The following is a 226,198-nucleotide window of genomic DNA, read 5'->3' on the forward strand; positions in this document are numbered from 1 at the left end:
GTGAGAGATAACAATGCGGACGCGATCGAACCGCGGTATTGACCGTCTAGGCATGGTTGCACTACAGAAAACGCAAGCTGTGTACCTCCTTCCTGGTGAAATGACTGGAACTGATCGGCTGTCGGACCCTCTCCGTCTAATAGGCGCTGCTCATGCATGGTTGTTTACATCTTTGGGCGGTTTAGTGACATCTCTGAACAGTCAAAGGGACTGTGTCTGTGATACAATATTCACAGTCAACGTCTATCTTCAGAAGTTCTAGGAACCGGGGTGATGGAAATCTTTGTTATGTGTAGAATGCCCACTGATGAAAAAAATGGGTCAAATGGCTCTGAGCACTAGGGGACTTAACATCTGAAGTGATCAGTCCCCTACGTCTTAGAACTACTTAAACCTAACTAACTAAGGACATCACACACATCCATGCCCGAGGCAGGATTCGAACCTGCGACCGTAGCAGTTCCAGACTGAAGCGCCTAGAACCGCTCGGCCACACCGGCCGGCGCTACAAAAAAAGATATATCATGCAGACACAGGTAGCTGATCAGTTACTTTCTATTTTGTTGTGTAGTATGAATGAATTTTTGATCATTTTTTAATTTGTTACTGTTACCGTTATTTCCTTCGCTTTTTAATATTTCAAAGAAATGGCAGCCAAACCTTTAATTTTTTAAAGCAATTGAAGCATTGTACTTCATTGCTACATCACTTCTTAAAAATATTTCTAGGCTAGGGATGGTGGCATTCCGTAGTACAACGGATGTCGGGCGACGACCGCGAGAAACTACCGTACAGACCAGGTGGGGTCAGGTCTTGTACACTGCACGTACTCGCGTGCCTTAAGCCACGACACACGGCAACAAGGACATTATTGTCTCAGCAATACTGTACACATTCTTATGCCATGCGTTTGTTGCTCGCTTCTGTCGTCATTGTTATTAAAATAGCATTGACTGCTTTTCGCATAATCTACAATAACGCAATTACTCCTTTTTTAAAAATGTTTATTTAAGAAAGAAAACTTTTAGCACTGTCCCGGCGGCAATCGATATTTCTATTTTTTATTCGCTTGTTAGTGAGATATAACAAAAACACCTGTTGTAACCGAGACCAAAGAATACCGAAATATGCCGATTATTCAGAACTACATCTACATACATACTTCGCAATCCACCATACGGTGCGTGGCGGAGGGTACCTCGTACCACAACTAGCATCTTCTCTCCCTGTTCCACTCCCAAACAGAACAAGGGACAAATGACTGCCCATAAGCCTCTGTACGAGCCCTAATCTGTCTTATCTTTGTGGTCTTTCCGCGAAATGTAAGTTGGCGGCAGTAAAATTGTACTGCAGTCAGCCTCAAATGCTGGTTCTCTAAATTTCCTCAGTAGCGATTCACAAAAAGAACGCTTCGCTTCCTCTAGAGACTCCCACCCGAGATCCTGAAGCATTTCCATAAGACTCGCGTGATGATCAAACCTACCAGTAACAAATCTAGCAGCCCGCCTCTGAATTGCTTCTATGTCCTCTCTCAATCCGACCTGATAGGGATCCCAAACGCTCGAGCAGTACTGAAGAATAGGTCGTATTAGTGTTTTATAAGCGGTCTCCTTTACAGATGAACCACATCTTCCCAAAATTCTACCAATGGACCGAAGTCGACTATCCGCCTTCCCCACAACTGCCATTACATGCTTGTCCCACTTCATATCGCTCTGCAATGTTACGCCCAAATATTTCATCGGCGTGACTGTGTCCAGCGCTACACTACTAATGGAGTATTCAAACATTACAGGATTCTTTTTCCTATTCATCTGCATTAATTTACATTTATCTATATTTAGAGTTAGCTGCCATTCTTTACACCAATCACAAATCCTGACCAAGTCATCTTGTATCCTCCTACAGTCACTCAACGAAGACACCTTTCCGAACACCACAGCATCATCAGCAAACAGTCGCACATTGCTATCCACTATATCCAAAAGATCATTTATGAAGATAGAAAACAACAGCGGACCTACCAGACTTCCCTGGGGCACTCCAGATGATACCCTCACCTCCGATGAACACTCACCATCGAGGACAATGTACTAAAATACCGGTATCGGTTTTAACCCTGTCTCCTGCACAGTTTGTCTGACAGTTGATACACCTACATCGCCACAGGGTCGTTGCAGAGCTTTCCTGCTCCCTGGCAACATCGCAGACCGGCTCCCGTGAGTCTGCCTGCCGTTTGAAGAACGAGTACAAGAATAAGGTCCCTTGTCTGTTTGTGAAACACTTTGCGTCTGCTAGGTGTCTGAGCCATTATGAGATGACTCGCAGAACACATAGAATACTCACAGAAACCGGTTAAAAGTACGTAGGTTAGAACTTAAATAGTGGCAACACTGCTGTGGAGACACTATACAATGGAATCAACTATTGTCGCTGATAGCACACGTTGTTGACATACCTACCTTACCCCCGAGCAAATGGACACGCCCGTCCTACGTCACCGGTGTGCGCACAATCGAGGGAATCACAGTCACTTGTGAACGAGGGATCTAACGTAACGGTGTCACCATGTTTTCGAAACAGGAACAACGGAGTTGGATCAAGACTGAATGTGCCAGAGGTCGTACAGCACGACAGTGTCATCAAGGTCTTTAAGAGGCGTGCAGGGAGTCGGCATTGCCCTACAGAACAGTGGCACGTTGGGTAAAAGCCTTCAACGAAGGTCAGCAAACTGTGGCAGACATGCATCGGGCACGTCGTCCTAGCGTCTCTGAAGAAAAAGTGCATGCTGTTGCCGCGTTAGTGGATAGTGATCGACGCCATACGATTCGTGAGCTCGCCCACGAAACAGGATTATCGCATACGACTGTGCTTCGCATCCTGAAGGAACGCCTGGGCATGCGAAAAATTGCATCACGATGGGTTCCGCATGACTTGACGAAAATGCAGAAATGGATGCGTTACGACGCTGCTCAGACGCTCATAGAGCGCTATGAGCGAGAAGGAGAGGCTTTCTTACGCCGTATCGTAACACTGGATGAGACATGGGCCACAGCGTACGAGCCAAAACTGAAACGCCAATCCAACGAATGGCGTCATTATGGGTCGCCGCGAAAGTCGAAAGTGCGTCAGAGCCCCAGTATGGTGAAAGTTAAGGTGATTCTCGTGTACGATTGTGATGATGTTATCGTAATGCATTATATTCCTCAACGGCAGACCGTCAATGCACTGTCAACGTCGAGTCTTCGACCATACGAGAAGGCATTTGATTTTAATAGACGCTGCTTTCATTGTGGCGAGGAAATCGATGCTAATTGGGAGAAACTTAGCAGATTTCCCTATGCAAAGCGAAATTTTGTTCGTAAAGCAATGAAACTCGATTTAAGAGATACTGTTATTGGGGTAGCTGTAAGGCGAAGTGAGAACTGGATTCGCGAATTGTTGGAGCGTATCAGTGATGAGGACCTTTGTGCAAAAATTCTCAATGTCATACGTTTTGTTAGTTGAATTCTTACCGACCAATCAAGGGTGAAGGAAAACAAAGAAGTCCTGGATCCACACAGATAGATGAAACAATGTAAATGATTTGTTCATACATCGAACAATCAGAAGAGTGTCAGTTTACTTTGCAGGAGTTAAAGGAACAACTCAAGTATGGCTGAGAGGTAGATGTAAGGACCGTAAAAATTCGACTCTTCCTGAAGTGTGGTGGAGAACTAATGATTGCTGACAGACATAAAAAGAGCAAGTAGTGTGTATCGAAAGTACAGGCCATAAGACACTGTCAGATAATTTCTGTCACAGCAGGCTATCAGATCCACGAGAAGAATGTCTCAGAATCGTACGCGCTGCTGCAGATATACACTCCTGGAAATTGAAATAAGAGCACCGTGAATTCATTGTCCCAGGAAGGGGAAACTTTATTGACACATTCCTGGGGTCAGATACATCACATGATCACACCGACAGAACCACAGGCACATAGACACAGGCAACAGAGCATGCACAATGTCGGCACTAGTACAGTGTATATCCACCTTTCGCAGCAATGCAGGCTGCTATTCTCCCATGGAGACGATCGTAGAGATGCTGGATGTAGTCCTGTGGAACGGCTTGCCATGCCATTTCCACCTGGCACCTCAGTTGGACCAGCGTTCGTGCTGGACGTGCAGACCGCGTGAGACGACGCTTCATCCAGTCCCAAACATGCTCAATGGGGGACAGATCCGGAGATCTTGCTGGCCAGGGTAGTTGACTTACACCTTCTAGAGCACGTTGGGTGGCACGGGATACATGCGGACGTGCATTGTCCTGTTGGAACAGCACGTTCACTTGCCGGTCTAGGAATGGTAGAACGATGGGTTCGATGACGGTTTGGATGTACCGTGCACTATTCAGTGTCCCCTCGACGATCACCAGTGGTGTACGGCCAGTGTAGGAGATCGCTCCCCACACCATGATGCCGGGTGTTGGCCCTGTGTGCCTCGGTCGTATGCAGTCCTGATTGTGGCGCTCACCTGCACGGCGCCAAACACGCATACGACCATCATTGGCTCCAAGGCAGAAGCGACTCTCATCGCTGAAGACGACACGTCTCCATTCGTCCCTCCATTCACACCTGTCGCGACACCACTGGAGGCGGGCTGCACGATGTTGGGGCGTGAGCGGAAGACGGCCTAACGGTGTGCGGGACCGTAGCCCAGCTTCATGGAGACGGTTGCGAATGGTCCTCGCCGATACCCCAGGAGCAACAGTGTCCCTAATTTGCTGGGAAGTGGCGGTGCGGTCCCCTACGGCACTGAGTAGACTCCTACGGTCTTGGCGTGCATCCGTGCGTCGCTGCGGTCCGGTCCCAGGTCGACGGTCACGTGCACCTTCCGCCGACCACTGGCGACAACATCGATGTACTGTGGAGACCTCACGCCCCACGTGTTGAGCAATTCGGCGGTACGTCCACCCGGCCTCCCGCATGCCCACTATACGCCCTCGCTCAAAGTCCGTCAACTGCACATACGGTTCACGTCCACGCTGTCGCGGCATGCTACCAGTGTTAAAGACTGCGATGGAGCTCCGTATGCCACGGCAAACTGGCTGACACTGACGGCGGCGGTGCACAAATGCTGCGCAGCTAGCGCCATTCGTCGGCCAACACCGCGGTTCCTGGTGTGTCCGCTGTGCCGTGCGTGTGATCATTGCTTGTACAGCCCTCTCGCAGTGTCCGGAGCAAGTATGGTGGGTCTGACACACCGGTGTCAATGTGTTCTTTTTTCCATTTCCAGGAGTGTACTTCGAGAGGACCGCTGTACACAGGTCTGTGATACGTCGCCATACCTCCACCTGACGCTCTCTTGCCAGACGTCGAATCATTGCTCTATTTCTCTGAGTCGTTGATTCTGAAAAACAAACGAACCCTAGATAAATGGAAAAAAGTGTGTTCCTTTGTCACATGCAGTGATTTCTGCAGTAAGGCACGGTCATTTCTATCTTCACTATTGACTGGGCTCAGTACATTCACGTACAAAAGATTCGGATCAAGACTGTCGACGCTCTTAGTTCAATCGGATTCGCAGCTCCATACATGGAAGCTTTCCTATTTGAGACGTACTCGGTTGCACGATCTGAGTATTCTAACGTAACCAGCTCATTTCTGATAAGGTCAGCTTTAATATTTGCACGATTGACGTGTTGAATACTTTCCATTCCGTGGGGGAAATCATACACAGCTATGCAGTCTGACAAGAACATGGATCTGGGAAGAAGACGTTAAACTTCTGAATTTTTGTCTCCTCAAGTGATGGTTCGCAAAGGGGACCAAAGTCTTCTGAAAGATCTCGTCGTTTAGAGACATCAGGTTCATCATCAGATGTTATTTTCGACAAAGATACGAATGCTGCAGTCGCACAGGCGAAGTTTCTCGCAAATCTGAGCTACAAGAACAACTTGATTTTTGTACTTATAAAGAAATTTGAAGATGGAGGTATTCAAGCTCTACAGGCAGAAGAAGATGGGGATTCCTTAATTGTGGAAACAGCTATTTCCCAAGTTTCTGAGTCTGACATTGGTGTGCTTGTTCTCCTAACGAGTCTTGGAAACAACTACAACTTGCACTTCCATAAATCGGTAAGAAGGAAATCAGCAGGAGTATGGTACTCCAGTAGTTCTTTCAGTTTCGATCTTGGCTTTGCCCTCTTGAGCCATGCCTTCACAGAATGTAATACCACATCCTCTTTTTTTTCTTTTGACCAAGGAAAAGGGAAATTATTTAACCTTAAACAGCAGCAGCCACACCTCAAAGTGCAAGCTGCTAAATTTGTTAAATTTGTTGAACCCTCGGCCTCTCAAGCAGGAGAACAGCTGATGTCAGCGGTGTGTGGTAATTCCAACTGCGCGACTTTGGACGAGCTAATGTACGAGCCTTTTGTAAAGTCTGCCCCAAGGAAATCATTCAAATATGAAAGTCTGCCGCCAGCATCGGACGCAGCAAGGTGGCACTCACTGCGATCCTATCATCAAGTACAATCTTGGCTATGGAAGAAAACTGATCCATGCCGGAGGGGCTGGAACAAGCAAAACAGGATGCACAGCAGTATGTGGATGTCGCAAATCTGGACTGAACAGCTCCCCGCCGTGCAAACAATGTTGTGGCTTAACTTGCTACAACGCCCCAGAAATTGGGCTGGACGAGGATGAGGAAGAAAAATGGTTCTAAGCACTATGGGACTCAATATCTGAGGTCATTAGTCCCCTAGACTTAGAACTACTTGAACTTAACTAACCTAAGGACATCACACACAGCCATGCCCGAGGCAGGATTCGAACCTGCGACCGTAGCAGCAGCGCAGTTTCGGACTGAAGCGCCTAGAACCGCTCGGCCACAGCGGCTGGCGATGAGGAAGAGGTCGGGGATATGTCCCAGGACGAGGAAGTTGGTGAAGGGGCTGCAATGCCTACTGAAGTTAGAAAGCTGGACTAGGACCTGCCCTAGTCTCCCAAACGACCTCGATGGAATTGAAATTTCACAAAATGTTTTAATCTCTCTTATTTAAATCCTTTTTTAAAATGTTGTCAGCCCTTTCATTTGTTCATTTGTACAAATTCATGTTGACCATTACTATGTACTTGGTTTTCATTTTAGCATCCCACTCTTACCAATTAAGGCATCGTTGAAAACGAATAAAATTACACATGAATGAAGAAAATTAGAAAGATGTACGTTGAGAACACCCATGTGCTCATCAAAGTCTTCTCACTGGAAATTTCATTTCCTTGTATAACTTCGACTTAAAAGAAAAACAACAAAATGGAATTACTTTCGCTTTCAAGTGTATGAACACTTAATAACGCCTAAAACTTAAAAACTAGATGATATTCGTAACAAGAAGTTTCATGCTCTAAAAGTTTGATGACTTCACATATTCATTTGGAGCAGTCGTTTTTAGGCATTCGAGCTGACATTTTAGCTAATCTGGTAAAAATGAACGAACTTTGAAAACTGCTTGCGGCCAAACGGCTACACAGATTTTAAAATTTAAGTATGCCATTCGACGCTAAATTGAGTGCTCTTTCGTTTTGGTACGGGTAACACTTCCCTTAGGACGTATGGTTTCCGAGAAATGGATGAAAATCTGAATAAAATGCCAAAATTCCTTGGCTTTTTGGCCACAAAAAGTTGTTCCGAGGGTTTTGTAGGTCGAAAACTTGCATTACACGTACTCTAGGCTACATACACAAGATAAAAGAAATAAAACCAAAAAGCACCCCGTTACTGGACTAATTGGGGGTGAAGGTTTGACAATGCTAGCCACTCGTGCAGGCGAATCGTCAGAAAAACAAAAGTCGGTTGAAGAACGCGAGTCAGAAGACAGTAGGCAGTTTGAAAATACTTTGGGTTATAATAAATGTTGTGGACTGGCAAGACAGCCAATCCACAGTGACGGGTAGCCGAAATGCACGCGTTTAAGTTCACGCAGGCTGGCGTGAAGTCTGGAACAGTTAAAGGAGTTATACTAGCAAGAAAAGTACGTAGCTGCTGGAATACTTAACTTTAATCCATAGTTGGTGAACATCGGTCTGACGGTACATACATCACAAGATAAATAGCAAATGATAATGGCGCCTTCCTAGGTCGTGGCAAATGACGTAGCTGAAGGCTATGCTAACTATCGTCTCGGCAATTGAGAGCGTAATTTGTCAGTGAACCATCGCTAGCAAAGTCGGCTGTACAACTGGGCGAGTGCTAGGAAGTCTCTCTAGACCTGCCGTGTGGCGGCGCTCGGTCTGCAATCACTGACAGTGGTGACACGCGGGTCCGACGTATACTAACGGACCGCGGCCGATTTAAAGGCTACCACCTAGCAGGTGTGGTGTCTGGCGGTGACACCACAATAAACAAGGAAAAACCAGAGATAAAAGTGCGTCGGTGCTACAGCACTTCATCAAATTAACACACATTTACTTATGCAAACGGGTAAACACAGTTTCAGCTACTGTAGATCCTGCATCACTGATACATACGAGTGTTGCAACCATAAAGCTCATTCCATAACGAAGTCAGGATATGTGATGTGTATTCGGTGATCAGCATGACTAATATTCTCGTAGCTGGTGCTTACCTTTCATAATTTTCATTTACTAGTTTCGTGTACTTTCGGACTTCTTCAGTTCTTTTTGTAGGAGTAAATCCTGGAACTTATTGGTTCTAGGGTTTGTGAGTAAATAACACTCAGGGTGTGTGATGATATACGGTCCTTCATAAAGTAACGCCCACTTGCTTTTTTCCGTTTGAGCCGTGAAGATTTGCGCTTAGGTGTTCTACCCATCTACTCTTCAGCGTTCTTCTGAGGCACAACATTTCAAAAGCTTCTATCCTCTTTTTGTCTAAATTGTTCATTATCCACTTTTCACTTCCATACATGGCTGCATTCCATACAAATACTTTCAGAAAAGACTTCCCAACACTTAAATTTATATTCGATGTTGACAAATTCCCCTTCTTCAGAGACGCTATTCTTGCCATTGCCAGTCTACATCTTATATCCTCTCTACTTTGGCCATCATCCTTTATTATACTGCCCAAATAGAAAAACACATCTATTACTTTACGTGTGCCGTTTCCTAATCTAAGTCCCTTAGCTTCACCTGATTTAATTTGACTACATTCCATTATCCTTGTTTTGCTTTTGCTGAAGTTCATCTTGTTCATCTTATGTCCTCCTTTCAAGGCACTGTCCATTACGTTGAACTGCTCTTCGAAGTCCCCTGCTGTGGCTGACAAAATGACATCGGCAAATATCAAAGTTTTTATTTCCTTTCCCTAAATTTTAATTCCTTCTCCATACTTTTCTTTGGTTTCCTTTACCGTTTGTTCAATGTACAGACTGAAAACATCGGGAATGGGCTACAAACCTGACTCACTCCCTTCTCAACCACTGCTTCCCTTTCATGCCCCTTGGCTCTTGTTAAGTGCCGTCTGATTTCTGTAGAAGCTGTAATTAGCCTTTAGTTCCCTGTATTTTACTGCTGCTAACTTCACAGTTTCGAACACGGTGTTCCAGTGAACATTGTCAAAAGTTTTCGCTAAGTCTATGTTTTAGGAGAAGTCGTAGTGTCAGTATTGCCTCGCGTGTGCCCACATTTCCCCCGAAATCCAAACCGATCTTCCCTGAGGCTAGTTTCTACCTGTTTTTTGATTTTTCTGTATAGAATTCGTGTTAGTATTTTGTAGCCGTGACTTATCAAACTGGTAATAATATTCTCACACCTGTCAGCACTTTCTTTCTTTGGAATTGGTATTACTATATTCTGGTATTTTGCCTGTCTCACACATCTTGGACACCAGATGGAAGAGTTTCGTGATGGCTGGCTTTCCCAAGGTTTTTAGCAGGGCTGACAAATATCGTTTAACTTGCGGGGCCTTGTGTCGACTTGGGTCCTTCAGTGCTCTGTCAAAGTCTTCTCGCAGTATCGTGCCTCCGATCTCATTTTCATCTGCATCCTCTTCCATTTCTATTATATTGCCTGCAAGTTCATCTCCCTTATATAGAAACTCTATATACTCCTTGCAACAGCTTTCTCTTATTTTCGTGGGACTGTTTTGCCGTCTGAGCTCTTGATATTCATACAACTGCTTCATCTTTAATTTTTCTGTAGGCAGTATTTATCTTTCCCCTGGTGACATATGCTTCTGAATCCTTATACACTGCTGGCCACCGTAAATGCAACACCAAGAAAGACAAGAGGTAGCACAACAAAATTTATTTTGTAGATAACATGTTGACCAAGTATCAAATGATTACGTTTACAGACGTCTGTGACAAGTGGTTCCTGCCGGAATCAGTAGCCAGAGTAGCCGCCATTGTTGGAGATCACCGCTGCCACACGTCTCGGCATTGAGTCAAAGAGACGTTGGATGTGTTCCTGGAGTACAGCAGCCCAAGCAGCTTCCACACGTTGCCAAAGATCATCTGGTGTGGCAGCTGGGGATGTAATCTGGGTCACTCGTTGAGCAACCATGGACCACATGTTTTCTATCGGCGAAAGATCCGGAGAGCGAGCCGGCCAGGGAAGCAATTCAATCTGGTTATTGACGAAGAACCTTTGGACAATGCGTGCCACGTGTGGTCGCGCATTATCCTGTTGAAATATGGCTGTGGCCGAGCCCTGAAGGTAAGGAAGGACAACTGGCTCCAGCACCTCGGATATGTAGCGCCGGCTATTTAAAGTACCGGCAATGCGTACTAGAGGCGTGCGAGAGTAATGTCCAATACCGCCCCATACCATAATACCCGGTGCAAGACCAGTGTGGCGGTGCATAATGCAGCTGTCCAGCATCCTCTCTCCACGGTGTCTCCACACTCGAATCCGACCATCGTGGTGCTGCAGACAGAAGCGTGCCTCGTCAGTAAAGACAACGTCATTCCATTCTGCCGTCCACATCCGTCTGTCATCACACCATTGGCGACGGAGACGTCTGTGGTTCTGCGTCAATGGTAGACGAAGCAATGGACGTCTTGCGGACAGACCACTCTGCTGTAAACGGCATCGAATGGTACGCGCAGACACTGGATGATGCGTTACAGACGCAATGTGCTGTGCTACGGTTCGGGATGTCACTGAGCGATCCGTCATTGCCATGCGCACAATTTGCCTATCAGCACGTGCGGTGGTACACCGAGGTGAATGCGATCGACCACGTCGGTCCGTCGTACCCTCCTGCATCCAACGGTCACATATCCGCATTACAGTTGTTTGGTTTCGTCCAACACGACTAGCGATTTCTCTGTATGATAATCCACAATCTCGGTAAGCCACTATCCTTCCTCTGTCGAACTCGGATTCTTGATCAAAAGATGTTCGCTGTTGTCTACGAGACATAACTGATCGTCTTGTGAAACAACCACAAGGTAAACACACGTGCCGAACGTACACTCGTCGAAATCGCCAAGCCTTAAATGGCGCTATGAGGTGGCGCCACAGGCGCGCGTGATGTGCGTCTGCGCTGAAATTCTAATCAGTTGCATATCTCATCGCTGCAAACTCAAGGCGTGAATTTCACTTGATTCGGATGCTTCCTTCAGGGTGTTGCATTTACGGTGGCCAGCAGTGCATTTGTTCACCTGTGTTATCAGTTCGCAGTCTGCCCAAGAAACTCGGGTATTTCATTTCCAAACGATACTGAATCATCTAACTATAACGATACTAAATACCTCCTACTGATAATTATGTTTCCTGTTTACGATTTAGCTGCTGCTAACGCAAAGACAGGGATCAGCTTCGGTTGCGTTCGCTACACAAGTACAAAGAGAAAGAACTTTCTAGTAAAACACAGTAACGCAATTCGTTATTTTTAACTTCTGAACTGATGAAAACTCGCGATCGCTCTATGTAAATAGCGCCTTATAAGCTATTGAGAAATGTTCGCAACAGTCTTAAACTAATAAAATTTTGAGTTTATAACTTTAGTGCACATTAGTATGACCCGTTTTGAAAGTGGCTAACGTAGATGAGGACATTAGTGATCATGTATATAAGAAAGGTAAAAGGATGGATCCGCAGGTTTCAGACCAGTTTCGTTAACATTGCTTTGCTGCATAGTTCTGGAGACAATTCTAAGACCAAATATAATAAATTTCCTTGAGATCGAAGAACTTCTGTTCGCAAATCATCACGGATTCAGAAAACGTCACTTGCACGAATCTCGACCCGCCTGCGAACCATGGATGAAGGGCAACAGGCAGATTCCACATTTCTAGATTTCCGGAAAACGTTTGACACAGTGCCCCATTGTGGACTATTACAGAAGTTCTGAACATACGGAATAGGTTCCCAGATATGTGAGTGGCTGGAAGACTTTGTCAGTAATAGATCCCAGTATGTTGTCCTCGACAGTGAGCGTTCATCAGAAACAAGGGTATCGTCAGGACTGCCCCAAAGTCTGATAGGACTGCTATTGTTCTCTACATACATAATTGATCTGACAGACAGTGTGGGCAGCAATCTGCAGCTGTTTGCTGATGATGCTGTGGTATACGGCGAGTTGTCATCGTTGAGCGTTTGTAGAAGGATACGGGATAACTTCGACAGAAATTTCTATATGGTATGACGAGCGGCATCTTCCTCTAAAAAAAGAAAAATGTAAGTTAAATCGGATGAGTAGCAAATAAAAAAATCTCCCAATGTTCGAATAGAGAGTTGTGTGCCGCTTGACACAGTCAGGTCCATTAAATACATGAGGTGTGACAATAAAGTAATGAGACTGATTTGCTTTGCAAGATGTGGCAACCCTGCAGGCTTGCGTGGGCACCATCTCTCTGATCTTTGGCTATAAGCTGCTTCTAGTCCAAGCGGCACATCGATGCAACTGCTCAGTCGTGAATTGTGCTGTAATGTCACGTGTTTGTGTCTCTCGTCACGGAGATGGAACTGCATAATATTGCACAATGGTATGCCATTTCATTTTGCGTTAAATTGGGTGAAAACGCGACAACTTACAGTAAACTTAGGGAAGGCTTTTGGAGAGGAGGTTATGTGAAGAGCTCAAGTTTTTTGTTGGCATAAAATTTTCAGTGAATGCAGAACGAATGTTGAAAATGAAGTGGACGACCATCAACCTCAAGGACGGATGTCAACTTGGCCAGGGTGTGTGAACTCGTACGATCTGATCGAAGATTATCTGTGAAAATGATTACAGATGAACTGAACATAAATCGAGAAACGGTTCGTCTAATAATAACAGAAGATCTTGTATGAGAAAGATTTGTGCAAAAATTGTCCCCAAAAATCTCACACCACACAACAGCGAGAAAGCCGGCCGTTGTGGTCGAGCGGTTCTAGGCGCCTCAGTCTGGAACCACGCGACCGCTATGGTCGCAGGTTCGAATCCTGCCTCGGGCATGGGTGTGTGTGACATCCTTAGGTTAGTTAGGTTTAAGTAGTTCTAAGTTCTAGGGGACTGATGACCTCAGATGTCAAGTCCCATTTGAACCAACAGCCAGAAAAATAGAAAAATGTGGCAGCCGATCTGTTAGAGCAAACGGAAATCAATCCAGAATTGTTGAGCCGTGAATTCACTGGTGATAAAAGTTGGCATTTTCAGTACGATCCAGAGACAAAATGCCATAGTTTGCAATGGTGCTCAAAGGGATCACCTAGACCAATAAAAGCTCGCATGTCAAAGTCAAAAGTGAAATGCATGCTTGTGTGCTTCTTTGATTCCAAGGGAATTGTTCATAAAGAGTGGGTGTCTCCTGGACAAACAGTTAACCAATATTACTACAAAGAAATTTTAGAAAGACTTCGTAAAATAATTCTTCGTGTCCATGCCAACATTGCTGATAGTTGGATTTTGCATCACGATAATGCACCATCCCATACTGCTCTGTCAGTACAGCAACTTTTTGCCCCAAAACAAATTTCAGCACTGCCACAGCCACCTTATCCACCAGATATCGCTTCGTTCGAGTTTTTTTCTATTTCCAAGAGTCAGAACGGCGGTCAAGATAGACCATTTTCAAACAAGACAAGATGTCCAAAACACTGTGACGAGGGTTTTGGAGGATATTACAGAAGATGAGTTCCAGAAATGTTACCATCAATGGCAGAAGCGCTGGAAAAAGTGTGTGCAATCAGAAGGGAAATACTTTGAAGGAGACAACACTAAACTTGACTAAAACGGTAAGCAACTTTTTTTTTCGCGTCAGTCTCATTCCTTTGTTGTCGCACCTCGTATACCAGTAATGTTGCAAAGCGATGTGAAATGGAGCAAGTATGCAAGGCATGTTGAAGGGAAGGCGTATGGTCGATAATTTTAGGAAAGTCTAGCTCATCAACAAAGGAGACGGCATATACAGCACAACCGCTACATATTCTTGAGTACTGCTCGAGTGTTTTGGGCCCCCACCAGATTGGATTATGTGGAGACATCGAAGTAATTCAGAGGCGGGCTGTTAGATTTGTTACTGGTAAGTTGGATCAACATGGTAGTATTGCGGAGATGCTTCGTAAACTCAGTTTGGAAGCCTTGGGGGCAAATGACGTTCTTTTCACGAAACACTATTGAGAAAATTTCGAGAACCGACATTTTAGGCTGACTGCAGAACGATTTGACTGCCGCCAACATGTACCTCGTGTAGGGACCACAAAGATACGATAAGATAAGCGACATTAGGGCTCCTACGGAGGCATATAGATAGTCATTTTTCCTCGCTCCATTTGGAATATTTTACAAATTTCAAGAGACGTTGTAACGTTTCTAGCTGTATTCTTGGTTTTCAGGGAAAATGATGTGAGCGCTATTTCAATTCTATACGTCGTACTTCATATCTGCGCACTGGATATTTTTTCAAAGTCCTCAATGGTAGACATGTTAGGCCGCAGAGCTTCTGAGTACAAGCAATGTGATCTACAATAGTCAGTAGCATTGTTGTTGCCAGTCAACATTCAGAACGAAGTAAGTAGGAAAGTAGGGCGTTGGCCACGTTACTGGACGCTAAACACGGAGATACAAATGCAGAGGATGTCGAATTCTGGAATTATGATTTGGTAAAGTCTGCTTTGAGAAGTGTGAAGGTTTTCAGGTAATGTAACTGCGTTGTAAAGATGGTTATGGCTGTCAAGGAATAACTTTCAGTATTCACAATATAGTTCTTGAATACTAGTCTCTTTCCAGTCATTCAGTAAATGCAATATCTTCCACCGTCTCCTCACGAAAGTTTTGTTTATACAATTATGCCGTCGTATTTCGCTGAGCAGGACACAGCAACTAAAAATAAAGCATGATATGCTTTGTGAACGAAGCTGCACATCCTTGCAATACACCGCCGTATGTTTATGTTCACCACTTTCGAGCAGTACCGAGTTTCCGTTGCCACAAGTAAGTCGCAAAATTTGTCATGGTCAGTTTAATAATATTCAAGAGCTAGTAAGACCATTCACAGTTAAGCTTTGCGTTTCAAAATTATTGCTGTTGTGGCCTTAGTCCGAAGACTGGTTTGATGCAGCTCTCCATGCTACTGTATCCTGTGCAAACCTCTTCATCTCCGAATAACTACTGCAACCTACACCCTTCTGAATCTGATTACCGTAGTCATCTCTTGGTCACCCTCTACGGTTTGTACCTCCCTCACTTTCCTCCATTACTAAATTGCTGATCCCTTGATGTCTCAGAATGTGTCCTATCAACTGATCGCTTCTTCTAATCAGGTCGTGCAACAGATTTCTTTTCTCCCCATTCCATTCACTACCTCCTCATTAGTTATATTATTTAGCCCTCTAATCTTTAGCATTCTTCTGTAGCACCACGCTTTGAAAGCTTCTATTCTCTTCTTGTGTAAACTGTTGTATGGGTTATGACAAAAGGATTTGGAAATAACAGAAATACTATTTAAACGGCTAAATGATTTTTTTTTAAAGATTATTCTGTAATATATTATCGGATAAAGGAGGATTTCGGCTATCCGAACAGTCACCGTCACTAAAGAAGAAAAAACTGAACAATAAGATTTCGTTATGAATACATAGATATAAAAATTAAAAATGTTTTTATCTCCCTTCTTGAAATAATTTTTTTATTATTCTTGAATGCTGGTGTGATACGTTGGTGTTTCCCTCCATTATTATTAGTGTCCTTGCGGGTCCTTACGATCGTTCAAACATTTGTTACGCTGTACTTTCATGGACTAATAAATAAATTGTATTACAACTTTTTAAAACCGTCCCGCCGGCCGGTGTGGCCGTGCGGTTCTAGGCGCTGCAGTCTGGAACCGCGTGACCGCTACGGTCGCAGGTTCGAATCCTGCCTCGGGCATGGATGTGTGTGATGTCCTTAGGTTAGTTAGGTTGAAGTAGTTCTAAGTTCTAGGGGACTGATGACCACAGATGTTACGTCCCATAGTGCTCAGAGCCGTTTGAACCAAAACCGTCCCTCATATTTTCATACACTTTTACGTGAAAAAATAATACTTTGCGTCCGTACATTTTTTACACTTGCGTCTAATCTCTTTCAGATCTCAACGCAAACAGACAGCTGCTACTTAGTGCGCGCTGGATTGCTCGTTAATAATCATCTCTGCTCTCACATCGTTGTCATAGATGTTATCGCTACCTAGCCGTCAGAGAGCACATCTTTTGATCAATTTAAAAATTATCGCCACACTGTTTATCGTCCATGTTTCACTTGCACACAAGGTATTTGGGACACGAACTCTTTCGAAATTCGATCTATAATTATCGGAAGAAATTTTCTTGTGTTAGCTTTATGTGTTGAAACTACAAGTCACACAATTTCACAAGGCAGCTCATTTATTATTATTATTCGTTACAGTCAACTTTGGACTACGCTAAGCATCAGTCATTTCTTGTGCTTTTTCTTGCGTTCTTCCCAGTACTTCTTCATTTTTTCTGAGTGGGCTTCTTTACGTTCTTGCGACCAGGTTGTTCCCGTCTTCTTTGATTGCGTTCGGTCTTTGAATCCCTGTATTTTGTTGATGGCATTCCTATATTCCATTCTGTTGTAAACTGTCTCTGGTATAATGTTCATTTCTGCAATGTCTTCTTTTACTTCTTTCAGCCAGTTAATTTGTGTCTTTCTGCTTTCCATGTATTCCAGGATTTTCTTTGCCGTTCTTTCTGGTGCCATTCTTTTGACATGCCCATAGAAACTCAGTCTTCTCTTTTTAAAGGATGTTGTCAGTTTTTCAATTTTCTCGTATAACTCTTTATTGGATCGCAATTTATAATCTTGTCCATCCTTTTTAGGTCCTAAGATCTTTCTCAGTATTTTTCTCTCTTTTATTTCCAATTTCTCCAAGAGACGTTTTCTGTTCAGTGGGATGCATTCAATCGCATACAAACTTTCTGGTTTTATTACCGCATTGTAGTGCCTGAGCTTGGCATTGATGGAGATCGACTTTTTATTGTATACATTTCGGCATAGCTGGTATGCCGTTTCCATCTTTATTGCTCTTTCCTGTAGTGAAACATTTGGTAACCCTGTCGGTGTAATCCATTCCCCTAGATACTTAAATTTATGAACTCTCTTAATTATTCCATATTTAGTTTGCAATGTCTGTGTTGGGTCTGTTTTGTCCTGTATCATCAGTTCTGTCTTTTCATACGATATTTGTAGACCTGTCTTCTCAGCGATCTCATGCAGCATTTCTATCTGAATCTTTGCTGTTTCGATGTCATCTGCCAATATTGCCATGTCATCAGCAAATGCCAGACATTCAATTTTTGTTTTATTTCTTCCTAACGTTATCCCATTTTTCACTCCAGCTTCTGCCATCTTCTTTCTCCATTCCCTGACCACTTTTTCAAGGACAATGTTAAACAACAGTGGGGAGAGCCCATCCCCTTGTCTAACACCTGTTCCAATTACAAACGGTTGTGACAATCTACCCAAAAACTTCACTTGCGATTTTGTTCCCGTAAGGGTTTCCTGGATTAGACTTCTGCTTTTATCATCAATCCCAAATTCTTCTAATGTGTTAATCAGGGTTGGTCTATCAATAGAATCATATGCTTTTTTGAAGTCTATAAATGTAATTACTAGATTTTTCGATGTGCGTGCGCGAAGTTGTATTATGGAGAGTAGACTGAATATCTGTTCACTGCATGATCTTCCTTTTCTAAACCCAGCCTGATATTCACCCAGTTCTTTCTCTACCTGATTTTCAATCCTGTTTTGTAGTGCCTTGGATAGGATCTTATAGGCCACTGATAACAATGAGATACCTCTGTAGTTATTTGCATTTGTCTTGGCACCCTTCTTATGTAACGGATGAATCAATGCTGTCTTCCATTCCTCCGGAATCTTCTCTGTATTCCAAATCTCTTCAAACAGCGCCTCGAAATTATTTATTAAGTTTTCTCCTGCGTACTTCAGTAGTTCCGCGACTAACGAATCTTTACCAGATGCTTTATTGTTTTTCAATCCTTTCAAGATCTTTTTAATTTCTTCTTTATTAGGTGGTTCAGAGTCTGGTAGCTTATTTTTAGGCTTCTCAAATGTCAAGGTTTCATCAGGTCTTTTGCAGCTTAGCAGCGTTTCAAAGTAGTTCGCTAGGTGTTGGCAATTTTGTTCCACGCTGGTGATCAGATTTCCTTTTTCATCTTTGAAGCAGAGTGTCGGTGGTTTATATCTTGTTATTGTAGTTCTGAATGTTTGAAAGAAATTGCGTGTATTGTTCTTAGAAAATTCATCTTGTATTTTCTGTATTTGTTGTGTGTCATATTTCCTTCGTTCACTTTTAATGATTTTCGTCGTTTCACGTCTTTGCGTTTTGAACTGCTCCCAGTCAGTTGGCCTTTTGGTTGAGTTTTGAGTTGTATTTCTCCCAAGTTCTGGCTCTTTTCTGTAGTGCTTTCTCACAGACCTCATTCCACCAGGGATGCTTTTTCTTTTTGGTTAGTAAAATTGTTTGTTCTGCTGCGTCTCGTATTGAGGTTGCAATTTCTTCCCATTTGTGACTCTTGATTTTATCTGTCTTTTCCTTGTAGTCGTCGAAGACTTGCTGATTGAGCATTAAGTCCTGTACTCTATATTTGGCTATTTTTGTTTCGTCACTCTTGTGACTTCTTTCTGGTGTTAATTTCATCTTAATTTTGGTCAGATAATGGTCAGAATCAAAGTTGGCCCCTTTCATCACCTGTACATCTTGAATGTCCCTTGAATTATCATAACTTATTGTCACGTGATCAATCTGGAACTCGCCAAGTAATTTGTTCGGTGATTTCCATGTTGTTTGTTTTTTGGGATTCTTCTGGAATTTTGTTGTCATAATGTTCAATTTGAATTTCTCACAAAACTCTACTAATCTCTGGCCATTCATGTTAGTTTTAGTGTGTGCTGTAAACCTCCCTGTGCTTTTTGATAATTCGTTTCTTCCAATTTGTGCATTAAAGTCTCCTAATAGAATTGTAGTGTGTTGCTCAGGGATCTTCCCTATTGTTTCTTCCAGTTCCTCCCAAAATGTCTGCACTTTCTCTGGATTTTGTTGGTTGTCTTTATTTATTGGTGCATGGGCATTTATAAGTGTGTACTTTTTATTTTTATTTCTGAATGTTATCAATGATATTCTTGGTGATTTAGATTTAAATTCTAGTACCTTAGTAGAGAATGAGTTATGTATCACAAATGCTGTGCCATATACCCGAAGACCTTTTGTATTCTTTACTATCTGTGCTGGTTTCCCTTTATAAATCCTGTACTGGTCTGCCTGTACTGTATCCTCATCTGGGTATCTTGTTTCTTGTATAGCCAGAACTTTTAGTTTGTGTTCATCCATTAGTTTTGTCAGTTCTTTTTGTTTACCTGTTCTCAGCATTGAGTTCACGTTCAGTGTTCCTATGAACGTTTGATGTCTGTTCCTATGTTTAGTGTTAGGGATCCTAGGACCCTCCGACTGGTCTGTTGCGCAATGATGCTGGGCCCCCGGATCCGAATGCCCAGCTTCGGTGGTATTACCACCACGGGGAGGAAACTTTCTCATTGCACCTTCCATTTCTGATACTTGGTTAAAGCTGTTGTTTCCAGAGGTATACACCTCCTTCCACTAAGACTTAGTTCGCTACACTAAGAAGTTAATTCAGGCCGCTCCTCTGGAGTACAGACGCCTTTCGCAGCCGCTTCTCTGAAGTACAGACGCTGCTGATTGAAGATAACTCTTCCGCTCCAAAAGCCGTTGGGACATATAGTGTCTTCTTCCGCCTTCTGGACCGTTGGTTAATCTTCACCTTTTCCGCCAGTTCCGCCGTTCCGATGATCTTCATCTCCGCCTTCACTGCCGTTGAGGTCTTCACCGTTACCCTGGCAAGGGACCCTTACGAGGTACTATCACCCGGGCCAGGTGAACCAAGGTTTTTTAACGAGGTTGTTACTCCTCCCCCTCCTCCTTTTTCAACCGGGCTCATTTAGTATACAGTGTTTTTTTTTCTATTTAATTTGGTAGAAGTTAATCATAAACAGCCGTACGGTTTGAGAGAGTTTTAGCTATACAACTAGCGTTTTTGTAATTACATCACTTGCGTTATTTAGGTTTACAGTTCATACACAGGAAGTTAAAGAATAAAATACCATTTCAGTCTGCGATAACAAAACCAACAAGTTACAGCATTTATCCCTCACTGCGTCGTGTCCGAGGAGGTGGTCTCTTTTCGTCCCACACTGTGAGCTTATTAAGAATATTTAAAAGACTGCCAATGAGTATGAAGTGCACCGAACTACTTTCCAGTATATACATAATTTCCCGTGTTGTGACCTTTTCTTCCTCGTTTTAATTTTTGTGTGTAGTCCACACAAGTTGGAAATTATTTCAATTTGCCTTCAGTTTTAGGTCTTGTTAAAGCCTTTCCAATAGTCTCGTCAGTCTTAATTGCTGACTTCTTTCTTCATTTCCCATCGGAATTTAAAATTAATCCTTCAAACTGGTGGCCGTGGTACTGTGCATCTTCTCAAAGACCTTTTGATAATGATAAATATGAACTTCTGATATTGATGTAATTATCGTCCGCTCCGGCCCTTCCGAGACGTTGTTAATGCAATGTTGCTTTCCACTGCAGCTTCACTTATCTCTTGGCTTATGCCCGTTATCTCGCCACTGGTCGACAAAATAGTCGTAGAAATCTTGAAGCTTTCCTGTTCAGGCACGCTTTCCTGAATACACAACCAAACACCACCCAGAATTTCCAGGAGAAGATCTGCAACAGTTAACGAGTTCTTCTGCGATAGTGTATTTCTTCCTTTTCCTTATAGGCAAGAACGAGGTAGCAACATTGAACTTGTTTCCACAAACATCGATTAAAATAACAATTGCACCTCATAACCTCTGTTTCAGGAACAAACTTCTGCCTGATTGGACGATAATAGTTTGGAAGTCTATTGAGACGAAGTGTTTCTTCCAGGCGTGTTAGTTTTAATAGCTCAAAAAAAATCATACGTTTCTCGCTTGTTGTTCCCTAGAAAAGCGTAGACAGTTGGAGTAGTGTTTGTTTCCTCCGAAGCACTTGTAAGATCAGCGTGAAGTATAAACAACTCTCCAAACTGCCTGCTGGAACTCTGAACATTCCGTCCACAAAGGATGATTCACAGCTTGACAAACATGATTTTTCCCTATTCGCTGGCAAACACCAATATTCTCTCATCCTCTCCCTCTTGTCATTAGCAAGTAAAAAACTGCTGCCATCTTTCATCAGAAAATATTTTCTTGAAAGAATATGCCTCCAGAATCGGTCAGATCTCGTCTTTAATACGTCTGTGCGTATGTTTCGCACTTCTATTCGGCGGTAACAATGTTTCTAGGGCATAGCCTCTATGGAAGAGCTGCCGTACTTCAACATAAACTCATGAAATTGTGCTACGTATTTCTTTCACGCAGTTTTTTGCGCTTACAAAGTATTTTCGCACTTCATTTGCTGCTTCATCTGGACAACAAACATGGCTACTTTCACCTAAAACTATTGTTTTTAGTGGATGGTCTTCCTCTTGCTTTGTTATCTACTAGCTCCGCTCATGTATCAGCAAAATGAAATGAAATATGGGAATGGCTTCATTGGCTGGCAGGCCTCGTTCGCGAACTTCAGGCGCCTTGTGCGTGTCCTTTTATTTGGCACCACTTCGGCCACTTGCGTGAGCGGAAAAAATTCGACCGAACCAGGCGTCGAACCGGGGACCCCAGGGACGAAGGTCAAAAACAGTAATCACAAGGCCGCATACAATGGATGTCACTTAAAAGCTATAACAGACACGTGACGCTCAGTGACTAAAATGCAGTGTCTCTCTGACTGATATTGTTATGGAAGTACAATTAAACATACAGAGAATTGTATAAGGACTGTATTCATTACGTTGACTCGTACTATACAGACCATATGAAACAACAACAGCGGTTTCGCAAATATACACTACTGGCCATTAAAATTGCTACACCAAGAACAAATGCAGATGATAAACGGGTATTCATTGGACAAATATATTATACTAGAACTGACATGTGATTACATTTTCACGCAATTTGGGTGCATAGATCCTGAGAAATCAGTACCCAGAACAACCACCTCTGGCCGTAATAACGGCCTTTATACGCCTGGGCATTGAGTCAAACAGAGCTTGGATGGCGTGTACAGGTACAGCTGCCTAAGCAGCTTCAACGCGATACCACAGTTCATCAAGAGTAGTGACTGGCGTATTGTGACGAGCCAGTTGCTCGGCCACCATTGGCCAGCCGTTTTCAATTGGTGAGAGATCTGGAGAATGTGCTGGCCAGGGCAGCAGTTGAATATTTTCTGTATCCAGAAAGGCGCGTACAGGACCTGCAACATGCGGTCGTGCATTATCCTGCTGAAATGTAGGGTTTCGCAGGGATCGGATGAAGGGTAGAGCCACAGGTCATAACACATCTGAAATGTAACGTCCACTGTTCAAAGTGCCGTCAATGCGCACAAGAGGTGACCGAGACGTGTAACCAATGGCACCCAATACCATCACGCCGGGTGATACGCCAGTATGACGATGACGAATAAACGCTTCCAATGTGCGTTCACCGCGACGTCGCCAAACACGGATGCGACCATCGTGACGCTGTAAACAGAACCTGGATTCATCCGAAAAAATGACGATTTTCCTTTCGAGCACCCAGGTTCGTCGCTGAGTACAGCATCGCAGGCGCTCCTGTCTGTGCTTCAGCGTCAAGGGTAACCGCAGCCATGGTCTCCGAGCTGATAGTCCATGCTGCTGCAAACGTTGTCGAACTGTTCATGCAGATGGTTGTTGTCTCGCAAATGTCCTCATCCGTTGACTCAGGGATCGAGAGCTGGCTGCACGATCCGTTACAGCCATGCGGGTAAGGTGCCTGTCATCTCGACTGCTAGTAATACGAGGCCGTTGGGATCCAGCACGGCGTTCCGTATTACCCTCCTGAACCCATCGATTCCAATGCGAGCAGCAGTGTAGTGATACGATAAACCGTAATCGCGATAGACTACAATGCGACCTCTACCAAAGTCGGAAACGTGATGGTACGCATTTCTCCTAGGCATCACAACAACGTTTTACCAGGTAACGCCGGTCAACTGCTGTTTATGTATGAGAAATCGGTTGGAAACTTTCCTCATGTCAGCACGTTGTAGGTGTCGTCACCGGCACCAATCTTGTGTGAATGCTCTGAAAAGCTGATCATTTGTATATCACAGCATCTTCTTCCTGTCTGTGAAATTTCGCGTCTGTCGCACGTCATCTTCGCGGTGTAGCAATCGTAATGGCCAGTAGTGTAATAAAATTCAAAAGTCAAAGAGATCTAGTTTTCTCGAAGAGTAGTTATTGTTCCATATTTCGCATTATATTCTTCAGATCAATAAATGCATTCTACTACATACTTTGTAAAGTAGCCTATGTTCTTCCTTGGTGTTCAAGCTCTCTCTATATCCTATTTTTTTCAAAATCGGTTGAGCGTTTTAATCGTGAAAGCATAACAGAAATTCACTTTCGCATTGGTAGTATTAGTATGGAAAAAGTTTACACAATGTCTCGTAAGTTACGTCTTTTCTGTTGCTATAGTCCACTATATGCTGATACCCATTGTAAAACAGTAAAGGTTTCCGGCTGGCGGCCTCGACAACATGTAAAATACAAAACACTAACTGCCAGAGATCAGATCAGTACTGAACTCCGGGAGAAAGCCACGCATCACAGCTGTCGCGGACAGGATAGAGTCCACGCAGAATACCACGACTGGTAGGCAGATGCGAAGTCGACAGAACATGCGTTGCGAGAGTGGTGGTGGTGGGGATTGCGGGCAGGCGCTGTAGGGGAAATGCCGAGCGCTAGAGGGTAAATGTCACTCTAAACAGAAGCCTACACTCACATGTTAAAATGCATGTGAATTCCTAATGCACCAAACTGCTTAGCTCTTCGGTCCCTAGACTTAAGCACTACTTAAACTAACTTAAGCAAAATTATTCTAAGAACAACACACACACCCATACCCGAGGGAGGACTCGAAACTCCTGCGGGAGTGACCGCGCAGTCTGTGACACAACGCCTCAAACTGCGCGGCCACTCAGCGCGGCCCTACAGTCACATTTTTTGTAAAAATTAAGTGTAGCCCATCCACATCTACACTTTCATGGTAACCATTCAAAAAGATCTACTGTAACCTCTCCTTTGGTTAGTATCTAAAAAGAATTCCAATGAAAATGCAGCGATTTATTTTCGTTGGGCTTGTTAACCATTTGTAACCCTCAGCAAAGTGTTGTGAGTGCCGAATTTTGAATAAAACCTACACATGTCTCTGTTTGTCATGTTAAAATTTGCTTCTTTTGCCAAAACATAGTGGACCTTACACAGCCTCACCTCTGTAACGTGTTGTGGAGACGCAATTGCAAGAGACTTCTGAAGCTGTTATTCATTAAGTTTATTACGTGAGGTACAAAGGAAAAGTAAGGTCAGTAGCTTATCAAAACACTACATGTTTGGTATAAAATAAACGTGTAATGTCTTCAGTTTTTGTTCCAATGCCGATAGCGTCTCTCGTTTCACCTGCTATCGATGGCTCCTAAAAATTACATTCTTTCATCGAAAAAGTCTGTAGTTAGTGGAATAACATGGTAAATAATTCAGTTTTGCGTAATAACATTATGGTAAAATACTCTCCTCTTTGCTATCATGCGCTGAAATCTCATTTCAATATCAGGTATCAGGTATTTTGTGGATATTTTACTCTGGCTTTATTGCTCGCGCGGTGCGATCGTAAATGAGTATGCTACATCAGATCCGTTTTCTCAAGACTGGTGACAAATAGAGATCACCACCCAAGTTTAAAGAAAAATTCGATGTTTTAGTTGAGATTCATACATAGCATCGTATTATTAATATGCACTAGACGTAAAATCACTTTTTTAATATGTTTTAATTTCAGCAACTTAGTGGAATATTGAGAAAGACTATTCTATAAATCTGCATTCCTTTGTTCATGGTCTGATATTTCTGTTTCGATAATTTCTAATTGTTGGAGTAAGTATGCATTGTCTCATTCTCAACAGTGTTTGTTTTCACAGTTAACGTTTTGTCTAATAGTAATTTCTTCATTAGCTGGTAATGTATACACCTGTAAAATATCTTCTCCTTCTTTATGGTAACTTTGTATTGTAGCCGACTATTTCTGTCATTATTAGACTCATTATTTCGCCCTAAATCAGCACTGGAGGATAGAGTTGGAACAGCATCAGTTTTCAACTTGTATTTCGAAGTCATATTGAACAGTTCACTTTTCATATCGCTTTGACTAGCCGAATCAGTAAAATTTATCTAGCAGCCACAAGCATTTTCAATGGAAAACGAGTCTGCACGTTTACAAGCATTTATCCATTTTCATTGGGTCTCAATCTTTTAAGGAAAATATATGAAACTTAATTCCTTACTTACATCTACATCTACATCTACATTGATACTCCGCAAGCCACCCAACGGTGTGTGGCGGAGGGCACTTTACGTGCCACTGTCATTACCTCCCTTTCCTGTTCCAGTCGCGTATGGTTCGCGGGAAGAACGACTGTCTGAAAGCCTCCGTGCGCGCTCTAATCTCTCTAATTTTACATTCGTGATCTCCTCGGGAGGTATAAGTAGGGGGAAGCAATATATTCGATACCTCATCCAGAAACGCACCCTCTCGAAACCTGGCGAGCAAGCTACACCGCGATGCAGAGCGCCTCTCTTGCAGAGTCTGCCACTTGAGTTTATTAAACATCTCCGTAACGCTATCACGGTTACCAAATAACCCAGTGACGAATCGCGCCGCTCTTCTTTGGATCTTCTCTATCTCCTCCGTCAACCCGACCTGGTACGGATCCCACACTGATGAGCAATACTCAAGTATAGGTCGAACGAGTGTTTTGTAAGCCACCTCCTTTGTTGATGGACTACATTTTCTAAGCACTCTCCCAATGAATCTCAACCTGGTACCCGCCTTACCAACAATTAGTTTTATATGATCATTCCACTTCAAATCGTTCCGTACGCATACTCCCAGATATTTTACAGAAGTAACTGCTACCAGTGTTTGTTCCGCTATCATATAATCATACAATAAAGGATCCTTCTTTCTATGTATTCGCAATACATTACATTTGTCTATGTTAAGGGTCAGTTGCCACTCCCTGCACCAAGTGCCTATCCGCTGCAGATCTTCCTGTATTTCGCTACAATTTTCTAATGCAGCAACTTCTCTGTATACTACAGCATCATCCGCGAAAAGCCGCATGGAACTTCCGACACTATCTACTAAGTCATTTATATATATTGTGAAAAGCAATGGTCCCATAACACTCCCCTGTGGCACGCCAGAGGTTACTTTAACGTCTGTAGACGTCTCTCCATTGATAACAACATGCTGTGTTCTGTTTGCTAAAAACTCTTCAATCCAGCCACACAGCTGGTCTGATATTCCGTAGGCTCTTACTTTGTTTATCAGGCGACAGTGCGGAACTGTATCGAACGCCTTCCGGAAGTCAAGAAAAATAGCATCTACCTGGGAGCCTGTATCTAATATTTTCTGGGTCTCATGAACAAATAAAGCGAGTTGGGTCTCACACGATCGCTGTTTCCGGAATCCATGTTGATTGCCACATAGTAGATTCTGGGTTTCCAGAAATGACATGATACGCGAGCAAAAAACATGTTCTAAAATTCTACAAGAGATCGACGTAAGAGATATAGGTCTATAGTTTTGCGCATCTGCCCGACGACCCTTCTTGAAGACTGGGACTATCTGTGCTCTTTTCCAATCATTTGGAACCCTCCGTTCCTCTAGAGACTTGCGGTACACGGCTGTTAGAAGGGGGGCAAGTTCTTTCGCGTACTCTGTGTAGAATCGAATTGGTATCCCGTCAGGTCCAGTGGACTTTCCTCTATTGAGTGATTCCAGTTGCTTTTCTATTCCTTGGACACTTATTTCGATGTCAGCCATTTTTTTCGATTGTGCGAGGATTTAGAGAAGGAACTGCAGTGCGGTCTTCCTCTGTGAAACAGCTTTGGAAAAAGGTGTTTAGTATTTCAGCTTTACGCGTGTCATCCTCTGTTTCAATGCCATCATCATCCCGTAGTGTCTGGATATGCTGTTTCGAGCCACTTACTGATTTAACGTAAGACCAGAACTTCCTAGGATTTTCTGTCAAGTCGGTACATAGAATTTTACTTTCGAATTCAATGAACGCTTCACGCATAGCCCTCCTTACGCTAACTTTGACATCGTTTAGCTTCTGTTTGTCTGAGAGGTTTTGGCTGCGTTTAAACTTGGAGTGGAGCTCTCTTTGCTTTCGCAGTAGTTTCCTAACTTTGTTGTTGTACCACGGTGGGTTTTTCCCGTCCCTCACAGTTTTACTCGGCACGTACCTGTCCAAAACGCATTTTACGATTGCCTTGAACTTTTTCCATAAACACTCAACATTGTCAGTGTCGGAACAGAAATTTTCGTTTTGATCTGTTAGGTAGTCTGAAATCTGCCTTCTATTACTCTTGCTAAACAGATAAACCTTCCTCCCTTTTTTTATATTCCTATTAACTTCCATATTCAGGGATGCTGCAACGGCCTTATGATCACTGATTCCCTGTTCTGTACATACAGATTCGAAAAGTTCGGGTCTGTTTGTTATCAGTAGGTCCAATATGTTATCTCCACGAGTCGGTTCTCTGTTTAATTGCTCGAGGTAATTTTCGGATAGTGCACTCAGTATAATATCACTCGATGCTCTGTCCCTACCACCCGTCCTAAACATCTGAGTGTCCCAGTATATATCTGGTAAATTGAAATCTCCACCTAAGACTATAACATGCTGAGAAAATTTATGTGAAATGTATTCCAAATTTTCTCTCAGTTGTTCTGCCACTAATGCTGCTGAGTCGGGAGGTCGGTAAAAGGAGCCAATTATTAACCTAGTTCGGTTGTTTAGTGTAACCTCCACCCATAATAATTCACAGGAACTATCCACTTCTACTTCACTACAGGATAAACTACTACTAACAGCGATGAACACTCCACCACCGGTTGCATGCAATCTATCCTTTCTAAACACCGTCTGTACCTTTGTAAAAATTTCGGCAGAATTTATCTCTGGCTTAAGCCAGCTTTCTGTACCTATAACGATTTCAGCTTCGGTGCTTTCTATCAGCGCTTGAAGTTCCGGTACTTTACCAACGCAGCTTCGACAGTTGACAATTACAATACCGATTGCTGCTTGGTCCCCGCATGTCCTGACTTTGCCCCGCACCCGTTGAGGCTGTTGCCCTTTCTGTACTTGCCCAAGGCCATCTAACCTAAAAAACCGCCCAGCCCACGCCACACAACCCCTGCTACCCGTGTAGCCGCTTGTTGCGTGTAGTGGACTCCTGACCTATCCAGCGGAACCCGAAACCCCACCACCCTATGGCGCAAGTCGAGGAATCTGCAGCCCACATGGTCGCAGAACCGTCTCAGCCTCTGATTCAGACCCTCCACTCGGCTCTGTACCAAAGGTCCGCAGTCAGTCCTGTCGACGATGCTGCAGATGGTGAGCTCTGCTTTCATCCCGCTAGCGAGACTGGCAGTCTTCACCAAATCAGATAGCCGCCGGAAGCCAGAGAGGATTTCCTCCGATCCATAGCGACACACATCATTGGTGCCGACATGAGCGACCACCTGCAGATGGGTGCACCCTGTACCCTTCATGGCATCCGGAAGGACCCTTTCCACATCTGGAATGACTCCCCCCGGTATGCACACGGAGTGCACATTGGTTTTCTTCCCCTCTCTTGCTGCCATTTCCCTAAGGGGCCCCATTACGCGCCTGACGTTGGAGCTCCCAACTACCAGTAAGCCCACCCTCTGCGACTGCCCGGATCTTGCAGACTGAGGGGCAACCTCTGGAACAGGACAAGCAGCCATGTCAGGCCGAAGATCAGTATCAGCCTGAGACAGAGCCTGAAACCGGTTCGTCAGACAAACTGGAGAGGCTTTCCGTTCAGCCCTCCGGAATGTCTTTCGCCCCCTGCCACACCTTGAAACGACCTCCCACTCTACCACAGGTGAGGGATCAGCCTCAATGCGGGCAGTATCCCGGGCAACCACAGTCGTAGTCCGATCAGGGGATGCGTGGGACGAGCTGGCCGTCCCCGACAAACCCCCATCCCGACCCCCACAGTGATGCCCATTGGCAACAGCCTCAAGCTGTGTGACCGAAGCCAACACTGCCTGAAGCTGGGAGCGAAGGGATGCCAACTCAGCCTGCATCCGAACACAGCAGTTGCAGTCCCTATCCATGCTAAAAACTGTTTTGCTAAGAACGTCTGAACTAATCTACAGAGAGCGCAAACAAATCGACAAAATTTAAACGGTTATTAAAATACAAGATTGCCTAGTAAATGCAGTAATGCTGCTACTTGCGCACTGCTGACACTGCTCGGCGGCGGAAGAAGACTAAGCGAAATTACACTATTCAGGTACTAAAACACGATGCTACACTCTCAAATACTATAATACGCCCGAAATTTATGAATTAAACAATGAAAGAACCAAAAACACGCAAAGAAATTAAGAATTAAACTATGTAACAAATGAGTGAGCTAGGAGTATACGACTTGCTGCTCAGCTGCTTATCCAACGGCGGCAGGGAGCACACTGACTGCGACCAACCGACACTGGCCGTTCAAAACAAAACAGTAGACAAACGACTACGCGAATTTACACTATTCAGGTACTAAAAACGCGATGCTACAACTCTCAAATACTATAATACGCTCGAAATTTATGAATTAAACAATGCAAGTACCAAAAACACGCAAAAAATTAAGAATTAAACTATAAAACAAATGAGTGAGCTAGGAGTATACGACTTGCTGCTGCAGCTGCTTATCCAACGGCGGCAGGGAGCACACTGACTGCGACCAACCGACACTGGTCGTTCAAAACAAAACAGTAGACAAACGACTACGCGAATTTACACTATTCAGGTACTAAAACGCGATGCTACAACTCTCAAATACTATAATACGCTCGAAATTTATGAATTAAACAATGCAAGTACCAAAAACACGCAAAAAATTAAGAATTAAACTATAAAACAAATGAGTGAGCTAGGAGTATACGACTTGCTGCTGCAGCTGCTTATCCAACGGCGGCAGGGAGCACACTTAGTTGTCCAATGTCGTTAGTACAACTGATGATCGTGCTGCAAACCATTATTTTTCACTTAAAAACTTACTCAAAAAGTGCCTCAATACACTGATAATTACATCGTAATTCTATACCCAACCGCCAGTCACTAATAAACATTCACGCTACCGTTAACAACCTTGTTTTAGCTCGTAATCGCAGTTACAACACAATACGCTGTGGCAATTGCAGGCTACTGAGCGCTGGTTGGGTTCACTCTGACGTCAGCGGGGCGACTTGCTACTGCACATACACCTCGTGATCCCTACTGTGTATTCTAGTAACCGTGGTTTAACTCTTCACTGTAGTCGTGCGTCCATTGGACCCACGTTCAACACTTGAACGTGTGGAAAACGTGGCGGAAGCTACACTACCCCCTGCTTCTGGGAACCAATTAGCAATAAAGTGATGACATGACACACTGCATAATGGGTGTGTTTCAGTAGCTGCTGCTAAGGTCCCTATCGTTATACACATGGGTCCCCTGGACCAACCACTCTAGATATGCGATTTATTTATTTTTGTTATTTCTACAGTTTTATTGTTTTATTTGAGGTATTTGCAATGATAAATCTAGCTAGTGCATATAGAAATAGATATGAAATATTACAGCAATAGTTCTCTGAACTCGAAGATATTCAAGATGATGTTGAAGTGAATGATGGGATTAATCCCACTAAATACTTAACGAAAAAAATTGAGACGCGTTGGGTGAAACACATCCTGCAACAAATTCTCATGTCATGAAACATAACATTATAAGACTGCCTCGCATCGCTTCCCAAGAAGTGTCGAAACATTTGATCCAGATAACCAAAGACTCCCGATACAATTTAGAACGAGCAATGCCTCAGTTCTAAAATTTCAACTGGCAGCACCAGAAAATGATCGAAGAACCCTATGGCTGGAGAGAAATAAGAGAAAGAGATTCTCTTTCCGTCTACCCAATAAAAAAAAGCAACGACTGTACAGTCCATGCGTTAAATGCAAGCTGCCTATCTGCATATATTGTTCTAAACTACGGTGCATTTCGTGCATGTAACTTGGCTCAGTTTGACCATCATCAAAATATTTGTAGAATGACATTTTAAGTTTTTGTATTGATGCTTTTAAGGAGGACATTTTAAAATTTAAGAAATAAGCTGTTTGTTTAATTCATCCTTGGTTAGTAGTTTGTACCCACTTTTTCACGATCGCACGTTCCTAGTTCAGATTTGTTTTTGTAAGCGCAACGTAGAGTAAGAAATGAAAGTTCCTATCGTTGCGTTTGCCAAATGCTTCGTTTGCTAATGTTTTAGTTCATAGAATAATGTTATAATAAATGTTATAAATAAAACATACTTTTTTAATATTTCAAAGTAGCTAGACCCAGGGGCCCACAACTATAGAAGTACTTTCTGCACCTATAGTTGAGGATCAACGGTACTTATTTCGTTTATTATGGATTTAATTCTTAATTAATTTTCTTATTTATTCCATCTGAATGTTACCATGATACTAGCAGGTAGTATTCGTACCTGTTAATTCTAATATATGAACAGGGATCGAAATGCTTGAATGCAACACACTTGGTTGAAGATTATACTATCAAATTACTTCTCATTAGGAAAATGGAATGCGCACGACGACTGTGATGTAATTTTCAAAATGGTAGAGATCAGCAATCAATCGTCCTTTCCGTTCTAGCTTCGTTAGAGCAGGTCCAGAACTTAGTTAGTAACTAGCCATTTTAATTGCTAAGAATACAAGGAGTACATACTAAGAGCGTGTTTTGTTGTCTTCAGTCCGAAGACTGGTTCAATGCAAGTCTCCATGCTACTCTATCCCATGCAAGCCTCTTCATCTCCTACGTATATATCGCGAAAAGACCTCGAGTGTACAAGTTAGAGAGAATTGAAGCTTAGTAGCAGTCATTCTTAACGGCGAAACATTCGCGATTGGAACAGGAAAACAGGGAAATAGTACTGGTACACCATGTACTCTCCAACACACACCAGAAAACAAAAGCAGTTTAATACTGCAGTGTCATCTAATTGTAAGCCGCATTGAAAGTTTCAAGCCTCTAACTTATTGGGAAGCTTGTTCAGAATCCACTGCAAAATTTGTACCGAACAAATAGACAAGAAAGCAACCTAATAAAGACATGTTAAAAAGTGATTATTCAGTTGTATATACATAAATGTACAATACATTACCAGATATTAAATTTCTTAAAACCAACTAATTGGTATTCGATACCACAAGTATGAAAATTCGTATTTAAGTAAGTTTACATTTTGAAAATATTTTATTTTTTTATTCATGTCCCTGTGAAATGAGCTACTTCATTAGTAAAATTTTTCTTTTTAAAATTCAGTCTTGATCACACCTCATATGTTACAAGAACGTAGGTGACCGGTTTCGGTCATACCTCATGGCCATCATCAGACCTATAATGTAATTTAGAAAGTAATAAAACCTTACTAGATTGACAATAAAATATGACAAAATGGTTATAAGAATAAAATACAATAAGACTTGTTATACCCATAGCATCCTTCGAAGATGGTATGTGGAGCACTCTTCTCAGCTGCTGCGATGTCAACTGGTCCCAGCAAGTGACGAGCATACGCTTAAGTACGAAGATGCTCCGCTTACCTCTTCTCCCTCCACCTCACGTCAACCAATCAGTATAAAATGGAATCACATAATCGTCAAAACGTAAAAAAACGAAGTACAATAATAACATAAAAATAGTTATGCATAAAATATCTATTTACAACCATGGAATTACTTAAATATTGTGTAAAATATCGATTAAAAGCTATAAAATAGCTGTACAGACGATGTATATACTCAGTGTGCGCTCTATGGGCTAAGGTGTTACTACCACAATGGTTTCAAAGGCAACGATATTGTGGAGGTCTTTGGCATTGCGGCATCATGTCGATATGGGAGTTGTGAGTCGACTGCAAGTATACATCTATGCCAGATTCAGTCTGTCTGTATTACATTAACTTTATTTGGCACTGGAGATATTTGTAATGATGGAATGATCAGCTGCAGAGTGGTCTGATATTACATCGATTTTTTTAAATGTCATAAAACTGATTTATTAAAAATGGAGTCACATTTCGTAATATTTCTAGTTGGAAGTTTAAAATTGTGTTATTAATATTACGTACTGTTCTAGGGTACATTTCTGCCATGGATACAACTGGGTCCTATGATTTTCTGAACAAAAGAGTACATACGTGTTCATAGAATTTCGTCAAAGAGATCGTAAAAATGTTTTTCACGGAAAATACAACTGTTCATTGAGAAGCGCTGACGGTTCATCTCTATAATGGGCATATATCTCGATCTCCTCCAAAATATTCAATAATAATCCTTTATTAGCGTAATGAGGGACTTGCAAATTCTGTTGTACCGTCCCTTCAGCATGCTTATTAAAAGTTATATGATGGCCAAAGACTTCATTTGTACCTAGAAAAAAATTGTCAGCCGTAGACATGGTTCATGTATAACCGAAAAGGCTGGAAAAGAATGTAAATAAAATCTCTCGAACACGGTCAGTGAGCGAAAACATTCATAAAACGGCCAAACCCGGCAGAGACCTACGTCAGTCGCTTGTCTCGCTTTCAGTGGAACCACTCAAACCCGGTGAGTGAGTGAAAACTGTTGTGACTTGGCAAGACAGCCAAGTCACTATGAGAGGAAGCCGAAAGGCACGCGCTTAAGCTCACGCAGGCTGGCGCGAGGTCTGGAACAGTTAAGGGAATTAATAGTAGCAAATAAAGTAAGTAGTTGATGTAATACTTAACTTTAATCCATAAGTGGTGTACATCGGTCTGACGGTACAGGCATCACAAGTTAAATATCTATTGATAATGGCGCCTTCCTAGGTCGTAGCAAATGACGTAGCTGAAGGCTATGCTAACTATCGTCTCGGCAAATGAGAGCGTAATTTGTCAGTGTAGCATCGCTAGCAAAGTCGGCTGTACAACTGGGCGAGTGCTAGGAAGTCTCTCTAGACCTGCCGTGTGGCGGCGCTCGGTCTGCAATCACTGACAGTGGCGACACGCGGGTCCGACGTATACTAACGGACCGCGGCCGATTTAAAGGCACCACCTAGCAAGTGTGGTGTCTGGCGGTGACACCACAAAAACATTCAGAAAGCTGGCTGGCATGGTCCCAGAGACTAGTTCAATTAGACTGCAAAAAACGAGTGAACGAGAAAAACAGTAGACTGACCAACTGATTGTTAAAAACAGTCAGTTGTCACATCACTGGCCCGGGTGGGCTACAGGAGGAGAGTTCGGAGTGGAGGTGCTGGTGGCGAAAGCCTGTAATGGGGACCAGCACAGTTGTTCTTTCGGTGTGTAATGTTCAGAAAATGTTCGGAAGTGCGTTCCCATGTCATGTGGTGTGGGAACCGCCATAGACAAATACCCGTTTTCGAGGCGGTGGATTATTAAATACGGAGACGTGCTTGTTCTACCCTGAAGAGCCAAAGAAAGTGGTACACCTGCCTAATATCGTGTAGGACCCCCGCGAGCACGCAAAAGTGCCACAAGACGACGTGGCATGGACTCGACTAATGTCTGAAGTAGTGCTGGAGGGAACTGACACCATTAAACGTGCAGGGCTGTCTATAAATGCGTTAAAGAACGAGGGGGTGGAGATTTCTTCTTAACTGCACGTTGCAAGGCATCCCATATATGCTCAGTAATCTTCATATCTGGGGAGTTTAGTGGCCAGCGGAAGCCTGTAAACTCAGAAGAATGTTCCTGGAGCCACTATGTAGCAACCCTGGACATGTGGGGTATCACATTGTTCTGCTGGCATTTCCCAAGTCCATTTGAATGCACAATGGGCATGAATGGATGCAGGTTTTAGCCGTTCGAGCTGTCATTGGTTCGATTAAAATAATCTTTCATGTTGCATTCACCCCTACAGCACGGTTTCGGCTGTGTATAAAAGAACCATTACTTGCTTCGTCGATAGACCACCGACGCTGCATTCGATTTTTGCGAATTCATTAAGTCTGCCATTGCGAATCGCTGTGTGTTCACTGGGCATACAGTAGAATGCGGCGAACAAGTTTTACCTACTCGTGATTCATTTTTCGGTTCCAATATTAAAAAATCATGGCGGAGGATCTTATTAACGAGGACAGCACCTATCGCGTGGCATCCCATTATCACTTCGATTCGATCTCAGCGAAGGCGGGGAGTAGGCAACCCGCCGGACACCTCAGTTTTGCACTTGCCCGTCTGCTGATAAAGTAGGGGGTGGGCTAATTTCTAAAAATAGCGATACATCGTGTATCGATATTGATAAGAGACATCGATCTTATCGACATCGATATAACGATATATCTGACGATATTTTCAATACTTATGGGAATTTTAAAAAACTGATCGAAGTTATAGAAATGATTGACAGATGTAAGGCAAAATGCATTCTTGTACTTAAACATATATATCTCCAAATACATTTCAGCTAAAATAGTAAAACTTGAAACTGTTATGTACAACATAATGCTTGATATTCGGTGCAGTTTTTGTTTATAATCCGCAGCGATATACATTTTTATAAGGATTCGAATTTGTAATTACTATTGTTACTACAATGTATATTTTTCTCGTAAACTAAACAAGAAATTAAAAACTGGAATTTCACAGTTTACATCTGCATAAGAGGCCAATAAAACGATGGAACAGATTTTTGTTTAAGATGACAGTTGCTTTGAAATTAATTTTACAGTTTTGTGTGGCCTGCGATCGCGATATTGTCTTAAATTTTAAAGGAGCTCTTTTCTCAGAGAAGAGATAACGGAAAAGTGCTGCACAGGATTATTCAGTAAGTAATTCTTAGGAAGAATGCCAGATTTCAGGATGTTAGCTTTCATAGTTCCTGAAAAAAGATACATTACAGATCAAAAAAGTCAGTTTATAGCAATATGCATTTAAAGTTTTCATTTCCATTTTTGACAATAATGCTATACCTCTAGTAACTAATGCTGTCCATATCCACAATCTTCATTCTCTTCCTCGTCTTTTGGCGTAATCTCTTCTCCTGCCTCCTTTTTGCATTTTTTCTTCTGCTGCCTCATCTTTGTCCAGTTGCGCTACATCGATACTGCTGAGTATGTTCAGTGTGAATGCACCTGGATGGGTGCCCGGTCTCTGGAAGCACTTAATCCTAACTACATTTCCACTGTTGAACACTAGACAGGCATTACATGCAGCTAGCTACCTTCACAACAGTGAGGACACAAATACTGGCTGGGTGTTGTGTGATGTCCTTAGGTTAGTTAGGTTTAAGTAGTTCTAAGTTCTAGGGGACTGATGACCATAGATGTTAAGTCCCATAGTGCTCAGAGCCATTTGAACCACAAATACTGGTTTTGGAGGTGATTGTAGGTCTCATTAGTATTCTGTGCTTTCCCATGTACACATATTTTAAGCAGTTCGCGATTGGCTAGAAACCTGAAAGTTGGTTTTTACCTAAATCCATTGGAAAACTCGTCTTGGGCATTGCAAGCAGCATCACCAATTCCTTAACTAATTTTCTTCTTCGATGAACTCAAGTGACTTTGTCGAAAACCGTTCCTCACACTTGCAGTGGATCCTAATGCAGGTTGGAATTCCTGTGTGATGGTCTGGATAGATGTCTGCCTATTACACAATACGACCCTCTTCAACTGTCGGCGGTCTCTGTTAGTCGACAGACGAGGTCGGCCTGTACGCTTTTGTGCTGCACGGGTCCCCTCAAGTTTCTACTTCACTATCACATCGGAAACAGTGGACCTAGCGATGTTTAGCAGTGTGGCAATCTCGCGTACAGACATACGACACAAGTGACACCCAATTAGTTGACCACGTTCCAAGTCCGTGAGTTCCGCGGAGCACCCCATTCTGCTCCCTCACGATGTCCAATGACTACTGAGGTCGCTGATACGGAGTACCTGGCAGTAGGTGGTAGCACAATGCATCTAATACGAAAACCGTATGTTTTTGGAGGTATCTGGATACTTTTGACCACCTAGTGTATATCTGTATCTTTTTCAAGAGGGATATTAATGAGGTTGTTACCATCACAAGGAAGAAACAAAGTTACGCGATTAATTTTTTGTTTGTTTCCAATTGCACGCCTGGAGTCCTGTGGCGCAATGAAATCTCCGCTGCCACAGTACGGCAGCTTGCCGAAGGGAAACCTAAATAAACACCGCAACCCATCTGCACTGTAGCAAAGGGCTGTACGGCCAGCTACCGCACTGTGGAAGCAGACGCTTCAGTGCGCACGACTGCAGATGTTCACTTGGAAACAAACAAAAAGATTCTTTACGGAAGAACGGAAAAACTGGTGCAAGCCGACATGGGGAAAGATCATTTTGGATTTGGGAAAAGTGTAGAAACATGCGAGGTAATAATGACACTACGATTTATGTGAGAAGGTAGGTTAAGGGAAGTCAGACGTACGTTTATAGCATTTGCAGGCTAGAGATAGCTTCTGACAATGTTGACTCGAATACTCTTCGAAACTCTGAAGGTAGCGAGATAGATAAGAGGGAGGGAAAGATTATTTACAACTTATGTAGAAACCATAACGGCAATTATAAGAATCGAGGGGCATGAAAGGGAAGCAGTGATTGAGAAAGTGGTGGGACAAAGTTGCAGCCTATTCCAGATGGTATTCAGTCTGTACATTGAGCAAGCAGTAAGGGAAATTAAAGAAAAACTTGGAGAAGGAATTGAAGTGCAGGGATAAGAAGTAAAACGGTTGATGATGATGATGATGGTTGGTTTGTGGGGTGCTCAACTGCGCGGTCATCAGCGCCCGTACAAAGTCCCAATTTTGACACAGACCACATTTTACACAATCCAAATTTCAACTGTCACAATTGTTGATGAAATGATGACAACACAAATATCCAGTCCCCGCGCAGAGAAAATCTCCAACCCGGCCGGTAATCGAGAAAAACGGTTGAGGTTTGCCAGTGACACAGCATGCCTGTCAGAGACAGAAAGAGACTTGTAAGAGCAGTTGGACGGAATGGACGGTGTCTTGAAAGGGGGATATAAGACGAACATAAACAAAAGTGAGACAAGGATAATGGAATGTAGTCCAATTAAATCAGATTATGTCGAGGGAATTAGATTAGGAAACGAGACACTTGGATTTGCTATTAGGGCAGCAAAATAACTCATGATGGCCAAAGTATAGAGGATATAAAATGTAGACTGACAATGACAAGGAAAACGTTTCTGAAGAAAATGAATTTGTTAACATCGAATATACAGGGTGTTACAAAAAGGTACGGCCAAACTGTCAGGAAACATTCCTCACACACAAATTAAAAAAAGATGTTATGTGGACATGTGTCCGGAAACGCTTAATTTCCATGTTAGAGCTCATTTTAGTTTCGTCAGTATGTTCTTCCACCTATGCTCAACGGAGCACGTTATCATGATTTCATACGGGATACTCTACCTGTGCTGCTAGAACATGTGCCTTTACAAGTACGACACAACATGTGGTTCATGCACGATGGAGCTCCTGCACATTTCAGTCGAAGTGTTCATACGCTTCTCAACAACAGATTCGGTGACCGATGGATTGGTAGAGGCGGACTAATTCCATGGCATCCACGATCTCCTGACCTCAACCCTCCCGACTTTCATTTATGGGGGCATTTGAAAGCTCTTGTCTACGCAATCCCGGTACCAAATGTAGAGACTCTTCGTGCTCGTATTGTGGACGGCTGTGATACAATACGCCATTCTCCAGGGCTGCATCAGCGCATCAGGGATTCCATGCGACGGAGGGTGGATGCATGTATCCTCGCTAACAGAGGACATTTTGAACATTTCCTGTAACAAAGTGTTTGAAGTCACGCTGGTACTTTCTGTTGCTGTGTGTTTCCATTCCATGATTAATGTGATTTGAAGAGAAGTAATAAAATGAGCTCTAACATGGAAAGTAAGCGTTTCCGGACACATGTCCACATAACATATTTTCTTTCTCTGTGTGAGGAATGTTTCCTGAAAGTTTGGCCGTACCTTTTTGTAACACCCTGTAGATGTAAGCGTCAGGAAGTCTTTTGTGAAAGTGTCTATGGACTACAATTTGCATGAAGAGGTTGAGAGACGATGCGGCCATTTGGATGCACTTTTAATAACTTTTCTTAGATGTCTTAACCATACTTTTATTTTTTCAACACCACCTTACACGTTTCGACTTTCCGTCGTTTTCATAGGCAGTGTTATGTGAGACATATAAAATTGTTTATTCAATCACGTCAGCATTCCCAACCACGAGTTTGCACTTGTCTCGTGATTGAGAATGCTGACGTGATGCAATGTATCTAATGAACCATTTTATGTGACCGATATAACACTGCCTTTGAAGCTGACGGAAAGGCGAAGCGGGTAAGTGTGATCAAGACGTAAGGTAAGTTATTAAAAAGTGTACCTGTATGGAGTATAGCCACGTATGGAACTGAAACATGGTCGATAAACAGATTAGACAAGACAAGAATAGAAGCTTTCGAAATGTGAAGCTACACAAGAATGCTGAAGATAGATGGGTAGACCATGTAACTAATGAGGAACTACCTAATAGAATTGGGGAGAAGAGGAATTTGTGGCACAATTTGACTAGAAGAAGGGATCGGTTGATGGGACAAGTTCTGAGACATAAAGCTATCACCATGTAACGTATTACTATCTTTATGGCGTTTCTCATCGAGCCATATAAGTTATCTCGCATTTCTAGCTGCTTCTCTCTCACACAAGTAGTGATAAAAATTCAGAAATTTAGGGTCGCCAACAGCCCAAGCCCTTCCTAACCATTTATAAAAAAACGGAGCTGGAAAATTATTAGTTTAATTACTTTAATAATTTAATTACAAGTATGCACATTTCTTTAAGTAGCCAGATAAATAGCACTCCATGTCGTGCATGAAGCAACTTGATTAATTCAGGATTGGAAATCGGAGTAAGGGGGTAAGATCGACACCAAAGAATTTATCTTTCACGTCGATTATTTATTGTAACTAAATATTTGGTTGCACATCCTAACTACACATAACTGGTGCCTGACTCGAAATATTTAAGTAAGAATTACGTGAGAATGAAACAGAGCACAATTTAACTACAGCAAGAAGGAATACAGAAGACGGGGGTGGGGGACAGTTATACTATCATCTCCTTTGCATTAACACCATAAAAATATCTCAGCGAGATTTGCATTACGATTCTACGCATGGACTATACTGGACAGAGGTTTAACCAATACACAAGGCTGTGTGATAATTATTTAACGTACTAACTGCGTCTGCTGCTTGCAAACGGCCCAGCTATAGCACTTGGTGCATTCTGACTCAAACTGTTGTGCTGCTTTGTAGAAAGCGCACGAAAGAACAGATATTCTTGCAGAAATTGTAGCTCATTATACAAGCAAACTGTTAAAATAAACCCTATTGCGGTGCCGTGGTGGACCAGAAGGGTCATTGATTACCAAACACGTGGCACAAAATCGACACACAAAAAAGCAATTTCCACAAAATGTAAGATTAAAAATCTTTTAAAAAAACTCGCTTCACATGCTTCAGTTAAGCTGAAGTTCTTAAGTATTTCACCAGTTAAACATAACGAAGTCCTAACTCAACCTGCTTCCTATCACCTGAAACCCCCCTTAAGAGCTACGGTCCGTACTCACCAAGCGTTCACCGAAGAGTGCCCCTTTCTATTTAGAGATTACCTAGTTCCCCGTGCAGCGGAAGCTACCAAAGGGGTAGCCCTCCGTCACCAACCTCACACACAAAAACAGCTTTCGACTAAGATGGGTAAACCTCTCTGTTCAGGTATTGGAAACCTAAGTTGGTCATCCTGTGCTCTCCTTCAAACGAGAAGTAACATCGTCTGCTCCCAGCAGACGATGACCAGCTCAGCGTTTCCCACAAAACGAAACCGAAACTATACTGGACAGAGGTTTAACCAATACACAAGGCTGTGTGATAATTATTTAACATACTAACTGCGTCTGCTGCTTGCAAACGGCCCAGCTAGAGCACTTGGTGCATTCTGACTCAAACTGTTGTGCTGCTTTGTAGAAAGCGCACGAAAGAACAGATATTCTTGCAGAAATTGTAGCTCATTATACAAGCAAACTGTTAAAATAAACCCTATTGCGGTGCCGTGGTGGACACACATATAATATTCAATAGGCCTTATTTGAGTGGAGCTAAAATCAGGTAGTAAAGTGAATTCGACAAGCGTCTTATGAAACGACTTCACAGAGACGTTTCAACCATTATAGTACTGGAGGGAAAATGGGGGAGGGATTGAAATTGTAGAGGGAGACCAAGAGATGAATACACTAAGCGAATTCAGAAGGATGTAATTATTCGGAGATGAACAGGCTCATACAGAATAGAGTAGGTTGGAGAGCTGCATCTCTGGACTGAAGACCATAAAAATGGTTCAAATGGCTCTGAGCACTATGGGACTTAACATCTATGGTCATCAGTCCCCTAGAACTTAGAACTACTTAAACCTAACTAACCTAAGGACATCACACACCACCCAGTCATCACGAGGCAGAGAAAATCCCTGACCCCACCGGGAATCGAACCCGGGAACCCGGGCGCGGGAAGCGAGAACGCTATCGCACGACACGAGCTGCGGACGAAGACCATAAGAACAATAGCAACAATTTCATTTCTTTGATGTGATAACATCAACCTTATTACTACCCCTGGTAAACCAGAGTTGAAATGACAGTAGTGGAAAAACGTACGATTTATCGTGTAGGAGGTCCGTTATTGTAATCTGGGTTGTGGGATACAACTAAGTGAATGCCCGCAGGTTTCCCCGTGCCGTGTGCAGAGTGCGTCAGCTCGCTGCTGAGGTGCTGCCGCCTCAGCGACGCCGCGCACCAGCACCAACATCAACATCAGCACCGTCATCAGCACCAGCATCAGCGTCAGCACCAACACCAACACCAACATCAACATCAGCAGCAGACGTACACGGTGCACAGCCCGCGTCCCATACGGCCCTACACCAACAGTGAGTACTGACTGACACGTTCGCGTACCATTGTTTGAGAACAGGTTTCTCATAAGAATACTATTATTTTACCATGTATTTTCGTTTTCACATGTAAATGATTATTTACGAAACGTGAAGCAAAATACTTACTCTAAGTATTAATAATGCCATAATCGTTCACACTTAGTTCCATTGTTTACGGTGCACCATGAATCGTTCTTCATGTGTCGTAGATGTCCGCCTCTGGTAGCTGTGTGGTCAGCGCGACGTAATGTCATACCTACCGACCCGGGTTCGATTCCCGGTTGGATCGGAGATTTTCTCCGCTTAGGGACTGGGTGTTGTGTTGCCTTTATGATCATCATGGCATCCCCATAGACACGTAAGTCGCCGAAGTGGCTTCAACTTGAAAGACTTGCACCAGACGAACGGTCGACCCGACGGGCGGCCCAAGCCACACGGCATTTCCATTTGTCCTAGAGATTCACACATTTTTTGCGTATGGTACATCGTGAAACATCTGTCCACATAAAGGGCAATTTTACACATATTACATTCAGATCTGGCCTTCCCTCGATACCCTCCAAAAACGTAAACTAAGGTTTTGAAGTTGTAAAGAGCGTATTTTTCTTGCTCAACAACAACCAACAATATTTGCAGAGACAGTAATATTTCAAGATGTGCTTAATTTTAACTGACGTTGCTGAGGTAAGTAGAGTTTGCCGCTTACGTCAGCGGCAGAGTGGTACGTGGCGCGCCAGTTGCGGGGTTAATAGGAGGGAGAGGAGGCAATCGGAAGTAATATGGATTCGTCAGTGCGCATTATACAGACGGTCATCTTCGAATGCGGAACACGATTGTAGCAATTAATATGAAATCAAATTAAGGCTATTGTAATAAAATCCACTGAGTAAAAGAAAAATGGCATTTACGGTATTTAGTAAACATTTGCGATCGTGTCAAATATTTTAATTACTGTTATTAATTACACAACTAGCCATTAAAATTGCTACACCACAAAGATGACATGCTACAGACGCGAAATTTAACCGACAGGAAGAAGATGCTGTGATATGCAAATGATTAGCTTTTCAGAGCATTCACACAAGGTTGGCCGCCCTTGGCGACACCTACAACGTGCTGACATGAGCAAAGTTTCCAACCGATTTCTCATACACAAACAGCAGTTGACCCGCGTTGCCTGGTGAAACGTTGTTGTGATGCCTCGTGTAAGGAGGAGAAATGCGTACCATCACGTTTCCGACTTTCATAAAGGTCGGATAGTAGCCTATCGCGATTGCGGTTTATCGTATCGCGACATCGCTGCTCGGGTTGGTCGAGATCCAGTGACTGTTAGCAGAATATGGAATCGGTGGGTTCAGGAGGGTAATACGGAACGCCGTGCTGGATCCCGACGGCCTCGTATCACTAGCAGTCGAGATGACAGGCATCTTATCCGCATGGCTGTAACGGATCGTGCAGCCACGTCTCGATATCTGAGACAACAGAAGGGGACGTATGCAAGACAACAACCATCTGCACGAACAGTTCGACGACGTTTGCAGCAGCACGGACTATCAGCACGGAGACCGTGGCTGCGGTTACCCTTGACGCTGCATCACAGACAGGAGCGTCTGCGATGGTGTACTCAACGACGAGCCTAGGTGCACGAACGGTAAAACGTCATATTTTTGAATGACTGCAGGTTCTGTTTACAGCATCGCGATGGTCGCATCCGTGTTTGGCGACATCGCGGTGAACGCACATTGGAAGCGTGTATTCGTCATCGCCATACTGGCGTATCACCCGGCGGTACGGTATGGGATGCCATTGGTTACACGTCTCGGTCACCTCTTGTTCGCATTGACGGGCCTCTGAACAGTGGACGTTACATTTCACATGTGTTACGACCCGTGGCTCTTCCCTTCACTCGGTCCCTGCTGAAACCCTACATTTCAGCAGAATAATGCACAACCGCATGTTGCAGGTCCTGTACGGGTCTTTCTGGATACAGAAAATGTTCGACTGCTGCCCTGGCCAGCACATTCTCCAGATCTCTCACCAACTGAAAACGTCTGGTCAACGGTGGCCGAGCAACTGGCTCGTCACAATACGCCAGTCACTACTCTTGATGAACTGTGGTATAGTGTTGAAGCTGCATGGGCAGCTGTACCCGTACACGCCATCCACGCTCTGTTTGACTGAATGCCCGAGCGTATCAACGCCGTTATTACGGCCAGAGGTTGGGTACTGATTCAAATGGTTCAAATGGCTCTGAGCACTATGCGGTCATCAGTCGCCTAGAACTTAGAACTAATTAAACCTAACTAACCTAAGGACATCACACACATCCATGCCCGAGGCAGGAGTCGAACCTGCGACCGTAGCGGTCGCTCGGTTCCAGACTACAGCGCCTAGAACCGCACGGCCACTCCGGCCGGCGGGTACTGATTTCTCAGGATCTGTGCATCCAAATTGCGTGAAAATGTAATCCCACGTGAGTTCTAGTAAAATATATTTGTCCAATGAATACCCGTTTATCATCTGCATTTCTTCCTGGTGTAGCATTTTTAATGGCCAGTAGTATAATATAAAATACTAATTCATCTGAGTTGCCAGTTAATAGTAGATCTGTTGGGGAAGGAGTGGTAAAGTGGTCAGGACAAGGAAAGTGACCTTCAGTTATCTTTTTCCCTGAACGGCGCTGCTGTCTGCCGAGAAATGTTCGCACTACACCGCCATTGTGTCAGTCAGACTGACAGAGGAAGCTTGTTCCGTTATTTGTTAGTAAAAAACAGATGTTAGTAAGTCATTCGTAATATTCTTGTCGCCTCACTTGCATGGATGGTAATAATTTTTTACAATACAAATGTGTAGACAACTTCTTTTCGAGTGCAATTTTATTTCAATTTGGTAGTATCTTCTGTGGACCACTAACGCTGACTTGACGTCCGGTCGCGAAAAGTGGCCAAGGGGTTCTCCCCAATATGAGTCAGTTACTTCCTGGCAGATTAAAACTGTGTGCCGGACCGAGACTCGAAATCGGGACCTTTGCCTTTGCGGGCAAGTGCTCTACCATCAGAAGTAGCCAAGCACGACTCACACCCCGTCCTCACAGTTTCAGTTTTGCCAGTACCTCGTCTCCTAACTTCCGAACTTCACAGAAGCTCTTCTGCGAACCTCGCAGAACTAGCACTCCTGAACCTTGAGGTCGGGTCGTGAGTCGTGCTTCCGTAGCTTTGATGGTGGAGCACTTGCCCGCGAAAGGCAAAGGTCCCGAGTCCGAGTCTCTGCCAGAAAGTTTCATCCCAGCGCACACTCCGCTGCAGAATGAAAATCTCATTCTGTAAGAGTCAGTTACTTCCAAAAACACGCATAAGACAACAGATAAAACTGACTTCTATCATCCGCCATTCTATCCCTTTGTAACAGTTATAAATTATTTTCATTATATTACTTAAAACCGTCTGTTTTGTTGTATCTGGCCTAACATAAAATTCCAATTGAAAACGGTCTGCTGCAACCGCTTGGTATTGTTTCAGATACTGGGGCATCAAGACAGTTAGAAAACATGTCCGCGAATCAGAAAAACAGAATGGAATCCTCTTGCAGTGGCACTGGCCAAAGTATCCGCTTCGATACGGAAAATTGGTCTCTGTGTAATCCTTCAGAAAAACGCTTGTAGCTCCAAATTTTTTCTTTTTCACTAATAAATATCAGATTCAAATGAGTAAGTGGTAGGCTTCTAGCAACAACTATGGTTTCGTGAAAACTAAATTTCTCTTTGAGTGGTTACTTTACTCCCCCCCGCCCTCATCCTTCCTATGTAGCATTAAGTATCGCCCTACAATGGCAATTTCGTATCATAGGCCGGTATTACGTTATTGTATTTCTTTAACAAAGAAATATGATCAAATATTCGTCAATTTTCTGTGACAAAGTTCTTTGACGTGGCGCTAAAAAGGGGTGTTACACTGTCATCAATTATTTCGTCAAAGTGAAATATGGCGTACAAAAACAACTTGTTATTATGCGCCGGAGTTGTTTGTACCACAGTTACATTGTGCGTGCATTTGGAAGAGAAACCGTGCAAGAAAGGAAACATACTTGGGTGTAGCCGTGGGTTTTAGGTCGACGTAAGAAAAACATTCAGCAGGGTCTGTTAAGAGAGCTGCAAGTGGAAGATGGCGAATCATATATAAATTACTTACTGAAATGCACTCTCAGCCATTCGTATTGGCTCAGTGAGTGACTTCTCATATTACAAAACAGAATAATCACTTAAGAAATGCTATATGTGCAGAATCGGTAGCCACTGGTCTTGGTGTATAAGACTTTGGTTTTCTAGGAACTGACACAAAAACTGCATAGTTAATAATTCATTTACGACTTGAAGTTCTGAAGGATTTTGCCCCACAGTTGTAAAACCGTTGCTTCCGTTTCAAATGTCAGTGCAAATACTAGTTTTAGAATGATTACCTATATCGGTTCCTCAGTTACACCTTGGATGAACCCCCTGTCGGCGACCGTATTTCAGAACATCCACCAAGTGGCATTGAGTTAAACTAAAAGTCATAAAAAATGCTAAGTCATATTAGCAATGCCGTAGCTCCTTTAAAAATCAAGCTCATAAAGTAGAGCCTATTAGAACATGATGCCAGGAAGCGCGACTGTGGAGAAATAGAAAACGTGGAACATCTTCTAACATGCCGAAATTGTACTGCGCGTTACTCCCTAGACGAGCTCTGGCTGAACAAGCCTGAAGCTTTTGACTGCTCGAGACACAAAAAAATATTATCACAGTCCCACTACGACTGTTGATCTTTTTAAAAATATCGGGAATCCGATATAACAATCTTAAAACAAATCATTATCAATATATCGACGGAAAATATTGACGTAGTGGTCTGCACATTGTAAATATACTACCAGTTTTAGTTCAAATGGGTCTAAGCACTATGGGACTTAACATATGAGGTCATCAGTCCCCTAGATTTAGAACTACTAAAACCTAACTAAACTAATGACATTACACACAACCACGCTCGAGGCAGGATTCGAACCTGCGACCGTAGCAGCCGCGTGGTTCCGAACTGAAGCGCCTAGAACCGCTCGGCCACAGGGGTCGGCCACTACCAGTTTTAGATCTGTACATTTAAGTACTGATTTATAGCAAGAAAGGAAAGGAAAATGGTGCACGTTCGCGCTTTGTGATAACCACTTTGCTAACAATGGTAACTGCATGTAAGTGGGACAATAAAACGTGTCTGATGGGTCCATCATTCAGTTTCGTCACGTATCGGATTTGTCCGGTACACTTCATGTTGACTTCTGTTGTTTTTTTTCTTTTTTTTCTGCAAACGCCAGCTGCCTAGCAGTTGCAGTGTCAAAGTTGCGTGGTGAAGTTAAACGCAGTTTTTGTTGGTAGCGCCGATTACGTATGCATTTCCCCTCACACTTCTCCGCCCACTATAAAGACCAATCTTGTCAATTAGATTGTTGTTCATCATTTTCAGCAGCTGTTTTTAACTCAACTGTTGTTGCATAACTATTGCATAAGCGCTAGTTTCCCCACTACTTAAGGTATGGCGGAATCTAAAACGAAATAACTCCCTGCCGCACCCTGTACTAAAGCCCGCATTTAAGAACTTATACACAGAGCTGTAGAAGAGACCAAGAGATGAGAACAGTAAGAGGTCTGTTTAAAAAATTCCGAAACATACGTAATTTCGCGCCAATGGTGTGTTGGAGCGCAATGCTGTTCGGATTCCTGCATACGTTGCGTTTGATGTGCAACTGCTGGAAGTTTCAATGTTGCCTGTCTTTTCGTTATTGTTCAGTTCCGTATTGAGAAGAACGTTGTGTCACACAGTTTGCGAATTTCGAAATGGCAGAGTTAGGGGAGCTTACGCGTCTGCATTAAATTTTTGCATGAAACTCGAGAAAACCATTACAGATGCACAGTGGCGGGTTTACATATAGGCCCACTAGACACGGGCGTAGGGATGGCGCCTTAAGGGAGGTGGCATTTTTTGCCCTGTACTCATTTTAACCTTTTACGTTTTAAAATAACTGCACTTACAAATAACAAAAATTTTCAATATTGTTAAACAACTTGCTAGCTTAAATAAGCCTTAAGAACGAAATTGGACAATACAAGCTTGGAAATATACATAGTTCACTTGGTGACTGAATGGAAATTTAACATTGGGCTTCTGTCTGGTATCATCTTCACGATTGTTCAGAATATTTTGAAGTAAGCTGTCAGGACAGCAATCAACAATACAATATTTGAAACGTTATTATTCCGAGAATGTTGTCGGCTTCTACCCTACCATATTTCTCGCATGAAAATACCGGGACCCCTGAAAAGCTGTGATGAACTAATCAGCAGTTTCTTAAATACTTAACATATCTGGGCCTCAGGACGTAAAATCCAAATCAACTTAAATTTCTTGTAGAAATTACGGGGAAGTATCAAGTCAACCCTCCATTACTGTAATTAATGTAAAAGCTCTGTGGTCTTCCAATATCTGAGCATTGATTTAATGACTCCCGCTTAACAAAACATGTTGATACTGAAAATGTTTTAGCCGCCCGGAGTGGCCTAGCGGTTCTAGGCGCTTCAGTCTGGAACCGCGCCACCGCTACGGTCGCAGGTTTGAATCCTGCCTCGGGCATGGATGTTAAGTCGCATAGTGCTCAGAGCCATTTTTTAAAATGTTTTACGTTTTGTTTATACGAAAAGAACATAAGCAGAATATCTAATAATGCGTGAAATACACTTCACGACAGTTTAAAAATTTTATTTATTTACTTAGTTAATTTTTTGGCGAAAAAGGAAGAAGAAACACACTTTCGTTTGCTCATTTATTGTGCTGCAGCCTGCACGATATCAAAGTTCCCACTCTGTGCAATCGAATAGTACGTGGCATTGCAAATTTTATATTAAACTTCATAGCTAAGCTTTTTTGCTTCGAGGTACATTTGCGTGTAGACATAACAGCAGGGTTCACACAATCGACAAGACACCACATCAACTGCCAACATGACTACTTAAACTTTGTAGTCTGCCCACACAAACCGCTAAAATGTTATAAGAATAAGTGGGTTAAGAGTCGATCCAGTACACCTCACTGCAAGAAAATCCAAAAATTATTTGCTTTTTAAATTACAAAGACATTGTCGAGAATATTCAGAACATATATGCGTCCCAGCTAAAATTCCGGCGACGCGGGAAACAGAAGCCAAAAAAAGGGACTGTCCCGTTTTCTTTACGAGACGAATTCCAGCCGGCAGGTGTGCTTCTACTGTTCCCTAACAGAGAAACAGGCAACAATGAAATTAAATTATTCTGCAGTGTCGTTCTTTCCTAGCACAGTTACGTGGAGTAATCCCAGTAGGTCAGTTCATCGCTCCGTGTTTAAAGAAAAAATCTTTGTGCTCATGTCCGGTGTGGTGCGACTGGAACTGGATGCGAGCTTTCTTTCTTTAATTTTACAATTTTTTTTCTTTTGTTTTGACTGTTGGTTGACAATTTCGTAAGCGCCTTAACATGAGTAATAGTGAAAAAAAGCAAACGTGAAAAATTAAATGGGGCGGCATTTCGGAAATTGTCGAAGGAAAGGCAAGAACGAGAGGCCAATGTTCTAGAAGCGCTTGTCAGAGTAGATAAATCTTTCGCAAAAAATGTTGCTGGTTCGACTTCAAGTTCAAGTAGTACAGATGATATTTCTGGCACTGCAACTGTTGTAAAAGAAGCAAATACAGACGAAACAAAAGTTAAAAATGAAGAAAACTAAATTGTTCTTGATTTCCAGTTTCAAAAAAAAACTAATTGTCGAGTCAGACATTACAAAAAGAAATAACCTCGTTAGTGATGATCCTGCGGAATGGTGTGTCAATGAATCATCAATCAACAATCGACATTCTCTTACAATGTGGCATTAATCAAAATTGAAACGGTGGTTTCTCTAATTGAAGAAGATCAATAGACCATAAAACCAGATATTTGAACAAAAAGGTATTTTACCGTAAACTTTTAAATGGTGAATCAACTTTGCGTGATTTTCTAGTATACTCTGTTGTGGAAAAGCATGTTCATTTTTCAATGTGATGCAAAATCTTTATAATTTTTTCTCCGCTTCTACTCAGCACTGGGATAAACTTCTTTCTTTGATGAAACCAGAGAGCAAAACGTTGGTTATCAAGAGAGGAAGCGTGTGTAAGTCTATATGAAAACTGGGAGGGCGTTATCAATGCCCTCACACGTATTGCGAATAATACGTTTGAAAAACCACTTGTGCGAAATGAGGTTTCAGCTTTACTGAATCAACTAAGCAGACTAGAAACAGTATTCATGATGACAGTTTGGAAGGACATACTCCAGAGATTTAGTAGTGTAAATCTGAAATTGCAAAGTATAAATATACTCGATATAGACTATGAATGCACCTATAAAAGATCACGAAAGCGCAAACTTCATGATGACAAAGAAGCGGACTCTCAAGAAGTTGTTCTGACTGGAAGAGAAAAATTTAGAGTGAAACATTTTTCCCTGTACTCGACAACTTGTATGCCGAATTAGTGAGGAGGAATGATAGCTATAGAACACTGTTGGACACCTTCACAGTTTCCAGTAACCTTGATAACAGTTCACCTGACGATATTGCTGGACGTGCAGTAAAACTCGAAGCGTCATATGACACAGATTTAGAGACTTCCTTCCCAAGTGAAAGTGTTCATTTCGCAAAACTTTTGATGTCTTCTGAGATTAGTGATATACCAGTCGAAATGAGTAAATTTTTACGAAAAGAGACGTTACAGTCGTGTTTCCGAATGTTGACATTGCTCTTAGAATATTTATATGTATGGTACTTACAAATTGTTCAGCAGATCGCTCGTTTTAGGCTCTTAAAAGACTGAAATCATACCTACGTTCTACGTTGTCTGAGGAGAGATTGAACTCCTTGTCCATTCTTCACATCGAAGCCGGCTGAACTATGAAGATATGCTCCGTAGTCAAAGCTAGACGCAAACTTTGCTGACTGATGAGTTTGTTTATTTATTCATATTAAGTTTTAAAAATTTAAGTTTATAATGTCATTTTTATTCATTGGATTTACAAACTACGTATTACCCTTGTTTTACAGTTGCCGATGACAGAACGCGGAACTAAACCTCGTTTACTTGCAGACGTGATCGAAGGCGCCCTACAATACTAGACAGTACCCGAATGACCCAGGCCGCTCGGCGCTCTACAGTCAAGTCATACTGATACTGTAGTATATTATAACTGATGCGTATTCTTGGCGTCTGCTGAAATGTGTAGTTATCGCGGAGAGTATGCTCAGATGAAAAGTGTTAATAATTAACGTAGTTTAGTTCTGTCGATAAATACGTAAAAGCTTTGGTAGTACCGTTAGAGAGAGCTATGGCGAGAGCAGTAGACGCAGTGCAAAACTGTTCAGCCCTTACATCTGTTAAAGGTATTATGTGCACTTACTACGCTGCATCTAGCTACACAGGCCCTAATGCTTTACACGTTAAGTATTAGATTATAAAACAAATTAGATTTTTCCACACTATTCTGTAAAATTATGTAATAGCAAATCCAGTTCTGTATTAGTTCGTGCACCAAAATCTCTGTTTCATTTCTTACGCTTTCCTATAGATTCACGTATTAATACCGAACGTGTTTTTCTACCTGCAACACATTCAAGTCATTAGATCGTAAAACGACAGTTTAATTTTAATTTTGAACGCATCTCTGTAAGAGTACATATTAATTTATAATGTATGACACTTTCGCTTTAATTTTTAGATCGTAACACAACTTTTTTATTTTCATATTCAACGGTTTCTTCTAAAAGAACATCTTAAAAATGAATGTACACTCCTGGAAATGGAAAAAAGAACACATTGACACCGGTGTGTCAGACCCACCATACTTGCTCCGGACACTGCGAGAGGGCTGTACAAGCAATGATCACACGCCCGGCACAGCGGACACACCAGGAACCGCGGTGTTGGCCGTCGAATGGCGCTAGCTGCGCAGCATTTGTGCACCGCCGCCGTCAGTGTCAGCCAGTTTGCCGTGGCATACGGAGCTCCATCGCAGTCTTTAACACTGGTAGCATGCCGTGACAGCGTGGACGTGAACCGTATGTGCAGTTGACGGACTTTGAGCGAGGGCGTATAGTGGGCATGCGGGAGGCCGGGTGGACGTACCGCCGAATTGCTCAACACGTGGGGCGTGAGGTCTCCACAGTACATCGATGTTGTCGCCAGTGGTCGGCGGAAGGTGCACGTGCCCGTCGACCTGGGACCGGACCGCAGCGACGCACGGATGCACGCCAAGACCGTAGGATCCTACGCAGTGCCGTAGGGGACCGCACCGCCACTTCCCAGCAAATTAGGGACACTGTTGCTCCTGGGGTATCGGCGAGGACCATTCGCAACCGTCTCCATGAAGCTGGGCTACGGTCCCGCACACCGTTAGGCTGTCTTCCGCTCACGCCCCAACATCGTGCAGCCCGCCTCCAGTGGTGTCACGACAGGCGTGAATGGAGGGACGAATGGAGACGTGTCGTCTTCAGCGATGAGAGTAGCTTCTGCCTTGGTGCCAATGATGGTCGTATGCGTGTTTGGCGCCGTGCAGGTGAGCGCCACAATCAGGACTGCATACGACCGAGGCACACAGGGCCAACACCCGGCATCATGGTGTGGGGAGCGATCTCCTACACTGGCCGTACACCACTGGTGATCGTCGAGGGGACACTGAATAGTGCACGGTACATCCAAACCGTCATCGAACCCATCGTTCTACCATTCCTAGACCGGCAAGGGAACTTGCTGTTCCAACAGGACAATGCACGTCCGCATGTATCCAGTGCCACCCAACGTGCTCTAGAAGATGTAAGTCAACTACCCTGGCCAGCAAGATCTCCGGATCTGTCCCCCATTGAGCATGTTTGGGACTGGATGAAGCGTCATCTCACGCGGTCTGCACGTCCAGCAAGAACGCTGGTCCAACTGAGGCGCCAGGTGGAAATGGCATGGCAAGCCGTTCCACAGGACTACATCCAGCATCTCTACGATCGTCTCCATGGGAGAATAGCTGCCTGCATTGCTGCGAAAGGTGGATATACACTGTACTAGTGCCGACATTGTGCATGCTCTGTTGCCTGTGTCTATGTGCCTGTGGTTCTGTCAGTGTGATCATGTGATGTATCTGACCCCAGGAATGTGTCAATAAAGTTTCCCCTTCCTGGGACAATGAATTCACGGTGTTCTTATTTCAATTTCCAGGAGTGTATAACAAAAATCCGTTGTCTCCTACACGCTCTGCTGAATTTTTAGGCCATAAGAGAAAAGTTATTTTCCGTGTGTTCGTTTCTGTTGTCTTTCGACAGAATAATGTGTTAAAAAATGTAGTTTTACGTTTGTTTTATCCGCTGCCGTACACCAAGTGCAGTTCAGGAACCATATTACATTTTGATTGAGCGCGGCTAGACTGCTGACGCGTCCTTCACAACAACGAATAGCAGAGTACGGAAACAGCTCACAGCACTCTCACCCAAAACGGCGATTGTGAAGTGATCGGGCAATAGTTATTATTTTAAAACATTTTTTGGAAGGTGGGGCATATAATATGGTGTGCCTAGGGACCAAAATTCTTATATCCGCCACTGCAGAGACACACCTAATGATGCAGGAAGCCTACGGTAATGAGTGTTTAAGCCATACTCGGTGTTACGAATGGTTCACACGGTTTAAAAATGGCCGCACGGAAGTTAAAGATGACCCTCGTTCAGGATGATCAAATGGTTCAAATGGCTGTGAGCACTATGGGACTTAACATCTGAGGTCATCAGTGCCCTATACTTAGAACTAGTTAAACCTAACTAACCTAAGGACATCACACACATCCATGCCCGAGGCAGGATTCGAACCTGCGACCGTAGCGGTCCCCTGGTTCCGGACTGAAGCACCTAGAACCGCTCGGCCACAACGGCGGGATCGTTCAGGACGTCCTTCGACGTCTACTGACGACGCCCATGTCATACCGTTGGGACAAACTATTAATCGATGATAGTATCGCGATGTGTTGCGACGCCTGCGATAAAATATGAGAAGGAAACTGCCTAAAACGTGGCGAGACAATTCATGGATCTTGCATCACGATAACCCACACACTCATTCATCCCTGTTGGTGCTGGCCTATTGCTCAAAAAGCGAAATCATTGCGCTGCCGCATCCTTGGCGCTCTCCAGACCTGGGCCCGTGCAGGCTTTTTGTTTCCAAAGCTGAAAACCCGTCCAAAGGATGATGATTTACAACGATAGATAATAGAAAATTCGCAGACGGAGCTTCGCTCGATCCAGCAACAGGCGTACCAAGACCGCTTCCGGAAGTGGAAATGGCGTTGGGAGCGGTGTATGATCTCAATCTACATCGTACTCCGCAAGTCACCTAATGGTGTGTCGCGGAGGGTACTTCCGGTAGCACTATGTGATCCTCCAACCCTGTTGCCCTCGCGGATAGTGCGTAGGAACAATTATTTTCGGTAAGCCTCTGTATTGGCTATAATTTCTCGAATTTTCTCCTCGTGGTCAATACGCGAGAAGTTGGGGGACGTAATAAGTTGTTCGACTCCTCCCGAAATGTGCTGTCCCGAACTTTCAATAGTAAATCTCTCCTTGATGGACAACGCCTCTCGTGTAACGTCTGCCGGTGGAGTTTGTTTAGCATCTCCGTAACGCTCTCTCGCCAGCTAAATGATCCCGTGACTCTCTCGTCAGATAAACGATCACGTGACTCTCGTCAGATAAACGATCCCGTGACGAAACGCGCCGTTCTTCGTTGGATCTTCTCTATCTCCTCTGTCAGTCCTACCTGATAGGGAGCCCAGATAGGCGAACAATACTCAAGAACCGGGCCAACAAGTGCCTTATAAGCCACTTCTTCCGTGGATGAGTTACATTTCTCTAAGATTCTTCCGATGAATCTGAGTCTCGTGTCTGCTTTTCCCACAACTTGATTTATGCGGTCACTGCTCTTAAGGTCGCTCTGGATAGTTACGCCTAGATATTTTACGGCAGACGCTCTCTCCAGCTGTTTGTCGTCAATAGTGTAGCTGTACAGTAGTGGATTTCTTTTCCTATGTATGTGGAATATGTTACATTTATTTGCGTTCAGGGTCAACTGCACCATTCATCAATTATCTACAGGTAGTTCTGCAAATTCTTAGTATCTTCTGGCGTTACTACTTTTATATAAACAACTGCATCATCTGAGAATAGCCGTAAAGAGCGTCCGACGCTTTCTACTGGATCATATATTTCAAAGGAGACCATGCACAATAACTTTTTTTAAAAAAAACTTTTAATTTACTATATTCAGAAAATTGATGATTCAAATGCTGACAAACTTTACACAGTCTTTTAATTATTCCACAATGTCTATAGTCAATAAACACGTTTCTGGCCACAACACAGATACGAATATTACTCTGAGTGTATCCAGACTCAAATCTGACAAAATCCCTCCGTGTGCAAGCAAGCAACTACTATGTGCAGCGAAGCGGCAAATTACCAAACAAATTCTCAGTTTATAAGAAACTATCAGCCTCGATTGCGGTAATGAAACCAACCTTTACCTAGGTATCAGCCCAAGTAATTAAGCCTTCTTCGGAAAATATACCTGAATCTACACTACTGGCCATTAAACCTGCTACGCCAAGAAGAAATGCAGATGATAAACGGGTATTCATTGGACAAATATATTATACTATCACTGACATGTGATTACATTTTCACGCAATTTGGGTGCACTCATCCTGAGAAATCAGTACCCAGAACAACCACCTCTGGCCGTAATAACGGCCTTGATGCGCCTGGGCATTGAGTCAAACAGAGCTTGAATGGCGTGTACAGGTACAGCTGCCCATGCAGCTTCAACACGATACCACAGTTCATCAAGTGTAGTGACTAGCGTATTGTGACGAGCCAGTTGGTCGGTCACCATTGACCAGACGTTTTCAATTCGTGAGAGATCTGGAGAATGTGCTGGCCAGGGCAGCAGTCGAACATTTTCTGTATCCAGGAAGGCCCGTACAGGACCTGCAACATGCGGTCGTGCATTATCCTGCTGAAATGTAGGGTTTCGCACGGATCGAATGAAGGGTAGAGCCACGGGTCGTAACACATCTGAAATGTAACGTCCACTGTTAAAGGTGCCGTCAATGCAAACAAGAGGTGACCGAGACGTGTAACCAATGGCACCCATACCATCTCGCCCTGTGTTACGCCAGTATGGCGATGACTAATACACGCTTCCAAAGTGCGTTCACCGCGATGTCGCCAAACACTGCTACAAATTCGCCGGGCAATAACGCGCGCCGCTCGAACAGTCGACACAACTGGCACTGCTGAGAGTATCCTACGACTTCCACATCGCTGGCAACGGGTTATACACAATGCTGGTGACTACTTTGAAACACGCATCTATTTTGTACGAGCTGTAAATAAACAATTGACACGAGAGCAGAAGCACAAGTCGTTACGCGTTAAATCAGGTGAAAACGTGCAGTCAGATACGCACACACATTCTGCATAGCACTCTCAAGTGTATAGCAGGGGATACTTTTCCATTCACCTGTGGAGCGGCGGAGAATGACTTTCTTAAACGCATCTCTTGCGAGTAATGTACTGTTGTCCCAACCATCCCTGCAGCAGTTATACAGACGGGGTTGTGGTACATCTACAGCTACATGATTACTCTGCAATTTACAATTAAGTGCTTGGTAGAGGGCTCATCAAACCACCTTCAAGCTATTTCTGTACCGTTCCACTCTCGATCAATGCGTGGCAACAACGAACATTTCAATCTTCCTTGCGAGCTCTGATTACTCTTATTTTGTTATGGTGATCATTTCTTCCTGTGTAGGTGGGCGCCAATAAATTATTTTGATACTCTGAATAGAGATTTGGTAATCGAAATTTCACGACAAGATCCTCCCGCAACGAAAAACGATTTTGTTTTAATGATTGCCACCCCAATCCAAGTATCATATCCATGTCTCTCTGTGTCCTGTTTCGCGGTAGAATAAAACGAGCTCTCCATCTTTGAACTTTTTCAATGTCCCTCGTCGATACTATCTGATGCAGATCCCACACAGCACAGCAGTACTCCAGGAAAGAACGTAAAAGCGTAGGGTAGGCAGTCTCTTTAGCAGACCTGCTTCGTTTTCTCAGTGTTCTGCCAATAGATCGTAGTCTTTGGTTTGCATTCCCCACAACATTATCTAGGTTAGGTTAGGTTAGTGTTGTTTAACGTCCCGTCGACAACGAGGTCATTAGAGACGGAGCGCAGGCTCGGGTTAGGGAAGGATGGGGAAGGAAATCGGCCGTGCCCTTTCAAAGGAACCATCCCGGCATTTGCCTGAAACGATTTAGGGAAATCACGGAAAACCTTAATCAGGATGGCTGGAGACGGGATTGAACCGTCGTTCTCGCGAATGCGAGTCCAGTGTGCTAACTAACCACTGCGCCACCTCGCTCGGTAACGTTATCTATGTGATAGTTCCAATTCGTATTGTAATCCCTAAGTATTTAGCTGACTTTACAGCCTTTAGATTTGTGTGTTTATCGTGTAACCGAAATTTAGGGGATTCCTTTTGGTACTCATGCGCATGACTTCACACTTTTCATTAAATTTAGATTCAGCGCGGTGGCCGAGCGGTTCTAGGCGCTTCAATCCGGAACCGGGCTGCTGCTACGGTCGCAGGTTCGAATCCTGCCTCGGGCATGGATGTGTGTTATGTCCTTAGATTAGTTAGGTTTAAGTAGTTCTAAGTCTAGGGGACTGATGACCTCACATCTTAAGTCCCATAGTGCTCTGAATCATTGAACCACTTTTTAGATTCAGTTGCCACATTTCGTACCATACAGATATCCTGTCTAAATCGTTTAGCATTTTGCTTTGATCATTTGATCAAGACGGTAAATGACAGCATCATGCCCGCATCTCGTGGTCGTGCGGTAGCGTTCTCGCTTCCCACGCACGGGTTCCCGGGTTCGATTCCCGGCGGGGTCAGGGATTTTCTCTGCATCGTGATGGCTGGGTGTTGTGTGCTGTCCTTAGGTTAGTTAGGTTTAAGTAGTTCTAAGTTCTAGGGGACTGATGATCATAGATGTTAAGTCCCATAGTGCTCAGAGCCATTTTGACAGCATCATCGGCGAACAATCTAAGTGGGCTACACTGGTTGCCTCCTAAATCGTTTATGCGTCAGGAACAACAGAAGCCCTATAACACTTCCTTGGGGAACGCCAGATATTACTTCTCCTTTACTCGATGACACTCCTAGGTTCCTCGCTTAAGCTTCATTCCTAAAAATTTCTCTAAATACGGTTTCGCGAGATACTTCGCGTCTGTCTTCAACAAACCTGTGACTCCATGCGCCTCCCTCCGTTGCATACGTTCAAATCCCGTGTTATTTCTATTCGATATAGATCCCACAGAGCAATATCCTACAATGTGTCGCACAACTGTTTATTACACAATGTCCTTTATAGACCGTCTGCTTTTCTGCAGTATTCTGCCACTCCCTTATCTATTCTGCCGCCTACTTCAGCTACGACTTAGACTATGTTGTCGTTCCATTTCATACTTCTACTAATTGTGCAGGTTTTACAGACAGTACATCATTATAGATAAATACATCATCGGTGGAAAGGCTAGTAGGTTGGCACATAAGTTCGTAGAGTTTTTGTCTTGCGTGTTGATATTCCGATGGCTGTGGTTTTCTTTATTGATTATCACTTATTATTTATACTTCACTGTTGCTTCTTGAGTTTATATTTTGTCATTTGGAGATAGTGAGTCGAGCTGTGAACGCTAGACGCTAGAAAATAGAGTGCCAGATGGAGATGTTGGAACATTTCCGACATATTCTTTTATTTTAGTTTAGTTGAGGGGTGACACAGGCGGAGGCAGCGAAAAGCATTTGCGCCGTGTATGGGGATAATGACACCGGACAGAGCACGGCAGTAAAATGGATATCTCGTTTTAAAGCGAATCGTTTTGACATCAGCGACTCTCCACGTTCAGGAAGGAAAAATTTGGAAATTTGTGGTAAGGTCTGATGAGGTCATCGGTCCCTAAGCTTACGCGCTACGTAATCTAACTTAAACTAACTTACGCTAAGGACAACACACACACCCTGCGTGTGGGAGGACTCGAACCTCCGACGGGGGAAGCCTTGCGAACCGTAACAAGACTCCTGAGACCACGTGGCTACCCTGCGCGGCGCTCAGGAAGGCCTTCAGCCTTCAGGGTGTGATGAAGACTGTTTAAATACGTTAATCCATAATGACCAACGTCAGGGTACTCGAGAAATGGCAACTGTGATGAGCTGTGATCGTTCCACCGTCATGTGACATTTTCATTCAAGGGGGGAGGTTCAAAAATCGAATGTATGGCTACCGCGTGCTCTAAGTCAAAATCGCAAAAATCAGTGCATGGCCATATGTGCATCTCTGCTTCCTCGTCATCAATAATAGTTTAGACAAGAAGAGAATAGAAGCTTTCGAAATGTGGTGTTACAGAAGAATTCTGAAGATTAGATGAGTACATCACACAACTAATGATGAGGTAACAATAATGAGCGTCTGGCATTGGTGGCCGGGAGACCCCTCGCGGGGCGGGTCTTTAACGCCACTACGGCGACTTGCGAGTGAATAAGGACGAAATGATGATGAAAGACACACAACACCCAGTCATCTCGAGGCAGAGAAAATCCCTGACCCCGCCGGGAATCGAACCCGGGACCCCGTGCTCGGGAAGCGGGAAGACCACGAGCCGCGGACAATGTGGAGGCATTGAACAGAATTGGAGAGAAATTTGTGGCACAACTTGACTAGAAGAAGGGATCCGTTGGTAGGACATGTTCTGAGGCATCAAGGCATCATCAATTTAATATTGGAGGGAAGCGAGGAGGGTAAAAATCGTATAGGGAGACGAAGGCACGAATACACTAAACAGATTCAGAAGGACGTAGGTTGCAGTAAGTACTGGGAGATTAAGAAGCTTGCACAGGATAGAGTAGCATGGAGAGTTGCATCAAACCAGTCTCAGGACTGAAGACCACAACAACAACTCTTGTTGATGTTCATCTTATATCCTCCTTTCAAGACACTGTCCATTCCGTTCAACTGTTCTTCCGGGTCCTTTACTGTCTCTGACAGAATTACAATGTCATCGGCGAACCTCAAAGTTTTTATTTCTTCCACATGGACTTTATAATTCCTACTCCAAGTTTTTCTTTTGTTTCCTGCTCAATATACAGATTGAATAACATCGGGCATAAGCTACAACACTGTCTCACTCCCTTCTCAACCACCGCTTCCCTTTCATGTCCTTCGACTCTTATAACTGCCATCTTGTTTCTGTACAAATTGTAAATAGCCTTTCGCTCCCTGTATTTTACCCCTGCCATCTTCAGAATTTGAAAGAGGGTATTCCAGTCAAAATTGTCAAAAGCTTTCTCTAAGTCCACACATGCTAGAAACGTAAGTTTGCCCTTCCTTAATCTAATTTCTAAGATATGTCGTTGGGTCAGTATTGCCTCGTGTGTTCCATAATTTCTACGTAATCCGAACTGATCTTCCCCAAGGTCGCCTTCCACCAATTTTTCCATTTGTCTGTAAAGATTTCGTGTTAGTATATTGCAGCTGTGACTTATTAAACAGTTCGGAAATTTTCAGAGCTGTCAACACCTGCTTTCTTTGGGATTGGAATTATTATATTCTTCTTGAGTCTAAGGGTATTTCACCTGTCTTATACATCTTGCTCACCAGATGGTAGAGTTTTGTCATGGCTGGCTCTCCCGAGGCTATCAGTAGTTCTAATGGAATGTTGTTTACTTATCTACTCCTGGCGCCCTCTTTGGACTTAGGTCTTTCAGTGCGCTGTCAAATTCTTCACGCGGTATCATATTCTCCATTTCATCTTCATTACATCCTCTTCAGTTTCCATAATATTGCTCTCAAGTACATCGCCCTTGTATTGATTCACCATACTCTTTCCACCTTTTTGTTTTCTCTTCTTTGCTTAGGACTGGTTCTCCATCTGAGCTCTTGATATTCATACAGGTGGTTCTCTTTTCTCCAAAGGTCTCTTTAATTTTCCTGTAGGCAGTATCTATCTTACCCCTAGTGAGATAAGCCTCTACTTCCTTACATTTGTCCTCTAGCCATCCCTGATTAGCCATTTTGCACTTCCTGTCGATCTCATTTTTGAGACGTTTGTATTCCTTTTTGCCTGCTTCATTTACTGCATTTTTATATTTTCTCATTCCATTTATTAAATTTCTGCTAGCCCTCGGCTTTTTACCTACTTGATCTTCTGCTGCTATTTCATCTCTCAAAGCCACCTACTCTTCTTCTACTGTATTTCTTTCTCTTGATCTTGTTAATCATTTCCTAATCCCCTCTCTGAAACTTTCTACAGCCGCTTCGTTTTTTTCAGTTTATCCAGGCCCAGCCACCTTAAATTACCACCTTTTTTGCAGTTGCTATTTTAATCTACAATTCATAACCAATAAATTGCGGTCAGTGTCCACATCTGACCCTGGAAATGTCTTAGAGATTTAGTGTACCAGGTTTTAAATTGTGTCTTACCACTATATAAATCTAACTGAAAGCTTCCAGTATCTCCAGGCCTCTTCCACGTATACAACCTTCTTTCACGATTCTTAAACCGAGTGTGTGTCTGATCACGTGCATCCATTCATGTCCATTGTGCATTCCGACGGACTTGGGCAATTTCAGCACGACAAGGCGACACACCACACGACCAGAATTGCTACAGAGTGGCTCTAGAAACGCTCTTCTGAGATTAAACACATCCGCTGGCCACCAAACTCCCCAGACATGAAGACATGAACATTATTGAGCACATCTGTGATGCCTTGCAACGTGATGATCTCCACCCGCTCGTAGTCTTACAGATTCATGAACAGCCCTGCAGGATTCATGGTGTCAATTCCCTCCAGCACTACTTCAGACTTAGTCGAGTCCATGTCATGTCGTGTTGCGGCACTTCTGCATGTTCGCAGGGGCCCTGCACTATGTTAGGCAGTTGTACCAGTTTCTTTGGCTTTTCAGTGTAGTTTCCCTACAATTTCAGTTGCATGCATACCTTATGCTTATAAAACACACTGTGGACTCGGGGACGTTTAAGACATTAACGGCTGTCAGTGCGAGTGGCGCCAGTTTGGTTTTGAAGGCGATAGGGGCTTGTCAGCTAGACGCTACACTCCTGTGACTTCCCAGCATGCCTCCCATTGAAAGATCCATCCCCCCCCCCCCCCCCCGGTCGCTTTCGTTATAGCAGTGGTTCCCAACCTTTCTTAGACCATTAGACCTGAGTGCAATCAGACATTAGCTAGTACTCCCCCCCCCACCCCTTCCACATGCCATCTGTTGCTCTCCCCCTCCTACAGTAACTAAACTGTAGAATGAAAGACTTTTCTTAGAACACTTTTACTTTCGAAATAATTAAAGATGAATGATGTTTAGTTTGTGTGTGTGTGTGTGTGTGTGTGTGTGTGTGTGTGTGTGTGTTACAATGAATGACGAAGAAATTCGTGGTGTATTGCAAGTGCTACCCACCCACAACTCCTTTTCAAAAAAGAAAGGTAAGTATGCACAGTGAGTGTAGACACTTGTTACAAAACATGATTCCCTTGCACTACTGCTCTCCATTGCGACACTTGCTTGACCCGCACACTACAACCCCATTTAAATCATATAAGTTCAGTTGTTTGCGCTGTACTTACTGTTCGTAAATCACTTCATTGCTGCACTCCGAAGTGGCAGAAATTGGAAGACTTCTAACTTTTACTGCTGTGTGTCTAACCACTCTAATAATAATAATAATAATAATAAAACTGTGTACAGCACTATAGTAGCCCTTTTGTAGTTACTGCTGTGTCGTTCTGTCAATTAATTCATTTATCTGCTTCAAAGCGAGTAATGAAGCAATTCCTGGACTACTGCAGTTAGCATCCACAATTTACAGAAATCATTTTTTAAAATATTTATCATGTGTTACATATATGTCTCACTTTTATCATTAGCGATCTCTTCCCCGATAGCTGAGTGGATGCCGGCACGGTAGCTCAGCGTGTTCGGTCAGAGAGTTTAGCTATCCTCTGTAATAAAAAACTGAGTGAACGGATCAACGAACAATCAGAACAAGTGTCATAGGACGTCCGCCACGAACAAAGTCAACGAACAATATAGAACAAAATGAGATTAAAAAAAAAAAAAAAGTGGTCAGCGTGACGGATTGCCGTCCTACCGGCCCGCGTTCGATTCCCGACTGGGTCGGAGATTTTGTCCGCCCAGGGACTGGCTGTTGTGTTGTCTTCATTATCATTTCTACCCCATCCGGAGCGCAAGTCGCCCAACGTGGCGTCGAATGTAATAAGACCTGCACCAAGGCGGCCGGACCTGCCCCGCAAGAGACCTCCCGGCCAATGACACCAAACGCTCATTTCTGTTTCATCATTAGCGATCTACAGCACAAACCACAAACATATGTGTGTAGTGGGTGGACTATGTAAGGAACGTGTAGCCTCCACCGCATTAATGCTACTAATTGAGAAAAAGTAAATATTGATAACTTGTATAACCAGTATAAGAGTCGTACAAAATTGTGAGAGTAGTAATAATCTTTAGAAAATAATTTACTTTCGACACTGAAACAGAATCGAATCATTTAGTTTTTGCCTCCCAGAAAATTTCATTTTACCCCTCAGGGGTGTAATTGCCCCAGGTTGGGAGCCACTGTGCTAGAGGAAGAGCAGGAGTGATGTGCAGCTGTTAAAGACAGTTGACAACCGTGTAGCGCCTACGATTCTCTAGCTCTTCAGAAGGCACGCCCGTAATTCTTCTGGGCTCTACAGGGCTGAAAGTGTTCCGATATTAGGGCACTGATTTTGCTGTTTCATAGCGTTTTAGTACACATTATTACTTAAGCATTACACGTTTAGTGAACAAGTATTTTTTTTAATACATTCACTATAGTCTCTGCGTAAGTGTGAAGTTGGGTTGCTGCAGCAGCATTAACGAAGTAGCGGGCTCCTCAGAAAATTCAAATACAGGGCTATTACAAATGATTGAAGCGATTTCATAAATTCACTGTAGCTCCATTCATTGACATATGGTCACGACACACTACAGATACGTAGAAAAACTCATAAAGTTTTGTTCGGCTGAAGCCGCACTTCAGGTTTCTGCCGCCAGAGCGCTCGAGAGCGCAGTGAGACAAAATGGCGACAGGAGCCGAGAAAGCGTATGTCGTGCTTGAAATGCACTCACATCAGTCAGTCATAACAGTGCAACGACACTTCAGGACGAAGTTCAACAAAGATCCACCAACTGCTAACTCCATTCGGCGATGGTATGCGCAGTTTAAAGCTTCTGGATGCCTCTGTAAGGGGAAATCAACGGTTCGGCCTGCAGTGAGCGAAGAAACGGTTGAACGCGTGCGGGCAAGTTTCAAGCGTAGCCCGCGGAAGTCGACGAATAAAGCAAGCAGGGAGCTAAACGTACCACAGCTGACGGTTTGGAAAATCTTACGGAAAAGGCTAAAGCAGAAGCCTTACCGTTTACAATTGCTACAAGTCCTGACACCTGATGACAAAGTCAAACGCTTTGAATTTTCGGCGCGGTTGCAACAGCTCATGGAAGAGGATGCGTTCAGTGTGAAACTTGTTTTCAGTGATGAAGCAACATTTTTTCTTAATGGTGAAGTGAACAGACACAATGTGCGAATCTGGGCGGTACAGAATCCTCACGCATTCGTGCAGCAAATTCGCAATTCACCAAAAGTTAACGTGTTTTGTGCAATCTCACGGTTTAAAGTTTACGCCCGCTTTTTCTTCTGCGAAAAAAACGTTACAGGACACGTGTATCTGGACATGCTGGAAAATTGGCTCATGCCACAACTGGAGACCGACAACGCCGACTTCATCTTTCAACAGGATGGTGCCCCACCGCACTTCCATCATGATGTTCGGCATTTCTTAAACAAGAGACTGGAAAACCAATGGATCGGTCGTGATGGAGATCATGATCAGCAATTCATGCCATGGCCTCCACGCTCTCCCGACTTAACCCCATGCGATTTCTTTCTGTGGGGTTATGTGAAAGATTCAGTGTTTAAACCTCCTCTACAAAGAAACGTGCCACAACTGCGAGCTCGCATCAACGATGCTTTCGAACTCATTGATGGGGACATGCTGCGCCGAATGTGGGAGGAACTTGATTATCGGCTTGATGTCTGCCGAATCACTAAAGGGGCACATATCGAACATTTGTGAATGCCTAAAAAAACTTTTTGAGTTTTTGTATGTGTGTGCAAAGCATTGTGAAAATATCTCAAATAATAAAGTTATTGTAGAGCTGTGAAATCGCTTCAATCATTTGTAATAACCCTGTATATTAGATTGTAAATGTGTGCTGGAAATTCTGTGGAAACATCCATTTGGACTATTTAGTTTTGAGGGGAGAAGTGATGTGATGGAACAGGACTGCCTACACCAAATCTTCCACGTTTAAATAAAGTAACTAAAAATTATGTCAGACATTTCCAAGTATCTTGGTACTTCTCTGACGAAATGACTATGTGGCTGTAAAGAGAGAAAGAAACTGTACTGTTGCCCATGTGTTTTGTTATGTAGATTGTCTCCGTATCCCAGTCTCCTGTGGTCGTAATGAATCAGTACCTGGAGCATCATAACTAATAAAATTAATTTGAATCATATCACAGAAAGATCACTTCCGGCATTGAAAAGAATCAGAACCGATCTTCCAAACACACAGTCGTAAACCAGACTTTTTCAACTTGCTTTGTTGTCTACCTAAAAAATGATTCCTCAATCCGTGAAACAAGTGTCGTTCCACGACCCCGTGGTCGAAGTTTTCTGCATGATTGCAGAATTTACCTCAAACGTAAACAAAATTGTAAGTACCGAACTTTTAATGCCATCCTTATTCATGTAGATACAATAGCAGGTATTTTCCGAGGATCTGGTATCGAAAAAATGGTTGAAATGGCTCTGAGAACTACGGGACATAACTTCTGAGGTCATCAGTCCCCTAGAACTTAGAACTACTTAAACCTAACTAACTTAAGGAGGATGTACAGGACAAACCACAAACATATGGGTGTAGTGGGTGGACTATGTGAGGAACATGTAGCCTCCACCGCATTAATGCTGCTAATTGAGAAAAAGTAATTATTGATAATTGTCGATGGAAGAGCAGAATCTCACATCCATGCCCGGGGCAGGATTCGAACCTGCGACCGTAGCGGTCGCGCGGTTCCAGACTGTAACGCCTAGAACCGCTCGGCCACCCGGCCGGCAAGGTATCGCTCAGTAGGCCTAATATTTATGAGGATGGGACTTGGACTTTAATGCACGGCATACGACATTACTGAGTGTAATTCTAGGGCGTAATTCTACGGAAATAATAGGTAGTCTCAAGCAATAACATAACAATAACAATAATAATGACAACAGTACTGTTACTTGGATAATCGCAAACAATAATACCGATATAACAATAATAACAATGGCAGTAATAATAGCTGGATCAACAACACGGTCACTTTTAAGAATTTTTAAAGAGCGATTGCAGTCACGGATACCTCACGCCTCGCCGCTGGTGTATACCGTAAGAATAAACTGCAACGTGCCCTAACTTTAGCTCACGGAGCACGCTGTTTGCTGTTGCCGATGTCTGTGCCTCGTTCGTCAGTAGCTGGGCAGCTTCATCTGACGCCGCAGTCGTATCTCCGGCCAGTGCCAGTCGAAGAGCGAGCAAGCATCGAGTGTGTTATCCCAGCTTGTGGCTTCGTGCGATACCTCTCTCACAGCACACACTTCTAACCACCTCCCGGCTTTCGTGAGCATACGCCACTTAGCTCATTTACTTATACACTTTTCTGTAGACATTAATAACGTTTCGGACCACAAGACCACGTACTTCTGAGCTGTAGTTATCAAAGATGTTGCACAGGCTAGAGGTAGCGGAAGGCCCGGAGAGTTGGACCACTGGGTGAGATGGACCACTGCCGTATTTCACAAATGCGCCCACCACATGCGAGGAGGCTCTTGTGTGAACATTTTCGCGATAGTTCTGAAAAAAAAACGTTCTCTGTACTGGCGAACTTGACAAATGCTTGGACATGAATCTAACCTAAAATAGACACGGAGTTCGCTAGCTGCAGACTGACGTCGGGGTGGTCCAACTCTCCCAGGCAATCGCGAGAGATGGACCAATTGTTTTAATCGAGCACAGTCAAATTTAGTTTCAAGGCATGTCCAATAACCGCGCGGGATATCCGTGCGGTCTAATGGGGCCTTGTCACGGTTCGTGCGGCTACCCCCGTCGGAGATTCGAGTCCTGCCTCGGGCATGGGTATGTGTGTTGTCCTTAGTGTAAGTTAGTTTAAGTTAGATTAAGTAGTGTGTAAGCCTAGGGACCGATGACCACAGCATTTTAGTCCCATAGGAGCTTCCCACAAATTTCATTTTGATGTCCAATAATCCCACTGAATATTGCTGCCGCCTCATACCATACTTATTTGTCGGGAGCTATGGCTGTGTCAACAAATGGAAGAGCAAAATCTCACACAGTACCCAACCAACAACTTCAAAGCTTATCAAAAGCCCTACTCATCCCAAGCACACCAAAAGAGCAGAGTTATGTGCACAAATTAAATTCTATCACGGACACAACTTCGGACTCCACTTCTTCTAAACCCTAAACTTCCAAAGTTACCTACTTCTAAACCAATGCAGGCAAAACTTTTGGAAGAATTGTCACCCGTTCCTTCCACTGACAAAACCATAAATATTAAGTGCAAAGCAGCAGTTGTACCCAAAGTGCCAAATTTTGCTAAAAATATTGAAACTGTGTTACTATTACTATTACAAAACGAGTGAAAATCGCGATTGGGTTCACTGTGTTGCTTCTTCACGATGGTCAACATTTGGTAGCCGGCCGGTGTGGCCGAGCGGTTCTAGGCGCTTCAGTTCGGAACCGCGCTGCTGCTACGGTCGCAGGTTCGAATCCTGCCGCGGGCATGGATGTGTGTGATGCCCTTAGGTTAGTTAGGTTTAAGTAGTTCTAAGTTCTAGGGGACTGATGACCTCAGCTGTTAAGTCCCATAGTGCTCAGAGCCAACATTTGGTAATAAGTGTAACTGCTGTGGTGAGAGAAAGACAGGCTAACGCTTGAATGAAGCTAATAACTCATTAGAAAAGCCAGTATCCAGTCAAGGTTTTAATGAATTGATAGAACTTTTTTCGATTAAAATATTTAGTAGTATCTTGTGCATACTCATTACAACATATTCCAAACAAAAATATGAAATTTTAATTCATTCTTTTCCTTCATGTATAACAATTTTTGTATGGTCCACCTCTCCCAATACGCTGCTCCATCTAACCCATACACCTATGGCTGAGATGGGCCACTATATATGATGTTATAAAAAGGAAACATTCCTCACACACAAAGAAAGAATATATGTTATGTGGACATGTGTCCGGAAACGCTTACTTTCCATGTTAGAGCTCATTTTATTACTTCTCTTCAAATCACTTTAATCATGGAGTGGAAACACACAGCAACAGAACGTACCAGCGTGACTTCAAACACTTTGTTACAGGAAATGTTCAAAATGTCCTCCGTTAGCGAGGATACATGCATCCACCCGTTAGCGAGGATACATGCATCCACCCTCCGTCGCATGGAATCCCTGATGCGCTGATGCAGCCCTGGAAAATGGCGTATTGTATCACAGCCGTCCACAATACGAGCACGAAGAGTCTCTACATTTGGTACCGGGGTTGCCTAGACAAGAGCTTTCAAATGTCCCCATAAATGAAAGTCGAGAGGGTTGAGGTCAGGAGAGCGTGGAGGCCATGAAATTTGTCCGCCTCTACCAATCCATCGGTCACCGAATCTGTTGTTGAGAAGCGTACGAGCACTTCGACTGAAATGTGCAGGAGCTCCATCGTGCATGAACCCCATGTTGTGTCGTACTTGTAAAGGTACATGTTCTAGCAGCACAGGTAGAGTATCCCGTATGAAATCATGATAACGTGCTCCATTGAGCGTAGGTGGAAGAAACTAAATTGAGCTCTAACATGGAAATTAAGCGTTTCCGGACACATGTCCACATAACATCTTTTCTTTATTTCTGTGTGAGGAATGTTTCCTGAAAGTTTGGCCGTACCTTTTGTAAGTGACAGTGTCTTAGTAATATATTTTAAGTGACAGTGTCTTAGTAATATATTGTATTTAAGTTGGTAGAAAGAAATTCAGAGGTGGGCTGCTAGATTTGTTACCGGTAGGTTCGAACAATACGTTACAGAGATGCTTCAAGAACTAAAATGGGAATCCCTAGAGAAAAGGCGACGTTCTTTACGAGAAACACAGTTGAGAAAATTTACAGAACCGGCATTTGAAGCTGACTGCCTGACTATTCTACTGCCGCAAACGTACATTGCACGTAAGAACTACGAAGATAAGATAGGAGAAAGAGTTCATATGAAGGCACATAGACAGTCGTTTTCACTTCGCTCTATTTGCGAGTGGAAGAGGAAAGGAAATGACAAGTAGTGGTACAGGGTACCCTCCGTCACGCACCGTACCGTGGCTTGCAGAGTATCGATGTAGATTTAGACCCCTAGCAAAAGATGTAGATGTAGACCGCTAGCAGAAGCCTATAAATCATCCAGGTGAATATTTCTATAATTAGTAAAACGATTTGTTGCAAATAACTCATTTGCGTTCATTGTTTTTCTTGAAACTTAAAAAGGGGCTCTTGTACGCTCATATGATTAATTAGAATACATGAATTACATGCAAGTGACAGAAGTCACGGGATACTTCATAATATCGTGTCGGACCTTCTTTTTGCCCAGATTACTGCAGCAACTCGACATAGCATGCATCTAACAAGTCGTTGGAAGTCCCCTGCAGAAATATTGAGCCATGCCCCCTTTGTAGGCGTCCGTAACAGCGAAAGTGTTGCCAGGGCAGAATTCTCTGCACAAACTGACCTCTTGATTATGTCCCATACATGTTCGATGGTATTCATGCCGGGCGATCTGGGTGGCCAAATCATTCCCTCTAATTCTCCAGAATGTTCTGAAAACAATCGCAAACGATTGTGGCGCGGTGACCTGGAGAACTGTCATCCATAAAATTTCCATCGTTGTTTGGCAACATGAAGTCCATGAATTCAGATAGTGTCCAAGTAGCCTAACACAACCATTTCCAGTCAGTGATCGGTTCAGTTGGTCCAGAGGATCCAGTACATTCCATGTAAACACAGTCCACACCATTATGGAGCCACCACCAGCTTGCACAGTGCCTTTTTGATAACTTGAGTCCATGACTTCATGGGATCTGCGCCACACCCGAACCCCATCATCAGCTGTTACCGACTGAAATCTGGAGTCATCTGACCAGGACACGGTTTTCCAGTCGTCTAGGGTCCAAACGATATGGTCACGAGATCAGGAGAATCACTGCAGGCGGTGTCGTGCTGTTAAAAGGGTTCTGAGCACTATGGGACTCAACCTATGGACATCACACACATCCATGCCCGAGGCAGGATTCGAACCTGCGACCGTAGCGGTCGCGCGGTTCCAGACTGAAGCGCCTAGAACCGCTCGGCCACACCGGCCGGCTCGTGCTGTTAGCAGAGGCACTCGTGTCTGTCGTCTGCAGCCATAGCCCAGTAACGCCAAATGTCGCCCCACATTCCGAGCGGACAGGTTCGTCGTACGTCCCGCAGTGATTCCTGCTGTTACTTCACACGCAGTTTTACATGTCTGTTAGCACTGGCAACCCTACGCAAACGCTGCTGTTCTGGGTCGTGAAGTGAAGGCAGCCAGCCACTGCACTGTTCGAGGTGAGAGATGATGCCTGAAATTTGGTATTCTTGTTACTCTTGACACTGTGGGGTGTCAGAATATTGAATTCCCTAACGATTTCCGAAATGGAATGTCCCATGCATTCTAACGGGACATCCTCCACTAGCATTTCTTTTCCTCAACAGTAGTTATCGATTCCAGTATTATTTTTCGAGTTTTGGAGAGCTCAATATTATCTCAGGTGCTTTTCTGAAAACTTTCATATAATTTTATACACAAAATATTTCAAACTACAATTTATGAAAAGGAATTACTTTATTTTCGATGTTATAACTGATAAGTCTGAATGTACAGTTAAATTTTTTTTAGAAACTTTTGAAATTACGAATTACACTACTGGCCATTAAAATTGCTGCACCATGAAGAATTGCAGATGATAAACGGCTATTCATTGGACAAATATATTACACTAGAACTGTGTTACATTTTCATGCAATTTGAGTGCATAGATTCTGAGAAATCAGTACCCAGAACAACCACCTCTGGCCGTAATAACGGCCTTGATGCGCCTGGGCATTGAGTCAAACAGAGCTTGGATGGCGTGTACAGGTACAGCTGCCCATGCAGCTTCAACACGATACCACAGTTCATCAAGAGTAGTGACGAGCCTGTTGCTCGGCCACCACTGACCAGACGTTTTCAATTGGTGAGAGATCTGGAGAATGTGTTGGACAGGGCAGCAGTCGAACATTTTCTGTATGCAGAAAGGCCCGTACAGGACCTGCAACATGCGGTCGTGCATTATCCTGCCGATATGTAGGGTTTCGCAGGGATCGAATGAAGAGTAGAGCCACGGGTCGTAACACATCTGAAATGTAACGTCCACTGTTCAAAGTACCGTCAATGCGAACAAGAGGTGACCGAGACGTGTAACCAATGGCACCCCATACCATCACGGCGGGCGATACGCCAGTATGGCGATGACGAATACACGCTTCCAATGTGCGTTCACCGTGATGTCGCCAAACACCGATGCTATACCATCATGGTGCTGTAAACAGAACCTGGATTCATCCGAAAAAATGACATTTTGCCATTCGTGCACCCAGGTTCGTCGTTGAGTACACCATCGCAGTCGCTCCTGTCTGTGATGCAGCGTCAAGGGAGCTGATAGGCCATGCCGCTGAAAACGACGTCGAACTGTTCGTGCAGTTGGTTGTTGTCGTGCAAATGTCCCCATCTGTTGACTCAGGGATCGAAACGTTGCTGCACGATCCGTTACAGCCATGCATATAAGATGACTGTCATCTAGACTGCTAGTGATACGAGACCGTTGGTATCCAGCACGGCGTTCCGTATTACCCTCCTGAACCCACCGATTCCATGTTCTGCTAACAGTCTTTGGATCTCGACCAACGCGAGCAGCAGTGTAGTGATACGATAAACCGTAATCCCGATAGGCTACAATTCGACCTTTATCAAAGTCGGAAACGTGATGGTACGCATTTCTCCTCCTTACACGAGGCATCACGACAATGTTTCTCCAGGCAACGCCGGTGAACTGCTGTTTGTGTGTGAGGAATCGGTGTCAGAACGTTGTAGGTGTCGCCACCGGCGCCAACCTTGTGCGAATTCTCTGAAAAGCTAAGCATTTGCATATCACAGCATCTTCTTCCTGTCGGTTAAATTTCACGTCTGTAGCACGTAATCCTCGTGGTGTAGCAATTTTAATGGCCAGTAGTGTATTTGGTACACTTAAAATTTCTGTTATTAATTAAGCAATCTAGTAATGTTTACTACGTTTATTTCTGGATTCATGTATGAAATAATAATCGAAATTAATAGAAATTCATTTTTGTAGAAAAATTGTAAACCCTTTGGAATATCGTTATTACCGCCGAGTGAGATAGTAGTAAGCAAGCTTCTGATGTGATAGGACCTATTTTTGTATTTTGAGCCGGCCTCGGTGGTCTCGCGGTTCTAGGCGCGCAGTCCGGAACCATGCGACTGCTACGGTCGCAGGTTCGAATCCTGCCTCGGGCATGGATGTGTGTGATGTCCTTAGGTTAGTTAGGTTTAAGTAGTTCTAAGTTCTAGGGGACTAATGACCACAGCAGTTGAGTCCCATAGTTCCCAGAGCCATTTGAACCATTTTTTGTATTTTGAGCAAACAATGTAATTTCGGCTTTGTTAATGTGACAGTTCAAAAGACTACAAGATATACAAAGGCGTGACAAAATATCTCAATGTAACAAGAAAAACTGTGCAACAACAATCTTTAAATTTATTTAGATCAATTGAACCATGAGGACCTAAAGTGTGAGAATTTCAGCTTCAAGAATCGGACCCCTAGACAAGAAGAACTGAAGCCAACTCTACACGAAAAGCTAAGTAAACCAGAAAGTTTGTTGTAATTTTCACTCCTCTCAAATTTTTCATAAAAGACTTTGCTTACTGTGGACAATAGTGTGCCCCGTCGTGCGGCCATAATCACGTCCGGATCTTTCCACACAAATCGCCTGAGTACAAATGATAGCTTCACCAGTGCACTGCTCTTCTCTATCTTGCGTACACGATGGTACTGCCGTTTATATATGCACATAACCGCTATCTCATGACTTCTGTCCCCTCAGTGTATTAACGTGGTGTGACGGTCCTCAGTATTAAATAATCATCAAACTTTTCGGTACAGTTATAGACAAAGAAGATCCAAAATGGCTGACAGCTTTTCAGAAACTGTAGGGGACAGCTGAGATGTACCTAAGTTTTAATGTTTGCATTATGTCGTGCGCTCATTAGTACACTGTCAAATCTGCTACTCCCTCGAAAATATTTGTACTTACCTTTTTTAGTTTGGTCAGGAGCTTCATTCGACGTTTGACGTGATATTGGCGACTGAAGAACAACCAAAAACTTTGCGTAACCAAATACTGTGGAACTCCGCCGGAGGGTGGTTAGAATTCTCGCACTTGAAAACCACGTTGTTGCTCGCGGGAATATCCCAACAGCCGACAACGAACTCTTGACTTGCTGGTAGATTAAATCAAAACTCAACTTTCGTGTCCAGTGTCGGTGAGCCACGGACCTCGTAGCAATGGGAACAGCGCCACACACTCCGACACTGTGTAGAGACCGCCAGCGGGCCCCGGAAAAACTACGTCCCGCGGGGCATTCCTCGCTGCTCCACGCCAACCGACCGACTGCTCGCACACCGCCCAGCCGGAAACTACACTCCTGGAAATGGAAAAAAGAACACATTGACACCGGTGTGTCAGACCCACCATACTTGCTCCGGACTCTGCGAGAGGGCTGTACAAGCAATGATCACACGCACGGCACAGCGGACACACCAGGAACCGCGGTGTTGGCCGTCGAATGGCGCTAGCTGCGCAGCATTTGTGCACCGCCGCCGTCAGTGTCAGCCAGTTTGCCGTGGCATACGGAGCTCCATCGCAGTCTTTAACACTGGTAGCATGCCGCGACAGCGTGGACGTGAACCGTATGTGCAGTTGACGGACTTTGAGCGAGGGCGTATAGTGGGCATGCGGGAGGCCGGGTGGACGTACCGCCGAATTGCTCAACACGTGGGGCGTGAGGTCTCCACAGTACATCGATGTTGTCGCCAGTGGTCGGCGGAAGGTGCACGTGCCCGTCGACCTGGGACCGGACCGCAGCGACGCACGGATGCACGCCAAGACCGTAGGATCCTACGCAGTGCCGTAGGGGACCGCACCGTCACTTCCCAGCAAATTAGGGACACTGTTGCTCCTGGGGTATCGGCGAGGACCATCCGCAACCGTCTCCATGAAGCTGGGCTACGGTCCCGCACACCGTTAGGCCGTCTTCCGCTCACGCCCCAACATCGTGCAGCCCGCCTCCAGTGGTGTCGCGAAAGGCGTGAATGGAGGGACGAATGGAGACGTGTCGTCTTCAGCGATGAGAGTCGCTTCTGCCTGGGTGCCAGTGATGGTCGTATGCGTGTTTGGCGCCGTGCAGGTGAGCGCCACAATCAGGACTGCATACGACCGAGGCACACAGGGCCAACACCCGGCATCATGGTGTGGGGAGCGATCTCCTACACTGGCCGTACACCACTGGTGATCGTCGAGGGGACACTGAATAGTGCACGGTACATCCAAACCGTCATCGAACCCATCGTTCTACCATTCCTAGACCGGCAAGGGAACTTGCTGTTCCAACAGGACAATGCACGTCCGCGTGTATCCCGTGCCACCCAACGTGCTCTAGAAGGTGTAAGTCAACTACCCTGGCCAGCAAGATCTCCGGATCTGTCCCCCATTGAGCATGTTTGGGACTGGATGAAGCGTCGTCTCACGCGGTCTGCACGTCCAGCACGAACGCTGGTCCAACTGAGGCGCCAGGTGGAAATGGCATGGCAAGCCGTTCCACAGGACTACATCCAGCATCTCTACGATCGTCTCCATGGGAGAATAGCAGCCTGCATTGCTGCGAAAGGTGGATATACACTGTACTAGTGCCGACATTGTGGAATGCTCTGTTGCCTGTGTCTATGTGCCTGTGGTTCTGTCAGTGTGATCATGTGATGTATCTGACCCCAGGAATGTGTCAATAAAGTTTCCACTTCCTGGGACAATGAATTCACGGTGTTCTTATTTCAATTTCCAGGAGTGTATAAGCGCCAGGTCAAAGATAGTCCAAGGTACGAATATCGATGCACACCGCTGCTGCCACCCGCGGGTTATTTGGTAAGCCTGATAGCGTTACGGAGATGTTTAACAAACTCAAGTGGCAGACTCTGCAAGAGAGGCGCTCTGCATCGCGGTGTAGCTTGCTCGCCAGGTTTCGAGAGGGTGCGTTTCTGGATGAGGTACGAATATATTGCTTCCCCCTACTTATACCTCCCGAGCGCGAATGACACGCGAGTGGAACAGGAAAGGGAGGTAATGACAGTGGCACGTAAAGTGCCCTCCGCCACACACGTTGGGTGGCTTGCGGAGTATAAATGTAGATGTAGATGTAGATGTAATAACCGGTACAATGGGACGTACCGCCTGTCATGCACCTCACAGTGGTTTGCAGAATATAGATTTAGATGTAAATGTAGAAGAAGCTACTACCCACAGGAGTCCCCAGCGTAAACATTCCAGGCTTTACGGCAAAGAAATTACAGAAAACAGAGATGCAAGCGGAAAGATAAGAAGTCAGTACTCAGAATAGTTAGAACTCAAAAATAACGTTAAAATAAATTAATTCGCACAAATTTCATGCTTTTTCTCACGTGGTATTGGATTACTCTACGGCAATGAATGACTCACTACTAAGCGCAGAAAATAAATAAATTATGTTGCTCAGGTTTATTAGCGTTTGCTCCCGGATGCTATAGTTTCATATCTCGCTGAATTGGTCTATATTTTTGTCGTATTCTCAAGATGTATTAACTTTTACAAAGTATGAATATGGTACAACTTGCGACTGAGCTTTTATACCTGCAGAATTCGCTTGCTGCACTAATCCCTTAACAATAATAATGTGAATCACTGTGGTTTCGTCGCTCAGTTGAGACAATATGTGCCTGCAATGCTAAAGGTTGTGAGTTCGATTGCTATCGACTTCTTTTATTTTTAAATTTATCGAAGTAAGCTACTGTGTCGATTTATGTCACTGATATTTATCGCTTTTGTCTATTATTTATTTGATTAACAGTGAGAAATTGCTGTAGTTGTATAGTACTTAGAAAATATTGCCAGGAATAATGAAAGAAAATCCATTCTTTAGAGATCTAGAAGTTGCGCACAACGCTACGAAACAAGAAGTTTGCAAAAAAGTGCTTTGACAATTTTATAAATTGTGTCATTGAAAAAAAAGAAAAGTCGACCGGACCACAGCTAATGGTCCCGTTCATGACACAGCGAGTAAGGATTTAGAAATGAAGGAACCGAGGGCTGAAACTGAACTTTTAATAAAACTAAATGCACGGAAAGAAGTAGCACCGAAGATATGTGATGTAGTCTTGTGATGAAAAACAAATGCTCTTCGCCGTGTTCTCTTGTTAGAGAGGACAAAAAGGTCATCTGACGCGAAACAAAAAAAGGGCAAATTACACAGAAGTGAAAGCAATGTGCTGTCAAAAAGTTTTACAACGCTACAAATACGATGGCCCTCGAACGAAAGCAAAAGGGTCAATTGGAATTCAGAGGACATACCCATGTACTGACTTGAGGAGCTGAATCACTAAAAGCATATGCTTCTTTCCAAAAGCGAAAAATACCTTTGCAGTGCATGACAACACTTTAGAAATCGGCGAAGGAATTCAAATGCCGATCGTGTACTCTCGAAGATATCCTATATTTATTGAAGGCTATGTCAGATCAGATAGATTATATAATGGTAAGACAGAGATTTAGGAACCAGGTTTTAAATTGTAAGACATTTCCAGGGGCAGATGTGGACTCTGACCACAATCTATTGGTTATGACCTGTAGATTAAAACTGATGAAACTGTAAAAAGGTGGGAATTTAAGGAGATGGGACCTGGATAAACTGAAAGAACCAGAGGTTGTACAGAGTTTCAGGGAGAGCATAAGGGAACAATTGACAGGAATGGGGGAAAGAAATACAGTAAAAGAATAATGGGTAGCTTTGAGGGATGAAGTAGCGAAGGCAGCAGAGGATCAAGTAGGTAAAAAGACGAGGGCTAGTAGAAATCCTTGGGTAACAGAAGAAATATTGAATTTAATTGATGAAAGGAGAAAATATAAAAACGCAGTAAATGAAGCAGGCAAAAAGGAATACAAACGTCTCAAAAATGAGGTCGACAGGAAGTGCAAAATGGCTAAGCAGGGATGGCTAGAGGACAAATGTAAGGATGTAGAGGCCTATCTCACTAGGGGTAAGATAGATTCTGCCTACAGGAAAATTAAAGAGACCTTTGGAGATAAGAGAACGACTTGTACGAATATCAAGACCTCAGATGGAAACCCAGTTCTAAGCAAAGAAGGGAAAGCAGAAAGGTGGAAGGAGTATATAGAGGGTCTATACAAGGGCGATGTACTTGAGGACAATATTATGGAAATGGAAGAGGATGTAGATGAAGATGAAATGGGAGATATGATACTGCGTGAAGAGTTTGACAGAGCACTGAAAGACCTGAGTCGAAACAAGGCCCCCGGAGTAGACAACATTCCATTGGAACTACTGACGGCCTTGGGAGAGCCAGTCCTGACAAAACTCTACCATCTGGTTAGCAAGATGTATGAAACAGGCGAAATACCCTCAGACTTCAAGAAGAATATAATAATTCCAATCCCAAAGAAAGCAGGTGTTCACAGATGTGAAAATTAGGAACTATCAGTTTAATAAGTCACAGCTGCAAAATACTAATGCGAATTCTTTACAGACGAATGGAAAAACTAGTAGAAGCCAACTTCGGGGAAGATCAGTTTGGATTCTGTAGAAACACTGGAACACGTGAGGCAATACTGACCTTACGACTTATCATAGAAGAAAGATTAAGGAAAGGCAAACCTACGTTTCTAGCATTTGTAGACTTAGAGAAAGCTTTTGACAATGTTGACTGGAATACTCTCTCTCAAATTATAAAGGTGGCAGGGGTAAAATACAGGGAGCGAAAGGCTATTTACAATTTGTACAGATACCAGATGGCAGTTATAAGAGTCGAGGAACATGAAAGGGAAGCAGTGGTTGGGAAGGGAGTAAGACAGGGTTGTAGCCTCTCCCCGATGTTATTCAATCTGTATATTGAGCAAGCAGTAAAGGAAACAAAAGAAAAATTCGGAGTAGGTATTAAAATTCATGGAGAAGAAATAAAAACTTTGAGGTTCGCCGATGACATTGTAATTCTGTCAGAGACAGCAAAGGACTTGGAAGAGCAGTTGAATGGAATGGACAGTGTCTTGAAAGGAGGATATAAGATGAACATCAACAAAAGCAAAACAAAGATAATGGAATGTAGTCTAATTAAGTCGGGTGATGCTGAGGGAATTAGATTAGGAAATGAGACACTTAAAGTAGTAAAGGAGTTTTGCTATTTGGGGAGCAAAATAACTGATGATGGTCGAAGTAGAGAGGATATAAAATGTAGGCTGGCAATGGCAGGGAAAGCGTTTCTGAAGAAGAGAAATTTGTTAACATCCAGTATTGATTTAAGTGTCAGGAAGTCATTTCTGAAAGTATTCGTATGGAGTGTAGCCATGTATGGAAGTGAAACATGGACGATAAATAGTTTGGACAAGAAGAGAATAGAAGCTTTCGAAATGTGGTGCTACAGAAGAATGCTGAAGATTAGATGGGTAGATCACATAACTAATGAGGAAGTATTGAATAGGATTGGGGAGAAGAGAAGTTTGTGGCACAACTTGACTAGAAGAAGGGATCGGTTGGTAGGACATGTTCTGAGGCATCAAGGGATCACCAATTTAGTATTGGAGGGCAGCGTGGAGGGTAAAAATCGTAGAGGGAGACCAAGAGATGAATACACTAAGCAGATTCAGAAGGATGTAGGTTGCAGTAGGTACTGGGAGATGAAAAAGCTTGCACAGGATAGAGTAGCATGGAGAGCTGCATCAAACCAGTCTGAGGACTGAAGACCACAACAACAACAACAACATGTCAAACACTTTTTCTACACAAGGGAGAGTAGCAGTTTTGGCATTTGGCGAAATGAATGTTGATGTACACATAAGTTACGATATGTAGGAGGACATACTAGTCGTACATATTCCAACGTTTAGTGGGTTGTGTCTGCTGGGGAAGCAGAAGTGTATTATGACTTCAGTACAATTATCACTAGCACTTTGCTTCAGAGCATCATTAAATCAGTTGAGGAATCGGGCATAAATTTTGTAACTGTGACATGTGATACGGGCGGAAGAAATATAAAAGTTTGGAAGGAATTGTGTGTCGATACAGATAAAATGTAAGGGTTCTCTTCGAGGTACCACATCTGTTTAAGCTATTGAGGAACCATTTCGTTATGCTACCTAATGGATTCAAAATAACTAAAGCAGGTATACAAGAACTTTTTGAAAATAAAAAGCGACCTAACGATAACACACCGCATTACCGAAGCGCACTTAAACATAACTGGACGAGCACACAACGAGAAGCTCAATACTTGAAGTATGTTCTTGACAATGACATTAAAAGTAATTTTATGGAATGTGTTAACGAGATCTCTGATGTCTTGAATTCCTGAGTTCCAGAAGATGAATGTTCTTGTAGATTTTGAATGAATCTCGCAAGACAGGAAAATACACTAAATGGATTCCTAGACATTTATTCGGCAGTGCGAGTTGGTGATAAATTGCTGCCTTTCCAAAAAGGGTTTCATCAAGTCAATAAAATCTCTCTTTGATCATTTCGAAAGCCTGAAAAGTATGAAAGTCAGCTACATATTAACTTCCAGACCAAATCAAGATTGCTTGGAATTTTTTTTCTAAGGTACAAGAATTAAATACATTTTATAACATTTTATAATAACCATACGCCATTTGAAGTACGGAACAGGGTGCGCCTTCTTATACCGTTGGTTAACGCAAGTGGTATTTCTTTCTCTGGGAACACGCCGGCTACTGAAGAGTTAAATGCAGACTCTTCTCAGTGTGACGACCACCCAGATTCGTCACCGCTAAGTTTAACTACCAGTGTGCTCTGTGTTGTTGATCAATCGTCAGTACGAGAAATCTCAGAAGCTGTGAATGTCGAAGAAGATTTATTAACGGGTGTGGTAATCTCGGGTATTCTTGCAGATATGATGAAATACATTGCAGGTTATATTGCACTTCAGTGCCAATATGCTGATAAATCGTTAAGTTTTCCAGCAGAAGAAGGTGAAGTATTTGAAGAAGAATTTGCTGCTTTTCGTGGAAATGGATTGTGCAAACAATAAAAGGTAAAGTCCTTGTGCTGTATTTCGAAACACAAGTTTCCTGAGTCATTTATTGCTCTTTGTGTAAGAACAAGAACGTTTATAAGCATTAGGTATCCGAATTCTACATCTACAGCTATATGGTTACTCTGCAATTCGCTCTTAAGTGCCTGACAGAGGGTTCATCGAACCATTTTCATACTATTTCTTTACCATTCCACTCTCGAATGGCGTGTGGGAAAAAGGAACACCTAAATCTTTCCGTTCGAACTCTGATTTCTCTTATTTTATTGTGATGATCATTTCTCCCTGAGTAGGTGGGTGTCAACAAAATATTTTCGCATTCGGAAGAGAAAGTTGGTGACTGATATTTAGTAAATAGATCTCGCCACAAAGAAAACCGCCTTTTTTTCAGTGACTGCCACCCTACTTCGTGTATCATATCAGTGGCACTCTACCCCTATTGCGCGATAATACGAAACGAGCTGCCCTACTTTGCACTTTTTCGATGTCCTCCGTCAATAATACCTGGTGAGGATCTCACACGGCGCAGCAACATTGCAGAAGAGGACGAACAAGTGTAATGTAGACTGTCACTTTAGTGGGTTTGTCGCATCTTCTAAGTGTTCTGCCAACAAAGCGCAGTCTTTGTTTCGCCTTCCCTACAATATTATCTATGTGGTCTTTCCAATTTAAGTTGCTCGTAATTGAAATTCCTAGATATTTAGTCGAATTGACAGCCCTTAGATTTGTGCGGTTTATCGAATACCCAAAATTTATCGGATTTCTTTTAGTAGCCATGAGGATGACCTCGCACTTTTCTCTGTTTAGTGCCAATTGCCACTTTTCGCACCATACAGAAATGCTCTAGATCATTTTGTAATTGGAATTGGTCGTGTGATGATTTTACTAGATGGTCAATTACAGCGTCATCTGCAAACAATCAAAGGGGGCTGCTCAGATTATCACCTAGATCATTTATGTAAATCAGGAACAGCAGAGGGCCTATGACTTTACCTTACGGAACGCCGGATATCACTTCTGTTCTACTCGATGATTTATCGTCTATCACTACGAACTGTGACCTCTCTGAGAGGAAATCACGAATCGAGTCACACAACGGAGATGATACTTCATATGCACGCAATTTGATTAATAGTCGCTTGTGAAGAACGGTATCAAAACCCATATGGAAATCTGGAAATATGAAGAGAAGCTATGAAGAAATGTGACATAAGCAGGAATCAGCTATGGATTGCATCTTTAGCTGGTAAACAATAATAGAAATGAGGAACAGGTTACATTAAAATCTGATTCTTCGTCAAACGAGTGACTTATTTTTCATCTTATTTACACTACTGGCCATTAAAATTGATACACCATGAAGATGACGTGCTACAAACACGAAATTTAACCGACAGGAAGAAGATGCTGTGATATGCAAATGGTTAGGTTTTCAGAGCATTCACACAAGGTTGGCGCCGGTGGCGACACCCACAACTTGCTGACATGAGGAAAGTTTCCAACCGATTTCTCATACACAAACAGCCTGGTGAAACGTTGTTGTGATGCCTCGTGTAAGGAAGAGAAATGCGTACCATCACGTTTCCGACTTTGATAAACGTCGGATTGTAGACTATCGCGATTGCGGTTTATCGTATCGCGACATTGCTGCTCGCGTTGGTCCAGATCCAATGACTGTGGCAGAATATGGAATCGGTGGGTTCGGGATGGTAATACGGAACGCCGTGCTGGATCCCAACGGCCTGCATCACAGACAGGGGCGCCTGCGATGGTGTACTCAACGACGAATGGCAAAACGTCATTTTTTCGGATGAATCGAGGTTCTGTTTGGTCGCATCCGTGTTTGTCGACATCGCGGTGAACGCACATTGGAAGCGTGTATTCGTCAACGCCATACTGGCGTATCAACCGACGTGATGGTATGGGGTGCCATTGGTTACACGTCTCGGTGACCTCTTGTTCGCATTGACGGCTCTTTGAACAGTGGACGTTATATTTCAGATGTTTTACGACCCGTGGCTCTACTCATCATTCGATACCTGCGAAACCCTACATTTCAACAAGTTAAAGCATGACCGCATGTTGCAGGTTCTGTACGGACATTTCTGGATACAGAAAATGTTAGACTGCTGCCCTGGCCGGCACATTCTCCAGATTCACCAATTGAAAACGTCTGGTCAATGGTGGCCAAGCAACTGGCTCGTCACAATGCTCCAGTCACTACTCTTGGTGAACTGTGGTATCGTGTTGAAGCTGCGTGGGCAGTTGTACCTGTACACGCCGTCCAAGCGCTGTTTGAATCAATGCCCAGGCGTATCAAGGCCGTTATTACGGCCAGAGGTGGTTGTTCTGGGAACTGATTGCTTAGGATGTATGCACCCAAATTGCGTGAAAATGTAATCACATGTGTTCTAGTATGATATATTTGTCCAATGAATACTCGTTTATCATCTGCATTTCTTCTTGGTGTAGCAATTTTAATGGCCAGTAGTGTAAATAAATCCCCAATTGGCTCTTTTACATATTGCATATTAGCCGTCTCTCCCTCTATATATTACACAATTTTCTTCATTATTTCGAAAATCTTGCATCATTTGACATTGTCGAACGTTTTTTCCCAGCTCGAAAAATCCTATAAACGTGTCTTGATTTTTCTTTAGTTTTGCTTCCATTATCAACCGCAACGTCAGAATTGCCTCACTGGTGCCCTTACCTTTCGTAAAGCCAAACTGATCGCCATGTGCCGTATCCTCGGAATATAAGGAGAGGTGGATCTGACTTCTCTCCCCTCCCCCCCCTCCCTCTTATGGGTCCTCGTCCTCCATCGGCTCCTTTCCCCCCTTCTCCCCCCTTCCTTTTTTCCTTTTCTTCCCCCCCCCCCCTTTTATTTCCCGTCATCTGTCCAGCTTCCCCCCCACCTGGCCTCGGCTGTGGTATGTCATCTTTGCCAACTTTTTAGTGCAGTGTTTCAAGCGAATGTTCAGTGTTGTTCGTCTTTCCAAAGTGTTGCGAACAGATGGTGTCGCTGGGTGTGAATTTTATGTCTCTTGCGAACAGAAACGAGAATGTCGCCGTGTTTTGTAATTGTCTGTCTATTATTTTACCTGTCTGCTTCATATGTATTTTACTAGCATCTTCCCTCTGTTCTATGTTTTTAAGTTCCACGATTTTTCCGCCACGTTACCATTTAAGTCTCATATTTTATCGCCTGTTTTTATTATTTATTATCTTCATCTTTTTAAAGCAAATTCTGTAGGCTGAAGAGTGGCATACTAAGCTGCTGCCAGCCCGCTCCCTTGGGGGGGAATCGAAACTCAATAAAGAAAAAGAAAAAAGACTCTTCCCCGTGAGGCGAGGCGGCCACGACGGCTGCCTTCTGCCCACTGGCTAGCAGACCAGCCAGCGGTGCGGGCGGTGTGTCCGTCACGCTAACGGCCGACGTCAACGGCTGTGACTGCGCGGCGCGCCTCTCCATTAGCCAGCACGCCCGGGGCCCGTGCTTTGTGGGGACGGCTGCGTGGGACACGGCTTTATCGGTCGAGCGACCGGCGACTAATCGGGGGATCATTATAACGAGCTCCCAGCTCCCAGCCGTCGGTAAAAAATAACACGTCAGAATGCGGGGGCTGCCGGAGGGCGTTAATAAACTGTCCAGTGCGTGTCGCTACGAGAGGGGCCAAAAAAAACAAAAAAAAAACAGCCTTTACAGCCCGCCACGCGCGATGACTGAAGGCTAAACAGTTTTCAAAGACGAAGGAAGATAAAACTTACAGGAGGAAAGATGGGAATAAAAATTGCCGAGATTAAGAGGGTGGAAAGGCGGTTTCGTACTGACGTACTGCCACCGTACGGGATGGACGACCGCGATTGTCCAAACAAATGGCGATGAGTGTTTTAAGAAGCGGTCGAGATCGTAACATATTAATGGCCCCCGTGTCGTGACGCGGAGTACTTGGTAAACGTAGCAGCTGCGCCGCTTCTGGCACAGGCCGGTCTGCGAGGCAGAAACAGGCTGCCCTCTCCCCCCCCCCCCTTACCATCACTCTCACACACACACACACACACACACACACACACACACACACACACACACGTAAATAGGCAGGCAGTGTGGATGAGCGCTTCAGCCTGTCTGCTCAGCCCACTCCCTGCTCCATCGCTTCCTCCATATATTACACACCCTTACGTGATTAGAGTCACGCTCTGGCGCTCCCTCATTGTGTCGGAACCGACATGCAATTACAACCGCAACACGGATGCAGTCCGCGCAAAATACCGTGGCCGGTAGATGCGCAGGCAGCGACACACGCAGGGGGAGAGCCGTAGTGGTGGGGGTTGCAGACAGCCGCTGTAGGGGAAATGCCGAGCACTGGAGGGGAAGTGCCGATCTAAACTGAAGCTCACATATTAAATGGCGTCCCTCTATGGGCACTTTGGTTAGTATCAGAATAGAACTACACTGAAAATGCAGCGATTTATTTTCGCTTGGATTGTTAACTATTTATAACTTTCAGAAAAGTCTCACAAGTGCCGAATGTTGAGTAAATCCTACATCTTTCTCTTATTCCCATGTTAAAATTTGCTTCTTTTCCAAAACTCAGTATACCCAGTCTCAAATAACTGACATGTTCAGAAGAAGCAGTTGTGAGAGAATTCTGAAACAGTGGTTTATTAAGTTTATTAAGTAGGGAACGGAGGAAAAGTAATGTCAGTAGCTTATGAGAAGAAGCATCCTCAGTACAAAATAAATGTGTAATGTCTTCTCTTATGTTGTTCCAAGGCCAGCCGGGGTGGCCAACAGGTTCTAGGCGCTACAGTCTGGAACCGCGCCACCGCTATGGTCGCAGGTTCGAATCCTGCCTGGGGCATGGATGTGTGTGATGTCCTTAGGTTAGTTAGGTTTAAGTAGTTCTAAGTTCTAGGGGACTGATACCTCAGAAGTTAAGTCCCATAGTGCTCAGAGCCATTCGTTGTTCCAAAACCCACAGCACTTCTCGTTTCACCAGCTATCGATGCCCCTTAACAACTGCGTCCTTTCATAGAGAAAGTCCATAGTTAATGCAATAATGTGGCAGATAATGTTCTGCATAATAACCATATGGCAAAAGTGACAGTCCAACTTGAATTTAATCATTTCCACATACGGCACAGTTCGTATTTGGGATTGTTGTTTGTTGTGCAGGTATCAGCTTCCATGTGCAATATCAACATGAACTCTTTCTAAATCTGTTTTAAGTGCTTACAGAAAAGAAAATTACCAGGAAAACTTAGTCGCAAAGGAACTAGGGCCTCCCAGACCAGATCCACTGACTAACAAAGTCACGTAATCGAATAACCGTGACTAAAACTGAGGATTTAATAAAGTAGCATACAATAAGCGTAAGTTGTTGTGTGGGTGCAACATAATAATGTCTGATTTTCAGCCTGGAATTTAATTCGTCAACTAATACGTGTGTTATTAATCTTATAGGTTGTCCAAAAAAATAAAAAAGCACAAAAATCCCCCACTTATACGAAAATGCAAAACAGAGAGCAGGAAAAGCTTAAATATTATTTCGTCCTTTCCTGAAACTGTACTTAATTACGTGCAAAATAATAAAATTCCACAGAAACAAATCTTTTCTTTTTCAGAGAACTTATGTGTATTACTATTATTATTATTATTATTATTATTATTACTATTGCCAATCGCTGTAGTTGTAGAAATATGTTGATAACTATAACTGTTATACAGCAGATCCTATTAATTTCACACTCTCATATTTATCAACCTAAAAATTTGTGAACACCCAGAATCTATTCTCAAGAGCAGCCACTGGCAACACGTCTACGAAGAGACAGGAGACAGCCTACACTACGCTTTTCCATCCTCTGCTATTGTTCGGCTGTGTGGGATCCTTATCAGATAGCATGATACAAAGTATGAGGAAAGTGCAATAAAGGGCAGCTCGTTTGTAGTATCACGAAACTGAGCGGAGAATGGCACGGATGTGATACAAGAGTTGCAGTGGCAGTCACTTTAAGAAGGTCGTTTTTGTGACCAGATCTTTTCACGAAATTTCAGTCACCAACTTTCTCCTCCGAATGCGAAAATATTTTGTCAACACCAAGCCTACAAGGGGAGAAACGACCACCATAATAAGATAAGAGAAATCAGAGCTCGTACGGAAAGAATGAAGTGTTCGTTTTTTCCTGCGCGCCGTTAGAGACTCGAACGGCTGCGAAACAGACTGATTGTGGTTTGGTGAACCCCGTTGCCAGGCACTTAAAATGTGAGATAGAAAGGAGTTGTATAAATGTAAAAGTGGATGAAACCTTTGCTCAAAATACTGCTACTAAGCTAAACATAAACTGAAAAGGAGAAGTCCCCAGTGGTGCGATAGACTTTTTGAAACTATCTGTACGGTGATGTAAGTTACAACGAGCCGTTTGTAACTTGTTCAAGATGCCAAGACACTAATTGCTTCCCTGAATATCACCCCAACACGTGTAAAACATAGACTTTAAAATATTAAAGGTATCAGTTTTAACATGAAGTTCTCATGTACGGCCTAACAATCGCTTCCTGGAAATTTATTTTCAGTCCCAAATTTTCCGTTTGCTTTCCATTTCATGCCATATGTGAAAATACTGGCCATTTCCCCTGCAGCTTCGCCTGCATATGCATTCGACTCGCATACTGGATACACTTCGTCCTCCCCCTCCTCCGTATCCAGCTCTTCCTCCTCCTGCCTCTCTCTCTCTCTCTCTCTCTCTCTCTGTCTCTCTCTCTCTCCCTCCCTCTCTCTCTCTCTCTCTCTCTCTCTCTCTCTCTCCTCTCTCTCTGTCTCTCTCTCTCTCCCTCCCTCTCTCTCCTGTCTCTCTCTCTCTCCCTCCCTCTCTCTCTCTGTCTCTTCTCTCTCTCTCTCTCCCTCCCTCTCTCTCTCCCTCCTCTCTCTCTCTCCCTCCCTCTCTCTCTCCCTCCCTCTCTCTCTCTCCCTCCCTCTCTCTCTCCCTCCCTCTCTCTCTCCCTCTCTCTCTCTCCCTCCCTCCCTCTCTCCCTCTCTCTCTCTCTCCCTCCCTCCCTCTCTCCCTCTCTCCCCTCTCTCTCTCCCTCTCTCTCTCTCTCCCTCCCTCTCCCTCCCTCTCCCTCCCTCTCCCTCCCTCTCCCTCCCTCTCTCTCTCTCTCTCTCTCTCTCTCTCTCTCTCTCTCCTCTCTCTCTCTCTCCGTCTCTATCTATCTATCTATCTATCTCCTCCCCACTTTCTTTGTCCATTGCCTCCACCCTCCCTTTGACCATATCCTCCTCCTTACATCTTTTCCATCTCCACCTCTCTATCTTCTTTTCTGCTTGCCCACTACCTCTCTATAACTTCCACGTGCCTCATGCATCTCCTCCTCCCCTCTCTGTCCATTTCCACCCAACCTCGCTCTATCCATCCTCTCCTGTATTCATCTCAACCTGTCTCAAACTATATTCATGAGCATGTGTAGCCTCTGCGATACAGTTCAGTAAAGTAAGCTGATACTACTTCCACAACATGCCTATCACGAAGGACAGTCAGCATGTCAGGAACTTTAAAATCATTTATTTGTCCCGATGTACAGGCCACCATGCAAAATGGTTGATTTGGCAGGCCAATACTGTTCCCAGACAACATGCCTGTTGTGTAGGGTTTGCATATACGTCAGGGGCTGAAAAACACGTTTCTGCCTGTATCTCCGCTCCTATTGGGACTAGGAGGCTATAAACTAACAGAGCTGATACTTGTGAGGCCTGCTCGTTCTGTACCAATTTTGGCTGAAATCGATCCAGGGATTTGGGAGAATGTCCTAGATATAGACATACATTCTATTTCATACATATAACAGAAGATTAATAAATGGAATACTTGGAAAAAAGAAAACCTTCTGTATAGGGACTCGACCTCATGACCCTCGTATTACGATTCTGCACTCTTCTTCTGCGCCTTCCGTTACCTGGTAACAACACTAATACAAATGGATCCACTTCCTGCCAAGCCTTGCATATACTAAAAATCTGGAGGAAATCAATGAGGATGAGTAGGTGTGGTCCCCTGTTAGCTGACCAACAAGTTGGTTTCGGTCATGTATGCAGTCCGTACACTCTACAGTTCTACTTTACATTAGTTGCATTATCTAATGTTTAAAATCCAAAGATGCGATGCTGTCATGGCAAAATATACACACTCTTGTCAGTACAGAAAGCCACTCTGAAATCTACATCTCCTACAGAAGACAGAGACCTTTGCTATATTTGGCAAAGACAACTTCAAAAGTTCAGCTGTAATAGAATCATCTCCACTAGATTTTGTGGTTTTGAGGGTTTTAATTACTTACATAATTTCTTTTATAGTTGGTGGTAAATCATCTTTCATTAATATCTGAGAATTCCAATTTATGACTTGGTTCAGGAAGTTCAGAAGCTAATGAAAATATCTTGCTATTATTTCACAATTTTCACCATTGCTTAACACAATTTCGCCGTTTTCGTTTTTGAAACAGACATTTGAAGTTTTGTACCGCTGCAATTTGTCCTTTTTTTTTTTTATTTTTTTGGTCATCAGTCTACTGACTCGTTTGATGCGGCCCGCCACGAATTCCGTTCCTGTGCTACTCTGAGATGAAGAGTAGCACTTGCAACCTATGTCCTCAATTATCTGCTTGACGTATTCCAATCTCTGTCTTCCTCTGCAGTTTTTGCCCTCTACAGCTCCCTCTAGTACCATGGAAGTCATTCCCTCATGTCTTAACAGATGTCCTATCATCCCGTCCCCTTCTCCTTATCACTGTTTTCCACATATTCCTTTCCTCTCCGATTCGGCGTAGAACCTCCTCATTCCTTATCTTATCAGTCCACCTAATTTTCAACATTCGTCTATAGCACCACATCTCAAATGCTTCGAGTCTCTTCTGTTCTGGTTTTCCCACAGTCCATGTTTCACTACCATACAATGCTGTATTCCCAGACGTACATCGTCAGACATTTCTTCCTCAAATTAAGGCCGGTATTTGATATTAGTAGACTTCTCTTGGCCAGAAATGCCTTTTTTGCCATATTGAGCCTGCTTTTGATGTCCTCCTTGCTCCGTCCGCCATTGGTTATTTTACTGCCTAGGTAGCAGAATACCTTAACTTCATTGACTTCGTGACCATTAATCCTGATGTTAAGTTTCTCGCTGTTCTCATTTCTACTACTTCTCATTACCTTCGTCTTTCTCCGATTTACTCTCAAACCATACTGTGTACTCATTAGACTGTTCATTCCGTTCAGCAGATCATTTAATTCTTCTTCACTTTCACTCAGGATAGCAATGTCATCAGCGAACCGTATCATTGATATCCTTTCACCTTGTATTTTAATTCCACTCCTGAACCTTTCTTTTATTTTATCATTGCTTCCTCGATGTACAGATTGAAGAGTAGGGGCGAAAGGCTACAGCCTTGTCTTACACCCTTCTTAATACGAGCACTTCGTTCTTGATCGTCCATTCTTATTATTCCCTCTTGGTTGTTGTACATATTGTATATGACCGGTCTCTCCCTATAGCTTACCCCTACTTTTTTCAGAATTTCGAACAGCTTGCACCATTTTATATTGTCGAACGCTTTTTCCAGGTCGACAAATCCTATGAAAGTGTCTTGATTTTTCTTTAGCCTTGCTTCCATTATTAGCCGTAACGTCAGAATTGCCTCTCTCGTCCCTTTACTTTTCCTAAAGCCAAACTGATCGTCACCTAGCGCATTCTCAATTTTCTTTTCCATTCTTCTGTATATTATTCTTGTTAGCAGCTTCGATACATGAGCTGTTAAGCTGATTGTGCGGTAATTCTCGCACTTGTCAGCTCTTGCCGTCTTCGAAATTGTGTGGATGATGCTTTTCCGAAAGTTAGATGGTATGTCGCCAGACTCATATATTCTACACACCAACGTGAATAGTCGTTTTGTTGCCACTTCCCCCAATGATTTTAGAAATTCGGATGGAATGTTATCTATCCCTTCTGCCTTATTTGACCGTAAGTCCTCCAAAGCTCTTTTAAATTCCGATTCTAATACTGGATCCCCTACCTCTACTAAATCGACTCCTGTTTCTTCTTCTATCACATCAGACAAATCTTCACCCTCATAGAGGCTTTCAATGTATTCTTTCTGTAGTGACGTAACAAGACTGTTACGCCACCTGAAGTAGCCGAAAGAAAGGCACGCGTACACACACGCCGACGGGCGTCAAGTCTGGAACAGAATAACTATTGAATGGTAGCAAGACAAGTACGTAGCTGCTTTATACTTAACTTTAATGATCCTTGTGATACATCTCTCTTGACTATACAAATGCGACTCGTAAGATACATGCACTGTTACAATTGGCGCCTTGCTAGGTCGTAGCCATGGACTTAGCAGAAGGCTATTCTAACTGTCTCTCGGCAAATGAGAGGAAGACTTCGTCTGTATTGTCGCTAGCAATGTCGTCCGTACAACTGGGGCGAGTGCTTTATCGTATAACGAGACCTGCCTTGTGGTGGCGCTAGGTCTGCGATCACACAGTGGCGACACGCGGGTCCGACATGTACTAAATGGACCGCGGCCGATTTAAGCTACCACCTAGCAAGTGTGGTGTCTGGCGGTGACACCACACTTTCCACCTATTTGCTCTCTCCTCTGCATTTAACAGTAGAATTCCCGTTGCACTCTTAATGTTACCACCGTTGCTTTTAATGTCACCAAAGGTTGTTTTGACTTTCCTGTATGCTGAGTCTGTCCTTCCGACAATCATATCTTTTTCGATGTCTTCACATTTTTCCTGCAGCCATTTCGTCTTAGCTTCCCTGCACTTCCTATTTATTTCATTCCTCAGCTACTTGTATTTCTGTATTCCTGATTTTCCCGGAACATGTTTGTACTTCCTCCTTTCATCAATCAACTGAAGTATTTCTTCTGTTCCCCATGGTTTCTTCGCAGCTACCTTCTTTGTCCTTAAAAGTTTAATAAAAGTTACAGGTATTATTTTTTACAAAGTTTGTCCTTTTTTACAAAGTATGTCCTTTTCAAAAGTTTGGCATTTCTGATTAACCTGGATGTTTCCTTTCTTTGTTGTTTAAATTGATCATAATCTTCAATTTTCTTTGAGCGTTTCCATTTTCCTATTTTTTAGCCTTCTCTGCTATGGCGTCTTCACATATTCCATCCACCATATTTTCCTTTTATTTTTTATCGACCTAAATGCGTTCTGCGCAATATTATTAATTGCTTTGGATATTTCTTCCCAGCTGCCATGTTTAGCCACTTTATATTTTATTAACCATTGTGACTTTCTTTTTTGTTTATTAGGTAGGAGCTTGACTTTAATTTTAGAGAGGTAATGATCAGAATCAAATTCACCACTACTTACTACTTTCCCAATCATAATTTCTATTGTACTTTTTTGCGAAATAGCCACATGATCTAACTGAAATTCTCCTAACATTGGGTTGGGAGAATTCACGTTTTTGCTTTTCTTGGGAGTTTCCTAAAGAAGGTTGACATTAATTTCAGATGAGAGTTTTGACACCAACTGATTAGCCTCATATCATTTGCGTTAGTTCTTCTAAGAGATGGGTGTTGTGCTACTGTATTTCTAAATTTCTTTTTTCTGCCTATTTGTGCACTGAAGTCGCCTAATACTAGTATGGTGTTCATCTTTGAATTGTTAGAAATTTCAGTTTCTAAAACATTCCAGAATTCCTCTGTTTTTATTATTTTTTCCTGTTGCTTTCGTTTATTAGTGCATGGCAATTAACAAGCGTGTATATCTTGTTTTTGTATTTAACTGATAGGAAAGATATTCTTTCTGAGGTGGATTTAAACTCTGTTACATTTCCTATTATGCTTTTGTGAACATACAAAGCTATGCCCAATAACTGCATCTGATTCATTTGTTGTCTGGTTTGCCTTTGAAGACCCTGCAGTTACAAGCATCTACTACATTTTTATCTAGGAACCGTGTTTTTTGAACTGCTAAAATTTGTATTTGTTTTTCTCTAAAAGTATTTCTAGTTCTTTTTGTTTACCGGTCTTGGTTAGATGATTCACATTTAAAGCTCTTAGAAAAAATTTCTTTTTGAATTTCATTTTAGAAGGATTCCAAGGTTGTTCCTATTCAACCTTCTGACTGCAGTTGTTGGGACTCCCCTAAACCCATGGTCCCAATGCATTGCATGACGCAATGGTGGATTTCTCTGTTGAGTTACCATCTGGGGTAATGCATTCATTTTGCGGACTTTCCATACTGCAACTGAAATTGTGTTACATATAAAGTAAGGAATTGAATTGCAAAATAATATCGGATTGTCAGATCGAAATTGGTGGTGAGAGAAAAGGGAAGAGCCTAGTGGAGACTTGGCTCTCCCGTTCTTTCCACCATTGGGAGTTAAATCAGATTCCCTCTTCCGCCTTCTGGACCGTTGGCCGGGTTTATTTTATTTCTTTGCAGTTTATTTTATTTATTTTTCCACAACGAAGTTAGAGCAGAATTGATATTCAGGCGCACCGGTACAATTCCACAAAATATCAGGTCCAGAAAATAGTAAGTTTAATAAACAAAAATTTCAATACGTCTTAGATTTTAATACTTAACCACACTCACCATTCGTTCAGCACAGTGGTGTATCTCGTAATATGGGGGAATACTGGGATCATATCAAAGCGCCTCTTCTGTCCAGTGCTTAGATCCTGAGTGTTTCTATTATAATATGTTCAGCGCGTAGTCCAAGACGACTTCCGATGCGTTGTTCGTCTTTTTTCCGCGTGAAAAGCATCAAGGGCGTGGAGTAGGAATATCTACGGAGTCAACATAGAGCCAACCCCAAACGGAAATACGTGATGCTCATACTCAGCTCTTCTTTACATTTTACGCTAAGGCCGAAACTTGAATATTACACGTATATGTTCTTACTTCACGCGACAGTAATGGTGGTGAATTGTTACTGTTACGAATGCAAATCGAAACTCGACAAAGGAGAAAAAGTTAGTTTTCGCAGGGGAGTACCACAAAGATCTAATTACAGTCATCACAGTAGTAAGGGGCGGCTTAAGTCCCGGTTAACACTGAGACAGAGTATCAGATATATACACTGAAGCGCCAAAGAAACTGGTATAGGCGTGCGTATTCAAATAAAGAAATATATATCCAGGCATAATACGGCGTTGCGGTCGGCAACGCATATAAAGGCCAACATGTGTCTGGCTCAGTTATTAAATCTGTTGCTGCTACTGCAATGGCATGTTATCAGGATTTAAATGAGTTTGAACGTGGTGTTATAGTCGGCGCACGAGCTATGGGACACATCATCTCCGAGGTACCGATGAAGTGGGGGATTTTCCAGTACGACCATTTCACCAGTGTATCGTGAATATCAGGAATCCAGTAAAACTTCAAATATCCGACATCGCTGAGGCCTGAGAAAGATCCTGTAAGAACGGGACTAACGACGACTGAAGAGAATCGTTCAACATGACAGAAATGCATCCCTTCTGCAAATTGCTGCGGATTTCAATGCTGGGCCATCAACAAGTGTCAGCATGCGAACCATTCAACGGAACATCATCGATATGGGCTTTCGGAGCCGAAGGCCCACTCGTGTACCCTTGGGACTCCACAACGCAAAGCTTTATGCCTCGCCTGGGTCGGTGGTCTAGGGGTAGCGTCTTTGATTCATAATCAAAACGCGTTCGAGTCCCACTGCTGCTTAAATTTTGATTAATAATCAGCATCGGCGGCCGAAGACTTCCGGCGTAAGAAATCACCCCTCATTCTGCCAACGGCCTTGTCAAAGAGAGCGGAGGAGCGGACAAATGTTCAGAGCACTCTCTTGTCCTAGGGGTGGGAAACTGCCCCTAAAGGCGGAAGAATCACCAATGATCAACGGCATGAGGATGCAGAAGACAATGGAAACCACTGCATTAAAGACACGTATCGTGTATCGACACGACATGTGGCCTGTAATTGAAGAAGTGTCATGATGATCTCTACATTGGCAAAAGATTCCGGAATAGTCCGTCAATATGATCTCCGGGAGGGGACTGCCAAGGGGGAGGTTACCATGAGAAAAAGATTTAATCAACGGAAGGATAACGTTCTGCGAGTCGGGGCGAGGAATGTAGAAGCTTGAACGTGGTAGGGAAACTAGAAAATCTGAAAAGGAAAGTGCAGAGGCTCAATCTAGGGATCAGTGAAGTGAAATGAAAAGAAGACAAGGATTTATGGTCAGATGTGTATAGGGTAATATAAACAGCAACAGAAAATGGTATAACGGGAGTAGGATACCGAATGAATAGGAAGAGAGGACAGAGAGTGTTACTGTGAACAGTTCAGTGATAGGGTTGTACTTATCAGAATCGACAGCAAACCAACACCGACAACGATAGTCCAAATATACACGCCGACGTCGCAAGCTGAAGATCAAGAGATAGAGAAAATGTATGATGATATTGAAAAGGTAATACAGTACGTAAAGAAATATGAAGATCTAATAGTCATGAGAGACTAGAATGCAGTTGTAAGGGAAGGCGTAGAAGAAAAGGTTACAGTAGAATGTGGGCTTGGGACAAGGAATGAGAGAGAAGAAAGACTAATTGAGTTCTGTAACAAGTTTCAGCTAGTAATAGCGAACACTCTGTTCAAGAATCACAAGAGGAGGAGGTATACCTGGGAAAGGCAAGGTGATACCGGAAGATTTTAGTTAGATTACATCATGGTCAGACAGAGATTCCGAAATCAGATACTGGATTGTAAGGCGTACCCAGGAGCAGATATAGACTCAGATCACAATATATTAGTGATGAAGAGTAGGCTGAAGTTCAAGACATTAGTCAGGAAGAATCAATACGCAAAGAAGTGGGATACGGAAGTACTAAGGAATGACGAGATACGTTTGAAGTTCTCTAACGCTATATATATAGCAATAAGGAATAGCTGAGTAGTACAGCCGAAGAGGAATGGACATCTCTAAAAAGGGTCATCACAGAAGTTGGGAAGGAAAACATAGGTACAAAGAAGGTTACTGTGAAGAAACCATGGGTAACCGAAGAAATACTTCAATTGATCGATGAAAGGAGGAAGTACAAAAAAGTTCCGGGAAATTCAGGAATAGAGAAATACACGTCGCTGAGTAATGAAATAAATAGGAAGTGCTGGGCAGCTAAGACGAAATGGCTGCATGAAAAATGTGATTAAATCGAAAAAGAAATGATTGACGGAAGGACAGACTCAGCACACGGGAAAGTCAAAACAACCTTCGGTGACATTAAAAGCAAGGGTGATAACAGTAAGAGTGCAACGAGAATTCCACTATTAAATGCAGAGGAGAGAGCGGATAGGTGGAAGAAATACACTGGAAGCTTCTATGAGGGGAAGATTTGTCTGATGTGATAGAAGAAGAAACAGGAGTCCGTTTAGAAGAGATAGGGGTTCCAGTATTAGAATCAAAATTTCAAAGCGCTTTGGAGGACTTGGGATCAACCAAGGCAGGAGGGATAGATAACATTCCATCCGAATTTCTAAAATCATTGGGGGAAATGGGAACACAACTACTATTCACATTTGTGTGTAAAATGTATGAGTCTGGCGAAATACCATCTGACTTCCGGAAAGTCATCATCCACATATTTCCGAAGACGGCAAGAGCTGCAAGTGCGAGAATTATCGCACAATCAGCTTAACAGCTCATTCATCGAAGCTGCTTACAAGAAGAATATACAGAAGAATGGAAAAGAAAATTGAGAATGCGCTAGGTGACGATCAGTTTGGTTTTAGGAAAAGTAAAGGGACGAGAGAGGCAATTCTGACGTTACGGCTAATAATGGAAGCAAGGCTAAAGAAAAATCAAGACACTTTCATAGGATTTGTCGACCTGGAAAAAGCGTTCGACAATGGTGCAAAATGTTCAAAAATCTGAGAAAAGTAGGGGTAAGTTAGAGGGAGAAATGAGTCGTATATAATATATACAACAGCCACGAGAGAATAATAGGAGTGGACGACCAAAAACGAAGTGCTCGTATTAAATAGCGTGTAAGACAGGGATGAGGACTTCCGCCCCTACTGTTCAATCTGTACATCGAGGAAGCAATGATAGAAACTAAAGGAAAGTTCAGGAGTGGAATTAAAATACAAGGTTAATGGATATCAATGATACGATTCGCTGATGACATTGCTATCCTGAGTGAAAGTGAAGAAGAATTAAATGATCTGCTGAACGGAATGAACAGTCTAATGAGTACACAGTATGGTTTGAGAGTAAATCGGAGAAAGACGAAGGTAATGAGAAGTAGTAGAAATGAGAACAGCGAGAAACTTAACATCAGGATTAATGGTCACGAAGTCAATGAAGTTAAGGGATTCTGCTACCTAGGCAGTAAAATAACCAATGACGGACGGAGCAAGGAGGACATCAAAAGCAGACTCGCTATGGCAAAAAAGGCATTTCTGGCCAAGAGAAGTCTACTAATATCAAATACCGGTCATAATTTGAGGAAGAAATTTCTGAGGATGTATGTCTGGAATACAGCATTGTATGGTAGTGAAACATGGACTGTGGGAAAACCGGAACAGAAGAGAATCGAAGCATTTGAGATGTGGTGCTACAGACAATTGTTGGAAATTAGGTGGACTGATAAGGTAAGGAATGAGAATGTTCTGCACAGAATCGGAGAGGAAAGGAATATGTGGAAAACACTGAAAGGGAGAAAATACATGATGGAAGGACATCTGCTAAAACATGAGGGAATGACTTCCATGGTACTAGAGGGAGCTGTAGAGGGCAAAAACTGTAGAGGAAGACCGAGATTGGAATACATCCAGCAACTTATTGAGTACGTAGGTTGCAAGTGCTACTCTGAGGTGAAGTGGTTGGCACAGGAGAGGAATTCGCGGCGGGCCGCATCAAAGCAGTCAGAAGACTGATGACCGAAAAAAAGGGTCTGTCAACACCGACATTGGACTATTGATGACTGGAAACTTGTTGCCTGGTTGGACGAGTCTCGTTTCAAATTGTATCAAGCGGATGAATGTGGACGGCTATAGAGACAACCTCATGAATCTGTGAACTCTGCATATCAGCAGGGGACTGTTCAAGCTGGCGGAGACTCTGTAGTGGTGTGGGGCGTGTGCAGCTTGAGTGATATGGGACCCCTGATACGTCTAGATACGACTCTGACAGGTGATACTACAACGGTACTGGGCACTACACACTGTAGATTCGTATAGTTAGCTCGAGCCCCCACGTGCTGTGGCACTAATATACACTCCTGGAAATGGAAAAAAGAACACATTGACACCGGTGTGTCAGACCCACCATACTTGCTCCGGACACTGCGAGAGGGCTGTACAAGCAATGATCACACGCACGGCACAGCGGACACACCAGGAACCGCGGTGTTGGCCGTCGAATGGCGTTAGCTGCGCAGCATTTGTGCACCGCCGCCGTCAGTGTCAGCCAGTTTGCCGTGGCATACGGAGCTCCATCGCAGTCTTTAACACTGGTAGCATGCCGCGACAGCGTGGACGTGAACCGTATGTGCAGTTGACGGACTTTGAGCGAGGTCGTATAGTGGGCATGCGGGAGGCCGGGTGGACGTACCGCCGTATTGCTCAACACGTGGGGCGTGAGGTCTCCACAGTACATCGATGTTGTCGCCAGTGGTCGGCGGAAGGTGCACATGCCCGTCGACCTGGGACCGGACCGCAGCGACGCACGGATGCACGCCAAGACCGTAGGATCCTACGCAGTGCCGTAGGGGACCGCACCGCCACTTCCCAGCAAATTAGGGACACTGTTGCTCCTGGGGTATCGGCGAGGACCATTCGCAACCGTCTCCATGAAGCTGGGCTACGGTCCTGCACACCGTTAGGCCGTCTTCCGCTCACGCCCCAACATCGTGCAGCCCGCCTCCAGTGGTGTCGCGACAGGCGTGACTGGACGGACGAATGGAGACGTGTCGTCTTCAGCGATGAGAGTCGCTTCTGCCTTGGTGCCAATGATGGTCGTATGCGTGTTTGGCGCCGTGCAGGTGAGCTCCACAATCAGGACTGCATACGACCGAGGCGCACAGGGCCAACACCCGGCATCATGGTGTGGGGAGCGATCTCCTACACTGGCCGTACACCACTGGTGATCGTCGAGGGGACACTGAATAGTGCACGGTACATCCAAACCGTCATCGAACCCATCGATCTACCATTCCTAGACCGGCAAGGGAACTTGCTGTTCCAACAGGACAATGCACGTCCGCATGTATCCCGTGCCACCCAACGTGCTCTAGAAGGTGTAAGTCAACTACCCTGGCCAGCAAGATCTCCGGATCTGTCCCCCATTGAGCATGTTTGGGACTGGATGAAGCGTCGTCTCACGCGGTCTGCACGTCCAGCACGAACGCTGGTCCAACTGAGGCGCCAGGTGGAAATGGCATGGCAAGCCGTTCCACAGGACTACATCCAGCATCTCTACGATCGTCTCCATGGGAGAATAGCAGCCTGCATTGCTGCGAAAGGTGGATATACACTGTACTAGTGCCGACATTGTGCATGCTCTGTTGCCTGTGTCTATATGCCTGTGGTACTGTCAGTGTGATCATGTGATGTATCTGACCCCAGGAATGTGTCAATAAAGTTTCCCCTTCCTGGGACAATGAATTCACGGTGTTCTGATTTCAATTTCGAGGAGTGTATATATGTTTGTTACACCCAACATTCAGCTTAATTGAGTGGCCCAGAGATGTGGCTGGTCTCAATGTCTGGCCACGTTTTTAGTCAAAGGGTGCCAGCTCACACCTGTCGTAAACTCAGTTTTCAAACTGAAATAAAAACATAAAAAAACAATGCAGGCAGGTATCGCAGTGAAATTTTAAAAAAATATTGAGTCACGTCGATTTATAACTTGAACAAGTAGTTTATTTCTATTTTTCCACGAATAGTCTTAAATATATTGAGTAAACACTTAAAATGCAGTCTCAGAGGCTTTTACGTAAGGGCGACCGTTAATAACTGATGCTACAAACACTTCACTATAAAATTCATATGTCGCGATCACGGTACTCGACAGTCTGTTCACAGTTCACAAAATACACTCTTGTCTGCTGTCCTAAACCGCTATATTGCGCTCAACTTGATCGTTTTCAAACTTGTCCCCGGTCGTGGCTATCAAGCCACTACAACCCCCCAGATTGGCGGCACGTTCGGCTTTTAGTGTCGCTCAAACTCAACTGTCCTAAAAGATGGATTCCCTATCCATCATCGAAACGACTGCCTAATTCAAAACAATGTTTATCAAAAATTACGAATATTCTAAAACTAAACACAAAAACACATATTATATATTGAAAAATATGGAAATTTTCCGGGCAATAACAATTTAAAGGCCAATTTTTTCTATCTGCCACCGTTTTTCACAAATAATGTTCTTGTGGCGTGATTTTGCTTTTCCCTGATTTTTGGTACTAAATATAAATAAACAAATAAAAATACATACTTAATTACTCACCTGCCTCTTTAAACTTTAGAATGCTGCAGCTAGTTTCGTCTCTTTAAATTTATTTATTTCCACAGACAATTTCTCTCAGTCGAATTTCATATTCCGACCTCTCATTCAAAAACGGTACATATTCTGCTAAATAGGCTATGATTGATCGATACAGCTCTACTAGCTGCATCCGCAAACACTTCGTTCATATTAATCGGCCAAAGCATTGCCGCGATATAAGCTTTTTTGAACTTTAATAAATTTACAATCTTTAAGACAACAATAACTTTTAAACTATGATATATTGTTGTGGCGCGTCTAGATAATTTAGCTTTCCGTAATTTTCTGTCTATGAGTGCCAACTCGCACCTCCGTGTCACTCGTAGTTTTGTTTTTATCGATTTTTCTCTGGCATATAAATTTCTCCAAGTGCGGAAACACTGCCATATGTGTCCCTGGCAAGCGGCCGCTCAGTTTTTTCCAAGGCCGCGTAAACGCTAGCCGCTCGCCACGCAGCAACCGCCAGCCACGTGCTCTGCGGCGAGAAACTGCCGCTCTAATCTCCCGCCACAGCTTGTACGCTCACAAACAGGTACGTAAGCATCCTGTCCGATCACCTGCATCAGTTGATATCATCCATTGTGCATTTCGAGGACTTGGCCAATTCCAACAGGACAATGCTACACCCCACATAACACACCACAGAACTGCTGAAACGCCTTAACAAATCTGTATTTGCAATTCGAGTGTTAGCAGACATAGGCAACATAAAAATGAAAAAGCTTGCATACTTTGCCTACTTTCATTCCATAATGTCATATGGTATAATATTTTGGGGTAGCTCTTCAAATCAAACAAAAGTTTTCAGAGTCCAAAAGCGTGTAATACGTATTATTTGTGGAGTAAATTCACGGACGTCCTGTAGAAACCTCTTCAAAGAACTGGGTATACTAACTACTGCCAATCAGTATATTTACTCCTTAATGAAATTTGTCCTAAATAATATATCTCTTTTTCCAACAAACAGCTCAGTTCATACGTACAATACCAGGAACAAAAATGATCTGCACAAGGACTTAAAAGCACTTACTTTAGTTCAAAAAGGGGGCCACTACTCAGGAACACTCATGTTCAATAATTTGCCAGCAAACATAAAAAATTTAGTTACAAATAAAGATCAGTTTAAAAGAAGACTGAAAGACTTACTAGTGGCCAACTCCTTCTACTCCATTGACGAATTTTTTAATAGAAACAAATTATGTATTGTATTTACTCATACTATTAGTATTGTTATTTCAGCTTTAAAAAAAGGGGACATGTTCCACATCCACGAGGATCTCCTCAGTACGGATCTATGGAACGAAAAACTAATCTAATCACAAGTCCAGAACTGCTACAGAGTGGCTCCACGAACACTCTTCTGAGGTGAAACACTTCCGCTGGCCACCAAACTCCCCAGACATGAACATTATTGAGCATATCTGGGATGCATTGCAACGTACTGTTCAGAAGAGATTTCCACCTCCTCGTACTCTTACAGATTTATGGACAGCCCTACAGAATTCATGGTGTCAGTTCCCTCCAGCACTACTTCAGGCATTAGTCGAGTTCATGCCACGTCGTGTTGCGGCACTTCTGCGCCCTACACTATTGTAGGCAATTGTACCAGTTTCTTTGGCTCTTAATTATAACGTGGAACTGTTGAAATAAAGAGGGTTATTCCTACACCTAAGACTTCTTCACATATTTAACCAACGTAGGAGAAATAAGAAGGTACCAAAGTTGGCTGAGAGCCAAAGTACTATCTGTCTTTAAAAAGGGCGATAATAATAAATGTACGGTAGTAAATATCGACGAATAAGTCTCCTGGATTCAACCTATAAATTATATGCCAAAATCCTGGAAGAAGTACCAGCACTGCAGCTTACTTTGATAAAGGCACTGGTGTGATGGTCTGACTGGTGTTTGAGTTTAGTTGGCGCCTATGTCGAGAGGTATACTATGCCGGATGTCTGTAACCTACTGGTACGATATTTCGGCGCAGAGTATTCTGGCCATCTTCAGGTGAATACTGACGAGCAATACTCTAAACTTTCCGATTAAAGATCCCGCCGGCACAAGCGTGGTGTCCTAGTTGGCACTGCGCATGCTTAGCTTCAGCGTATGTGCTTCTGCTGTAAGTCTGTGAGCAGCTCTGCACGCCTTCCATGGTGAAAGCTCGCCTCTTCGATATCAAAAAAAGATTGTCTTCGCACGGTACGATCGCAGAATGAGGCCGATTACGCAGAGCACCAAGTTTTCCTATAATCGCGTCCAGTGCAGAATTCAACTGAAAACCGCCGTCTCGGTTCATAAGGCCTTCAGACAGTCGTATTTCCACTGATTCGTTTAAGATTGAGCTCCAATGTAGGCCACAATTTTTGTTTCATTTAATTTTATGGAATGGCTAGTGGAAATACAGTGTTCAGCGATAGCGGACTTATTTGCTTGGAGAAGACGAGCATGCTTCTGATTTTCTATAATGCGTGCGCGTCGTATGCCCTGTATAAGATGTGCCACATTCACACGGAATACTAGAAACACCTGGTTTGCACAACTCTAAGTCGCCTTAAATAGATGCCGAAAGCTCTGATATTTTGGAAGGAGGTTAATATTCTGCCCATTCTAGCTGAAACATTTCGAGTATATGGCAGACAAACAGTTGTTCTGGAGGCCTCTTCTTCTTCTTCCTTATCCTACATCTACATTTATACTCCGCAAGCCAACCAACGGTGTGTGGCGGAGGGCACCTTACGTGCCACTGTCATTACCTCCCTTTCCTGTTCCAGCCGCGTATGGTTCGCGGGAAGAACGACTGCCGGAAAGCCTCCGTGTGCGCTCGGATCTCTCTAATTTTACATTCGTGATCTCCTCGAGAAGTATAAGTAGGGGAAGCAATATATTCGATACCTATCCAGAAACGCACCCTCTCGAAACCTGGACAGCAAGCTACACCGCGATGCAGAGCGCCTCTCTTGCAGAGTCTGCCACTTGAGTTTGCTAAACATCTCCCTACGCTATCATGCTTACCAAAAAACACTGTGACGAAACGCGTCGCTCTTCTTTGGATCTTCTCTATCTCCTCTGTCAACCCGACCTGGTACGGATCCCACACTGATGACCAATACTCAAGTATAGGTCGAACGAGTGTTTTGTAAGCCACGTCCTTTGTTGATGGACTACATTTTCTAAGGACTCTCCCAATGAACCTCAACCTGGCACCCGCCTTACCAACGATTAATTTTATATGATCATTCCACTTCAAATCGTTCCGAACGCATACTCCCAGATATTTTACAGAAGTAACTGCTACCAGTGTTTGTTCCGCTATCATATAATCTTACAATAAAGGATCCTTCTTTCTATGTATTCGCAATACATTACATTTATCTATGTTAAGGGTCAGTTGCCACTCCCTGCACCAAGTGCCTATCCGCTGCCTTCCTGAATTTCGCTGCATTTTCTAATGCTGCAACTTCTCTGTGTCGTCTGTATGTCTGTAGCGCTCTCTGTGCTTGTTGAGACGAATATCCATCGTTCAGGAACACAGTTTGCAGGTATCCCATTTCCATTTGCAGCCTATCGGCATCTGAGATCGTACTGAATCTGTGGATCCAGGTCTTTAGAACGTCCATCGTTTGTGCCGGATGGGGGCAACTAGTAGTTTGTAAAATACTGTTAGAGGAAACAAAAGTTTCGTTGGAGGCTCCTACATATTGGGATTCTGTAATTAAAGAGGCTGTAGAAATAAGAATGAGCGAGAAAACCTTCAATCGTGACAGCAGTGCAAGGAAGCGAGCTCTCAATGCAGAGAAGAGCCGGAGGTATTCGTCGCAATGTTTACACTACGCCGTCAGAGGCGGCGCCATCAGCGCAGAGGTTGGCACCACCTGCAACAGCATGACGTAATTACCGACCGTCAGAAGCCACCAATGGACCTTCGAAGCAGCAGCAGTTTTGACGGTCAGTTGCTCGTGACGAAGACGGTGGGGTTAATCGTCCAAAGCTGAATTGTCGCGACAAGAAGTTCGGGTATGTTTTATATAAATAGAGCCGTCGTGAAAGATTTAGTTTCGCTATAGTAGATTGTTTATGAAGGTCAGTATGAGTGACCTTTCGAAACACTGAATGAGCAGTTGTGCCATAGCTCTTACGCTGCATCATCTTCGCAGTAAATTTTATTTTTTCATGTGTGGAGTTCGGATGTTGAAGTAACTCTCGCAGACTGTCCAAACTGGGAGGCCAAATTATAGAAGTGCCATCAACTAATCGCCCAAATACTGTTGGTTTTTATGTGGAGAAGTTATCTCAACAGGTTAGCCCTTGTACAGTGGAAGTGCCCTCTGCCACGCGCTTCACAGTGGCTTGTGGAGTGCACTCCCCGACAATTATCCCAGAGCTTCCCAAGCGTTATAATGTAAGTCCCGGGTGGCCACTGCACATGCGCAGAGGGTTACCCTTCAGCGTTAAGTCCATTTGGCTGCATTCAGTTTGCCACCTGTGTACGTTGTGTATTTTTCCGTGCTGGGTCCGCAGCTCGTGGTTGTGCGGTAGCGTTCTCGCTTCCCGCGCCCGGGTTCCCGGGTTCGATTCCCGGCGGGGTCAGGGATTTTCTCTGCCTCGTGGTGACTGGGTGTTGTGTGTTGTCCTTAGGTTAGTTACGTTTAAGTAGTTCTAAGTTCTAGGGGACTGATGACCATAGATGTTAAGTCCCATAGTGCTCAGAGCCATTTTTCCGTGCTGGTATTGCGAGTGTGCAGTGACTTTAGATTGAATTTATGACGCCTATTACTATTTTAAAACTGAAAGGCAGAAACCTGGGTAGACAGTCTCGGGAGATGGTGCATAACGTTTTAATGTTTATGGAAGGTGAGTCCATTCAGGGAAGGAACATTCCGGTGCAGCAAGCTCAACTCAGAGCCCAAGTGGCCACAGGCGTTTCGCGTAGTTAATAGGGAAACCAGGCTATCGGAACCTGGCAGAGGAAAGAAATTTGTAACTGCAGATAAAAAAAAACGTAAACGCAAAACAAGTATGCACATTGATAGTTCTGATGAGGCGGTTGCTAGGAGAACTGTTTGCAACGTTTATCTAACAAAAAACGAGCCCTTACAGTGGAAGTTGAAACATCCTATAGACTTTCAAGTTAGCAACACTAGTGTAAGGCCCTCATTAAAGAATTTGGGTTCGCCCTGAAAAAAAAATCGAGCAGTCATACTGTTACAGAGAAGCGATATCTGAGAAAAAAAGAATTGCGTATTTGAAGCAATTAAAAATAATTAGGAAGGAAAACAGGGACACTGTTTACGGTGACAAAATTTTCATGTTATCATCACGCGTGAGTAGGAAATCTTGGAGTGTTAATAAAAAAATGGTTCAGATGGCTCTGAGCACATTGGGACGTAACTTCTAAAGTCATCAGGCCCCTAGAACTTATAACTACTTAAACCTAATTAACCTAAGGACATCACACACATCCATGCCGGAGGCAGGATTCGAACCTGCGACCGTAGCGGTCGCGCGGTTCCAGTATGTAGTGCCTAGAACCGCTCGGCCACGCCGGCCGGCAGTGTTAATAAAACGCGCGGTCTCTTCAAATCGGTATCATAGGGGCAACGCCTAATAATAGCTCATGCATACAGTGAAAATGGCCTTATTCCTAATGCGCTTGTTATGTGGAAGTCAAACGAAGCAACGGGAGATCACCACAACCAATACGAACCAACTCAATGATGAAAAGTGGCTGAGAGAAAAGATGATTCCCAATTCAAAGCCGGCCCGTCTGGTCGAGCGGTTCTAGGCGCAGGTTCGAATCCTGCCTCTGGAATGGATGTGTGTGATGTCCTTAGATTAGTTAGGTTTAAGTAGTTCTAAGTTCTAGGGGACTGATGACCTCAGATGTTAAGTCCCATAATGCTCACAGCCATTTGAACCCAATTTAAAACCTAATTCTGTATTCTCGATTATGCGCCATATCCCAACGTTAAAATAAACATATCTCCAATATCTAATTCTACTAAGTACGGTATCAGAAGGCGGCTAACAAAGGAACATACCCCATTCTTGGATGACATACTAAAACCAGTTCTGTATGAGCTTGTTCGCTGGCCGGTGTGGCCGCGCGGTTCTAGGCGCTTCAGTCTGGAACCGCGCGACCGCTATGGTCTCAGGTTCGAATCCTGCCTCGGGCATGGATGTGTGTGATGTCCTTCGGTTAGTTAGGTTTAAGTAGTTCTAGGGGACTGATGACCTCAGTGCTCAGAGCCATTTGAACCATTTTTTTGAGCTTGTTCGAAGAACCAACCCAAAGACTGTCGAGTATTCTTTCGACAACATTCTACAAACTGACAGTGACGTTGCTCTATGCCTTTCTCCTTACCACCCCGAATTAAATCCAATGCAGAACATTTGGTGTATTGTGAGAGATTGGAAAGCTTCTAGGAACATTCTCTGCTACGAAGCATCTGTGAAACGTTTGTGCGTGAAGAAATTTAATTCAACAACGAAAGATGATTGCATTCCGTTGTGTGAACACGTTAAAAGAATTGAGAAAGAAAACATGCAGCAAGACATCTCTTTCGTCAGGTTACCTTCGATTCCGAAGGCTCTTGCACGCAGCAACTGTTATATTGAGTTGTAAATAATAGATTTCAGCTCTCAGTCGACCTTTTGAAATTTTGTTGGCAGATCTAGATTTCAGCTATAAACTAGCCATTCTCAATGCACTGTCATTTTTGATCAATGCATGTAATGCCTGTTTGTCAGGCTTCATCCACAGTTCAACTGTGGATGACCAACAGGCATTACATGCATTGATCAAAAGTGACAGTGCATTGAGAATGGCTAGTTTCTAGCTGAAATCTAGATCTGCTAATAAAATTTCAAAAGGACGGCTGATAGCTGAAATCTATTATTTACAAAACATCTCTTTCGACTAGGAAACAGATAAAACAATAAAACGTTTAGGCGGCGTGGATTTTGACAATGAGAGCGATGGCGGTGATACTCAATCTGAAGATGATGGAGAACCGGAAGGAGTAACTGAGAGATGGCTGATAGTGATGGAAGGCGTATAGCGGCAGTCAGTGTTTTCAGTTACGCTCGGACACGCTTCTGCCGAGCTCTCTCGTGACGTCATGCCCGATCTAGGGGGATGGAAACCGGGGTAGGCGCCGGGCGGAAATTTCAGGGGGCACCAAATTCATATTCTTTAAGAAAAAACCTTATTTCACAAAGCGCCGATTATTCGGCACACATTGCCTACCGATTATTCATATGATTTTGGAACGTATCCGAGTTTCTTTTTGAACATTTTGAAACACCCTCTTTGAAAAATTTATGAACGACTGTGCTGATAAACCTCTTACATTATTTGATTTTCAAACAGCTGAGCAAAACTGAACGTGCTCAGACATTTCTGTCTTTACTTATTCTGATCATCAGTAAACTGACACACAATATTTTTAACGCAACGCAATCTGACTTTCAATAATCCCTACAAAAGAATGGCCCTGACTAACAATAACCTATACCTTTCATTAATCACTTACCTCACAAAAATCTTCGTTACTCGAACTACTGCAATACAGCGAGAGCCAATACTGCCAGCTAAATAAAAGATTCTAACTACTGAAGGCACTAACTACTGGTAGGCATAGTTAGCAAATGAAAGATTTTGATAGAGAACAAACAATGTATTTACCTTAATAGTGTTCAAAAGTCATAATATATATATATATATATCAGTTCATGATATCCAATATTACAAATTTACTCTTTCTGATGGACACACGTCCAGATCGTCCGCTCTCAAATCTCCGCCATCTCACTCCCCACATCCACCACTGCTGGCGGCTCACCTCCAACTGCGCAACGCTACACGCTGTTCACATCCAACTGCCCAACACTACAATAGTGAATATTCCAACAACGCAAACCAACCACAGCCTTCACGCAGCACTGTCAGTGATTTTCATATAGAGCACTACGTGGCGTTACCAACATAAAAACCTGAACAGCCTACTTAACAATTTTTGAACACATTCAAAGTCGATTTCTGGACGAATCATAAGTTGATTTTTTGAATGTGTGCATAGTTTACGTGATTTCTCTGCCAGGTGAACCCCCCGGCGCTTCAAGAAATAAAAAACTTATCCGCAGACAGAAAGGGAAGCGACTATACGAGCTGAGCCAAACAAACCCGAACGGATGAGTGCCAATCGGTGTTTGTTTATGTGGTTGATTAGGTGTACGGATGATCGGCGTTGTTATACTTATTAGTGGAATCAATACATCCAGACTACCAGAGTGGAAATAAATGACTAACAAAAATAAGGGGTAAAAAAGATCGTCTCGGTGTATCCAAGAAAATGAAATTTGACAGAAAATTTTTGCCAGATCGCTACACTACTAAGGAGTAGTTGTACAGTTCCCGGTTGACAGCTGCCTGAGCTCTATTCTCTGAATAGCGTGAAAAACGCGTTTTACGAGCACATAATAACGCCTAATCGGAGAATAAACGCGTGATAACTGGACCGGTGATTTTGGCAGGGTTAGCGTAGTTAACAAGAGAACAAGTTTTGTCAATGGCAGGCATAGTTACAGAATTAGTGATGAAATGATTGTTTGTTAGAACTAGGAAAGAGAAGAAACGGGCACATCACACAAATTATATGCTGGAATATGACAATTCCAAATTTATATAAAAATTCCGTACTACTACTTTTCGATCTCATGCTTGAGAACCTGGAGCGTATGAATGAAATGTGGAACTACTTCCTAACATAATACTTTTTGCTTCTTGTAGGGCTAACTGACATTTGATATTGGTACGTCGTGAATTATATTCTCTCGTGTTATTTATGTAAATGAGGTAGATAAAATTGACCATTTGTACCAAAACAGTCTCGTTTATTTGGCGTGTGTTGCAATTGCTGCAATATTACAAAGGCCTATTTCGTTTTATGCAGCAGGCAGTAACAAAATAGACGAAATCAAATCGAGAAACCGCACCAGTCTTGGGTCCTATTCGTATTAACAGCTTGTTCACTATTAGACAACGACGTTTTGAGTTTTCATGTAGCAAAACGTTTGACGAACGTTCATGCAATAAAATGTTCTCACAGAAAGGAAAGCACGCTGTGTAAAGCTGTAGCAAGATTAGAGACAAAAAAAAAATCCTGGGACCTAAGGATTGAAGGAATGTGCACTGTCGTGCTTCTCTCTTGTCTTTGCTGGTTTTACGTTTCCTGTATTTAACTTTACGTCACGCAAAAGAGAAAGTTATTAGCTAATAGGCAATAAAGACAGCAGATTTTCTAAGAGTTCTTATTCTCCCAGGCACAAATAATCCCACCCAGTATTAACTGCGGGTTATTTTTTTTTAAGGGGGATAGGATGTCGAATCGGCCGACTGGGAGCAGGAGAGGCACTACAGGACATTTTAATTTCCACTGTCCCGAATATAGGGTTGATAGCTTCCATTGCAAAATATACACATCTGAATTCCACAGAGCGAAGTACAGTGACGTGCGATAGAAGAATGCTGTGTAAAGAGGCTCGGAACTACACTTTGGCGCCCTTACATTTCCGCCGACATACGTTTTATACACTGAAGCGCGAAAGAAACTGGCACAGGCATGCGTATTGTGTGCAGGCAGAATATAGTGCTGCGGTCGGCAACCGCTATATAAGACAACATGTGTCCGGTGCAGTTGTTAGAAAATGTTCAAATGTTTTTGAAATCCTATGGGACTGAACTGCTAAGGTCATCAGCTCCTAAGCTTACACACTACTTAACCTAAATTACCCTAAGGACAAACATACACATACATGCCCGAGGGAGGACTCGAACCTCCGCCGGGACCAGCCGCACAATCCATGACTGCAGCGCCTTAGACCGCCCGGTTAGCAGTCGTTAGATCGGTTGCTGCTGCTACGATGCCAAGTTATCAAGATTTAAGTGAATTTGAACGTGGTGTTGTGGTCGGCACACGAGCGGTAGGACACAGCATGAACAAGGTAGAGATTAAGTGGGGATTTTCCCCCACGACCATACACGAATGTACCGTCAATGTCAGGAAACCGATAAAACATCAAATCTCCGACATCGCTGCGGCCGGAAAAAGATCCTACAAGAATTGGACCAAAGACTACTGGAGAGAACCGTTCAACGTGACGGAAGTACAATCCTTCCGCAAACTGCTGCAGATTTCAATGCTGGGCCATCAAGAAGTGTCGGCGTGCGAACCATTCACCGAAAGATCATCGATACAGACTTTCGGAGCCGAAATCCCAGACGTCTACCCGTAATGACTGCACGACACGAAGCTTTACGTCTCGCCTGGGCCCGTCAACACCGACGTTGGGCTGTTGATGACTAGAAACATGTTCCCTGGTCGGACGAGTCTCGTTTCAAACTGTATCGTGTGGATGGACGTGTATGGGTGTGGAGACAACCTCATGAATCTATGGACCCTGCATGTCAAGTTGGTGGAGGCTCTGTAATGGTGTAGAGCGCGTGCAGTTGGAGTGATATGGGACCCCTGGTACGTCTAGATACGACTCTGAAGGTGACACGTACGTAAGCATTCTGTCTGATCACCTGCATCCATTCACGTCCATTTTGCATTCCGACAGACTTGGGCGATTCCAGCAGGAAAATGTGACACCTCAAACGTCCAGAATTGCTACAGAGTGGCCCCAGGAACACGCTGTACGGTATTAGGCAGGTTTACTAGTTTCTTTGGCTTTTCGTTGTATGTTTTATACGTCAAACTTTTCAGAGATATGTGCGCTGCAAAATCAACATATTTTTGAAAATTCGATTTTTTAAATTTTTTACGCCGTATCTCAAATGATCAAGGGGGCGGCGAGGGCGGGGGGGGGGGGGGGGCACTAACAAATTTTTGCCCCGGTCCGGTCCGGAAATATTGTGGAGCCGAGGCTGCGTGACGTCACACATGGTTTTGAGGTATCTGGCGCGGGATGTACGGCTGCACAGCAATGCCGGACATTTGCCACACTTGACCCCTCGCCTGGTAGCTTCAGTAGCGATCCCTCAGGCAAGGGACGCCCTTCCTCGTACTTTTTCTGTCCGCTTTCAAACCGCCGTCTCCACATCTTATTCGACACAACCAGTACGTAAGGGACCTTCTTCTTCGACATCTTGGCGAAATACAGAGCTTCTATTCCGAAATCGAAATATTTATAACTTTTGGGAAACGAAAGAAATACCGACGATTATGTCAGTATGTAATTAGTTAATATAGATCCCTCTGTCTGTACGGTAGCTTCCTTTCACTCTTACTCATAGAAACAGTCCATCGCCATGGGAGCAACAAGAAAGGAACGATGTAAAGAGAATGCGAATGTACGCTAATAATTTCCTTTTGATCACTGCGTTTGTGCCTACTTTAATTGTTGCAACTCCATGCCCAAAAGACAATAAGGAAAGAAGAAATGGGCATGTGAAGAACGACATACTCCGTGTTAATTTACTCTCTAAAATCCGATATCCCTTGCGGCGGAACATTGGTTAATAAAGTGTAGCGGGGCAATGTTCAAAACATGACTGAAAATACGTTCACTAAATAGAGATAAGAACATCTATGATTGACATGTCGTCTAAAGTTGACGTACAATTTTAAAATGTTAGAAATAAGGAAATGAAGTAATACAGAATGCTATGCTTGTAACGTACGTTGTTGTTTCACATTGTTTAGCTCTGCTATTTACAGGGTCACAGAGAAAGCATCCTAGGTTTTGGAGGGAAAAGCCGTAATTGTAATCCGCGCTACAACAAAAAAATGGCTCTGAGCACTATGGGACTTAACAGCTATGGTCATCAGTCCCCTAGAACTTAGAAGTACTTAAACCTAACTAACCTAAGGACATCACACAACACCCAGTCATCACGAGGCAGAGAAAATCCCTGACCCCGCCGGGAATCAAACCCGGGAACCCGAGCGCGCTACAGCAGAAACAAGATGCACAACTTAAGGAAAAATAATGTAATGTGTGTTCCAGCTCACAAACGACATTGAAGCAGGTAGTTCCTGTGACTTAGTAAGGGCAGAGGTTATATTCGACAACCGGAATAAATTAATAACTGCCTCCTTTTACCGCACCCGATCTGAGATGAAGCAGTTGCTGACTAGTTGAAAGGAAAGAAAACTTGAGTCTCATCACAAATCGGTACCCTACTCATACAATTATAGTTGGCAGTTAGTTCAATCTACCTTCCGCATGTTGACAAAAATACATTTTCATACCCTATTGTAAATAGAAAACAACTTCCGTAATTGTTCTAAATGCTTTTTTAAAAATTATTTTGAACAATTAGTTCACGAGGCCATTCAAATTGTAAATCGTTACCAAAAAGCACTTGACCTCTTAGCCACAAATAATCCTGAGCATCACGACGGATACAGGGATTACGGTCGTAGCGAGGCTCAATTCCGTAACAAAGAATTTCACCAAAACTAAACGCGAAATATATCTATTTATAAAAGCAGCTAAAAATTCAAGTGACGTCTTTCTAAGAGACAGTCTCCAATCCTTCCAAACTATGTAAGTGAAGACCATATGTGGCTTAAGTTCAAGGAAATAGTATCAACAGCACTCGAGAGATTCATGCCAAATAAATTAATAAGAGACGGAACTGATACCCCATGGTGCACAAAACACGACAGAAAGCTGCTGCAGGAGCGCCGAAAAAGGCACGTATAATTTAGACGAACGCAAAATCTCCAAGATTGGCGAAGTTTTACTGAGGCTCGAAATTTGGTGCGGATTTCAATGCGAGATGCTTTTAATAGTTTCCACAACGAAACTCCCTCTAGAAATGTGGCGGAAAAGCCAAAGAGATTCTGGTCCTATGTTAAGTAAACCAGCGGAAAGGCTCAGTAAGTACCTTTACTGCGCGATAGCGACGGTAATGTTACTGATGACAGTGCCACTAAATTAGAGTTACTAAATGCAGTTTTCCGAAATTCCTTCACCGAAGAAGACGAAGTAAATATTCTAGATTTCGAAATGAGAACCGCTGCAAACATAATATAGGAGGAGGAGGAGGAGGAGGGGGAGACAAGGGACCCAACCCTTCGATGCAGGTAAGATCGTGGCAATGTCCGGCGTGGCAAATGTCCGCACACCGTTGCACAGTGGGTGTGACTGGGTCACTAGAGTCGTGGAGGAGGTGGAGGCGTTGAGCCGCCTGCCCAGACGGGCCTTCCCGGTTGCGTTGTTCCGGCCGGCGGTTCTCCAGGCTGTGGCGCCTCAGCACGTCCTGACTTTTACGCGCGGCGCTGTTTAGAGTACCCTCCGCCTTCCCGGAACACGAGAGGACAGCCGGCCCACACGCGCGCGACCGCAGCCGGCGCGTAAACACGGCCGAGTGGGGCCGGAGTGAGTCGGCAGGCGCCTGCAGTTAACGGCCAGGCGGTCGCTTCGTTGGACCGGGCCAGCGGCAGCTCTCGCGAAACCCCGCAGCCTAAATTTAAACTCAGACGCTAGCGCTCTCCACACGGGGTACGGGTCGAGGCAGCGACGTCACTGCCCGGTTTTTCAGGGGGCCAGGTTACGTCTGCTCGGTGCCGGTCTGTATTACTCTACCGTAATACTACCGTCTACCAAGGAACCAGTTGAGTCCGAGGCCACAAGTTCAGTCTTTAGTAGGGATCATTTGAAAGTGTCTGTTAACAATTATGACCGGAAAAATACACTCACGTTCAGAAAAAGAAAAGTAGCGTGAGTGGTATACGTATGTGGCATTACGTACGTAAGTCGCCTCAACTTATTATCAAACTGTCAATTTCGATATAAAAAAGAAGGGGTTTTTAGTTTTATTTGTATTTGCTTCTGAAAATGTTGTCAAAATTATGTTGTAGAAAGGGCATATGCTGCGGAGCCTGTCGCGGCTAGAGATGTCACGCAACCGCGACGATAGCAGCAGCGTGGGGCGCGGCAAAGATATCGACTGATGCGCAGCTGGCCGCTATTGAAGAGAAACGAAAGCATCTAACAATGAAAGTTGTGAAAAAGAGACAATTAACGTGACATGTTTGTTTGTTCAAAAATTCTGGTTCTTGGTTTTGTTCCTTGTTTCAAGAGGAGTTACCGTTGAGATCTCGTGTAGAGAGTTACATTTGAGACAACGGGGAGTTTGTCACCATTGAGGTCACGGGGTAACGTCAGTCAGTTCGTGACACTCGGGAAGTGTAAGACCATTTGTAGTTGGCGCTCGAGTGATTTAATGTCCGATTTGGGCTTCTAAAGTTATTAGTTGAACCCCTGATGGGATTATGGCCTATATGGGAAGTTATATGTAATTATTGCACGTGGTGTGATGATATTTGGAGTTTACTTTAAAAGAGTAACTCGCTGTGAGACACGCTAACAGATTGGTTTTCCTCGCGTGTTCATGTGATTAGTGATAGTGTAAAGCTAACCTTGGAGTTACTCGCAATCAGGCGTTCCGTATCTCGTGTTAAAGGGAGGTTCTTTTCAGATTGTGTGGGAATCGCCTTCACGCGAAGACTTTGTGAGTGATTGGTTTAATAAAGGTAAGCGCAAAGGTGACGTGCCGTTGCCGCTTCTGTAATAAGGATTTGCTAAAGCTTTGGCGTGAGTGTGCGACTGTATTGGTTGTAATTGTGGGAAGTCCTACGGTAGAAGAATCCCCGGCTGAAAGAACTCTCAAATTGAAGTGTGGTCTGTGATTGTCGTGTAATTATTGTGAGAACGGACGTCCGAGTTTGATTAACGTAAACGGGAGAACCAATCTGTGTCAGATACTTTGTGAAACGCGCGAATTGGTGTAATAGTAATTTTCCATCCGATGAAACTGACAGAACCAAGGCCTACTAACTGAGTAGAGCACGATAGTTGTCTCTTTTGAATTTGTGAGTGTTGAGTGTTTTAAATCTGGTATAGAGGGTCCGTGTATGTCAACGTCTGACGAGGGAGAGATTTGCTTTGATTTGAGTGGCGGTGACGCTTAGGTTTTTTTTTTTTTTTTTTTACTAGCTTCCGCTTGGCGGGGAATTAGTTTACCACCAGCACTCACGCCTGACGAAACTTTATGGAGACATTAAAAATTAAGAAAATGGCTAAATAAAATGATGCTCAGGCCCTGTGCATGATAAAGGAAAAATTGGTGTCTCGTGTTATCATTTCTCCCCATATAACATAACTTGAAAATAAGATAACAGAATCTTTAAATCTCAAAAAGTAAAACGGTTAAAGATTACGCAGTGAATTAAAACGGTAAAGTGCAAGTAGAACAAAGAATATTAAAGTGAAAGACAGGTCACACTGAGAGTTTGTTACGATAATTACGTGAAGTTCGGCTGAAAGTATATGAAACAGGTTTTTGTCTGACTGTTTAAGTGATAAAAAGTGGAAAATTTAAGTTATGGGGAATTAATAAACTAAGAAGGTTGTAGCATAAACCATTATCATTGGTAGAGTGCAAATAGCATTATCTATTGTGTGTGTGTCCGGAAAAAGAAATAGGTAAGGATAGAGCTACAGTGCAGTTACTATATAGGATTAATAATCTCTGACTAACAACGCTCAGTCAACACGTAAGATGATATCGCTGGCGTGCTCTTACGAAAATTAAGCTAACTGAAACTGGTAGCTAAGAAAGTTCAGACTAGATTGATTGCTTCAGTGGGTTTCTATTAAAAGGAACGCTTAAACTCCACGTTGGATACTTTTCATGCTGGGAAAAAGAAAAGATGAATGCAAGGTATCAGCGTTGGAGTGTTGGGTTCCGTAAGCGAGGTTTCCGATCACGTTGCTGTGAAGTGTGCCACATCGCAGTGAGTTGGGTTTAATTGACTTAAGTAGCGCATCCTAATCAGACTTGTAGTTTCTGCTTGATTCCATCGACTAGTAGATTACTTTTGGCGTTAGCTTGCTGGTCGAACCTATAAAATCTCGTGATAGTCAGATGCGTTAGCTAAAATTTTCAATCGGGAGCTAACACTAGCCGATACAACCAGAACCCGTTTGTACTAGTGGTGGTCCAGTTGCTTCTTCGGCGGTAGCTATTCTGTGAGTGTTAAGCATTTGGTTAAACTTTCCATCCTCACAACTACTTGCAGATATCTGATATAGTAGACGGCGTTGCGGAACTCTATTGTGTCGCTACGCGTTTTAATTTTTTTTTTTTTTTACTTATTGTTATTTTAACACCTGAACAATCAGGTAGGCTGGCAGCGGCATGCCACGCCGCTCTTCAGCCATAGAGTTGACAATCACAGTACAAGAACAGAGAATGAAAATGAACATAGTGATGGGCAAAAAATAGTGGTCACAGTCACACAAAAAACACGGAGCCGTTCACACTCGACGAGAAGGACACTGAAAACACGTTGACACGGCGCACGTAACACTGATGCATCCGATGGCACAAGTGAACGGAGAAGCGTGACGGCGGACACTAAAAACACTAAACGACGTCACACACACGAGACACAGATGGCGATGATCTCCGGCGCGCGAAAGTCCACGTAGCGTGTGCGAGTCCGGGGACCTGCCAAGAGGGGAAGAAGGGTGAGGGCGGGTGGAGAGGGGAGAACAGAGATGCCAATGGCTGAGGAGAGGGGAGGAGGAGTAGAAGGACAGGGGAGGGGAGGCCCAGGGGAGAAGTGGGGAGAAGGGGGGGGGAGGGATGGAGGGTGCCCAAAGGAACAGATACAGGAAGAGGGAGGGAGGATCAAAGTTGGTAGGAGGGGTAGATGGAGGGGAGGAGGACATCATCAGGGAGGGGGAACTGGCGGAAGCCACCTTGGGAGAGGGTAAGGAGGGTGGAGAGATGGAGACCGGGTGGGACGTGGGAATACAGGCGCGGCAGTGGGCGGGGGTGGGAGAGGATCGGGGAGACGAGCGGGTGAGGAGGATCGAGTTTGCAGGAGGTGTACAGGATCCGTATCCTTTCAAGGAAAAGGAGGAGGTGGGGGAAGGGGATGAGATCGTACAGGATCCGCGTGGGGGTGGGGAGACGGATGCGATAGGCGAGGCGGAGAGCATGGCGTTCAAGGATTTGGAGGGAGTTATAAAAGGTAGGGGGGGCGGAGATCCAAGCCGGAAGGGCATAACAAAGGATAGGGCGGATGAGGGACTTATAGGTGTGGAGGATGGTGGAGGGGTCCAGACCCCACGTACGGCCGGAGAGGAGCTTGAGGAGACTGAGTCGGGAGCGTGCCTTGGCTTGGATTGTCCGGAGGTGGGGAGTCCAGGAGAGGCGACGGTCGAGGGTGACGCCAAGGTACTTAAGGGTGGGAGTGAGGGTGATAGGACGGCCATAGATGGTGAGATAGAAATCAAGGAGGCGGAAGGAAGGGGTGGTTTTGCCTACAATGATCGCCTGGGTTTTGGAGGGATCGCGTTTTAATACACTCGTCATCTCTATGTATCAGTGCCATCCCACCCAGGTTTGACACACTGATAAATAGTAGTCGCTTTAGCAGGTGGTGTTGGGTAGCGCAGTAAATATAATTTAGCAGACACACCACCTCCCAGGAGCAGTACAAACACTTTGAATTACTAGAGATTCATATTCACAGGACATGTACAGTAGTATGTTCTGCAGAAATGATTAGCATTTGAACCATGTCTGCTGCCGGGTTCAGGCTCAAAATCGATACCGCGCGACCTGTCGGAAAAATGTGCTGCGGCTCTCGTTGTCGCTATAAACCAAAGGAAATGTATCAGTGTGACTTGTGCAGGATGCCTCGCAGCTATATGCGTGAACCGTACCGTCAAATCACTGAGTTTGAAAGGGGGCGCATTATTGGCATGAGATAATGACACGCATCAATCCGGGAAATTGCAGCTCGTGTGGGACGAACTGTTTCGACAGTGCAACGCGGGTGTGCGCAGAATTGTTCACGGAAGACTAGAATACGGCGAGATGCGTCAGGTCGCACCACCAAGACCACCACGCGAGAAGATCGACAGCTCATCCGGATGGCATTGCAAGACAGATCTGCGTCCTCCTCGGCTCTGGCGCAACAGTGGAACACATCGTAGTACACTATCAGGAGTGACAGACCGTCGCCATTTGTTACGGCAAGGGTTATGTGGGCATCGTCCACTTCCCCGCCGGCCTTTGACGAACGTGCAGGAACTTGCCAGAAGGCAACGGTGTGTGAAACGACGTCACTGAGGACAGGAATGAGATCAGTTAGTGGTTTCGGAAGAATCCAGATTCTGTTTGTTTGATAATGATTGCCGCATTTTGCCAGTGCGTTTGTATAGAAGAGTTGGCTGTTGTAGTTGTTCAATAAACCTAGAATATACGCAAACTGTTTTGAGAAAAAGACTAGTAAGATATTTCATTTTTGTAATGCTTTTAAGATTTGTTAACAGAGCTGTGTGTAATTTGATGTTTTGCATTTATTTTAGATTAATGAAGTTAGATAATACTTACTGTTTAAAAATGGTTCAAATGGCTCTAAGCACTATGGGACTTAACATCTGAGGTCATCAGTCCCCTAGACTTAGAACTACTGAAGGCGGGCCGAGGTGGCCGAGCGGTTCTACGCGCTCAGTCCGGAACCGCGCGACTGCTACGGTCGCAGGTTCGAATCCTGCCTCGGGCATGGATTTGTGTGATATCTTTAGGTTAGTTAGGTTTAAGTAGTTCTAAGTTCTAGGGGACTGATGACCACAGATGTTAAGTCCCATAGTGCTCAGAGCCATTTGAACCATTTAGAACTACTGAAACCTGACTAACCTAAGGGCATCACACACACCCATGTCCGAGGCAGTACTCGAACCTGCGACCGTAGCAGCAGCGCGGTTCCAGACTGAAGCGCCTAGAAGTGCTCGGCCACCGCGGCCGGCACTTACTGTTTAAATCCCATTGTTTGTGAATGAATTGTGAGTAATGTAACTTCAATTGTCAGGTGTTTTTGAAAAGACAAAATTAACTTGCAATACAATTTTGCTGAAAAAAGCTGAGTGTTAGTAATTCACAATAATCAGTACCGCCTCCCAGTCCAGGTCATACAAATTTTAAAGAAGTTGAATTTTGTTAAATGTTCTCGTTTATCAGCCAAAAGAATTTCATGCGCATTTCAAATATTATGGCCAGCATTGCACACTGCTGATCCTGTAGCTAGCATTCATATTTTTTATGAAAGACGAGAATACGAGTATATCGCATTACTCCATTGCTTCTTTAGAGGTAAGACAATTTAATTTATTTGTTATGTGCACAGGGACCAAAGTTATCAGTTTTGAACAGGGCCAGATGATTCAGTGCCTAAGAGGCTGGATGTACACTCCTGGAAATTGAAATAAGAACACCGTGAATTCATTGTCCCAGGAAGGGGAAACTTTATTGACACATTCCTGGGGTCAGATACATCACATGATCACACTGACAGAACCACAGGCACATAGACACAGGCAACAGAGCATGCACAATGTCGGCACTAGTACAGTGTATATCCACCTTTCGCAGCAATGCAGGCTGCTATTCTCCCATGGAGACGATCGTAGAGATGCTGGATGTAGTCCTGTGGAACGGCTTGCCATGCCATTTCCACCTGGCGCCTCAGTTGGACCAGCGTTCGTGCTGGACGTGCAGACCACGTGAGACGACGCTTCATCCAGTCCCAAACATGCTCAATGGAGGACAGATCCGGAGATCTTGCTGGCCAGGGTAGTTGACTTACACCTTCTAGAGCACGTTGGGTGGCACGGGATACATGCGGACGTGCATTGTCCTGTTGGAACAGCAAGTTCCCTTGCCGGTCTAGGAATGGTAGAACGATGGGTTCGATGACGGTTTGGATGTACCGTGCGCTATTCAATGTCCCCTCGACGATCTCCAGTGGTGTACGGCCAGTGTAGGAGATCGCTCCCCACACCATGATGCCGGGTGTTGGCCCTGTGTGCCTCGGTCGTATGCAGTCCTGATTGTGGCGCTCACCTGCACGGCGCCAAACACGCATACGACCATCATTGGCACCAAGGCAGAAGCGACTCTCATCGCTGAAGACGACACGTCTCCATTCGTCCCTCCATTCACGCCTGTCGCGACACCACTGGAGGCGGGCTGCACGATGTTGGGGCGTGAGCGGAAGACGGCCTAACGGTGTGCGGGACCGTAGCCCAGCTTCATGGAGACGGTTGCGAATGGTCCTCGCCGATACCCCAGAAGCAACAGTGTCCCTAATTTGCTGGGAAGTGGCGGTGCGGTCCCCTACGGCACTGCGTAGGATCCTACGGTCTTGGCGTGCATCCGTGCGTCGCTGTGGTCCGGTCCCAGGTCGACGGGCACGTGCACCTTCCGCCGACCACTGGCGACAACATCGATGTACTGTGGAGACCTCACGCCCCACGTGTTGAGCAATTCGGTGGTACGTCCACCCGGCCTCCCGCATGCCCACTATACGCCCTCGCTCAAAGTCCGTCAACTGCACATACGGTTCACGTCCACGCTGTCGCGGCATGCTACCAGTGTTAAAGACTGCGATGGAGCTCCGTATGCCACGGCAAACTGGCTGACACTGACGGCGGCGGTGCACAAATGCTGCGCAGCTAGCGCCATTCGACGGCCAACACCGCGGTTCCTGGTGTGTCCGCTGTGCCGTGCGTGTGATCATTGCTTGTACAGCCCTCTCGCAGTGTCCGGAGCAAGTATGGTGGGTCTGACACACCGGTGTCAATGTGTTCTTTTTTCCATTTCCAAGAGTGTATTTTGCAGTGACTGTATTTCGTTGTTGGTATAGGGAGTTGCATAGCGCAATCGATTCGTAATGTTTTGCTAACAATAAGAGAGAGTAAACACACCACCTGTATTTATAACACGCAACACGGCAATTTGAGTTCTGTATCCATTCCACAGTTCGTACATTCATTTAACGTGATCGTAAAGTCTATTATTCCACATTTTTTAAAGAAAGTTGCAGGGGAGGGTCATGAAGTCATTGTATCCTCTCCTTAGGCAAGCTGTCCTGCAAATGTACAACTGGTGTTTGATATACTGGGTACTGGCAGTGGGTCACAGTTGATGTCCGAACTGGTCCCACATAAGGTATATTCTACTGGGGACAGACTTGAAGATCTTGCTGGCCGTGAGAGTACCTCAGTATCGTGCAGACAGTTCAAAGAGACACGTGTGGTATGTGCGGACGAACATTGTCTTGTTGAAATGTCACCACGGGAGTTAACAGACGAGGATGCAGGATGTTCCGTGACTTACCGTTGTGCTGTCAGATTTCCGTCAATCATTACCGCGCCTGAAGTCGTACCCGATGGCTCCCCACAGCACGATGCAAGGAGTAACACAGCTGTGCCTCTTCACCTGAACTAAGCTATTTCAGCAAAAAGTTTTAAACTCCAAAAACGTGACAGCGAAGGCGATTTTAGATGAAAGACGGAAACATGAAACGAAAAATAACATAGAAACTAAATATGCTGAAATAGCGTAGAATGTGGTCTGGAACAACATCAGTAGTGATGTTCTTTCGTCTGACGTGAGAATAGCGTGGTGGAAGGTAGTCAATTACATCATCAGCACTAATGAGGGTCTTTTTGCCACCGGTTTAAGTGACACTAAACAGTGGTTGGGAAGGGAGTGAGACAGGGTTGTAGCCTCTCCCCGATGTTATTCAATCTGTATATTGAGCAAGCAGTAAAGGAAACAAAAGAAAAATTTGGTGTAGGTATTAAAAGCCATGGAGAATAAATAAAAACTTTGAGGTTTGCCGATGACATTGTAATTCTGTCAGAGACAGCAAAGGACTTAGAAGATCAGTTGAACGGAATGGATGGTGTCTTGAAGGGAGGGTATAAGATGAACATCAACAAAAGCAAAACGAGAATAATGGAATGTAGTCGAATTAAGTCTGGTGATGCTGAGGGAATTAGATTAGGAAATGAGACACTTAAAGTAGAAAATGAGGTTTGCTGTTTGGGGAGCAAAATATCTGATGATGGTCGAAGTAGAGAGGATATAAAATATAGACTGACAATGGCAAGGAAAGCGTTTCTGAAGAAGAGAAATTTGTTAACATCGAGTACAGATTTGTCAGGAAGTCGTTTATGAAAGTATTTGTATGGAGTGTAGCCATGTATGGAAGTGAAACATGGACGATAAATAGTTTTGACAAGAAGAGATCAGAAGCTTTCGAAATGTGGTGCTACAGAAGAATGCTGGAAATTAGATTGGGTAGATCACATAACTAATGAGGAGGAAATGAATAGAATTGAGAATGATGATGAGGAGGAGTTTGTGGCTCAACTTGACAAGAAGAAGGGACCGGCTGGTAGGACGTGTTCTGAGGCATCAGGGGATCACAAATTTAGCATTGGAGGGCAGTGTGGAGGGTAAAAATCGTAGAGGGAGACCAAGAGATGAATACACTAAGCAAAATCAGAAGGATGTAGGTTGCAGTAGGTACTGGGAGATGAAGAAGCTTGCACAGGATAGAGTAGCATGGAGAGCTGCATCAAACCAGTCTCAGGACTGAAGACCACAACAACAACAACAAGCTCCGCAGCAAATGCAACATCGTTGATAGTGTGCCTCGTCGTTACACATGTGGAGATCGGATTATCAGCTGGAGGTGGACCAGGGACAAAATTGCTCAAATAACAAGAACTTCAGCAAACAATGTACCGACTAACATTTTCTTCAGACCAGAAGAAAGTTACTACCCTCAGACAAAAAATAACGCAGTGATTTGGTTAATAGTCAAATATACAAGTTACATTTTTAACATTATTGGGAGCGATGAACATATTGAATACAAGATGTATATGAAAAATGAATTCGAGAAAACACTTAAGTATCAGAATCACAATAACAAATATGGTAACATGCTCCGAATTGTCTTCAACAGAAAGGGTATAGGTTAGGAAGTGGATTCCTCGTGGAGAGGGGATGGGTTGTGTCACGTTACCGACCTAACGTCACCTGCAAGTCACACATGAAAAATAAATCAATAGTACAGCAGAATACAAGAATATGACGGCAAACATCTGGGGTCTGTTATAAAGAAAGATCTTGAACTCCCTAAGGATGCGTTTAGAAGGCTGGAACTGACAAAAATAACAAGGCAGTGAAGGACTTCGCGATGTCGGTGTTCGGGACTGCTCTTCTGTCCGCGTAATTTACTCTGGAAGGGACACACATCAAGGATTTGCTGGATGAATAATTTGGGTCTGGGAAATGATGATGAGGAACCTCAGGCTGCAGAAGAAGAAAATGTGCATGCTGAACTGCCACCAGTTGAAGGTGACAGTGAAGGTGCTAAATGTGTGCTACTGCTAAAGACTGAATATGATTCCTCATTTTTTGAATGCTGTAATTAATGACTGCAATTATCTGTCACCTTATTTGTGTCATTTCATTGTAAGCTAGCCATTTTTTGTTACTGTTTTTGTGGAATAATAAAAAAAGAAAAAAAACAATGGGAGAACGGGATCTCTTCCTACGTCGCCACCATATTCGCCAACGATGATGGATAGTGCAGAACAGCGATTCATCGCTGAACACATTGCGACGCCGTTTATCGGCAGTCCGTGCATCACTCCAAACATAGCCGTTTGTGTTGTGGTGTTAACAGCAGCCTACACACTGGACGATAATACTCTAGTTCAGCTGCTGTGTCTCTGACCAACGGTTCAGGATGACACAGTACGTTGCAGGAGTCCGTTACTTGTTCTGGAATTATAGCCACGGATATCCAGGGGTTACAATGTGCTTTCTGCACAGTACGCGCGATCCTCCATTGAGATAGTGTGACGTAGTCAACTGGAATGTTCGCGGCGAGGATGCCTGCCCTCACATTCCCATGGCGTCGAACATGGGGGCCACTGTCACGTCCGAAAGCTCAGCAAATCTGGATATTGCACGCTTCGACCAGCTGGCCAAAAGGAGACACACAGTGAGATCCCATTCACCCTCCTTCAATATCTGTATCCTACTGTCATCGCTCGACATCAGAATCTGTTCACGCTCTTTAGGTGTCCTTCCAACTCTGGTGGTTGCTCTGCCTGTCACAGCAACTCTAATCTTTTTTTTTGGTCATCAGTCTACTGACTGGTTTGATGCAGCCCGCTACGAATTCCTTTCCTGTGCTAACCATCTCAGAGTAGCAACCTACGTCCTCAATTATTTGCTTGACGTATTCCAATCTCTTTCTTCCTCTACAGTTTTTGCCCTCTTACAACTGCCTCTAGTACCATGGAAGTGATTCCCTCATGTCTTAGCAGATGTCCTATCATCCTGTCCCTTCTCCTTATCACTGTTTTCCACATATTCCTTTCCTCTCCGATTCGGCGTAGAACCTCCTCATTCCTTACCTTATCAGTCCACCTAATTTTCAACATTCGTCTATAGCACCACATCTCAAATGCTTCGATTCTCTTCTGTTCCGGTTTTCCCACAGTCCATGTTTCACTACCATACAATGCTGTATTCCAGACGCACATCCTCAGAAATTTCTTCCTCAAATTAAGGCCGGTATTTGATATTAATAGACTTCTCTAGGCCAGAAATGCCTTTTTTGCCATAGCGAGTCTGCTTTTGATGCCCTCCTTGCTCCGCCCGTCATAGGTTATTTTACTGCCTAGGTAGCAGAATTCCTTAACTTCATCTACTTCGTGACCATCAATCTTGATGTTAAGTTTCTCGCTGTTCTCATTACCTTCGTCTTTCTCCGATTTACTCTCAAACCATACTGTGTACTCATTAGACTGTTCATTCCGTTCAGCAGATCATTTAATTCTTCTTCACTTTCACTCAGGATAGCAATGTCATCAGCGAACCGTATCATTGATATCCTTTCACCTTGTATTTTAATTCCACTCCTGAACCTTTCTTTTATTTCCATCATTGCTTCCTCGATGTACAGATTGAAGAGTAGGGGCGAAAGGCTACAGCCTTGTCTTACACCCTTCTTAATACGAGCACTTCGTTCTTGATCGTCCACTCTTATTATTCCCTCTTGGTTGTTGTACATATTGTATATGACCCGTCTCTCCCTATAGCTTACCCCTACTTTTTTCAGAATCTCGAACAGCTTGCACCATTTTATATTGTCGAACGCTTTTTCCAGGTCGACAAATCCTATGAAAGTGTCTTGATTTTTCTTTAGCCTTGCTTCCATTATTAGCCGTAACGTCAGAATTGCCTCTCTCGTCCCTTTACTTTTCCTAAAGCCAAACTGATCGTCACCTAGCGCATTCTCAGTTTTCTTTTCCATTCTTCTGTATATTATTCTTGTAAGCAGCTTCGATGCATGAGCTATTAAGCTGATTGTGCGCTAATTCTCGCACTTGTCAGCTCTTGTCGTCTTCGGAATTGTGTGGATGATGCTTTTGCGGAAGTCAGATGGTATATCGCCAGACTCATATATTCTACACACCAACGTGAATAGTCGTTTTGTTGCCACTTCCCCCAATGATTTTAGAAATTCTGATGGAATGTTATCTATCCCTTCTGCCTTATTTGACCGTAAGTCCTCCAAAGCTCTTTTAAATTCCGATTCTAATACTGGATCCCCTATCTCTTCTAAATCGACTCCTGTTTCTTCTTCTATCACATAAGACAACTCTTCACCCTCATATGGGCTTTCAATGTATTCTTTCCACTTATCTGCTCTCTCCTCTACATTTAACAGTGGATTTCCAGTTGCACTCTTAATGTTACCACCGTTGCTTTTAATGTCACCAAAGGTTGTTTTGACTGTCCTGTATGCTGAGTCTGTCCTTCGACAATCATATCTTTTTCACAATAAAATTCAGTCGTTAGTTGCGAATTCCTTGCGCCTGCAAAGTCCTCCGCAGCGGCGAACCACGCGTGTGTCGCCTTGCGAGGTGCGTTAACGTTGGCAACACATTCAAGTCTCGCGTGCACGTGTTCCGTGGACCTGCACTGGTAGGGTGTGGGTAATAGTGTTGTGTGCTTTTCAGCTGTTAGTTGTGTTACTGTCCAGTTCTTGTGTAATCTGAATGTAGTGAGAATGCTTACAATTGCAGAGAGAGCGTTTTCCGTGGAAGAGATTTTCTGTGTAGGAGAAAACTTCAAAGAGCGTACGAGGAGGCAATTTAGACTGCGTTTTCCTGCTTCGGGGTGTCCGCATCGTGACATTGTACATGATTTACTTTGTAAAATCCAGACAAGAGGTTCAGTTCATGATACACCACGAACTGCTAGGCCCACAATTTTAACAGAACGGAAGCTTAACGACATTTCGGGCACCGTATTACGTAGTCCATCAAAATAAGTGACGAGATTATCACAAGAGGCTAAAGTATCTCGTAGGACAGCACTTAAGACCGTAGCCAAAGAACTGAAATGTATCTACATAAAATTACCGCTGTGAAACGATTACATTGTATGGACTGTGCGAGACGAATAGCGAATTGCGGATGTTTTCAGCGGTTTGTTAATCCACATGGGGTTGGTGTTTTAGATCGGACCTTTTTCACTGGCGAGTCTTGGTTTCACCTACATTAATTCCCAAAATTCGCTTATTTGGTCATCAGAATCTACATGCCTTAAGAGAAATGCCACTGAGAAAATTGAAGTTTGGGTTGCCAAACGCTGGCGCGAATTATAGGCCCGATCTTTTTCGATACTACCATCACTTACTTTGTCTATTGTTCCCAGATAATTAATCCGTTTATTGCCGTGCTGAATAAAAATGAGCTCAATCATTTATTTTTCCAACAGGACAACGTTACTGTGCATACCAGCACCTACGACTTTGAGATGAAATCCTTGGCCGGCCGGAGTGGCCTTGCGGTTCTAGGCGCTACAGTATGGAACCGAACGACCGCTGCGGTCGCAGGTTCGAATCCTGCCTCGGGCATGGATGTGTGTGATGTCCTTAGGTTAGTTAGGTTTAATTAGTTCTAAGTTCTAGGCGACTGATGACCTCAGAAGTTGAGTCACATAGTGCTCAGAGCCATTTGAACCATTTTTTGAAATCCTTGGAGACAGAGTAATTACAAAACATCTTGGGCCCCTGCACCCACTGGATCTGTCTCCAACCTACAATTTCCTTTGGGGTCAGCTAGAACACTTTTGCATCAAAATAACACAGAGTTAATCGATGAACTGAAACAGTGATAACAGATTATCTGCATTCGATTGCTTGAGAAAAATTGGCAAAGGTGTTCACAAATAAATGTAAACATGTTGAACTATGCCTTCAAGAAAGAGGCAAATATTTCCAGCACCTACTGCGATATTGATGAGTACAGTGTTTTTAATTGTAATTAATATAATTACTTAATTTCATTATTTTAATTGTAGTAAATTTAAATACGATGTCCCAACATAACTGCAGCCACAAGTAGTGAATCTCGGTCCCTAGCATATACAGCAACATGAGTGTGCTGCCTACCTTACATGTCCCGCAAGGCGAGACACGTGAAGTTTGCCGCTGCGAAGAGTCTTTGCATATGCACTGTATATTATTATTGAACGTAATAAAACATATATTTGCAACTGACAACTTAATTTTATTGTGAAATATATGTACTATAGTTGCTAAAAATGACAGGCATAAATAAGCAATTTATCATTTACGTACCTGCTGATGGTGTGTGTGTGTGTGTGTGTGTGTGTGTATGTGTGTATGTGTGTATGTGTGTATGTGTGTGTGTTTTGTACGAATTAACATTGACAGCTGACTATTCTTCTGGCTTTCATTTTTTTTCAGGCAGTGTATTTTAAGTTTTGCGTTAAGATATCACGATTCAGAAATGTCCCACTGCAAACATTATGTCATACACTTACATCTCGTGGAATGTGTTTTGCTGGAAACAATAGACATGAAGAAACTCTTGGGACTTAAAAGATTTTGTAAATGGGCACTAAGGACATGTTAGTTAATCGGCGTTGGATCTCTGTGGCTGCTATTCAGTTAAGACTGATGATAGGACAAGGCAACCATTCCAGCCACAGATACCTAGAGGAAGTTTTATTTTACTGCTGTGACAGGCTCTGTGGAAATTCGTCGGCGGACGACATACTGTTTGCTTTCTTCATTTTTTGACGAAGTTTATTATTAATATTACAGTTTATTGTGCATAGTGCCATTACAACAAAAACATCAAAATATAGAAGTATAATATAAATTATGCTTTATGATGGCTCTAGTGTTCGTCCAGCACGTGAATGACTCCTCGCCACTTTGGAGCACCTCATTCTTGACCAACCATTGTTGCAGCCACCTTTATTTCCCCTTCTTCTTCATGTTCTTCTTAGTTATGATAGAATGATCATTATGTTTAGCTAATTGCGAAATAATTATGCGTAGTTCTTATAGAATCTTATTATTTGATGTTCCAGTTGTATGTATCAGAAATAATCGTTGAGAATGGCTGGTCGAATGTTAGTGTGGGGGTGGAGTGTGACAGTGTGGTGTGCCGGTAGTCCTGCAGCTGTCCGAGGGCCACTGCTCGCCGCCCGCAGTCTCCGGCGCCCTGCACGTGCACGCGGGGGCGGTAGGCGGGGGCGGCGGCGGCGGGAGTGGTGCGGGGGCGGCAGGCGGTGGTGGCGCGACAGGGGGCGGCAAGCGCAAGCGTTCGTGGTCGCGAGCTGTCTTCTCCAACCTGCAGCGCAAGGGCCTGGAGAAGCGCTTCCAGCTGCAGAAGTACATCACCAAGCCGGACCGGCGGCAGCTCGCCGCCACACTCGGCCTCACCGACGCGCAGGTATGGCACGCTACAGTTCACTACAATAAGCACAGCACTCCAAAGCACAATATGGTAAAGTGTGGTACAGTTCACTACAGCACGCTACAGTTCACTACAGCACGCTACAGTTCGCTACAACACGCTACAGTTCACTCCAGCACGCTACAGTTCACTCCAGCACGCTACAGTTCGCTACAGCACGCTACAGTTCACTCCAGCACGCTACAGTTCGCTACAGCACGCTACAGTTCACTCCAGCACGCTACAGTTCGCTACAGCACGCTACAGTTCGCTACAGCACGCTACAGTTCGCTACAGCACGCTACAGTTCGCTACAGCACGCTACAGTTCGCTACAGCACGCTACAGTTCGCTACAGCACGCTACAGTTCACTACAGCACGCTACAGTTCGCTACAGCACGCTACAGTTCACTCCAGCACGCTACAGTTCGCTACAGCACGCTACAGTTCGCTACAGCACGCTACAGTTCACTCCAGCACGCTACAGTTCACTCCAGCACGCTACAGTTCACTCCAGCACGCTACAGTTCACTCCAGCACACTACAGTGCAGTACAGTTCACTACAGCACAGTACAGCTTAAGGCAGCGTGGTACAGCACGCTACAGCTCACTGTAGCACAGTAATGCTTACTGTTGCACAGTACAGCCCAAGGCAGTGTGATACAACACGCTACAGCTCACTGTAGCACAGTACAGTGCACTACAGTAACGCTCACTGTTGCACAGTACAGCATGGTACAGCAGACTGCATCCAACAACAGCCCACTACAGTTCACTGCAGCAGAGCACAGCTCACTACAGCATGCTACAGCTCACTACCGCACAGTACAGTGCACTACTAGATAGTACAGCTCATTACTGCACATTGCAGCAAGGCACAACACACTACAGCCCACTACAGCACATTACAGTTCAGTACACCACAGTACAGTTCACTACAGCACAGTACTGTGCATTACAGCTCACTAGAGCACAGTACAGCATGCTACAGCTCACTACAGCACAATGCAGCTCACTACAGCACAATGCAGCTCACTACAGCACAGTACAGAACGCTACAGCTCACTACAGCACAATGCAGCTCACTAGAGCACAATGCAGCTCACTACACCACAGTACAGCTCACTACAGTACGCTGCAGGTCCATACAGCACGGTACAGCACTGTACATCTCCCTACAGAATGGTACTGCAAGTGCAGTAAAGCTCGCTTCAGCCCTGTAGCGCGTTTTGCAACACACTACAGCACTGTACAGCACTGGAAAGCTCACTGAAGCATGGTACAGCACACTACTGCCTCGTACAGCTCATTACACCATAGTACAGTCTAATAGAAATGCGAACAGGTACCAGCCACTGCCAGTGTGCATACTTCGGTGATTTCTCAAAAGACTAAAAACGAAGCCTGAATTGTTGAGTTATAATTAGGACAAATGTTTTCGTTTAGAATACAATATTATGGATGTGACTAATTTTTATCATGCAGGTACTGGAGATCGTAGCAAAAAATTTCTTTTGACTCTACCAGTGTTTCCAACCTCGGCAAACTGAGAAGTCTTGTGAGGCAAAACCTGAATGAAAAACGAAAAAAGTACTTAAAGTGAGCTGTACGAAACGCAGTGTGTCTGAAGTGTAATTTTATGTTAGTTTCAGTTTCTGGCGAGCTGCACGTAACACAGAAAGCTCTCAAATGTGACACGTAGTGTATCTTGTAAGCACAGTAACCAGCAGTTTCCAGTTACAACATATGTATTTTAGATTCCCATGTCTTTTGGCTATACGTGCTGTTTCAGGATTTCTGTGTATGCTAACTTCTAGCATACCACAAGGGCCTTAACAAACTGTTTGAAACCAGCTGTTACCTGCGGTTGTGCCTACATATCGGTAGGCTGTGATGAATGATAATGAGTAAGTAAACTGTTGTATATGCAACGACGTCACCTGCCCTCACGTATCTGACAGTTAGGGTAGTCGTAGTTCTCTCATTTGCCTCCCACTCTCCCAGTCCACTGCTCTAATGCTCGACACGGTTGCATGCACAACGTCGCTGCCGAACAGTACATGTTGAGGACTTTCTACATCTACATTTATACCCCGCAAACCACCCAACGGTATATGGCGGAGGGCACTTTACGTGCCAGTCATTACCTCCCTTTCCTGTTCCAGTCGCGTATGGTTCGCGGGAAGAACGACTGCCGGAAAGCCTCCGTGTGTGCTCGAATCTCTCTAATTGTACATTCGTGATCTCCTTGTGAGGTATAAGTAGGGGGAAGCAATATATTCGATACCTCATCCAGAAACGCACCCTCTAGAAACCTGGACAGCAAGCTACACCGCGATGCAGAGCGCCTCTCTTGCAGAGTCTGCCACTTGAGTTTGCTAAACATCTCCGTAACGCTATCACGCTTACCAAATAACCCTGTGACGAAACGCGCCGCTCTTCTTTGGATCTTCTCTATCTCCTCCGTCAATCCGACCTGGTACGGATCCCACACTGATGAGCAATACTCAAGTATAGGCCGAACGAGTGTTTTGCAAGCCACCTCCTTTGTTGATGGACTACATTTTCTAAGGACTCTCCCAATGAATCTCAACCTGGCACCCGCCTTACCAACAATTAATTTTATATGATCATTTCACTTCAAATAGTTGCGTACGCACACTCCCAGATATTTTACAGAAGTAACTGCTACCAGTGTTTGTTCCGCTATCATATAATCATACAATAAAGAATCCTTCTTTCTATGTATTCGCAATACATTACTTTTGTCTATGTTAAGGGTCAGTTGCCACTCCCTGCACCAAGTGCCTATCCGCTGCAGATCTTCCTGCATTTTGCTGCAATTTTCTAACTTCTCTGTGTACTACAGCATCATCCTCGAAAAGCCGCATGGAACTTCCGACACTATCTACTAGGTCATTTATATATATTGTGAAAAGCAATTGTCCCTTAACACTCCCCTGTGGCACGCCAGAGGTTACTTTAACGTCTGTAGACGTCTCTCCATTGAGAACAACATGCTGTGTTCTGTTTGCTAAAAACTCTTCAATCCAGCCACACAGCTGGTCTGATATTCCGTAGGTTCTTACTTTGTTTATCAGGCGACAGCGCGGAACTGTATCGCACGCCTTCCGGAACTAAAGAAAAATGGCATCTACCTTGGAGCCTGTATCTAATATTTTATGGGTCTCATAAACAAATAAAGCGAGTTGGGTCTCACACGATCGCTGTTTCCGGAATCAATGTTGATCCCTACAGAGTAGATTCTGGGTTTCCAGAAATGACATGATACGCGAGCAAAAAAACCTGTTCTAAAATTCTATAACAGATCGACGTCAGAGATATAAGCCTATAGTTTTGCGCATCTGCTCGACGACCCTTCTTGAAAACTGGAACTACCTATGCTCTTTTCCAATCATTTGGAACGTTCTGTTCCTCTAGAGACTTGCGGTACACGGCTGTTAGAAGGGGGGCAAGTTCTTTCGCGTACTCTGTGCAGAATCCATTTGGTATCCCGTCAGGTCCAGTGGACTTTCCTCTGTTGAGTGATTTCAGTTGCTTTTCTATTCCTTGGACACTTATTTCGATGTCAGCCATTTTTTCGTTCGTGCGAGGATTTGGAGAAGGAACTGCAGTGCGGTCTTCCTCTGTGACTCAACTTTGGAAAAGGGTGTTTAGTATTTCAGCAGGCAGGTGCGTGCAGCTAAGCATTGTGCTGCTCAAGTAGCTACACACTGAGGTGTCAAAAGTCATGGCATACCTCCTAATACGGTGTTGGGTCTCCTTTTACCCGGTGTAGTGCAATAATTCGACGTGGCATGGACTTAACATGGCGTTGGCACCCCCATGCAGAAATACTGAGGCATGCTGTCTCTATTGCCGTCGATACTTATTGCGAAAGTGTTGCCGGTGCAGGATTTTGTTCACGAACGACCTCCCAATTACTTCCCCTTAATACCTGACGGTTGGCCAATTCATTCACCCGAATTATCCAGTATGTTCCTTAAACCAACTGCGCACAATTGTGACCTGGTGACATGGCGCACTGTAATCCATAAAAATTCCATTGTTGTTTGGGAACATGAAGTCAATGAATGGCTGTTAATGGCCTGCAAGTAGACGAACATAAACATTTCCAGTCAATGATCGGTTCATTGGATCACGGGACCCAGTTCATTCATGTAAAGACAACCTGCACCAATATGGAGCCACCACCAGCCTTGTTGACATTTCGAGTCCATGGCTTCGTGAGGCCTGCGCCACTCTCCAATTCTATCATGAGGTCTTACCAGCTGAAATCAGGATGCATCTGACACTGCCACTGTTTTCCAGTCTGGGGTCCAACTGTAATATATTGATTATTCCTTGCTACTGCAGTGTTATCTTGAAGCTGTGAGGAAGGACGACAGGCGTTCCAAGGCGCGGAAGCAGAGACGATGCTGAGGGCAGACGAAACTAGGAGAGATACGGTTACATGAAGTAAACCGTAAGGGGAGAGCCTTGCGAAAATGCAGACGCCCCCAGACGCGGTCCCAGGGCGTTAGTTACTCTTCAAGGAATTGACATGTAACTTCATATGTCGTCTAGACGCTGTAGTAGGTTGTTACCGTAGAACTTTGTAACCAACAGGCAGGTACTAGTGTACAAAGCCAGCTTGATACCAGCCCTGAGAACAGCAACATCAGTAGGCTCACAAGGGTTAGAAAGAGAGTGAAAACGCCAAAAACTGTTGACCTACTCTGGGAAGCCCGAGGGGCGGGACTAAATGACGTATAACAATAATGATGCAACCCTTATTTGGCAGAGAAGTTACGTTTAGCTTTCAGCTGAACAATGTTGATACCAAATAAGGACTTAGTGCAACTGCATTAACAGGAGAGGAGGAGATTAGTGTTTAACGTCCCGTCGACATCGAGGTCATTAGAGACGGAGCACAAGCTCGGATTAGGGAAGAATGGGGAAGGAAATCGGCCGTCCCCTTTCGCAGGAACCATCCCAGCATTTGCCTGAAGTGATCTAGGGAAATCACGGAAAACCTAAATCAGGATGGCCGGACGCGGGATTGAACCGTCGTCCTCCTGAATGCGAGTCCAGTGTGCTAACCACTGCACAACCTCGCTCGGTAACTGCATTAACAAAAGAATGGTTCAAATGGTTCTGAGCACTATGGGACTTAACATCTGTGGTCATCAGTCCCCTAGAACTTAGAACTACTTAAACCTAATCTAAGGACAGCACACACATCCATGCCCGAGGCAGGATTCGAACCTGCGACCGTAGCAGTCGCGCGGTTCACGACTGCAGCGCCTAGAACCGCTAGACCACCACGGCCGGCTCTGCATTAATATCCCCACCTTAGGAGCAGTAGAGGGGACCGGACTAAACCGCGATTGGCAGGCGCCTGCAAGAGACTTACGGGATTGTCTGGGTGGCTTTAAGAGGGAAAAACAGTGCCCCCACGCGACTCTTTAGAACCCCTAGATTCCGCATTTTGGCGGAGTTCTCAGTCAAATTATCTGGGCGCCGAATCCGCGTCCGTCGACTCCAGCCTCGGTCCAGCTCCGCGTAAGTCTGCTCTCTTACTTGGAGTGCCTCAGTGAACAGTGTCACATTCAGTATGTTTTGTTTAGCAACTAAGTTGTTGCGTTAATATGCTGCTAGTGTTCGCTACTGTGGTCGGCATCCACTCCTGGGACTTCTGCACTGGCTTCCGTTGTAACAGTGTTATTCATGCTTTTTCTAACCCTAGAACTAGCCTCCAGTGTATTAGTTAGTCCTGTCTGGAATAAACAACTATTTCAAAACCCTGTTTGTCCAAGAGTCTCCACAACGAGTTCCCTACCGAGTCTCACCACCTGCATTTCTAGTAAATGCCTGTACCAGTGTTGGCTCAGGTAGAGGAAAACAATCAAATGCCTTCACTGTGTGGCCGTGCGGTTCTAGGCGCTGCAGTCGTGAACCGCGCGACTGCTACGGTCGCAGGTTCGAATCCTGCCTCGGGCATGGATGTGTGTGATGTCCTTAGGTTAGTTAGGTTTAAGTAGTTCTAAGTTCTAGGGGACTGATGACCGCAGATGTTAAGTCCCATAATGCTCAGAGCCATTTGAACCATTTTTGAACCTTCACTGTGAATTGTCGTTCTGCCTTCTGCTCTGTACAGCTCGGGAGCGCAGACTGACCAGTAACCCCTTTTTTCCCTCTCCCACCTGTCAGGACACGACACAACTGATATGGTCACGAGCCCAGGAAAAGTGCCGCATGCTGTTAGCAAAGGTACTCTGCTGCCATAGACTGTTAACGCCAGATTTCGCCACATTGCCCTAACAGATACGTTCGTCGTACGTCCCACTTAGACTTCTGTCCCCATTTCACCCAGAGGTGTTTATCTGTTAGCACTGACAACAATACGTAAACGCCGCTGCTCTCGGTCGTTAAGTGAAGGCTGTCGGCCACTGCGTTGTCTGTGGTGAGAAGTAACGCCTAAAATTTTGTATTCCTGGCACACTCTTGACTGTCCCATGCCTCCAGTTCCAAATACTATTCCACGTTCAAAATTTGTTAATTCCCGTGGTCTGTCCACAATTACATCGTAAGACTTATCAGAGGAATCACCTGAGTACAAATGACTCCTCCGCTTTTTTTGTTTTTTTTTTGTTTTTGTTTCTTTTATTGAGTTTCGATTCCCCCTAAAGGGGGCGGGCTGGCAGCAGCTTATTACGCCGCTCTTCAGCCTACTGTTCCGCCAATGCATTGCCCTTTTATAGCTTGTGTACACGCTACTACCGCCATCTGTGTATGTGGACATCACTCTCCCATGGCTTTTGTCACCTCAGTGTACATAGTGTGACAAATTTAATAATTCTTTGACATGGTTTATGTCCACTGATGTAAAAGAAAAAGTTCCGTCTCCTGCTTCGGACTCTTAGGATTCTAAAGTAGTCTACGTGTCTCGTCAGGGTTTTAGGTATCTCCATACCAAATTTCATCGAAATGAGTTCAGCGTTTTAGCCGTGAAAACGTAACAAAATGGTTCAAATGGCTCTGAGAATTATGGGACTTAAATTCTTAGGTCATCAGTCCCCTAGAACTTAGAACTACTTAAACCTAACTAACCTAAGGACAACACACACATCCATGCCCGAGGCAGGATTCCAACCTGCGACCGTAGCGGTGGCGCGATTCCAAGCTGAAGCGCCTAGAACCGCTCGGCCACACCGGCCGGCGAAAACGCAACAGAGTTACTTTCACATTTAATAATTAGTATGCAAGTATTGATTAAACACATTGAGGATAGTACAAGCATTTTATCCATTATGTTGAATGGTATTACATGGAACATATCAATGAAAAAAAGCTTTTTCATAAATATGAAACGTTCTAATGTCAATGAGTAAACCGCAATTTCAAAGAGCGGATGTGTTTTTCCATGTCGCGTTAAAGATCTAAATTATAAAATCTTTCCTTCCCTGAACCGATTTTGATGAAATAAAGCCTGTATATTACCGCAAGTTACCCTCAAATTAACCGTGAAAACGCCATGAAAATTCGTCTGAGAGTTTTGTAGATTAGCGTGTTCAAACAGAAACACAGACACGACGGTTTTATACGAGGGTGAGTCAAATGAAAACCTTAAATTTGTAATAACAAATCGAAATTTCGCGCCGTTATCCTGTAAGTCGGTAAGCGTGTTACAAACAGCGTGCAGAATGGCCTGTACGTGGCAGCATAGTGCAGATGCACACATACCGTCGCAGTATCAGTATAAAGATGGCCGCTCCACTTCTGACTTGCACCAGAAGAACAGCGTTCTGTTATTCGGTTTTTCCGTAGTGAAGGTCTGAAACCTATTGAAATTCATCGACGAATGAAGGTTCAGTACGGTGACGCATGTTTGTCACAGCAGCAAGTCTACGAATGGAGTAGGAAGTTCGCAAATGGTGTGACTTCAGTGGAAGATGCTCCTCGTCCAGGTCAGGCACAACGAGTTGTGACTCCACAGACCATTGCAGCAGTTGAAGCCATAGTGAAGGAAAACCGCCGAGTGACACTGAATGACATTACAGCATGTTTACAGATTAGTCATGGGTCAGCACACCACACTGTGCATGATGTGCTCCAATTTCACAAAGTGTCTGCAAGATGGTGCCACGGCAGCTGACTCCTGAAATAAGAGAACGACGTGTTGATGCTTGTGAAGAACGTCTTCAGCGCTTTGAACGAGAAGGTGACGACTTCCTTGCAAGAATCGTCACTGAGGACGAAAAATGGTTCAAAAGGCTCTGAGCACTATAGGACTTAACTTCTGAGGTCATCAGTCCCCTAGAACTTAGAACTACTTAAACGTAACTAACCTAAGGACATCACACACATCCATGCCAGGTGTAGGATTCGAACCTGCGACTGTAGCGGTCGCGCGGTTCCAGACTGTAGCTCCTAGAACCGCACGGTCACTTCGGCCGGCAGCTGGGGACGAAACCTGGGTTCACTTCCACCAACCGGAAACGAAGAGAGCGATCAAGGAATAGCGCCATTCCTCATCACCAAAACCAAAGAAGTTTCGAGTAGAACCATTAGCAGGGAAGGCTATGCTGACTCTCTCTTGGGACGGAAAAGGCGTCCTTTTGGAGCATCTGCGGCCTGCAATCAAATCATAGGGACGTGGATTGCTGTCAGCAGGTGTCCTTTTGCAACATGACAATGCAAGGCCCCACAATGCCCGTACAACAGTTACAACAATCACAGACCTGCATTTTGAGTGTCTTCCTCATCCACCATACTCACCAGACCTTGCCCCAAGTGATTTCCATATGTTTGGACCACTCAAAGACGCAATGGGAGGAAAGAAGTTCCGTTCTGATGAAGACGTACGCCATGCGGTGCATGAGTGGTTGCGCAGACTAACAAAAGAATTTTTTTTTCTAAAGGAATTTATGCACTTTGTAAGCGCTGGAGGACTTGGATTGAGCGTGGGGGAGATTATGTTGAAAAGTGATTCAGCTTTGTACCACTTCCGCACAGTAAATAATATTTAAAAAATATTTAAGGTTTTCATTTGACTCGTAGTTTCAGCATGAAAGACGTGTTTACGTACCCATTTTTGAAGGGAGCAGCTTTTCTGGGATCAAGATTCTCGTTTTATCACATTTCTCCAATATTTTTACGACCTACGTCGTTAACAAGCGTTATATCACTGTATTGGTCTTTCCAAGAGCTTTCGTATATCACTTGAGAAAATTATATAGTTTCATTAGAAGAAAAAGGCGATACTTGCCTCAGTATCTCGCTTGATACGGGAGTTAAGAGTATTAAACGCACAACAATACATGCTCCCTCATAATCTGAAACCTTCGTTTCGATGTCTCGAATCGTTTGCGAAATAAAAGGGGTGCAAGTTTGGGTCATTCACTGTGTGTTTTAACGAATCCGCAGTGGTCTCAGGTGGCACACATACACAGGTGCAAGGCACGTATTTTATCGGTAAAAGTGCGTCGACGTTACGTTTTTATCTCCGATACGTAATTTTGAGCAAACGTCCAACTTCAGTGATTCCATGATCCACTCGAGGCTGTGCGTTGTGGCCTGGTAAAGCAGTCGGACGTGAAGAAGGTGGTTATTGTTCTTTTTTATTGTTATTGCACTTGTGAGTTGCAGTTCGAAGAGGGTTTTGAAGCAACTGACACCAACCTGTCCTGAGCTAGTCTCTTCGTCTCCGAGTAACTACAGCAACCTAACAATCAATTTGAGTTACCTTGCTGTCTCCTGGGCTTCCTCTGCAACTTTTACCACCCCACACTCCCCTCCATGATGCCTCAGGATGTTATCAACTCATGTCTTCTTTTAGTCAGTTTCTGCCATAAATTTCTTTCTTTTTCAATTCGTTTCAGTACCTCTTCATTAGTTACTCGACCTACCATCTGGTCTTCAGCATTCTTCTGCAGCGCCTCAATTCTCATCTTGTCTGAAATGCTTGTCGTTCATGTTTCACTTCCGCTAAAAGCTGTACTCTAGACAAATACTTTCAGAAAATATTGCTTAACATTTAAATTTATATTACACGTTAAAAAATTCCTCTCTTTCATACATGCTTTTCTTGCTATAACCACTCTACATTTTATCCTCTACTTCGGCCATTGTCAAATTGTTTCTGTGTCTAAATACCAATTTACTACTTTATTTTTCATTTCATATTCTAATTCTCTCAGCATCAGCTGATTTCACTCAGTCACACCCTACTAAAATTGTTTCACATTTGTTTTATTTTACAAGTTAACAAATTCTTTTTCATACACGCTTTTCTTGCTGTAGCCACTTTACATTTTATCCTCTACTTCGGCCGTCGTCAATTATTTCACTGTCTAAACACGAATTTCCTACTTTAACTTCTCATTTCCTAGTTAAATTCCCTCGGCATTAGCTGATGTAATTCAGTTACATTCTAGTAAAATTCTTTCACATTTTTACGAACTTCCAGCTTGCTGTATGCACTGTAACTTCGTTTACATATTTTTGACATGGTTTTTGCATTTCGGAAATACCGTTGTATACTATGTTATGATTTAAAACTAGTCATTGAGTGAATAAAAAAAGTAAAATTTACATCTTTGGCTGGTTACTCATTGTACTATTTTGCATTTATTGTGAACAGCTTACAACCCATTCTCAACACGATGTACATTCAGTTAAGCTGACCTGTCAAACCATTTGTGGTGTCTGACGGAATTACGATGTCATCAGTGAACATAAAGCTTTTATTTTTTCTTGCTGCACTTTTATTTCGTTTCCAAAATTCCCCTTCGTTTCCTTAGCTCAGTATACAGGTTGAATAACACTGGTGATAGTTTACTACCAAGTCTCACTAGCCTCTCAACCACTGCTTGTATTTCATGTCCTTTGACTCTTATAATTGTGCTTACTGTACAGCTCCTACGCTTCTTACAGTTGCAGTGTGCTGTCTGTGCAAGCTGTAAATAACCCATAGCTCCCTGCATTTTTCACCCACTACCTTCACAATTTCAAAGAATGAATTCCAATCAACATTATCGAAAGCTTTCTGTAAATCTAGTTCTAATATAAATGTAGGTTTGCCTTTCTTTAACCAATGTCGTCAGATAAGTCATTCCTCGTATGTTCCTACATTTTTCCACAACCCAAATAGATTTTCCCTTTTCTTATGTAAACAGAAAAAAATATATGAACTCTAGTAAGAAAACAGATTACATCTCTATAAATTATCTGCATGTTGCGGAAACCTGCTTCACTGGTGGTTCATGGCGGAAGTTGTTTCGTTTTCACTAACTTCAGTAGGCTGGCGACACATGAGCAGTGAGAACAAGACAACTTCCCCAGACACAGTGCTTATCAGTGAAACAAAGCGTCGCATCATGCAGATGTTTTGTAGCTCTGCAGCCTGTTAGTAGCGCTCCTGTCTTCTTCTCTTTCTACGTTGACGGAAATTGAAAGTGCTGAACCATGAAGCACCAGTCCGATTTTTATCAAATCTTGTGGACAGTCATCACATAATGATTATTAAACAATTGACTTGCATGTCCATGACCATGATCAGTATGAAATGTGGAACAGTAAGTACAAATACACTCTTGTATTCTTACATGCATATATGAAAGAACAGACACTATCGCCGAGCAACAGGATAAAACTGAACTGGACATGCAATATACTTAAAATTGACAACTTCAACAGATAATTGAAAATTGTGTGTTTTTCTTCACCATATATGGGGTCTACAAAGACATATTTTCCTGGAAATTGAGGAAAGAAACTTATTTGAACCCATAATTCCAATCCCAAAGAAAGCAGGTGTTGACAGATGTGAAAATTACGAACTATCAGTTTAATAAGTCACAGCTGCAAAATATTAACGCGAATTCTTTACAGACGAATGGAAAAACTAGTAGAAGCCAACCCCAGGGAAGATCAGTTTGGATTCCGTGGAAACACTGGAACACGTGAGGCAATACTGACCTTACGACTTATCTTAGAAGAAAGATTAAGGAAAGGCAAACCTACGTTTCTAGCATTTGTAGACTTAGAGAAAGCTTTTGACAATGTTAACTGGAATACTCTCTTTCAAATTCTAAAGGTGGCAGGGGTAAAATACAGGGAGCGAAAGGCTATTTACAATTTGTACAGAAAACAGATGGCAGTTATAAGAGTCGAGGGGCATGAAAGGGAAGCAGTGGTTGGGAAAGGAGTGAGACAGGGTTGTAGCCTCTCCCCGATGTTGTTCAATCTGTATATTGAGCAAGCAGTAAAGGAAACAAAAGAAAAATTTGGAGTAGGTATTAAAATTCATGGAGAAGAAATAAAAACTTTGAGGTTCGCCGATGACATTGTAATTCTGTCAGAGACAGCAAAGGACTTGGAAGAGCAGTTGAATGGAATGGACAGTGTCTTGAAAGGAGGATATAATATGAACATCAACAAAAGCAAAAGAAGGATAATGGAATGTAGTCTAATTATGTCGGGCGATGCTGAGGGAATTAGATTAGGAAATGAGGCACTTAAAGTAGTAAAGGAGTTTTGCTATTTGGGGAGCAAAATAACTGGTGGTGGTCGAAGTAGAGAGGATATAAAATGTAGGCTGGCAATGGCAAGGAAAGCGTTTCTGAAGAAGAGAAATTTGTTAACATCCAGTATTGATTTAAGTGTCAGGAAGTCATTTCTGAAAGTATTCGTATGGAGTGTAGCCATGTATGGAAGTGAAACATGGACGATAAATAGTTTGGACAAGAAGAGAATAGAAGCTTTCGAAATGTGGTGCTACAGAAGAATGCTGAAGATTAGATGGGTAGATCACATAACTAATGAGGAAGTATTGAATAGGACTGGGGAGAAGAGAAGTTTGTGGCACAACTTGACCAGAAGAAGGGATCGGTTGGTAGGGCATGTTCTGAGGCATCAAGGGATCACCAATTTAGTATTGGAGGGCAGCTTGGAGGGTAAAAATCGTAGAGGGAGACCAATAGATGAATACACTAAGCAGATTCAGAAGGATGTAGGTTGCAGTAGGTACTGGGAGATGAAAAAGCTTGCACAGGATAGAGTAGCATGGAGAGCTGCATCAAACCAGTCTCAGGACTGAAGACCACAACAACAACAACAAGGTAAGCTATGTGCAACAAAAGTGCCCCTGGTGCAGCGACCACGGCATCCTTCTGGATAGCAAAGGACATGTAATCGGTTCCCAAGTACATTCACTTTTTTTCATTTGTATTTTTTCGTTTCGAAATAGGTAGGACTAGGCGGGTTTAAGTATGTAAATCAGTAACGAATAATAAAAAGGTACTCAAGTAAATTTCTGAAACTACTTGGATTAGTAAAGAATTAGAAATTTAATCCTGGTCGCTTTACAATGGCTCTTTGACTCACTCTTTTACATATCCTCAATTGCTTTCGAACAACTAAGTGGATGGTAGTTGTCACAGAAACATTCCCAGCAAATACACTCGAGGCACTAATAACGTGTTACAAATGCAGTCTTGGTGCAACTACATCGTTCCTTCAGAAATAGTTCAAATGGCTCTGAGCACTATGGGACTTAACATCTGAGGTCATCAGTCCCCTAGAACTTAGAACTACTTAAACCGAACTAACCTAAGGACATCACACACATCCATGCCCGAGACCGGATTCGAACCTGCGACCGTAACAGTCGCGCGGTTCCGGACTGCGCGCCTAGAACCGCTAGACCACCGAGGCCGGCAAAACATAAGTGGCAGTCAAAAAAATTTCTTTTCCCGATTTTTATGGAAATATGCGTTTGTAGATAGCATACATGCTGATGAAAAATGCTCAGTTTTCACTTATCTACCAGTCTCCTCAAGTTTGAATCGACTACATGTCGTCAAGTTCAAAAATGGCTCTGAGCACTATGGGACTTAACTTCTGAGGTCATCAGTCCCCTAGAACTTAGAACTACTTAAACCTAAGTACCTTAAGGACACCACACACATCCATGCCCGTGGCAGGATTCGAACCTGCGACCGTAGCGGTCGCGCGGTTCCAGACTGTAGCGCCTAGAACCGCTCGGCCACCATGGCCGGCTGTCGTCAAGTGCTGTGGCTGAGACCCCCCCCCCCCCCCTAGTGAATTCACGATATTTCCAATAAAGGGTCAAATTAAAATTTTAATTAACAGTAACTGAAACATATTTTTCAATTAAATAAAACCTTATAGTTCATTTTCTTGCCAGTTGCATGAAATAAATTACAATTTGATATGCGGTAAGTGCTAAATTAAAATATGTCTACAAATACACATTAGGGACACTGTACAACCTCTAGAAATAAAAAGTATTTTATTTCCTGTTCGGTCTTGCTCGTTTCTGCACAAATTTTAATTGACTGTGACATTTTCATGCATCCAGTAGCAAAAAACAAAAATATATCTTCACTTCTAAGTTACTATCGAATATATATTAATTAACATTTCCATTTCACAATAAAAATAGAATTTAACAATAAGTTTAAAAGTTTATCCCCAGTGGCAGTGGTGACTTTGCGAATACGTCTCTAAAATGCTACACGCTCGTCTACTAACCAAAATATTTTATACTCCAAAATCTTTTAGCCTTTAAATTCGTTATTTTCGAGGTTTGTTTTCTTCCCCCAGCTCCACCCCTGCCTTGCTACTTTGAGAAATAGATGTCTGCTGACACGCTCAAATCCTATAAGGGCAGACAGTGTTGCTCATAAGTGCGACCGTAGTTTCAGGGGACAACCTCACGAAAACTGCGGGGGAAGATCGGAAAGTAACACACAATAATTTTACTACCAAAAGGTTTAATAGATAACAAAACAAACAAAATCACAAATGAACTTACATCTTTTACCTATTTTTCTACACAGTCGCCAACATTCTAAACACATTTCTTCCATCGTGGTACCAGTTTCAATACGCCATGTTCGTATAAGTCATTTGCATCTGTCGCAAAGCGTTGGCCGGGCTGGAATTTCTGCATGTGACCGAACAGACCAAAGTCCGACAGTGCAAGGTCCGGACTGTATGGTGGACGCTGGGCACCTCCCACCCAAATTTGACGATGTTCTCTCGAACAAGACCAGCAACATGGGGGGCGAGTATTGTCAAGAAGTAGTTCAACAGCATCAGCATTAATGTTGTGGCGTTTCTCACGAAGGCCACGACGCAACTTAACCATTGTTCATCGAAGTCCACCAGTAATACGCCCTGCATATCCCAGAACACTGTCAGAAGCACTTTCCTAGCAAACTGAGTCACTTTGATTTTTTTTTTTTTTTTTCGTACCGGAGAACCAGCATGTTACCGTTTCCATAGAGGCCTCCCTAGTTACCGGAATGACGATTCCTTTCAGAAAGTGGCGCCCTTCTACGGTGTCAACACATTAAGTGATCCAAGCTTGTCATCTTTCGCTGGCCATTGTGGTTGTCAGTCAGGTTCTTAGGCACGCAGCGAGCACTAACTTTACGAAATTTCAGCGTGTCACGAACAGTATCGTACACTGCACCATAGCAAATGTTGAATTGTTGCGATAAGGTTGACAGCTACACATCCGGGCGTTCAAAACTGCTGCCTCAATGGCTCCGACATTCTGCGGGGTTGTAGCTGTTTCCGGCTGCTCGGAGCGTGGCGAATCACTGAGGTTCACACGGCCCTCTTGGAAGAATGCACACCACCTGGAGACAGTGCTACGGTCCATTGTATTGTATTGTACGTTAACCGGGAACCTAGAAACGACGGAGAGGCTCCGTCCCCGCCGCAGCCGCAGTGGTCCACAACGACTACCGCAGTCCACTTCACCCCTCCGCCGCCCCACACCACTCTTTCCACAGCCACTCTTTCAGGGTTAGTGTGCGGTTCGGTCCCCCCCCCCCCCCCCCCCCCCAGGGAACGTCTCACACCAGACGCGTGTATCCCCTATGTTTGCGTGGTAGAATAATGGTGGTGTACGCGTACGTGGAGAACTTGTTTGCGCAGCAACCGCCGACATAGTGTAGCTGAGGCGGAATGAGGGGAACCAGCCCGCATTCGCCGAGGCAGATGGTAAACTGCCTAAAAATCATCCACAGGCTGGCCGGTTCACCGGACCTCGCCACAAGTGTGCCGGGCGGATTCGTGCCGGGGACCAGGCGCTCCTTCCCAATCCGGAAAGCCGTGCCTATGGTCCATACAGTCGTCCTGGCACACGCCACACGTGTCCGTGTGAATTTCACTCGGTTGGTGCCCTTTGGACCGTAAATATCGAACTACACTTTGCTGCTCTGCCCAACTTGACAGAAGAAACGTGCGCGCCATGTTTGTTTCGTAGTTCAGGCTTCTAGCTGCACATGAAAATAAAATATCCTCTGTACCGAAAACTTCAAACTTGAGACTATATCGTGAAATTTCGACATTCCAGCTGCAATACCCGGCGTTACTTTCCGATCCTCCCTTGTACAAGACATACAGCAAACTGACATTTATCAGTGGACAGAGTATCTCTGCAAGTTTCGATTCGTTAAGTGCGCCGCGGCATAGCCACATTAGGGGGCAGCCGCGTGAGAACAGGTAATGAAACTGTGCACTTCGTATTATTCTATCGAATTACTTCGCTCCTGCAGATAGGCAAAGCAACTCCTTAAATGTCCAGTCAAAACACCTTCAGCCATCTAAGTTTCCATTTTTATTTTATTTGCGTAAGCAGTTTCGGCGCTACATTACGCCATCTTCAGGCTCCCTGACCGACATGTCAGTCGAAATAGTTAGTCATATCTGTAGATTTCTTCTCAACACAATGACCCCTTTGTTCATTAGTTGCCGACAATCGAAGGCCTCGCTGTGTTAAGAAGTAGTCTACGGGTACAAGTTGTAACCTCCCCATTACTAATCGGCCTATCCTGCTTGCGATATAAAATATGACCGTGGATCGAGTGTATACCTAATGGAATTTTTTTTCTAATTGGATAAGGCTATCTTTCCCGAAGAAGTAATATCGATAAGTAGGGGAAAAGTGTACAACCGATCTTTCTGATAGAAAAGTCTACTAAAAACAAAAAAGTAATTAAACCGAACAGGGCTACAATTTGGAAAAATGAAAGTTATTTTGTGCATTCAAAATGGCTCTGAGCACTATGGGACTTAACATCTGTGGTCATCAGTCCTCTAGAACTTAGAACTACTTAAACCTAACTAATCTAAGAACATCACACATATCCATGCCCGAGGCAGGATTCGAACCTGCGACCGTAGCGGTCACGCGCTTCCAGACTGAAGCGCCTAGAACCGCACGGCCACACCGGCCGTCTTTTGTGCATTCATTCACGAACAACGCTTGACAGAAAAGGGGTACCACTGATCATGAATCCAAAAGTTACACTAATGAACGAAAAGGAAATAATTACGGTCGCCAGCCCACTAGGGCGATTTACATCCAAAATCCTGTACAAGACGATGGGAAAGAATAACATTTATTATTAAACACTGACGTGGCAACTGAAGGATTTCACGTTTTTTGACACTAATTTTAAGTGAGTATGTAATGCTAAAGAAAACTGAGAAGTCACTTTTACGTTAAGTTTGTCATTAAATTTTGAAAAAGGCAATCGAGTAATGATTTGAAAATATCCACTTAAACAGTATGTCCATTTGAACTTCTTTACGTGAACAATGACCTTCAGAGACCTCAACATAACGTCATCAAAGAAATTTAGAGAAAGGCAAGCACTTTTTACTTTGCAGTTACTTAATTTTCAAATTGGATTTCATATTATTGTCTGAACAACTGAGCCTTTTTTACTGACTTGAACAGAATTAAATACTAGAATACGTACCAAACCAAACAGCCATGTGCTCCAAGCTATAATTAAAATAAATAAAACTTCCGCACTCTTAATTTGTGCATTTCTTTAGATTTGCATTTTTTCCAGTGATAGATTCTCAAACTTCGGTTAGCATATAAGGAAAAAAGGGAGCAACGACCCTGCTTGGTAACAATATCTGGGGGCAATGAGGACACAATAACCCTGAATTTAACTGATTATTATTTAAATAAAGTTCATTAATCAAATCACATTCCGTTCTGCTGCTGGGTTAGCCGTTAATACTCTCTACCAATGAACAGTCTTACTTCAGTGCTGTGCGTACGACGAAACTCGGAGCCGACGACGAATCTGTTTTGCTGGAACTGCTGCTGTTGTTGAAGACGGTAGCATCTTGTGCGGCCACGGCTAATTACAGGAACGGGCAATCGTAATTAATACAGCCTCTTCTGCCCGTCCACTGTCCTTCCTCCTGCTACTAGTCACCTGGCTTGCGCGCGTACACGGTGCCGCCGAAATGGTACTCTCTACTACGAGAGCGTTAACACCACACTTCCGCACACTACAAGCGACGGAAACCGTCTCCCGCTCTCTCCGCACGCTCTGTGCAACAACCCCCTACCCAAAGATCTTACAACGCACAATCACTGCTATTATCGTTGCTACTCAATGCAAATAACGTTTCCTCTGGCTTTTTCCCAGAGCTTATAAGTTTCACAGTAAAACACAGAGAAATACAATGAAACGTTATCAGACTTCTACCTAAATGTACACATACAGTGAAGCAATGTCCTTACTTGTTAAAAAGAAAGCATTTAAATTACAAATATTTACATACAATTAAAAAAATTATACATCGGTAGCAGGTGCCACGCATCCTGCATTTTCTATGTTACAAAGTAACTGAATGTTCGCCCCTATTTCGACTGTATAAGAGGTTGTATTCTGCCTACATGTCGGTCAGGGGGCGTGAAGATTGCATAATGTTACTGTGAATCTGGTTGCAGCAATAAAATAAAACTGGAAATTTAGACGGCTGAAGATGTTTTGATTTGACAGTTACATTGAACAGCCGAGGTCACTGAACCATCTTGTACACTACTGGCCATTAAAATTGCTACACCACGAAGACAACGTGCTAGAGACACGAAATTTAACCGACAGGAACAAGATGCTGTGATATGCAACTGATTAGCTTTTCAGAGCATTCACACAAGGTTGGCGCCGGTGGCGACACCTACAACGTGCAGACATGAGGAAAGTTTCCAACCGATTTCTCATACACAAACAGCAGTTGACCGGCGTTGCCTGCTGAAACGTTGTTGTGATGCCTCTTGAAAGGAGGAGAATTGCGTACCATCACGTTTCCGACTTTGATAAAGGTCGGATTGAAGCCTATCGCGATTGCGGTTTATCGTATCGCGACATTGCTGCTCGTGTTGGTCGAGATCCAATGACTGCTAGCAGAATATGGAATCGATGGCTTCAGGAGCGTAATACGGAACGCCGTGATGGATCCCAACGGCCTCGTATCACAAGCAGTCGAGATGACAGGCATCTTATCCGCATGGCTGTAACGGATCGTGCAGCCACGTCTCGATCTCTGAGTCAACAGATGGGGACATTTGCAAGACAACAATCATCTGCTCGAACACTTCGACGACGTTTGCAGCAGCATGGACTACCAGCTCGGAGACCGTGGCTGCGGTTACCCTTGACGCTGCATCACAGACAGGAGTGCCTGCGAAGGTGTACTCAACGACGAACCTGGGTGCACGAATGGCAAAACGTCATTTTTTCGGATGAATCCAGGTTCTGTTTACAGCATCATGATGGTCGCACCATTCGTCATCGCCATACTGGCGTATCACCCGGCGTGATGGTATGGGGTGCCATTGGTTAGACGTCTCGGTCACCTCTTGTTCGCATTTACGCAACTTTGAACAGTGGACATTACATTTCAGATGCCTGCGAAAACCTACATTTCAGCAGGATAATGCACGACCGCATGTTGCAGGTCCTGTACGGGCCTTTGTGGATACGGAAAATGTTCGACTGCTGCCCTGGCCAGCACATTCTCCAGATCTCTCACGAACTGAAAAGGTCTGGTCAGTGGTGTCCGAGAAACTGGCTCGTCACAATACGCCAGTCACTACTCTTGATGAACTGCGGTATCGTGTTGAAGCTGCATAGGCAGCTGCACCTGTACACGCCATCCAAGCTCTGTTTGACTCAATGCCCAGGCGTGTAAAGGCCGTTATTACGGCCAGAGGTGGTTGTTGTGGGTACTGATTTCTCAGGATCTATGCACCCAAATTGCTTGAAAATGTTGAGATGTACAGACGGTAGCTGAGCCAGGATGGGGAAGGTGTAGGCACATTTATTTGGTCCAAGCCTTGTTGACACAAATTTATTATTTAACAATAATTGGTTTACATCCAAGTTAATACAATTAATAGTTTAAAAGGAAATTTTAGCAATAATTTTTTTTAAACATTCTCTCGAAGAACATGCAGCCCTACTCTGAAAGATTACATAAAGGTACTGTTAGTAAAGGGTATATTATGTCGTACAATAGTGCAACATGTACAAATATTAACAATTACACCAGAGAAATATTGAACATGTGATTTGTACTACATGTAAATCTAACCTTAAAAAAATCCAATTTGGCAAAAGTGGAACAAATTCCCTACTGCCTGCTTAAAAAAAATGTGGCAATGATAATCAGTTTCTTTTTTTACCTCCTGATTTCACTTAAGCTTAGGTAAACCCTACACAAATGTCACTTATTTTTCTCTCATGTGACATCAGTTCACCTTTCGTGACAAATACACAAAATTCCTAAATTATTTTATATCAGTTAAGTAAGCTACAAGATAGAAATAACATTAATGATTGGTGACATGAGTAAACACCGTCAAGTTTTCAATTTCACGACGGTTGTGTTATCTAGCAAATTTTCATTTAAATACTCTCCCCAAGTGTTCCAAAATCAGTTCAGTCAGTCTCGATGAGAAACACAACTGAATACACAAATATCAAGAAATAGATGGGTTTATCCCAAGCAGTATTAGTAGAATTAAGAGATTTGCAGTTTAAACGCACCAATTTTAACAAAGTCTAATGTAATAATAATTTGGACAGAACTTTCATAAAATGATCGATGATAGTGGATATCGTGCCATACACTATGAAACAAATTAAGAATTATTCACAGTAGACACCTGGCACATGATGATATTCTCTGAAGTATTTCAAATCACAAACTGTTGGCTACAAGTACCAACCACATAATAAGTAATGATCATAAAATATAATAAAAGTACAAGAAAATTTCGGCCTTAGCCAGATGACGAGCACCACACCAATGCAGTTTCCTCTTACATTCGAGTGCTAGGCCCAACAAACAACAGCTGGTCATGGAGAACCACGCTGGGCAAGCGAGCATCCCGTCCTCCCCACCTGCTCGCAAACAGCCACACTCCCCGCAGTCCTTACTCGGCAGGCACCAGTTGAGTCGCCGCCGCTTCCGTCCTGTCACCATATACCGACCGAGCCGTCCCACAAAAACTGTTGCTTCTCGCACCAGCGACCACAGCGCTCAGCGGCCACGCCCCCTATCGCTGCGGCGAAACCAAGTGAAATAATCTCGAGGGTAAATCAAATGAGCTGAGCCGTGACACGGCTCAAATGTAATCACATGTCAGTTCCAGTATAATACACTCCTGGAAATTGAAATAAGAACACCGTGAATTCATTGTCCCAGGAAGGGGAAACTTTATTGACACATTCCTGGGGTCAGATACATCACATGATCACACTGACAGAACCACAGGCACATAGACACAGGTAACAGAGCATGCACAATGTCGGCACTAGTACAGTGTATATCCACCTTTCGCAGCAATGCAGGCTGCTATTCTCCCATGGAGACGATCGTAGAGATGCTGGATGTAGTCCTGTGGAACGGCTTGCCATGCCATTTCCACCTGGCGCCTCAGTTGGACCAGCGTTCGTGCTGGACGTGCAGACCGCGTGAGACGACGCTTCATCCAGTCCCAAACATGCTCAATGGGGGACAGATCCGGAGATCTTGCTGGCCAGGGTAGTTGACTTACACTTTCTAGAGCACGTTGGGTGGCACGGGATACATGCGGACGTGCATTGTCCTGTTGGAACAGCAAGTTCCCTTGCCGGTCTAGGAATGGTAGAACAATGGGTTCGATGACGGTTTGGATGTACCGTGCACTATTCAGTGTCCCCTCGACGATCACCAGTGGTGTACGGCCAGTGTAGGAGATCGCTCCCCACACCATGATGCCGGGTGTTGGCCCTGTGTGCCTCGGTCGTATGCAGTCCTGATTGTGGCGCTCACCTGCACGGCGCCAAACACGCATACGACCATCATTGGCACCAAGGCAGAAGCGACTCTCATCGCTGAAGACGACACGTCTCCATTCGTCCCTCCATTCACGCCTGTCGCGACACCACTGGAGGCGGGCTGCACGATGTTGGGGCGTGAGCGGAAGACGGCCTAACGGTGTGCGGGACCGTAGCCCAGCTTCATGGAGACGGTTGCGAATGGTCCTCGCCGGTACCCCAGGAGCAACAGTGTCCCTAATTTGCTGGGAAGTGGCGGTGCGGTCCCCTACGGCACTGCGTAGGATCCTACGGTCTTGGCGTGCATCCGTGCGTCGCTGCGGTCCGGTCCCAGGTCGACGGGCACGTGCACCTTCCGCCGACCACTGGCGACAACATCGATGTACTGTGGAGACCTCACGCCCCACGTGTTGAGCAATTCGGCGGTACGTCCACCCGGCCTCCCGCATGCCCACTATACGCCCTCGCCCAAAGTCCGTCAACTGCACATACGGTTCACGTCCACGCTGTCGCGGCATGCTACCAGTGTTAAAGACTGAGATGGAGCTCCGTATGCCACGGCAAACTGGCTGACACTGACGGCGGCGGTGCACAAATGCTGCGCAGCTAGCGCCATTCGACGGCCAACACCGCGGTTCCTGGTGTGTCCGCTGTGCCGTGCGTGTGATCATTGCTTGTACAGCCCTCTCGCAGTGTCCGGAGCAAGTATGGTGGGTCTGACACACCGGTGTCAATGTGTTCTTTTTTCCATTTCCAGGAGTGTATATTTGTCCAATGAATACCCATTTATCATCTGCATTTCTTCTTGGTGTAGCAATTTTAATGGGCAGTAGTGTATTAAGGTGCACGAACAAACAACACATTTGTAAAGCAAGCTGGTGTCACGTCTCGCTGGGCAAACTGCTCTGGCCGACTTCAGTCAACTGAGTGCAGGTAATGTGGTTCTTGTGACGCAAGCAGCGCCTGTACTTAGCACCTCTGATACGAGTTACGTGCCCGGAGAGACGGTCCGCCCCCGTTACTGGTCGGTGCGGACGGAGCCCAGTGCGCTGCGCAGTGCCCGGAGCCCGCTCTCGGCTGAGACGGCGGCGCGTGTTGTGGGTGCAGGTGAAGGTGTGGTTCCAGAACCGGCGCATGAAGTGGCGCCACAGCAGGGAGGCGAAGGCGGCGTCCGCGCCGGCGCCCGCCCCCGCCGCCCCCGCCACCGGAGACGCCGCCGTCGACTCCACGCAGCGCGACCCGCCCGACGGCGACGGCGACGCGGCGCTGGTGGACGTACAGGCCATCGACAGCGGCTGACGCCGGCGCTCGTGGCGTGGCAGGTGGGTGCCGCCAGTCTAGGGAGGAGCCGGGGGCCAGCACTGAGCTCCTCCGCTGCCGGCGCTGAATCCCCCCTCTTGCCGTTCGCAGTCAATTGCTCTACCGACTGACCTTCCAGGAGTGCTAGTCTGGCAAGTTTCGCACGAGAGCTTCTGGGAAGTTGAAATGTAAAAGACGAGTTACGGGCGAAACTAAAGCAGTGAGGATGGTCCTGAGCCATACTTGGGTAGTTCAGTCAGTAGAGCTTTTGCCTATGAAAAGCAAAGGTCCTGACTTCGAGTCTCGACACAGCACACAGTTTTAATCTGCCAGGAACTATCGTATCAGTGCGCACTCCGCTGCAGAGTGAAAATTTCGTTCTGGAAACCTATCCGCTATCACACAAACTGTTAAACAAGTTTCCAGAATGAAATTTTCACTCTGCAGCGGAGTGTGCACTGATACGAAATTTTAAAATGTAGGACACAAGGTACTGGCGGAAGTAAGGCAGTGAGGACGAGTTATGCATCGTACTCGGGTAGCTCAGTCACTAGATCATTTGTCTGCGAAAGGCAAAGGTCCCGAATTCGAGTCTCAGTACGGCACACAGTTTTAATCTGCCAGGAAGTTTCGTATCGATCCACAGTTCGCTGCAGAGTGAAAATTTCATTCCGGAAACTTGTTTAACAGTTTGTGAGACAGTAGACAAGTTTCCAGAATGAAAATTTCACTCTGCAGCGGACTGTGCACTGATACGATATTTCCCAGCAGATTAAAACTGTGTACTGGACCGAAAAAAATGGCTCTGAGCACTATGGGACTCAACTTCTGAGGTCATTAGTCCCCTAGAACTTAGAACTAGTTAAACCTAACTAACCTAAGGACATCACACACATCCATGCCCGAGGCAGGGGGGGGGGGGGGGGGGGGGGGAACCTGCAACTGTAGCTGTCTCGCGGTTCCAGACTGCAGCACCGAGAACCGCACGGCCACTTCGGCCGGCGTGTACCGGACCGAGACTCGAATTCGGGACCTTCGACATTCGCAGGCAAATGCTCCAGCGACTGAGCTACCCAACAACGATGCACAACTCGTCCTCACTGCTTCACTTCTGCTAGTACCTTGTGCCCTACATTTTAAACTTTCCAGAAGCACTCCTGCAGAGCTTGCAAGTATAGCACTCCTGGAGGCTCAGTCAGTAGAGCACTTGTCCACAAAAGGCAAAATGTCCGCAGCTCGTGGTCTACTGGCGAGCGTTGCTGCCTCTGGATCACGTGGTCCACATTCCGATTCCTGGCCGGTTCGGGATTTTCTCTGCCCGGGGACTGGGTGTTCGTATCATCATCATCATCATCATCATCATCATCATCATCATCATCATCATCATCACCACCACCACCATCATCATCACCATCATCACCATTGGTGGCTGATTGGATTGGATAAAAAATTGGACTGTGTGAAAATTGGAACTGTGTGAAAATTGGGACTGTGTGAAAATTGGGACTGTGTGAAAATTGGGACTGTGTGAAAATTGGGACTGTGTGAAAATTGCGACAGTGTGAAAATTGGGACTTGGTAAAAACTGGGACCGTGTGAAAACTGGGACTGTGTCAGAATTGGGACTGTGTCAGAATTGGGACTGTGTCAGAGTTGGGACTGTGTCAGAATTGGGACTGTGTCAGAATTGGGACTGTGTCAGAATTGGGACTGTGTCAGAATTGGGACTGTGTCAGAATTGGGACTGTGTCAGAATTGGGACTGTGTCAGAATTGGGACTGTGTGAAAACTGGGACTGTGTCAGAATTGGGACTGTGTCAGAATTGGGACTGTGTCAGAATTGGGACTGTGTCAGAATTTGGACTGTGTCAGAATTTGGACTGTGTCAGAATTGGGACTGTGTCAGAATTGGGACTGTGTGAAAATTGGGACTGTGTAAAAATTGGGACTGTGTGAAAATTGGGACTGTGTGAAAACTGGGACTGTGTGAAAACTGGGACTGTGTCAGAATTGGGACTGTGTCAGAATTGGTACTGTGTGAAAACTGGGATTGTGTGAAAACTGGGACTGTGCGAAAACTGGGACTGTGTCAGAATTTGGACTGTGTCATAATTAGGACTGTGTCAGAATTGGGACTGTGTGAAAATTGGGACTGTGTGAAAATTGGGACTGTGTGAAAACTGGGATTGTGTGAAAACTGGGACTGTGTGAAAACTGGGACTGTGTGAAAACTGGGACTGTGTCAGAATTGGGACTGTGTGAAAATTGCGACTGTGTGAAAACTGGGACTGTGTCAGAATTGGGACTGTGTCAGAATTGGGACTGTGTCAGAATTGGGACTGTGTCAGAATTGGGACTGTGTCAGAATTGGGACTGTGTCAGAATTGGGACTGTGTGAAAATTGGGACTGTGTGAAAATTGGGACTGTGTGAAAATTGGGACTGTGTGAAAACTGGGATTCTGTGTGAAAACTGGGACTGTGTGAAAACTGGGACTGTGTGAAAACTGGGACTGTGTGAAAACTGGGACTGTGTGAAAATTGGGACTGTGTGAAAATTGGGACTGTGTGAAAATTGGGACTGTGTGAAAATTGGGACTGTGTGAAAATTGGGACTGTGTGAAAATTGGGACTGTGTGAAAATTGGGACTGTGTGAAAATTGGGACTGTGCGAAAATTGGGACTTGGTAAAAATTGGGAATTTGTGCGAGCGCTGATGACTGCTCAGTTGAGCGCCCCTCAAACCAATCATCATCATCTTCATCATCATCACAAAAGGCAAAGGTCCTGCAATCCCATTTCGGTCGGGCTCACAGTATTAACCTACCAGGAAGTTTTGTATCAATTTGCACTCTGCTGCAAAGTGAAAAGTTCATTCTGGACTGTGGCTAAGCCCTGTCTCTGCAATGTCCTTTCTTCCAGGAGTGCTAGTCTTGCAAACTTCACAGAAGAGCTTCTGTGGAGTATGTAAGATAGGAACCAAGGTACTGGCGGAAGTAAAGTAGTGTGCGCGGGTCGTGAGATGGGCTTGGGTAGCTCTGCTACCAGAGTACTTGCCCACGAAAGGCGAAGATCCTGAGTTCGAGCTTCAGTCTGGCACTCAATTTCAATCGGCCAGGGAGTTTTGTTAAACAAATTGTTGTTGCTGTCTCAGTCCTGAGTTTCGTAGAGATACAGGTCTCCACGCTGGTGTAAACCGAGCAAGGCCCTTTTAATGTACACAACTGCTGCAACCGACTCCCATTTAAAGTTGCTTACTGTCTCCATGCGTGCTCTCCCTTTACTGTTCACCTTCCCCTATTACCAAGGTAACCCCTTCATGCCTCAGTATGTGGCATATCAACCGATCCTTTCTTTTAGACAATTTGTGTCATATGTACAGGGTGTTTCACAATTTATGTTACATACTTCTAAAGGTTGTAAAAGGGACTTAGTAGATTAGGTTTTGCGTAGGAACCAATATCCGTCAACCTCATCCAACAGCGCTACATAACGTCGAAGTTACAGGCGCCAGCGCCGCAAATGTATCTATATACAGGATGACCCCATGACAATCTTACAAACTTTCTAGGATGATGGATAACGACAAGTGTCTCAGTTTCAGGTAAGGGTCCCTATACCGGAAACGAACGAATCGAAAGTTATAAGCGAAAACCGTTTTGTTACCTCTGAGACTGGAATACATGAATGGGTAATGTTGTTGCTAAGATTGTAGGGTAGGAAACTTTCAGAAGGGGTGGTATGAACCAAAACAAGGAAAAAATGATAGCAAACATGGACTCTGAAAAACTATGGGTACCTGTTCGTCTTCGCTACTGTGAAACACATCTCCCGTATTGAACAAGTACTTGTAGCTCTTGAGGTATGCATTTTAGAGCCCATGTTTACTGCAGTTTTCTTGGTTTGGCCCATACCACCACTGTTGAAAGTTGTCTACCTCACATTCTTAGCGACAATTGCATCAATACATGTATTCCAATGTCAGAGCTAGCAGAACGGTTTTCGCATCTAACTTTCGACTAGTTTCTTTCCAGTGCAGGGACCCTTACCTCAAATTGATATATTTATCCTTCCCATTGTCCTAGAAAATTTGTAACATCATCACGGAATCACCCTGTATACACATAGATTTACAGATGCCAGTGCTTGTAACTTTGACGGTCTGTAGCTTCATTGGGTGACGTTTCCAGACATAAGTTCCTATCTAAAACTAGATCTACTAATTCCCCTCTACAACCTCTAGAAGCGTGTAACATGAACTGTGAAACACCCTATAGACTACTACACTCATGCTAATAAGGATAATTGCAGAATGTGGTGCGACACAACGTGGCACTACACAAAACTGGCGCTAATAGCATAGGCACATGGGGAACAGACACGACACAGATCTGTAAGTCCACGGTATTGGTGATAAGTTGAGAAAACCGTCCAGAAACACATGTGCTACAAAAACGCCACTGTTTCCTGCACTTATACCCCGACATCAATATGGGATATGATTACCATGAAGTCCGTCCTCAGTAGCTGAGTGGTCAGCGCGACAGACTGTCAATCCTAAGGGCCCGGGTTCGATTCCTGGCTGGGTCGGAGATTTTCTCCGCTCAGCGACTGGGTGTTGTGTTGTCCTAATCATCATCATTTCATTCCTATCGACGCGCAAGTCGCCGAAGTGGCGTCAAATCGAAAGACTTGCACCAGGCGAACGGTCTACCCGACGGGAGGCCCTCGTCACACGACATTATTATATTATTTATATTACCATGCACACGTACAAAGGCCGCACAACAGGTCGGCATACTCTGGATCAGGTGGTCGAGCAACTGCTGGGGTATAGCCTCCCATTCTTGCACCAGTGCCGGCCGGAGCTCCTGAAGTGTCATAAGGGTCTGAAGACGTGCAGCGATAGGTCGACCGAGGGCATACCAGACATGCTCGATGGGGCTTAGGTCTGGAGAACAGGCAGGCCACTCCATTCTCCTGATATCTTCTGTTTCAAGGTACTCCTCCACGATGGCAGCTCGGTGGGGACGTGCGTTATCATCCATCAGGAGGAAAGCGGGACCCTCTGCATCCCTGAAAAGGCGGACATACTGGTGCAAAACGACGTCCCGATACACCTAACCTGTTACAGTTCCTTTGTCAAAGACATGCTGGGATGGACGTGCACCAATCATAATCCCACCCACCATCAAACAACAATCTCCATACAGGTCCCTTTCAAGGACATGAAGGAGTTGGTATCTGGTTCCTGGTGCACACCAGATGAAAACTCGGCGAGAATCACTGTTCAGACTATACCTGGACTCGCCCGTGAACATAACCTGGGACCACTGTTCCAATGATCATGTACTGTGTTGTTGACACCAGGCTTTACGGGCTCTCCTGTGACCAGGGGTCAGTTGAATGCACCTCGCAGGTCTCTGGGCGAATAAACCATGTCTGTTCAGTCGTCTGTAGACTGTCTGTCTGGAGACAACTGTTCCAGTGGCTGCAGTAAGGTCCTGAACAAGACTATCTGCAGTACTCCGTGGCCGTCTACAGGCACTGATGGTGAGATATCGGTCTTCTTGTAGTGTACGCAGTGGACATCCCGTACTGTAGCGCCTGGACACGTTTCCTGTCTTCTGGAATCGCTGCCGAAATCTTGAGATCACACTTTGTGGCACACGGAGGGCCTGTGCTGCGACCTGCTGTGTATGACCAGCCTCCAGTCGCCCTAACGTCATCAATATGAGTTCTGTGAGCCATTTTCAACACACAGTCACTATTAGCACGTCTGAAAACGTCTGCACACTTACTCGCTGCACCGTACTCTGACATGCACCAACACACCTCTGCGTATGTGGAGTGCTGCCAGCGCCACCGTGCGACGACTGCGGGTCAAATGCACCGCATGGTCATACCCTAAGGTGATTTAAACCCGCTAACTGCCCACCAGAGCGTTGTTTCACCATGTATCAGTATTATCCTTAATTTATGAGCATGAGTGTAGATAAACACAAGGCTCAGCTCCATTAACCCCGCCTCAGCGATAGAGATAGCCATACCGTAGGTGCGGCCGCATGGAGATCTATCTGTTGAGTGATCAGACAAATGTGTCGCTATTCAAGTGGGGCAGCAGCCTTTTCAGTATCTGCGGGGGCAACAGTCTGTATGATTGGATATTCTGGCCTCCTAACGTCTAACGAAACGGCCTCGCCGTGCTGGTGCTCAAATGGCTGAAAGCGAGGGCAGACTACGGCCGTAATTGTTCCCCAGGCCAACAGCTCTGCTGCACGGTTAAATGGCGATAGCATTCTCTCAGGTTAAACATTCCAAAGGTAAAGTAGTTTCCCAATCGCATCTCCAGGCAGGGGCTGCTGGAGGATATGTAATCATCGAGAGAAACAAAACTGGCGTTCTGTGGATTGGAGCATGGAATGTTAGATCACTTAACGGGGCAGGATATAGTGGGAATTAGTGAAGTTCGGTGGCGAGAGGAACAGGACTTCAGGTCGGGTGAATACAGGGTTACAAATACAAAATCAAATAGGGGTAATGCAGGAGTAGGTTTAATAATGAATAAAAAAATGTACGAAAGTGGATATGTCACTATGAACAGAATAGCGAACGGATTATAAAAGGCAAGAAAGACACGAAGCCAACACCCATCATAGTAGTACAAATTTATATACCAACTAGCTCTGCAGATGACGAAGAGATTGAAGAAATGTATGGTGAGATAAATTATTGAGATAATTAAGGGAGATGAAAATTTAATCGTGGTCGGCGGCTGGAAGTCGATAGTAGGGAAAGGAAGAGAAGGAAATATTTTAGGTGAATTTGGACTGGACGAGACTAATGAAAGACGAAGCCGCCTGATAGAATTTTGCACAGAGCATAATTTAATCGTCGCTGTCACTTGGTTTAAGAACCGTGAAATAATGTTGTACACGCGGAAGAGACCTGGAGACACCGGAATGTTTTACATTGATTTTATAACAGCAAGGCAGAGATTGCAGAACCAGATTTTAAATTGTAAGATGCTTCAAGGGGCAGATGTTGACTCTGACCACAATTTATTGGTTACGAACTGTAGATTAAAACTGAAGAAATTGCAAAACAGTAGGAAATTAAGGAGATGAGACCTGGATAAGTTGAAAAAGAAACGGTTGTGGAGAGTTTCGGAGGGGCTACGAACGACAAGAACAGGAGAAAGGAACACAGCAGTAGCCGAATGTGTATCTTTGAGACAGAAATTGTGAAGGCAACAGAGGATGAAACAGGGGCGTAGCAGAAATCCTTGGATAACACAGGAAATATTTAATTTAATTGATGAAAGGAGAAAACATACAAATGCAGTAAATGAAGCAGGTGAAAGGGAACACAAACGTCTAAAAAAGGAGACTGACAGGAAGTGCAAAATGGCTAAGCAGGAATGGCTAGAGCACAAACGTAACAATTTAGAATATATCAATAGGGTAAAGATAGACATATATCACTAGCAGAAAGATAGATATCGCCTACAAGAAAATTAGAGACACATTTGGAGAAAAGAGAAGCAGCTATATGAATATCAAGAGCCCAGATGAAAAACCAGTCCTAAGCAAAGAAGGGAAATGATCATATAAAATTAATTGTTGGTAAGGCGAGTGCCAGGTTGAGATTCATTGGGAGAGTCCTTAGAAAATGTAGTCCATCAACAAAGGAGGTGGCTTACAAAACACTCATTCGACCTATAATTGAGTATTGCTCATCAGTGTGGGATCCGTACCAGGTCAGGTTGACGGAGTAGATAGAGAAGATCCAAAGAAGAGCGGCGCATTTCGTCACAGGGTTGTTTGGTAAGCGTGATAGCGTTACGGAGATGTTTAGCAAACTCAAGTGGCAGACTCTGCAAGAGAGGCGCTCTGCATCGCGGTGTAGCTTGCTGTCCAGGTTTCGAGAGGGTGTGTTTCTGGATTAGGTATCGAACATATTGCTTCCCCCTACTTATACCTCCCGAGGAGATCACGAATGTAAAATTAGAGAGATTCGAGCGCGCACGGAGGCTTTCCGGCAGTCGTTCTTCCCGCGAACCATACGCGACTGGAATAGGAAAGGGAGTTAATGACAGTGACACGTAAAGTGCCCTCCGCCACACACCGTTGTGTGGCTTGTAGAGTATAAATGTACATGTAGATGTACATGAAACATGTAAGGAGTGTACAGACGGTCTATACAATGGAGATGAACCTGAAGGCAGTATCATAGAACTGAATGAGGACGCAGACGAAGATGAGATGGGTGATGTAACACTGCGAGAAGAATTTAACAGAGCACCGAGAGACCTAAGCGGAAACAGCACCCCGGGAACACACGGCGTTTCATCAGAGTTACTGATAGCCTTGGAAGAACCAGCCATGTGAAAACTATTCCACCCACTGTGCAATATTTAGGAGACAAGCGAAATACCGTCAGACTTCAAGAAGAAGCAGGTGCTGACAGCTGTGAATATTACCGATTTCGGTAATGGAATTTAATACCACATAGTTGCAAAACACTAGCAGGAATTTTTTACAGAAGAATTGAAAACATGTAGACGCCGACTTCGGGTAAGATCTGTTTACATTTACAGGGTGTCCGAAAAGTCTTTCCCTGATTACATAAATTGATAACTTAGGCTAGAAGTAAGATACAAATATGAAACTGGTGTCTAATTGTTTACAAACTATCAAAGTTTTTTTTTCACACATCAGTAAACTTCCACGAGCATCCTTGGTAGCACGTAGCACATCTAGGCGATATTCAGTTTCCGTCCACACGTTAGCCAACAAAACTGGAGGGATCGATTCAACGACTGTGGTTATCCATTGCCACAGGGTTTCAAGATCTGGAACACGTGTTCGGTAGACCTCGTCCTTGACATAACCCCATAAAAAGAAGTCTAATGGGGTTATGTCAGGAGAGCGTGGAGGCCAATCCGTTGGCTCATCACGACCAATCCATCGCCCAGGAAAGGTCATATCGAGATAGGCACGAACGTCCAAACCCCAACGAGGCGGTGCACCGTCTTGCTGAAGCAAGACATCGGGGTGATACTGAAGCAGCTGAGGAACAGCATACAGTTGCAACATGTCCAGATACACTGCAGATGTGATCGTAGCCTCACCGAAGAAGAATGGCCCGATAATTCGATCGTGCAATAGCGCGCACCAAACATTCACCTTTGGACTGCCTCTGTTGCACTCCATGACCTCGCCAGGGGGTTGTGAACCCAAAATGCGCACATTATGGCGATTCACTTATCCACTGACAAAAAAGGTCGCTTCGTCGGAAAAGGCAATTCGTCTGAGATAACCATCATCGTCCTCAATACGTTATAGCATTTCGACCGCAAAGTCATATCGACGTGTACTGTCATTGGGCAACAAGGCCTGAACGATTTGAACTTTGTATGCACGAAACAATAAACGTTTGTGTAAAATGTCATGGAGAGAGCTTTTTGGCATCTGTAATTCACGTGAGGCCCTGCGCACCGATTTTTTCCGACTTCGCAGAAAAGACTGCCTTACAGCTTCCACCCTGTCTGCTGAGGTTGTTGGTCGACCAGACCTCGGAAGGTCAGCAACCGATCCTGTGTTCTTGAACCTCTCATACCAGGCTTTAATGCTCTTGACATCAGGTGGATTCCTTACAAATGTTGTCTGGAAGTGTCTCTGCACTGTGGTTAGTGATCATGTCTCATGGTACCACAGAAGACACTGTGCCTTCTCCTGATTGGTTAACATAGCTTCTTGGGCACTGCACCTCATCCACTACTTACGTACTGCAAATCTAAAACAGAAAAGAAACTTTGATAGTTGTGAACAATTCGACACAAGTTTCATATTTGTATCTTACTTCTAGCCTGAGATATCAATTTATGTAATCAGGGAAAGACTTTTCGGACACCCTGTATATTCCGGAGAAATGTTGGAATATGAGAGGCAACATTGACCCTACGATTTATCTTATAAGATAGGTTAAGGGAAGGCAAACACACGTTTATAGCATTTGTAGACTAACAGAAAACTTTTGGCAATGTTGACTGGAATACTCTCTTTGAAGTTCTGAAGGTATGAGGGGGAAAATACAAGGAGAGGAAGGCTATTTACAACTTGTAAAGAAACCAGACGGCGGTTAGAAGAGTCAAGGGGCATGAAAGAGAATAAGTGTCTGAGGAGGAGGTGAGACAGGTTTGTAGCCAATCTCCAGTCTTATTCAGTCTGCACCTTGAGCAAGCAGTAATGGGAACCAAAGAAAAATTTGGAGTAGGAACTGAAGTTCAGGGAGAAGAAATAAAAACCTTGAGGTTTGGCGATGACACTGCGATTCTGTCAGAGATAGCAAAGCACTTGGAAGAGCAGTTGAACGGAATGGACAGCGTCTTGAAAGGAGGATACAGGACGAACCTCAAGAAAAGCAAAATAAGGATAGTAGAATGTAGTTGAATTAAATCAGGTGATATTGATGGTACTAGATTAGGAAATGAGACACTTAAAATAGTAAATGAGTTTTGTTATCTGGTTCAAATGGCTCTGAGCACTATGCGACTTAGCTTCTGTAGTCATCAGTCGCCTAGAACTTAGAACTAATTAAACCTGACTAACCTAAGGACATCACACACATCCATGCCCGAGGCAGGATTCGAACCTGCGACCGTAGCGGTCGCGCAGTTCCAAACTGAAGCGCCTAGAACCGCTCGGCTACACCGGCCGGCTTTGTTATCTGGGTAGCAAAGTAACTGACGATGGTCGAAGTAGAGGGGATATGAAATGTAGACTGGCAATGGCAAGAATAGCGTTTCTGTAAAGAAGAAATTTGTTGACATCGAATAGTGATTTAAGTGTTAGGAGGTCTTTTTATGGGAAAAAAGACTTCCTTCTGGAAGAAGGGAGCGGTTGGTAGGACACGTTATGGGGCATCAGAAGATCACCAATTTATTATTGGAGGGAGGTGTATGAGGTGAAAATCGTATAGGGAGACGAAGAACGATGTAGATTGAAGATTCGAAGAGGCTTTGGCAAGATAGGGTAGCATGGATAGCTGCATCAAACCCGTATTCGGACTGAAGACCACAACAATAGCAAAGATTACATATTGTTTAACGCTGTTGTCAAATATCTTGGAAATCTCTAGATCGATTCATATAAAATATTTACGAGATACACAAATAAACATTCAGACGGACAGAGGCATTACTTTTTTTGATTTTTTTAAAAAAAGAGCAATATGCAGGTTTTCCGACAAAACCAATGGGAGAAATAAACTGCTGTTCTGTGGTGTGAAAATCTGCTGTTTAGTTTTCTTTGTCGCACTCATTTTCAAGTATGATAACAGGGCATTTAAATTACTAGCAAACTATTTTCCATTGTATATTGTTTCGCCTTATACATAACTTTAAATATGAATTGAACACACAACAATGTGCCGTATGTTGTTTACCCTGCATTCGGTTTTAACATAAAAAAGCAGTGTATGTGTGGCTTGCTCGTGGTCTCGCGGTAGCGTTCTCGCTTCCCGAGCACAGGGTCCCGGGTTCGAATCCCGGCGGGGTCAGGGATTTTCACCTGCCTCTAGATGACTGGGTGTTGTTGTGTCATCACCATCATTCATCCCCATTACGGTCGGAGTAAGGCAATGGCGAACTACCTCCACTAGTGTCCTAGGTCCACTAGGACCTTGCCTAGTACGGCGGTGCGGGTCTCCTGCATCGTCTCCTACGCTCTGTCAATGAGTATGGGACCTCATCATCATCATCATCATGTGTGGCTTATCTGCACATGACAAGAATACAACTAGATAATCCGAATTGTCCTAAATTTTGTGATTCCACTCGTTCACATGTTAGAACTATGCGAAATACTTCAGTGAAGTTAACATGCTCACAGATCCAGCACGTGACGAGGTCTGTCTCAGACCCCATATACCAATAATCGCAACAGATTTACTCACTCATTTTAAGCGAATTCAACTGCCAATCGCCGGCCGCGGTGGCTGAGTGGTTCTAGGCGCTTCAGTCCGGAACTGTACGACTGCTACGGTCACTGGTTCGATCCTGATCGGGCATGGATGTGTGTGATGTCCTTAGGTTAGTTAGGTTTAAGTAGTTCTAAGTTCTAGGGGACTGATGACCTCCGATGTTAAGTCCCATAGTGCTCAGACCCATTTGAACCATTGCAATTGCGAATCAACATTTTGCTCGCAGTAACAATATTGGTAAACAAGGCTCTAGATGAAAGAAAGGGGGGTGGAAGAGATGGAGGGAGGGGGGACGACGAAGGAGGGAGAGAGAGAAAGAAAAAGAGAGAGAGAGAGAGGAAGGGAGGAGGAGATTGAGAGAGAGAGAGAGAGGGGGGGAGAGGAGGAGATTGAGAGAGAGAGAGAGAGGAGGAGATTGAGAGAGAAAGAGAGAGAGAGAGAGAGAGAGAGAGAGAAAGGTGGAGAAGGAGGAGATTGACAGAGGACAAGGGGGGGATAGAGAGAGAGGGGGAGAGAGAGAGAGAGAGAGAGAGAGAGAGAGAGAGAGAGAGAGGAGGAGATTGACAGAGAGAGAGAGGGAGGGAGAGGGAGAGGGAGGAGATTGACAGAGAGGTCATGGGAGAGGGAGGGGACAAGGGGGTGGGGGGAGGGGGAGAGAGAGGGAGGGAGGGAGGGAGGGAGGGGGCGGAAGGGAGAGAGGGAGAGAGAGAGAGAGAGAGAGAGAGAGAGAGAGAGGCAGAGGAGGAGATTGACAAAGAGGTCATGGGTGAGGGAGAGGACAAGGGGGGGAAGAGAGAGAGAGAGAGAGAGAGAGAGAGAGAGAGAGAGAGAGAGAGAGAGAGGAAGGCGGAGGAGGAGATGAACAAAGAGGAGGAGACAACGAGATGGACAGTCATAGGGGAGAGAAGGAATTTCAGACGTATAGCCACTTCCCATATATAATTAGGAACTCTGAAGCATTGCCAGCTTCGATAGTGACTTACACCAAACCTTCCCCTATCAGTTGATCTGTTAGTCACACATGCAGACAGAAGAAACGCAGCACAGAACCCTAATTTAGTAATATATGTTAACAAAATTCTCCTTTCTCGATATTGCTAGTCTGCATTGTACGTCTCCTCTGTTTTGGCGATCATCAGTCATTTTGCTGCTCACATAGCAAAAGACGTGTCCTACTTTCAGTGTCACACTTACAAGTCTACACTGAGGCGACAAAAACCATGGGCTGCCTGCTAATATCGTGTGCGACCTCCTTTCTCCTGGCATAGAGCAGCATTTCGTCGTGGCATTGACTCAACAAGTCGTTGGACGTCCCCTGCAGGAATACTGAGCCATTCTGCCTCTATAGCCGTCCATAATTGTGAAAATGTTGCCGGTGCAGGATTCTATGCACAAACTGACCTCTCGATTATGTCTCATAAGTGTTCGATGGGATTCGTCTCGGGCGACCTGTGTGGCCACATCATTCGCTCAAACTATCCAGAATGTTCTTCAAAGTAATCTCAACGAATTGTGGCACAGTGACAAGCCGCATTGACATCCATAAAAATTCCATCATTGTTTGAGAACATTAAGTCCACGAATGGCTGACAATGGTTTCCAAGTAGCCGAATATAAACGTCTGACATCAATTTCTGCAGCTATTACACGCAGTGTTGCTTGTCTGTTAGCACTGACAACTCTGCGCAAACGCTGCTGCTCTCGGTCGTCAAGTGAAGGCCGCCGGCCACTGCATAAACCGTGGTACGAGGTAGGGCCTGATATTTGGTGTTCTCGGCACATCCTTGACACTGTGCACCTAGATATAGTGAATTTCCTAATTTCCGGAATGGAATGTCCCAAGCGTCTAGCTACAACCATCATCCCACGTTCAAAGTCTCTTAGTTACCATTGTGCGGCCATATCACGTCAGGAACCTTTTCACTTGAGTCACCTGAGTACAAATGACAGCTCCGCCAATACACGCAATACTACTGCCATCTGTATACGTGAATATCGCTATCCCATAACTTTTGTAACCTTAGTGTATTTTCTCTCAGCACCGCCTTATTTAATTGGACTACAGTCCTTCAACTCTAAATAGGACAAAAAAGAAATTTACAGGCTCAACCTAATTAAAAGAAGGGATCAGTTGATCGGACACATACTGACGCATCAAAGAAAGGTCAGTCTGGTAATGGAGGGAAGTGTAGGGGTAGAAATTGTAGAGGGAGACCAAACCTTGACCATGGAACAAGGTTCGAGTGGATGTAGTTTTGGAGAGATGAAGAGGCTTGCACAGGATTAGTGTGGAGAGCTGCATCTGATCAGGCTTTGGACTGAAGACCACAACAACAACAAAACAACAACTGCATCAAGGAGATACCATTACCTCTGTTTTACTTTGGTTGATGTTCACTCGTTTCAAGACACTATCGATTACGTTCGACTGCTGTTCCAAGTCATTTACTGTCTCTGACAGAAATAAGATGTCATCAGCAAACTTCAAAGCTCTTATTTCTTCTCCTTAAACGTTGTAAATTTCCCCTTTGTTTACATTACTGCTTATTCCATGTACAGACTAAGTAACATCCAGTATAGACTTCTGCCCTGTCTCACTCCCTTCTCAAGAGCTGCTTCCCCTCCCGTCCTTCGTGTACTATGTCTAAACTTGTATATCCCGTGCTGTGATATAAGAATGAGTTACTATCATGAGCAATTAAGTGAAGCTCTCATATATAAAGCTGTGCTTTATAACATGAATGTGTATTCCCCTATATTCAGTTGAAAAGGCGATATGATCACTAATGCCTCAGTGGTCGGCACTGGTAAAGCTACTGTTTCTTAAACATACAGGGCGTTCGGAAATTCCCGTTACAGGCTTCTGGGACTTTTAGAGGGGAGTGAGAACATAATATTTTGAATAGGAAACATATTGTTTCCAAGCTACAGCCGTTTTAAAACATGTACACTAGGCAGGTCTTTAACAGGTAGTCATGGTTGGGGAGGTGCTTACGTCGTATTGGCTAATGTCATTTGACATCTGTACTACCTCTTTCACATGGTCACTGCTGCCACAAACCAAACAGCTACTCATTTATGAATTTACGATTGTAAGCTTCCGCAGCAATGCTAAACTGTGAGGCAAGATTAAGTGCCGGTCGCTGTGGCCGAGCGGTTCTAGACGCTTCAGTCTGGAACCGCGCGACCGCTACGGTCGCAGGTTCGAATCCTGCCTCGGGCATGGATGTGAGTGATGTCATTGGGTTAGTTAAGTTTAAGTAGTTCTAAGTTCTAGGGGACTGATGACCTCAGATGTTAAGTCCCATAGAGCTCAGAGCCATTTGAACCATTTTTTAACCACAATTAAGTCTCTCTGCCATGCAGGACTTAATACCACAACAACAGGATACCTTCGGTGCTATTGTCAATAAGTAAAGCAGTATTCTCCAAGACACAAAATGATTTAAACCCACCATCACGACCAAAAGGCTATCAGTGACGATATATTTATGGTACTGAGGCAGTAAACAGCTACAAATGCCACAATGTCCCACTTACCAACTTTCGTTGGACTGATGGCATATTTCAAGACATAAGCTTTGCTCATTATCTACCATTGTCCAAGTCGTGTACACTGTCACAAGCAACACCAGTTAAATGCACTTTACTTGTTTAGACATTGTTAACTCGACACGAGCAGAAACAACCAGGGAGGTGGAGCTGCCATCCATCGCACATCAGACATCTTCCAACACCCCTGGAAGTTCTCTCTGAATAATGGGTTGGTACTATCACTGCTAACCTTTCCAGGCTGTAGTGATGTGAAGACAATTCACTTTAGGAATACTAATGCTTCTCATAATATGAAGGACTAACTCAATGCCTAAGCGGAGGTAGTCTCAAAGGGATATGTGAAATAATTTCTCCTGCCTCCTAACCGTGACAATATGTAATTTTGTGCTGGACTGTGTTTCCCTTGGGTTCTGCACTGATTTGGGCTGTCCCACTTGGTCATTGCTGAGGGGGTGTCAGTTCACACCACAAATTTCTTTTCTCCCCAATTATATTCAGTACCACCTCATTAGTTACATTATCTACCCATCTATCTTCAGCATTCTTCTGTAGCACCATATTTCAAATGCTTCTGTTCCCTTCTTACCTAAACTGCTTATCATCAGTGTTTCACTTCCACACATGACTACACTCCATACAAACACTTTCAGAAGAGACTTCCTGACACTTAAATCTATACTCGATGTTAACAAATTTGTTTCCTTCAAAAATGCTTTTCTTGCCATTGCAAGGTACATTCTACATCTTCTCTACTTTGGCCGTCATCAGTTATTTTGCTGCCCTAATAGCAAAACTCATCTACTACTTTGTGTTTCATTTCCTAAATCTGATTCCCTTAACATAATGGCTCAAATGGCTCTGAGCACCATGGGACTTAACTTCTGAGGTCATCAGTTCCCTAGAACTTATAACTACTTAAACCTAACTAACCTAAGGACATCACACACATCCATGCCCGAGGCAGGACTTGAACATGTGACTGTAGCGGTCGCACGGTTCCAGACTGTAGCGCGTAGAACCGCTCAGCCACTCCAGCTGGCCCCCTTAGCATAACCTGATTTCATTCAACTACATCCCATTAACCTTGTTTTGCTTTTGTTGATGTCCATCTTATATTCTCCTTTCAAGACACTGTCCATTCCATTCAACTGCTCTTCCAAATCCTTTACCGTCTCTTACAGAATTACAATGTCATTGGCAAACCTCAATGTTTTTATTCTTCTCAATGAACTTTAATTTCATTTGTAAATTTTTCTTTGGTTTCTTTCAGTACTTGCTCAATATACAGATTGAATAGCATCAGGTATAGGCTAAAAACAACCTTGTCTCACTCCCTTGCCAACCAATGCTTCCTTTTCGTGGCCTCTGGTTTCTGTTCAAGTTGTAAATAGCGTTAGGCTCCCTGTATGTTACTCCTGCTGCCTTCAGAATTTCGAGGAGTGTATTCCAGCACCGTACAAAGCTATAAACACAGGTCTGCCTTCCCTTAACCTACCTTCTAACACATGTCATAGGATAAGTACTGCATTGTGTGTTCCTATGCTGCACTGGAATCCAAACAGCTCTTTGTTAAGGTCTGCTTCTAGCAGTTTTCCATTCCTAATTAAATAATCCATGTTAATATTTTGCAAAAAAAAAAAAAAAAAAAAAAAAAGTTCACGTGTGTGTGAAATCTTACAGGACTTAACTGCTAAGGTCATCAGTCCCTAAGCTTACACACTACTTAACCTACATTATCCTAAGGACAAACACGTACACCCATGCCCGAGGGAGGACTCGAACTTCCACTGGGACCAGCAGCACAATCCATGACTGCAGCACCTTAAACTGCTTGGCTAATCCTGCGCAGCATTTTGCAACCACACCTTGTTAAATTAATAGTTCAGCAATATTCACATCTGCTTTCTTTGAATTGGACACCTTAAACTGCTCGGCTAATCCTGCGCAGCATTTTGCAACCACACCTTGTTAAATTAATAGTTCAGCAATATTCACATCTGCTTTCTTTGAATTGGAATTATACATTCTTGTTTAAGTCCAAATGAACGTTTCCTCTCTCATACACCTGGCAAAACAGATGGAATAGTTTTGTTATGGCTGGCTCTTCCAAGGATATCATAAGTTCTCACTGAATGTCATCTACCCTCACGGCCTTGTTTTGACTTAGGTCTTTCAGTGTCTGGTCAAATTCTTATTGCAATATCATTTTACTGGAAGAGCAATGTTAACAAACTGTCAACAGATTTTCTGTTCGTTGACACATGGCTACGACCAAGAATTGCAGTACGCTCCTAGCGTATTGTACATTTACGTATTTTGTGATAATCTTGTTATTACTTATTAAATGAAAATGTGTGTATATTTTCTTTTTACACACTCCTCATCAAAGAGGACCATTTCACTTAAGGTCTGCAGAACGGACACTGTAAATATATTGTACTGTCTAGTCTCACTTTATGAAATGTCTTACATCTTCACTGTGTATCTGTGGGACAAAGGTATATCTCATCATGTGCAAGTCAGAGGAACATATTTCCAGAAACACAATTTTCTGTTTATCAAAGTAGTCAGCTGCATGTTGTGCCAACTCAATGAATCTTTCTGACACATACAATAAGGAGCTTCATATCTTCAAGTTGTAAGTTTGTTTTAGAGACAGGCATATTGGTGAAACTTTTTTTCTGTTTCAAAGAAGCGCATATCAGTTTTGGGACCAGCAAAACGTATTGGCACTTATATTCTTCTGACTCAAATAAGTTTTAACCCAGCAGAGACAACTATCTGCTTGTTTTGCATATTATTATTTTCCTCCACTTGTTCACTATTTTCCTGTGTACTAAACAAGAAGTATATGTTGTCAACCCGGCTGTCCGTCAGTTCTCATAACAGTTTATGTACGAGGTTCCAAGCTATTTCATGTCCCCTGCTAGTATCAGCTAGTCAAGAAACACTAGGCAGAAAGAAATGACAGTCTTGTCAACATGATCATATTGCTTTCATTATTGTGTCACATTTTTTTTAGCTTTTTGTAGGATTCATTGTGAAGAGGTTAATGTTACTGTGCCGTCTCCATTATATATAAAATTGTTCCAAATCATCAGCAAGATTGAAGTGAGAAGGATGTTCTGTTGATTCTGGATGCTGAAAGATATAGAGAAGCAGAGACAGTATTTAGCTCCACTTATTAAGGTAGTTTCCTAAAGCAAGGTCACATTCTGCAAGTGCACAGTCTCACATAAACGTGACAAAGGAGGACTATCTCTTAAAAGATCGTTTTGAAGGTTAACGTACCAGAAACATTTGTGTGATACATACAGAAGAAAAGAGACAGAAGCAACATAATATTGACTGCTGACAAAAGTTGTCATAGTCCAGGTATGGGCAGATACGACAAGGAAAGGGAGAGAAAAAGGCACTGTATAAAATCATTTTCTGCTGTTCCATCACATTTTTTCTGACAGAGCACTGTAAGACAGTTCTTACCTGAATATATACATAATTCACAAATCATATAAGAAACTTCGCAAACAGGAACAGGTTACTGCGGAAAATATTGTCCGCACAGAGACATAATCAATACAGAGTTTAACCTAGGCTATCCTGTACCTAGAAAAGATGTATGTAATCTCTACTGTCGCTTTCAAAATCTCTCCAAAATAAATTAAGCAGCAGAGAAAGACCAGCTCTCAGAACACTAAAAAGAGGAAACTAGAAATCTAAAAAATTAAATGAAGGAGCAGATCTGAGCAATGAATGCCATTTACTGCAATTTGGCTTAGAAGGTGTAAGGTACTGTCTACACACAGCATCTAAGGTCATTTTCTACAGAATAAGACTAGCTCTGTACAATATTACACTATACAGTTCGGATAGCAGGTAAGATGGAAATTACTTGTGACATGAAGGTGTAGTTAGAAACACGGATCAATTGATGTAGCATTTTATGTGTTTCAAGAACTCCACAAGATTGCAGATGGCCTTCCAGTTGTTTTGTTCTCTGGCCCTTGAAGAGGACAAAATCAAAATGTCAATATGAGCACCATGTTTCTTCTGGCTGTACAAACTCTGAAAATCCCTACAATAAGCAGTGCTTCTTCGAGCTTTGCCACCCTTGCGTAGCACTCACCTCACAAACCTTCCTGCAACGTGATGTCATTTTGAAGTCCACACGCAATATTGACAATCGATGCAGGACGTGCCCTATTCGTTTTGGCATATTTCGATCTTTTGTATTATGACTTGCAGTATGCCATTTCAAGATAGTGGCACATTGAGAATGTATCACAAAAACATCACCCTTAACAGTAAATGTCAGTTAATAATGCATCAACAATATAACCCTTCAAGAAGTACTGTGATAACCAATACATGAGATAAAAATCACGACTAAGTCTTAGTTTAATGGATAGTGTCACGGTTTATGGAGTCAAAGGATGTAGAATTGCATGCTGCTACATGCTAATTTCTTTTTCTCTTCATTTTAGCACCATTAACACAGTATGGATCTTTCTTATGAATGTTATACAAATATGTCCTGCAGTATTCTGTGTTATTTGACATTTCTGTCTGATTAGTGAATAAAGGGTGAAATAAATATTTGGCTATTTATTTTTGTACATAACGCAATTTCAGAGTGAGTGGGTAGACACTAATATAGGAGGACAACTTTAATTTCTGCAACTGAAACAAGCAGCAATAAAATTAAATTCTTTCTTCTCATAAATATTTGGCTCTTTACTTCAAAATATGTGGTGATTTCCAAATGTGCGGTTAGGGAGGAGCCTAAGAGGACAGTTTAAATTGCTGCAAGTTAAATGATGAGCGATAACATTCTTTCTTGGGACAAATCTTTTGCAGGTAGCACTCATCTCGCAAAACTTCCTGCAAACCAAATGCTAACAAAAGTTGATAGCAGTTCCTGCAGCTGTCCGTATTGTGTGTGACATCAAAACTGCATCATGTTTACTTTTGTGAAATGAGTGTTACCTGCCACTCTTTAATAAAGTGTGATTCAGTCTGTGCCAGTATAGAGATGGCAGCAAAAAATTTTAACAAAATTTGGTATATTCTTGTTCAAAAGAAAGACTGCATAAAGTCGAAGAAATGGACCAGACGGACTTCTTGATTTTGGTGCTATGCAGAACGAGTGGTTGAAAAATACAAAAATTAACAGTGAAGGAAATCAAGTACAATAGCTTAAGATGAAAACTTAAATATTGCCAATTTGATGTTAATCACACCTTTTCAAACATTTCTGTGATCAACAATTTAGAAATTTGCCAGTTTCCAGAAAACCTAATATATCATCCAGTCAGAACAGAAATACTGTGATAACTAAAATTTTAGGAAGAGAAAATAAAAGACCTCTCAGATCTTTGCCACAACGGGGCATTATCGAGGAACAGTATCACACGTTTTACAAAAGTCTTGAAGAAGAGAGAGCCGGAGATTCAGACCATGGTAGCACGGTTGTGATGAAGTTAGTGTGCAAGCGAATGTTCAGTGGTCACATTGGTACAAAAATCCACTAATATGCTATAATTGTAACTAGATTTAATCTGTAGAAATTAACTTTTTATAATATATTTTCTCAGCTGATTGCATATCTCCAAAGTGTAAAATGTCTGTTTACATTAATTCACTTAGAATTGTAAAGACATATCTCAGTGCTGTATTAAACAGTGAAGACTATTTTTAAAGAAATATTATCACCCGACAGCTTTTGGAGTGTATCCTTTAGTGGTGTAGAGATTCCTCAATAAATTTGTATAAAGTCACTGAAATGAAAATTCACATGTTAAAACACCTATCATACCTCCTGTAAAATCGCTAAAATTGATCCTCTCACTGTTATTTGATCTAATCTAACATCATTACCTGGTGAAAAGTACTGTGTGGTTCAGAATAACATCCCACTGCAGCGTACAGCAATTACAGTACGGTTGCTGTCAATGCTGTAGGACTGCTAGCATGAAATGCAAATGCTCTGCTCTCGTCAGATGGCCTGTGCTAATGATGTATGTAACTCTCATTTCAGGTTCAGGTCCTGCGGGGAAGCGGCCCTTCGCTGCAGCCCGGCCACCCGGCGGCGTGCCTTCGGCAGTGCGGAGGCCCACCACTGTCTGACAGTGTCAACACTCGAATAAATTGAATTACGACATTATGACAAGTCTAAACTCCTGCAGTTATTTCTGTGCACAGTCCAGGATAAAGGCAACTGGCAATACAATAGCACACTTCCTGCGCTGTGGCAGCTGCTCGAGAACAAATCTCTTCCAAACCGGCTGGCTACTAGCCCGGTCCACAGAGCAAAATGACATCGCAGTTTCCGGAAACCTGCGAGAACTAAAAGTTTTTGGGAAGCTGCGGCCAGGAAGTGCGCTAATATCTGTACTGCCTGTCCTACAGCAGAAATGTCCTAGTTCTGTATACAATAGGGGCAGATGACAAGAAGCTAGAGGTTATGACTCGATGCTGAAGCAGACACTCCTCCCACAAATTTGGAAATACATAGGTGTTGCACTACTCATCATTTTTCCTTGAAGACTGCATATGCAATAATTGCTCAAATACAGTGTATATTTTTGAATTAAACAATGAAACTTGTCAGTACAGTGGGTTTAATTAGTCTCACAATGTGTAGCTCCCACATGGACACAATATCATCCCTAGCAGACTACTGCATATTTGCATGTATAATGATACTCCAAAAGCTGACACATGGAGACCAGTGATATTTCCTCACTTCATTCACCTGTCCTAATCCCTCTAACTTTATCACTGTGTGAAGTGTAATGAGTAGTGGAGCATTCTTTGAAGGGACAACTCGTCCAAATATACATTTTCAAAAACTATGCTGTGCTACCAGATTACAAACATTTTACAATTTTTTTGGAGTGACACTCAAGCAATTAAGACCCTTGTGGAACTATTTCTTATTTCCACTGCTGCAATAACAGAAAAAAAGAGTAACTACTGCTTAAAAAAATAGTGATAGAAATATAATACTGAGCAAGGGAATATCTCTCTCTCTCACACACACACACACACACACACACACACACACACACACACACAATAGAATCAAAGTCTTGTTAAAATATGACCATTTATTTATTTGCAATAGCACAAAACAAAAATAATCTCTACATGGTGATGATACAGACAAGCACCATGTCTCAATGTTCAGTACACGTCATGAAGTATCAATACCAGGGATTGTCTTCAACATAAGAATGGCAATTACACATCAAGTTTTAACATATGAAATATTGTCATGACTTACTTACACTAAAATGTTTTCTCAAATTTGTTGAAAGTAAAACCACACACTTTTTTTTCATGTATTCAAGTTCCTTCAAAAGGATTTAAATGTAAATCAGTCTCTCATTAGTTTTGACTAATCACTTGTATAACTTGCAGTCCTAGCAACAAAGTACATTACACACATTCTACATATTAAAATGAAATAATCAGTGAACAAGAAAACGGATCATGGTGTCAGGAGTAAGTATACTCCACAGGACAAAAGTGGAATCAACATTGTTTTAAGGAAGGAAAACTAGACCATGCAGCTAAACAAAAAGTTACTTTAAACATATCGTTGTTTATTTGTGGACATTCAAAATATGAAAATGATCTGTTTTCAAATAACAGGAATTGAAGGGAACGACTTGATGAGTACATGAAGGAACTCGATACCTACAGAACCTTCTTGATGTGGCTGCCTGCTGCTTTCACAAGATATACATAAGGCCCCAGCTCTTCATACTGCAGCCCATATTGTGCCTCACTAGCACTGAAGCCATTACACAAATCTACTAAATTTCCTTAAAAATATATATATGTACTACAGTTAAGAATTTTAGAAGCTACAATATTAAAAAACAATACAAGTAAAGTCTATAATTCATCTGGCATTGAGTCTTATTGTTCAGTCATCTATGAGTAGGAAAATTATACAAGTGTGTTTAATCATTGCCACTTCATAGTCAAACCTCCACACCCCTAGTATTGCAGGTAATACATCATGGAAAGAGGGGTGGGGAGACCAGGAACCAGACAGACTTGCAGTACTGGTCAGCTGAAGGCACATAACTGACAATGAGGTGGGAGCATATACTTCTACAAAGAGATAATTGCAGTGATAAACACACATCATTTTTCGAGTAGTTAACATACGTGAAAAGTTGAAACTGAAAGCTGGACGGCAGCCAGTGTGAAGTCATGAATTATAAGCTGCCACTTAGCCTTTTTGGCTGCGCAGATGCAGATGCAGTGTAAGATGGGCCCAGCAGAATTTGGAAGCAAGACTCAGACACCGAGTCATCCCAGGGGCCTTAGATGGCAATGTACTACCGACAATACGTGGACACCCAGATCACTGTTCTGGTACGGCACATGGCTGTAGCTAATCGTGCAAAAACTAACATATAATATGTTCTGTAAACCCCTCTAACTTTTGTACAAATTTAAATTACACCTTGTTATAATTAAATTCTACATTTACCTACTCGACTGTTGAAAAGGAAAATTGGAATGAGAGTTCAAAGTACACCAAGGCATAGTCAGAAACACAAAAAAGGAAAAATATCTACTTTCTCACATAATCAAAAAAATATGTTCCCTACTGGACATTGAGGCCAAATGGTCGAATGCAGAAGTACATTTATTCGAAACTTTTTTTTTTTTTTTTTTTTTTTTTTCCTTCAACAAGTTTGTAATATACCTATCACAGGAATACGTTAGCCCACACATTGAGTACACAAAAAGCCCCCCCCCCCCCCCCCCCCCCCCACACACACACACACACACACACACACACACACACACTCTATACACACACCTCTGTCTGCTGACAAAGTGTCTGGCCTGGGAGTCAACCTTTACCTGCAAGCCACCTCCAGCAAAGCACAGGAGTATGCTCTTCCGATCACACGAGCACACAGATTTAGAGTCGTATCAGATACAGTAGATTTTCCCCAGCAACTGAGTGGGCCACATAATGTGTCCGCATAAAATAGCGGTGGGACGAAGAGGTCACATGGGATTAGCAAGTGTGTACAGCAAGAAAGAAACCCACAGTTCTGCAGTGCTGTGTCTCATTGATGGGAAGATGAACTGGGTCTCAAAGAGTCGTGATACTGAGACAATCTTAATGCTTCCCAGGCTTGAAAAAGGTAACACGGGACTCTGAGCTGTCTGCACATATAAAACAGTGTGCGAGTTCCGACAGTGTCTCTACGGGCAAATATTGTACCAAAAGAAACACCAGATCTGTTAGCAGCTACGCTATCCTGAGGCACGACCTCATTATCCGAGAACACATGTTTCTTCAATATCTCTGGCATTACACGGGCAGGTGCTTTTGGCACAGGATCATAAAAAAATATCAGAATTAAAATAGCAGGTAATTTCTGCAACAGTCATCCAGCACTACCCAAAGATGGGGTCTAGCTGCTGTGAGATCGAAATGGGTGCAGAATGGAAACAGTGCCTTAACTGATACTGGAAGCAGTCGACTGCAGGACAGAGCATTAAATCCCATTCCGACATCAGATAGTAGCCTCGGATATGACCCCCACCAATACATGAATGAACAATAAGATTTTAAGTTAGCCACAGTAAATTATACTTAATATCAAACGCAAAAAACAGTATCAGCTTTAATGTATCAGTTAACACAATGCTAGAAGAAGGGACAGATTCTCTGTTAATGGCACAAAGAGAGACATAAAAAAAAATATACATATACATCTACTTTGGCACACAAATACTTCAACTTGCGAGCATAAATCTCAAATGCTCAAATAGGAACTAAAATATCTGGACACATATACTGTTACTCACTTCGCTATTCTGATTACATGTAAAGTCTTCTAAGGATAAGCAGGATACATCGTATACGTAGTACTGGTAATAGTTGTGAGCACATCAAACACTAGGTGGTGTTCTTTTCTGAAGCAATTACAACAGTTTATTGCTTTTTAAGTTTTAATTTGGAATACTATGCATCAATTATTAGTGCTGTGAAAACTCAAAAAATAAGGATTTTTTTAACTGATAAGCAGTATTTTTCCTCTCTAAACATGAATCTCAAAGGTGTCTGAAAATATATATCTGGTTTGGAGTGATTAGAGAGTTAAATGTCTGACTTCTTCCACCAGGAACACTACAATAGTGTTACAAAAATTTGGCCACTGAATGAAATAGCATTATTCCACTAAGCAAAACTGATATATGCAGCATCTGAAACAAAAGCTAACAGGCGAACACCATTCTGTGATACAAATTTCCAATGCCGATATGTTGCGCTATATTACAATTGTTGTCATAAATGATATTCAGTAGACAATTTAATGCCACAATTCTCATTTCAACTTAATCTACAGATGTGACAGGTACTTCATACAATTATTCAGATTGACCAATTATAAGTCAACACATGTAGATACTAGACACAGTTTTACATTTTCTAAAATAATACTCCACACACAAACTACTATATAAACACTGACAATGATTTCTTTTAAGAAATTATATATTCTGATCTGCAGTATTGTGTTGGGTTCATAAGTACATTTTATCCAATAAGCAGTGATGACAAATTCTGTCAAAAGGGAAATATACTGGTGAATCCAATTGCATATTTTCTTGGACATTGATGAAATACAAACACAGTTCTTGAACAGGTAACTTTGTTACACTCAAGTATATGTGAGATGTACATTCTCTACAACAACTGTTTGATAATTAACTGCTCAACAAATTAATTGTACACAGTATTTTGCAATCTCTGCAAAACTTGAAATATCTGCAGTACTTCTACATTCAGATTAATTCATCGTGTTTTTTGGCCTCTGTCAAAACAGTTTTAAAACACCCCTGAGTTAAAAGCTAACAATGGAAAATCCAGGATGGAATAATTATAATATCATAAAAGAATAGACTGTTACACTCACTATATAGCAGAGATATTTCGCAGACAGTCACAATAAAAAAAAAGACTGCTAAAAATATGAGCTTTCAGCAAAAAGACCTTCTTCTAAAGGTGACAACATGCACACATTCACGCAAGCACAACTTGCACACACTACCACACACTACCACTGTCTCTGGCCACTGACAGCAGCCTCAATGGTCAGAAACAGTGGTCATGTATGTGTGAGTTGTGCTTGCATGTTGTTTATTTTAAAAGAAGGCCTTTTGGCTGAAATCTCACACATTTAGAAGTATTTATTGTTCTGTATGTCTGAAACTCAACATCTCTTCTATATGGTGAGTAGTAATCTATCCTTTTCATAATATTGTCCAAGTTAAAAGTACTTCTTCTAGTCCAAAGTCTCGAATGTCATCAATTGTGCAAATAAGACTGAATGACTGCTTTCAAACTTTCCAGAAGAAAACAATATAGCTGGTGAAGCAACTGCAACAGTTGCTTACGAAAAGAACTGTAAACATCTCTAATGTGAAATGAAAATAATACATTAATGTCCCCCAGGCAAAGCTGGCACAAACAAAAAATGAAACTAAACCAACAGCTTATTGGTTAACATCAGTTCAGAACACTGCTGTATTATTTTTTATATTTCAATGGATACAGCAAGCAATAAAAAGAACACAAGAGCACAACGCTTCAAAGGCAAATGTTTGAAATAACTACACAAAATCATTAAAGAAAGTTGTGAGGACTTTATCAAAATTGTTGCCATAAACTTTCCTCTAGAGCTTCTAACACCACAGCCTTCAGATTTGAGCCTCCAGTTTTGTGTTGCAGGCTTGAGAACAGCTGGAACTGGATGTGAGGTATACTATCAAAACTTGCACCTGCATGAGCAGCTTTCAATAAATTCACTTTCAAGTTCACAATTTTGGTTTGCACTTTTGCCGAGCAATCGGCATAGTTATCAGGCTATCTGGAAAACCTTAAGCTTCGATCCATGTGAGAGGACACTTTTTTATTTTATGTTAATCTATGATAAACTACCTCAACATTTTAAGACACACACAGACCACGACTTTTCCAGTTCCTCATGAGGAGCACTACATATTCACAGTGACACAAACCGTAATGTTTGTTTTTCAATCGTACATCAGAAATACGTTAATGGGGTCTACAACTGCTTTTAAATGTCATCCACAAATAAAATGCTCCTTTCTTTTTCCATATTCTGCTCTCACTCAAAACAACCACCATTTCAGGTACTTTATAAGAGAAATACAGACAACAGATAAAAATGGAGATTGTGGATTTCTTCAGATCTATGCATTTACAGAGCAACAAATGAATATTTAAGTTCCAAAGTTCTAAATCTCAAACTATTATTGAAGTGTCTTGTTGCTTTTCTGTGAAGCAATGTCAAAATACCTAAATAGGGAATCAAACGAGGTCTAAAACAACGTAAACTTCTCTTGTTTAAAAAACCTGTTTTTCCTTTCTCATTAAAACTGATGACTTTAATTAAACTCATAACATATTATTCATGTCAACCATACTGAAAATAATATTACATTCTTAAATTGTTTATTCAATCACTCGTTTCCTAAAATCTCAATACATCTTAAATAAAACTGATAAAATAAAAAAAAATTAAATCTGCTTCAACTTCAGTAGACTACTGCGATGGTTACGAAGCTTCTATTTAGTCAAGTGAAGGATACCCAAGACCACACAAGATACCATATCACATACATTACAAAACATCTAGTCCAAAAACAGATGTAAAAACATTCTGCCAACACTGTTACTACAAATAGAATAGAATACAATAAGTACAGTGGCACAAAATAGAGAAAGATTTTTAGGGTACAGTGTTAGGGATGTCACAAGAGGTGGAAGATTTCATTCTACACGTTTCAGCTCCCATTCAGTTATGGCTATTTCCCTGAGTTAATCTACATAATTATCTACAATGCAGAAAAAAAAGATATACTTCCTAAATTTTTATAGTCACAACAAAAAATTGTGTTATTACAATGCATACTTAATAATAGTTTCTTAGTCTTCATATAGCTGTAATAATGTATACCTATATACCAATGAGCTGTAGAAAAATACTGGACTCTCACTCAAAAATACATTTCAATATGAAATCAAACATTATTTATGAAATAAATATCAACAGAGATATACCACAACAAAAGCCTGAAATTTGTGGTATGCCCAAAGCTAATTACTGGAACTGAAAAGAAAAATTCTACATTAAGTTTTATGTTTTTAATTTTAAGCTCAAGAAAGCTGCTTTAATTCTTACAGTATTACTTCATTATAATTGAAATATAGCCGTCAGTTTAGGACTCATATCCTCACTTAATGCCAGTTTCTGGTAACGTTCCTCCCTGTCTTCAAACACACTATTCCCAAAGTAACAACAACAGACACTGCCAGAAATCTGCATAGTAATCTCTATAGCCTACGGGGAAAAGAATGTCTAAAATAAAACTAAAAGCACGTAAAAATGGAAAATACAATGCTAATTGGGTGTGGAGGGAAGTAAAGACAAATGAAAATGACAAGTGATATTTTGCAGAACAACTTACACCTTCATCTCAGAAAAGAGAGAAAGTCAAAGAAACAGGATCATTCAGGGCTTTAAACTGTGGATGACGCACATCAAAGGAGACACGGCAGGCACAATGGGTTGCAAAACACTGACAGACTGCAAAATGCCACCGAGAGGCTGAGACGTTAAAAGTCAGAGAGGCACAGACATATAGGACAGATTCCAAAATTACAAACACGTATTGCAGATGTGGCTGTGGAAAAGCAAAGAAGCCTCAAAACTGAGAGAGGCAAGCAGAAAATTTCATTCATGAATGGTCTCATTTACTATAGACCTTCACTCTCCTTAGCCAAGAGAAATAACCAAGCATTTGTGTGACCCTCATGTCTGCATCCATTTTCATACAGCAAATGGAAGATTTTTCTACATCTTTATCTGCTCCAGGATCTGAATGTGAAACCATAAATGTAAGTATACAACTGTGAATATCTGACATGTCACAACATAGCTTGTGTTCTTGTAATGTACATTAGCACTATCTGAAGGAAGCCTGCAAAGGTTATCAGTGAATGCACACACAAATTTTGTTTAATGGCTACACCAGTTTTGACTCTTTAGTCATTTTCAGTATCCCACAACACTACCTGGCTAACGGATGCATAAAATCGTTGTAGTAGAGTGCCTCTCCTCGGCATCATTTCGCAGTCGGTATGAACTACCTATGACAGTAGATGACTGTGAGCCTAGCCACCCAAATGTGTCCCCACCACCAGTAGCAGAACAGTGGTATTACTGGCTCAAAAAGTCACCTCATAGTCAACCTTCACTTTCTTGTCCTGCCCTGAAGTGATCGGGGCCATGGAGAACAATCTGCCAGCATTAACCTGGAGGATGAGGTCTCTGTGGTTGGAAGTCCCTCTGGCTAAAAGTTCCTGCAGTCCCTCTTCAGTTCCAGCGAGCAGGAGGTGGTTCTTGGAGAAGGCAAACTGGTCAATATGCCACCCAATAGTGTGCACACCGGTGCAGTTTGAGAGATGGGCGGGCACGTGGTCAGAGGTCACAGTAAAAAGAATAAGAGGTAACAGATCACTCCACTGTCACCGAGTCCAGAAGTAAAGAGAGCTGCAGTACCCTATCGGACCCACAGTACTGTGTAAAGCATCTGACCACGACCTCACAGAAAATCCAGGCAAGCACCTGACATTCGTGGATCGCACAGAGGTCGGTGGAGAATGCTGCTGTCTTCTCGAGAGACCAGGTGGTCCGGGCATGCTGGACGGAGGAGGTGGTAAGGGAGCGATAGGGCTAAAAGGAATTTGAGGAGAACCTCACCAGTGAGGTGACAAAGGCTGGCGTGACCCTGTCACGCCCTACAGCAGTGCAGTGGGGTGGGAGGGCTGAACTGGTCTCTTCTGGAGTGGCACCTCCCTTTGGCAACAGCAGAAAACCACTCCACCTTACCCGACAGCTGCCAGGCTGACAAGTCTGCCCAGTACTCCACCAGCCCTGGAACAAATGCCAGCTGACAGAGTAGAGACCACCGATGCAACAGGTAGCATTCTTCTTCAAAGCCTGTTGACGTATGGCACACACCCGCCTCCGTCATGTCCTAGTCTCCTCAAGCAGTGAGGAGTCGGTGAAGGGCCAGCCGGACAAACTGCTACTTCCTCATTCACAACACATCCAGCTCAGCAGGGATCTCGCTACGCACAGAGGATCGGCAAGTTATCGGCCTTTGACAAGGTGCCATATAGAGCGTGAAATTTGTGCCCGTCAACAGGAGCCTCACAATGGCTCAGCAGACAGTAAACAAATCAAAAGAGGCTTCTGCAGGTGAAGACTGTCATGTAATAAAACATTTTCTGCCTATTAGAATACATTTACACCATTTCCAAGTAAAGACAACAATCTCACTTGTGATTAAGTCATACATCACCAATTTTTGTTGGCCATTCTTTACAATGACACTGCGTTTCTCTGTATAAAGTAACACAAAATATATATAAAGCTATCGTGTTGAAAATCATCACAGTTGGTGAGGGAGGGAGGGACATGGGGGGAGAGAGGGAGAGGGAGAGGGTGAGGGAGAGGGAGAGGGAGAGGGAGAGGGAGAGGGAGAGGGAGAGGGAGAGGGAGAGGGAGAGGGAGAGGGAGAGGGAGAGGGAGAGGGAGAGGGAGAGGGAGAGGGAGAGGGAGAGGGAGAGGGAGAGGGAGAGGGAGAGGGAGAGGGAGAGGGAGAGGGAGAGGGAGAGGGAGAGGGAGAGGGAGAGGGAGAGGGAGAGGGAGAGGGAGAGGGAGAGGGAGAGGGAGAGGGAGAGGGACTATTAGCCATCACCCTGTAGATCAGCAGTAAGAGACATTGCACCCATCATCATATCCAATTTTTACATTGAAAATGCTCATAAAGTGTCACAATTGCCATGATTGCTTCGGGCTGAATTCCACTATGATCAAAACCTAGTCGCAAAACAACACTGCTATCTGCTATAAATTCTGCTCCCTTATAAAATACTATTTTCAGGCTGAAACTCAAAAATGTCTGAGGTTCCATTCATTTGCTTTTACAGGAGGACAGCAAATGCGCACTGTATCTCTAGAACAACAGAATTCCGCATCTCATAGTGGGGTGTACCAATCACTCCTCTACTTAAAACTGCATATAATGATAGCTCTTGTTTGTAACCTAGACACCGCAACAAAGTTATTCATGTACACCATTATTGAAAATATATACTATACCAGTAACACTCACACGGGAAAAGTTTAATATTACAAGAAGGCAGGATGTCTTGCCAGGAGGTGAAAATTTAAGTAAGCTGAAAGATACATTTAAAAGTAGAAAAAATAATCTGTAGCTTTCTCCTCAAGAAAATAACTAATAATTTCAAAAGCTACATTTGTTTTTTTATACTTTTAAATTTGTGATCCAACAAGCTCAGAATTTCATCTCTTGGAGGCAAGTACTGGCCAGATTTCCAGGCTTCTTGTAATTACACTATGCATAAGCACATGTACAAACATTACAAATATTTTAACATCCACAGTACAATATTTCTCAATAAATAAAAAGCAGTCGACATATTTGTACAGATCCACAGTGACACTACAGAATTCTGGTTAATTCCATTTTAAAACTGAAACAAAATTAAATTTTATTTGACAACACCTGCATTCCTTGAAAACATACACGTGACAGATTACACACTGATAAATGCTACCGTAATATCTAGTATGTTTAACGGCATCATCAGTTAAAAATGTGCAACCTCCTATCTGTGCTCTCTCGTACAACATCGTCAGACTTTAAACCACTAACATTCCAGTCTGTTTTTATGTTTAATGAATAGTATCTATTGAGCAGTCTGGCCAAGGGCAGGGAGCTGAAGATTTTGCTACATTTACTGACTAAATCATACGCTAACAAAAACACAGTAACCAAGCTGCAAAAATTGAACCGATTCTATTGTTCTAGGTACACATAAATTGACATCAGTAAGCTACTCAAATACTGCTGTGTATGTAATGCAAATGAACTGCAAACACGTACACTTCATACTACGGCAGTATACACGAAATTAAGGTGCAACTGGGACAACAAACTGTACCTAGTACTTCAGTCTCTGCACCAGAATCAGATGCAATTTTGTAGAAAAAAATCGTTTTTGTTTAAGAGACCCTAACTGACAATATGTACATTCAGTGCATGATATGTATGAGGAATGATCTAAAAATTGGAACATATTTCAATATCTCAAGGGTTACCCTTTTTTTTATCACAGAAAAAAGACTGACATGATGGCAACAAAAGAGAAGAATACAAATGTCTGAGATTCTCTAAACTGAGAGCCCGATTCTTATGAGTAAAATTAGAAGCGACAGTATCAGAGCTGAACTGATAACTGGCAGCACAGCTGATGAAATACAGATAAAAACAAAGTGGTGTCTTTCACTTTCTTTTGCATCCTGCGACAGTCTTAGTCTTATTTGCACACATCCAAAGGAAGAACAGTCAGTCTGAAGCTGCAGTCAGAGCAACAACAACAGATTCCAATGAAAGTACAAGGAACGAAAGAACCTGTTCAAGAAATGAGACAAAAGAGGAGTCTAACAGCAGAAATTACAGCACAAACATGAAACAACAGCTTTGTAAAATGCTGCTGTTGCCCAGTGCGTCCAGTAAAGATGTCCCACAGGAGAATTACTGATTTTTTAAAAAAGAAAATGAGGAAGGTAGACAGCAGGGACGGGACAAAAACATTACTCAGGAAGAAATAAATAAGTAATGCCTTGAGATGATCAATAACAAACATGCAAAACAAGATTACAGAAAAATTTTCGGTTTTGGTCACAGTACATTATATCAAAAGTGAGCAATATGGTAAAAAATATCTAAAACTCTCCAAATTTATGATACTGTAACCTACTGTACACGTAACATAATTAAGCAGTAAAGAACAGGCAAAAATGTTTACACCTTCAAAAAATACAATATCTCAACAGTGAGAAGGTGAAATCTTAAAATGTGATACTGGATCATAATTGGCAGAGATTAAATATCCCACCTTATGAATCCCAGAACAGGGAAGTAAAAAAAGAGTAGGGGGCAGAATTGTTTCAGTCACACTTACTGAGAAGACATTTCCACAATTTCCGTGTAGTTCACAGTTTTAACCTGTCACAAAGAGACAGTTTAGTACAGGCCTCACTGTGGTAGTAAACAAACCGAGACACATTTTTGAAAAATTATGGTCAGGTACAAAGCTACATTTCCTTTTCATATATTTTGTGTGTTGCTGATAATACATGCTTCTTCAAAATTTCATGCATTCTGATACCCATCACCCCCTCCCCCCCCCCCCCTCCTCCCCCTTCCCACCAAGCCTCCTCAGGCGTGAGCTCGATTCAGGTATTATCTCAGAGTCAGAGAACACATGCAATTCATTTCACATTAATTTAATGTCGCCTTCAAATACGGTGCAACTATCATTATGGTCTACACAAAAAATTCACATGTAAGATACTTAATACTTTAAAAACCAATCATTAAATTTTAAGCATTTACTGTGGCCACATTTGTCAAACGGCAATACAAGGATACATTTCACTCGAAATAAAAGCCAATTTTCATTATGAGTAAAAAATTTAAGAAATGTGACACAGTTCCCACTGTGCAAACCTCACACGGAGGATGAGCACTTTTCAGTTTGTTCCTCATCAGAAATGAGGATCTAACTACCAAAACACACTGTTTCTTTGAATTCCCAATCTAAGTAAAGAAAACAATGTTGTAAAAATAAAGTTTCTCATGTTGAGAAATCAAGTCTGTACACAAGTGTGGCAATAAATGATTTGAAACTTCCTGGCAGATTAAAACTGTGTGCCCGACCGAGACTCGAACTCAGGACCTTTGCCTATCGCGGGCAAGTGCTCTACCACCTGAGCTACCGAAGCACGACTCACGCCCTGTACTCACAGCTTTACTTCTGCCAGTATCTCGTCTCCTACCTTCCAAACTTTACAGAAGCTCTCCTGCGAACTGGATACTGGCAGAAGTAAAGCTTTACTTCTGCCAGTATCTCGTCTCCTACCTTCCAAACTTTACAGAAGCTCTCCTGCGAACTGGATACTGGCAGAAGTAAAGCTGTGAGTACCGGGCGTGAGTCGTGCTTCGGTAGCTCAGGTGGTAGAGCACTTGCCCGCGATAGGCAAAGGTCCCGAGTTCGAGTCTCGGTCGGGCACATAGTTTTAATCTGCCAGGAAGTTTCATATTAGCGCACACTCCACTGCAGAGTGAAATTCTCATTCTGGGAACAAATGATTTGTAACAAAATATTCAAACTTCACTATAGTGAACTTCAGTTTGTCACTTCCACCTCGTACAAACTGACCTGTTATGGAATAAATAGTACTTTATGAGGTCTAAGTACAGCAACATAATAGAGCTTTGCATTAGAGGGATCCTGTGTTACATTTGACAAAAATACTATTCTAGCTCCATACAGATTTTATCACTGTCAGTGCAGACACACATGGAAGAACAAACGATTCACCTAGGTACACAATTATGAGGGACTGAACAACCTTACATTTGCAAAGAACATGAACGACTACAAATGGAGTGAGTCCACATCCTCTATACAGTAACGTTCTGTAACAAAACAAAGCTCTTCACAATTACACTGCCAACACATAAAATATACAACAGAGTACACTTCAAGCACGAAGACAATGTTCAGTTTCAGTACCTTTCTGCCATTGGGGCACTTACGAGGAAGGTACCAGTTAATTAAGTAATCACCTACACCTGACAAATTCTCCTCAACAACGAGAGACTAATACTATCGTACCGACGTATTCGGTTAACTGATGTAGACATCTCAACGACCTCCTGGCTGCAGCGCCTTCAGTGAAAACAACACTCTTTCCATTCCACAGTCGACAGCAGCACATGCGGTTTATTTTTGTCCTCCAAAACAGACATTCCTCTGGCAAAAGTACCACTGCAACAGCAAAAATTTGAACTTTTGAGCAAATGATATTGTCACAATTTGGCTGGCGTTAAAACTGGCACAGATATTTTGCCTAAACATAAATAATATAAATTTGTTCAAACTAGATTACATGCAAAACTGAAATTGGGTCAATATAGGATTGTAACAAATCAGTGAGAATAGTACAGAAGGAGGAGTGCACAAGGTAACCAAAATTGTGTCAAGAGCTCAAAAATGTCAGTTTGGCCAGCTTGACAGTTCATCCACTCCAGTGCCCGAAATACAGCAAGTACTTCTTTTTTTTTAGACATAATATTTGTTTGGCAATAGCCGAGTGTCTTCCCCTATTTTGATTACAAATGTAGCACAGAACGTAACTGCTAATGTAAGACAGTATTATTTTATGATGTGAAGACACCCGAGAGAACACCCCTCTAATACAAGAATTTGACACAGGTGTAACAGCCCTTTGCAACTTCACTGTCTAGTGTAAAACTGAAAGTAATACACAATAACAACATAGGCCTACATCATTTCACAAAAATTCAGTGTTCTATGGAGCAAGGTGCACTTCCGCTCATAGGGTAAGTCGAGATTTGACTGTGAAATTCTGTCAAGCGTTCTACTGCAACATTACTGGAAACGAATTGACATTTGACCCTACAGTGAGTGGCTTCCATTAGGGTGGTGAAGTGCTCCAGTAGTCCAGTCACACTGGTTCGGTTTTGCCCACCTCTGTGTGAGACAGACAGCAGCAGAAAGCAAAGCCAGAGCCCTCTCTCTCTCTCTCTCTCTCTCTCTCTCTCTGTCTCTCTCTCTCTCTGTCTCTCACTCACTCACTCTCTCTTATCTCTAAAGGAAAGTTGCCGCTCACCGTATAGTGGGGATGCTGAGTCACAGGTAGGCACAACAAAAAGACTGTCACAAATAAATGAAGCTTTCGGCTGGTAAGGCCTTTGTCAAAAATAGAAATAGACTGACACACACACACACACACACACACACACACACACACACACACACACAAACTGCAAACTGCAGTCTCAGGCAACTGAACACTGCGAGCAGCAGCGCCAGTGCATGATGGGAGTGGCGACTCGACTGGGTGGGAGTAAGGAGGAGGCTGGGGTGGGGAGGTAATATTGTAGGGGTCACAGACAGTGTAGTGCTGCAGGTTACATGGATGGCAGGGGAGAGGTGTGGAGGGGGGGGGGGGGGGGGGGATAGCGGAAAAGAAGAGAAGTAAAAAGACTGAGTGTGATGGCGGAATGATGGTTGTGTAGTGCTGGAATGGGAGCAGGGAAGAGGGCTGGATGGGTGAGGACAGTGACTAATGAAGTACCTCCTGCATGTAGAGCTTTTAAACATTAAAGCTTCAGGTTAGAAATCACACACTTTGACACAACGAGCACAGCGCATTACAGTACCTTTGTCAAAACAGTATTTTACTCTGATGTTCAATGTGATCTCACTGGTCACCAGTCTACCCGCCTTGATACTGAGCATATTGGGGGAAAAAAAGCCAAAATACTGGCGCACACAACTGCTTATAAAGAAGAGACTGCACTTGAAGGATGTCATTATTCCAGTAGAAATCAACATTGATGCTCAGAAGTCCTGCTGCGTCTGTAAAACTACAGACTAAACCCTCGAACACACGGACGTCAAATATGTCTCATGGTTGACAATATCTCAATCCACATGGCAGAACTGTTATCACGGAAACTGCAATATCTTCTGCTCGACATGCTCCACACACTGCCGCAGTACTGCTTGTCAGCTCACCAAAATTACGAACACAAACCTCTCACTCACTCCACCATAGAGTACTTTGTGCTCAGGTGTTAGGTGACTGCAGTGAGATGTAGTGAGTGACAAACGAAGAGTGTATGTACCTGTTTAAGAGTCGTACATTCAGAAGATCACAACTTCATAATACGATGCTTATGGCCAAGGTTTTCACACTAGGTAAATTTCTGGGGCTGATATCTTGCAAATGTGCCTATTTCTCCTGAAAATATGAGGTTGAGTTGGTGATATACCCTTGTGAGAACAGTTCTCTTAGTCTTTCTGTTTCCAGAAGATTTTTTTGAGTAACTACTTCTGTCAAATTTTTAGAAAGTACTGCAAATTCATCTGCAACAGATGGACAAGTTCGCCTTAATTCCATCAGATTTCCATCCTGGAATTACTGGTGAAGTTTGGTGATTTTTAAGTACCAAATTCCAAATCCCCACAATTACACTTAAAATACAGTTGAAAGGTTAACATGTCTCCCCATCTAAACACAACTTCTTATTTCAAATGGCTGGGATGTTACTCCCACCAAGAACTTTTTTTTTTACCAGCAACCAATTTTTTTTATGTTCAGGTACCGCCTCTCCTGACAGCTGACCGCCGATCACCCTGCTCGCGCACCTCTGATGTTGATGTCTAAGCTGTACCTAGTGGGCCCAAGCTATCCAACCATGGCTCCCAGAACTCACCCCTCATCCCCACAATTCCATCAATACCTTTTTCCTGTTTTCCAAACTTCACAGAAGTTCTCCCACACCTCTTACCCTAATAGTTTCAACCATGAAACGCATATCCCGTGTTTCACTCCTAGTCCGAAACACCACTTCAGAATGTCAGCAAGTTTCAAAGCAACACGTTATGCTCTCCACTACAATGTGGTGGATTGATGGATTGATCATGGTAACAGTCCCCTCCTCCTTCCCCCCCTTCCCCCCCCCCCCCCTCCCCCACCCCCACCCATCTCTTCAGCTGAGGGTACACTATATCTCTGCAGTACCATTTCTTCCAGTGTAACATTGGGTGCAGAAGATAAACAACAAGTCCTGTTGTTGCTATGAGATGGCTACGAGAGGAACATTACAAGTATGGACGAGATTTGCTGACGGCCTTATCAGATCTTGTGATGTACAGCAGTGAGTGCTGTGGTAAGGTACGGGAAGCCCTGGACAATAAATATGTGCAAAAGTATGCAGTTGGCAATGTGTAATAGATGTACTTGATTTGTAAAGGTTTGTCTTGATCACACAAATTTTACAATTCACAATTACCAGTTTTGGCTACAGCCATCTTCAGATCTGTTACAAAAAGGAAACACTGGTTTAACAGACCAAGTTCAATTAGCTGAAGCAAAGTCTTTAACGGACACAGTGATACAATAAAAAATATTTACATGATTAACAGTCATGCATACCAACCATACATACCATAAAATATTCTGATGTAGGTATCAACATCAACAGCTATATATTTAGGTACATTGTAAGTATTGGTGATGGCCTGGATGCATCGAGTATTTATACAAATAACTGAGGGTAGCAGAGAGTGCTATAGATAGCATAAATGACTAACTAGTATGGTAAATCTGATAGTTAAAATGCAGAGTACATAGTCATTGATTAAAATTACTTTATGTGGTAAAATGAGCATCTGACAATAAAACTTTAACTGAGGTACAATATACGGAATTAGATATATACATAAAATCAGCATAAAATGTGTAAATAATAATGGGAAGCTACTAGTGTGGCAAAGCAAATAACACACAACTGTGTAAAAGTCAGAATAAAAGTTTAAAATCAGATCTATAAATTGAAGCCTTTCAGCATGACAAAACAATTAAACATCACTGTAAGTGCACAGTGATTAACAAAACCGTGACTAGGAACTGAAATTTCAATAGTCAATAACACATTCACAGGGTAATCCCAATGGCTCTGCCCTTTGGTATGTCAGTTCATGTTTTATTGTCAGATGCCCATTTTGCCATGTGAAGTAATCTTAATTAATGGCTATATATACATGCATTTTAACTACATACTAAATTTACAATACTGGTTACCTATGTACCCTAGCTGTAGTGCCCTCTGCTGGCCTCAGTTTTCTGTATAAATACTGAATGCATCCAGGCTGTCACCAGCACCTATATTCATAGTTTTTAACATTGATACTTTTGTGTTAGCAGAAGAGCCAACACCGTGTTACGAGTGGAGGCCGAAATGCACGTGTTTTAGCTCACGCAGGCTGGCGTGAGGAGGGAAGAACTATACTGACGTGAGGTCTGGAACATGACAAGGAATGAGAATTCAGAAAGCGGACGTAATTAGTTTGATACTTAACTTTAATCCATTAATGATGAACGTCGCTCTTGATGGTACATGATTCACAATATTATCTGTTCAGAATACATTCTTGAAGATAGTAATTATAGTAACTGAATTGGCACCTTGCTAGGTCATAGCAAATGACGTAGCTGAAGGTTATGCTAAACTGTCGTCTCTGCAAATGAGAGCATCTGTAGTCAGTGAACCATTGCTAGCAAAGTCGGCTGTACAACTGGGGCGAGTGCTAGGGAGTCTCTAGACTAGACCTGCCGTGTGGCGGTGCTCAGTCTGCAATCGCTGATAGTGGCAACAGGCGAGTCCGACGTATACTAACAGACCACAGCCGATTTAAAGACTACCACCTAGCAAGTGTGGTGTCTGGCGGTGACACCACAGATACAGTACGTGCGGCTGGTATGCATCTTTTAATTTTCTTATGTATGACTTAGTTGTTTGAACTAGTGTTTTTCTATCTGCAACATATCTGAAGATGGCAGTAGCTGAAACTGGTAATTGTAAATTGTCAAATTTACAAGATCGATATGGACTTTCAGAAATGAAGTGCCATAACTTGATTATGGACTCATTTACAAACTTCATATCTTCGATCATAACACCAAAGAAGTACAGTCTACAAGGAGATGAGTTGGCAAATTGGGTAAACCTGGAAAGGAATTTAAAATGAGGAAGTTCACTTTCACCTTGGTTTCTTGTGGTCAACACAGATGACACAATGAATGAGCAAGCAGAAAGAGTTGGAGATGCCAATGGTAAATTAATGGCACTGCCAAAGACCTAACAATCTGGGGGAATACAGAAGATCAAGCTCACTGGCAACTAGATACAAGCGTCAAGGCAATCAGATCGTGTAGTACAAAATGTAATGTGGGGAAGAGTGATCACGATCGTGGTTGGAAGGGGGGGACAGGGCTGCCCTGGTGGAACAGCTGGATAAAGTAAAAAGGTTCTGGTACCTTGGAAACATAGTGGAAAAAACGATAAGGAAGTTAACACAGGGGGATGAGCAGCATCAGTACTACTGAGAAAAGTGTCAGAACTCCAGTGCAGAAAAAAAGTGCTCCACAGGGGAGTGAGGCAATAATGTTTCTAATCTACCGTGTGCCTATCCTGCTGCATGTTTCTGAAACCTGGGAAATGGAGAAAAGGGATCTAAGTGAGATTCAGGTGTATGACAGTAAATTTCACATAAGCAAAATAGAAGACACACACACACACACACACACACACACACACACACACACACACACACACACACACACACACACAGAGAGAGAGAGAGAGAGAGAGAGAGAGAGAGAGAGAGTAAAAAGTGGAAAGATCAGAGAGATCATTATGATAGAATCAGAAAAGCTTAAGTGGTATGAAACGAAAGAGACAGATACGTGATAAGAATATCGAGAAAGAGGCTTAAATTGAGGAACCAAAGCCATAAGACTGGGAGGAGAGTATTTGAAGAAGAGGAGAGTGTTGGAACAGGGTGGTGGGAGGACAGAGGAAAACAGAGAGGCTTACATGCAAAGCAGACCTGGCAAGTGCCTGCAGATTGTACCTCGCTGTGACGAATCTTTCCATCTCCCGAGAGTGCTAGCCTAGAATGGCATACAGGAGGGCTTCTGTGAAGTTTGGACTGTAGGGGAGAGATACTGTCAGGAGTGAAGATGCAGAGGTGGACCGTGGGGGTGAGTGGACTGTAGGGGAGAGATACTGTCAGAGTGAAGATGCAGAGGTTGAATAACACAAGCTCCTATTGCCAGAACAGTGCACGGTTGAATGTTGTTTACCTATTTTGGTACTCTGTGAGTATCAAGTGGCCATTTTGTAAGTAAGCACCTTGCCAAATCTGAACGAGTCTCGTTTCAGTGTTCTGCCTCTGCTGACCTGCCTTATAGCCAGAGATACTGTCAGGAGTGAAGATGCAGAGGCATGTTGTGAGTTGTGCCCAGGTAGCTAAGTCAATAAGAGCATTGCTCATGATAGTGACTTCCTGTGTTCCAGTGTTGGCCCACCACACAGCTTTAATCTGTCAGGTTACTTTTAAACAGTGACATCAGTCTGTTGGCCAACTATTACCAACACCCCAGACACAACACAAGCTCCTATTGCCAGAACAGTGCACGGTTGAATGTCGTTTACCTATTTTGGTACTCTGTGAGTATTAAGTGGCCATTTTGTAAGTAAGCACCTTGCCAAATCTGAACGAGTCTCGTTTCAGTGTTCTGCCTCTGCTGATCTGCCTTATAGCCAGAGATTTGTGTGATGCTCGTACTCTATGAGGTACATGTCAGTATGTCTCACTGATGCCATGAGCAGGGAGTCAATGATATCTTTCATAGAGGCCGCTATGACAAACTGTCTCTGCCATGGTCACTGGAGAATTTTTCAAAATTGGTCCAAGTCTCCCTGCACGAACTGTCATGCATGAGAGGGAGTGCACGTTTTTCTCACCTCAACCAGCTTCTGTTAGTAATATGTTTTCGCTCAGATGGACACTCACAACAGACTTTTAAAAAATCATGAATGATACTCTCCTCTAACTGTAGTTACTGCAGCAATATAACACATTGAGAAAATTCTTCAAACAGAATTATAGAGCATTTTTTGGCTCCGATATAACAATTTTAAATGCAACTGATTCAGTCCAACAACTATTCCACAAATAGGACAAGAATTTAGGGCTTAAAAAGCATTTAACATTGTGCTGTATCTGTTATTGACACAACAGGTCTAATGATAGACAACACTGAAATTTATGAACGTGCCTGATACTAGCCTAATTGAGGAAGTAAATAGTGGACAAAACAATCAAAAAATTGCTTCAGATGTTGCAAAGAGGCCATATTTGGGAAAACAACTGAATCCTAGAATCATTATGTAACAGATACAATTTATTGTTATCAGTCAATACAAGAGTGACATTCGAAAACCTAATGCATGGGTAACACTCAGTCGCAGGGAATATAAAAAGGTACGTGACTGTGGACAGAAAAGCACTCCAACATGCTGCTAACAATGAAAGTTGCAAGAGGTGCAAGCTTATTAAATACTACCCGCCCCAATACCTCTGGCTTTGTGCTCTTACATTTCAGCTTAGTTTTGACATACGTTTGCACATTTCTTGCCAACTGGTTACTCATACGACTTCAATTTTGGGGGGGGGAGGGGGGGGGGATTATATTTTGTAGTATTACTACTTCATGTTTTTGAATAGTTGTATCACACACAGAAGGGTGAGTTATTAATTTTGTTTGTCATAAGCAACGACCAGATTTGAAAAAGCTCTGGTGCCAATAGCGAATTACAGAACTTTCAGAATATCTGTGCCACGAACAAAATTTATGAAAGACAGTAAGAGCTTGACCCATTTCACAAAACCACCTCTACGTCCACACATTACAAACTGTGGTGTTTCAAATCAAATGGTACTTTTCACTGTACCATGTATTAGCATTTCAGTCACCATATTAGCCTCTCATTTCGATACACACTTGGATTTACTCCAAAAATCTCACTGCTGTCAATTTCAGATTTCAGCCAGCTTTCTTTCCTGGTATAATATGCTCTCTTCTGCTTTTTAGAACTGTTTCAAACTCTGGAACTTGGTTGCAAATGCTTCAGAAGTTGATCACAAGGATTTTAATTTGTTTCGGGTGTGGGGAGAAAATTTATTTACTTTATGTTCTCATACAGCTGTTGTTTTTTGGCTTGGACAGTATGTCGCCTAATCTAATACCCTTTGAGCATTCCCTTTGCACATTCAGCTACCCAGATACCCAATGTGCAGCACACCCCTGATCCATTTAGAGGTTCTCCCACCTTCTGCATTCTTTTAAGAAATGACGGTCTGGCCTGTCGCAGAACTTTCAAAGTCTCCAATTCAAGCCTTTCAGTTGACTCAACCTTGTGTAAGAATGGATGCTGCTGTTTGAGCATTGTTCCATATCACCTACCTTTTTATATTACCTGAAACTGAGTGTTACCCATGCATATGAACCATAGTGATCATGGCCGCGAGTGTAGAAGTGTGTAACTCTAATACAAGAAAAAGTTACAGTTATGTGCTAAAAAAGGGAGTTTGCGAGAATTGTAACGTCGAAATAACAAATTTAAGAGAACGAGTTTCAGGTCTACAATTCTTAGTCAACACTTTAAGAAGCGAAATCACCACACTCAAGAATGAAAATCGGGAACTACAGTCGAAGAACAAATCAAGCGAAGTGGCACCTGACGAAAGGCACAAATCGTCCACGTGGAAAGAAGTGAGACACAAAAGTAGGAATTTAGCTGGAAAAATCAAAACGAACTTTGCAAAGCAGTTACATTTACGGATAAAAACAAATACTGTGTTATGCAGTCCAGTGACGGTGTTAAAGACAGTGTAAATGATCCAGACCATTCAAAAGACAATGCGCTGAAAACGAATAATCACTCTGGGGAAAATGTTGATAAACGGGGAACAACAGGTAAAAAGAACAGTGTGCTTTTTCTAACAGACAGCCATGGCAGGAATTTATCAAGTATGTTTCGAGAAATAAATCGAGACTTAGCAGTGACCAGTGTTGTTAAATCTGGAGCGGGAACTAAACACGTTTTATACCCTTGCATTCAAACAAAATCCACGCAAGAAAATGACTTTGTCGTATGCATAACGGGATCAAATGATGTTGTGAAAAATGAAGCAGAGGTCTGCATAAAAGTGCTTCAGAACTTTCTACAAAAAAATAAATCAAGGAATACAGTTGTTGCTACAGTGCCTCATAGGCACTATCTAATCTATAGTTCGTGCGTTAATAAAGAAATTCGAAGAACGAATATTAAAATAAAGAAACTGTGCTCTGAATACGCAAATTGTGCTGTGGTCGATATAAGTAAACTGCAGCGTAACCTTCACACCAGACATGGGCACCACCTAAACTATGAAGGGAAAAAGTTTGTGTGTGAACGTGTCAATGAAATAATTAAAGAAACACTCACACAGAATAAAACAATCTACGAAAGTAGCGGTTTGAGTAATACCTGGAATGTACGCCATTTTTTAGTATAAAAGTCTGTCAATCGGCGGGTAATAAACCTCCTGTACTTTAACTAGGTGCTAAAAGCAACATTCAAATGAGAGAGTGTTCACAGACAATAAACAATAAAGATAAATCTGTTACTGTGATGCAAATGAACATTCGCTGCATTAGGAACAAAGTATTACAATTAGAACATTTTTGCAGTATTGAAAACGTTGATGTTGTTTGTATCTCAGAACAATGGCTGACAGAAGATCAAGTACAATATTTTGTTCCTGAAGGGTATGCTGTTGGAGACATTATGTGCAGAAGTCAAAGAAAGAATGGAGGTGTCCTAATATTTGTTAAAGATAGTATAATGTTTACTAAAATAGATGTTAGCTATTACTGTGCAGAACTAGATGGAGAATTTAGCTGTATAAGACTAAACGTAGAGAATACTATAATTGTTAGCTTATATAGATCACCAGGAGGAGATGTAAATACATTTTTCGAAAGATTTGAGCTGCTTATGAGGAAAATACTAAAATCTAACATAAAACTAATTACCTGTGGCGATTTCAACATTGAAATGGCCAACAGTGATGAACATGTTACTAGAATGTTTTTTAATATCTTAAGATCACTAAATTTACAATGTACAAATTACACACCAACACGGGATAAGGCATGCTTAGACAATATTATAGTAAATTTTTCTAGAGATACGTATGACGTCAGACTTGCCAGTGGAGCCCTAGCTGATCATGAACCATTGATTTTAACATTCTCCTGTGATCAGTTGCCTAAATCAGTCAGTCAAGTCTAATGTCATATGGGTAAGAGGGCAGAAAGATGAATATATTAATTTATTTATTGACAGAATCTCTGATGTTAACTGGGACTTTGTATACAACACACAACCTGAGAAGGGTGCTCGTGAAATGGTGTTTAACAACTTCCTGGAAATACTCATAGGTTTATGGTACTCCTGCTCACCATTAATCAAAAGTAACCCTAAGCATAAACAGAAAATCAAACAGCTAAAATGGTATACAGATGAGCTAGCTCTCACTAGGGAGGGGATGCTCAGACTGTACAGAATATATAAAAATTCTTGTAAACAAGGACCTGAGCTAGATAATACTTCCTATAGAGCTTATCTAAAATGTAAAAAAATCTACAAAGACAAACTGTCCTTGGCCAAAAAACAAGCATGTGAACATTACATTGAAAGTGCTCCCAACAAATGTAAAGGAGCACGGGATATCATCAACCAATATAATTCACAAACCCATACACAAGATGCAACGCTGGTCCCAGAAGAAGTAAATAATTACTTCCTAACCTCAGTGAGCGAGCTGAAAAACAAAATCAAGCAAAAAGATCATCTTGGTGCTGTGCCCCATAGGATGTATACTTTCCACTGGAATGTTGTCACCCCAGAGGATATTGTAAAAGCTGTGGCAAGGTTCACCAACTCCAAAAGTATGGACTGTTATTGGTTTTCTAACTATTCAATGAAAAAAATAATACACCTTATCTGTCAACCTCTTTCTTCCATTTTCAATATGTGTTTAGAATCTGGAGTTTTCCCAGATGTACTCAAAACTGCTAAAGTGATACCAGTCTTTAAAAAGGGAGATAAGCATCTGCCCCAAAACTATCGACCAGTTTCTATTGTCCCAATTTTCTCTAAAGTTTTTGAATATGTAATGTACAGTCAACTAAATAACTATATATAAAAACAAAGATGAGGTGACTTACCGAACGAAAGCGCTGGCAGGTCGATAGACACACAAACAAACACAAACATACACACAAAATTCAAGCTTTCGCAACAAACTGTTGCCTCATCAGGAAAGAGGGAAGGAGAGGGAAAGACAAAAGGAAGTGTGTTTTAAGGGAGAGGGTAAGGAGTCATTCCAATCCCGGGAGCGGAAAGACTTACCTTAGGGGGAAAAAAGGACAGGTATACACTCGCACACACACACATATCCATCCACACATACAGACACAAGCAGACATATTTAAAGACAAAGAGTTTGGGCAGAGATGTCAGTCGAGGCGGAAGTGTAGAGGCAAAGAAGTTGTTGAAAGACAGGTGAGGTTTGAGTGGCGGCAACTTGAAATTAGCGGAGATTGAGGCCTGGCGGATAACAAGAAAAGAGGATATACTGAAGGGCAAGTTCCCATCTCCGGAGTTCGGATAGGTTGGTGTTGGTGGGAAGTATCCAGATAACCCGGACGGTGTAACACTGTGCCAAGATGTGCTGGCTGTGCACCAAGGCATGTTTAGCCACAGGGTGATCCTCATTACCAACAAACACTGTCTGCCTATAACTATTTTGATAAGCATGATCTCCTCTCCAACAGACAGTTTGCATATCAACATGGTAAAAATACCACTACTGCTGTCACTGAAGTTGTTAACCATGTGTTAACAGCATTCGAAAATAAGGATCTAGTATCGGTCGTACTTTGTGATCTTAGCAAAGCCTTCGACTGCGTACCATCTAACACCCTACTTGCAAAACTGGAATTTTATGGCATACACAAACCATCTTTGGATGTAATCGAATCATACTTAAGTAACAGGAGACAGTTTCTATCAATTAAAAATAGATGCTCCTCACTGAAGGAAGTTCAGACTGGAGTGCCTCAGGGCTCGGTCCTAGGTCTTTTTCTGTTCATCATTGCAATTAATGACTTATCTTACCATGTAGGAGCAAATTCAATTGTGTGTTATGCAGATGAATCAGCATTGCTCAATACACACCATGACACAACAGAACTGCATCAGGCAACACAGGAAAAATTAGAACTAGTAATGGATTGGTTTTCTTCTAATGAACTCCTGTGTAATCCTGATAAAACACAAGAACTAATTCTGGGTTTAACTACAGCTGTTGAAAGCAAATCAATAAAATTGTTAGGATTCCACATTGATTCAAAATTAAACTGGGAGGTACACATTAGCCATATCTGCAAGAAAATAGCAAGAGTGTGTTATCTCATCTGGAGACTGACAGATGTAGTCACTGATCAGTATCTAAAGGTGGTATATTTTGGCCTCTTTCAGTCACACATTTCCTATGGCATATTGTTATGGGGACATTCTTGCTTTGTCAAAGAAATTCTGAAAATTCAAAAAAAAGTAATCAGAATAATGAGCAAAGTTAAGCCCAAGGAACACTGCCGCCCCCTCTTTATCAAGCACATGATATTAACTGTTGTGAATCTATACATCTACACAGCACTGCTTTATGTCAAAAGCAACTTAAATGAGTTCGAGACCAGAGAGAACATACATCCCTACAACACCAGAGGCAAACTGGACTTAGACATACCAAGACACAGACTCACAAAGACTGCAAACTCACACAAAATAATGAGTTTAAAACTCTTCAACAAACTATTCCGCTGTAAGTGGTCAATGGTTAATAAACTAAATAGTGAATTAGGTTTTTGAATGTCTCTATGATAGACTCATAACAAATTGTATCTTTTATGTCTCTGGATGATTCTACGATTCAACTGTTTTTCCAAATGTGGCCTCTCTGAAACATTAGAAGAAGTTTTTTGATTTTTTGCCCACTCTTTTACCTCCTAGAGGAATATCAGGCACATTCATAGTTTCAATGTTGTGCATCACAAGATCTGTTGCATGAATAACAGATATAGCACATTTTTAAATGCTTTGTAAGTCCTAAATTCTTATATTACCTGTGGAATAATTGTAGGAATGAATCAGTCGCATTTCAAATTGCTATACTGGAGCCAAAAAATGCTCTACAGTTCCATTTGAAGAAACTTACTCAGTGTTTGCTGCAGTAACTATGGTTAGAGGAAAGAGCCATTCTTTATTTTTTAAGTCCATTGTGACTGTCCATCTGAGTGAAAACATTTTACCAACAGAAGCTGGCCAGGGTGAGAAAGATCAGTGCTTCCGTTCATATGACAGTTCGTGCAGGGACATTCGGACCAGTTGCAAAAAAAATAACTGGCGACCATCACAGAGACAGTTTGTCATAGTGGCCTCTGTGAAAGACATCACCAAAGTGCTACTCATGATGCCAGCGAGACTTACCGACACAAACTTCATAGAGCATGAGTGTCGCACAAATCTCTGACTACATGGGGAGTCGGCAGTGGCAGCGAATTGGCACTGACAGAACACTGAAATGGGACTTGTTCAGATTTGGCAAGCTGCTTGCTAATAAATTAGACACTTAATGCTGACAAAGTACCATAAACAACATTCAACCGAGCACTGTTCTGACAATAGGAGCTAGTCTTGTGTCACCACTGTCAGTAATAGTCGGCTGACAGACTGACGGCATCCATTTGAAATTAACCTGGCATGCCAACACTGGAACCCAGGACGTCACCTGTCATGTGCAATGCCCTTACTGACTTAGCTACCCGAGCAAGATTCTTGACCCATGTCTGCAGCTTCCCTTCTGACAATACCTCTTCCCTACTGTCCAAACTTCACAGAAGCTTCCTGCAAGTCATTCTGTCACCCTCAGGAGCCAGCAAAATTCCTCACAGCGAGGGACAATCTGACAAGGTCTGCTTTGCACGTAAGCCTCTCTGTATCCCTCTGTCCTCTGACCACCCTGTTCCACCACTCTTCTCTGCTCCAAATACTCTCCATCAAGTCTGATGGCTTTGGAGCCTCAATTTGAGCCTCTTTCTCAATATTCTATCATGTATCTGTCTCTTTATGTTTCATACCACTTAAGCCTCTCTGATTCTATCATAATTATTTTACTGTCTCTCTGATGTTTCCACTTTTTATTCTGTCTACCTCTGTAACCCCTACTCTGCTGCTGTGAAATTTCCTCTCATATGCCTGAATCAGTCCTGAGGACAACACTGCATGTAGCGTACTTTTTTGAAATTCATCAACAAGAAAGGAGTGATCCAACATGACTTCTAAGCCCAGAGGCCTCATTTGTTCCTATGTACCCCATGATCTGCATCTGGTTGCAGCCTATTACCCCAATAGCCTATTGAAAATGTTGACTGGAGCCTCCAAGTGTACACACAGAGTTTACTCAGTGTTCCTTTCTATCCCTGGCAGCCATTACCCTGAGAGGTACCGATATCACCATACATTCGAACTGCTGACAATTAATAGACACCTGTACTTTTTCATTTGTGTCTCCTCGACACAAGACACTGCAGACTTCCCGACATATGTAGTTAGCCAGTTAGGCCCACTGTCTCAGTTTCAGCAGAAGACGGCACCTCAAACTTGTGGGTTAGGGAGATGGGTACAGTATCCTAAGTTCTTCCACCCAAGCTATACAGCGCACCTAGATCTATCACTGACATGCCATTCGCAGTCATGTGGACAAGTAATGATAATCTTGCCCTTCCTGTAGAGGAAACAGTATCCACAGGAGAGGACATTACTTTAAGTATATTCGGCATCTTTGGTACACAAGTCTTAGTGGCCCTCCCAATACAACTATTCACAGCAGCTTGCAATTGTCGACAGTATTCGAGGTGATTTTGAGTTGCATACAAACAGCAACTAACTCCTCGCTTGAGATAAGCACTCGCAGAGATGCTACAGAGCGGCTGGTGCAATGTTTTACAAAACAGTAAACAAACAACTTAAGTAATTTTTGAGAATATATCTCTTGGACAAAATCAGTGGTCTAGATGCTGAAGTTCATGGAGCCACTGCCACCGCCACGGTGTGAATGGTCTGAAGGTGCAAATATTCTGACAAACTGGTTACCATTACAAATAAATATTTTGTTGTGGTCAAGGTTCTTGTAATCCATTTAAGAACAACTTTAGACTATGTTTGCTGACGCTCTTTTAATTTCTAAGTCTGTTGTGTTACAATAATTAAAAATTCCCTTTAAGGACCAAAGTGATTAAGAACTGAGAAAGTGATTTTTTCTTATAACAAGAGAATAATCTAAGATAAAATTTAATATTAAAAGGACAGATTGCTATTCTCACACTAGAAAGCACATTACTTCTATCTCCGGCCAGGACACAACTGTGTCACATCAAACGGATACAACAATCTGGAGTGGGTCAGGGAAGAGGGAGGGGGATGAATAGCAGGGTAGGCATGGTGGGAGAGGGGTCACTGCTGCCTGCTGGAGCGTGTAGGGAGTAGAGAGTAGATGGTGGCAGGACAAGGCTGCCAGGAACAGTGTCGGCAGGCTGTGAGGCAGAAAGGGGTGGTAAATTGGGAGGGGGGGGGGGGGGGGAAGGAGAGGAGCAGAGTATACCTGTAGGTGTGTTGACAGTGAGCAAGTCACAATTAGGGTGAGGGTATGTGAACTGGGAAGAGGTAACAGCACAGAGGCAACGGAAACTGTCGGTTGGTGATGTCGCTATTGAACATTACCTCTCCCAATGACCTTCAGACGCATACACCTAACTACTTTTATCCTAACACACAACTACTACTGCTTTGGGAGAAGGGAAGGTATACAAACAAATCCACCGCACAGCCATGCACACCCTTATAGCACCCTCCTGTGCCAACCTTTTTATGGGGCATCTAGAGGACACCTTCCTAGCCTCCCAAAAACCCAAACCCCTGGTTCATTGATGATATCATCTAGATCTGGACTTCGTGCCAAAACACCTTATCCTCATTCCTTCATAAGCTAAACACCTTTTCTCCCATCTACTTCAGCTGGTCCTACTAAACACAGTATGCCACCTTCCAGGATGTTGGCTCCTTCATCTGGGTGGCTCCATCCACACCTCTGCCCACATTAAACCCACCAACAGCACCTACATTTTGAAAATTGCCATCCCTTCCACACCAAAAAATCCCTACCACACAGATTGGCCGCCCTGGGATGGTGTGTCTGCAGTGACAAGAACTCACTTTCCCAGTACAGTGAGTCTTATCAAGGCCTTCACAGACAGGCACTATCTATTTTAGAGCCCCGTGAGCCAATTTGGTGTTAATTTTCGAGGAGTAATTGTGTACAACTGGAAACAAAGTTAAGTCCACAGTAAACAGGAAATGGAAATGTCTAGGATAGCAGACAAAAGGTGTGACACTTCTTCGAGAAAACATCTACCTCCGACGATGTAGCTGATTTTGGAAACTAGTGGCAAAGTGGCTTGGGAGCTCATATCTGTCAGAGCCTTCACCTTGCCCCTTTCAGACTTGTGTGTGTTCATTATGATAAAAGAAGATTTGTACGACATCAGATTCGGTAATGAAGAAAGCAATACAAAAATAGGGAGTCTCTTAATAAGATGGAACAAGAGCTTACAAATTGCTGGATATTGCTTGACCACACGAGTGCACGTTTGGGAGCCTGTGTGAATGTGAGTACAATTGCTGGAAAAATAGCTACTGCCCAAAAGCTAGTCTGAATGCTGTTTTCTGATGAACGTTACTGTGCTCAACATTTCAGTCTGCTACACACGTGTGGTTACCTTTCTCATAATTTATGTATTGCTCTAGTCAGGAATTTCAATTGCTGTTACAACAAACAATTGTATCAATTTAATAAGCCACTTTTGTTGTACTATCTGTTCATTCACTAAACGACCCTCATAATTTCTGGCTCTAGGTGCACAATGAATATTCTGTACCTACTGCAAATGACAACCACAACTGGAGAAACAAGTGAGCCTGAACATACCTACACGAGATTGCTCGCCGCTCGGCCGGATAGCCTAACAGACGACGCCTCCGTTGCGCCCAGTGCCAGGGTGCCCCGCGTCGACCCCCTCTGCCAGGAGGTGGTGGTGCGGGGGCGGGGACAGCGGCGGCAGAGGTGGCAGCAGGAGTGCACCGGGGATGAAGTGAGACGGCAGTGCCGGCACCGGCGGCCGGTGGCGGTGGGCTGCCTTCAGGTGGCGCGCCAGGTTGCTGCCGTTGGCGAAGGTGCGGCCGCACTCCATGCAGGGGAAAGGTCTGTCGTCGCCGTGGTGCGTGCGCGCGTGCTTCGCCCGGTTCGCACGGTCACTGAAGCTGTCGTGACAAAATTTGTGTGTACTTGTCTGCAGCAATAAAAACACTAAAAATTTGGCACTAAACAAATTGTATTTCAGAGACTTTAAAGCATAATGTGTTCAGGAGTCTGATACAGAACTCATTATTAGTTGTCACAATAAAGTCTTTTAGCCATTTTTGTAACGTAGTTTGCAGTTATAACATTGTAGATTCCTTGTTGACATAATACTTGTGCAAATAATGCTTCTGTGTGTGTGTGTGTGTGTGTGTGTGTGTCTGTCACCAACAGTGTAATAAATTTTAATGTTTCTTTCAATCACATCATGAAACTGTTATGTTCTAAAAGGTTACCTGATTTTATAAAATTTATTTCTGTAAATTCAAATAATTGTAATAAGTATATACAAACTTTAAACCTAAATGAGTGTTAAACATTACTCAGTGTGTATCTTTATGCTTTATTATACCTGCATTTCAAAAATATCTTTGACCATCTCTCGCGTTGATAGTTTGTAACAGTTCAGATCTAGAGTTGATGAGAGCATGTGTGTAATCTAAAGCTCCACGTCAAGAAAATTAACACCTTATATCTGCGAAAAATAAATGGTATAAATGATGAAATTTATATCAACTGAAGTGTGTGGGAATGAAAAACCATGAATTCCACTTACAGAATGCAGAATGTAAGAAAAACTTGGTACCAGAATGGAAACTACAATCCAGTTAGGCAACATCAAACAGGATATAAGTACCATAAACTATTATGCTGCTTTTTGTTTAACCCTTCTGATTCACTGTTGGACTAGGTCTGACATTACAATTTTCCACTATGGCTCCAATGTCAGATGACATCTGAAACATTTTCGTTATTGCAATTTCCATCCACTGCATTGTTGGAATTTGGTAGTTGCATGGCAGCACTTAGAATGAAGATCTGACAACTCAAAGTGCATTGCATTCACATGTTTCTATTACAACAATAGCCAGCAAAAATGTGTAGATGGTGATGATATTGCCAGGTGGTTTCTCGGAGACATTGAGGATTAAGAATTTTGTGATGTGAGTGATTGGAAAGAAACTTCTGCCATCTGCAGTGATGTAAGCTCTGGTGAATTGGAATCTACTGATGGAATGGAAAGTGATGAAGAGACACAATCTGCAGCAAATAGCTGGAAAGTTTATCATGATGGCAGTAGTGATCTCATTAAGTTTCTTTTTTCTGTCTTGCAAGAAGGTTTTACCATTCCTCACTGTGTTCGACCAAACTCCAAACTTGAATATTTCCAACTCTACTTCACTGACAATCTTATTAGAGAAACAATGGAAACTCCAGGTTGGTATATCAACAATGTAAGGAAACGATAGACTGCTATTTACCATAAAGGTGTCTTGTTAAGTTGCAGAGAAGGACAACTAAAAGCACTTACACATTATCTTTTGGCCACAGCCTTCATTGAGAAAAGGAAACGAACGAACGAACGAACGAACACACACACACACACACACACACACACACACACACACACACACACACACACACGTGCACGCTACAGCATGCACATCTCAAGCACACATGACTGCTGTCTCTGGCAGCTGACCAGAATACTGGTGTGCATGAGCTGTGTGTGTGTGTGTGTGTGTGGGGGGGGGGGGGGGGGGCGGCATTTTCTGACGAAGGCTGTAGCCGAAAGCTAATGTGTAAGTGCTTTTAGTTGTCCCTCTTTGCAACTTAACATGTCAACTTTATTGTAAGCAGCAATCTGTATGTTTCGTACATTGGTAATCTTACTAGTGAAATTGTGGATCCTATAAATATGAGTGCTAAAGAAAAGATACAGAAAGTCACTCCACTTACAAAACACTCAATGTGGCACTTGCGGAGGGATGTTTCATTGGAAGAACCGAAGTATTTTCTAGCTGTAATATTGAATGTGACCTTGAATTTGAAGACAGAATTAGTTGACTATTTTACAGAAATCTGGCTAGAATGAGCTACATTTTTTCAAGACTGTTTCTTTCTCATCTTCACTCACAAAGTGCCAGCAGCTGATGATGCAGAACTGAGTGGCTCTTTACTGTCATCCAGAATGGGGCACCAACTCTGCTTCCATGGATGGCCACACTTTTCTCCAGCTCTTTAGTATAGTAGCACTCTCCAACTTATCCCATGCTGCTGCTGTTTGGAAAACATCACGTAAGTTGTCTAATTTCCATACCTTCAACATAGCCTCGGTAGTCTCCTTTACACACTCGTTCAGCAAGGAGGCAAGAACAAGTCAATAATGATGTCTGATCGATGGGATTCTAGAGTCACATCAAAAGGATGACTGGGAGCACTGTCAGTTATAAAGATAGCTTCCAGTGAACACCTTTTCTTCTTCAGCTCTTTTTACATACCTGGTACAAACGATTTGTGGAACCACTCAGAGAATATTTCTCTGTCCATCCGTGCTTTCTTCTCAGCTCGATATTGCAGTGGTAGTGTATTTCTGTAGCTGCATTGAAAACAATGTGACTGTTGAAATTTCCCAATCACAAGCTTCCTTCTTGTCCTTGGCAGCTAACATTTTTGAAGGAAGCATCTTGTAGAAGAGACGAGTTTCAACAGCATTGTACAAAGCATCAGCAGTTAACTCTTCCTTCCCTATTATCTTCTGAATCTTCCTTATAAACTCTTTTGCATCTTCTCCATTATCTGAGCAACTTTCCCCAGTGACTGTAAGCTGGCAAATGCTTTTTTGTTGTTTCTTCCAGTTTGATAGCCAGCTATCACTTGCGGTCAACAAGTTACTGCCATCAAGTTGTTTGTTAAATGCAACTGTTTACCACTGAAAAGAATTCCCTTACTGTGTTGTTGTTGGAGCATACAAAAACAGCTGCGTCCAGTTCTTCATTCTCACTCTTTCTCATAACCTTCCGTTTTCACAATTCACTTTCCATATGGATCGCGTACTGCTGAAAGACAGCTTCTTTCTTTTTGATGTCAGAAACAGTCACCTCTCCTTCGTTCAACTTAACTAAATTTTAAATACTGAATTGTAAGAAAGCCATAATCTCCAATACATGTGCAGTGTTTAACACTGTTATTACCAAACAATGAAGTTGTGCTCGATGATTCAGCATTGTGCACATCATTTCTGCTCGAGTGACTAGAGACTGGTTGTGGGCCGGAGTATTGACAGGCCAAACTATTGGGAGCTGGCTCAGCAAGGGTCGAGTGTATTTCTTGGGTATCCAGCAGGTTGGCGCCATACAGGAGGCGCAATATTTTGACAAGCCAAGTTCTAGTCAGGAAGTCTTCCCTATAACTTCGCCCCCCGACAATGCTAATAACTCAAGCCGGCCTTCTGCAAGTGATGACTGGGCACAATAGTGACTGAAGAGTGTTGCTGGGGCACAGTCTGGCATCCGCAGTCCCACTGAGATTTTCACATACACTGCTGCTGTCCTCAGACCGTCTTCAAGGCTGATGCCCAGGCCTTGCTTAATTGAAAACTGCTGTCTTTTATTTATCAACTCATTGTGAGCTGCATCTGTATGGCCTCTTTAGCTCAATCCCAGAAAGTGTCAGGCTGTCCCAACAACTTGGTGCTGTCATAATTCGTGACATGTCCATTAGAGGAGCAGTATATTGCTACAGCAGCCATTTATTGTCCGTGTGGTGTTTATGCTCTTCTGTGCTGTCTGGACAGTCTGATCTACACACACACTGTAATATTTCTGGTTTTACTGTCATCATACTCAGCTACAAAAAGCTCTCCTTAGAGCAGTTGAGAAGCCAGCAGTCAGAAGATGATGTAATGTGGTGTGAGGTAGCAATAGTGGGTGTTGGCTCAATATGGGTATCCTGAGAACCGCCTACATTGTGGCCGTCCTCTGCAATTGGCTGCTTTATTTGGAAGTAATGTGCCAAAATGGTAAATGTGTGTTATTAATATTAGAAAAACTAAACAGGCAATTTCCTTTCTTTCATACAAAAGCATCTCTCAATAACTGGCTATCATTCCATTATTTCAAAAGTGTTAACTAGCAACAGAATAATAAATAACTGGTAAACAAAAAGGCAGACAAAGCACTTTGGAGCTCTTTGAATCACACCTAACTTGGATGGTGGGCGAAAAGGTTCAGCTGTACAATCAGTGTTGGTTCAGCAGTTTTGGAGGACAGACATGCCTGCCATGTTCAGTATCAGTTAAGACTTAATAGCAATCTCTGCTTTGTAAATGTGATAGCTCGACTGGGAGTCTCAGAGGACAGACATGTTGCCTGCCGCCATCATTATTGGCTAAGAACTTAATTACCAACCAATGGATTTTTGGAGATGCGGTTAAGAACTAGTTTTATAGTAATTACGTAAAACTGCATTCTGTTATTTTGTTTATTCTCTGTGAAAGTGCGAAGAATGGAAATTATTTGTGACTCATAAAGTGGACTATAATTGCACAGTTTCTTGTATTCTGCTGACAAAAAAGCGAATAGCATGCTGTTTAAACAAACCAATTCAAAATTAAATTATTTTTACAATACCAGTTCCTTGCTAACAGTTTATCACAACCTCAAGACAATGGACTCACGATCTACGTGCTGTTTTCTGTGCAGGAGACAACAACTACAAAAGACTGCAGGTTGGTGAACACTATTCAGAACTTAGGCATTCCACTTAAGGCAGTGGAAGCAACTAGGCATCGCAAGTGTACTGCAATCTTAGTACAAACGACATCAGTGACACGTTATCTGTGGTAACACAGAGCAGGTATGAAGAGCACAAATTTTCGAGGGAAGGAATTTACTGACATGAGACTGAGTGAGTCTGAGCAGAGGAAACAATTGAAAAGTCTGTGTCGCCGGACATACTTGTGGCCTGATACAGGGCGAAGAGCTCGGCTGTAAGTACTGAACCGCGTGCCGGAAGTCAATATCGAATGACACGGGTGCCAATGACGAAGGCACACCCAACCCATAGTCAGTCCGAGAGCTGACAATGTACACAAAGGTATGATCGCGAAGTTCCATGTGAAGGTCGTGAAACTGAAGGCGATAGAGTGAGGCTAGAGTAGTGTCCTTAGGCCAGGGTTAACATGGGTCGCTTCATGAAGATAAGGCGGTGAATGGTTCACAGCCACCGGGAAAGTCGCAGGTAGTGTGAAGTTAAGTCGCCGTAGCTAGTGCCGAAAGCAGACTCCAGGAGGTAACAGAGAAGAGGGATGTGCCCCAAGGGATCAAGGGAATCATCAAAGGAAGAGACATAGGATGGGCGGCCATGCATGGAAGACAAACAGCATGCATACCTGCTGAGGAGAAAGTCACGGTGGTAGGACAGTGATAGTTCAGCAGCTTCAGCATAAAGAATCTCTACCAGGCTAGTGTAAAAGGTGCCCGTGGCCAAATGGATGCCACAATGGTGGACAGTGTTGAGACGGTGTAAGAGTGATGGATGTGCAGATGAATAAACAAAGCCCCCGATTCGAGATTCAAACAAGCGTCCGGTACAAACGGAGGAGAGTGGTTCGAACACCATCCCAGGAAGCACCAATGAGGACATGTAAGACAATGACGAATCGCATACAGCGGGCTGCCATTTCAGACACATGGGAGGACCAAGAGAGTTTCCTATCGAGCATGAGCCCCAGCAATTTTGTAGTTTCAATGAACAGAGGGGCAGCAGGCCAAAGATGTAAAGATGGTGGGAGAAACCATCTACGTCGCCAGTGGAAAAACGAAAGCCACTGTTGATGCTCCAGGAGTAAAGATGATCAAGACATCACTGAAAGACGCCACTCCGTAAGACAGGTCCATGGAGAACTGCAATAGATGGCAAAATCGTCAACAAAAAGGGAGCTAGAGATGCCCAGGGGGAGAAAGGTCATTATAGGGTTAATGGCATAGCAAAGAGGACGACGCACAAGACGGAACCCTGAAACACACCGTTTTCTTGCATAAAAGTATTTGACAAGACACAACCCATGTTGTTGTTGTTGTTGTTGTGGTCTTCAGTCCTGAGACTGGTTTGATGCAGCTCTCCATGCTACTCTATCCTGTGCAAGCTTTTTCATCTCCCAGTACCTACTGCAACCTACATCCTTCTGAATCTGCTTAGTGTATTCATCTCTTGGTCTCCCTCTACGATTTTTACCCTCCACGCTGCCCTCCAATACTAAATTGGTGATCCCTTGATGCCTCAGAACATGTCCTACCAACCGATCCCTTCTTCTGGTCAAGTTGTGTCACAAACTTCTCTTCTCCCCAATCCTATTCAATACTTCCTCATTAGTTATGTGATCTACCCATCTAATCTTCAGCATTCTTCTGTAGCACCACATTTCGAAAGCTTCTATTCTCTTCTTGTCCAAACTATTTATCGTCCATGTTTCACTTCCATACATGGCTACACTCCATACGAATACTTTCAGAAATGACTTCCTGACACTTAAATCTATACTGGATGTTAACAAATTTCTCTTCTTCAGAAACGCTTTCCTTGCCATTGCCAGCCTACATTTTATATCCTCTCTACTTCGACCATCATCAGTTATTTTGCTCCCCAAATAGCAAAACTCCTTTACTACTTTAAGTGCCTCATTTCCTAATCTAATTCCCTCAGCATCACCCGACTTAATTAGACTACATTCCATTATCCTTGTTTTGCTTTTGTTGATGTTCATCTTATATCCTCCTTTCAAGACACTGTCCATTCCATTCAACTGCTCTTCCAAGTCCTTTGCTGTCTCTGACAGAATTACAATGTCATCGGCGAACCTCAAAGTTTTTATTTCTTCTCCATGAATTTTAATACCTACCCCGAATTTTTCTTTTGTTTCCTTTACTGCTTGCTCAATATACAGATTGAACAACATCGGGGAGAGGCTACAACCCTGTCTTACTCCCTTCCCAACCACTGCTTCCCTTTCATGTCCCTCGACTCTTATAACTGCCATCTGGTTTCTGTACAAATTGTAAATAGCCTTTCGCTCCCTGTATTTTACCCTTGCCACCTTTAGAATTTGAAAGAGAGTATTCCAGTCAACATTGTCAAAAGCTTTCTCTAAGTCTACGTGGGTTTGCCTTTCCTTAATCTTTCTTCTAAGATAAGTCGTAAGGTCAGTATTGCCTCACGTGTTCCAGTGTTTCTACGGAATCCAAACTGATCTTCCCCGAGGTTGGCTTCTACTAGTTTTTCCATTCGTCTGTAAAGAATTCGTGTTAGTATTTTGCAGCTGTGACTTATTAAGCTGATAGTTCGGTAATTTTCACATCTGTCAACACCTGCTTTCTTTGGGATTGGAATTATTATATTCTTCTTGAAGTCTGAGGGTATTTCGCCTGTTTCACAACCCATAACCACCTTGAAAACTTGGTCTTTTAAAAATTCCTGAAGGAAACTGGGCATGCAGCCACGGAAGCCCAACATGTAAAGAGTATGGAGAATACCAGTTCTCCATCAGGTGTTGTAGGCCTTCTCCAAATTGAAAAACATGGCCACAGTCTGGGATTTCCACAGAAAACCATTCATGACATGGGTGGATAGAGTAACGAGATGGTCAACTGCAGAACACAGTGCTCTAAATCCACACTGTGCATTCATTAGTAAATTGCACAACTCGAGCCACCATACAAGCTGGGTACAAATCATATGTTCCATCACCTCGCAAACACAGCTGGTGAGAGACATGCAGTGATAGCTAGAAGGAAGGTTTGTGTCCTTACCAGGCTTAGGTATGGGTATGACGATGGCTTCACACCAAAGTCCAGGAAATGTGCCCTCTGCCCAGATGTGGTTGTATGTGTTAAACAGAAAGTGCTTGCCCGCAACAGAAAGGTGCTGCAACATCTGAATGTTGACAGCGTCTGGCCCTGGGGCAGAGGATCAGGATGAACTGAGAGCATGATCTAGCTACCTCACAGTAAAAGTGGCATTGTAGCACTCACAATTCTGAGAAGAGAACATTATCACCAGAGCCTCCTCTGATTGTTTCCAATGGAGGAAGCAAAATGGTGGCCCAAGGTGTTGGAGATAGCAATAGGGTCCACAATAACATCGTCTGCTATTGTCAGGACGGAAATTGGCGAATGGATCTTGGTTCCAGAGAGCCATCGGAAGTTGGCCCACATGACAGAGGAAGGGCTGGAACTGTTAAAAGAACTAGCGAATGAAATCTAGATAGCTTTTTTGCTATCCTGAAGAACATGACAACACTTCGCAAGTATCTGTTTATAATGAATGCAGTTTGCCATCGTAGGATGATGGTTAAAAAATGAGGAAAGCACATCTCCAACGCGAATTGTATCGTGGCATGCCTCAGTCCACCAAGGAATTGGGACACGGCCTGGTAAAGAGGAAATGTGAGGAATGGAATGTTCCACAGCAGTAAGGATAACTTTTGTGAGATATTCCACCTGGTCATCACAACTGGGGAAATCTTGCACCAGGGAGGAATAAAGCTGCCAGTCAGCCTTAGTAAGCTGCCACTGGGCGTGCACATGGATGGGGTAGGAGTCAGCAAATGGGCAGCACAGGGGAAATGGTTGCTAGAGTAAGTGTCAGAAAGAACGGACCACTCAAGACGACGGACAAGCTGGACAGTGCAGAAGGATAGGTCCAAATGGTAATATGTGTGCGAGAAGTCAGAAAGGAAAGTGAGTGCTTCATCGTTAAGGCAGAAGAGGTCAAGTTGGTTAAGAAGGTCAGCCAAGAGGGCACCTCTCTAACAGGTCCTGGGAGAACCCCAAAGGGGATGATGGGGTGGGGAGTTCTTTGGGGGAGGAGACCAGACAGTGAGGTCATCAGTCTCTATGGAGTAGGGAAAAAAGGAGGAGGAGGAGATTAGTGTTTAACGTCCCGTCGACAACGAGGCCATTAGAGACGGAGCACAAGCTCAGGTGAGGGAAGGATGGGGAAGGAAATTGGCCGTGCCCTTCAAAGGAACCATCCTGGCATTTGCCTGAAGCAATTTAGGGAAATCACGGAAAACCTAAATCAGGATGGCCGGAGACAGGATTGAACCGTCATCCTCCCGAATGCGAGTCCAGTGTGCTAACCATTGCGCCACCTCGCTCGGTATATGGAGTAAAGGGGATGATACGCATTAAAGTCACCCAGTAGCAAAAATGGGGGAGGTAGCTGACCAATAATATGAAGGAAGCCTGCCCTGGTGACATCGAATGACGGAGGAGGGACATAAATGGCACAGCGAGAAAAAGTCAGGTGGAAAAGGAAAAGGCGAACTGCAACAGCTTGAAGATCGGTAGTGAGGGAGATGGGTTGACTATGAATGTCATCCCGTATGAGCAGTGTGACACCCCCATGAGACCTCAGAGGAAAGGTCAAAACGAATTGGTAAGAAATGTGAAAGCTCAAAGCGGCAGTAAGGGCGCAACTTTGTTTCCTGAAGGCAGAGTACAAGAGGACGCTGCGATGCTAAAAGCAGCCGTAAATCCTCTTTGTGGGACCAAAGGCCACATACGTTCCATTGGAGGAGAGTCACGATGAGGAAGAGAAGTACGGGTGTCACGTCGGCAGCTGCCGAATGACAGCCATGAAGAGTCGCTACTACAGGGCACAGAAGCAGAAGGATCCTGCTCCATGGAGTCCACAGAAGCATCAGCTTGCTGGTGCTGCCGGTCTGTGGAGTCAAATGCTGAAAAACGGTTCGTGGTGCGCACCAGCAACACGGAGGCTGGCCAGGCTAAGGTATCACGTGGCAACACCATCAAAGAGGCTCTTCAAGTTGGCGAAGGAGAAGACAGTTTGTTTTTGGTGGACTTCTTTGAGCCTTTCCAGTTAGAGGAAGACTCGAGCATTGTTGGCTGGAGGGGCATAGGAAGTCTTCACGAGAGTACTCCTCCTGTCCTTTCCTGACTACCGGTTGTGTAGCTGGTGGATTTGCCCCTTGAGGCGGGAGTTCAGTGGCTTGTTGCACAGCTGGATGGGAGTACTGTGATGCTACCTTGACACTGGGCGATTTCACAACCTCAGGGATGAATTGGAGGTTGCATGTCTGCATGGCCATGTCCTTCATGAAGCGAGGGGTAGCAAGAACAGAACTATAGGTGCCAGATGGGAGAATGCAAGGTTTGTGACTAGCCAGTAACTCGCGAGCAACAGGGTAAGGCACTTTTTCCTTTAACCGGATCTCTTGGACAGAGCGTTCATCAAGATACATGGGACAATCCCGAGAGGAGGCAGCACGGTTACCACTGGAGTTGATACAGCAGGGAAGAGGAGGCGGACAATCACCCTCGTGCTCATTCCTACCACAGGTTACACATTTGGCTGGGAGTTGACAAGACGTTTTAGTGTGGTTGAAACAATGACACTGGTAGCGGCACATCAGGTTCAGAATGTATGGCCAGACTGTGATAATTTCGTAGCCTGCTCTCATCTTGGACGAAGCACCACTCTATCAAAGGTGAGAAAAAGAGTGCGGGTGGGCACTAAGGAGGAATCTACATTTTTCATTACCCAGTGTACAGCAATGACACCCTGATCAGAGAGGTAAGACTGGATTTCGGTCTCGATTAGACTGTCGATCAGCAGTGTAAATAACACCACAGGAAGAATTCAAAGTTATATGGGCCTCAGCATGAACAGGGTAGCTGTGCAGAAGTGAGGCAGCAAGCAATTGTTGTGCTTGAGAATCAGAAGTAGTCTCCAAAAGCAAAGTGCCATTACGTAAACAACAGGAGGACTTCACAGGGCTGGCAATTGCGTCAACACCTTTCTGAATAATAAACAGATTTACCGTCGCGAAGGACTGACCACCTTCAGTGCGTGAGACCACGAGGAGCCATGGTGCAGTGGGAAGGGTCTTTGAATCGTTGGCCTCATTACATATACGTTTCATAGACACTGATTGTGAAGATGTTTGACTCACTGCAAAAAAACTCCCCCATGATTGCCAGCGTCTGCAATGGCACACTCCTTTCAACTGGGGGCCCCCTTCACAAGGGGGCACAACCGCCTTAGGTGATTGTTCACACTCCAGGTCACACCTCTCGAACACCTGACAGAAGGACCATTCAGCAATTTGGAAAGGTTGCAGCTCAGACAATCACCCCTCCCTGAGCCTGGCCTAGACCAGGGGGTGTGTGTGAACCCTACCTGTCAAGCTGGGCTGGGAATTATGCATTACGCAGTCATCTGTTACCTGTCAGATGCATGGGCCGGCCTTCAGGAGCACACAAGGAGGAAGAAGAAAAAGAGGAACCTCATATACCGAAGTGGAGGAACGAGAGGAGACGGGAAACAGAGAAAGGAAACGGAAGCGAAAAATAATGGTGAGACTGTTCTTACGTCATCGACAGACAATGCAGAACATTCCCAGTACACCCGGACATGTTCCCCAAGGGAGGGTAAAAAGAATAGCAAGAGGATAGAAAGGCAGCACGAAGGGCAAAGGCTGGAGCCCTGTGGTAGCCACAAACAAACCCACCAAAGAGCGGCGAGCCCCCTGGGGGGATCTCTTCATCGTGAAGGGGCTGGAGATATGCAACTACAAATCTTTATGTGTCTGTTTATGGCAGACATTATCTCCTAGCACACCAACTGGTCTTTGCTTGTGGAGCAACTGATTGTTTTATTCCATCTCCATAATGAATCTGCTGTTTATTCTCTGCTTTCCTCTTCCATCCTTTGATCTCCATCTTGGTCGGCCCTTCCTTCTGGTGGAATAGAATCTACCTTTCATTATTTATTTGTGCTTACTGTCATTGCTCATCCTTTCCATGTGTCCTAACCAGTGTGTTCTTTGAGATTTACATCTTTCCTTTGTATAAGCTCTTGCATTTCACTGTTGCACCTTACTCTCCAACTCTTGGCCCCTCTCACAGGCTCATAACTTTTTTTGCAGTATTTTCCTTTCAAATGCTCTTAGGCTGTTCATATCTGCTTCTATCATCACCCACATTTGTGACCTGTATGTAAAAACTGGTTGCACAAGGAAATACATCTACATCTACATCTACATTTATACTCCACAAGCCACCCAACGGTGTGTGGCGGAGGGCACTTTACGTGCCACTGTCATTACCTCCCTTTCCTGTTCGAGTCGCGTATGGTTCGCGGGAATAACGACTGTCTGAAAGCCTCCATCCGCGCTCGAATCTCTCTAATTTTACATTCATGATCTCCTCGGGAGGTATAATTAGAGGGAAGCAATATATTTGATACCTCATCCAGAAACGCACCCTCTCAAAACCTGGACAGCAAGCTACACCGCGATGCAGAGCGCCTCTCTTACAGAGTCTGCCACTTGAGTTTGCTAAACATCTCCGTAACGCTATCACGCTTACCAAATAACCCTGTGACGAAACACGCCGCTCTTCTTTGGATCTTCTCTATCTCCTCCGTCAACCCGATCTGGTATGGATCCCACACTGATGAACAATACTCAAGTATAAGTCTAACGAGTGTTTTGCAAGCCACCTCCTTTGTTGATGCACTACATTTTCTAAGGACTCTCCCAATGAATCTCAACCTGGTACCCGCCTTACCAACAATTAATTTTATATGATCATTCCACTTCAAATAATGTAAACTAGGTTGACCTTGTAATTAGAGAATTCTTGAATACCTGTAAGTATCCAATATAGGCTCTGTTTCCATCTTTTATCCTTTCTCACATTGTTATCACTTCTTAAAATGACACTACCTTAGAATTGTACATTACCTTGTATTTGGTCTTGTTTTTGTTTACTGTACATCCAATTTTGCCACTTCTGCTTCCATTATTTTGTAGATATGTTTAAAGGTGTTTACACTGATCAGCCAGAACATTATGACCACCAACCTACTATCAATATAAACCCATCCATGTGATAGCAGCATCATCTGGTGAGGAATGACGGCTTGTCAGACACACGCATTGCGTTTGTAGTTTCAGTGAGCGTGCTATCTGTGTGTAAAATGGAGAAGGTGCTCGGTCTATCTGATTTTGACTGAGGGCAGATTGTGATGGCCCGGAGGCTCGGCATGAGAATATCGGAAACCACACGACTTGTTGGATGTTTGAGGAGTGAGAATCTTCGACATGTGGCGAAACCAAGGTGAAACCATGTCCGTGTATGGTGGAGTTGGGCAGCCACCCATCATTACGAACATCGGGTGTCAAATGCTGGGCAGACTGGTGAAACAGGACAAGCGACAAACTGTGGCGGATCTAACATCAGACTTTAATTCTGGGCAGAGTGCAAGTGTGTCTGAATACACAGTGCACAGTGCAACAACGGGCCTCCACAGCCGACAATCTGTGCATGTGCCAATGTTAACAGCATAACTTCAGCAATTACAACTGAAATGGGCATGTGACCACTGGCACTGGATGTTGGTACAGCGGCAGAGAGTTGTACGGACTGACGAATCTCTTCTTCGTGCCGACAGGAGAGCACAAATCTGTCATCTTCCAGGGAAACAACTCCTTGACAGCTGTAATGTGAGATGGAGACAAACTGCTGGTGGCACCATTATCCTCTGAGGAACATTCACGTGTGCATCCATGGGCTAAGTGGAGCTCATACACCATGGCGGCCAAGGATTGTTGCTCCTGATAGCAGACACTCACCCCTTCATGACAATCGTGTTTCCTGACAGCAGTGGCATTTTTCAAGAGGATAATGCACCATGACACAAGACCAGGAGTTAATGGAGTGGTTTGAGGAATGCAGCAGTGAGTTCCCAATGATGTGCTGGTCCCCCACTTCACTGGATTTGAACCAGATCGGACACATCTGGGATGTGATTGAATGTGGCATCAGAGCTCATCAGCCCCTCTTCGCAGAATTTATGGGAATTAGGTGACCTGCATCTGCAGATGTGGTGCCAACTCCCCCAAGGCCTTGCTCTTGCATGCCATGATGCTTCACTGCGGTTATCTGTGCCAGAAGTGGACATACCAGCTGTAGTAAGCAGTCATAATGTCCTGGCCGATCACTGTACATCTCTTGCCACAGTTGCAATATCATCTGCATATGCACATATCTGATCGGATTTCATAATTATTCAACCTCTGTTGTCTATTTTTTGTATTAGACTAGGCAGTGCTGAGCTGAACAGGACTGCAGAGAGACCTGCCACCCTGTTCCACTCCATCATTTGTGTCCATCATTATTAACTTTTTCTTAGCTTGTCACAGATGCCCAATTATTTTAAAATGTTATACAATGTTGGCCTGTTATACTATCGAATGACTGCTTAAAATCAACAAACAGGAAGTGAAAATCTACATCATAGTCATAAAATGTCTGCATTATTTGTCTAATAATAAACAACTGGTCAGAAGTGCCTCTATTTGGCCAGAAACCACGTTGGCATTCTCTGAGGATACTTCTTCATCCTTTCTTTCAGCACACTAGAAAATATCTTTTACTCCATATTCAATAAAGTTATGCCTCTATGATTTTCAAAAGCTCACTTTCCTCCTTTCTTATATATAGGACATATTATTACAGTTTCCCAGTCTTCAAGCACGATTTCATTTTCCAATATGTTATTTCTTAGTACATGTATTTCGCATATTATAGGACAGGGGCGGGCAAACGTTGCACGCGGTTCATGAGTGCACAGCGCTGCACATGTGCTGCTTGCGTGCAATCGTCAACCGGGGTAGTGGCGACAGCCGGCAGGTTGCGGCGGTGTAGTACCAGGCTAAGCTGCGGACGTTGATGCGAAGCGATCACTACGCAGTGAAAGTTGTATTTCAAGAACCGGAAATTGCTGCATTACGCAAGAAAATGGAGAAGTGGAGATTTGCTATCTTTTAAAAAGGAATGGGAGAATCATTTTTTCTTTGTGCAAAAATCCGAAAATTAGAAATGTTTAATATGTGGCAGTATTCTCACTGGTCAGTGGAAGTTAAGTATTGAACGCCATATAATAAATTTCACAAGGACGAGTACAATTTATTGTCGGATTCTGAGCGGATGGAGAAATTGACTGAGCTTAAGAAGAGTGATATGACAATACTAGATGAATCTGACGTAAGTTGCTGTTGTCGCAAGAGATCTGCGACTTTCTTTCCTCATGTCTCTCATCTAACTGATTTAGCATTTTATGGAGCACTGCTTTCAATTTTTCAGGACGACAACAATGATAGCTCAGCAGTACGTGCAAGTTATAAGATTGTGCTTAATATAGTGAGAGCTGGAAAACCATTTGCTGAAGGTGAGTTTATAAAGGAGTGCATCAATGACACTGCTGATTTACTTTGCCCACTAAATGCAAATCAGTTTCGAGCTATCACTCTTTCTCAACGGACTGTAAGTCGTTGTATAAGTGCAATGGCAGGTGACATTTACCATCAATTAAGGAGTTAATTGCATTTTCCATCGCACTTGATGAGTCCACAGATATTTCAGACACTGCGCAATTAGTGATTTATGTCCGCTGCGTGGACGCTGCTCTGCACATAATAGAGGATTTTTTAGATATGATATCTTTAAAAAGCACGACCGCACAAACATCCTAAAAGCCGTTGAAGAAGCCGTTGATTCAGCTGGCTTAAACTGGGAACGTTTGGTGTCAGTGACAACAGACGGAGCACCTGCAATGAAAGGGGAACAAATGGGATTTCTTGGATTCCTAAGGAAAAAGCTACAGTGCACAGAAGAATCATTGTAGAGCATCCACTGCATTTTGCACCAAGAAGAACTCTGTGCAAAAGCAGCAAAACTGGGGGACGTCATGCAAGTGGTTATTCGGGTAGTTAATTATTTGAGATCCCACAGGCTTACAAATAGACAATTTCACACATATTTATCTGAAATTGGGGAAGAGTACGGTGACATACCATACCACAGTGAAGTCCGCTGGCATAGCCACGGTAATGTACTCAAAAGATTTTTTGAGCTGAGAATACCAATAAATTAGTTTTTAAACGACAAAGGAAGGTATGACCCCAGGTTAGAAGATCCAGAGTGGGTTGCCGACATCGCATTTAAAAGTGGACACTACCAGACACATGAATGCATTGAACACAAGTTTGCAAGGATAAAATCAACTAATTTGTGAAATGGCTGAAAAGGTGCAAGCTTTCACTAGCAAGCTTGAGCTGTGGGAACGACAGCTCTCATCAGGGAACGCAGAACATTTCCTGCTCTGTCTACTGTGCGAGAACAGAACTGCAAAGAATATGTTTCCGTACTTAATTCAATAAAAGAGGAATTTCTCAAGTGATTTGGGGATATATTACATTTATCCCAAGCTTTTGAATGGTTCTCAAGAATATTTTCTGTTTCTGTTGTTGATATTCATCCCAATTTGCAAATGGAATTAATAGAGCTACAGTGTAATTCTCATCTGAGAGACAAGTTCCTTTTGGCAAGACATGTAATAAGACTTTTATCACGACTTTCCACAGCAAGAGTTTCCTCATCTCCATCATGAAGCCGCGAAGATAATGTCAATGTATGGCTTGACATACGTTTGTGAGAGATTTTTTTCTGTTATGAAAATTAATATGTCTCAGTTAAGAGCAAACATTAGTGATGAAAATTCGCGCAACTGTTTGTGTTTGTCTGTATGTAGAAAATTTGTTCCAGACATTAAATGTATTGTAAACTCCACCTGTGATAATTGAATAAAACGTATCGTAGGTAATAGGTACTCTTTCAAACCATGATTTCTTTCAAGAACTCCTACTAACCTTATTCCTTCATTCAATAAAACAAGCTAGGGAACAAAACGTATTACAGAGGAAGGAGCGGAGAGACATTATGGTGGGGAGGGGAGAGAAGCGGGTGGCCAGCTTGCCCCTGTGTGCACGCGGAACACCTGTTAACTGCACATGTGCAAGTGCACTGCACACATGCAGTATTCCTGCTCGCCCCTGTTATAGGATGACCACCAAATTTTGTAAGAACGGACACTATCCCATCTCCACCACGCGCACAGTTATTTTTCAGTTTATCACGGACTGAACTTCCTGCATTGTTGATCTTTTTGCTTCTTTCCTTTCATTTCTCTTGCCTCTATATTCACCTCCTGTTCTTGAGGATTTCTGGTCTAAATTGGTATTGAGCATATCTTCAAAATATTCTGCACATCTCTGCAATATTTTTTGTTTGTCTCTGATCATCTTACCATTTCTATTCCCTTACCATTTCTATTTTCATCCAACACAAAACGCACATAGTGTCGATTGAAAATTTTCTCTTGTCTTCCCTGTTGCACAACAGATTTTTTTTGTTTCATTCTGTTCCTTTATTTCTCCTATCTCCTGAAATTTTGCTGTCAGCCATTCCCTTTCCCTTTTCTTACATATCCTATGACTATCAGACATGCAGATCTGTACATCTTTGACTGATGTGGTAATTTGTGTTTTTACTTATACACGGTCAATTTGGTTAAGTGCTGAACTTAAATTTAATTTCCATGCTCCAAGATGTATTCTTTCATGTGGAAAACACATACTCTTGATGAGTGAATTATTCTTAGCATCAAACTAACCTAACATATCTCCATTCTCATTACTTTCATCATGTAATGTTTATTTCCCCAATACTCTTCCACATTCATTTTGCCCAACCTACACATTGAAGTTTCCCAAAACTAGCAGTGAGTTGTAGTTTTGTACTTTACCACATGCACTTTCAAAGTCTTCCTAAAACTGTTCTTTTATTCCTTCCTCTCCTGATGTGTATGCTGTTAGTATTGTTATATTCCTGGAATTCCCCTTCATTCTCAGTCTGCTGAATCATGCATTTAAAGGGTCAAATTCCAAAAGACTTCTCCTAAACTCTTTTCTTGTTATAAAGCCTGTTGTTCTTTCGGGCCCATTTTATGTATAGCAGAGATTACTGAGGCATGTTTATCTGTCCTTGCCCTTGCCATCTCACTTCTTGTAGTGCCACAATACTGTACTTAAACTTTATGATTTCTTCAGCTATTTCTCTCCATTTTTCCAGGTTTCTACATTGTTCATGTATTCCAAATTACTATTGTCAAATGTTTTGTCCTTTTTCTTTGCCAAAGTTGTGTTCTGTATGTCCACTCATTATCAGAGACTCTCATTATAGTTCCATAATGTGACATTTTTACAAGGTGAGGGTTAATGGCCCCACACCCAACCTCCACTCTAGAGGACACAGATATTTTTTTAAGAGTACTTCCCGAAAAGGTTGGCTTCCCTACACCTTTTGGGACCTCTCTGCATACCTTCTCTGGCTCTTCTGTTGAGACAACACCAACTCTGTTGTCCTGCCAGTAGCTACACTACCGCCGCCACAGCCCTCAACTCAATCAGAGCAAGAGAACCATCCTGCCCTGCACCACAGGCACCTTCGATAAGTGATGTCCCCTTGGAGGGAATCTGATGTTCTGGTGCAGTGAATTCAGGTACTGCAAGACATTTCGCAGACAATATCATCTGAGCGGTCAGATTATGAACGCATCGGCTACGTATCAAAAAAAAGTGAGAGAGCTTGAAAACTGCTGACTTCGGGGCTGCTTCTTCAAATGCCTCCCTAAACATATTGGCCACTATTGGCGATGGCAGGCAGCCCATTGCCACTCCCTATATTTGTTGGGTTGGCAGTAATTCCTGTCGAATAAAAAGTAGGTTGATGTAAACACAAATTAAGACAGTCTCATTAGTGCTGGCCCACACTTTTCTGCTATGAGGCCTAGGGAGTCTCTTAGAGGCACTCTCTTAAAGATTGACAAAATGTTGAAGCTCACTGTAGGGTCTTCTCAGCCCAATAGACAGTTCATCAGCTGCCAGACGAAATGTAACAAATCCCAATCATGGTGCTGGTATCTGCCCACAGAGGGGCTGAGAAGCAGTCAGATGTTTAGCTAATTCAAGCATCGGTGCACTGATTTTACTAACAATTGGGTGGATTTACATTCATCCTCATGGACTTAGGTAGTCCGTAAAGTCTAGGTGGTGCAGCTGCTTGTGGACAAAATCGCTTCACTCTCTTACCTTGGACTGTGTGCTTCAGAAGCTCACGTGTCTTCCTCTTCAGTCAATTGCTTGGAATGTATTCTATTCTGCTGTGGGCATCATCCCCTCACAGGTCACACATTTTTTGCTTGTGTACTTGAAGCCGTAGTAGAAATATAGAAATTTCTGTGTCTCCTGGAAGGATGACTGTCCACCTCCTCAGAGGCACTTAAGCACTTTCCTCTCTTCCAGAGATGTTCAGCTTTGATGGAAGCACCCCAGTATGTGTACAGAATGTTTCACATCTCATTTCCTCCACAGCAGGTTGCAGAAGTTCAAGAGCAACCTGTTTCACCATGCTGATAAATTCCACTGTCTGAAGGGTTGTCAGTGTCAGTGCGAAATTTGACCCTTTCCTAGTACACTGGCAATTAGTTTTTCTGTACAATCGTTTATAGATCCACGAGGTTCTTCTCGTGATGGTTCGGCTGCAAGGGATCCATATTTATTGCTTCATCTGCAAGCGGCTGACTGTTGTGTTCTGCTGGCTCAAGACCAGCTAAAAATACCTATCAACTTCCACGAGTTAGGGGAGAGTGTCGACACCAACTGCAACTGAACATGAAGAGTTATCTCAAGGTCTCATCAAATGTATCAGATCCTCTCCCTTACTAGGGCCAAGCTGACTCTTCTGTTTAGCTGGTTAGTGGCTGGAGTTCTGACGTGATTAATGACCTTTGCAAAAGATGGTACAATACAGTCCTCTCATCATCTCAGCAGAAAGACCAGGGAGGCCAGAAGGCTCTCCCTATGCTGAAGCTTGTCTAGCTTCTTCAGTTTATTGTGTATCTCCTCCCCGTACAGGTATTTGATGTGTGAGTCTAGACTCTTATTCAACAATTGTCTTAAAAACGTAGCTGACTCAGTACTGTTCAACAAGCAGAATGGATACGGAAGTGATGGTCTTGTGGTGACAATGTTATTGCAGTAACACAAACAGGAAAAAACTACCAATTTTATTGTGGAACACGTTTTGCCTTTACAGACTACGAGAAAGTTTCTGACAGGGTCAGTCGATATATTTTAAGATGTTCTTTAGAAAGATGATGGTAAACCTATTTACACTCTTTTTAATGACTATAATGAAACTTGATTATACAGTGGAAAATCAATGTCAACTGAGACATTAATATTGGACCAGATGAGTGGATAAACACTACGACATTTGCTGAAGACCAAATAATTTTACAGGAGAGTGAGGATGATTTGTTTGGAGCAGAAATGAAACAACTAAAATTTTAAAATTTCTCACAAAAAGATTAGTATTATGGTTTTTAAATGAAAAGGAATGTGTGCTCCAAAAACAGTACTAAATGGTTATGTTCTAAAACAAGTTTTTCATTTTAACTTTTCATGC

At 43.3% G+C, this 226,198-nt stretch overlaps 1 protein-coding gene across 1 annotated transcript; it reads left to right on the forward strand.

The window, feature by feature from the left end:
• Nucleotides 1-42,519: 42,519 nt before the first annotated feature.
• Nucleotides 42,520-153,177, forward strand: LOC124716800 (H2.0-like homeobox protein; the record flags this gene model as incomplete). Its single annotated transcript, XM_047243348.1, has 6 exons — nt 42,520-42,594; nt 42,682-42,733; nt 93,157-93,172; nt 125,883-125,905; nt 129,638-129,804; nt 153,094-153,177. Coding segments are annotated over exons 1-6 (417 nt in total), but the record flags the coding sequence as incomplete, so codon positions are not given.
• Between the last annotated feature and the right edge of the window lie 73,021 nt (nt 153,178-226,198).

The sequence above is a fragment of the Schistocerca piceifrons genome, chromosome 9 (genome assembly GCF_021461385.2).
Source record: "Schistocerca piceifrons isolate TAMUIC-IGC-003096 chromosome 9, iqSchPice1.1, whole genome shotgun sequence".
NCBI lineage: Eukaryota > Metazoa > Arthropoda > Insecta > Orthoptera > Acrididae > Schistocerca > Schistocerca piceifrons.